This window comes from Pelodiscus sinensis, chromosome 14 (assembly GCF_052426305.1).
Source record: "Pelodiscus sinensis isolate ZL-2025 chromosome 14, ASM5242630v1, whole genome shotgun sequence".
NCBI lineage: Eukaryota > Metazoa > Chordata > Testudines > Trionychidae > Pelodiscus > Pelodiscus sinensis.
In genome coordinates, this window is record NC_143065.1 from 28,769,695 (window position 1) to 29,058,052 (window position 288,358).

Here is a 288,358-nt window from a genome sequence, read left to right on the forward strand (position 1 = left end):
AGGACCCTATGATTACGGGGAAAGATTAGAGTCATGTGACCCATTTTTCCTGCCTTTCCTCTTTTTCCTGCTCTTTTCTGTCAGGAGATGGTGACCAGGAGGCTTACCGCTATCTTAAAGAAGAAAACAAAATGGAGGACATTAAAAAAAAACATGGCACCCCTCCCACAACATCCTGGTGATCAGCAAAGCTGAGGCATTTATGGTAAATAAATATGTTGCAGGCAAAGCCACATTGTGTATTTCTGAATCAAGTGTTATTAGTCCTGTGTTGATCACTGATCACATCAGTGCTATTACTGCTTCATTGCATGAGTAGCCCAAATGGTTACATGTCAAACTTGAGCACTGCAAGGGATGTGCATGGGCACTTTGAGGATATGTGCATGTGTGTGGATGAATGTGATGCTTCAACAGGAAACAGTTTGACTGAGCATCTCTAGTGCCACCCTGTTCAATTCTGGGTTGTTTGGGGCCTGGCCTGCACTACAGAGTTATGGCAATCTAAGTTTACATATTTCAACTCAATTTTGCCTTAGTCTGCACCAAAATTTGTCACTTGTCAACATAACAGTCCTCTTACAGCACCATGATAACCCCACCTCCCCGAACTGCACAGAACCCGAGTCTACTTGTAAAAGTACACGACTGTAGACACTGAATTGCCCATGTCAGCCTTAATGGTCCTCCAGCAGCTATCCCACAATGCCGTGTCACCACAAGAGTGACCACTTCAGTCATGATTTTGAATTCCACTGCACAGGGGGCACACACAACAGAATCCTTCATGCTTTCACCCCCACACCTCTGAAGGATGTGTTAGAAATGCTTTTTCCTGGGTGTTTGCCTTGGTGAGCATCTAGCCATGCTGGCTCCATACACACAATGAGCTCTACCTAAATGTGTTTCTGCCTGAAACAGGACAGACATCCTGCTTCCCCTCAGCCTGTAGGGAGATAAGGCTGGAGAAGGCCAGCTGTAGTGCAACCAAAGGCATACAGAGAACTGTGTGGAGGTGCAGCACCTGAGGCACAAGAGAGCTGAAAATCAGCGCTGGAGGGAAGCCAGGGTCATCAGGAGGCATATCAGAAGACAAGGGAGAGTAATGAGCAATCTGGGGCCAGCTGGAATACCTGCTGCTTCACAATGAACTGCATGCCACACTTGGTGTGGACCCTACCACCCACCTGAATGCAGGGGTGCTGAGAGCCATTAAACCACACTATGAAGGCTATGTCTAATGGAAACCACTTCAATCCAGGGTAGTGTGGCAGCACCCTCGCACTCTTCGTTCCAGCTCTATGCCCGAAGGTGACCACAGACACATGGTGAGAGCTGGGTGAGAAAAACCCTCCAGTGCACAGCAAAGCGGAGGGAGAGATAAAGGGGGACACACTGTGGCAACTCTGCAGTGCTTCAGAATTCTGCCAGAATTAAGCAGTCCTGCCAGGTGAGCACAGTGGAGTCTGGGGATGAAGCCGTAGGGAGTTCCAGTAGGTGTAGAGATGCACTAGTTTTTATAAGGTGTTGACCTTTCATGTGGCCCTTTAGTTTGGAAAACAGCTGTGGCAAGACAATTAAAATGAATGCATATTTAGGTGCCACTTCAGTGACTTATACATGTTAGGAAATGAATTTAAAAGCATAGGGTAGATTAGTCTGCATTATTGCACAGTTCAGCACATATCATTGACCTGGGCCTAAGTAGTGCTAGAGGTGGTGGTCCCTTTTGGTGTGGTGTTCTAGGCTACAAGGGTTCCCAGGAGACATACCGTATTTTCCGGCGTATAAGGCTACTGGGCGTATAAGATGACCCCCTAATTTTTTAGTTAAAAGATAGGGTTTCGTCTTATACCCCAGCGCCCCTCCGCCTCCCGGCTTTGCTCCTGGTGTCCCTGGTCTGCTGGGGACCGTCTCCAGCAGACCAGGGACACCGGGAGCAAAGCCTCTGAGGACGCCCCAGCAGCCGGACAGCCCCTGGGCTGCCCCGCCGCCGGAGCCCCCCCGAGGCTTTGCAAAGCCGCAAAGCTGTATACCCGGCGTATAAGACGGCCCCCGATTTTTGGGGGATGTTTTTTAACATCAAAAGTCGTGTTATATGCCGGAAAATACGGTACTATATTTATATGAACAGGGATGTCCCTTTTGTCCCCTTGAACAATCATGATGCAACATTCATGGAGCTGTTCAGCAACCCTTTCCCAAACATTCCTAGGCATAGTGGCCTGGTTTCTGCCACACACAAAAGGAGACATTTCTATGCCATTCTCCAATGAGGGCCACTGGCATCATTACAGTAAACTCGACAAGAACATATGGGCCCTGGTAGCTTTGGCACATCTGTTAGCAACTGCCTTTTCTGGACCTTCATCATCATCAGAGAGTGATATCAGCCAAACTCATTGCAGTCTACAAAATAGTCAATGCATTTTCCCTATATACATATGCAGAGCAATCCAGCATACATCTTCCCTTGCAAGAGGTTCCCCCCATTGCTACTCCATACTCACCCTGACTTGAGCTATAGAGCAGTGCTGTAATACGCTGCTCCAAAGCTAACTTGGCACTTTGCTTTTTTTTTTTTAAACTGAGTATCTTCATGGGAAAAAATGTCAGGAACTGGTGCGATGCATTTTTCTGAGATACCTGTACATCTAATGCTGTATCTGTCTCTTTTTATCAGCATCCGCAACCAAGGCATGCTTGAAAGGTAGCCCTTCCAAACCTGCTGAAGGCGGGACCAGATCAGGCCAAGAAAGAAGCAGAACAAAGAGGAAATGTTCTCTGAGTGCATCCAGTCCTCCGCAGCAACGGAGCATGACCAAAAGGACTGGGCTGAATGCTGGTGGCCAGGAACAGACAGAGAAGATGCTGCAGGAGAGGCAAAGCAACCAGGAGGTGGCCTCTAGAAGTACATTAGGACATTATGACTTTGCTCAGACAACATACGCAAATGTCACAAAACATTACCGAACTAACACCAACCTGGTGGTTTGCTTGGCCTTGCCTCAGTGCAGGGGGCTCGCTCTGATGACTGCTCAAAAACATTTTCAGCCTTTCATGTCTATGGTTCTAGCAAAGACCCCTTCCACAGCAGCATTTTCATTCCATGGAAGATTCCATGGTCACTGCTTGCCATACTCCCAGCACAACAGGTAGCCATGTGACCTGAACCCTTACCACTGCACAGCAGAAGGAGAACAAGAATTCTTGTGGTTCCCAAAGTGTGGTATGCAACCGTCTTGCAGGTGGGCTGTAGGCTCAGGGCTTGCCTGCACCCTTCAGCAGGGAGCCTGCGCTGGCACGCCAGCCATGCACTCCTACCCCCATGAGGTTGGAGCATCAGCACCAGCTTCCTGCTGAAGGTGTGGGGGAGGGGCAAGCTTCATGGGCTGGATCTGGTTTACAGAAGAAGAAAGCAGCTTTGTGTGCTGCTGCTCCCCTTACCCTTGGCTGGGGAATGGCAGTGCAGGAAACGGCTTGCCTGGAAGCTTTCCCTACTGCTCCCATTAGCCAGAATCGCAGCAAATGGAAGCAGTGAGGGGCAGTGCCTGGGAGCAGCAGGGGGCATAGACCCAGGTAGGTGCCATCCTTATGCCCAGACCCTACCCCCTAGTCCATCACATAACCCCTTCACGTCAAGATTCTACACCCCCACCCTGCTCCTGCATCCTCCCTCCCTCACAGACCCTCCACCCCCACACTTTCCCTCTCAGCCAGATCTCTCTACCTTCTGCCCGCTCCTGCACCCTACTTCCCAGCAAGACCCCCATCCTCAGCCTGCTCCTGTATCCTACCTCCAGCTAAAAGGCATCATCATGGGTGGTTGGCTGGTGGTCCACGGAAAGGTCTGCATTGAGTGGGGTGGGCTATAAGGTTTGAGAACCACTCCTCTGCACTGAGCTATGTTAACTAAGGGATCAGCCGGCAAGCTCAGGGCACCATTTGCCACCTTGAATGATGTTTTTAAATATGGCCAATGATATTTTCTTAGGTATCTTTATTGTTTTACTTGTTTTTTATATAAATACAGATTTTTTAGCTTGTTTATTTGCCGTTCAGGTTTGTTGCTTGTTCATTTGCACACAATAACCTTTCCATTTTTTAAAGCCAGGGTATATTTATTTGTTTGCAAAGCCCCTTATACACACTTTATTGCAGTCACCAATGCTCCCTCCCATATTTAATGTTTATATACATGGTGTCATATAAGTGCTCCAAAGCATTGCACACTACTACTATGGCCAATGGTTAAAACAATTTTTTGCAATCTCTGTCAGCCAGCTTGCTTCACATTTGGCTCTACTACTTGCCCTTGTGTCTGGCTGTCTAATCTCACTAGCCCCGTCCTTTGCTTCACAACTATTACATAAAACACAACATGCAGCAGTAACGCTAGGAATGTTTATCTCACAGAGATCCAAGCTAGTCACGAGGCATGGCTGACAGTCGAATGTGCACTTGATAAACTCAAAACCTGTCATCACACATCTGCTCAGCTGGGAGTTAAATTATTCCTTGGTTGTGTTGAGGTAGTGAACATACAGGGTCATGAGCCATGGGAACAATGGGTGAGAGCAAGTGGCATTTCAGCATCACCAATGGTTATGTTAGTCTGTGAAGACAGGCCCTACATACATCTTCTAAAGGGCAGGGCTTTCCCTAAAGTTGCGACTAGTTTGCAGTTTCCCTGGCCTGGCCACATTAACATCAGTGAAGCATCCATGGTGAGCCACTAGCACTTGCATGACCATGGAAACGCACCCCTTTTGATTTACAAACTCTCTAGCGGGGCCTGGTGGTGGCAGAATAGGGCTCCGTCCCACCACAGTACAGGACCCCCCATATTGCTTCAAATCCATTTACTGTTTCCTGCACTTTGTCAAGAATCACAGTGCTGTGCAGCAGGACACACTTAATGATCCTGCACATTGGGTGACAAGAACACCCCACTGTGGATTTTCCAACTCCAAGTGTGACACTGCCCAATGGCAATCTGGAGTTGCAAGCTTCCCCAGCACAATTCCTACTTGCTTTTCCAGTATTCATGCAGCGGGTGCCCGAGGCTGATGGGAGCTCAGTGTACAGAACCAGGAATATGGTCTTTTGGATCCTAAACTTCTGCAGCTGCTGCTCTTCATCCCAATTCCACATTACAACGCTATCCTACATGCGCTCATTTTCTGGCTCACAAGTGCCTATCCACCGTGTGACTTTGCTCAGTGGATGCCTGCAGCAACTGAAGATTTGTATTCACAGTGCACATCAGCCATTCCTGCTCTTTGGGTAGTTCATCTGGGTCACCGCATCATCACGTATAGGGGTAACTGCTGACATTTCACTAGCACAGAAGACTCGTGCATCCTGTATTATCAGCCAAGGTGAGAATTGCATGGGGCAGTGTCTATATTCCTGCTGGAGACATCACGGGGCTCTAAAAGTGATGTATAGGAAGAGATTTTAAAAGAGGCATTCAGAAAAGGGAAGTTCCTGGAGGATGGGACCAGCTATGGCTGTTAGCCAGGATTGGCAGGGACGGTGTCCCTAGCCTCTGTTTGCCAGAATATGAGTTTGGGCAAGGAACAATGGATCATTTGATGATTCCCTATTCTGGTCACTCCTTCTGGGGAATTGGCATTGGCCACTGTTGGAAGACAGGACACTGGACTAGATGGTCTGACCCAGTATGGCTGTTCGGATGGTCATGAAAATTATGAGCTGGAATAAAGATGAGAAAGTGAAATTGTGGACACTGGACCAGAAAGCCCTGGGCAAATTGCTGAGAGCCCAGAAAGCACTTCAGAAGTGTCGCTGAAGGTACTGCCTTGGAGGCAGCCCAGGGCACACTGGGCTAGGTACCCACTGTGCATGGCTTCGTCTATTGACACAACCACTTGTGCTGAGGGTGTGCATAGTGATAACAGCCAAGCCTGCATGCACTTCAGTGGCCTGTAAACATCAGCGGCTATAAGCTTCCATCATTTCTGTTGGCCAAACTTTGGCATGCAGACAGAGCCAGGGTCTAGCAGGAGCGCGGCAGTGACAATGCTGTGAGCACACAAAGGTGCACCACAGAATCCGAAGCCAGGGCCCTCAGAAACTCCATGTTGTGTGGATTATGTGGCATCAAGTCTAGCATGATCTTCCTGGAGAACTATCATGCTAGAGGTTTTGGGGTGCTAGCTGTCCCATCTGAGCTGCAGTACCTTTTGAGGTGGGGGCATTCCCCTCTCATAGCTTCACCACTTGCTTTGCCTTGAGGCTTCACAGAGAGTGCTGCAGCTAAGTAACACCATGAAAATACAGGGAGCTGCAGCAGAATGCCCTTGGATACCATAGGCAGTACACACCTGTCCTGCTTGCTCTCTGCCCTTAGCATGGACATGTCTCCAGTGTTGTCTATGTCATAAAAATGAAGAGTATCAGCAGTCCCAACTATTCCGCTGGGCACAGGGCAGACATAGTGAAGAAACTAAGATGTATGAAGAACAGTGATTCAGTCCCTGGCTCTATGCACAGTTTGAAGGTTTAAGATAGATGGTTTGCTTAGATGAGCAGCAGTAGACTCGGCTCAGAATTACACTCTCATAAGGATCTCCATTTTTCCATGGATGAGTGTAGGCTTCATAAATGTGGCATATCTCTTACCTCTATCCCACTCCCTCAAGGATGTAACCCTTGATCCTTGCAGTTCAAAAGTTCACCTATGTCCACACTCACCAGCGCATCTCTCTTTCTCCTCTGGTGTGTTGGTTTGTGGTTTCCCTCTACTCAGACTCATATGGTCCGATGGGGATGTTTTTTTCCAGGCTGCAGTTTGTCCTTTTTTCCCCTTTCTCTGTATTCCAATTACGCTCGCAGCCAGCCTGCTCTTTCCAGCTCCACTTCAGATTTGGCACCCTGCCGTTCTCCATTGTATCTGGGGTTTATTTGCTTTCTTTTTCTTCTACTCCTCTCCCAGCAGAGGCTTTAATTTTTTCACTGTTATGTGCTTAGTAGCTGATTTATTTCTGGCCTCTTTGCTTTACATCATTAGACCTGCTGACATACTCTTGTACTGCCTTTTGCTTTCATCAAACACTTTCAAGCTTTTCCCTGTACAAGTACATTTCCAGCTAGTCTTTCTGGCTCTGGTTTTATTTCGGCACTCGCTCCTTCTTTCTCCACTTGCCTTCGATGACTTTGTTTTCATCTGAGCAGCCCATTAGAGGCCAATGTTCTTTTAAGCTCCAGTGTCCTTGATCCTTTTTACATTTCATTTTTTTAAAAAGACTCTTTCCAGTTTAAATGCCAGGACAGGCACCAGGAACTAAGGTTATTGGAAGTTCTCCGCTTTCAGCTGAAAGATGAGTTTGGCTTTATCAGACAAGTAGTTCAGCTGAGCTGGAACTGGAACTGGAACAGCCTTGCTTAAAAGCCAACTGCTTATTTATGCACGGACATGATGAAAAAATATTTAAATAAAAACTAACAGCTCCAGTTCTCTGGCCCAGCCATGGTGGGCTTGGCACACACCCAGGAGGAAGAGAGCAAACATAGCCTAAATAACAGCACCAGAACTTGGGGGTCATGCCCCCACTTTTTAACATGGGCACAATTGGGTGGGCAGAGAAAGTACTGACCCCCTCAAACTGCAAGGATCAGGCAAGTGCAGAGCAGTTGTGACAGGGGCTGCATTTCCTGGTAGGGGAGCTGCTCATGACACACAGCCCCTGTTGGCACTGCTCCAGGCCTGTGGAAGGTTTGCAGTTTTGGGGAGCAAGGCTTCCCTATGCTACATCCATGTTAAAAGTTGGGGGCATGACCTGCTGGCCCACTCCAGAGCTGGTGCATGCCCCAAAAAACATTCTGACACCTTTGCCTTAAGTCCACTTTGCATCTCCATTGGCTGCTATCATTCTGGGGGTATGTAGACTACACCTCTCTGCCAACAGAGCGATGTAGATTAGGCACATCGAAATTGCTAATGAAGCGGGGATTTAAATATCCCGTGCGTCATTAGCATAAAAATGGCCGTCGCTTTTTTTTCTGCACGGAGCTTTGTCGGAGAAAAGAGGCTTTTTCAAAAGATCCAAACCTCATTTCACAAGGGATAAGGGATCTTTTGAAAAAGGCTTTATTTTTCGAAAGCTCAGACTGCTGCTTTTCTCCAACAAAGCTCCGTGCTGATGAAAGCGGTGGCCATTATGCTAATCAAGCGCAGGATATTTAAATCCCTGCTTCATTAGCAGTTTCGATGTGCCTAATCTACATCTCTCTGTTGGCAGAGAGGTGCAGTCTAGAGACACCCTCTGGGACAGTTACAGTCACTTCTTTTGGCATGTGGGATTGCCTCTGGGTTGCTATGACAATGCTACCTCACCCCAGCCCTCACCTGTGCTGGCAGAACTGTCTAATAACCAGCTAACCTGGAGTTACGGTGCTGACAGGGCAATGCAAAGTGCCACTAATATCCTGGTGCACTGGGCCATGCTCATCACAATGTGCTTTTAACCAGCCCTGGGAACGTGGGCTGTTTTTCTGCAGCGTAGCAGAGCACCGATGTGCTGAGAGTTGGGCCGTGGGGTGGGGTTTTTTTTCATGCTACACAGCAGCATCCTGGTGTCCCCTTGTACCGCTTGCAGTTCATGGGTTGTAGAGGGAGTGGATTTGGCCCTCTGAGCTGCTCATTCTCAGCCAATCAGAACTTCTGACTGGGTCAACCAGCTGGCTTCATTTGTGTCCTTATCTCTGGGCTGCTGCCTAGCTCCCTCCACAGCTGCTGTCAGAGGCTCGGTTTTCTTAGCGCTTGCCGACGGAGACTGACGGGCACTGAGTCAGCAATGCGCATGTTTAATTTAAATAGCTGCTGAAGTTTTCTGTCACACTGGGATGACTGTGCCTGCTCCCGGCCCAGGTGCATAGCCCATTGATCACTGCAAGCATGCCACAGTGCAGGACTAGTCCCAGTGCTTAGCCTGGACTGACACAAAGGTCAGCAAATTACAGAGGGCTCTACGAGCCCCGCTGAGGAAGCACGGTGCTGCCCTAGGGTTGCCAGGTGTCTGGTTTTCTACTGGACAGTCCGGTTTTTGGGCCCTCTGTCCAGTAAAAAAATCCAGAAAATACCAGACATGTGCAATGTCCAGTATTTCCTGGTTTTCCAGCTGGGCGCCGGACGGAAGCCTGATGGGGGTGGGGGCAATGACTGGGAGGCAGGGCGCGATCAGCGCTGGGAGCCCTGATTGCGTGTGAGGAGGGGCAGCCTGGTCCATGCTCCTGTGCGCTGGTTAAGTGTGTGGTGGAGCCACAGTCAGACTGAGTCGCGTGGGACAGGAGTGCCCTAGGGTCTGCATAGCCTGGGTCAGTCCTGCTCCCCACCAGCTGATTCGCTCTGTGTCCCTCTGGACGGTTCCTGCTCCGGATCTTCCCCAGCTGGTCCCTCTCCCCACCCCTCCATCCCTGCTGCCAGCTCTGCATCCCGCTGGCTGGTTCCTGCTCTGGATCTTCCCCAGCCAGCCCTGCTGCACCCCCCACCAGCCCTGCTGCCGGAGGCCAGTTCTCCTCTCCTCCTGAGCTCCCCGAGCCAGCTCTGCCCCCACCGGCTGCCCCCCCCCGAAATCCTGTGGCCAGCCCCGTTCCGCCCAAACCCCCCATAACCGACCAGCCCTGCTTCCCGTCGGCACCCCCCATCTCCTCCGGCCAGCCCTGTTGCCCTTCCCCATTAACTCTGTTTCCTGGCCCTCCCCCTCCTTCCCGGCCATCACCGCTCCCCTCCCAGCTGGTCCTTCCCCCCTTCCTCCCCCTATGAATCATGTCCGGTATTTTTTTTTTAATGACTACCTAGTAACCCTAGCAGTGATCCTATCCCTGTGATTACCACAGAGATTTAAACTGAGAAGCAACTTGCCTCCCCCTCCCTGAAAACCCCCCATGGCTCCCAACACCTCCAGCCCAGATCCCATGCTTACCTGGTTCTGCAAGGCTGCTGGCACAAAATGGTCTTGGAGTCTTTTTTTTTTTCTGCTCACCAGCTTTGGTCTCTCCCCCCCCCCCCCTTTTCTTCCCCTTCAACAAAAATTGTTCTCAGTGGGTTTTTTTGGGAGGGGTGTTCGGTATTTTTGTTTCAACCATCTGGCAACTCTACCAGGGGCACTTCATCCTTGCACCTGGGTGCAGTAATCTGCACCAGCCCTGGTCCCAGGGCTGCTGCAAGACATGGGGAGCTGAGGGCACCCCACAAAAGGAGAGGGCAGTGTTGGGAGAGGCCCTGAGGCCCACGGCAAAGCAGCAGCTCTAGCTGGAAAGAAGAATAGGGCCCAGCTACCCCCTGCTTCCTGCCAGCACTGACCGTGACCCCAGCTCTCTATCTGCAGGGAACTACAAGGGGAGTAGAGCAGCCAGGGCGGAGCCTGATGGATGTACAGGGGTTCATGGGCCCTTCGCCACATTGAGCCACTGCTGCCTCCAGCTACCACCAACCGAGACAGGTGCTGCCACCGCCCAGCACAGCCTCTTCCATTCCCCTGCTTTGCAGGAGGCAAGGGCTGGATTAACTCTCCTGGCAGGCCCAGGGCTACTGGGTTTTATGGGCCCCCTTAGGCTCCAGGGTGGGGCCAAAATGGAGGGTGCAGTGTGCGGAAGGGGGCTCCCAGGGAGTGGACTTGATGCAGAGTCTGGGCAGGATGTAGGGTGCAGGAGTGGGTTGGGGGTGCAGAGTCTGGACGGGGGCAGGGGAGTAGGAACTCAATGCATAGCTACCCTTCGGTGTGAGAGGGGGAACTGGTGGTTCTTCACTGCTCTGAGCTCACAGGTGATTCCTGGCCAATGGGAGTGATGGGGGGAAAGCCTGCAGGTGAGTGTGAGGACAGAGAGCTTCCTTGTGCTCATGGTGAAATGGCTCCAGCTTTGGTGGGGTGGGGGAATAGCAGTGTGCAGGGCTGCCTTCCCCTCACCCCCCCCACTAGGCAGATCTGGCCAGGAACACAGCCCCTAAAGCCCTTTTCCTAATCCAGCCCTGCCTGCTGGCCATGGCCAGTCACCTGGCAAATGTCCTTTGCCACCCCCTCTCCCGCCCGTCTTGCTCTCTCCTTTGGCTGTCCTCTGCCCCTGGCTCTCCCGCTGCTTACCCTGCTCACCCTGGCAGGGTACTAGTTGGGGATGCCTGTGGAAAGACAGGTATGGGAGGCATTTCCCAATCCTCGTTGACCAGGTTAAACCCAGTTACTAGTATTTCCCTTTCATTCTCCAGAGTATGTCTTTGTATGGGTTGAATTTTCCTAATCTGGATTTCCCTAATCCAGCAACACCCCTGGTCCAGCATCATTGGTGTTCCAAGGGGTGTTTTGGAGCTGGGGCACTCAGGCGTGGTCTACACTAGACCAGGCAGGCCAGCTTAGGGAATGCCATCCAGTTACACAAAATGTGTAGTTGGATTCATTTTACCTTAAGCTGAGCTGTTGAATCGTCTATACCGTGGGAAGCCAGCAGAAGCACACACTCCAGTCAGCTACCCTTATGCCTCGCAGATCAAGGAGTACTGGACACCAGCGGGGGCTACCCTCAGGGTTTGATTTGGGGCCAGAGGTGTTGTCGGACCAAGGGACTGGGAGAGTAGAGACCTGGTACACTGGTGACCAACAGCAGAGCCCCCACACCGAGGGGGCTGGCAGCCAGGAGCAGAGCCCTGGCACCCAGGGGCCCAGAAGCAAAGCTCCGGTGCCAAAGTTCCCTCTACTTTTTTCCATCCATGTGCAGAATACATTTTCTTATGTGCACCACTGGTCTTATAAGACATGACCAGTAGGAACACCTGCTGCCAGCTGTGGACACACGGTTTACAGGGAATGCTGCCAGGTGCCCCTGTGGAGTGGAACCCTATTGCCTCAAGGGCCAGTAGCAGAGCCCCAGCAGGCCTGGGGAGGTGAGGAGCCAGTGTCCCAGGAATCAGCAACCAGAATTGACCTCCCTTGTTCTGGCAAATGCTCTGGTTCAAGACCAGTCAGGTGCTGAGGGTACTGGACCAAGGAGGTTTAACCTTTACTTTGGGTCACTACTTGATGAATACACAAGATTTGGCAGAACTGATCTTTTAAAAAATATATTTGTCAGCTAATTGTCTGTGTATTGGCAGGAGCAGAGGGGCTGATGGAGGGGACCAGAGCTGCAGGTGGGCTAGGATTGGAGGAGACGTAGAAGGGCAGGCACTGCAGCATGGGGGAGGATAGGAGCAGGGTGTGGGGCAGGAGCTGGGGACAGTGCACAACAAGGGTTGAGAGAAGGGCATGGGGGAAGTAACTAGGGAGGAGGAATGGGGGTGGGGGCAGAAGGCTGGAGGAGGTATGGAAGGAAGGGTGTGTAGTCACCAGACTACCTCCCCGTCAAACCCAGAATGGAACCCATTGTTCCCAAGTCTCAACACCCCTTTGTTATCCAGAAAATAGCTTAGAACCCCACTGGCAAGTTGAATGTCTCTCTCCGTCATCCATCTCTGCATACGGTATGTCTACACTGCAATGCTATTTCAGGACACCAGAGCCATCCCGAAATAGCTACCCCATGTCTTTTGAACACACCCACTATTGCGAAATATAGCAGATGTGCTATTTCAGCATCCCTGTAAATCTCGTTGCACAAGAGATAAGGGATGTCTCAAAATAGTGTGTTATTTCAAAATTTGATGCTGTGTAGACACACCACATTTCAAAATAGCCTATTTCAAAAAATAAATGAAATAAGATACGCAATTTACATATCTTATTTCAAGCTAAGGGTGCAGTGTAGACGTACCCTATCTGAGAAGTCCTCATAAAAGGAGAATAGTCCTCTTCTGCTACCCATTACTCACTTAGCTAGTGTGGCAGAGAGTTGTGCTATGGCTTTAAAAATGCCCATACCTGCTGGTGGATGATGCATGTAGCAGTCAGTATGGTTTCCCCAGATGAAAATGTTTAAGAAACTGGGAAGTGGGAATTACAATGATCAACATCAAATCTATCTGAACATGGGTTTTTCCATAGCAGAAGTCTTATGGCTTCCGTGCTGTCTTCCATCTCATCTTCAATTTGTTGAATGTGACTGATTTGGAAATGTCCTACATATCATTGATTTCAACTGGGAGGGGATGGGCTGCCAACTTCTAGAAATGTGTTCTTCGCTGTCTCACCTGAATCACTTGTGAAGGTGATACCATGTCCTTTAAAATGCGAATTGCTACCCTCACGAGACTTGGTTCAAAAATATGTGCTTGGACGTTGGAAACATTTCCTGCCACCAAAATCTCACGTTAGGAATGCTGCCTCTGAAAGGTTTTAAAGAGACAGTCTGTTTGGCTCAACCCGACAATGGAAAATGTATCAAGCTATTATAACAATTTCCCTGATTACCAGACCTTCATAGGGTGACAGGACTATTTATGAAAACAATAAAATCAGGATTTTTTGCGGCTTCATGTTCATGCTTATTTCATGAATGTCTTTACAAATTATTGTCACCAAAAGTACTCTAGGTGTTAGAGAACAGGCACACTGTCAAAGATAGGTAAACAAATACCAGTTCACTGCCATAATATACAGAGTACAAGAGACAACATCATAATTTTACATTGAATATTTATTCTGATAAACCTTTTTGTATTCCAAACTACTACATATAAATTCTGTTGGAACATTCATTCCAAAAGTTTTTGCTTACAAGAGCTTCTGTCAGCATAAACTAGACAGTCAATCCATCACCACATTCTGTGGACATAACTTTCAAGTGCAAAGCAGATTATCTGAAAAGACATATTGCCAACTTCAAGAACATCTTGAACAATGCTAAAATCCAGTAACAACTCTTCAAATCTCTGCAAAATTACTTCTCATAGTGCCTTTGTAATAAATAAATAGAAAATATATCTTTTTCATTGTGAGTTCTATAGGAAAATGTACAAAACAACTATACATCTAGTTCCGAAAAAGGACCAGCTATTTCGGCGACAGGTAAAACAAGCATTTGAACTGACGCACCCCACCCCAAAATTGCCCCAATGCTGACACCTGTAGGTAAACGTGAAAATATCTGCAACAATGAAACCTTACAGCCAGGATATTTGCAGTTTGTGAACAGACAAGTTTAAAGAATGTGCAAACTACAAGGAGTCAATTCACTACTTGTAGAGGAGTGCATGTTCAACTTCTAGAATCCACAAATATTTAAAAAATATGATACATCAGAACTATTGGGGAGATTAGGCCAAATTCTGCCTTCAGTTCCAGGCACCTAACTCCCATTGACTCCAATGGGAGCTGCTTGCATTTCAGGGGAGAATCCCTCCCATTACTCTGTGCCATGCTGTCTGCCCAATTGCAGTGATCTTATCCTAAATATTTACAGAATAAGACCCATCACCTTCCCCAAGAATAGGCCCTTGCATGACAGAACAAAATATTTAGAGAGACTTTATGTTGGATAAGATGTGATTTTACAGTAAAAACAAGCATATTTCCTAAAGCCAAGTCTTATGATTTCACCCTGAGAATTCCAAACATTTTGAAAATTAGATGCTACACTTCAGTACAAATGCAACTTGCCTTTTTGTATTAAAGTACTTGAATCCTGCTCCAAAAGTGGGTTAGATTGTACTGAGTTTATAGGTGCTTAGCTACTCTGCTAACACCTAGCTGCCTAGATCAGCAAAGAGCATCAACAGGATGGTTTTGGAGAACTAAACTAAACACAGTGGTTCTTTGATTTTGATTCCCCTCCTAAAACATTCAGAAAAAAAAATCTGGTCTTGGCCCATTCTATTATTTTTCATTCATTATAACAATGAATGCTATTACGAGCAATAGATGCAGTTGTACCTGCAGTTGTACCTACGGTCCAGCCTCAATTAAAGGGTATGCTGTGGAATACACTGAGGCTACGTCTACACTGGCAGCTTCTTGTGGAAGAACTCTTTTGTGGAAGAGTTCTTGTGCAAAAACTCTTCCACAAGAGACCATCTACACTGGCATGTGCTTTTGCGAAAGAGATGAGCTTTTGCGCAAGAACATCCATGGCAGTGTAGATGCTCTCTTGCTCAAGAAAGCTCTGATGGCTATTTTAACCATAGGGGCGTCTTGTGCAAGAAATTCATGTTGCCGGTCTACACTGGCCCCTTCTGGAAGAGCTCTTGCACAAGAGGGCTTCTTCCTGAGCGGGAGCGTCAGAGTTCTCCCACAAGAAGCCCTGATTTTATACATTAGAACGTCAGTTTACTTACTCAAGAACACGTGGCCAGTGTAGACAGGCAGCAAGTTTCTGCGCAAGAGCGGCTGCTTTTGCACAAGATCGCGCCAGTGTAGACACAGCCTGAATGCATTCAGCTAGCCAGGATTCTGAGTAATCAAAGATTGTTTCATGTAATTCCCTAGGCTTAAGGGATAGGATCCTGTTTTGCCTAACAGGGCATTTCAGATAAATGAGATTAGTACAATTGAGGTTGAACTGTAAGTGAGACTAATCTTTTAAGGAATAGTTGTGATCTGGGGACAGAAAGACCCCAAATCATCATAAGACATTGGGAGAGAAATGTGTATCGCTTGAGAGCTATGCTCTTTCACACTGCATCCAAGAGAATTGGCCCAAATGGCCTGAATAGTTAAAAGCAGATATGTCTTTGCTTGGATGAAGAATCCTACATTACTAGACCATAAAGAAGCCAGTGGAAAGGGAAATAACTCTAGATCCTTTTGTAAAAAAAAGTGTAACAGTCTTGAAATTCTTCTGCTGGAAAACAGTATATAAAAACTGTATAGAAAAAAAGCAGTTCCAGTCTCAAAACCCAGGAGGGACTGGAGAGGCACAAATCTATAGTAGAGCCTGAATGCCATTCCTGACTGACTCACACAGCAACCCAGTCTCAAAACAGTGACAGAAAGGTCCTGCGGAATTCAGCACCTGCACAGCGACAGCATGTGCAATGACCCACAGAATCATGGCTGCTTCATTCCAATTCGAAGCGGACATGCAAGACACAGAAGAAAGAGAAAAACTTGGGGGGGGGGGGGGGAACCTATTTAAAAAGAAACAAACAATGGATTTTTTTCCCCCTGGGGAATGACAGAGGGAAGGGAAACAGCTATTCTGGCATATTGACAATTTGCCTACTTAGAGATTTTTTTTTTAAGTTACCCAAATAACAGAAGCCACTTGATAAATTTGCTTGACATCTTTGGGAAACACACAGCAATGCCTAGTGTGCCCATTGGAACAGACAGTGTTTTTGTAAGGTTAAGTGTGCTGGCAAGCAGCTCTGGTTTACACTCAACTTTGCTCATCCTTTTTTAAAAAAAATTAGATCCGTATGTTTTGAAGGAAAGGGAGCAGAAAATGTGTAAGTTTACATTATCTGGGAGGAGATGTGTCTTCTGGGATCAACGTTTACTCTTTAGCCCTTCCACGTGACCTCAAAGCCCCCACCCCTTAGTGACCTGCCTTCCAGCGGAGATCTAGCTCCCTTTGGAGCTTATTAAACACACTCCCATGGCAAGAATAGACTACAAGCAAGCCAGACACAACACACTGGGCCTGATACTGTTCCCCTCGATTGCACTGGAAGTATGATGTTGAAGCCTCCCCCTTGATTAAGGATGGAGTAAGATGACTCCCCAGCATTCCCTGCCTGAAAACAAGAGACCCAAACGAGAGAGCCTCTCTGTGCCTACATGATATGCTACCACCGAGCCCCTTGGCTCTGAAGATTTATCTTTGAAGGAATGTGTGGGACAGACAGAATAAAAGTGAAGTGTCAAGTCTTCTCTACCAGTCTGTGGCAGCTTGCCCAGAGAAAACACAAGATCTGACAATACCTATTTTGAAGTATAAATACATCGGAAAATGTCAGTTGTTGGTTAAGCAAATGAGCAGAAATGGCAGGTCCCATGATGGCCATATTTGGATGTGTGTGACCCTAAAAGCACTCCAACACGAGAGAGCAAGGAGTGCCCTGGTTCCTAGCAGTGAATTTCAGCTGGCCTAACCAGCTCAGTGTGCCCCAATTTACTGTTGTTATAATCTGTATCTAAAAGGTGTAAAAGTTCATATGCAAACTGGTCACAAGTTGGTCATTAATATTATTGCTGGTGCATGGCTGCATGATGTATGAAAATATATTTCCTAAGTTCTTAAAATGTGCTCAGCAGGTACAGCATAAGTCAATCCATTCTATTGCCTTGCCTGCACGAATGTGTCTCCAGTGTAAACTGATCAAAGGGAGACAACGGGAGTACATTTACACAAAAGGTAAACAACACCATCCAACTAGCAAGTTGAGGGGATAGCCAATTATGATAGGGAGAGGAGACAGCAAAAAATGAACATGGTGTCAGCTCCTGGGTGGATACAGCAAACTGAGCCCCCGAGAGGGCTTCCTGACTTTGAAAACAAAGATAAAACTTCAAGAATATGAGCTATTTAGCATCCTTCATCTGAAGAAATGAAGCGCTTGGAGCTCTGTCTTCATTTGGGGCTAAGAACTGTGAGCTATGCTAGAAGAACAAATGTGATGAGAAATCTACTTTGAACAAGAGGCTCTAGTTTAAGTTAGGCTTTAGGCTTAGATGCATCTTTTCACTTTTGTTTGTCTGTAGTCATGTTAAAAGTTCCAATTCTGCCTACTTAGTATCACTTAAATATCACTTCTTTGTTCATAACCTTCACCTTGTTTCATTTCGCCCCATTCTCAGCGCAGCATTTCAAATTGAAGAGAAAAATCCTTAACCAAACTACCAGGCTGGCATTATGGTCTCCAAAGGAGCAGCAAACTTGATAAGGTTTGGTGACTGCTACAGGCAGAGAGGCTGAGCGCTGTGGGGGAGACTGATTTGGGTAAGCTTGGGACCAAAGAGGCTATTGTGTCACCCTGTAAAGAGTAATCAGGCAGGTGCAAGCATGGTGAGATCACTGAGTAGGCTGCTGGTGACAGGCCTCAGCCATAGCTGTATAGCACGGAAGCACCCAGGCTTACAGGGTGACCTAGCCCTTTATTGGTCTGGGTGAAGCCCAAGGCATCACAATGTGATCAATCTCTTCTATGCTCTTTCTTTCCCCTCTACATACCATTCACTGAAATGAGATAGCTCCCTGAAGATTCAACATGTGCCATGTAATCCCAGGATTCTGCACTAGTTTGACAGAATAGTGTAGAAGCTTTCAAATAAATGCTCCTTGTTTGGCCATATGCTGCAGCTTTTACCGATTTGTGCCTTCCATTCCAAATTTTCAACCAGCCTCTGAATTTGCATTCCCAGTTTTGTACGAGCAGCTGATTGTGCTCTCAAAAGCAGCAGAGAGCGGATGCAATCAGTCCCATGGGGAAATTCCAAGCCGTGCATGGCCGTTAGATTTGGCATTCAGACCTGGAGGTTCACAAGGGGTGTAGAAGGCAGAACAGAAGCAGAGGATGCACTTCCCCCAAAACACGCTTTTTGAAAACAGTCTTGCCCCAGATATTAGCTTAGAAAATAAAGATAAATCTGGTATCAGTAGGCAAATCAGTAGGGCAGGATCGAACAAGATGTGCATCACAAGGAATGCTGCTTGTCACACGTGGCCACTCTACCCACTTGCAATAAAGCTTTCTTCATGTACAGCAACAAAGAAGTACTACATCTCTGGAGAGCTGTGGAGGGTGCCTGTTGTGAGCAGAGTCAGTAGTCCTTTTCTATCAGGGCAGTGCTAACAGCAGGAAGGCCAAGCATCCTGGCCTCATAATTTCATTTTCTTCACTACGGGGATTGGCACAACTTGATAGATTTTAGCTGCATCCTCCTCGGTAATCAGTTTCACCCAGACTGGCCGAAAGCTGCCTTTGAATCCGACAAAAGCCATTTTATCTGAAAACCAACAGCAATAAATTGGTAGTCTGCAAAGGAATGAAAGCACCTTCAAAGAGTCCAAGGTCAGAAGAAACCAATGTGATTATTTAGCCTGGCTTTCTGTATAACACAGCCCATAGAAGACCCCCAAAATAAATCCTACAGCAGAAAAGCATCCCTTCTTGATTTAAAAAATGTCAGGGATGGATATTCCACTAGAATAATTGGTAAACTGTTCCAATGGCTAATCACTCATTACATTTATGCTCTATTTTCGGTTTGAATTTGTCTAGATTTAACTTCCAGCCATGGGATCATGTTATACCTTTCACTGCTAGACGAAAGAGCTTGTTATTAAATAGCTGTTGCTGTGTAGATATTTCTAGCCTGTAACTAACTCGTCCCTTAAATATCTTTGTTTTCATGACACTCAGGTCTCCCAGTGGAGGAGGGAAAGAGGGCACTTGTCCCGGGTCCTGGTGATACAAAGAGGCCTGGATCTCCCAGCAGCGACTGGTGCTCCTAGGCCTTTAAATTGCTGCCAGAGTGCCATAGGCTGTTGGCCCTGCTAATGCTATGCACACACATGCAAACTCCATGAAACTATTCTGCACTCTACCTGTGTTAAAGAGGGTTTGCTGGTTATAAAGCATTAGCAACATTTTCTGTTGTCTTTGATGTTTGTAAGGTCCTATTCTGCTGTGTGTCATGTCAACTATTATCAATGAATTAAATTAATGAATGCAGAGAAGAACAATGAATGCTGAAATGTTCAGTTTTGGATCTTTGCCAAATAAAACAGTCCAATATTTCATGTTGAAACAATTGTGTGTTTCACATAGTGTATGAAATTATGTATAATAATCTAATCTACATTTTTAAAAATTAGAATAAAAATGGGCCAAATATCACTGCAGAATTTTCCTTTGCAGAGAATTTTGAATATTTTAGTTTTCATTCCTATTTTTAATGATAGCAAATTTCGAAATCTTTCTATTCTCTGGAAAATAAAACTTCTGCCATCACGCAGCTCAACTCACGGTGACGTGTTTTAGTCAAACATGGTAAATTTGGGTCTTGATAAACAAGAACCAGGGGAGCTGACAGCCTTGCCAGACCCCTGGGCAAGGTGAGAGGGGCCCCAGAAGGGGCAGGGCCTCTGGTGGAAGAGGTTGGGGCTGAGGTAGATCACCATGTGCTCCAGGTGGCTTTGAGGCTGGGGTGGGGGGAGAGGGGGGACACTGAGGGCTGAGTGTTCTAGAGACAATTTAAAGGTTGTGGGGCTCTGGGAGCCACCGATCCCGTAGCAGGAGATGGGAGCCCCAGGCACTTTTGAATTGCCAGGCCCCGAAGCAATTGCCCTCTTTGCCCCCTTGTTGGTGGGCCTGACACAAACCTCACAATTAGGTCCAACCCAACTGGACTCTTACAATTTTGCTCCTGATTCTAAGTGCACTCTGATCTTTTTGAATGATTTTGCATGTAATAGTGCTGGCTGGAGACTTTACTTTCAGCTCTTACCTGGTTCCTTTTTTTCCCAAATAAAATACTTGCTAAAGTTACAGTAGCTTCCAATGATAAAACTCTGGGGTTGGTGTGCACCTTGAGGCAATGTAAATAGATGCAACTCCAGAGCAGATATGGACTGACAATTTCTCTATTTGGACACTGGGGCTAGGTTAGATAATTTGAATATATCACTGACCCAATGACCATCCTAAAGGAAATCTGAAGTTAGAGATGGAAAAGAGGCACTAAAACCATTCTCCATGACATGCTCTGCCTTCACGGAAACAGTGTCATTGATTTGGGGAACAGCACTGAGCAATGCTGTGACAGAATGCAGAGAAGCACTGCATTATGTTTGCTCAGGATGGAACTCGAAGCAATTCTGTGTTAATCACTGCACCACTGACACAGAATATTGTTTTAAGTAGATATGGAAGGATTGAGCACTTGAAAGCAAAGTGGGGGAAGTTTGGAGGATTAAATACTCCTTTGTTAAAATAGCTATTTAGTTGTGCTGATACTAGGCATTCTGATTTAACAATCTGGTTGTTAAGGAGACACTGGAGAATGGTCTTTAATGGGATACTTTAACTCAACGCTGTTTGGAAGGGCGCTATCTGGGTACTTCTTCCATGAAGGATACCAAAATGCACTGTCTCCTCTACAGCTGGGTGCCATATTAGCATCCAGTCAGCACCAGGATGTTGTAAGTGTGTGCCTTCTCCTTATCCCTTATTTCCCCCAATGACAGACATGACAGTGAGCCTGCGTGGCAAGAGTCCTGAGGTCTTTCCCAAACTGTCCTCAAGGAGGGAGGTCTGCATTTCTCTCATTAAACACATGAGTCTAGTTGAGATACACAGTGCCCACGCATTTGTGCAAGGTCAGTTTACCAGTAGGAGTGGGTCAATTGAAGTTTTTAAACTTGTTAGGTAAACAAATCAAAAGATTTGATTTATATTTTTAAAAATTCCTTACCTTTTAATTTAAATCCCTTCTCTACTCCGAGTTTTTCCAGCACTTTGGTCCATGGTCCTTTTGAAATGAATCTGCCTTTGGATGCCATCACCACAATAGAGCTGAAGAGCACAAAGCCAAATAAACTAATGAACAATTGTTAAGCATTTGTCACTTGTCTGATTTAAACTCTGGTGTCTGCCATCAGGCCTGCAAACTGTGTCAATGTTCTCCAATGACGAAGTCACGTATTTCCTTTTCCATATATGCAAAATCCATTAGAGAGCATATTCAATTGGCTCATTTTACACTAAGTTTCTAGAACAGTTTACATTTTGGAAATCAGCATTTCCACCACATTCCATTCAGTGCACAGAATGTGCTCTATCTGGGATGCACTAAGCAATTCTCGTTTAACTCTATGTTTACAGATTAAATCTCAAATAAATTTACCTCTCCAGAACTCTGTGCTTAGAGTCTAATATTTTTCCCTTCTTTTTGAATGCAGATTTGATGCAGAAATGCATCAGTGTCCTTATAAACAGTACATGTCTTCCAGAAGGTGCGTTGTGCTTTGCAAACTCAAACTGAAGTGCAAAGGATGTATGGTACAGGGATCAGATCACTTTACCTATCTACAGTGACCTGGGACAGAGGGGTTTTAAAATTTAGCAGCTGTTTAAGCATCACTATAATCCAAATTAGGGCAGAAGGTGAAGAAAAATCCCCTGTCAAACTGAACCTGGAAGGGCATTATGTGGACAGAACCATCTAATTTGAAATATTGGCAAATTAATGAGATTAGCAACCCTATTCTTCTACAAGGTGCCAAGACTTCTCTAGTAACTGCACCAAGACATCCTGGTGCTGTTGAAGAAAATGGGAATTTTACCATTGACTTCAAAGATGGGGCTCTGGTCCTTGAAGGCAAGTGTGTGCCTCTGCATTAAAGAAGTATTGCAAAGTGATTGATAAAATGTTTGACTAGTTTAATTTATTTTACTGTTTTACACACTCTCCATTTAAGGTGTTCCCAATGATGTCAATGGCATTTCGCTGGTAGAAAGTCTTGATGGTTTAGCCCCACTGTGTTACAGCAGAACAAATTCTCCCTATAAATAACCATCCAAGAGGGCCTTGTTTTCGAGACATTATTGTGTAGAATGCAACTGCTGTGCTGCTGAATGGACTTGCTACATCAACGTAAAAATTTTATTTACATTTATGGTAATGGAATAATGTTACAAGGAAAAAAAACCCAGGAACAGAACTGTTAATAGTCACTTGGGCCTGATTGCCACCCAAAATTTGAAAAATTCATACTCCAGAGATGTAGTCAGCTCAACATAAAAGAACCAGTATGGCAGAATTCTTCCATAAACCTAGCTACCATTTCTTAAGAGGGTGCATTAATTTCAGCAATGTAAAAACCCCTTTTATCACTGCAGAACACATTCCATAGCTGTGCACTGTTGTGTAGACAAATCATTAGTCAGTTTTCAACTTAAAATCTCATCTGTTACATTTAATATTTGCACTGGTATTAAACGAATTGGGCGTACAGCATGTAGTTATATTCTTAATCTAATATTCAATTATTTTTTCTTTCACTTTAGTAAACAAATCATTTATTTCAGCTAAGCCTTTCCTGTCATGGAGGTTTCAACAACAGCTTCTACTTGTTCCAGCTGTTTGCTTTGGGAAACTCATCAGAAAAATATGAACATCCACAAAATAGGACACTTGGCCTGCTGCCAGTTGCTAAAGTGAACTAATAGATTCCATTATTCCAAGGGAAAAAATATTACAAATGTATAGTTCAAATAGATTCATCACAACAGACACCACTTTTCTTTCCTGAATAAACAGTATGTTTAACAGCTATTGCTAAAAGGTCTGGACATAATCCCATTTCCAGAAAGCAGGCAGGCGAAAGGAGAAAAGAGCTAAGAGAACATTCCAGAAGCTCAGGAGAATAACCTGAGATTACCACCCTCCTGAAAACTACTTCCTAAATTAGGATCTGTGAGGTGCTAACTGCTTTTAACTCCCATTGATTTCCATGGAATTGAGGGCACAGCAGTTCCAAAGATCACATTTCTAGGTAGAGCCCTGCATGGATACAAAATTTTAATCTGCATCCATATCCATCATCTGCAAAAATGAGCTGTGGATATCCATACCCACATCCGTGGATGGGGATGCCCGTGATTATAAAACAGATATCCATGGATTTGCAAGGCTCTATTTATAGGTCTTGTCTACACATGCACGCGTACACACATTGTATTGCTTTAATTATACCAGTATAGCTCAAATGGTGCAAGCCCTCTATTTGGATGCAGTACAGTAATCAAAAGGTTCTTATACAGGAAAGGGAACAAGCTATTCCAGTATAAGGCACCTGTATATGAGGCCAGGTCTACACTAGAGAAGTCAGCTCAGCTTGAGGTACGTCATTCCAGTTACACAGAACACGTACCTGCAGTCATTTTACCTTAAGCTGAGCTTGGTGGCAATCCCACTGTGGGAGGCCAATGGGAGCAAACTCTTCCACTGGCTTCCTGTACTCCTGGCAAGAGCAGGAGTACTGGATATCAGCAGGGGCACTCTTTGAGTTTAAGTTAAGACTCACTAAGGGTACGTCTAGACTACATGCCTCTGTCGCCAGAGGCATGTAGATTAGGCTACCAGGCATAGGAAAATGAAGCGGCGATTTAAATAATCGCCGCTTCATTTAAATTTACGTGGCTGCCGCGCTGAGCCGACAAACAGCTGATCAGCTGTTTGTCGGCTCAGCGCGGTAGTCTGGACGCGCGGGGGTCGACATCAAAGGCATCTGTCGACCACCCAGGTATGCCTCCTGGGATGAAGTATACCTGGGTGGTCGACAAATGCCTTTGATGTCGACCCCTGCGCGTCCAGACTACCGCGCTGAGCCGACAAACAGCTGATCAGCTGTTTGTCGGCTCAGCGTGGCAGCCACGTAAATTTAAATGAAGCGGTGATTATTTAAATCGCCGCTTTATTTTCCTATGCCTGGTAGCCTAATCTACATGCCTCTGGCGACAGAGGCATGTAGTCTAGACGTACCCTAAATCTAACTCCAGAAGATTGATCACTGCAGCGGTGATCTTCTGCAGAATGAAGACATGCCCTCAACTGGTTCCATCAACTGATCTTCCTATTGGAAGAGTAGTTGCCCCAGGAACTAGTGCCCCATTATTCTGTTTCAAAACCTGGCTGCCATTTAGTACCAGTGGGAAAAAGAGGACAATTTTTACTAAGGTGCACAAGACTGGCTTGGGTCCACCCCTGATTCCACTGCAGCCATTGGGCCTGATTCTCAGTTATATGGGGGCTCTTTTAAGCCATTCTGGCAGTGTAAAGTTGTCTACGTGTAAAAAGGAATCAGACTAATTGAGTTCAGTGGAGAATAGGATAGCAAAAGAGGGCAGGCCCATTTTTTGATATATCTAGACTAGGAAAGAAAATTAACAATAATTTACATATCTGTGGTGACTATTCTACATAATGCTGCAGCAATACTTTGTCATTGAAAACATCAGGAGAACAGAAGTATCCACTTCAAAGGAACCTTGCATCATGAGAAACTTTCTGAGAGGCATTAGAACAGAGGTGGGCAATAATTTTTGACTATGGGCCACTTCAGACATTTTTGAAGGAGTGGGGCCTCAGGCAGAATGGGCGGGGCCTCAGACGGAACGGGAGGGGCCAACACACTTCTATACTTCCCCACCCACAGACCCTGATTGGACTGTGGCTGGGGGAGTATGTGAAGTCTTTGCCCCCGCTACTCCCAGAGAACTGCCAGCTGTTCTGAACAGCTGGCGGTTCCTTCTAAGTGGTCATGCCTCTGGCAGCTGGAGGAGACTTTGCCTGTGTCATGTAGCAGGACTATTCGCATTTTGTAACAGGTAACAAAGCTAAGAAAAAGGTTACTATTTCAGCACCATTCCTGCATGCTAACATTTTATTACACACTAGATTATTTACTCACTTGTTTTTGATGTTGTTGACATAACTGTCTATCTGTGTTGGAATTCCCTGGAGAATAGAGTTTTTGAAACTCATTCGGTCAACAGTTTTTCCATGCTCGCCATCAATCACAACTACTTGGATACCATCATCAGAGAGGAAATACTTCTTGCCATCAACCTGCAGAAAAGAAAAAAATCTGCTAAAAAAATCCAAGTTCATAATAAATAACTGTAAGAAGTTTCCTGGTTCTGACATGGCAGCACTGAACTGCCCTTTGCTTCAAGGGATAGGATTCCCGATCTGTTAGCTTGGATCAACTTGAATTTTTGCCTGTAATGTTGTAGTACAATTCATTTTCCTAAGAGACATAGCCCTAATGACCTAATTCCTAAAGCTTCAGGGGGTAGCCGAGTTAGTCTGTACAGGTAAATTGAAAAACAACAAATAGTATGATAGCACTTTATAGACTAACAAAACATGTAGATGGTATCATGAGCTTTTGTGGGCACAGCCCACTCCTTCAGATAACGAGTGTTGAATGTCTAGGACCAAAATAAATAGGGGAGATGGGAGGGTGGGTGGAAGAAGGGAAAATTGGGAGGGGGAGGGGACAAGAAAAAGCAGCATGTAAAAAATATATCAAGGGAAAGCCAAGTCTATAAGCACCTAAAGAAAGACATTCAGTGGTAGTTTCCTCAGTAAATTCTGGGTGAAATCTCAGACTCAAAAATATATAGGTTAAAAAAAAGAGAGTCCAACAAATGTGGCTGGGAAGGAACCACTTACCTCAATGTATGCAAAATCATCACGGAGGTGGAAATATCTGGTCCTGAAGGTTTCTACTTTCAGCTCTAGGAAATGGTCATTATTATTCTGTTCAAAAATGGAAAATGGTATTTACTGCTTTTGTACATTCCCCAAATGCAGTTTATTTTAAACCAAGAACTTCCTAGCAGTTTAATCAACAATAAAAGAGTACCTCATAAATTGACACTTGCCAAATTACATTGTTAATGAAATCTGGGCAAAATCTTAACCTCTGAGCTGATCATGTCATCACTTCAATGTTGCAAAATGGAATGTGTGTGTTGTGCAGTTTTATGTCATTAATTGAGGTGTAGTCCCCTTAGGGTATGTCTACACTACCCCGCTAGTTCGAACTAGCGGGGTAATGTATGCATACCGCACTTGCTAATGAAGCCCGGGATTTGAATTTCCCAGGCTTCATTAGCATAAGCGGGGAGCCGCCATTTTTAAATCCCCGCTGCTTCGAACCCCGTGTAGCGCGGCTACACGGGGCTCGAACTAGGTAGTTCGGACTAGGGTACCTATTCCGAACTACCGGTGAAACGAGGAGTACCGGTAGTTCGGAATAGGTACCCTAGTCCGAACTACCTAGTTCGAGCCCCGTGTAGCCGCGCTACACGGGGTTCGAAGCAGCGGGGATTTAAAAATGGCGGCTCCCCGCTTATGCTAATGAAGCCTGGGAAATTCAAATCCCGGGCTTCATTAGCAAGTGCGGTATGCATACATTACCCCGCTAGTTCGAACTAGCGGGGTAGTGTAGACATACCCCCACTAAAAGGGACTTTTTCTGGGAGGATCCTTTGTGCTGCAATCTAGCCCTAGCGACTACAATTCCCATGAGCCTGTGAGGAAAAAGGAAGAAACAGGAGATCATCCAGGCATTTGGGGGGAGAGAGAGGCTCTCCAATTTGGGAGAGAGAAGCCAGGCTGCTGTGGCGGAGCCTCTGTCCAGTCCAGGAACTGTTGTGTTGCAGCTAGAGCCTGGGACTGAGAGCCTGCGGGGCTTGGCTCTAGCAGGCTGCTTCAGGGGCTGCTGATTGTCCCTAGAGAGGAGAGTCTCTGGCTGTGCCTGTGGCTGAGAAGGACTATATAAATCTACTCACAGTTTCCTTCTGTGTGTAACTGGGCTCTTTCGGAAAGTGCTGCCTGGGGCTGACCTCAGAGATATAGACTAACTCTGCGTCCAAAGAGAGGCAGAGTGACTAGCCCAGTGAACCAGAGCTGCTGGCATTTGGTGGAGCCTGCTTCAGTGACAGAGGAATTTTGCAGCTGGCTGCTCAGCTTGGACTAACACCCACAGGACCTGCACAATGCTGTCTCCACTCCAGCTGCAGACTTTCAAGCATGGCCAAGCAAGTGTCTGGGACTCTGAATCCAGAGGAGTGCATACTCTGGGGTGGGATAAATGGTGGCAGTGCAAATGCCAGATAGATAAGTTCTTTTTATTTCTGTATACTTTGTTAATTGATTTTATTCACTTTTGATCTGTTAAACCCTGTTTCTTTAAGTTGTTAAGTAAAGGTGTGTCAATTCTAATTTAATCAATTAGATGTATATTATTTATAATTGTGGTCTTGGAGTTAGATCTAGATTATTGCTGGAATAATTTTATTCCTGGAGGCCCCAAGGCACACCATTAAGTGTGCACAGGGCGAGCCAGGTGGAGTCACTGCCATTGTATATTCTTCAGGAGCAAGAGACTACAGCAAGGGGGTGGGAAAGGAATCCCCAACTAAACAGCATCACCACTGGGGTACTCAGGATCTCCTTTTAAGTTAAAACCACCAGGCACATATGTATGTGACACCTGCTCCCGAGTAACCCAGGGAGGAAAAAGGGGGTTACAGAGGCTTTGATCCTACATGCCTGTTCCAAGCAAGAAGGGTAAGAAAGGGCCTGGCTGGGAACAGAACAGGCACCTGTCTCTTAGCAGAATTGTGGATGTGCAAATTTCTAGCCACTGCCTGAGCACGGTGAGCCTGAGTCATTTGCCTTGGGCTCTGAAACTTAGTGCCAAAAGTTTTTCTTTAGAGCCTAGATATGCTCTTAGCTATGCAATCCCCCCTTTGACATTGCATCTGCTATTAGGCAGTCCTGGCTGGCAGCCATGCAGCAGAATTCTCATCCGAGCAGGATCAAGTTCCTCTGAGCAACCTGTTGCTCTGCTCATCACTGTGTGTGCGTTGCGTTTCCGTGCACAGGATTCCACACTTGAGCATTGGGAGATGCATTTCTTACTGTGAAATGCAGTTTTCAATACCCATTGCCCCATGAGTATTGAGCACCTTGGCCTGGGAAGCAGGCCTACAGTATGGAAAAGTAACTGATAGGGATCACTTGCTGCAGCTTCAGGTGTCTTTCTTTCACGAATCTGCATTTTCTGTGTTTGTTAGTGTCTGGTTTAGGTTGCTTTATGCTTCTGGGCAATTTCAGAAAGTTATGCCTAGACAGAGTGGTTTTTAGAGCTGGTCTCCAAGGTAACATGGAATGATGCATGCTAAAGCTTATACATTTACAAGGAAACAGAACAATGGTAATAGAAATGTAATAGCAAACAAGGTACTTTACCAGTATTGCATTAGAGAGCTTCTTAGGCATTGGCACATCAACTACTGGCGTTTCCGTGTATTTTGGATAGGCCTTAGCTTCACAGTCACTGATTCCAGCATTCTTGGGGATCACAGCTTTGATCCTTATTCTCTCACAGCCTTGGACTGAGCAGAAGGCAAACTTCTCCTTCTCATTTTGGGCTTTGAATTTCAAGAACAGCAGCCTTCAGATTGGGGAAGACAATGCACAAATTATGGAGTGTTTCACACCCAAACGAATACATCTCAGTGCTTTGCGGTAACCAATGTATAATTTAACCATCCCAGTCTCATGCTAATAGAACATTTATCCCACACTGGTGTATTTATCTCTTTCTAAAGAGCCATTAATTTTACATAAATCAGTGTGGTTATATGTTTATTCAGAGGGGTAGGATGCTCTCTGAATTGGGGGCTGGAGGGACAGGAAAGAAAGCAAAAGGGAGTTACTGAGAATGGAGGCAAGGTATGTGTGTGGCGGGGGAGGGGGGAGAAATGGGCAGCCCATCCAGACTGGGAACAGACAGCCTGGTAGTTCTGACGGTCATTCCTACAGCAGTTTCTCCACGGCGGGTGCCTTCTACTCCCCTATCCCTCACCAGGTGGTTGGCACCATGTACACTATTCTCCCACATGCCCCCTGTCCAGGTACCAGTCACCCGTGCCATCCTCCACCCCACCCTGGCAGCTAGTCCACGTGCTCCTGTCCCTCTATCAGGCCAGGAGTCCCCACTGGGACTCATGGTGACTGGAAGGTGGGACCAGACTGGCTCAGGAATGTCTTCCTGCTCCTCAGTGGCCAGTCCAATCTCATGCAGTGCAGCCACTCCAGTCCCTCCTCCAGGAGATACTGTGGAGATGGAAACATAGATCCACTGCCCTCAATGTTTCCACTGAGGGAGCAGTAACTCTCTGTATTTATTATAAATAATACTTCTTTCTTTCTCTTTGGCAATCTAAAAAACAACCTCAATTGCCTATAAGAACAAGTCCCATCTTCCCTCAAAGGGGACAAGTTTGGCCTGTTCAAATTCATTGGGCAGCTCTACATCATCATGTTGATGTTCATACATAGTCAGGGTTTAAGATTCCTAGATCTAATTTTTGAAAAGAGAAGGGTTTTATGCTTGTTCCACGCAATTTCATTGCAATGAGCTGGATGTTCCTTCTGCTTTTCCTTCTGCCCTGCTGTGTATTCACTTGGCACGGACAGCCTTTAGGGGCAAGTGTCTGTGAGCACATTAATGAGTGGCAGTCACCATGAGTCAGAAGGTTATGAAAAATCAATCAGGCCTGACAGAATCTGTGTGTTGTGATCCCAGTTTACATTTGAATATTGGCCCGATCCAAAAAAAACCCACTTTCTGGTTCAGAGAGCTGTCTCGTATCTGTTGAGTTGAACAGGGGCTTTTTCCTTACCCGCTGTCCTCATCCCAATAATAGTGTCCTTTGGTAGGATATCGGTGCTCCAATTTGTCCATCTGCTGGGTCCTATAGAAGGTCCCCGTTTTGTATGTTTTCTTCAAGAGGCGATTGTGGATATCTGAGACAATGGAAAATGTTGTCCCTTTAGGATAACACAAGCCTAGCTGGATCCAGTCATTCCTAAAATAGCAAAGAGCCACATTATAACAAATAATATAGACACATGACTATGACTTTCCTGGGCATGTCATAAGCCAAGTTAAATAGTTCACTCTGAAATGGAACAATTTTTTCCTGGCTGGTCAACATAATTTAGACTGTAAAAGAACATCTATGTGCTACTTAAGCAATGTGGGCTAAACTCATCCTTCTTATAAAACCATTGGCATCTATTCACCAGAGATTAATTTGATCCAAGGCATCTAAAAAAAATATGTGTTTTTACCTTTCAGTGCCTATCCTGGGGGAACATAAGTATCATGACAAATTAAAAGATAGGGCAGTTCATAGCGGGTTCCATAAAATAATTATGTCAACCCTGAAAGAACTATCATGGATATTTCAATAATGTCATTCTTCAACAGTGTACAGTTACATTACTGGGTGGGAATCCAAGTCACCCTTATCCATACACAGAATATGTAGCTGCGTAGGGCACTCAAAAATCTGGGGCACCCCGGGCCTTCACGTACACTGACCAGCCACTTCCTGCCCCTGGTTTGGGGTTTTGCTTCCTCTTGAGAAGATCTGGAGAATTTAAAAGTGACAAAGCCTGCCAGACCTAGGAACAGAACACTGAACCTGTGAAAGAGCCATTCAAGTGGTAATCAAGCCATTTAACAGGCATTTGTCAACCCCAGTAACTGTCAGTTTCTGAATGTACTGTTAGTTGACAGGACCATCTTTTAAAATTTGTTTAAAAATTCTCTCATTATTGTGTTGCTGAAGATTTTAAAATCACATCTAACCCCCCCCCCCAAAAAAAAACCCCTTCATCCCCTCCAGCTGCCATTGGGCACCAGTTCAATAAACTGCATAGACTCTCCTAAATCCTAAAGATGGCCTTGGTTGGAATGCTACTTCCATGGGTTAAAATTTAGAGGGATCACTTACTTGTTGAAGTTGATGAGCCATATAGCTAGTTCCTCAGGTGCAGTCTTGTCCCAATGCACGGTATAACCTTTCCGCAGTGTTATAACTGGCTGATACTGCTGGTAATGAGAACTTTTGCTTAACGCTCCCTCCAGGTAGAGAGGATGGTTGTGATAGTCATTTCTGATTATTTTCAGTCTCAGGGTGGCTGACTTGTAGGCCTGGATGTATATCTAGATTAGGAAAACAGTCACGATTGGTTTAATAAAATAAATGGTTACTAACGGGCTTTAAATATATTACTCTGAAAGCACTTGCAGTACCTAAAACATTGCTAAAAAAGTCGCTGCATATAAGAGAGAACGAAGCACTGGTTCTAAGCAGTGGTACCAAGTGCTTTTGTTACAGGGAGAATAGTTTTGTGGTTAAGTCACAGGACTGGAAGTTGGAAAATCCAGATTCTGTTCTGGATTCTATAGGACACTTCCTCTGAGACTCTGGGTAAGTCACTTAACTTAGGTGTGACACATTTTCCCCCATAAAAATGAGGATAATAAAAACTTCTTTACCATAGGGTCAGTTTGTGAAACTTAATTCATTAAAGCTTTTGACATGCTTGGAGATCTTTGGATGGAAGTTGCCACAAAAGTGCCTTGTTCTTTTCATTGGTTAATATTCACGGCCTACATTTTTAAAGTGCCTTTGAAAATGTGCCATAATATTTACAGGCAAACTCACCTGTGTGTGTAAAGTCATCCAGACAGATGCATTGCCAAGTACTATAATCTAGAGTGTCCTATAAAAGTGCACATTTCTGAATTCAAGATAATTTCAAGCCTACTGTACAGGCACATTTAAAATAGTTATAAACCTATTACCTTCAATTCCTGTACTCCCCCAGAGCAATGACAGCAGTGTAAGATAAATTCTACATACCTGTGCATAGTGCCCACTGCAGATGGCACCTCTCCAATCTGGCACATCAATACAGTCTGGGTGCTTGATCAACCAGTTATCTTCTTTTATAAGGTATGAACCAGGATATTCTGACACAGAGCCATCTACATCATGAAAAACTGATGTTTTATCACCATCCATATTCAGGTCATTGAACCAGGGTCCAGGTTCTCCAAAGAACACTCGTGAGGTAATCTAAACAGAATAGTGACAGCTATTTACATACCAGAGGAGCAATTCACTGCTTAGCACTTCATGGGAAGGACAATCCTGTGGTTGTGGGAATGGCATGAATTGTCTGATTTTAACTAGAGCTGTAAAATACTTTAGAGCAAGAAGCAGCATTTGGATTTGCTGGTCACTCTAGGGGTGGGAAAACTTCCTTATACGTTAGGGCCAATGTTTTAAAAAGTGACCATTGATTTTTGGTGCCTCAGTTTGGGAGACATCTTAGATCTGGTTTTCAGAAGCTCTGAGCACATCAGCTGATGTCCAGGAAATCAGGCTCTGAGTGTCTCAGGCTAAGGGCCCCTAAAAAAAGCAGCCCACAAAATCTGTGCCCACTTTTGGCAGCTTACCACTGAAATTCTTGCTAGCTGCCATTCGCTAGAATATTTGAGTTACCCCTTCCTTGTCCACATACTGCCTGGTCAGTGCCTGAGGCTAACGCAGAGTTAGGTCATACACTGCAAAGGTCTGCTTAGTCGTAACCATTTCCTGTTGATGGTGAACGGAAGCTGGGGGCAACACAACCAGCATTCTACTCTTGTGGCCTCCATCCTGCAGTGTGGGGTTCAAGTTTTGGAGTAAGGCTGAGGGAGATTTTTTTTTAAATCTAATTTAGTTCATACATCCCTTCTTATTTGAATTTGCACTTACCCTGGAACAATCAGTGGCCTCCCTTGGGAGGCTGCTTATGTGACTTCTAACCAGGGCTGGATTAAGTCCTTTAGAGGCCCTAAGCACTGAAAAGACTATGATGCCTCCCATATGTAATTCAAAATAAAAACAATACTTTACCCTAAAATCTTTTTTGGTGCCCCTGCTTTGCTGGTGCCCTAAGCACGTGCTTAGTTTGCCTATTGGGTAATCCAGCCCTGCTTCTAACCAGTGGTTCTTATGCAAGTGAAATAAATTGAATGTCATAAACCAGCCTGATGCAACATGGCTGAGGCTGGGTCAGATTCTTCTGGGGATTTTTTTTCTTCCTACCAGACACTGGGCACAAGAATCTTTAATCAACTTTTCTCATGGATTTTTAGCAAGTGTGGTATTGAGTAAAAATGAAGCAATCAAAATCATTCCTTCAATCTACAGATGTCTGTAAATACACTTGAACGGGTTGTTAATTGGATTCAACAGCTGCCAGGTACATTCCATCAGGCAGAGGGACACTTTCAGGACCAGCAGGCATATATTTGTACAAGCAGATGCAAAAGATACCTGCCAATCTCTCACCAGGATTAGTTGTCGCTAATTGCTTGGTTTGGTTCAAAGAAGCATCCAAAAGATCACATACTTATTCAAAGCTGATAGCAACCTTTTTGGCCAAATTCTGCTCTCATTTACATCTGGGGAACTGATGTCAATGGAATTGCCAGATGTAAATAGGAACAGAATCCCCTTTGATTCTGCCCAGTGTGGTTGGATCTCTCATGGGGACGTCCATTGGTATTTCTTGCTTCTGACTGGACTGCAACTTTTATAAGGTCAGCCTATCTAAGTTGGCACTTCAACATCTTACCCCAGATGGAACCAAAGAGGCCTTATTTTCCCTCTCACCTACCTTGGTTTTACTTCAACTGTAACTATATTAAGTTCAGTAGAGTTACTACTTGCATGTGGGAGGGGAAACAGGCCTATGGTAGTGCAGAAGCTCGCAGAAATAGAAATGCTATTTATTTATATGAGAACCCAATTTGGGGGGAAACTGGCCTGCTTCTGATTTGCTCCGAGTTTGCAAGAAAGTGGGGCTTGTTTGATTTAAAAAAAAAAAAATCGAAACCAGTTTTCTTATCCCTCATTTACACTTAATTCACTAAAAACAGGGCAGTCATTGGGACTAGGATGTCAGAAGTTCTGATGTTGTTTCCACTCTCCCCCCACTGCCCATGGCCATTTCCTGCCTCACACTTTTCTCCATCCCATTCAGTTCAAAAACCAAATGACAAGGAACCCATTTTGAAAAATAACTCACAGGCACGTCTTCAAATATAATGTTGGTGACGTTGTTATTGGGGCAACTCTGCCAGGCATTGTTGAGCCGGAATGCCAGGGCACTTGTGTGACGACCATCCAATGCAGCAAACTTGCGAAACGTGCAGTTTTGGACATTGATTGGACCATCATAGAACTGAATCCCACGAATTGGAAAATTCCTAAAATATATTTGAAAAGTAGAGAGAAGGAGATCTGGTCACAATGTGTTACCGTAGACATCAGACATATAGCCACAGGCTTTTTCACATTCTGATTTCAGGGAATGCTTTGTAGCAGACATTATTTTGCATAGTCAGCAGGAGAACTCTGGGTGAGTGCTGCTTTTGTTTTTGTTTGTGCAACCCTTCAGTTCCTATGAGTTCAGTCAAGGTCTCTTTGTGTCTAAGCAGATCATCTTTGTTTGGTCTGTACTCCTAAAGGGAAGGAACATTGGATAATGCCAAGGCATTGACCTAAAAAGAAAAAATTAATGTGGCAATCACAAATATGTCTGCAGCAGCCGCAAAACCTGCAACCAATCAGATGTGCGCTCCTCACACTGAATCACTGAAGAGCTAAAATCCCAAGACAGCTTTCATAGGCGCATGGAGATAAACAACCTGGCTCCAATAAAATAATATTTGGATTTTCAAGCAGCAAAACTGTTGCACTGCCTGGGATACTGTTTTAAGTTAGTGAGCACACTCCAAAGCACCTTAACCCAGAGACTGTTTAGATCCCAGTGGAGAGGTAGAGAAGACATGTGCTTTTTTACATTTTGAGTTCACTGAATGTCATGTTTTAGCCAAGCCTGTTAAAGGGTTAAAACATGTCAATGACTGCTCATAATAAACAAAACCATAATCGTTTACTCAAAGGAGCGGTCCTTCCTCACACAAGAATTTCCCATTCAGGTAAGTGCTCCCTGCCTTTGGATGCTCTTATATACACAACTTCCTCCACTGAAGACAACGGGAGAATGTTTGTATGTAAAGGACGGAAGAACAGAGTATTATAAGAGCCTCCTTTCACTGTTGGTATAGGGCAGGGGTTGGCAATCAGCTGCCTATGGGCTCAACATTATCATGTATTAACCTGCACAGCCACAGGTATGGTTGCTTGTGGCTCCCATTGGCTGTGGATTGCCGTTCCTGGCCAATGGGAGCTGCAGAATGTGGCCCAGATTGGGACACCACTTCCTGCAGTTCCCATTGGCCAACCGCTTATTGCCCACCCCTGGTATAGAGGATTGTCCTATGGGGACTCCTTTGATAAGCAGAATTGAGGAGAGCCATGCAGAAAATACAGGATTCGATCTCTTTGTGCATCAGAGGCTTCTATAAGGGTGGTTATATTTTAAACAACAAACAACAACAAAATACCCTTGCATTTGCAAAACCAATCCAGAGCACCAAGATCATGGGTGAGGTCATCCACGACATTCACTAGCAGCTTGTAAAATGTTTAACAAGGGCATAAAGATCATGTGAACCCAGCAGCAACTCCACTTGGTCCAAAGCCCAGGCAAGGGTTCTCAGAGAATTCCTTGGTGACTGGTAGCTGATACGGGTGGAGATTGTGGCATTGCCCCATCCTTGCTGACTACATGTACAAATCTTGCCCAGTTCACAAACTCTTCCTCTGCCTTAGCTGTCCCCCAACCCAGTTCATGAAGCAGGTATTGATGCTGTCCTGGCAGCCTGCAAGCACATGCCTGCCAGCAGCAGCTGCACAATGAGGATCTTGGGAACAAGAGCCATGAAACAAAACCCTCTGTGTATAATTTCTCTAGTTTCAGTTACACCAAATAGTGCTGAAAAAATACATATGTTTAAACAAACAGGAGGGTAAAGCACAGTTCACTTGTGCTGGACAGAACTTACTGGCCTATGGGGAGAGTCCTTCCACTGTGATCCAGGCCTCCGGGACCCCAAATGTGGTTGTTCATGGTTTCTGTTCCCACGTTTTTACTTTCACCGACAAATAGGCTGTTCTTTATTTCTTGCTTTGAACCATCATCATGTGGGAAAGTACCTCCGCTAGGAGAGACAGGACTGTGCGTTAAAAAGGGCTCCTTCAGGCAAACTTTGTTTTGGAATCAGAGGACAGAGCAGGAGAATGGTAAATGGGGAAAGAATAATGCTTACCTTGCCAAGGTCAGGCCAATGCCATTGTCAGCAAACCTGCAAGGAGAAAAGAGTAGGGAGTGTTTTACAAGCCATGATACAGAGCCTTTGTGCTTCCCAATGCTAAACTGGGATATCCAAACCAGGAAGGAATTTATTATTAACAAGGAGGGTTGGGGTTAATTAACAAAATGAAGCTTCCCTATGTTAAGTGGGAGAGTGCAAGGCACTAAAAGCTTTAGCAATTTTGTTTATATTCCACTTGGTGAAGAAAAAGTTTGATATCATGACTCATATAATGTGTCTAGATCAAGTGTTAGTGTCAGTTTGATAGATTCTTAACTGGGATTATAACCTGCCATTGCAGGAGGAAGGACTTCCTTATTGGATACTGATTTGTTTCCTCCCCCTGCCCCATCTCTGTCTACCATGACTCTTTCAAAATTATTTAAGGAGGTCCTGTTTGTGTACCAAACTATTTTACACTTTTTAATAATCCTCTGCCCTACACACATTTCCCCCTTATGCACCTCTGTGCTTATTACTCATATAGCCTTGCCACACAGTAGCTCAAGAAGTGGTAGAAGTTTCTAACTTCTGTTTCATCAGTGTCAGATACCAGAAGTAAAAGCTACTGAGCTTTGGTGATATTCAAAATCCAGATTTGTACCTGAGTCTTAAATGGTTCCTATTTTTATAATGGCATTAACTGGAACGCTTATTACAAACACTCTCCAAATTTGGAGGAAAGTGAGAATCCAGATACAGAGATTCACGTTATAGTTTAATCCCCTCTTTACAATGTGCTGACAAACATCACAGTTACAACTTGGTGCTAGAATTTAAATTGCCATGCACAAGATGAAAGTCAATGTAAAGCTAGGAACAGAATAAAAACAATTTCCATAATTTGATCACTAGGTGGTAGCATATTACATGCTATCTGCTTTTCATTTATTATTTCTACAGCCTCAGGAAAGGTTTATGTACTGCATGCCACATTAGTATTTGTTTTGTTAATGTAATACAAAGATGTCACTGTAGAAAAGGAAATGAAAATTAACTCTGTGGTAATGATTATAAAAACAAACTATAGTTTGAGGGCTGTACCCGCAGAGCCAGATGCATTGAAAAGAATGTTGCCAAAAATTGATAAAATGGAGACACTCATGCAGTATTTTAAAAATTATGGTATCTCTGACTAATCCAAACAAAATGCAACTGATCTGAAAAGGCAGGAACATTAAGCATTTCTGGCTAACACAGTCCATAAGGACAGATAACATGGCGACTTGATATTATATTTCTGTTCATTCTGACCTACTTTCATTTTTGCTAATCTCTGAAGTCCCAGTGGGTGATTTTAAAAGGTTAGGACTATTCTAACGTAAGGCAGTTTTAGCAGGCAACTGGATGCCACGGCTAGGCAAACAATTGAACTAGTGTAGAGCTTTTTTTTTTTTTTTTCCCCTCAGTAATGGAGATTGCTATCAAGATACTGGATCAGGGTGGACAGTGAAGACAATCATCCAGTCCCAAGTGCAAAGAGGAACAGCACAGGAAATTGCTTTCAAGGGCATACAATGTGCTTTTCCCCGATTCCTCTCCTTCCCTCCCATAAAGCATAGTTTTGTGTCTGCTTCCTTGGTACTGTCTTATTCAGCACAATGCTGAACCACATAAAATAAGGCGGTGGAAGCTGGTTAGATTTATATGTTTTCTGTTTATTTTAATCTCTTCATTTTTTCCCTGTAGAATGGTTTATCGGAGTCAATTTTTGCTGCTGCTTTGAAAATCTGGACAAAGTCACACTTAAAAACAATTCAGCAGATTCTTTACTTCAGACAAAACAGATTTTGTAACAATGCCTGTGTTTTCTTAAAGTTTCGTATTTATTTTAATCTTGACCATGTGCAAGGTGCAAAGCGATATAAATAATATAACCACAACTACGCTTGCCAGAACCGCGAAGGGTTGAAATAAGGCAAAACTCACTGGCAGTCATCCAGCCATACGTCTCCACCCCTCAGCCAGGCCCCGTGGTCCTGGTTCTTGTACGCAATAAAGCGTTCAATTATCGCAGGTTCCCTAGGCTTCAAAGGGTCTGCGTCTTTGTGTGGACTGTATCTGAAAACACAAGAAGAGCAGAAACGGTTGTCAGTGGAAGGCAATCTACCTCAGTGATCTTCTATTGCTACAATGACTTGTTAAACATTTGGGGGCGGTGGGAGGTGGGGGGAGGATTGTTTCTGCTGCACACAGAAATTACCAGGCAAGAACTGTGGACCATAAACTCTGATAGTGACCAGTACCTACTACCAGGAATGTGCAAGAAATGCTCCAATAGTTGTGAAATAACCTGCCCCGGAAAAAAAAAAGTTTCTTCCTTTAGTTAAATGTTAGTTTATGTCCTCAAGCATGACATTGTATTCCTTTTAAAATTCTTGGGGTTATTTAAAAATCCTCCCTATTATAACTCTGCATATTCTTGTTATTCACCTAAATGTCCAGTTCTTTTCTTTTAATCCGGCTTAACACCAGTTTGTGTGGCTGTGAATTCCATGGGCTAACTGCGCATTGTACAGAAAAGCAAAGATGGCTGAAACGTGAACGCATTTTGAGGAGACTGTGAAGGTTGCTTCTTTGCTGTTCCTACCATATGTCACCTATTAGCTTGCAAGCTCTCACACATGATGAAATGACTGCCTGGTGAATCATGGAGGAAGAAGCATTTCCACAGTAGTCTGTCAGCCTGCACTTGGGTGTTAGGATCTGTTTAAGCCCTGTCAGAAAGAGGCTAGGTCAGATAACCAATATCTTTTATTGAACCAATGTCTGTGTAACTTGAAAGCTTGCCTCTCTCATCAACAGAAGTTGGTACAATAAAAGATATTACCTCACCCAATTTGTTTCTCCAGTATCTCAGGACAGACACAGCTACAACCACACTGCATGTTGGAGTGTTATTTAGGGTATGTCTACACTACCACCCTAGTTCGAACTAGGGTGGTAATGTAGGCAACCGGAGTTGCAAATGAAGCCCGGGATTTGAATTTCCTGGGCTTCATTTACATCTCGACGGGCGCCGCCATGCGGCACGGACTAGGTAGTTCGGACTAGGCTTCCTATTCCGAACTACCGTTACTCCTCGTTTCAAATAGTTAACAGATATTTAATAGCATTTTGTTTCACGAGGAGTAACGGTAGTTCAGAATAGGAAGCCTAGTCCAAACTACCTAGTCCGTGCCGCGTGTAGCCGCGTGGCACGGAGTCCGCACTAGCGGACATTTAAAAATGGCGGCGCCCGTCGAGATGTAAATGAGGCCCGGGAAATTCAAATCCCGGGCTTCATTTGCAACTCCGGTTGCCTACATTATCACCCTACTTCGAACTAGGGTGGTAGTGTAGACATACCCTTATTCCTGCTCCTCAGTGGCAACTATCCATATCATTACTAAGGGTCCTGTCAAATACAATGCCGTGTAGAAAAACCTGACAGATTAGTATCCACAGCAGTGCAGTAATGGACAGCACCGAAATTAAAATTCATGGGTCAGAAATAGCTATCAAATCATTAACAGATATTTAATAGCATTTTGTTTCACTTCATAAATCATCCCATCAACCTAAAATAAAAATAATGATCATGTGGCTCCAGCAAATGATCACCACTTTGACAGCTTCATCCTTATGAAATCACTTGGTATTCATGGTAAAAGCACGCATCCTGGTGAATTCACTAGATACTATCAAACAAATTCACTTTGGGATGAATCCGGTCTCTTTTACACCAGTGTGTATCTGGAATAACTCTTGGAAGAGGGAGTTAACATGGATGTATACTTCTCTGACTGAAAACAGAGTATGAAGTCAATGGAGTTACCTTCAACTTACAACAGTTCAACACAGCACAGAATCTGTCCCAGTAACTTTGGCTGTGGTTGTACATGGCTGCGGGGGAAGTACTAAATCCACCAATGAGATTCAAGGAGAGTGTCTCACTGAAATGGTACGGGGAGGTCACACCCTATCGGTGATTAGAAGAAAGTGAAAAAAATTCACATCTTCCTCCTTCTCAACAGAGATTCGTCCACAGGTGTCTGTTCTCATTGCAGGGTCCTGGGGGAGCATGGCTGGAGGTAGCTGGTCCATTAGGAGAAAAAACTGAAACATGAGAGTGTTTGAGTCGTTCTCTCTCTCTGACTTTGGGATCTATACTAATAATTAGATTTGACCTCTGACCAGGGGAACTGCGTGCGAGAAAACATATTCCTTATTCAATTCTTTGGCTTATGTCAACAAGCTTTCTGAACCAAATTGAGCAATGTTTCTTTGCATCCTTTGAGCTCTACAAATATAATGATCTTTTCATTTTTATTTTAAATACATTAAATGTGGGCCATTGCCCAAACACATTGGTGGAGATGGTAGGGTAGCTTCCTTCATATAATTATCATCAGTGAATTATCAGATTTGGAAGTTGATTAAAATTGAAATGAAACATGAGTTTAATTTCAACATCTTAAAGAAGTGTTATGCTTCTCCCCGAGACATCTCTTCTTTTTCCATTCCTATCTAGGAAACTCTTGCAGCATTTTTTACCTAGCAGGAAAACTGCTTAAGAATCATTTTCTTCTCATCGATTTATACAAAAAACTGCAGGACACCCCAGAGTACACATGACTTCTGCTTCATCTAAATCCAGAAGTGATCAGCAAGGGTCTGAGAACCACGTGCTGAAATCTCCAGATGGTGGGGAAGGAAAAATGCACAAGGGTCAAAAGTGGCAAAGTCAAGAAAAGTCAAGAAAAGATCTGGATACAACTCCTACTGATAACAATGCAGAGATTCCCAATGACTTCAGGGGGAGCAGAATCCAGCCATAAATGTGCATTATGCACAACTTTCCAAACCAAACCATAGAGAAAGTATTACCTCCCAGAAATCAGTGTCAGAAAAGGTCTTTTGTCCTTATCAGACGCTGGTGTAGTTTTGACTCCATTATCAATGATCATGCCAGCCTGAGGAGGAAAAGGAATTTCATTATGTATTTATACACTTGAAAATTACTCTGTTTTAAGTTTCTGGGCCAAATCCTCAGCTGGTGCAAACACCAGGGCTTTTTTGAAGTCAAAGGCATCATCCTGATTTACTCCAGCTACGAAGCTGGACTCATACATTTAAAATAACTTCTAGACCAACACCCATAAAGATGGTGCAACATTTTAAAATATTGGGAATGGGTTTCTGAGAAGGACCAGAATTTTTTGTTCAACTTGTCCTGATGATCAATTGAGCAAAATGTTCTTCAAAGTCACTAGCTTTCTCTGACTTGGGTTCCAAGTTGGGTGCCTTATGCCTTCTGCTTTTGGAGAAGTGAATCTTTAACTAATAGCATTGCTCTTCAGAAAAAAAATTGTATTTCGTTAGAATTGTTACCACTGAAGTTGATACTCAAGCAATCTGGCAGTGATAGCCTGCCCTGAAGTGCTTTTCCTGGAAGATGTGCATCTGAGAATTTTGTCATAGTATCAGCAGTGTCCTATAATGCATCATTCCAGCATGAGAAACAGGAGGACTGTCCACTATATTATCTTCTGTCTGCAGCCTCTTAAAAAGCCCTTGTGTTTTCCAGCTGTTCTGCCACAACACTAGCCAATTAAATACATGCTGCAATCTAAAGACATTAAGTAATAGATTCCAATGTACAGTCTCCCAGGGCAGTAAGTTTGGGCTGAATAAGTAAAGAGATTTAGGAAATAACTAGACTCAGCTTATATTATTTTATCCACCAGGTGCTCTTTGATCAATGGCTAACATTGGCAGCAGTGATCTATAACCAGACAAGCAGCCAAAAGATGCTGCTAGCAGCATCATTTTAGAGAACAAAAGCAGACAGATCACCTGGTGGAAACAAAATGAATGGAAGTAAGATCCTCTGATCTCCCAATGCCCACGGGAAATTTTAGCCTTTAGGCCAAGAATAGCAAATTGAATTCAGGGTAAACAAAAACTGTTGTTCTATTTATACCAGCAAACAAGCCACTTTGTTTGTAGGTACAACTGTGAAAATTAGTTTGTAATTGCTGGTAGTGAATCAGAAATCACAGGCCATATTAGCTCATAAGCTCCTGAAAGCTGAAGGAACTGAGCTCTGTTTTTAGACAAGAAGATTGTTTTCATTGCATGCAGACTCACTCGGTAGTTGGAATGTGCCCGATTGTTGTAGAATTTTCCCATTGGAATGTGCTCAGAGTAGCCCGGAGAATATTTTCCTTCGGAGGGCCCCGTAGGCACATGGTGAAAAACAAACCAAAACCCCGTTTCCTGTGAAAGGGAATACACACTGTGAGCCATCACTTGATTTTAACAGATTTACATTGGTACAGGGGCTTACCAGGAAATAGCGCAAGGTAAAAGCCACAGATTTCATGACATGGTAATGCTCTGTAACTATATGAAGAACACCCACACAAGCAGTTAGGGACAGCATTTTTTTGGGACACCTAAAGTTAGTCTCCAACATCCATCCTGAGGCAACAACACGTAACCTTGCCTGATTTTCAGATGTGCGGAACACCAACAAACCCTACTTATGTTAATGAGAGTTTTAGGTGCTTAGCACCTTTGAAAATCATGCCACTCATTTAGGTGCCCATTTAGATGATATAGGAGCCCACATTTAAGTCCTGAGATTTGGCAACTTTGGGCCAAATATTTTTTTCAAATAAAAAAAATCAAGTAGAGACAATTGAATGGAGTCAACTTTTTTGGAGAAGTAGCATCAGTATGGCTTTAAATGTCACAGGCCTAGATACCATTCATGTGCTAGTTTAGGACGGAGTCTGTCCCCGCTGTAGTCAGTAAGAGCTTTGCCATTGGCTTAATGGGAGCAGGAGGGATAGGTCTTATACAGGCTGTGCTTTGGGAATTTTGTAAAAAGTAATCCAAGTCTTCAAACCCCAACTACAGCAAGTGGCTAGAAGTGTGGAGGTGGAGGCAAGGAAGATTGTATTTGCAGCAGTAGCAGCGTTAATCTGTGGCTTTCAAAAATGCCTAAGTAGTGGAAACAGTAAACACCGGAAGTTGCAGGGCTATTGCAGTTATTCTGGATTTTCCCAAATAAGAAATCTTTGTACTCACTTCGGATCCTGCAGCTGCACAGTTTATAAGGTTGTTATGAGGATTGGCCATCCAGAAAGTGGATACAGCGCTGCAGAGGAGGGAACAAAGAATAGCATGAAAATGACACCCAAGGCACACAGGAAGGAGTTAGCTTTCCATTGCATACAGTATCAGCAGGTCAGATCACACAGCAGAAAGGCTACTGCCTAGAGTGTAGCAACTGGGGTTTCTTTCTCTTTCATCATATCACAGCTGTTACCTTCATCTACAGATGCAGAAAAATGGCCTTATCTTTAAAGACCTCAGGAATGAAATGAAGAATTTCTACTGAAACCCTAAGGCTAGTATCAAGCTGTTATATCAATTATATTTTATGATAAGGTAAACGTGTCATTACACAAGTTACAGACAAGAAAAGCCCTACAACAGTGCTCCAGGTTCGCTGGAGATTGGTTTACCCATGGCTCTGAGAACGTGTTTCTGTGGGCTTGTTACAGAAATCCCCTTACATCTGCTCTTTCCATATGCTACTGTGTTTCACAAAACATATTCATTACCACCCCCCACTGGATTCTCAGTCCCCGAATATTCCCTGTAAGCCGAGCACCTCGGCAGCCACCCAGAAAAGATTCAAATGCTGCCCAGCTGATTAGCGGAGCACTCACAGCTGGTAGTATGCATTTCTACTGTGGTGCACATCTGCACATGCCTTAGTGCACATAACACAATTTATTCTGCACACTCATGGAAAAAATTAGAAGGAAACATTGGTCCACGGCCAGATTCTCATATGTCTTTAGACTTAACACTCTCAACTGAAATCAATAGGACTAGTCACAGATTAAGGTACTAGGCAACATGGCAAAGATGGGCAGAATCTCGCCCTAAATTACTTTAAAAGTTCAATCCAAAGCTAAAAAGAAAGAAAGCCTTCTGACGTCACAAAGCCTAATATTTCTAGGAGTCACTCAGCTGGCAGCTAGAGGGGGTGTGTGCTTAGAGTTGGTTTCAAATAGAAACAGGCTTTAAGAACTTTCATGCACTGACTTATACAGCAATCTGTAGTAGGGATTCTATGCCTATGCAAGCTTTGATCTGCCATTGCCACGTTCCAGAGTCTTGATGAACTATATTAAACATAACTCTCTGATCTGAATTTACTCCCTGCGGAGTATATGCCAAATGAATGTGAAATATGACTTTTTGGGCCACTCATCCTCACATTGAGTAGTACCCATCCTCCACAAGGAATTCTCTTCTAATCAGCGGGACCAGTTGCAGACATGAATATGAATAAAGGTGGCAGAGTCTCCCATTCACAATTAATTGAATTTTATACCCACATGATAGTGGTGTAAATGAGACCTTAGGCAATGCAGAGTCAGGGCCATTTGTCTGCACTTTGAAAGGGATTCATGCACAGCATCCACCATAACAAGCATTTTAGTTGACCTTACACTAAAAATACTAAGCAAAATCATACCCTGCATGTGTAAATGTATAAATAGAACAGAAGCATCCTCTAGAGACAGCCACCTTATCGTTTTGAGCATATGACCCATATTCCTGAAAGAAAATGCTTAATTATATTTACCCAGTCCTGTGTTTTATGGATGAGAGTGTCAAATCCTACATGAAGGAGGAGGGGAAAAAAAAAAAAAAAAAAAAAGAATGCCTACTTACTTGCAATCCTGCCTGGGTTTGGGGATATACCCTGGGTAGGCCCCTTCTGTAATCAGCTTGCACATTTTGCTGTCTCGGTCAGATGGAAGGAGAGTGCTAGGCTTAACAAGCAGTCCAAGGCAGTGATCAAACGTGTTGCGTTCTTCTGGCCCATCCTCAGTAAAGAAGCAGTGTCCCAGGGCGTTGTAGCCGACAACATCCTTGACCTGCATGTACAAAGACGGAACTGCATTCAGATTTAGTTTCCTAGACACTTTAATGAGTAAAATAATAGTAATAGCGTTGTTATTATCTCTGAGTCAGAGACCAGGGCTCTAGTGTATTAGGAGCAGTACAAACACATTGAACAAAAAGACTTGTCCCTATGAGTTTACACGCGAAGCGACAGTTTAAGCTTTTAGATTCATTTCGAAGTTGCCATTTATTATCAAGTGCTAATTACATTCTGATGTAGTCTACATGCCAAGGAGGGGATAATATTACAGCGAAAGGCCAACATTTTGAGAAGATGAAGAGGCATCAGCTGCTTAAGCCACATCTGGGCTCATTCATCTTTGTGTGCAGTTACACAAATAGCTAAATGGACTAAAATGTATCTCCTGAAGTGAAAACAAATATTTTTGCAGGCTATTAGAGATGCTGCTAGTTGTTTACTGGACAGTCGATGTTGTTTAAGGTCTGACGTGACCCTTTATCCGACCGATGGCGAAAGCTTTACTTGAAATTGAAACAAACCAGCTGGTGTTAGTCACTGTAGCTCCACTGAAACCCCTGCAGTTCACATATAGTTCACACTGCAGCCCTCTCATAGAGCTATGCTGACTTACCCCAGTTGAAGATCTGAGGTAAAATTCTTAGAAGCAACTAAATGACTTATAAGGCTTGGTCTACACTTAATAGTTTAGAGCACAGCCACAGCAACACTAAGCTGGAAGTGTGGCCATGGCATGGACTCAGAGGGTATGTCTACACTACCCTTCTAGTTCGAACTAGGAGGGTAATGTAGGCATACCGCACTTGCAAATGAAGCCCGGGATTTGAATTTCCCGGGCTTCATTTGCATAAGTGGGGAGCTGCCATTTTTAAAACCCCGCTGGTTCGAACCCTGTGCAGCGCAGCTACACGGGGCTCGAACTAGGTAGTTCGGACTAGGCTTCCTATTCCGAACTACCGGTACACCGCGCTGCACGGGGTTCGAACCAGCGGGGTTTTAAAAATGGCGGCTCCCCGCTTATGCAAATGAAGCCCGGGAAATTCAAATCCCGGGCTTCATTTGCAAGTGCGGTATGCCTACATTACCCTGCTAGTTCGAACTAGTGGGGTAGTGTAGACATACCCAGAGAGAGCTTTCCCAGTGCTCTATATAAACCACCTCTATAAGGGGAGTAGCTAACAGTGCTGAGAGTGTGGCTCCCAGCGCTTGTTGTCTGCTTCACACCAGTGCTATAACTTGCTGTGCTGAGGGGGAAGGTGTTTTCACACCCAAGCCAGAAAGTTACCTCGCTGTAAAGTGCCAGTGCAGACTTGACCTCAGGAGCCTAAAACTGGGGCTGGGAGGAAAACAACATTTCCGTTACATAGAAGAAGTTGAGGTTTCAGAAACGCTTTTTTGTTCTGATGTGGAACAAACTTGAGACCTTTCAAATTCTTTGTGAAAAGTGGGAGAGAGCCAGAGATCTCCAGCACCGGCAACAGCCAGATGATTTAGACCACTCACTTGGGATGTGAGAGGCCCAAGTCAAATCACCCATCTCTCTGGCCCAGAAAATACTCTTTGTCTAGACAAAGTGGAACAGTTCAAACACGACACACTGACATGAACTCTGGAGAGTGGACTGAGAGACCCAAGCTCAAGGTTTCTGCTCTGCTAAATTCAGAGCAGATACTAGAACCTGGGTTTCTTACATACCAGGGAAGTACCCTAACCCTTGGGCTACTGGCTACCATGGGGTTGTGCCATCTCTAGCCAGATATTCCACCCTAGAGGAGAGAAACTTTCCTGATGCGATTCATGTGGAAACCAAGCCACTTCCGCTGAACTGGTTCAGAGTTGACAAAACAGCTTTTACAATAGAAAGAAGTTTTGCTGACACCTTTACAACCAATTCTACCAAAGACTCATTTTCAAACTCTAGTTGGCAATCTAAGTTCCACTGACTTTAAAGGAGACTTGGGTTCCTAAATGCCTGTGTCACTTTTTAAATTGCCTACATCCATTTTCAAAGTGTTCCCTGATTTTTATCTAAGGTCCAAACAAGGGGAACCAATTTTCAGGACTGAACTTGAAATGGTTACATATATACTCTTGTAAGACAGAATACTTTGCCAGCCAGATCTATTACATGATACCATCTGCAAACACATGTATTATGCATTGCCCATGGTCCAGTATAAATAGTGAAGCTTCTGAACACAAATCATCACAGTAAATTAAAGAGTGTTAAAATGACATGCAGTGCAATGCATTCCATTAAATTGCTTCTCTGAAATTTGCTGCTAACTCTCTGATTTAATTAGATAGCCATGCAAGTCTACCACCACCAGGATTTCAGTATAAAATGAGTGTGCACCATTCCTTCTGGAACCCATGACATCTGACAGCCATACACTTAGAAGCACCTATTAGATACTAGAACATTTTAGGGAAATGAACCATCTTGAAGAAGAGCATCATCAGTAAGGCCTTTAATCACAGAGATTAAGCTGACCTGCAACTGATCAGCTGTGTATATCTATTATTTTTCCTGAGCACATGGGAGATATTTTAAAGATACATATATGGTGTTTCTGAAGCGTTTAGCTGCTGAAAGCTGACAAGTGACTTTTCAGACAATTCCTCAGCTACCTGCTACACCAATTCATCATGCTAGTGAACAATAGCACTAAATCTGTATTGCTGGAATACATCAGGACTGAAAAGCAAAAAACTGACATATTACTTAGAACATGGCTAGGGAACAAGAGATGCCTGAATAGGTTCAGTACCATTGCAGAGGTAAATATCTGCCAGTATTCTGAGAAGGAAGCCAATATATTGGGATAGGTTGGAATGCTACGCTGAATCATCTCCTTTGACAAGACACTCTAATGCAGGATTGGAGCTCTGGGGCCAGATCCTCTGCTGGTGTAAGTCAGAATAGCTCCACTGAAATCAAAGTAGCTCCACCGATTTACACCAGTTGATTTACTCAATTGATTATTTTTCCTATTTCTGGCCTGTGGTATGACTCAGTTCCACATTTGTCCGTTTCCTGTGTGTTTCACTTTCAGATTCTTGTGCACTTGCACAGTGCTGAAGAGTGGGAGCACTGCTGGACAAGGTTTATTTGTTTTAAAAAAAAATCCTCTCTCCCAATGGATTTTTTTTTTTTTTTTTTTTTACATTTCACAAAAACATTTCAGGAAGTCCCTGTGCTTATTTTAACTAATTTATGGCTAGATTTGGGAGTGCCCTTTTAAAAAAAGCAATTGCTACGTAGCGCAGTTGGATTACCGAGAGCAGATACCAGTATAGCAGTTAGAGAACATTGCTTCTAATCCACACCCACATAGCTCTCCCTTGAGTGCTGCTAGACAGCTTATCAGCCTTCATTTAATGCCCACCCCTGATAAGAGCTTCCATTTCAGCGCACACTCTATGGGTTAGTTCAGTGGGGCTGGCCAGGGTGTAAGTAGCAGCAGAAGTCGTTCAATAAGGTTTGATGGAATAACCGAGGGAAAGCTGGCCAGTGTATTGATGCACTCATGGACATTTTAAAATATGTATTTATGGCAACAAGGCCATTATGACCAGTCTAGTTTTAGAAGGACCGTCCACACCCTTCCTGTGAATATGTGCTTGTGGGCAAATGTAAAACATGTCTGGCTTGACCCAGCCACAGCCATTCATGTATTGTCCAGAGACCAGCTTTCACTATTGGTGTGTAAATCCGCAGGAACGAAGAATCCGCCATCAGGAGCAAACCGTGACATTTAATTATTTTTTATTTGTAATATTTTACAGCGTTGACACTTCTATGCCGGCTGCCAAGGGTACTAAAAGCAAAGTAATTTGTGACACTAGCAACAGGAGAGCCCAGAGGGGAGTCTGCATGAGAATCTCCAACCTGCTTTAACAATGACTTAACTGTTACAAAATACCCAAGTGCCTCCTCCCTCATTCACCAAAACATTAAGCAAGCCTTTAACTATAAGCCTGTGAGCGGTCCCATTGAAATCAATGGAAATACTAGAAGTCCGTGGGACGAAAAGATAAGCATCTGATCAAGCACTTTGCTGGTTCAAGGCCTAATATTCCAGCAAACTTTTTGTGTGCGCATCTACTAAGAGGCTAGTTCACGCAAAAATCACCAAGGAAACTGGTCTCATGGCAGTGTTGAATCTATCTGCTCTCAGAGGCATTGAATGATATGCAAGGCATAGGCAGCACAGTTTCCTGATTTTCCTTGCTATAAGTTAGCAAACTTAAATACATGGTGCCTAAATACTACATGGAGGAGCACTTTTGAAGTGCATGTCAACTGTACTTTCCTCATTGGAGATTTGACTGTTTTTGTGACGTCACATAGTATCTCAAGGTGAAAAGGAAACTAGATTTCATAGCAGCAGAGCAGCATTGTGGGATCAGCGGAAGCTTTGAGGAGGAATTGTTCAGGGTATGTGTCCAATTATAAGGTAATTAGATTGAATGCTTTTTAAACTGAAATGAACTAAACCTGTGTAGTTTATCAAACTTTTAGAAATCCTCTTTTGTGATGCAATGGGACAAACGGCTAGACTGAACAGCAAGGAATGTATCTCGCCGGGCATTGAATTTTCAAACAGAGGACAACAAATGTGCCACTACAATCAAATGTGTAAAACCATTTGTGGGTGACAATGAGAGAAGATTAGTAAATTATACATTTTTAAAAGTAAATCTAACATTACATTTTTAGAGGTGTTTTTTAAAAGTTGCATTTCTCTTTTATGGAGATTTCTTTCAAATAATTTACCATGGAACAAACTTCAAGGTCCCTCAAGGAATCACTGTTGTTGAGTAACACCAGAATTAAGCAGTTTTCTTCAATCACATCAGACTGCATTTCATCACTGATGTCTTGGCTTGAAAAGCCTGAGAACAGGGATCCTTGCAGTATTTCCTAGTCACAATGACATGGTTTTCACTTGGAAAAGGCACAAGGGACTGAAAAATTTCCAAATACCCTGTATAAATCCACCCAGCTGACTCGTGAAATGCCACGCTCTGGGTATTTGGTTTGGCAGTAAGAGCAAGCATCAATCAATAGAGACACAGTTTAAAATTAGAACCAGAGCTGAGGTTTTAGTCAGTCCTCTGCTAATCAACAGCTGTGTAACTGCCACATAGCTTGAGGATGTGTTTATGACGCCATTATTAGGAACCTTCTCATTACTTGACAAACAGAGCCCTGGAAATTCTCTTCTACCAGGATGTGTGTTAGTTACATTCTTAGCTACCCTGAGCTGCTAGATGACTAGGGAAGAGTATAAATTATTGCTTAAGCATGCAGGGGTGTAATCAGGAAGGCCAAGGTACAATTCAAATTGCATCTAGCAAGGTATGTGAAGGGTAACAAGAAAGGTTTCTACAGGCATGTTAGCAACAAGAGGGTGGGACCCTTACTGGATGAGGGAGAAACTTAAACAAATAGTCTAGCAGCACCTTAAAGACTAACAAAATATACGGATGGTATCATGAGTTTTCATGGGCACAACCCACTTCTTCAGATGAATGGAGTTAATAAAGGTCCAGCTCTGGTAACCTAGTGATAGATGATATGGAAAAAGCTGAAGTACTCAATGCTTTTTTTGCCTCTGTCTTCACAGGAAAAGTCAACTCACAGACTATTGCAGTAGGTAACACAATATGTGAAGGAGGTGAGCAAGCGTTGGTGGAGAAAGAACAGGTTAAGAACTATTTAGAAAAGTTGGATATATGCAAATCCATGGGTCTGGATTTAATGCATCCGAGGATACTGAGGGAGTTGGCAAATGTCTTTGCAGAGTCTTTGGCAATTATCTTTAAAAACTCGTGGAGATCAGGAGAGGTCCCAGATGATTGGAAAAAGGCAAATGTAGTGCCCATCTTTAAAAAAGGGAAGAAGGACAATCCAGGGAACTACATATCGGTCAGCCTTACCTCAGACCTTGGAAAAATCATGGAGGGGATCCTCAAAGAATCCATTTTGAAGCACTTGGAAGAGGGGAAGTGATCAGGAATAGTCAACATGGACTTATCAAGGGCAAGTCATGCCTGACCAGCCTGATTACCTTATGAGGAGGTAACTGGCTCTGGACACGGGGAAGTCAGTGGATGTGATATACCTTGACTTCAGCAACACTTTTGATAAAGTCGCCTACAAAATTCTTGCCAGCCAATTAAGGAAGTATGGATTTAATACATGCACTGTAAGGTGGCTGGAAAGCTGGCTAGATGGTCAGATTCAGTGAGTAGCGATCAACAGCTCAATATCTCATTGGCAGTTGGTTCAAGCAGAGTACCCCAAGGATCGGTTCTAGTGCCAGTTTTGTTCAACATCTTTATTAATGACCTGGATGAGGGGATGGATTGCACCCTCAACAAGTTTGCAGATGACACTAAGCTAGGGGGACAGATAGATACATTGTAGGGTAGGGATAGGGTCCAGAGCAACCTAGACAAATTAGAGGATTGGGCCAAAAGAAATCTGATGAGGTTCAACAAGGAGAAGTGCAGAGTCCTGCACTTGGGACAAAAGAATCCCACGTACTGTTACAAGCTGAGAAACTTGTAGCAGGTGAGCAGAAAAGGACCTGGGAAGTACAGTGGATGAGAAGCTGGATATGAGTCAGTGTGCTCGTATAGCCAAGAAGGCTAATGGTATATTAGGGTGCATTAGGAGGAGCATTTCCAGCAGATCTAGAGAAGTGATTATTCCCCTTTATTTGGCATTGGTGTGGCCACATCTGGAGTATTGAGTCCAGTTCTGGGCCCCCCATTACAGAAAGGATGTGGATGCATTGGAAATGGTCCAGCAGAGGGCAACTAAAATGATGTGGGGGCTGAAGCACATGAACTACAAGGAGAGTCTGAGGGTATGTCTACACTACAGCGCTAATTCGAACTAACGGATCCAGACTAAAAAACTAGTTCGAATTAGCGTTTTGCTAATTCGAACTAGCATGTCCACATTAAGTGGACCCTGAACCGGGCTTAAGGATGGCCGGAAGCAGTGCCGGCAGGGCAGCAGATGAGGACTTAGACCGTGGAGCTGCTGCCTCAGGCTAGCCGAGGGCTAAGCTTAAAGGGACCCGACCCCCACCCCGGACAGACAGTTCTCAGGGGTGCCCCGCTTGCAAAGCAGTCCTGGCTTGGAGTGCCCTGAGTGCCCACACTGGGCACATCACAGCACTCGGCCATCAGACCGGCTGCACTTGCCGCAGGCTGCCATCTGGGGAGAGGGGACAATTGGGGGGCTGCAGGAGAGCTTCCACCCCCAGAAGCCCGCAGAGCCAGCCCAGTCCTCCCCATCAGGGGCTGGTACCCCATTCCTCCCTCACCTCCTTCCACTTACCCTTCCTGATGTACAAAATAAAGAAAACGTGTGGTCAAAAATAGAATCTCTCTTTATTGAACAAAACTTGGGGAGACTTGGAAAAGGAGGTGGGAGAGGGGAAGAGAGAGGCTGGGAGAGGGGAGGGCAACTAAAATGATCAGAGGTTTGGAAGAGGTCCCATATGAAGAGAGGCTAAAGAGACTGGGACTTTTCAGTTTAGAAAAGAGGAGACTGAGGGGGGATAGGATAGAGGTCTATAAAAGCATGAGTGGGGTGGAGAGGGTGCATCAAGAAAAGTTCTTCATTAGTTCCCATAATAGAAGGACTAGAGGACACCAAAGGAAAGGAATGGGTAGCAGGCTTCAAACTAGTAACAGAAAGTTGTTCTTCACAAAGCAAAGAGTCAACCTGTGGAACTCCTTGCTGCAGGAGGCTGTGAAGGCTAGAACTAGAACAGAGTTTAAAGAGAAGTGAGATAAAGTCATGGAGGTTGGGTCCATGGAGTGGTATTAGCCAGGGGGTAGGAGTGGTGTCCCTGCCCAAAGTTTGTGGAAGGCTGGAGAGGGATGGCACAAGACAAATGGCTTGGTCACTGTCTTCAGTCCATCCCCTCTAGGGTCCCTAGGGTTGGCCGCTGTCGGCAGACAGGCTACTGGGCTAGATGGACCTTTGGTCTGACCCAGTATGGCCATTGTAAGCTCAGGGCTCAGGGTCGGGGGTCTCAGTGGACCACCTTGATTTTCATGCACACCTGCTCCTGGGTGGCCAGGCTGGCAGCTCTCCTGCCCTAGACGGCCACTTTCCTGTGCCTAGTGCGGAGGTCATGGACGAGGTCCACGATGTCCGCACTAGCCTGGTCCCGGGAAGAGGCGGAGGGCTGGGGGGCATTGGGTGGCTGGCTCGAGCTGTGCCAGGTGCAGGGTCTGCTAGCTGGGTGCTGGCAGGCTTGCACCTGGCACGGGCACCGTAGCCAGCCCGTGCCCCTTTAAGGGGTCTGGGGCCGGGAGGGGGGCAATAGAGTTTCCCTGGTGTTGGCCAGAGTGGCCACCAGGGAAAGCTGGGGAGGGCTAGCCTCCCACTAGTTCAAATTAAGGGGCTACACACCCCTTAATTTGAACTAGTAAGTTCAAACTAGGCTTAGTCCTCGTACAATGAGGTTTACCAAGTTCAAACTAAGTGCTCCACTAGTTCGAATTTAGTTCCAACTAGAGGAGCGCTAGTGTAGCGCCTATCAAAGTTAATTCGAACTAACGTCTGTTAGTTCGAATTAACTTTGTAGTGTAGACATACCCTGAGGGATTTGGGCCTATTTAGTCTGCAGAAGAGAAGAGCAAGACGGGGATTTGATAGCAGCCTTCAACTTCCTGAAGGGAGGTTCCAGAGGGGATGGAGAGAGGCTGTTCTCAGTGATGACAGATGGCAGAATAATGAGCAATGGTCTCAAGTTACAGTGGGGGAGGTCTAGGCTGGATATTAGGAAAAACTATTTCACTAGGTGGGTGGTGAAGCACTGGGATGGGTTACCTAGGGAGATGGTGGAATCTCCATCCCTAGAGATTTTTAAATCTTGGCTTGACCAAACCCTGGTTGGGATGATTTAGTTGGGGTTGGTGCTGCTTCAGATAGGGAGCTGGACTCAATGACCTCCTGTGGTCTCTTCCAGTCTTTAGATTCTATGATATTGGAAAGGAATTCTATCCCTCTGGATCCCCAATAAAGTTTAGATAAGATAAAGCAGAACAGATTTTTCAGAAACCAAGTCTACAGTCGATTTTAGGATCCTGTTGAACATAAAATAGTTCAATAATAAGTTAATGCAGGTGTGTTTTTGAAATACCAGTGATATATTTGGAGAATTCCTAGCGCTCCATCATTTTACAGAGCCAGTGGTATGGCATTTTGGTGGTCTCATGTTAAAACACTCATCTGTTATGCACAGGGTTGAGATTTTGGTTGGTTAAAACTTGTTAAAAACACAGTCGTATATTGGCTCAGATTCTTTTTTTATTTTTTCCTGTGGTGCCAACACAGGAAAAATGTGGAATTCCTGATGGCCTAACAGGCATGTTGAGGCCACTGTTTTGGATTGATGCTTGGGAAATGTTGAGACATCAGTCCTAACAGCTGGCACGTGCTTTTATAAGGTCTGCTTTCAAAAATACATTTCAGAACCTTTTCTGAATGTTGGTCACAGTTTCTCTCTCACACATTCACAAAATGAACATATAGGGCGGTTGGTTATAAGGGGTTTCTGTGCTAACATCCAAATAGTGCTTTTTGGCCCCTGCCTAGGGAGCCACAAGCAGTTGGATGAAGTGAACATGGGGTCTTAGTTCTAATTTCTACCATGAGCAGCTTTCACAATATTAAGTAAAGTTAAAGTTGATGAACACACTAAAGGAAAGTGACATCAACAAACTGCTCTGATTTGAGAAGGCACTAGGAGGTGCTCCATGACAAACCCATCAGAGCTAGCGTAACAGTGACACAGAACACATGAATTTGCTGATCAAAGCCTTTTTGGATTATACTCAGCACCAGTCCACATGCTGTTCATGCCACAGGCAAGCAGCACGGATGGGTCTTATGAAAATGAGGCAACGTTTTCCATTGTGTTCTTTACTGTGAAGTAGAATGAATCTCCCAAGGTTCAGGGAGTTTGCTTCTGTTGTGATGGTCATCACAAGTGTTCTCCTGTGCTATAAAACTTACCTGTTAAAGAAATGCAGCTATAAGAAACCTACAGGATTACCTTATTGTTCTGACAAACAGCTCTGTTCAATCCTGGGTCTCTGACTGTGTATGTTGTGAATGGGAATTTCAAACAAACCCTTATTAGCAAATGAAAGTGACCTTAGACCTGATGACCACCTTCTTTAAACAGTAAACTATTTGTTTATAGCTAGATTCAACAATGCATTGTAGATGAGACTGCCTGTAGGAGTCTCTGAATACAATGGTGTTTGAAAGCCTTATCAGCTCTGCGTTGCATATACAATTTAGCCCCTGGATTTACATTCTTATGTTGGATTCATGTTTTAGACACATGCTGAAATATATTTATATTAAATAATCACTCAATAAATCCAGGGCAAAAGAGCATTGGGTCTAATTCTACAATTCCATAAGTAATGAGACTTATTTCAGCGATTTGCATATCCTTTTCATGACATTAGGGAAAGAAATTGGGCTGGTATCAAATATGACATGTTGATCAGGCAAGCAGCCATCAAATTGCTGTTTCTTACCAGCAAGCCATTGGTGCCGTGGACTGTGACACAGCGTGAGAAGGTGTGGTGAATCGCGACATCCTTCACATAGGTCAGAGGGTGGTAGCCTCCCTTCTCATCCACATCGCCTGCCAAGTGGAAGTGAATTGGATAATGTCCCATTGTCTGTTGGCCCATATGTTTCAATTCGAACCCTTCAATATGTGCAGCTTTAAAACCAAGACCAATCTGCAGAACAATAAAACACTAGTCAAGTGTCAGTAAGAACATCTGGCTGCTTGTTTCATAGTCACTATTGCATGAGGGATTGGTGTAGCGGTGTTTGTCCCAGGATACTAGAAAGACAAGGTGGATGAGGTAATATCATTTATTCATTGGATCAACTTGCGTTAGTGAGAGAAACAAGCTTTCGAGCTTACACAGACTTTTTCTTCAAAAGCTGTGTAAGCACGAAAACTTGTCCTTCTCCCAACAGAAGTTAGTCCAATAAAATATACTTCCTCAAACACTACCCCCTACTTGTCTCTGTTTCATATTAGTTAGGCAGAGCAAGTCTCTGACTATGACAGTTGATAGAAGGGGTAGAGTTTAGAGTCATAAGAACCCGTTGCACAATGGTGTCACGTAGTTTGCAAACTCAGGCAAAACTGATTGCCTTTAATGCTTTTCATAAAGCAGCCGTGTTAGATTTATACCCTAGGGGAGATGGGCTTGAACTGAAACCCCAGAACTGAGTACCCCCAAACTCTAGGGAAGTTGGAATTAGGATCCAAACTTTGTAAGCAGTGAGCTCTGAGCCCCCACCAATCTGGCAAGGTAATGCTTGAAGAATCTATTCTAGGAATGTCTTGTTTACTTTGTAGGCCTCCTTCCCTCACAGGATGGTCCCTGCCATGTGGCAGCTCCCTTACTAGTTGCATGTTGTTTGGGTCTGCGTAGAAGAGGAGTATGAGTAAAAGATTTATACTATACCTTGATGTGTCCCCCAAAAGTGTCAAAATCGAAGAAGGTGCATAAACTGTTGCTATATTCATAACATTGCCTCTCCACCTCTCCCATCACCACTATATTTCGGCTTAGAAGCCCTACTTCTGCTCTCATGTCCACTCCGTCAATCACTTCTCCTATATGAAGGTATGTTGCTCTCCCTAAAGGAACAAAGTTCATTTTTATGTTTATTCTGTAAACACCACATATACCAGCTGACACTCATGACCAGCTGGGATTGGGGAAGTAATGAATTAAGCATGTGAATCCACAAAAATTGTTGACAGGCATGCCAAAGCTGGAGAAGCCCAGAGCCCAAGAGTCACAAGGTCTGATGGAGACAGCCTCTACAGAAGGGCTGTGTCTAGACTGGCAAGTTTTTCCACAAAATCATCTGATTTTACGGAAAAACTTGCCAGCTGTCTACACTGGCCATTTGAATTTCCGGAAAAGCACTGACGATCTCATGTAAGATCATCAGTGATTTTCCGGAAAAACTATGCTGCTCCCGTTTGGGCAAAAGTCTTTTTCCAAAAGACTTTTGCCCAAAAGGGCCAGTGTAGACAGCATAGTAGTGTTTTCCACAAAAAAGCCCTGATCGTGAAAATGGTGATCGGGGTTTTTTTGCGGAAAACCGCGTCTAGATTGGCCACGGACGCTTTTCCGCAAAAAGTGCTTTTGCGGAAAAGCATCCTGCCAATCTAGATGTGCTTTTCCGAAAATGCTTTTAACGGAAAACTTTTCCGTTAAAAGCATTTTCGGAAATTCATGCCAGTCTAGACGTATCCAAGATGTAGGATTTGTGGGGTATGCTTGGGTCACTTGGTTAGGCCCTAAAGTAACTATTGCTGTTAACCATGTCCCAGTTTTGCCACCGTGAAGAGAGACCATGCAGTAACCTAAAAGCATTTTTACACTTAGAAAAATGTTTAGCTACAAGTTTAAAAAGTTTAGCTGCAAGAAAAACTGAACACTGGAAATTCTCCCACGCTCTCAGCCCAGAATTATTTTTCATGGTGTATCTATAGTTGTAGGACACTGGAAAAAGACTTTTTATGGCATGGCTCATGGACCACTGCTGGCCAAATCCCCCCCAAAACCAGCAGCTGTTTCGCTACTGCTTTGATCACGAGCAGGATTGGGCCACTCTGCAGAAATCCTGAATAAACCACAGCTCATGACCATCCCTGCTGATAATCCAGTCAACTGGCTGGAAGAACTCACGTGGTTTTCATACCACTTGACAAATGTAAATGCTAATCCCCCAGCACCTCCCTCAACCCACATGCAATGTGTCATCCTGCACCGGCTCAGTTTGAACTAGCGGGGAGCTCTGCATATAGAAGTGTGCAGTGGTCTCCCCTGCCAAGACATGCTGCAGATGGCTATCTTGAGAGTTCAAGGAAAGAGGGGACTTTGCATGGGCTGGCCAGAAGGGGTGAATTCCAGCCAGTGTGAACAACTAGAAAGCAAAATAATCTCAGTACTGTAATTGCATTAAAACCTGTGCACGATGAACTCCTTCCTGGCTCAGCTCTCTTGCAGAAGAAGCAGCAGGAAAGACTTATTTGACTGACTACATTCCATATTATTCCAGTAAAAATAGGTAATAAACTCTCTAAGTAAACACTGTGCTGTAAAGAATGTTACCCTGGCATGTATTTCATTTCAGCAGAGACATACACAGCAGTAATTAGAAACAAATGGCAGGCTTGCTGCTGAGAGATCTTGGAGAGGCGCATTCTGTTTGAGCAGAACCGTGATGTAGGAAAGAGGGGTTTTAAAAACCTTGAAATGTCCTCTTTTTAAATGAAACAGGATGTTCTCACTCCATAATAAAGATACATAGACACCAGCTTGATTCTGTTTACCCTCCTTTGGCCTTCCAGTGAAAGGTAATATGCCTTAGGAGGATAGGGCCTTATGCTGGGATCTGGAACAGCTATAGTCTTTTCTGGCTTTAACACTGCCTGGCACTGGCTAAGTTACTCCCTTTGCTCTCTCTGCCTCAGTTTGCCCATCAGTGAAGCCCTTTGACAACCTTGGATGAAAAGTGCTAATCTAATGAACAGAAGTGTTACGATGCCAGACACAGGTCCAGCTTGCCTGTTATCAGAAGGAGGGCATCTTCTACCCACCGTATCTAGTAACTCTAGTCATCTTCTGGTGGAGAATGAGTTCGAGTACATACCATGCAAAGGTAAAGGGAAGTGTAGACTGACACGAAGAGGAACCAATTGTTTGATGGGATGTTAGTCATGAAAAAAAGGAACCATTTTCCCTCTCCAGCTGTTACCCCTGGCTCCACCTCTTGAAATCTGCACCATAATTGTATGCCAACATGTGGGAGAGAATAACCCATTTGTAGTACAGGCAGTCCCCGGGTTACGTACAAGATAGGGACTGTAGGTTTGTTCTTAAGTTGAATTTGTATGTAAGTCGGAACTGGCGTCCAGATTCAGCCGCTGCTGAAACTGACCAGCGGCTGACTACAGGAAGCCCGAGGCAGAGTTGCTCTGCCCCCAGCTTCCTGTAATCAGCTGAGGATCAGTTTCAACAGCGGCTAAATCTGGACGCCTGGAACAGAGCAGCCCGTGTCTCCCTGGTCTGCTGGGGGTGGGGGGTACAGCTAGTGCGCCTCCCCCCCCCCAGCAGACCAGGCTTTTCTCGCTGACAACGCCTGGGGTAGAGCAGCTGGGGCGCTGCCGGGTTGGTCCCGCAGCGCCGCTCCTCGGCGCTACTGGACCAACCCGGCAGCACCCCAGCAGCTCTACCCCAGGTGTCCCCAAGTCAGCCGCTGCTGAAACTGATCAGTGGCTGATTCCAGGAAGCCCAGGGCAGAGCAACTCTGCCTCGGGCTTCCTGTAGTCAGCCACAGGTCAGTTTCAGCAGCGGCTGACTTGGGGACGCCTGGGGCAGAGCAGCTGCGGTGCTGCCGGGTTGGTCCAGTAGTGCCGAGGAGCGGCGCTGCGGGACCAACCCGGCAGCGCCCCAGCTGCTCTATCCCAGGCGTCGTCAGCGAGAAAAGCCTGGTCTGCTGGGGGGGGGGGGGGGGGAAGAGAGGTGCACTAGCTGCACCCCCCACCCCCAGCAGAGCAGGGAGACGTGGGTGGCGGGACCGCCGAGACGCGCCCCGGTCCAGCCCGCATCCTCGGCGGCTTTGTTCCGCGTCTCCCTAGTCTGCTGGGGAGCAAAGCCGCGGAGGACGCCGGCAGTGGGACAGCCGCGGCATGTCTGGGCTGTCCCGCTGCCCGCGTGTTTGCTCCGTGTCTCCCTGGTCTACTGGGGGGGGCTCCTCCCAGAAGACCAGGGAGACGGGAGCAAAGCCTCAGAGGACGCCGGCAGTGGGACAGCCGCGGCGCGTCTGGGCTGTCCCGCTGCCCACGTACTCTGTGGCTTTGCTCCGCGTCTCCCTGGTCTGCTGCCCCCCCCCCCTCCAGCAGACCAGGGAGATGTGGAGTAGCTTTTCTCGCCCTGGAGGACGCGGGCGGCGGGACCGCGGCGCATCTGGGCGACCCACCGCTCGCGTCCTCTGGGGCGAGAAAAGCCCCGTTCGTAACTGCGGATCCGACATAAGTTGGATCCGCGTAACTCGGGGACTGCCTGTACTCCTTTGAGTCCACTGGAAGGGTTGCTAGAGAACACAATAAGATAATTCCCCTACCCATGTGATGAACACACTGTTTCTATAGTGTTCACAGACTATGCAATTCAGAAGGAATGGGGCTCCAGCGTCAGTTCTCTTGTGTCGCTGCACGATGTGTGTCACAAAGCCCCTGGGTGAGTGTTTTTGCATGTGATCAGTCAGGGGCCTGCAAGACTGCTCAGCTGTAACAGACCCGCCGTAACTGAAAAGCAGAATTATTGCTCTTGTTTGTACATGTCAATCAATGCTCAGAGTGGTCACGGTCTCATAACAAGGACGCTATATGGCAGATAGATGAGACACTGCAAGCCACAGGAGCACCAAATACTATGGTTGTTTTCAGTTGGCTCCTATCATTGGCATCACCCCTACTTACTGAAACAACAAAGGGAAGCTCAGATACTCATAAGAACATCTGATTTTCAACAGCCGCCCTTGGATTTGTAGTAGTGCAGTGAAAACAGGCAGCTTTGTTATTTAAGAGCGTTCAGCTCCAGCACAATAACTCTCATGACCGCATGTATTTAATATAATGGAATACCAGCACAGACATGCAAAAAGTGTAAGCATGGACAAGAATGCTAAATATTCACTAACCAGCTACTAAATATAACTTGGTTGGGTGTATGCTTTTGCTCACTTGGCTTGACTTGAGATAAGAAAGTTGCCTTGCTTCTTTTTAAAATGTAAAAGCGTATTTCATAATAACAGCAGCCAGAACGTCAAACTCCCCTTTAACAATATGGGGCCATACTGTAGAAAGTTGAGCTTCAGGGGGTAGCCGAGTTAGTCTGCACACGATAAACTTTAACAACAAATGGTCCGGTAGCACTTTATAGACTAACAAAACATGTAGATGGTATTATGAGCTTTCGTGGGCACAGCCCACTTCTTCAGATGACCAGAGTGTTGAGTTTAGGATGTGCAGACCCAAAATAAATAGGGGAGAAAGAAGAGGGGGTAAGGAAAAAAAAAGGAAGGGGTGGGAAACAAGGAGCAGAGGGTATGAAAATATCAAAGGGAAAAACAAGTCAGCAGAACTGGTAATTTATAAGCACCTAAAGATTGGAGAGTTAAAAGAAGCAGATAAGGATCATAGGATAGCAATTAGATAGGAAGGATACTAGAAAGGTGGGCATGCTTCAGCGGAGAGAGACTAATGCTCTGAAGTTCCATGTGGACGACAAAGCCAAGCATCTCCCAATAGCAGAGCATGTGGGCTTTACTGCTGGTTCCCATTAAACACTTGGCACATTCAAGCAGCTCATGGGGCACATTCAGAGACAGATGTGAGAGAAATCTGCTTGAGAGTTCACAAGGAGACGAGAACGTCTCAGTCTGTCGCGCCGTAAATTGAGTTTGAAATTCAGTCATTCAGCCAGCCTGCTGAGAGCTGCTAGCTGGAGGTAGGCAAATTGCGGACACATTACATTTGTGACACCCGCTGTAGAAAAGCCCAGGGTGAGTGGCATGCAAACCACTGCCACAGTGGTTTGATAAGCAGCAAGAGGCCATGGCTGCTTTGACTATTGGAGCACAGACTTTATAAACAGAGCTAGTTTTGTGAGGGGCCAAAAATTAGCAAAGCCAGATGCAAAGCAATTTACACTCCGTTTTCATGGGTTCCATATTGCTGGCCTCATTCCCAGAGGACTGTCACATGTCAGCCAGATGGCTGCCACCAACAGCGGTCTGCAACTGAGCCATATTATTTTCATGTCCAGAGCGATGCAATAGGCCAGTGTGACAGAATAAAACTTACTTGATTTATCATGTGCCATCCTGCTAGAGAATCAAACTAACAAAATAGAAATATAGACAGAAACAAATCACTTGAGTCTGTCTGGCTATCTAACTGAGGCCCTGGTTTGGCAGAGCAGCTGCTTAAGTCCATCCCTACTCAGCAAGGCAATTAATCACACACTCAGAGTTCAGTATATGCTTAATTTCCATTAGAATCGATAGGATTTAAGCATGTACTTAAGAGGTAAGCATGGGTTTTGGTGAACAGGCCTGTCTTGCTGAATCAGAGCCAGACAGAAGCCAAAATGCAGCTGCAAATCGGAAGCACACTAAATTCTATGGAGGATCATATTAAAAGCTTCTTATCACACTGTAATCCTCACACTTTTATTCTAGGTTCTAATCAAAACCAGAAGGAACGTGTGGATCATTTTTTTGAAAGGGTATTTAGGCACCAGTGGGATTTTTCAAAAGCACCTATTCACCTAACTCCCAGTGGACTCTTTAGGGGCCTAGATATTATTGACAATCCGGCCCTAAGTGCCTAAGCCATTTTTGCAAATAGGATTTTTGGCTCCTAACTCACATAGGTGCTTTTGAAAATTGTACTCTTACTCTGATAGGAACACTGCAGCGTCAGACAGTGTAATTTGTTTTTTCTGTTGGTTGTCTCTCCATCAGTTGCTCTATCTAACATGTATACTTCACTGTTGTACGTTTCCATTTTTGTCTGTTTAAATTAACCAATATTCAAATTAAATTTATTTTCATGTGTTTCTTTTTTAATCCACACACCCACACAAAAAAAACCTCCCTGCTTTTCAGGTTTAAAAAAAAAAAACCCATCATCATCATGATGGAATATTTAGATTCTTTTTTCCAGCATGCAAGCAAAGCATGTACAACCACAGTGTTAACTACAGTATGTTCTATCTAAGGTAGTGAAAGCATTTCTCCCAGACATTTTATTCTTAAGGATGCTGCTGTCTCTCTCTTTCCAACAAATGATTTCCAGGATTTTTTAGGTTTAATCTTGCTCATACATTGGGCCTGATCCATAGCCACCTTGAAGTGAATGGAACAGTTGCCATTGATTTCAAAGGGCTTTGGCTCAGTCTTTCTGCAGTTCTTTTGCTGCGTCTTTTATATTATAGCTACACTACGGGCAAGAGGTGTGGTTTCCAGCTCATGCTGACCTTCTCGTTAGCACTCCTTGAGTTAGAGTGCTAACAACAGTAACATAGCTGTGGTCGCTTAAGTAGCAGGGAGCAGTGGCACATGTTAGCCCAAGGTCACTTCACAAATTTTTGAAGTGGCCCTGGGTGACCTTGGAAGGGGCGGGGCCTTGGGTGGAAGAGGTGAGACCAGGACACTTCTGTGCTTCCCCACCCACAGACCCTGAATGGCCTGGGAGTGGGGGAAAAGCGCAAAATCTTCACCTCACCACCTAGAGAAAACCATCAGGTGTTCTGAACAGCTGGCAGTTCCCGCTAGGCACTGTGCACCCCTGGCGGCAGGAGGAGACTTTGCATGTGAAGTCTTTGTCCCCCACTCTGCAGGGGTTGTGGAGCGCCTAGAGGGAACTGCCAGCTGTAAATCAGCTGGTGGCTCCCTCTAGGAGCTGTGCACCCCTGGCAGGGGGAGGAGCCTTCATGTGCTCCCCCGTCCCCAGGTCTTGATTGGCCTGGGGGCGGGGATTGGCAGGGCAGCTGCAGGCCGGATCAGCCTGCTTGGCAGGCCACATCCGGCCATTGCTGGCTCTGTTGCTCATCCCTGTGTTAGCTACTCCATTACACACCTGCGGATTCAGGCAGAATTGTACTCAGGGCAGCTAGCCTGTGCCTCTGCTTGCCCTGCCATGGCTGCACTACTCTTTTGAGCATGCTAACTGAATAAGAGCCATTGTGAGCCTATGTGCTTGAGCTGAGAACCACACCCCTCGCTCCAGCGATAGACACAGCCATAAAGGCTGCATGCAGTCCTGCCTCTCTGATTGACATTAGCTTCATAGTGCTTACTTGTGTAACACTTTTTCCTGCAAGTCCTCTCCCCAGAGACTCCTCACTGCTCTGCACCACACTGACAGGGTTTCCCATCTTTACTCTGGCTGCAGCTGGCCAGAGGAGAATTCTCTTGAACCACACACACCCAGAAGGCAGCTACTTCATTAGTTTTACGAGAGAGCCTGACAAATTTATGAGTGGTATTGCATGATGGTGTTGCCTATGCTGGGAAAGGACAAGGCTCTGCAGCCCTGTGGGTCCCTTCCAGTTCCTGTCTTACATTTCTGAATTCTCATGCTTTTGGGTCTCAGCTGTTCACCTGTAGGGGTCAGAAAGGGGTTCCTCTGCCCTGCCACCAATGTGTTCTGTTTGTTTGGTTTTTTTAAATCTCCTTTCTCTGAAGCATTAGAGTTGACCACAGCAGGTGCTGGGACGTCATTCAGGATTTTCCCCACTACTCAGATTAGCAAGGATCTTGTGATTTTTCACATCTGCTGCAGTGTGCATAGGTGTTGACAGCCCCCGCAAGGGCAAGGGGGGGGGAGGGAAGGCAGGCTCAGCTCTGTGATATTAGAAGGGGTGGAGCCTAGGGTACAAGGGGCAGGGCCATGTCACCTGGCGCACACCACACCCCCAGCCATCTGCCCCCTCCTCCCCCGCTCTTAGAGCCATGCACAGCCTGATGCTCCAGCACAGATTTAAAGGATCTGGAGCGCCAACTGCTGCAGCTGGTTTAGTACCAGTGATCGCAGCTGAGAGCCCCAGTCCCCTTTGAATCGCTGGACCCCGGGCCAGTTGCCCTCTCTGCCTCCCTCCCCACTCCAGGATTATCTAGGCCTCCAGCACGGATACATCTCAGAGCCTTCTATTCTCTGCTTGTGGCACACAATTTAATCTCCTGAGGGTTGTAATAAATTGTATTAATATCAACTGTTAAGTGTGTGGGTGCTTGTCTTATTGCCTTACAATTGTTCTTTAGTGCTTTCTGCTTTGCTAACAACAGGGTAGTTCTTCCTATAATAAATATTAGGGTTTTTCCTGTACTTGCGTATAAACCAATAGGCCCCCTCTTGAGAGCATCCTGTTTTTTTTCCTAATTCCCCTTGATATGTGCACCTGGTCTAGGTAGTCCAATGTGGCTGACAGAGCTTTGGTTGAGAAATATTAAGAATTTCTCCCTTTTCTCCATTTCTAAAAATCAAATGAGTTCTCGCCCTTTTTTGCAATGCGAGGTTCATTTATTTATTCAGGGTGTTTTCTTTACACATGCTGCCAGACAATGGCCAGAGCTAGAGGAAGAAGCATTTGAAAGATGGCCAGAAAGCCTTGTGTGTGAGGTTTCCCAAATGGCCTTAAGCAACTCGGTGCCAGAAATCCCTCAAGAAACATGGTCTCCTGAGGTTTCCAAGCTAAACGCAGCGCACCTGGAAAAGGTATGGAGAGTTTAAATCAGCACCCAAACTTTTGGATGAATATAAAGCCTGAACACTGGGGACCTGACTCTCCATTGCCCTACAGCTTCTGCAGTCTTTTAAAGGGCACAGCTAGTACAAAGTGATTCAAAAAAGAACAAGAGCATTTTAAACACTTTGCCCTGGTGTAAATATCTGCAATGTAGAATCCAGCTTAATAGCTTTTGAGGAGATGAAGGCATCTGGCATCTTTTAAAAGACAAGAGATCAAGAATTGTCCTTCTAGCTTAGTGTAGAAAAAAATCAATATGCCAACTCTTGTAGAGGAGCAAGAATGGAGAAAGTGTCCCTATATCTGTTCTAATTCTAAAGCTCTACTTCCATATTTTAGCATTACCAGATAGTAAACTCAGTAGCACTCCACAATTATTCAATCTTGCCAGCCCTATCAGTTGAATTCCAGATGTGAATGTGTTATGCAGTTACAATCACAGATAATCACAGACTTACTAATGAGTGGGATAATTTGAGTAATTAGGTCAACCTCAGATAGGGTTTTTTGCTTTTGTTTTAAATCATGCTTTATCAGGTACAGTATATACACAAAAGGTTGTTTCACCATGTATATTCCTACCCATGGTGAAACTTTTCAACATGGTTAGTAACTTCATACACCGCCACAAAGATACAGATAAGACTGATTTCCCAGAGGGACCCACAAGAAATCCTTCATCCTTCACCCTATCCTGTTCTACTGTAATAACACAACCCTTCCTTCCTTCTCCTCTGACTTGCACTGTGTTCCCCAGCTTTGCAAAGCCCACTGATAAAACATCAAACAGTTTTAATATCACAGGAAAATAAACTAGACATAAAAGTGACAAGTGAAGACAGTTAAACAAAGGGGAGGGGAGGAGAAGCTCAATTTAAATAAATGCCAATTTTACTGGAACAGGTGACCTCTACGAGTTTGAGCCTCATGGAAGTAACAAATCTGAAAACAGTACAACTCAGCTGAGTAAACATTTGATGCCTGCTTTAGATATTTGGTTTTAGCCATTTGGGTTGGCATGTTCAAAGGACTATAAGAGAGTTAGGCACCAAACCCTACTGAAGTCCAATGGGAGTTGGCTCTTTTAAAAATCCCACCTGGAGTGCTCTAATCATTTTTTTAACTGTTGCTTAAGCTACATCTAGTCAGAAAAGCAAGTATGATTTCTCAGCAGAAGTGTCAAATATAAATAGTATATGAGCTGGCTAACTACAGGCTGAACTTCTCTAGTCCAGCACTCTTTGATCCAGCTACATCCATGGTCCAGCATGATTTTAGTTAGCTGGATGTGCACTTATCACGCATGTAGCAAGTTTCCCACAGACCCATAAAGTTTGTTTACAGCTCCTAGTCTTGGCTCTCAGTGTTCTATGCTGTTATTTAGCTCTAATTTACCTCTAAAAAGTCCAGTAACCAGTGCAAGTGTTGGTAAGGCTGCTAGACAATATTGACCTCCCATGGTTTGGCAAATTCCCTGATTTGGCACTGGTCAGGTCCCAAGGGTGCCAGACTAGAGAGGTTCACCCTGTAGTTTAACTTATTTGACAACATACCCAAAGTGGTATCTGTAAAAATATTAAAATATTAATTATAATCAATGTTCTAAACTTTTGTACTACCAAGCTGGTGTTCCATAAAAATCCTTACATCCTGAGGATATTTGCCATATTGTTAAATGGATACTTGAGTAGTTTAGTTCTGATGGTTATGTTTGGTTCTTTCCTTCCTAACTAACCAATCTGGTTCAAGGGAACAAAATCTAATGATGAGGAGAACTATTTGTAGAATTTGTTTGTTATGTCCAATGAGCAGATACCAAGCTCCTAACTCAAACAGTGTTTACATCTTTCTAAAACAAGATCTTTCACTGGAATGGAGAAGGAAAACTGAGGAGAATGAAGTAGACTGTGGAAGACAGGAAAAAATATGGTCTCTTCTGCACACAACTCGATGCTCAAACTGGCATGTTATATGAATGATAGAATGGGACTGTTCACCTGCAGCATCAGGCCCATGGCTTGCTAAGTCATTTTAATTGCAGTCACAGAGAAGAATGGAATGAGATCTCAAGGCTGAAATCCCAACTTGATTATGTACAGGACACTCCATTGACTTACTGAGGCATTTATCTCTCCATCCGCATGAGAAGACTTTAATCTCTCTCATTATCCCCTTCAACTAGGCTGAACTGTGTCAGTCATGCAGGATTCTTCCATTTTATTTTTAGTGTTTAAGATTTTGCTACAAGAAAGTTGGATGCAGTTACTATGGGGTCAAATTGTGTCCTGACTTATATAAACCAGTGCAATCCCATTGACGTCAATGGAGTTGCAGGGATGTAAGTCAGGGCAGACTTTGGCCTCAGTGTGTGTCATCTGTGGTAATAAAAGGGATGTCCAAATTCTCCTAAAAACTAATTGGAAACATAGAGCACAAATACTTTAACAAGTATTTCCACTTAGATCTCTCTACTTGAAGTCAATGGTTTCTTCCCCCTCCCCCCATCTGTACACTTCCCTTAATATTAAACTCAATGGAAACTGTTGTACAAAATTAATATAAATAATTTTAAAAATAGAGATCTGGTAAGATACAAATAGAGTTTTAGAAATGTATTAATTTGTGGCCTTCATTTGTATTGACTATTTTCCAAAATTGTTCTCACAATGTACTTTGCATCATTAGCAATTGATGCTGTTTTTCCAATAGCTCAAGTGTTTCACGAGAATAATATTCAGTTTGTAGGCGCATTCTCTGGGAGAGTGCTTGTCATCTTAAGTCATAAGACTATGATGCTTTCAAAGTCAGAATAATATTTTTTTTGGCTTAACCAGTATTCCTCTTTTTGCTGGTTGAACAATGAATGACTAAAGTCCTTCCAAAAAGCCAGTGCTGGAGGAAACCACTTGTATCCTTCAGAAAGAGCTGCATCAGAGATAATAGTGCATGAAGTAGTTAATATCACAGAGCTGTGTAAACTGTCTGGCACACGGATTGTTTTAAGGGGTAGGTTCTCTCACAATGAATGTATTGTAAACGTATGTTACAAATCTCTCCTCAAATTAATATGACTCACCATCATCATCTCTCACTTAAACATTGGCAGTTGTTGGCAATGTAATGTGTCTGAATTAAACCCATGCAAATATCACCATAAGCCTCAGCTATGATACATCTTTTACTTTTTACTTCAATTTTTGTTGTTGTACTGGAAAGTCTTCCATCCATTGACACAAAGGTTAACTGATGCAATGTTTCTCCACACAACACATCAGTGTGCCAAAAGGGAAAGAACTTCACAGACTTGAAGGAAGTCTGAAAAGCCATTTCTTGTGCTTTGGAAAAAATCTCTCTCCACCATCTTTGCCTCTCTGCTGAAATTGACAATAAGGAGCCACTTTGTGGTGGCTGTATTTTTTTTTCTTTTTTGAACTAGACTGAGAACATGGAGATGATGAGAGAAGAATTAGAGAGCAATTATTTTTCACCACCTATAGCCTGTGCAGGTTTAAGCTAATCCCCCAGAAGAGAGGAAAAAACCAAATAAAACCCCCAAACCACAATTTTGGGGTCAATATTACTGTACCCACGTTCCCATTTCCTCAGTCTCAGATCAATTCACTCAGCATTCTACAGCAACTCTGGTTTACACAAGCACTGTGTCGACTCTGGTTTACTCGAGCACTGAGATTATAGGGCTGTTCATGTGACTTTAGAGACACATAGTTAACACATCTCCACTGTGTGATGTGGTGTAAATAGATACTAAAAACAGATGGTAGGTTCACTAACAGAATAGTGTTTTTATAAAATGTGATACTGTGTTTCTACCTAAATAGATTAGCATGGCATAAAAAAACCACTCTGCGATAATGTAGAGCCCTAAAAATTTCTCATGACCTGCTCCTCTTCCTCCTCTCCTTTTGGAAAGAAAGGACTTCATTGTATGCTGTACAGAGATGATCCTGTTCTAGAGCATGTACATCCTTTAAACCCTGTAAGCTTAGGCCCACCCTGCAAAGGTTTTGGGAGACAAGATCAAGAGTGGGATGCTGAGGATGAAAAATGGAAAGCCCACAGATAAACCAGAAGACACTATCATCACTTACAGATGTTAGGTGAATTTCAAATAGCAAACAGTATGGGTTTTCACAATAATACAAGTCAACTGAAGGCCAAGCTCTCATTCACATCTATGCAGCTGCTTGGGTATGAAGGAAACAAGAATGTGCCCATGGTTACATGCAAATAACAAAATTAATTCCTCACCTGATACTTTGACCTCGTTAGGCCTACAGGCTCTGCAGGGCAAGACTTGAAATTCTTCTGCCTGATACATGGAATAATCCGTACTGGCAACAACTAGTTTATCTCCAGCCTTCCATGATTGTGCATTATCTGCCAGCCTTAGGATTGTGCTGTTCACATTGGTATCAATGGTTACTGTAAGCTTTGGTCTCACTAGAAAGCAAAAATGAGGATGACAGAGAGTTCAGCTCACCGAACCTTAAGCTGTCAGCTAACTTTCCTGGGCATTTTTGACACCAACAATAGTTAAGCAGTTTACTGATCCTACACAAACAACACAACTCTCCCAAATATTTTCTTGGTTAAATTTGGTTTGTGAAAGCATAAACGAATAAACAAAGGCCCATTTATTAATTACTGGCAAATACATTTTCCATGAACCATTTTACTAAATTTAAATGTAGCCGTTAGTGACTCAACCCACCACACCCACTTAACTCCAGCCCTTGTGGTTGTTCTGCAGTTATTTACAGTAGCAATAAACCTCCCAGAAGTGGTCTTTAACATAATGATTGTTTTTTTTCCATCAAAGATAACTGCCTTCCCTCTTTATCTCCCTACTAAATGATCTTAAAAAAAATCACGTGTAATGACCGGTATAAGGGCAGATATTGCTTACATGAAAAATTGCAAAAGAAATAATTACTTTGAAAAGCATGTTGCTTCCCAACTTAATTAGCAAGAAATGCAGTCTCCTCACTTGAAGGAGTGATCCTGCCCCATCTTGAAACTACATTGGACCAAAGTCAGTTGTACAGTAAGTAGAGGTTACTCTCATTGACCTCAGTAGGTGGTGTTCCGTCAGGTACAGTTTGGCTCATCCTATTTCGCTGTGGCTAAGTTCACAGAAGGGAACTCAGGGACTCCAACATCAGAAGAAAGCAAAGAATACAACATCAAAGGATTTCCCCAATGCATTATTGTGTTTGGTGTTGAATTTCTGCTCTCTCTAAAATAGCCAACTCAGAAGGAGGAAAATTCAAAATGGGATTTCTGCTCTGAATGACATGGCATCTGGGCTTTAAAAAGTGAGTCACATACCGGGTTTTCCACACAGGAACCGCACTCGGTAATTTTGGCAGCCTTCGTCTGTCTGATTCGGACCATGGCACAGAAACCTGTAATCGTGGCCGTTTTTGTAGAAAACCTCAGTTGTTAAATTGGCTCCAGAAAGTGTAACTGCCTAGGATGAGAATAGAAAGGCACATGGGTTGGTCATGAAACATGAACGCATTCACCTCTCACTTGCTCTCTACATAGAAAGAGGTTTCTCACCTTAGCATTTAGTTGGTGCACAATGATCACATAACAGAAACAGGATGAATGATCATAGGTCAAATCCAGTTATATATTCTAGTTGGTACATGCACCATAACTTTTTATATGCAGACCACTTGGACTTATTTTTAGATGAATTGTGTCACTCCCACATCTATATTAGGACTCTGTTGGTTGGTTTTTTTTTAACAGTATTCTGAGCTTTGCTACCATTGCCCTGTTTTCCTACTTGACTTTAGATCTTTGCAAGTCTGAGATCAGATTAGAGGGCTAAATAAACTCATGGCTTTCAAGCATTTTAACTTCTCATTTCATTACCTGGGACCAAATGGTGTCTGATCCTCACAGGAGAAAGAGGTGGGAATCCTCCCTCTTTAGAAAGACCAGGGATAACTGCGATCTCTATATTCAGAAAGCATTCGGAACGCTCCCCATTCACCATGAGGTCACAGATTGCCCCAAAGAGGGCAAGAAGAGGTCTCTGCTTTCCCACATACAATCCAGCCTGTGGAGCTGGCTGGAAATGCTGGGAGAGGATCAGGTTACACCATCTGAGGTATGATTCAATACATAGAGTATGCATTCCTCTTGGGGCAGTGCAGTCCATATTATCCCCCCTAAGAGTAGGGCTTCAATACCACAGCCCAGACCTCAGTTTGCAACCCTTTTTGCTACTGCATAAAAGTGCTATATTGGATAGGTCCAGCCAAATAACCTTCACTGAAAAAAGGCACTAGGATCAGACATGAGTCACCATCTAAATTAGGAGTCCGATCCCGCAATTCCTACTGCAATCATCCTCCATCATAGATAGGCACTGCCATCTATGGGACTATTTCTAAAGAAATGGCCTCAAATTTTGTGCTCTACTTTGTGTCTTCCTTAGCATCATTGGGACAGGTTAATTATGATCATCCAATATTCTCAGCTGGTCAATGGATTACATTGATTTACGTCAGCTGAGGATTTAGAAGCTCATGATTTATAACTTTTCAGGAAAAGAAAAATATTGTGTTTCTTGTTTTGATACATATTAACAAAAGCCGCTATTTGTTAAATTAGTATCTGGCCTAGAGGCTCATGTTCTGAGCTGAAATCCCTCTTCCAACACATGAACAAAGGCTGAAATGCATCTGGAGTCAGTTTTACCATAGCCCTGGCAAGTACTTGTGGAACAGATTTTCTCCCCTTGTTGTTCACTATGAGATTAAATTGAAGAGTCAGTTCTGGAAGCCCTTACTCATACAAAGTAGCCCTTATTGCGTGAGTAATCCAATTCAATTCAACACAACTATTCTTGTGAGCACAGGCTCTTCAGGTGAACTTGCTGAATCAGTTCCTGCATGTCTTAATGCTCAAGCCAGTCCTGTATAAACCCAACTGTACCAATCATTTTATTGACTTTTGTTTAAGTGGCACTTGAGTGGCATCATTTTATCAACTGGACTTTGCAGTAGGAATTTGCCAATAAAAACAATTTTTCCGTCACACGACATCAAGTCGCTTTTGCAATTGGCGATTCCCTTCAACATGTGCATTCCAGGATTTAGTTACATGGGTAGCACTGTATGGAAAACTTTTTTCTGCAAAAGAAAAAGCTTTAAAAATGATATTCCCAAAGACGTTCCCCCATAACCTAATGTAACCTGCAGTTTTAATATAAGGTCACATTCTGTGCTTATTTTTTCCAATAGTTTACATTCTAAGGCCATTTTAGACCCTTAAAAACATTTCCATGCTTTGCTTATCCTCTTTATCTTCCTGTAGGAAACCACATATTTTTTAGCAGCATCTAGACTGTTCACAGCCCCATCTATAGCACTCCAGATTCCAAAAGTGAGAATTTGAAGAAAAGGGTCCAGTTCTACAACCCTTCCTCACACCAGTAGTCCTATTGACTGACCTGGGACTGGTTGTGTGAATAAGGGTTGCAGTATCAGACTCAAACAGAGGAATCGTTTGTTGTACATGCCTTCCATTAATGTTAAAAATTTGCCAGCATTGTGGCCAATCTACATAGAAGAGCATCAAGGCAGCTGACACCTGCAGAAATCAAATGCATTCACATTCTGACACTGTCACCAAGAAGGTCTGAGGTCTACTAGAACCTCCTTGACTTTGATGCTGCAGTTGGTTGTTTACAATTGCACATCAGGCAAGTTAATCCATAGGGGAAATGGGGAGTTTGTCCTACCTGGATATCAATGGGGTGATTACAGATTTTGCTTGGATTTGCCGCCCTTAGATCAGAAAGTTTCTCTGTGTCTTTGGATCTTGTCTTTTGGGGCTTCTCAAACCACTCTGTCCACTTTACATCTGGAGACAAGCACACACAGGAAAGGTCACTTTATAGAAAGCCAAGCTTAATGCAGCAAAACGGCACTTTGCAGAATTTAGTTTCCAATATTATTAACAAGTTTCTTCAATAACTGCCTAGTTCCTGGCTCTCATTGACAGTCTGGCCACTGCTTTACCATGCTATGAACTGTAGCAAGGCAAGGGAGCATGAAGTGAACAACAGCTACATGGTTTGAGTATGTAGCATGAGCATTTCTATCAGCTGTGGAACTCAAATTTTGCCCTCCTCTCTTTTGCCTTTTGTTTCTATTCAAGTCAGAGTGCAATCAGTTGTTGTTCGTAGACTGAAGACGCCAATCTGAGAAGTGGTGACCACATAACCATAAGAAATAATGAGGCGTGTATTGGTTTGATCTTAACAGATAAACTTTCATATTCAATGCAAAAAAAGACAAAGGATTCAAATTATACAGTGAGTCTTGCAGAAGCTGGAAACAAAGATTCTGCTTGTGTTCTTGTTTGGGTTAAAGGCAACCTTTGTCAGATATCGGACCCTCTGTTTCTAAATAGAGGAAAAGCAATTGATGTAGTAAATAGCACTGTATTGGCTTAGCTACTCTGGTAGGTGGCAAACCGATGTCTCACCTTGAACCCACTCACTGGTTGAAGACACATTAAAATGCTCTCCATTTTCAGCCTGGAATAGTTTGAATACTTTGGCCACAGCTGATCCTTTGTGTCCTGTAAAACAATGATTAACAATTCCATGGTTTGCAAATGATAGAAGATAAGAATGTATAGGCAATGTAGCAAGCCTGTGTTTGTCTCTCTTGGAAGACTAGAGCAGATTCAATAATTGCCTGCAAAGTTTCCAGCAGAAGAGTTCCTGCTCTTGAAATAATTTTTTCAGACCCTTTCCTTCTCCTCAGACTTTGTGTTTGCAGAGGAATTCTCAAAAAATAAAAATAAAAAGGTGAATTTGTTTATTTGGTATCTTTTATTTGCTGCATTACATTGTGACAAAAAAGTCACTATCTTCATTTAGAAAATACTTTGGTATTCCGCAACAAATAACCTTAACATTAATAGACTGCAGGGTTTTGAGTAGGATGGTATAATATCACGCCTTAGATTTACATTCCTTGTTAACAGAGATAGTTCCACTGGTTTATGCCAAAAAGGTAGATATATAATCTGGCTTCAGTGGAGATATACTGTTTTATATTAGCTGAGAATCTGGTTTTCTATTTCTGTGTATGAGTAGCTTGTGTCAAATCCCATAAACTGGATGACAATTTGGGGATAACGTAAGGAGATAAGACACTTCTCTAACTCCGGTTCACAACTTCAGTGTAGTATAGCGTCAGACAGTACAAATGCCATGAAACAAATTCACCCATTGCATAATTCCACTGGCTTCCATGGAATTATACCAGGGAGGAACTTTCCCAGGCATTTTCAAGCAAGCATTTGCTAGTGCATTACCTGGATAGTCAATGTGGTCTTCAACAGAAGAGGAAGGGTTTCCTTTTACTGTAATAAAACTCCAGGGATGCCTGAGAAATCAAGATGAGAAATTATCATATTATTTTATGTTACTTGCATACGTCATTTGTTTTCTCCTCCCTGGTGCACCATCTTCAAAACGGACAGATTTGTGTGACACTGCATTTTATTCTACACTGACAATCTTAACACTTTATATTTCTTTGCTAAATATGCCACAAGAGAAATGAGGTTCAAAGCCAAATCCCGTCTCGATGTAATTAACCATAGGGCTATATAAATGTAACAGGTGGACTTCACTTTTAACTGAATATCTAAAGAGGTTTTTGTGTGATGGCAACACAGGAGACTGGTAATGCTTTTGAGAGACTGCAGTGGTTTTATAAAATATGTTTTTCCCCAAAAGAATTTCAAAATATCCCAATTTGGTTAAGCAAATTGAATTTGTGCTGAATTTTGTAGGTCAGGAGCCATGGAAATTTGTAATAAACTCTGTTTTATTGATTTTCTGGTAAAAGCTGCTAGAAAAGGTGCAGAGACACGTATAAGAAAATATTTTTTTCCACTTCAAACTCTAATCAGGAGTGGAGATTTATGAGCCATGAGCACTGATTCCACTCTGGCCCAGATCAGTAACAAGTGAAGCTTGTTATTCTAATGGTCAGAAGTGGCCTCGGTTCAGTATCTAGACTAGGGGTGTGAAGAGTAAACGGTTAACCATTAACCTTCATGGTTACATGCAGGTTCCTCCTCCCTGGTGCTGCTGCCTCTGTATCAGCTCCTCCACCCCCGCATGTGAACATGTAACTGTTGAAGTTTTCAGCAGTTACACGTTCATCTAAACAAACATATTTTAACATCCCTAATCTAGACAATTATCAGCAATTCTAGAAATACTGGATAGGTTTGGGGAACACAAACTAAATTGTCCCCTCAGCTTTGAAGATGGAGCCTTTTGAAAAGAACACTAATGAGAGCTGCTACACGTGATTTACTGTTGTGTGTCTACACTAGCTTCAGCCAAGCACATTGTTAATTAGTAATGTGCATCACAACTGAACGGCTGCATCTAGACTGGCAAGTTTTTCCACAAAAGCAGCCGCTTTTGCGCAAAAACTTGCCAGCTGTCTACACTGGCCGCTTGATTTTGCGCAAAAGCACTGACGTTCTACCGTTTGAAATCAGTGCTTCTTGTGCAATTGCTTTCATGTTCCCATTCAGGCAAAAGCCATTTTCTGGAAATGTTTTTGTGCAAGAGGGCCAGTGCAGACAGCTAAAAACTGTTTTGCGCAAAAAAGCCCCGATGGCGAAAATGGCGATCGGGGCTTTCTTGCGTAAAACCGCGTCTAGATTGTCACGGACGCTTTTCCACAAAAAGCGCTTTTGCGGAAAAGCGTCCGTGCCAATCTAGACGCTCTTTTCCGCAAATGCTTTTAATGGAAAAACTTTTCCGTTAAAAGCATTTGCAGAAAATCATGCCAGTCTAGACGTAGCCAACAAATGCACCATGGAACATCCACCTTAGCAGAGAGGAGTCCAAACATTTAGCCTAGATTTAGCAAATAAAAACCCTAATAGTGAAAGCATCTGTCTGTTGGCAAAGCTTCCACTGATTTCAGTAAAATTGGGGACTTAATGCTGCTAGGAGTCCAAACCAGTGCTTTAAAATCTGCCCTCGGATTTCTGTGGAAAATTCATATGGACGCTAAGAGACAACTGTCAAAACACACTGTGCATCTCAGGTTTATTATGGCTTGACCCTGTTCCCATTGAAGTAAATAGCTAAATTCCCCCTCAACTTCAGTTAGAGCAGACTCTGTCAGCAGGGTCCAACCCAAATCTATGGTGAGTATGGGGACGGCATGTAGACCCTATTAATCTAAATGGCTTCTCAAAAATCAAGGCAGCTCCAGCAGCTCATCAGTGGCCTGACCACAGGACAGACCCAGGGGAAGCTGCAAAGCTGCCAACACAACTGCCTGAGGCGTCTGCCAGGGAGCCAGATGCTCCTGCTAGAAAACTTTCCTGCATGCTGAGTGCCAAAGGCATTGGAAGGCTGTGATCTCCAGCCAACGAGAAAGGGAGGGGTGGGAATGGTGGAAGAAATGACATTTTATCACTCAGCAGGCAGGACAGCCTCCTCCTCTAATCCCGACCCTCCCCCGCTTTTTGTTAACAAATATCAAAACAAATGACAAACACATGATTAAAAAATAAACAAGGCCACGAGCATTCAAAATACACTGCAGGACAGTTCAGTTTGTTCTTAAACTAATATTTGCGCCTCCCAGGATTTGATTTCCCTTAGTTAGCTGATGGCTTAACAGCATGTTTAAGCCAGTTCATCTTAATGCACATGGCCACATGTCAAATGTCCTGATGGTGTGAAATGTGAGGACTGAATTCCGCTCTCCTGTACACCAGTATGGACCCACAGTAGACCCCCAGAGGCCAGTGTGAGGCTCTGATTAGAACGGTCAGCAGCAAGCACTGAAAGACTGCCTTGATTTATGTATGAAAATAAAGCTCATTATTTAAAGGACACCTTCGTTTCTCAATGAGACAAGGAAGGGGAAGCTCTTCTGTTCATTTTGGATTCAGACAATGGGAAGACATTGTGAACCAGATGCTCAGTTGGCGTAAATCATCATTCCTTTGACTTTAATGAAGCAATGGCGATTTATGGCAGTTCAGGACCTGGTGTAGTGTGACAGAAGTGCAGACAGATGGTTTCTATCTGTCTATCAATCTCCCGGCGTAGCCAGCACTACCAGAAAATTACCCAGGCAGTCACGAGTAACCCGACTCATTGGGCACTTTCAGAAACGTGAGACAAATATATCTTACCCCAAGACTACTAGTTGGGATTGTACCAGTTATTGTCTCAGCAGCATTCGCAATCCATCCTCAGCAAGGGACATGGGGCAGTGCAGATCTGGCAGATGGGTGTTTGATTTAGTACGGTCAGCCAGCCATCTAGCTAACAGATGTTTCAGGGCGACCAGAGAGACAGAGCAGACAATCCACTCTCCATTGTCTGGTTTCTCCTCTACAGCATCATTTAGAGGGTGGATATATAATCTAGCAAATTGTCCAGAGTAATTTTTACAAAACTACAGTATTTTATCCTGTTCAGAAACAGCAGGGACTTTTTACCTTTGACAGGCTCTTACTTTAGCCAATCTAAAAATGTGCTTAAGTGTACAGTGCACTGACAAGCACTAACTCTACTACAGAGTAAAAACCTAAAGAGGCAGCATGGCATTCATGCCTCCTTGTAGGATTGCCTGTTGATGTACAGTATCAAAGCCCAGGTCCAAAAACGACAAAAATATCAATATCCAGTCCCTTTCCCTCCAATATAATTATCTTTGTTATTGTCTGATTCTGGTACAAATATCTCTTTGCAATTGAGTTTCTGCTCAGAGTAGAGATGGATCCAAGCTACAGAATAAGAACCAAATGAGGCTGTTTCAGTTCAAGCTTTGGGTTCATCCTGGTGAAGGGAAAGGAGTCAATTGTGCTTTGGGGGCTGGTTCTGGACACAGGCATCCCCACGTTTCAGGGTGTTTGTGGGGAATGAGTTATTTGTGGACCAAACTTTACAAGTCTCAACTGAGTCAAAACTCAGAACACTGATCTCATGGGATTTTTTCCTGAGGAAGGATGCCAAGCTTTGATAGTTGATTACTAGGCACTGGAGCATTGTGGAACTGAGAATTTTTGCTAGTTTGTTATCCTGATCTATTTTTAAAATAACATTTTCAGATGTGCCCCAGTAAATTAGGTGTCTAACTCCCATTAAAAGGATAAGGTGTCTAAAAAGGTAGACAGATGCCTACTGGGTTTTTTAAAAAAATACACTACACATCTGTCTACATCTTTAGACACCTAATACTTGCATAAATCTGGCCCAAAATGACACAGGAGCTCATGACTAACTAAAGTCATTAGGACTTATGGGTAACATTTTTTAAAAAGTGGGGGGTGTATCTAACTAGCACACAGGGAAGCAAGTATTTTTGCAAACCTGTATTTTACATAGTGGTATCCCTTAAAGGATCAACATTTGCCATCAATTACCACATCATAGAATCCAAGATGCCTGTGTTATTTCCTATCAATAGGAAGAGGTGTGTTACTCTCCGACCCCAGGTTTTTGTATTTGCTGAAAATTCTATATATAATGGAGCTGGCGGGGAGGAGGAATTGTGGCCCAAAAACCTGAGTGGTCCTGTTCTAAATCAGTAAGTGAGTGATCCAGAGCAGCATTCCAGCTCTGCGGTCACCACACCACTGAAACTGGTGTTCCTTTATACAGAGGGAGCTGAGACCAGGCCAAATTCCAGTGAGTGGCATTTGCAGGCAGGTGGCCAGGGTCATAATGCCATTGAAATTTGGCTCGGCCATCCCTCCATCCAGATGGCAGGGCAGACATGCCAGATGATGTTGCGACTTTGTGCATCTGGGGAGTCTGTTCCTGAGTGGCAGAATGCAAGGGAGCCTGCTGAGCTCTAGACTCCTGGCAACACTGCGTCATGCACTGTGTAGGTAAGAGACTCCCCAGCCAAGGGAAATCCAGGATCCCTGGGAATGGAAGGAGGTGATGAGTGGGCACTAGAATGAGTTCCAGACTGGGGTGTGAAGGTCAAGGGAGAAAGCAGAAGTCTCCCCCTCATCCAAGAAATATCAGAGTTGGCCCCACTGACTTCTAAATTATATGAAAATGCTGCAGTAGCTCAGCTAGGCAGTGTGGCGAGTGTTAGCTTTTTTATGGCAACCACTAGTTCATGGCAGAGCTGAGTCATAACACTGTAAGTCAGATCCTCTAAACATTTCCGTTATAATTACAATTAAATGCGAAAAGTGTCAGGAGCAGTTTCCTTTCACGAGTATGAAAAAACCCTCCCCCCTCTGCTGAACTGGAAAAAAAGAAATAGGATTTTCAAAATCTTTGTCTGTCTCAAAACTAGAACTGCAGAAATGGAATTCTGACAAGTCATTGAGCCATCAAATGGGCTCTGAGAGGAAAATTTTCAAAGATTGTGGTGGGGTTTTTGTGTAGTGAGTGTTTTTTCCTATATTTGAAGGACAAGTTATTTTATTAGGAATTCTCTGTATTGCATCTCTTGGATGTTACAGGGAATTTGTACTAACAATTAAATTTCCTTATAGACCACTCTGAATATGTAGACCAGCTGCAGATGCCTAATTGCGAGGATGCATGTGCCAAAGATGGGCCTTTGGCTCAGTTTCTGAAGGATTTTTTAAAATGGTCCACAACTCCTTCAGAGTTTACATAGACTATGACTACTGGGTAATAAATACTTTTTTTGCAAAGCAAGGTGATAAACTAAGACTCGAACTAGGCAAACAGCACATATGCTCTAAAAAAGTGTTTGCGCCAACATACACTATACATCAGCCAAAGGCGTTTTACAGTTCACAGGGTAAAAATATGCATACTGAATTATGGGATCTGTGCAACACACACACACACACACACACACACACACACACACACGATTAGTTAAATAATATCTTTCTAGAATATCTATGTATTTAACCAGAGCTAGATGGCTGCTACACAAGCCTTAAAGTTTGTTTACCAAAGAGAATTATTACACACACACACACACACACACACACACACACACACAGTACACTGGGTATATTTACATGTGCACTTCAAATCTCTAGGGTCTGGCATCAAAACAAACAGGAATAGTATGTGGGGTTATCATGGAAAAATGCATCCCTTTTAATGTCAATCATGCATTATTTCTCAATCTCTTAATAAAAATGCCCAATATAGACACTGAATGCATCAAACTATTTAATTCATTGCTAAAAAGTTTGCATGGAGAAAAGGAAAACTTTTTTGAGTTAAAGAACATTGTGCCTTTGAAAGAGAGAGAGTGGAAATTATCCGGGTAGATGAAAAGCATAAGAAGGGCTCTGTGCTGGCAGAATTGGCAGGATAGGCACATACCTAAATCCAAGATGAAGGAAATGCTTGCTGCCCAGTTTGGTCATTGCTTTCCTGGCTGAGTCATCCAAGTTCCTAGACCCTTCATCATTCACTGCCACTGACAGGATCATGCCATTGTCAATCTCTCTCAAATACTGGACCAGACGGGCACTCTCCCCTTTCAGTTTGTAGGTATCGAACCTAAAAGTAATGAAAAGCAGCATTTATATCAGGGAGCATCACACCTTCTGTACGTTTCCTCTAGATTAAAAACAGGTATTATATAGAGATCTACAGATTTATATGGCTACAAATACCATTATATGTCATCCCGTGTAAACTGCTAATTGTCTTAATTAGTAGTAACATTTTCTTCAAGAAGGGGCATAAGTTTGAGTGAAGTCAATACAGGTTGTGCCTCCAACAACTGGCACTCTCTGGACTGGAAACATTCATGGTCCATCAGGACCATGGATGCTCCTGGACCAGAGAGCCCAGGAGCCTAATGGCAGGAGGGCCGGCCAAGGCTGGGGTAGCACCAGCTAGGGGCCAGAGCCAGAGCCTGTGGAAGTGCAGAGCTGTGGCTGGAGCCCTGCAGCAGTCCCTAGCAGCCTGTGGCAACAGAGCCCGGGCCTGAGCTAGAGCCCATGGCTGAAGCCAGAGCCTGTGGCAGCTGGGCATGGAGTCCAGCTGGCCTAGCAGTAAGAGGGGCCGGAGACAGGGTGCCAGCTCAGACGGTGGCACTGGTCCAGTAGAGGACTTGGGGACCAGTGGCAGGGGACTTCCCCGATCCAACAAATTCTCTTGTTTGGGACCGGTCAGGTCCCAAGGGTGCCAGACCAGGGAGGTCCAACCTGCACACAGAAAAATGCATGGGTGTGAAACTACACTGCTGCTACAGTCGGAACTGAGCCAGAAGCTCCATACCTCCTTGGAAGTCAATGAGATGTTTGCCCGAGGCAGCTCTGCAGTGCCTGGTTAGGTTGCTGGTTTGCTTAGATGTTAAGCTTGCTGGGGCCAGATCCATGTTTCTGTTCTGTCTTTCAGAGCTCCCAGCACAAGTGTGTTGGGCCACAACTACCACAAATAATTTTGTATGTAATAAATCTACTGCTTGCTAATGACTCATCAGAAAGGGAGCTTCTGGGTAAACTGCTCCAAGAAACCTAAAGACTCTGTGATATGTCCCTCTTTGAACCACAATAAGGACCTAATCCTTCAGCGTGCAGAGTGCCATCTACTCTTGCTGACTTTGCAGGGAGTTGAAGACGTGTCATTTTGCAGGATTGGGCCCTACATAGGCTTATGGAGACTACTGAATTGCAAAGAGCTATAACGAGACATACAATGAGACCAACAGAAATCTGTTACTGGAAATTCCCATTGATCTGACGGGGATGCTGGGCTCTAAGGTAATACCAACGGCTTCCAGAGTGCGATGGCTCTAAACCGACTCACCGATCTGAATGGATGACTGCCCCTGTCTTTGGATCGATAACATGGACAATGACACCGCGATGCCCCCAGCTCCTTTCAAAGTAGTAGCCGCCTTCTTCCATGCCACCAGGGTGGAGAGTCTTGTTGAGAAAAGTCCAGGACAACTTTTTCTCACCATGGATCTCAAGGGTTCCACCTTCACCGACCCCAATATATTTTTGCCCAAAGTAAGCGTCTGGCTGGACACCATCATCTGCTCTGTAGGGTTTTTTTTTTTTAAAAAAGCACACATTTATGAATGACTGAGAATATTTTACTATTCAGCCAACAAGCCTAATACCAAAGCCCAACAGGAGAGGAAGCAACATGGTTTAGAAAGTATTTCTTTCAAGAGACCCCAAGGAATACAAAATCTGGGACAGTATCAAAAATAGTCTTTGTTTGAAATAACACTAACAACAGGGGTCAGAGACAATTTAGGACACAGAAAATGCAGCTGGTTCATTAATCACTAGTTTGTTGTTTTTTTAGATTACTATTGACATTCCACTTTAGAATACTTTGGAGTCTTGATGCACAAAAGTTGTACAGGTAGTAAAGCAACACACCTAGTATGGACACAGTTTTATTGGCGAAATGGGCTAACACAAGGATAGCTTTTACCATGTAGGAAAGGGAATAGGTTATGCTGGTATACTTGCATCTATGCTCCTGGCTGTAACTGTATAAAAATAACCACATCTCTAGCTGAAGTAAGGAATGATATCAGTTCCATCTCGGTGTGTGAACCAAGATGAGTGAACACAAAGTTGAAATATTACAGCACATTGCCTAAAAAAAAAGTCTAATGCTTTGCCTGAGTTACCTCACACAGAAAAGGAAAAATTTAGGCATGAGAATTTTCAGACCATGGTAGCTGTATGAAAATAATGGAAATGTGGAGGTGTTTTTCTTGTGACTTTAAAAATATCTGAAAGAATGGAGAGGCTATAAAATTCCTTAAGCAAGATAGCTAATGAGAACAATTAGTAATGAGACATCACACATTTTTCTGATGTGTCCAACCGGTCTTGGACTCACATCCCAGAGTTTCTTCCCTTCTCCCCCCCCCAAGTTAAATTAGCCCAATTGGCCAAGTAGCCTCCCATAGAGTATGGTTTATATTTAACATCAGTGAAACCTTAATTTATGATGATTTTTTGTATCTCTGTAGAGAAAGAGAATGTGCAATATAGAGATATAGTGCTGAGTTAGGGGATTCATGCGATTTAGATACATACCGTCCATATAAGATGATAGTCACATTACTTTGATATGGACACAGCTCACTGCCAATATGTAACTCTCCTCCATTTTCAATCAATATATGTCGAGTTCGCAAAATGATAGGCTGTGTTTTGTCTTTAATTACCAGTTTTCCTAAGGAAAAATAATGGTATGAAGTTTTAAAACACAGTAAGTCATCAGACCTAGTGCTGCTATTGTGCAGACAGACAGGTCAGCCTTCCCAATTACATCAGAGATACATGCCAAACATATTCCCCAAAACAGCTTTAGCTCCAGATCCTAAAGTGCTTATTTGCCTGTGTGGAAAAACAATCTCAGACTGAAGTCAGTGGAGTTTTGCACGGAGAAGGAAGGAAACCAAGACTGCACAAGCACTTCGGAGTTAAGACTGAATAAAAGCTACTAATACTAGCAGTCTTCTGCAACAAAACACGATACTGTCCTTCCAGGCAAAGTGTGGACACACATCTGCCTTGTTCTGAGCCCCGAAGAATAGTGTTGCTTCATTGGGACATTACAGAGAATTACTAGGACCGGGTTTACAAAGGACATTGTAGGACTAGAACTACTAAGCAAGTTGACGCACATTTGCAAGCTCTCCCGAAAGGACAACAAACAAGTCACTCTTAGTGCCCAGAGGTGATATCATCCCTACCACCACCCACCCTGGTACCAAAACTGGAGCTAGCATTATCCAATATTTGCTCTAACAGGGAGCACCCCCAGCAAGCTGTCCCTGTGCCTTCTGTGCTGCTCTAAGTAGATCTAATGGAGAGTCCTTGTTCCCGCTTGGCTCACAGGCTGGCAGCAGGATTTACCTCCGTCTGTGATGAGGATCGAGTGGACAGTTGCAGAGGAAGAGAGAAGCAGCTTCCTGCCTTTGCCAATTTCAATATGTTGATCTTCATCATGCCCAGCGTTCCAGGGTGCCAGCTCAGGATCCTGATCTGGACAGAGTGGAGCTGCTTCTGTTGATAGAGACGAAGGGAAGATGACAAATGATCCCTGCTTCACTCAAGAAAGTGTCACATCTATGCCTCGATAATGCATTCAAAGAGGATGCCTTATCCATGAAATGCAGAGATGCCCCATCTTGACTGGGCTATGTACGAGTCACAATAAAAAGAAAGTGAACTATTACTTCGGGAACACGCTCTGCTGGACTCAAGCAGCACAAACAGTTCTATTACCCTGCACAGCAGAATGTCACTGATCCCACTGCTCCTGGACAGCGGTAGAAAAAAAGGGGAGTGTTTTGCCCTTAATGCTACAGCTCTGCCTATCAATGTCCAGCTAGAATATATGTAGCACTTTAAAGACTAACAAGATGGTTTAATAGGTGATGAGAAAGTGGGTCTGGCCCACGAAAGCTCATTACCTATTAAACCATCTTGTTAGTCTTTAAAGTGCTACATAGTTTTTCCTTTTGTTTTAGCAAGATCAGACTAACACAGCTACCTCTCTACTACTATCCAGCTAGAATGTAGGCAGCCTGTCACTGGCTGCACATAAATGTCTGCTCTCAGGAGCAAATGAAAAGGGAGAAAAGAAGACCCAACCTGAACCATCACCTAATACATTAGCTAATGCTAAACAATATCTGTGTGGTTTGGTAAACTAAAGAGGGCAGGAGGGAGGTGGAGGGGAACGTACATTTCTGCAACTTTGCCCTTCAGCTAGGATGGGAAGCATGAGTGGTTTAAATACCATCACATGATGGTTTTCAGGGAGTTTCCAGCCTGACCAAAGCCAGGAAGAGCTAGGAATCTCACGAGAGGAATAAAAGATGGAAAGACACAAAGTCAAAGAAAATAAGGATTCTCCCTCTTGAGGTTTGCACATCACTCGTCTCCACATACCTATTTGCTTTCTGATCACAAGGACAGGTTTGTCTCATTTATGCTCCTACATCAAATCCAAGGGCATCTCATGTTACAAGTATTAAAGCAGGGACATTTTAAATCTTACCCAACATATTAGCAACATGTCTACTATAGTTCAACAAGATGTGTGTGTATTTCATGAGAGTTAAAAATTTCCTAACAGAAGAAGATTGTTCAAACTCCCATGGACCTCAATAAACCCTCTCGTATCAATGGGAGTTGCAGGGTCTCACCAGCTCTTTGAACTTTGTCCTGTGTGATTCCCATGTTCTTTCCCTCTTAAAATAAATGCAGCAAAGTTGAGGTACTAGATCAATCTGCAAGATCACTCCATATCTAGGACAATGGATATGGGGTGAAATCCTGGCTCCACTGAAGACAATGGTAAATCTCAGTGGGGTCAGGGACTTCTCACAAGACATCTAGACCAATGAGGAGGCCTTTGTTTTTGTAATGGACATAAATACATTCCCACTGAGGGGCCAGGCAGTCAATGTGGATCAGTTTTAAGACTCGATCACTATCAAGTGTTCCAGTGCTGATGCTCAGGAAATACTGTGATGATTAAAGAGCCAATATTTTGTATTCTTTTGCCATTGGAGAAGCAGAAGGACAACTGGAATTCTGTAACATCCTGAACAAAATCTGTCCATCTGCATTCAGTTTCCTGACACATTCCAAATCAACTCCACCTCTTAAGAAAACAATAGAATTAGATCAGCCACTGGTTTGGTGTCTCTTAAGGACACCCTTTATTGAGATGCCAAAGTACCAGTTATCCAGGGTAGCAAGAAACATTTCATGTGTGCAACATGTGTCCTGGCTCTCCATGCGTTCCCATAAAAATGCAGGGATCAAGTCAAAGAATGCCAATCATCTGTGGAGCAGGGACTCATGCACTGACAAATATCCTGGGCTCAAACCAGATATGTGCACCAGTTTGAAAACAGGAGTAATTCCACTGGTGTCAATGGTATTTCTCCTGAGTAGCGCTGGAGAAGAAAAGATCAGAATCAGGCTTCTGATTTGTACTGGAAGACTCCTAGAATCAATTAGAGTAGCCTGAAAAAAAGATACATAACATAACTCAGGCAGTAGATGAAACTTGCACTAGAAGCAGATGCCTGAGGGGAAAAAAACCACTAATTTGAATAGACAACAGTTGAAAGATGTTCAAGGGTTCTATCAGGGACAAGGATAATTGAAACTGTGCTCAAATCAAGACTACAAATCAATCACAGACATGAATGGACAGCTAAGTCAAATTTAGCGGTATAATTTTCCAAACAGGCTAAGTTGGATGGGTAAAAGCCAGCTCGTTATTATTTGTTTGTTTAGCATGGATGTTTTTCCAGTGGTCAAGAAAAGACAACCTCAGCACTGAGAAACTGATAGTCTACGACAGTCTACGACAGGCAAAGAAGGAATCAGAGGTTAAGGGAGGGGGTTTATTCTTATGATTTGAATTCAAATTAGCAAAAGCCAGGACCATTCAGAGTTTAAGTCCCAAGCTCCATCCTTAACCCATTCACATGAGGAGCCGTGTGGAAACTACAGTCCAATCGGAGTCTGTTCTCCAGGAATATATCCATTCCCAGCCACAGGACTGAAACATCAGGCCCTAGCAGGGTTAACTGGCTCTCTAATGACCATTTACTTCATCACAGGTGAAATTTCAGTCTTATCTATGAATCCCCTTGTGTTTTTACACTAAGATGTCAGCTCCACTTCAGGGCACTCTACAGGGAATCATCTCCATTTCCTTTCCTGTCTAAAATTCCCTAATGTTGTTGCTTTAGAGGTTACATTGGGTGAGTAGGTGTTTAAAAAACAACAACACAGAAATCAGGCACCCTTAGAATACAAAGCAAACCACTGGGAGGAGAGCTGTAGCATGGAGAGACCGAACATAATGCATAAAATGCTTTTATGAGCATCACCTATAGAGGGACAAAGGAAGCATTTCGAGATAGGATGGGCTTTTTGCTCTCCCAAGAATTTCAGATATTCTATCCATGAAGGCAGAGTGAGGAAAATGCAATAAAATGCCCAGAATGCACCTCTCAGAACAGCTCTTGGGCTACTTTATAAACTTGACTTTTTCACATTCTAATAATGTTTACTAAGGAGCTGAAAAAATTATTTGGTTTCCTCCTTTGTGCCTTTAATGAAGCTGTGCTAAACTAGGGAGGCTGGAGGGATTGGGGGAATTAATCCTGTAGCATGTTTTCCCCATATTGCTCTTGCTAGAAACTTCAGGCAGACACAGGATTAAGGGCTAAAAAAACACCTGACCTACAGCTGCACTTTCCTGTTACAAATACTGTGGTCACAAACCCCTTCTCCCCTTGTGTTGGCTGAAACTTACCTGCACATACAGAAGAGATTACCAATAGAAGTGAAACAAAATGCATGACCGGATCCATTCTGGGGTGTGAGATTGCTTTCAGTATTCTTAGTTCTGTAGAGACCTGTAACAAAGAACACCAAGGCAGGAATTAGATCTTTGTCAACTCAAGCATGTTTTAAGCAAAAATTACACAGGACATGGAGAATTACATCCAGGCCTTTGCTTTTCACTCTTCTTGACTTGTTAGAGAAGGACAGAAAAACAGGCCCTTTCTCCCTCTCCAACACACCCCTTTGTTAGGTTTAAAATTAAACCACTCGGATATTCAAACACGTACACAGAAGTAAATCAAAACATGTCACAGGAAATGTCTTAGGAGTGCAGTATAAACACATATGGTAGTAGTACTATGGACGACTGCATAGTCACATAGGGCGTGGGGGGAGCCTAACCCCCAAACCACAATGAAAATAACAGTTAGGATCCAGTTTTCAGAGTGGCCTCAACGTGAGACATATAAGCTGTATGCCTGTATTCTGGACATACAACTTTTGGCAAACATGTTCTGTGCATCCCAAAAATTCTGACCTATGCTCAGTTGCAGTTTTGAAGCTGCACCTTCTGGACTTTGGGATGCACAGTAACTCAGCCTCTCCAAACTGCAATTCTGGGAGCAAGCCTGAAGGCTGCTGGTAGAAATTTCCCCCCTGAAGAGCTAGTGTCAGTGTCATGAAATTTAGATTTGGAGTGGGCTGGAGCACTATCTGGAAGTAATCTCAGTGAGTTCAGGCTGACTGTAAATGTAGCCCATGCGTTAAAGAACCTGATTATGGAACTGTGTCTCATGCTGGTGGGAGTTCATTGACATGAATAGTCTCATGGAGGCCAAGGGTTATACACTTCTGTGCAGAGTACTGATGTAAATGTTCATTCTTATGTATCTGTAAGGCATTGTTTAAAATGCATATTTTTCATCCAGTATAGTCCTTGGAGCATTACATTTCCTTATGCAAAATTCTGTAGTGAGGGACTTTTAAAGAAACTTGTTTATAACCCATAGGAGTCAGCATATGATGAGACAGATTGTTCATTTGTCTGTTATATCCATGGGATTCTTCTGTATGTGAGCTAACATCAGTTGGGCTCCTCTTCAACTCTTTCAAAGTTGCAGATAATTGTGGAGCTTCTTGAGGGCAATTTCTTCAAACACAACATTTGGTTGCAAATAAAACCATTAGGTTCTTTTCCAGTTTAAATTAACCTTCCTATGTAGACACAAGGTACCTGATCATATTGCAAAGTAATGGCATGTCAAGTGTTTATTTACAAAAATCCTGTTGGTTTGAAATTATTCAAGTAAAAGCAATACAAGAAAACTCAGGTAAGAAATTAGAGCTCCCCAAAGAAAACTTCAGTTATTTTACTTCTCCCTCTTGTAATTTAAAAATTCCAAGATTTAGTCTGGAGTACATTCTACAGCTGAAGTAAATACAGAGCGTGTCCATGCAAATGGTACAATTTTAATTACAAATACTCACCCAAAACTTATTGCAATGGAATTTGGTGCATTGTATTAAGAGTAGCATTACACCCACATTTATCAAGAAACATCACAATTACACTAAGTTTGCTTGTACTGGTGTAGGTTACAGTTGCTGGTCACATGGCTCATAGCCACCAAGGGACAGTAACAATGGGTTTCTGTAGTGTAGTGGTTATCATGTTTGTCTAACATGCAAAAGGTCTCCTGTTTGAAACCAGGCAGAAACATATTACAGACTACATGCCAGGTGACACTTCATGCTAAAAAAGGATGTTGTAAGATAGTAGAGAAAAAGCATTACACACAATAGTGCTGGTCTGAATTTTGTCATCAAGACCTCCCCTCCTCAACAAAAAAATGCCATTTTCATCAAAATGCTTTGAAAAGCCATGCCAACTTTAACAATTAAAAAAATGATGAAAATAAGCATTTCAATAATGTTGAAACATCCTATTTGGTCACTTTTCAAGATCAAACACTGATTTTCATTTCAAAATGACTTTTCCAAATGAAATAGTGTTTTTCTATAAAAACACTTTTTAAAAAGTTTTTAAAAAAATTGAAATTAAGTGTTTGTTTTATCAAAACAAAAGTTCAGAGTGTCAAAAAAAACCCAGCCCAGAATTTAATTTTTCCTTGATATTAATATAAAACCCCACTCCATTTTTGGAAGAGGTGAAATTTTAAAATAATTGCATTTGCTGGAAAATGGGAAATCTCATTCCTGCCAAGCTCTACTTAGTACTGGCTTAATTACTAAAGGATGTACATTGTCAGTGAGTAGAAACTCAGTAGGATTGTGGTTAGAACTAAGCAGCATGTGCCTGACCATTTAAAAGCGTCAACATTTTTATAAGCCATGGATGTTATAGTAACTATTACTGAAGTACAACTACCACCATTGAAAAGTCAACATTTGCCCACACTTATTACACAATCTGATCTGAAATGTGGTAGTAATTTATTTTAAGTATAAACACAAACTATGCTGCTGCAATACCACAACGTAGCAGTACACATAAAAGAGGTTTTCTAATGATGACAAAGGCACATCAACTCTGCCTAAAGGCAACTGAAGTTTGGTCTTTCATTTATAAACACATTGGCTAGATACACAAGGGATGAATTTCACAGTGACCGTGTGCATTCTCGCGCTCATTATTGGTTAGTAAAGAAATTCCTTTGCCAGAGTGTAGAGTCCTTGGTCACTTCCTGTAGCCATTGCTTCCTTTGGCAACAGCTGCTAGGTATTATTGCCAGCCAGTGCCACATGGCTTAGGTCACACCATGCTGTGCAAGCTTTAGGACAAAGAATAAAACAACATTTAATATTTAAAAACTATGGGGAGTCTTGTGGCACCTTAAGCACTAATAAATTTATGTGGGTATCAGCTTTTGTGGGCTGGAGACAATGTGATGTGCAGCCCAGAAAAGCTTATGCTCAAATAAATGCATTAGTCTTTAAGGTGCCGTGGGACTCCTCATTGTTTTCATTGAAACAGACTAACCCAGCTACCCCTTCTGAAAATTAACATTTAGATATTTTGGAAGATGCCACGTGTGTTGGGCCCAAATAATTTCTGCAGCATCTAAATAGTGATGGTGAAATCAAGTCCTGTCCTATTCCATGGCCAAATGGACAGGGACTCAGTTCAGTTCTCAGTTTTCACTTTGTAAAAATCACTATCATTGTTAGCATGAACTGGCATCCTCGTTGGATGTGTTCAGAGAGGCCAAGGAGAATGAGCTTAGCTCCCATTACGAACAGTGCCTCTCCTGGGTCAGTTCTGAATTCTATTGACAGAGCAATGGGGGGAAAACACTGTTACTGTTTTCGGGCTAAGTAGAAGATCTCCGGTTTCATGGGGCTCAGCTAAAAATACTTTCCCCAAGCACTAGAGTCAAACTGTGAAAAATAAATTTAAGACAGGGAAAAATGGCTCTTTCCATTCATGCCTTCTGTGAGGGTTACAGAATAGTGCCTTCTGCAAATCGGTTGTTTTTGTTAGCTTAGAGCCTAGAGCCATGTGGGGATAAAGCAATCAAGCTACATCTTACTTGAACAGACTCCATAGTATTAAGCTCAACTGTGATGTAATCATTTCTGTTAACAAATGGCCTTATATGTTCAAATGCTCTGAAAGTGTAAGGGCCCTGCAAGAATCCTTCTAAGTAAAATCTTGAATGTTTTTCAAATTGCATTTGCAAATTCTCCATTGGGTGAGAACAGCTTTTTCATTTAGCCATTAAAAGCTGCCTGGCAATTGTGTGAGTGGGATTCATATCCCTAAGTCTGGCAAGACACCCTCTTTGGAAGGATCCAACAGCTGGGAATCATTTCAAAGACTGAATATTAGCAGACAATGCTAAAAGTAGATACAGGAAGCCATTAGTCAGAGCTTAGACGGCTGCTACTGCAGGTGTCAATAGTCATAATGCACTAGAAAGCATTAAAGGACCCTGTAAAAAGGAGCCCTGATCTATCTAGTTCCTCATAGTTTTTATGCTGAAGCTGACAGAGAACAGATGGTGCTGGGGAGCGGGGAGGGGGAGAACATAAACATATATTTCAAGCGGTCTTTAAATGTAAGAAAATTTCATAATGAAATCATAAAGGTGGGCTCCTTAAAGTTCCTCAGCGGGGTGAAGGGAGGGGTAGGAGATTACTTCTCTCACCTACCTTGGTACATCTCATGGTTGTCAAGCAAATTACCTTGTCTGGCAGCAAAGAACATTGCAAGCCATTCATGTTACACAAGTCTTTAGTGCTATTAACTGGGTTACAATGTAGTCAGTTGAAAGAGAAGCCTGTAATCTCCACACTTACTGAAAAAATGGGCAGAAATGGCAAGCATTTAAACAAAGAGGGCTCCCTTCTCTCTCCTTTCATAGCACAGGAGATAAAACACTGGATTAAGACTGAAGAGATTGGGGTTGAATTCCTGATTTAATAACAGATTTCCTACATGACCCAGGCAAGTCACTTAGTCTCCCTGTGCCTCGGTTCCCCTCTGGAAAATGGGGATAACACCACTTCCATTCCTCACAGTACTTATGAATTACTGATTAAGAGGTTGTCAGATACTATTACTAGTGCTGAAGCCATGGAAGTACCAAGATAGGTATATAGTTATATACTAGCCTAGGCATTATGGCCAAGATTTCCTGAAAAGATTCATGATTATGGGTACCTCAGACTCTGGGAGCCAATAAAATACAGCTTGAAGGGGACTGATCTTTAGAATGTGCATCCTCAGCACGCTCTGAAAATTTAGCTGCTTTAGGGTCTCTCAAGTTAGGCATCCAAAAATGGCTAAGGACATCTGAAGTTATTAGCCACTTATGAAAATTCTGGCCTATGGGCCCAAGCCTTCTCACACTAAGGCTATGTCTAGACTACACGGTTTTGTTGTAAAAACAGCCATTTTTCCGACAAAACTTGAGTTACGTCCACTCTGAAAGTTCATTCTTTCAACAATAAATTGAAAAAACAGAGTTTTTTGAACAATTGGTAATCCTCATTCTACAAGGAAGAAGCCTTTTTGCGTAAGAGCTCTTTTGGAAAAAGGCATGTGTGGACAGGCAAGAGGGAGTTTTTTCGGAAGAAGAGGGAAGAGGAAATAGCACAGGTGCCCTGGTGGCCATTCTGTTCATAGCAATCACAGCTTACATGCGCGATGGCATCCAGGCAGTCTGGACACTCTTTTGCAAAAGCAGATTGCTTTTTCGATGTGCTTTTGCAGTGTGGACACTCTCTTGCGCAAGAAAATTTTTTGGAAGATCTCTTCCAAAAAAAGCTTGCACAAGAAGCCTGTAATCTAGACATAGCCTAAGTGAAGGAAAAACTTTTATAAACTAGAATGGAAAATGTACATGGGAGAGTCTATAGCTCCTTCCAGTTACTAATTTGCTTAGCTACTTCAGAACCTCTCTGTAAGATCAGCAGTCCAGGGTGCAGATCTGCACACAACAGCACACATACACTAGCAAGAGATAAAAGAGATTTAAAGACTGAACATTTGGGGTCTCTTAAATTGCAGAGCTTGCTGGTATCAGAAAGACACCACCATCAGATTGTATGTCCCACTGCATACTGTGCTTGGTGAAATCTCAAGCTTTCGCTATATTTAGGAAAGATTAGTCTAAGCCCATATTTAGATTTCAGTGGTTTGCCAGATCAAAAGTGCATGGGAAGCTTCCTTGTTCATATGCAAAGCTCTCTGCACTGAAACAGATTTTTGAGAAAGGAATGGGAGGCTTAATCAGCTGTCATTTTACTGCCATCACGCTTGTGATAACAGTTCACTGTCCCTGTCAGAATATTGCTCTGTAACAGGTCATTTCACATCTTAACTCAAACTAGGAAAACTGACTTGCAACTACACTTGGCTTTCTTCACCTTGGATGTTTCCACCTCTTTTTCACGCTGACATTCCTGAGCTAGGGTAAACCATCACACCCCAGGCAGCAAACACATTTCTGCAGTTGTTTAAAAGCCTTTATCTACCCTTTCCAGCATGCAAACAAATATCCAGGGATTTCCAATTCAAATGCTCACACAATCTTAACCTCGGTGACACAAATGCATCATTGTTAAATTTTAACTGGTACTGTACATGAGTGATGGTTTTTGCCACCTGCACATTAGCCAGATTTTTGTGGTGAGGTCAGGGAGAAGGGAACCAAAGACAGACAATGATCTGGAAGAAGAATATTTGAATCAATCATTCTTTATTTAAAGCAAAATGCAGGACAATGTAGCACTTTAAAGACTAACAAGATGGTTTATTAGATGATGAGCTTTCGTGGGCCAGACCCACTTCCTCAGATCAAATACATTGTCCTGCATTTTGCTTCAGCTACCCCAGACTAACACGGCTACATTTCTATCACTATTCTTTATTTAAGTTATCTTAATACTTGAGCCAGATACAGAACCTGAGCTCTCTCTGAACCTGGAATCCCTACCAGTTTACCTAATATTTTCCCCTCCTGGGAAGGGAATTTAGTTCAGTTCCTCCTTATGTAATACCTACTATAACTTCTTTTGTTCTTATTCCTCCACGCAGATCCTGTGAGATGCTGAGTGCTTTTATTTCTGAACAATTTTTGTGGAAGTTAAAGGAATTCGGCACCTCATAGAATCAAACCTGCAGACTGCTAAAATTTTGTTTTGAGTAGCATTTTTCAAAACACTTAGGTCATTTAGAAGCCCCACTTTCAAAAGTGATCTAGGCATCTCAAAGTCAACGAGACTTGGTGATTTTGAAAATTTGACCCTTTGTCAGTAAAGGAGAAGGAAAGCCTTTGTTTTACGCAGGAAGATGGCCAGTTGACTAGAAATTGGTGGCATAACGCAATGCGCATATTGATTGCAGTGGGAGGTCCAGGCACTTGCACATTTGCTAAGACACAGCCCAGCACTTCTTGCAAATGCAGTTAAAGTTCCCTGGACAAATGGGGCCACATTTCAACGCAGCCTAAGCCAGACTTCACATTTGCACCAGCACACTCATGGATGCACCTTATAGTGCATGTGGCAGTGAAATTTAGAAACAACTTTTGAAACATTTATCTTTAGTATCCTGAACGTCCAGGTAGAAATAGTGTTCTTTGATGGATGTTCATAGCTTTGGAGGCTCTTTACACGAACGAGAAGGAAAATGTTTCCAAAGCCCAACAGGATAATAGTAGCCCATCCTAAACCTCTCACACATCAGTACCCATGGTTCTGCATTGGGATGCTAATATTTTTCTTTCTGCTTTTGTGGCACTTTACTCTGCATCAGACTCTCCACAGCTCCTTGCCCATTTCCCTGGACACTTTCACCCAAAATTCAACCAAGTTGCAAGGTATTTTTCAGAAGGTTGGGTACATGCCTCTCCTTTCTCCAACTTCTTCTTCACCGGTTGTTAGGGTTTAGGACTCTGTGTTGTACTACTGGGATTCAGGAAATGGACAAGTCAGGCATGATCAAATACATCCTCCCCAAGATAATAAAGAGCACACCATTATTGATTTGTTCCTACATTGAGGCTCACAGCCAAAGAGCTCTTGCTCTTAAGGCATCAGAAGACATAATTAGTTACAGAATTCAAAAGGACATAATAGCGCTGCTTGGATTCAGTCCCCATCCTACCTAGGTTTTTATTAGAGACATAGACGGTTAACCAGTAACCGATGTGGGGTGGAGCAGCTGTCCACCTGCCACAGGCAGAGGGCCCACCATGGACAGGGGTTGCCGGCATCTGCAGCAGCCTCGGTCTCCGGGGAGCCCAGCCTGCCACAGACAGGGGCTTCTCTTGCAGAGACTGGGAGGTGGCAGAGCCAGCCCCAGCCCGGGGCTGGCAGCAGGAGCCCTATGGGCTGGGGGCTGCTCCAGCCAGGCTGGAGTGGTCCCCTGCCTGGATCCCCACTTAATCAGCTAAATGTTAGGTCAACCTAACGTTTAACCAGTTAACTATTAACTGGGATTTTACATCCCATTTTTATATACAATTCATCACCTCACAGAGCTCTATGCTACTTCCTTTTTCTCCAGTAGCCCACAGAGTTCCTCACATCACTTTGGATCATGGAGATCTTCCTCACTCTGGCTAATGACCCAGAAGAAAAAGCTCTTACCCACTGCTTTGCCAATGAATCCACATTCCACTCCTCCCAGGTAGTTTCTCTGACCACCTTCTACTTCATAAACTCAAGGGATCAAGTCTTTATGAGTGCTTAGAATCACATCAGCTTTGTAGCACAATATGTTGGTCCCACCTCAGTGGCATGGATGTTACTGAACAGTACACAAACCATTCAGAGAGCAAGAATCTATCCAACAAAACACTAGACTCAACACGTTAAAACCTCTTTTGTTGTTCCAGCTGTGAAGTTTTCAAAGAAGAAAACAGGTATTAACAATGCAGCCCCCTCATCTTCCTGGGTAAAATAACTTGTGAATATGTATCAAATCCCACAGAGAAACAAAGCAGTAGTGTAAAATATAGGTCTACCCAGTGAAATAGGGCTCAGCTTTAATATGCAAGACCCCTATTACTTAAGACATAAATTGAGGAAATAGTGGAGTTAATTCTACAGAAGGATTGGTATAAAGTTACCAATTTATCCTAGATAAATTCTAGAAGGCCATCTATTGAAATGGTTAAATACATACTTGATACATTCTAGACATGTTTACAGACATTACATTCATATACATTTATACATATAGTATAAATGAAGTCAACATCTGAGCATTAACATTTCTGATAGGACAGATTCCATTTGAGTCAGAATTTCACTCACCTCATTCAGTCTCAATCAAGAGAGTTGCCAAAGCAAGATGAAGTCATGATGCCCACCTAAAGGAAGAGTTTTGAAGGTCCCTGGCATGGCCTTTCATTCTGAATCATCTTCCCTTAGGCTATGGCTACACTCTAGCCTTCTTCCACAAAAGCTTATGTAAATGAAGAGCGGAGTGGAATATCACCACGCTTCATTTGCATAATTAACTAGCAGCCGCTTTTGTGCAAGAGGCTTTTGCGCAAAAATGAGCTGTGTAGATGGCTCCTTTTTGCGCAAAAATCCCCTCTTGCACAAGAGCTGTTCTTCCTGAAAACATGAGAAGCGCAAGAGCCGTTCTCTCTCATGTTTTCAGGAAGAACAGCTCTTGCACAAGAGGGGGTTTTTGCGCAAAAAGGAGCCGTCTACACAGCTCCTTTTTGCGCAAAAGCCTCCTGCACAAAAGCAGCTGCTCATTAATTATGCAAATGAAGTGCGGCAATATTCCACTCCATGCTTCATTTGCATAAGCTTTTGCGGAAGAAGGCTACAGTGTCGACGAAACTCATTTTGTAATTTGGCGCGGTCTACATATTACTGGGACATTGGAATAAGCCGCCCGTTATTTCAATATTTATTTTGAAATAATGGGCTGCTTTAGTAGATGCGAAATAGCTATTTCGGGATACTTTTGGTATCCCAAAATAGCTCTGCAGCATAGATGTGCCCTTTCATTCAGTCTGACCCCTTCATAGAAGCTGAAATTGTCAGTGCTACCCAGCATCTAGATAGACAAATAACTGTTTCAATGGGTCTTAGAAACATGCTACAGAATTGCTAGAGTCTTACTATCCAACCGATGCCATCATCTGTACCAACAGGATAGGAACTCATATTCCACAATGGAGAGAATATAAATCAGGCCAACAACCTACACTTTAACAGTGTCACTAATAAGATGACAGCACTGTTTGCAGTATTCACTGACAAATGTCTGCAGATATAGCAAGTTCCATTTCTCCGCGGAATTAGGAAAGCTCTTGCCACTTTTCAATTCAGTGCACTCATTCTACTCCACAAATGTTAGCAAAATATAGATCAAGCGCTTCATATCACTGAACCACATCATATGCATTTTTAAAAAAATCATGTCAAGTGCATCTTCGCATCTCTAGAAAAATCCCTAAATTGTATCCATCAATGCAGTGATTCTGCTGCATGCATCTGCGAGGCATTTAAGTTCTTATTATAGTGTTTAGGTGACTGGACATCAGTTTCTCTTCTCACAATGAGCAAATGAGGTGAGCTGAGGATCACACAATCTAAGTCACAATAAGAACATATTACAGTTTCACCTGAAATTTTATATTTTCTTTTATATATAGCTTTCCTTGGAATTTAGTGTTGGTGAAAGGTACTGGATTGGTACTGTTGATGAAAGGCACAGGAGATTGACACTCACCTTCTAGCCAAAGGACCCATACAGCAAAGATAACAGCTTCCCCATCACCGACCTGCCAGTGATCTGGAACTCGAGCAATCTTCAAGATGAGAAGATATTCTGGATGATGGCACATTCCATTAATTCTTGGCCTCATCCAAAACTACTAACAAAGTTGTAAATTAGAGCTAATAGTGTTGCTGATTGTTCTATGAACTACTGCCTCCTAGGAAATGCACTGAGGAATGAGTCATCATATAAACAAGGGGAAATGCTTTTTTATTTTTTAGGTTGCAAATGTTATCAAAATAGTCCACTAGCACTTAGGTCTCTCTGGTATGTAGACATAGGAAATATACACATTACAGTTTACAACTGTAAGGGTGAGTCTACACAGCAAAGTTATTTCGGAATAATGACTGTTATTCCGAAATAACTATGCCAGCATCTACACAGCAATTCGGTTATTTCAAAATAAATTGATGGCTTATTCTGACTTCTGTAAACCTCAGTCTATGAAAATAATGCCTATTCTGAAATAGCCATTTCAAAATAAGGCACGTGTAGTCGCTCCACTTCTGCTATTTTGAAATAGCCCCTTAGCAGGGCCATTCAGTTATTCCTCTTGGGGCTCTAAATTGAGATAGCACATCTACATTAGGGAAGCCTAATGCGGACTAATTTTGAGGCTTCTCTGCAGTGTAGACATGCTATTTCGAAATAACTATTCTGGAATAGCTAATTCCGAAATAACTGGGCAGTGTAGATGTAGCCTAAGAGCCCTCGTACAGCTTTTGACATCCAACACAGTGTAACATTGCAGATAAGTCCATTCCCTCAACCTCTCAGTAACAGGAACATAATTATGTCATTTCTTCTCACTGCATTTTTACTCTAGCCTCCTGGGCCCACTGAAGTGAATGGGAATTTTGCCATTGACTTAAATGGGAGCAGTATTTTTTTACCAAATATCCTTTCCTTGTTGCTTCCACAAACCTGTTATTCATTCAGGCCCATCAGTGCCTGCACTTAGAAAGTGCCCTCTACTAACAAATGTCTAATACCCTGAAGGATTTTGGAAAACATCATCAGTAGCCGCCAATCAAATCAAAATACATTTCACATTCTAATCAGATTAGAGTTTTCAGAAAAACAGCCATTTTTTTCCAAAAAAAACTCTGCAGTGTAGACATACCCACATTGTGCTACCAATGATAATGATTAAGAAGAAGTAATTTTGAAACTGCAGGTGCAGCAATCCAGAATTTTAACAAACCAGTTACGTTCATACTGCAATTGGGTACTTTAAAAAAAAAAATTCGAAAGAACAGAGGGGTTTTTCTAACATTGGTAAACCTCTTTCTGTGAGGACGTAGCCTTTCTACGAGCTCTTTCGGAAAAAAGGCGTGTGTGGATGAGGAAGAGGGAGTTCTTTCAAAAGAAGAAGAAAGATGAAAAAGCACGGGTGCCTTGATGGCCATCCTGTCTATAGTAATCGCAGCTTAAATGTGAGATAGCATCCATTCAGTGTGGATGCTATCTTTCGAAAAAGCAGATTACTTTTTTGATGCGCTTTTGCAGTGTGGATGCTCTCTTTTGGAAGAAGTTTTTTCGGAAGATCTCTTCTGGAAAAGCTTCTTCTGAAAGAAGCCTGCAGTCTAGACATAGGCTGTGAATCAAAATTTCAGTGCAGCCACAACAGGAAAAGTTCTCCTAAATTGGCAGAGTCACCAGTTGCTCCTAACTTTCCATTCAATGCTTTTGCTATGTCTTACTTGCTGCAAGAAGCAGCAATTTAAAAGAAAAAAACACAAAGGAAGAGCCTATACATGCCAGCAGTGGCCCAGATTCTCTGCTTTACTCAATCGAATTGCTATTGACTTCAGCAGGAGAAAAGTCCATGTGAGTACCCTTCTGAGGAAAGTAAGATTTGGCCTTGCCATACCAGGGCAACTTATCTCAATTCATATATTTGGGAGTCTTTAATTGACTTTTCATCTCAGCAGAGTAGATATGATTTCACCAATCATTAGGTACAGATAGGAACAGTTGCACAGCACAGCAGTTGTATATAATAAGCCCGATGAGAAAGAAAATAATCTTGTAATATCGTAAGCTTATCCATTGGAGCATGTAGATTTTATTACCTTCAGGTCATCTAAGGAGCTGTGGCTTGAAAGCAGACCTAGATTTGTAGGGAAGTCCTTGGATTCCTGAGTGCAAATGAAAGGCAAAATGAAGGAGAGGGAATCCCTACTGCTGATGGAATTCGCGTTCCTCCATGGATACTTTAAACTTTTCTTTGCCAAATTTCATTCTTGGTTTCTGATGAGCAACTTGTCACCTTTGGAATGCACCAGATTGTACCAAATGGCAGGTATGTTCTGGTTTCCTCAGGGGAAAGTAGCCTTTAGAGCCTTTAACCATCTCCCAACTCTGCCAAAACCACTGCATCTGCACACTGCTCGCAAAACAAAGCTTTACCCAACACTTCATAAGATCATGAGCTATTTATTAGTTGTAAAAAACGTACAAGTGAAAAAAGCAATCAGCCATAAAACGCCACCAGCCAAAGTTACCCTGTGACTTGTAGGGTCTGCTTGACTGATGTTAAGCCAACAACAATGTAGCAAGATTCAACTGTGTGATTTCCTCAGCCTCTCTGGAGTTGTTTTGTAAGTGGTTCAGATAAAGAAAGAATCCTAAAACTCTGCTGCGTTAGCTGAACATTTGTATTCTCTCAGCATCAAGGGAACATAATGCTGTAGAAAAGCAGCTCTCTGATTAGCAGCTTGGTTAAGGATTTTAATCCAAGAGGGTCTGGTCTGTCCTTTATATCCAAGCATAGCAAAACTCCCTGAAAAGGAGAGAGAGAGAGAAAGAGAAAGAGTGACCATCTGCATCACTGGAAGAAGAGAATAACCATTTATTGTCATGACAAACTTAGTGCACAGACCAAGGAAACATTTTAGCCATCCTTTTGCTTCTACTACTGTAACAATGTTTTATAAAACATAAAGGAAGCAGGAGAGATAAGTCATACAGAAGCACTAATCTGATTGCACTGTCTTCAGGCATTTCAACTAACTGTGATAGAAGCTCCCATCCCAGTTTTAAGTTAGTGAGACTATTGTTCTGTTGTCTGTTTTTTAAATGCTGTTATTTTTTCATATCTGATGGGATGAAAGTGGTTGGGTAATGTTGAATCTTTTTCTTATTAGATTAGATTAGTCTTCTCAGATATGCTTAAACAGTTGCTCCCCTTGTTGACTGCACACAGTCACATGTCCCCTTTGGTTTTAGATAAGAATGGCCAAATGAGGTCAGACCAAAGGTCCATCTAGCCCAGTATTCTGTCTGCTGACAGTGGCCAGTGCCAGATGCCCCAGAAGAAGTGAACAGAAGAGGTAACCAAGTGATCCATCCCCTATCTCCCCCATCCCAGCCTCTGGCAGAGGCAAGGGACACCATTCTTACCCATCCAGGCTAATAAGTATTGATGGACCTATCCTCCATGAATGTATCTAGTTCTTTTTGAACCCTGTTAAAATCCTGGTCTTCACAACATCCTCTGGCAAGGAGTTCCAGACATTGACTGTGCACTGCATGAAGAAATGCTTCCTTTTGTTTTAAACCTGCTAACTATGAGTTTCATTCGGTGACCCCTAGTTCTTATGTTATGGGAACAAGTAAATAACTTTTACTTAGTCACTTTCTCAAACCTGTTTTAATAACAACATAACATATTTATATTGTATCTTCATTTGCAAATGATCCCAAGGCTATTTGCAAACTGTGGGAATCAATCCTACTCATGCCACAGAACTATTACATGTAAACATTTTTCATGTAAGAATTGCAGTCCCAGGCAACAAGGTCCCAATTATGTCCCCGGTGAAGTGAATGGCAGTTTTGATAGTGGCTTCGATATCAAACCACGTACCTTTACTGTAGTTTAGAGGATATGTTTCAACCCTCATTACCATATAACCACTTCTAGAGCGGACTGTGGCAGGCAGCTATTTTAACAGTGCAGACAATGGTACAGTGTCAGAGTTGTGGAGTTAAGTACTGAATACAACCAAAGCAGAGAATTTTAATACAATTACTCTGATTCACATTTGTTATGGACATCTTTGGTTTCTTATTTCATCCAAAAAACACAAACAGCAGCACAGTGTCCCCTAGCATCATGCTGAAGCATTAGTTCATTACTGACTCAAAGAAAAATGCTACCTACCAAACTACCAGCCTCTTTTGCTCCCGGCAGCAACACAGATTTTCACTAAGCGGGGGATTTTGTGTGAGGTATTTTCCACACCACCAGAGTGGTGATACAAAGAGACACAGTGGAGTTATACATGTAAACTACTCCGAATAGAGCTGATCAGGAAGTGTTTTTAGGTCTCAATTTAAAAAAAATATATTGTCAATTTTCTTCAAAATGTTCTGTGTTTTCATCAAAAGCCTGAAAACATTTTGGGTTTTCTGCCAGAGTGAGATTTTTAGTGTTTCAGTGGCATATAGAAGAGAAAATTATTGTGTGCTGACTGAAAAAAACCCAGCAGCTCAGTAACTAAAATGGCAAACTTGCCCTTCTTATTCTGAAGTGTATATGCTCCACGCATGTTAAGAATCATAGGAGTTAACACAACCACTTAAACTAGGAATCACAGTAAGTTTAATTTTTTTCTGGATAAGTTATTTCACTGCTGTAAACAGATGCCAAAAAAAAAAAGTGTTGGAGAAAATACTGCCAACTCCACTTCTGACCTCTATTTAACAGTATCAAACTAAATCACAGATGGCTGGCTGGCTGAATTTCTTATCAACTAAAGGAATTACTCCACAAAAGTAGTAGATGACCAATCTCCTATTTTCCAGTAGGATTACTGTATGGAAATACAGCAGAGAAAGTACACTACGCATATGGCTGCTGTACTCACACTAAACCTTTGATAAGAGTTTCTGCTAAAATTGACAAGAGACAGAGAATTCAAGATTAAGTCTTTTGGTTTGGGCACTATAGTATAATCGAGTATCCCTGATATTCTTGGAGCTATGCGGTTCCATAACACAATGGTGACAGGTACTTGATTTCATATTCTGTCTTTGGGTGCATGCAACTCCCTTTGAAGGGGAATTCTGTGGACTTGTGAGGCTAATTTTGGTCTGGAGGATGGAAACGCAGACCTAAATCTGGATGCCTCTTCATCTGATTCTTCTGCTCTGAGTGAGGTCAATGGGAGTTTTATCTTTGACTGCAGCAGCAGCAGGATCAGGTGCTAGCTCGCTTTAAGAATGCCCAATTTTGCTATGTTTTTTCAGTCTGGAGAGAGTGTGGGAGTTTTGCCTGCTTAGTGGTGTTAAGATTGGGCCACAGTTTTGTATCACTACTCCCCAGGCTTTCCTTTTTGTTCCTTTACAAATACCTTTATTGATTTTTAAAACAAGAATATGAAACTCTAGATAGGCCTAATTAAAAGTGCATCAATGGGCAGAAATCCATAGACTGTAGTGGGCTTTTGATGAGGCCCCATGAGGGCAAACTCTGGGAAAGCAACCACAAGGCACTTCTCCTTCATTGCAAAACATAGTAAATCCACTGACTGCAAACTGAAGCGTCAATGAGGGTGGCATAGGTACCCCAGCCAAGACCAGGCTAGAACTCTCTATTAGCAAATGACGGACAAACATCTAGTTCAGACTGCAGTCTAGGTCATCCAAAATTATTTCAAGTTTTTTTGGTCTGGAAATTAAGCTGGGAAACAACTTTTACGATCTGGGTTTCTTCATCTCCCAGATAGGGTGTGAGGACAGTGAGAAAAGCCTTTCTTATGGGAAATGTCTGCTTCTAAACTCAGGAAGCTCAGGGGTGGAAGAAAACAATAAAAAGAACAGTCTGGTTTCAGTTTTGAGGGAAAAGGCTCAGCTTTTTATTTTCATTTGAACAGAAGGGACACTTCATTAGAGCTTAGTTGATCCCTGTAAAATTTCTTGCTGCTGCAAATGATCTTGCAGGAAATCAAGGGTCATCCAAAACAGGGTGATTTTTCCAACAGGATCTAAATTTTGCTCTCCTCTGAATTTCATTTCAGGGTGAATTTTTTCAGTAAACTAACTTCATGGATAGTTTTTCCTACTGAAAACATTTGAATTTTAAAATTGGAGATTAGCTTCTGTTCAGAAACAGGCTTGTTTCCATTTGAGAAATGTGGGATGGGGTATTTAGTGAAAAGTTCACAGAATGTTACTTTATATTGGTTCAGTTTTAGATTTCTAACAAAGGGTAAAATTCCTCACATTTCTGCTTATCTGCTAAATTAGAGCTTTTCCACAATCTTCCCCAAATCATATTGGTATATATTATGGCATAATATACATTTACGAACTTAGAAGATGGCATTTGCACATTTTTGCTACACAAATGCATCTTCAGTTTTAGTCAAAGATGACATGGCATGAAGTAATTCACATAAATGTAGTCACCTTTTTTGTGGAAGACAATAGGCTTTGCAGAACCTAACCTTGTAAAAACAGCCATTTCAGAGCTTCCCATAATTTCTGAACCATCTTTAGAGCACACAAGAACAACTGATCTGAAAAGAAGAACAATTATTACAGCACAGCAGCTACAAGCTATTCTTGCTAAGTTCCTGTTGAACCTTTATGTCCCAATTCAGGAAAGCACTTAAGCATAAGCACATGCTTAACTAGTAAGTGTAAGTTGCAATAATTTCAATCACACAAAGAATGCTTAAAGTTAAGCATGTGCTTCAATGCTTTCCTAAATCAAAACTTTACCTCATCGATGTTACCTTTATTTCTCTCTGAACCCAGACAAAGCAAAAATGATAGAAATAGTTTATCCTATATACGGTGTTAATATTTACGCCCAAGAAAAATTCACTTGAAATAAAATATAGCCCCAAATTCACATTCAAACCATCTGGATCTGATTTTCAATCAAGGCTGAGGCTGGCGTCTAACCTCACACATGCAACTTTGAACCCACAATTCATTGCACCCTCAGTGAATTATAGGCACAGTTGGTAGCAGTCAGATGAGCTGTTTGTGTCTGTGAATATGAGCGGAGACCATGTCTGTGGGCACATGGGAGTAGATTATTTCATATGTTCACACATACATATGATAGTGTGACCAACCTTCACAAGCCAGGGAGTGGCTAATGTGGCTAACTGGGCCAATTAACCTGATTGCACCTGGAGGAGGAGCCAGAGAGCAGGGATTAATTAGGTGAGGCTCAGTTGATGAGGCTCAGTTGATGGGAAGAGGAGAGCCTGTATAAAGCCTACCAACTAAGTGCCACAGTCTGTGGGTGCTCCCTGGGAGAAAGGAAATGTGAGGCTGGCAAACCCAGAAAGGCAGGAGAATCAGAAGAGGCTTGGGAAGAGACAGTAAAGTCCAGGAGGGACCTGGCTGCTGAGGAGAGGGTCTGAGTTAGAACTGGGAGTTCTACCCCTGAGGGTGATTCAGGGTTCTCTCATCAGCCACTAGGCAAGAGGCTCAGACCAAACAATGGGGAATGGACTGCCTGGGGCAGTTTGGATTGGAAGATGTTGATATCCCAGGTGGGGAGAACCATAGTGACCTAGCCAGAGAGCCAGGTCTAGAAGAGGGAACTGGAGCAAGGGGGGCTGAAGGGGGAGAGAGAGAGAGAGAGAGAATGACAGCTGGAGAGAACTTTGGAGGAGGGTACCTGGACAGAGCTAGTCCCCAGAGAGACCAGGTGGTGGCATCCCCTGTAATGAGCAGCCCTGGTGACAAGACACATGGGAGAGCTCAGCAGTGATTGTATCCATGCTCAAGAATTGCTCAGAAATGCCTTGGAGTGCAAGTCTGTTTTCTGGTTATTTGACCTGCTTTTACCAGCAGCCAAGAATTTTTCTATAAATCTCCGCTGTTCCATGTTTATGCGGTGACACAAAACCACAAGGAATGTGGAACAGACACAAACAGAGATGAACCAGCTCATTGCTGGAGCACATCTAAGGTAACAGAACCGTCAGGCTGGGCAGGTTTACTGGCTTGCCCAAAAAGTCCTGCAGGAGAGTCTGGCACACCTCTGATTTTTCTCCATCTTCCCCCCCCTCCTCCCCCCCCCCCGCCACATCCCCCAAAAAGCAAACAACCAGCAAGAACAAGCTCACTCACTCTCTTCAGCAATGGAAAAAAAATGAATCATCCTCTGCCAGGAAACGGCTGCCGCTTCAGCTGGATACCAGGGTAAGTTAATAGAACTACAAATGTCATTGCAAAAGCCCTTATCTAACGCCAGGTGGAGAATAAACTTAACTTAAATGGAAGTGCCAGTCTTGCCAATTTTCCAGAAAACTTGACTGTCTGCAGTCTGTGTAATCCTCGGAGAGAAGCATACTTTTTAAATTTTCTGGAGAAAAATTTGATTCTGTAAAAGACTCAATCTTTCAGATTTCACCAGGCACCAAATCAGTTGCAAAAAAGTAGGTCATTTTCCAGTCTATCACCCACATGTTGCTACACGAACTTAAGCTTTCAACAGCTTGCTTACCTCTCTTCTATAGATGTTTGAATATAATCGGTTATTGCACTGCCAGCATTTACAGCACTAACTGTGTCAAAGTGCTGACTACTCACAACTGCTCCTGAACACGCATCTAGCACCAGGAAGAATATTCCACGGCTATTGAACAGGAAAACTTCATCATTTATCTGCAACCAAAGTACATCTTAGAATTAGCTGATGCAATCTGTGGACAAACAAGTGCAGAGTTTAAAGCTGAACCATGTCCTTTGTGAGAATGGAATTATAGACAGGTGAGACCATCAAGCCTTTATAGGCTATAACTTAGTATTAAGTCAATAATAATAGTTTTACTTCTAAGTCTGGTGAGATCCATGCTATATAAAAATAGAGAAAGTCAGTATCTGAGCCTCAAATAACTTAGTTTCTAAAGTTGAACAACGGAGTTGTGAAGCAAGACGCCAGTGTCATGTTTCCAGCCTACTCTTAATCAGCCTTTGTTTACACAGGAGTATTTAAGGTCAGTAGATGTCTGGGTACCTGGCTTTTGAGTAAACTGGTTTTAAAAATGGTTTTCCCTGGAAAATTTCCATATTTTTCAGAGGGTATTTGATTACTAACAAATTTTGGTCAAAACTGGAAATGTTTTGATTGGAAGTACTTCATGGGAATTGTAGTTAAGGTACCTCATGCTCCCATTCTCAACAGAAATTTAGAATTATGACTACTCAATCATGCCATGATGTGGAAGCTCAGGTAGTTCTCTGTCAGGGAGCCATGTCACTGTGGGTATGGCTAAGATTTTTGTCATGGGTATTTTTAGTCAGGGACAGGCTGCAGGCAAGAAAGGGAGAGGTCTCAGGTGATCTGTGACTCACTTAAAAGAAACACCTTAGAGAGCAGGAAGAGAGGACAAACAGAATCCTTCTAGGCCTTGTAGCTGCTCCAGCCCCTGAGTGCCCCACCCCTAGCTGCTGTGCTGGTGACTCTGGGGCTGGTTGCTGGTGTGCTGTACCACTGCCTGCTGCTCTAACAGCCCCAGGTCTGACACCTGCCCCAGAAGTAGTTTTGGAAAGTTAGAGAATCAGCAACAAAGATGTAGCTTTAGCTATGGGTGACCTTATGTACTAATACCTTATGGAGTGAGATAGCGAGGCATACTGATGAAATGGAAGCAGCACAAAGTCTGCTAGGGCTCCTTTCTCCTGTATCAGGATGTTCAAAGTTAAGAGCACAGGAAGACTTCTTCCTCCTAACAATCCCAGAGTTGCAACAGAGAAGAGTTGGGAAGAGGCCATGGTAGAGTCAAGGAGAATAAAAGGAATAGCAAGGAGAACACAGGGTCAAGGACAGGGATTATTGGTGGGTCAGAGTGGTAGGGAGAAGCTGTTTGGGAGGCGAATATGGATGGACACAAATCACAGTTGAATGTGTTGCTTACTTAGGCCTGGAGAGAACATTTTGCTAAACTTAACACTTATTTGGAAACAGCAGGTTGTCAATTAAGAACCCTGTTTGAGGCGTGAGTTTCATTTGGTAAATAGAGTTCTGGATGGCGGCATGACTTCTTTTGGTGTTGCCACGCTTCTCCCCCAATTCTCTAGGTCTTTCAGAGAAGGCAAGAATTCCCTTTCAGATAGGAATCCTTATTATTTGCACAGCACTGCTTTCCATATATTGTCTCTATAATATGACATACAATCGTTTGAATCAGAGCTTTGGAAACCTTTAAAGTTTTATGAAATACCATTGGCGCGCGCGTGTGTGTGTGTGTGTGTAAACTGCCTTGACCACTTTATACATATATGCATTGTACAATTTAATGCTCAGAGAAACCATTAAATCCCAGCTACTCTGAATCCATAAAATCTACCACACTAGCCTGAGCAGGAATTCTTTAGCAACAACATCTCAAATGCAAAGGTACACTCTAGACAGTATGCTTGCATATGTACTGTCAATGAGGGAACCTTAAAAGAAGTGCACATATGACCCACAGCTGTCAATCCTCAACTGACTGGAGCTGGGCATAACAGTTTCAGAATAATAGTCTGGGGTCATAATGAGAAACTTCTAGTGAAAAGTGAATTTAGTTTGGGGTTGTTTTATTTTGTTTCAATAATTTTAAAATGCTTGAGTTGATATTTAAAATTAAAATTACATTAAAGCTAAATCCAGGTTTTTCAGAAAATGTCTAATTTCAATTTCTTAATTAAGTGAAACAAAAAACCATAAATTTGTGAAGATAATCCATTTTTTCCCCTACAAGTTGAATCTCCCAGGTCTAGCACCCAGGGGAACCGACCGGTGCTGAACCAGGAAATTTGCTGAACCAGGAGAAGTCAATGCTGCCCCATTGCTCCCCAACCCAGTAGTCCAGTAGCTCCCGGACAGAGCCTACCACTTTGTCCCTGTGTGTGCTCCCACAGGGTTGCTGATGATGCCAGATCAAGGACATTGCTAGACTAGGGAAATCTGGATTACAAAGGTTCAACCTTTACTGAACATCGTGTGAAATTTTGACCAACTCTAAATGATGATCTGGTTTATATTAGCTACAAAAGAGTGACCTGGGTTTCTGTTTATACTTCCTTGAAATCAAACTGGTAGATATTAATCCAATCTATTGCTTTCATGGTCTTCAAGATTTTTGCAGCAACTTTTACAGGAAAGGAGTTCTTCTGTTTAATCACTATTTCAAGTCTAGTATAAAGCATACCTTAATGAAAGCGGTCTTCACATAATTCCCTGTGTCAGCTCTACTGACAGACTGGATCTGGATTCTTATATATTTGACTGAGGGTTTACTAGTGATAGCAACCTGTAATTATATGAAAGGAAGAAGTTTGAACAAAGATGGCTCACAAAATATTTTTCACTACCAAAAAATGGTATTAACTGTTGATGTGCTATGCCTCCCTGCCAGCACACCTGGTTTGCCCTCCCCTCCTCCTCCCCACCAGCACACCTGGAATGCCATCCTGCAAATATTCCAAGGAGCATGTCTTTACAGGTTATGAATCTTATTCACAAACATGTGAAAAGCTCATTATTAAACACTTAGTTTGATAGGAAGAGATTATGATCCGCTTGGAGCGCCCCTGAATTAACTGAGGGAAGTCCTACGTACTCTGTTGTTCAGATGAGACTAGATTGTCTCAATGGGCCCTCCTGCTTTATAATCAATTAACTGAGCCACTCCTTGGCTCATTCTGAAGTTGCCTGAGATCACACACTTTTCTTGGGCAATAGAGAGGTGGTTTAAAAGAATGTCATCACATTAGCTTATAACGGACAGACTTACTCTGCTTAAGTGTTAAGGATGCACATGCCTTGGTTGTGCATTATAGACTAGATTCTTTCCTCAGTTACACTGGCGTAAATCTGGGGATGACTTCACAGGATTTACAATGGTGTAAAAACAAAGCTAATGAGATCAGAATCTGCATTGATAGACCATGATCATGACCTGGCATGAAGCACAGCAAACATATATATTATACTTGGGATTCAAAAGTAAATTCATTTCAGCCATCCCAGTGGCCATTTTAATGGGTACAAATATACTTTATTTGCTGACCATTAACTGACCTCAAAGAAGTTGTCTGTTTCTGCAGCAGACTATGTAGAAAACTGGATCCTCCCACTACACTATCCTACCTTCTGGTCATATTCAGCAGCAGAGGGAATTGACTAAGAACCTCCCTCTTACACCATGAAAACTGCCTTCTTAGAAAGATGGTGACATAGTACCAAGGAAGTTCCAATGGACTCTGCAAAGAAGTATTCATCTCTGTACCTGAGGGGCACCGCACTGGCTGCAAGGCACAGTCAGTCGCTGAGACATCAAGCGCAGTGAAGCTTGTCTCCGGTTATTCTCCACGAAAGGGTTAAGGGCACAGCTCCAGGAATCCTTTGAGGACATGTGTGCCATGATTTTAATGCGTTCGCAGCCTTGCTGAGAGCAATAGCTGTGCCCTTTTCGATCTTCATGAGCTTGGAGGATGACAAAGAGGTACCTAACAAATGAGACCATTGCAGAACAAATGAAAGGAGCCAAGCCACCCTGGGTGCCGAAAGAAGAATATCTGGCATGAGACAGGAACTTTACTACATGAAACCCTCCTTGTAATGTTTTCCTAAGTAAAGCTACTTCATCAATACTTACACACTATTTAATAACCCACAATACAGCACCCTATGGACAAGTCAGCAAGTCAGGTTTTGACTGATCCCAATGGTGCTAGAACAATTTGTATAGTGGGGGTGAGCCACTGAACCAAACCATAAACCCTGCATATAAATGGACATCACCTATGTCTGGTGCAGCACGAGGATACAGAGAGCTCCTCATCATTGCACCAGGAACAGACGCACAACTGCTATCCTTGCACTCAGACTGCAAATTCTACATTAGTCTATTATCACTAGACTATCTAGAGAGCAGGTCACCTCCTCACCGCCTTCCAAAGGGCATCCCTAGCTGAGCTGCTTCCTGCCAGAGGACGGAGTAGCAGCTATGCTCCCCCTTTAGTCTGGAGGTATCATGCTTGTCAGAGGACTCCAGCAGCTTCAACTAGGGCTCTCAGCCTTTGCGTTGCCTCATCCCAGATGCTGCCTTCCAGGCAAAATTCATCTCAGTGTGCATGAAGTACACTTCAAGCAGCCACCGTACCAATTCTGGCTCTTCGAACAGTCAGAAAAATGAGCCTAGGGGTGTTTATCTAATTTGTAGTTTAAACTGGATTATACACAAACAACTCCGCTACAGTATCAAGAAAATAGCTGCTCTTTACTCAAAAGCGGCTATTTTAATCCTCTTCTTCTAGGCAAGTGGAAGCAAATAAGTACACTTGGTTCATCTCCAGAGATGTAACACATGTGGCTGAAAAGAAGGGGGAGTATTCCACTGATTATGAAATAAGAACTAATAAAACCTCCCAAAACCCCTCTCCTCTTCTGGGTCAGGCTAAAAAAAGCAAAGCTTAGCTAAATAAAAAACAAACAGCCCTGTAGTTCAGGTCAGGCTCATCAATCTGCATGTTCAAAGTCCAAAAGAACAGCAGGCAGCTCACTGCTCTGTCCCCTGCATACCCTCATGAGTAACTACTTTTGCATGCACTTCCCTGGTTATTAATCTGTTTACCCCATTTGGGTAACATTTTGTACAGCTTGACAGGGGACAAATGAGCCCAATTATTTCACAATTCCTATCATGAGAGAACACATATCATAGTATTATTGAGTCCCACATGGCATGACATACATTCCAAGATTTCATTGGTTGCATACATTGTCTGAACGAATGACTATTTTCCATTTTATTTTAATAATCTGACATTTATGGTCTGATTTCAGTGCTAGTTTCATTGGTAGGTTAGGCACAATGGGTGAGACACACAGCATGGGAATTTTTTTTTTTTTGCAAATATTTTAATAGGACACTAAGCTGTGTTTCTCAATATTATTTCTCTTTAACAGAAGATATTTGGGTCTTATTACTACTATTCATGAGTTGTATGTACCCACAGGTCTCTATTAAAATCACAAGCCCATTATGCTGATCACTAAACATATGCATAATAAGAGTTCTTTCACTAGTGAGGTTACCATCTAAATAGACAATACAGACAAAGGATTATTGTCCCCATTTTATAGTGGCAACTTAGAGAGGAAACGTGACTTGTCCAAAGTCACACAAGAAGTCTGTGGGACAGCTGGGCCTGGATCACCTGAGTCCCCCATCATGGTCTTAAACACAAGACATTTAAAACCCCAAGGATAGTCATTTATGGGCTGGGAGGAGTTTCAAAGTGGAGAATGGTAAGGGGTCATAACATTTGGACTTTCAGAGATCCCGCATTTCCGCAGAGTTCTTAATGCCATGTCTGTCCATTGTTTTTCATTCCCTTTTTAATTTGGTTTCCCACAAGCACTGCTCTGCAAAATTCAAGGCTGGGGGCCTAGTTCTGCTCTCACACATCTGTGAAACCTTTCACATACTAGTGAAACCTCACAGCTATAACAGAGGGGAGGATTTGGGCTCAGGAGCCTATTTTGTCTGCACCTAGAATGGCTTTTGAAAGGTACCTGAGGAGCAACTGTGCCTCTTCTTTAAGGCTTGTCTCATGCTGTCAAAATGTAAGACAGTCAGGACTTCCCCTTTTTAAACAAGCTCTGTAAAAGATGGTTGCAAGCTTCTCAGACACCTTTCACACTGGAATCACCACCCTGCAGTCCTGCTGACTTGGGGTGAGGGCAAGTGGGGCAGCTGCTCCAGTACTTGGCAATTTTAAAGGGCCTAGGGCTCTTGTCCACTACCACCACCACCGCAGCAGCAGCAGGTGTAATGTCTCATTCAGAGAGTCATACCCTATTAGTGTGTGCGGCATGTATCTAAAACCACCAGAATAACAGTATTTATGTTCAGCTATCACTCGACTGTCAGTTCCAGCTAAAGGCTAAACATGTATTCCTTCCATAGAGAGCACCACAATAAATACAACTTGCAGGCCTGGCTATTCAGGGTCAGATAAACCAAGAGAACCACAACCTGACACTTTGCCCAAAAATCTAATCAAGACTAATTAGTTCAGAAGTTTGCAGATTCTTGGTTACCATCCCTCATTAAATTATGTTTTCTGTGCCTAGAATTCCCATTTCCAGCTGAAGTGGAAGTGCCAAAATAGCACAAAAAAGACTGTGCTGGCAGGATTTAGGAATGTAGATAAGATTGTAAAACTTCTGGTTTTGGATGTAGTTCTTATTGGAACCTACTCCAAACTCTGAGTCTACTCAGGATCAAACAGCACTAGCTCCGTGTTGCCAAGTTCCCCCCAGAAGTGCAAGGCAGTTTTTTGGAGGATGATGGATGGATTGCAGACTGAAAAACTGATGCCATGTTTTCCTTCGCCCCCTCCGCCCCCCCCCCCCATTTTGGTTTCCTCCTTTGCTACCCCGTTTGCCTCTTCTGCTCTTTTCCCTAGAATGTACAGCTGCACATCATCAATACGTTCATTACTGTGAGAAACATTCACTGTCTCCACCACATCGGAAAGACAAAGCGAGGAGCCAAGCACTGAAAATGGAGGGAACAGGCTACAATGGGAGATAAGGGAAGGCAGACGAGAGAGAAAGGTCCCTACTGTGGGAAGCCTTTTCCATAAAATGGCTGTCTGGGCAAGTCTTGAGGCCTGTGGTTAGGAGTCCGTTGTGTAATTTCACTCACCCCAATGTGTTGTTGAAGTAGAAAAGCCGCTCGCCTGTCCTGTTGAGCACGCTGGTCCAGGCAGGGGCTGCTAGATAGTGTTTTACACTGTGCACTCTCCCCGTCTGTCGCTGATAGATGTCTGCCACAATGGTGAAAACTGCCTCCTTGGGATAACATAATGCAATGTGCAGCCAGTCTCCTCTGTGGGCAAAATGGTGTGGGGAAAGAAATAGAATACATGCTCAGAAGTGGGTGAGGACTTGTAACAAATGAGAAAACTATGGTATTCAAGGGGGGAGGGGAAGAGTACCTTTTATCAACACTCCCCCCCATTTGAAAAAGCTGAACCAAACTAACGTGGTGATTCACTTGGAAGCAACTGCTTCTTTTCACTATGGGCCCAATCCAAAGATCACTCTCCACAGGAAAGACTCCCTGTGACTTCACTGGGCTTTGAATTGGGCTCCAGAACTTCTTAAAAAAAAAGAGTCAGAATTGCTCTCATCATCCAATGTGATCTGGAGACAGCAATTCTCCAGGCTTTGTGGGAAGGCAGAATTACTGTGTGTCCATGGTCTTCTCCTGAGGGCTATTCGGCTTGGTTTTGTTCATCTAACAGGAGGTTTCAAACAGACATTTCAACAGGGGCACTGATATGGGAATTCTAAAAGATCCAGGAGCTGAACCAGACGCTATAATTTTAAAGAGACCTGCTTCTTTCACTTTGTAAATTTTAGGGATTCAAGAGCAGGATTTTAATGGAAACCACAATAATAAACGTTGCTATAATCAAATATTCTCTACCTCTATTTAACTCCGGTCTTCCAGAATTTCAGCAATGTGCTAACAACTGCCAACTGAGGAGAAGAATGCAGTTGACCTTACACCCTGCTTCTACCTCTGCCACAGTTGTTAAGAAGAAAACTAGTTCAAGCCTGTAAACTTATGATAAAAGTAGCAGGGTAAAGCATGGTGCTACAGTACAGTTCAGAAACTTATGGAGGATAATTTTCCAGAAAAGTATAACATATCTTGGTTTCCAGATGCTCTTAGCCTACAGATTTTTTTTTAATTATTATTATTTTGGTAGAATAAGAGAAGCTGAAAATCATAGAAAGGGTACAGTTACATAAGAGGGGAAAAAAGCCAAAGGGGGAAAAAATGTAGTTTTTATTTCTCATTTTCCTGTTCAGTGACTCAGTGGGCCACAAATAGGCACCTAAGCTATTGCTGTGGTTGATTTTACCCATTATCCCAAAGAACAGATGGGATTCTGAGATCTCTGTCCATTGATATTTGCAAGAATAGCTGGATTCACAGGTGACTTGTGGTAGCACTTGGTAGGTGCACTACCCCTTATACCCCTACCGTATTTTAATTACTAAATGGGATGCCCCCACATGCACCCTGTCCCTCTGTGTGGCCCTCCCTGCAACCTCTCTTCAGGCACCAGTCGCCCCGGCTGGATTCCGGTTTACGAGGTGGGCTGTGGTTCAGAGACAGAACACCCTGCACATTTCCAGTGTCTTTGAGTCCCTACTGCTTTGGAACAGAAACAAACTTATTCCACTCAGCTACTTTTTGAGGGCCCTATGGCTTATACAGTGAACTCTCCAGAGGTGAGATCACTTTATGTTTAAAAGCAAACACCACATTACAAGGTGGAATAAAGGACAAGCTGTTCTAGAACAATAAACCAAATTCCTATACACAGGCTCTATCAATCGGAGCCAAATACTGCCCTCTAAATTTTAAGCAACCCCAGCTGTGTCACAACTCAGCATAATTGAAAACCAGAGATATTTTCAGACATATTGGCCTCCATCTGAAGGAAATACACTAGAGCCATGTTCATGGAATATTTTTAGGATAGTGTCCCAAGACACACAGCTGTTTCATAAGGGTGATTTTTTCCCCCATTTTTCACATTGTTTTAGCACATTTGGTTCCCTGGAGAGAATGGCACCGAAATATCCCAACACCTCCTTGAAAGGCTGGGAACTGACTCTTGTGCAGTGTTACAACATTCCGTGTGTCACCGTCCCATGGGGAAGAAAAGCACTAAATACAAAAAAGAAAGGGGAAAGAAGCAACAGCAGAGATGATCAGTTTTTCCAGAGTACATTGGAATACCACATGGAGGGGGCTGACTGGATTTGGGAAGGGGGGGGGGGGAAATCACATCAATAAGTTATCTTCATGTGCCTTTATTTGGGAAAGTTTTCAGAGGCATACATAAGCCTTAAGGCTATTACTACAATGAAGGGTTGGGGCAGGGAAGGGAGAGGGGCTGAGGCAACAGATTCATTGCATTTCATTTAAATGGCCTCTTATTTAACCCTACTTTTATTTGTTTTAAAGTTTCACATTAGCTACTTTAGCTGTTTGGCAAAGGGGAAGAAGTGGTTGTTCAGCATGAGTCATTGAGAACCATCATCCATACCTTTTGCTTTGCTTGTCTGGGACACCCAGGACAAGCACAGCAGTGATAACAAGGGTATCAGAACATGAAATGTAAGACCCTACATTGCATTTGGTGAGCAGAAAATTACAGAGTCAGAGGCCCCCCTGTAACTATTGCCAAGACTGCAAAAGAAATGTAGTCTCCGGATGCAGAGCTGTGAACCAGGAACGGGGAACCTCAGGCCCGGGGACCAGATACAGTCCCCAGCTTGCCTGGATCCAGCCCCTGAGGCTCAGGGCTTCCCCCCAGCATTGGGGAGCCTGCACTGGCACTCCAGCCCCTCCCCCCACTCAACCACAGGTCCGGAGAGCACAACATTTACTAGTCTGGGCCCCCCTAGGCTCTGGCGTGTAAGAAGAATGTGGGGAGTGTCTTTCTGCTTCTCAGTCAGTCAGGTTTTTTCCTCCTCCTCGCTTCCTTTTCCCTGATTGATTTCTCTTTGAGTCAGTGGCCCGCCCCCCCAGTCCAAAAAAGGGTTCACCAACCCTGCTGTAAATCATCAGTCAACCCAGCTTTGGGTCAGCAGAACATTAAGATAGGAGCTATTTCTGCTCTCTATGTGGTGCTGGATGCAGGAGAGCTTGTGGCTGGACCATTCAGCTGCAGGAAGCCTTATTCCCAGTTAAACCTCTGTTTGGATTCTTATTTTCATCTAGCGAAGTAACAGCTAGAACTCTCACAGGTGGATCAAGCTAAATTTGGACTGGCGTGCATCTGAGCCTAGGTCCATGTTTCACCTTTCCTAACAAGCAAGCAATATCAGATGGGATTTTCCACTAAGTGACTGCTAAAAGCCAGTAGGCATTCTGTTTCTAGACCACTTTTCTGATCTCCTATTATCACAGAAACAAACATTTCAAATATTTTTATAACTGTAAAAATCTATGCCATTGACTTAGAATCTAGTCAGTTCCAAAAGATGAACTGAGTTGTTTCAGAACTTCACCTGCTGAGTCCCCTAGGAGAATATGCCATTTTATATTTCTTCACTTTGAATGAAAGATCAAAATAGAGCCCTTCAAATCCATGAATATCCACTTTCATGGTGGGTATCCATATCACAGTTCATTTTTGTAGATGCAGAGGACGATGAGGATACAAATTTTATAATCTAGAACCCTGCAAATGTGCAGATATCTGCTTTATATCCACAACTCTGGATATGAACACAGATATTCGTGGCTCATTTTTGTGGGTACAGATGCGGATAAAAATTTTGTATCCGTGCAGGGCTCTAAAAACAAAGAGATGGTGATTAACAGATTTTACAAAAGGAAATAGTGAAACTGACTGTACATAAAATGCTGTCACATGTAGAAAGTGAACAACGATGAGGATTTACACGTAACAAGGGGTTAACAATTTTCAAGCAGAAAGTCTGATTTTTGAGGTTTTCCCTTTAAAATGAAAATAAAGTCAAGTTTGGATGTTTTAGAAATTTTAAATAAAAAGAGAAAATATCAGTGTTTACAACCTTTAAAAGTGACATAATTCAGTTAATTCTAGTAGTAGGGTTTTTTTAGGTCAGTTTCCTCTCTGGTTTTTTCTCAGACTATTGGCACATGTAAAAGCAAAGCTAAACAACAACTGGTACAAAGTCAAGGTTTGCCTACCAGATATTAAATTGAATATTTAAAATGTCTACTGGCAAAGACATGTATCAACACAGCAGTTTTGGCTCCTGCATTCGTGTCTTTCAACAATCCACACAGTGTTTCGTGTATTTTTAGGAGCTTGTTTAGCACTGTTTATTTTCTCTTGGAAATGGCTGGGCAAAATAGACCAAATGGTTGTCTTGTGGCTTTTTAATTGACTTTTGCCATTCTGGCAAAAAGTTCCCTTGACTGCTGCCAGCCTCTGAAGTTCTTGAGCAAATTTAAAGGAAGCAACAAGGGGAAAATGGAAGAAGCAGTTCAGCAATTTCCTGTTATTGGACATATTAGATCTATGGCTTACTACTGTTGAGTCCCGTAATTCCAACGAAAACCGAAACACCCTCTATAGTTCAGACCAAAGCACAGCTCCAAAGAGACCCAGAGAAGTGTCTAAAACCCAAAATGAAATACACAGAGGGAAAAGGTTTGACATACCTTATGGTGTACTAAGGTAGTATCTTCTATTCAGTGTTTCAGATTTTGCATTTCTGATGCCAATAGCTTCCAGGAATAAACAAGGAAATATTGTAATGCCTGTATTTTGTGGCATGGAGATAAATTTGAACCTGAAGTAGTAGGTTTAACCTGAGTGGTACAGACAAGGAGTTTGGCTAAAGTAAGTTTAACGGGAGTGTACATCTGTTTGCTGCCCTCCTCTACAAGCAGAAGGTAAACGAAGCTCTTGCACCATATAGATTTTAGGTGGAGCATTGCAGGGGTGGGGAACCTAAGGCCCGGGGGTTGGATATGGCCCCTGGCTTGCCTAGATACAACCCCCCAACGCTTGGGTTCCTCCCCAGCATTGGGGAGCCCACACTGGTGCTCCATCCCTCCCACCATCCCACTGTGGGTGCTGGAGAACACAAAATCCACTAGCCGGGGCTCGCCTAGGCTCTGGTGTGCGAAGGGTACGTTGGGAGTGTCTTTCTCCTTCTCATTTGGGAGTATGGCAGTGAGGGTTTCGCTTTTCTTTTTTCCTTCTCACTTGTGTGCAGCCTCCCACCTGATTTTCTGTGGATCAGCATTGGGGGCCTGATTTTCTGTGGCCCCTGATCCAAAAAAGGTTCCCCTCTCCTGCTCTAGAGAATAAAATATCAGACTTGAACAAAAATGTGCATAACCATAAAGAAGTCTAATAACTGTTCTAGATACTGGACATTCTAGAAGGGCCAAGTTTTGTCCCTGAAAACACCCATGAACATTTTGTTGGTATGACTCATTTTATGGTTGACAAGCATGAAATCGATAAGCCAAATTCTGATCTGATTGATGAAAATCTCAGGTAACCCCACAACAGCGCAGAACAGAATGTGGCTAGAAAATTAAGCTGTGTCTACACTAGTACTTTTAATCAGTAAAACTTTTGTTGGTCAGGGCTGTAGAAAAAACCCTCAAACCACCACACACCCGACAAATTTCACAGACAAAAAACACCCGGGTTGACAGCGCTATGTTGGCAGGAGATGCTCTCCTGCTGATATAGCTACCACGGCTCATTAGGGGTGGTTTAATTATGCTGATTGGAGAGCTCTCCCTGCATCAGCACACAGTAGCTATACAAGAGACCTTACAGTGACACCGCTGCAGTGGTACTACTATAAGATCTGTGGCATAGACATATATCAGTAAAAAAAATATCCCAATGGTTATAACTGCCGGCAGCACATGCTGGAAACTAATAAAGATGAATTCTTTTCAAATACAGAATACACATACTTAGAAGAATGACTTAGTGAGCAAAAATCTCCCTGTTTTTCCCCAAACGATTACTAGTCTGATATAAAAAATAGGCCATCTGACCCCCCCACCATCTATATAAGCACAATAAAAATGTATTCTCAAAGCATGTGGAAGGGATTAGTAATTGGATTCCTATTCACATCAATAGGAGAGTTTCAAATGTAAATCCTCACGCACTGCTCTGAAAGGTAATATCCCAAATGGGTAATACCAATCACAGATAGAATTCTGAACCAAAGGGGGAGGGGGGGAAAAATCACACTCCTAGCTTTCACTCCATCTTAGCCGCAAATTTCAAGAGGTGCTTAGCATCTGCAATTGCCATTGACCTCCGTGAGAAGGCCGTTTGAAGACTCAGAGGAGAAGTGAACGGATCACTCAGACAGTGAACTGTCTGGTCGCAGGCTCCTCATCTGCCTACCAAAAGTGCAGTCAGCCACCTTCACAATGCAGCAGACCTCTCCTGAACGCTAACTCCACTCCAGTGCTTGACTGGGGGAGCGGAGTGTGATATACTCCCCCCACTCTCATGAATCATAATTAAGAAACAAAATGGGGCTGAGAACAAACTGGAGAGTATCTTCACTGCCCTCCTCTACCTCCAATTCAAACATCTTTCATTTCAGCAGACTGGCTCAGAGGCCATTTTTCTTGCTGGCTCACTAGAGCTGTCCATCATGCTCTGTCTATATATTTCTTTAAGGCTTTTCCTTCAGCTCCAGTCCATTAAGCACGGTCAAGTCCTCACAGGGATGAGACAGCTACCAGGCAAACAGCCAACAATTTTCTTTTTCAAGGCTTTGTTAAGGCCAGCCACTTCTGAAAAAACAACTCACTACAGTTCTAGTGACAAAATAAGATGCAGGTCTCCATTGATTCATGGCCTTTCTGGAGGCTCACAGAGTCTAAATCTGCCATAGAGAATTGACAGAGGCAGTTCATATTCACACCAAAGTTCACAGTTTTGTTTTCACACTTATGCCACTTTTAAGCAAAGGGCAAATATTTTTGAGGACCAAATTATTGGCCAAATTCTGCCCTGAGCACCAACCTTACCATTGGTAGTAAGGCTGTATGGGAAGTAGTCAGCACAGTATTTGACTCACAGAACTTACATTCAGACTCCAAAACCTTTCTGTACTGAAATATTAGGAAAAAATGATTTTGACAGTCACACAATTTTTTTTAAATTTCTCTTCTCCACTGGATTATCCAGTACTGTATTACTGAATATGGCACATACCTACATGGTGAGAACTGAAATTCACAGACACAGGACTCACTGGTTTGGAAGGGAGGGGAGGAGAAAGAATAAAGAAAAAAAATCTCAGCTTTCACTGGGTGAGAAAAGAACAAGTAACATGTCTAGCCCCTTCTCTCCTGCAGACAGCCTTGAAAATGAAAACCAAAATAAACCCAAGTAATTCACTTGCTAGGGCAGAAGAGAACAAGCAGCTGGGTTCTACATCTGCAGTGAAAGGTTGGGTGTGGGGATGGATCTCAATGTATATAATAAACACATGGGAAGAATGTGAGAGTCAGGCAGTCAAGAGTCACCTCAGTAGCCTTCTGGCTAGCCCTGTGCCTAGAAGTAAACTGGAGGAGAGGTTTGTGGACACCAATAGTAACAAAAGTGGTTTCACAGACTTAAAATGTTAGTGCCAGTTCCACATTACGCTGCTACAGTAATAATATGCAACACCTATGCAACTCACATGCCAACATTTCAGTAAACATTTCAGCGCTTTTCTTAATGGTAAAATACCTCACTACAACTCCACATTTGATTAATTTAATGGATCAAAGATCAGTAAGAAAAATTATTTCTGAGGCAGCATATTTAGGGCCAAATTATGATACCCTAATTCACGTCTATTAACACTTTATTTAGATCATAGTTGTACCTACAAGCCCCAACTAGCAGTTACAGTTCATACATAAAACAAAAACATGGTCACAGCCCTAAAGCTGCCAGTAGCAATGTGATTTGCAGCAAAAGTTTAATCTGTGAGTGTATGCATCACTCTAGGGAATAATGACAGAAGCAAAGGATTGCTCATACGCTAATTTATAAAAAACAAAAACAAATTTTAAAAGCTTCATCTGCCAGGCACGTTTGCAACAGGATCCTTCTAGCCTGGTCTCATTTTCTTTGTTTTCCTCCAGATTGCATCACTGGTAAAAAATTTAATCATACCTAAGATAAGTAGCTAAAAGCATGAATCACTCTAAACAAGTAGCTGTAAACAACAATCCTCTGAAAGCTGAAACCAGCTCAGTCAAAGCCAAGAATTATTAGTGCCTTGGAGTTTCATTTGGGGAGCTAGAGAACATAGATGATTTGCTTATGCTGAAGGGTATGTTATGATAATTTAGATCATTTAGATTTAAAAAAACCCACGCACTTTGCTAAACATGGAAATGGTGTTAACATGTTTTTTGATCTAGATGTAATTTATGGGCCCAAACTATAACCTTAAGGTTGGGATGGGGAAAAGCAGGAGCTTGGTGTAGAGATCTCAACCTACCCCTGTGCTCTGAGTTCTGAGTCAGATTCAAAATAAGTGTCCTTCTCAATCCTGCCCAAATGTGGTAGAAATCCCATAACATTTCAACACTATTGAATGAGTTCATAAACCCTAGCTGTGCTACAGCCTCCATCCAGACTCTGAGACCTCAGCTTAATACAAATAAGAATTCTAACACTGCCTCCTGTGCCCATGTCTATAGAAATGTAAATACCCTGGCTTTTGGAAGTACTCAATAGGAGTCCAAAGAAAACACACAATTTCATTCATTTCCAATCAGAATAGTACAAAAGCAAACTCCCCAGGCCTTCCCTACCACTAAAATTTTTTCAGAGGTACAACAAAGTGCTGAGCACAAATTATCAAGTGTTGCGTACATCATCAACTTCTATTAAGTTGGGGCACTTAACAGCAGGCCATAAGACAGAACCAATGGATAAAGCATTATGAAGACAGACATGAGCGTTTCCACAGTCTGTGGCAACAAGGCAGGTCAGAGTACATGTGATAGGGTTGCCAGGTGTCCGGTTTTCGCCTGGACTGTCCATTATTTGGGTCCCTCATCCGGTTTAAAAAAAAAGCCCCAGGAAATACCGGACATTTCATATGTCCGGTATTTTCTGTTTCCCTCGGACGGAAGCCCAGTGGGGACAATTTTCCCCTGCAGTGTCTGGCAGGGGAATGAGTAACTCAGGACCATTTAAAGGGCCTTAACAACTTTGGTCTCCCGCCTCCCCCCCCAACAGAATTTTTCCGGGTGTTTTTATTTGGGGGGGGAAGGAGGTTGATCGGTATTTTTTGTTAAACCATCTGGCAACCCTATATTCAGAAAGTTTTTGTGGGAAGATTGTGAGGATTTGACTCTAAGGATACATCTTCAGAGCAGGGCTAAAGTCAAATTAAACTATACACCTTCAGCTATGTCAATTGCGTAGCTTAAGTCGAAATAGCTTATTTCGGCTTTTGGCACCGTCTATACAGCCGGAAGTCAACAGAAGTACACTCTTCCTTCAACTTCCGTTACTCATAAAATGAGGGTTACCATGAGTTGGAGTAAAACGCCCTCCAGCTCAACATTATTTCAGAATAAAGGCTTGTAGAACAGACCCACATTGTGTTATTTTGAAACAACATCAGTTATTCTGAAATAACGCTGCTGTGTAGAGGAACCCTAAGAGTGTGTCTACACAGCAAAGTTATTTCAGAATAATGGCCGTTATTCCAAAATAACTCTGAGTGTCTACACAGCAATTCCATTATTTTGAAATAATTTTGAAATAACGGATGACACATTCTGAAATCTGTAAGTCTCATTCCATGAGGAATCATGCCTATTCTGAAATAGCTATTTTGAAATAAGGTGTGTGTAGACACTCCACTTCTGCTATTTCAGCCCACAACAGGGCCATTCTAAGTTATTCCTCCTGGAGCTCTAAATCAAGACAGCACATCTACATTAGGGTTGCCTGCTTTGTACTAATTTTGAGGCTTCCCTGCAGTGTAGACGTGCTACTTTGAAATAAGCTATTTAGGAATAACTATTGCAGAATAGTTTATTCCAAAATAACTGTGCAGTTAAGAGACCTCAATTTATTATTCAGATACACTCTGGTATTCATCTCAGGTCAGCTAATTCAGTAGAGCCCTGCACAGATACAAAATGTGTATCCACATCTGCCAAAATGAGCCACAGATATCCACATACACATCCACAGATGAAGATACCCATGGATATAAAGCGGATATCTGTGGATTTGCTGAGCTCTATAAATCAGAGCAGATGATGGAAAGTGTCTGTTAATGCTTACCGAGAGACCAAGTACAGAAGTATTAGCTGGTGCTCATTAGTAACACTGAACGTACAGTCTAATTGCCCTTGCTTTTCAGGCTTTTTCCATAGTACAGTCTACCACATGATGCTCAGACATTTACTTTGAAGTGATTTGAGCCCTCTTTAGATTTTCTGGTAATGCAAATAAGCCTCACTGATTTACTGAACTGCACAAGGTATTTGATAATAGTCTTTGCTTTAGCCTCTTCCAAGATTAGAGACTCTGCACACAAACAAAGACTAGGTCATTAAATTGAAGGACTTAGTTTCTGCTTTGCCTACTGTATGACGTGCTAATCTTTGGACCATTTCTCCGCAGTCTGAGAGGAGACACTTACCACAGACAAACAATGTTCCCTATAGTCTCCGCCTCGCTTTCCAAATCCTTCTCCCCCCCCCCCCCATCCTTTGCCCTCATATAACAAGCTCCTCTGAGGTTCTTTGTGCTTCATAAATGGATGTTAGTGCTGAGCAGAGCCCTTAACCTAGTTTTTACAGATAATTTCCATCCCTCAATGAAGATTTTTTTTTTAAAAAAAGGGGGAACAGTGGCCAACAGACTGATAAGACACTGTGGATAGGTCTTAGGTCTCTGTTCATGAAACTTTCACACACAATTTATGCTTGACAAAACAGACTTCAGAATATTTTGATAAGTTCTACAGGACTTTATTCCTTATCATTAAAATTCCAATTGGTATTCTCTTTCGGTCAGTTGCCAAACTGTTTGCAAGTTACCAGATCCTATGTTAACAGACCTCAATAGCATGCCTTCATCTTATCTTTATAATAAAATACTCACATCCATCTAACTACCCTGTGCATAATTTTTTTTGGGGGGTGAGGGGGAAAGGGAAGGGAAAGGGAGGGAAAAGTGTCCCTTTCTGAGCCAACCTGGACATGCCAAAAACACTAACAAAGATCAATTTGCAGACTTTAAAATGGACTTGGGTTTTCTATATGAAAATTGGTGACCCTACTACCATGCCCAATAAGTCACATGGATCTATTTCTGGAAGGGAAATTGGTTTTCCTCATGCAACTTGCACCACATCAGAGTTTCCACAGCAGAGCCATAAGTGGCAGCAAGCACTGGTTCAGGAGGTCATGTTTTTCTTTGATTTTCTTAACCCATTTATATCTTTTAGCAGAAACTTAAGGAATTTTGAGGGACTGCAATTACTGCATTCCTCACCTAAACATCAAATTCCACATGGAGGAGGTACATCCATGACAGCATGCCCTCAGCTCATCAGAAATAAAATTGAGGGCTCCTCTTGAGTGCCTGGACTCCAAATGTCATGCTCCAAGACATGCTTGTGTAGTGCTGCCTGACACTAGTGATGTCTATCAGGGATGGTCTAGACAGTATTTGGTCCTGCCATGAGGGCAGGGGACTGGACTCAATGACCTCTTGATGTCCCTTCCAGTCCTAGTATTCTATGATTCTATGACACACTAGGTTAGAGTCTCACCTGGAGTAAATCTGCATTGCTTCTTTGACTTTAACTGAGGCATATTGATTTACCCCTCTGACCACCTTTCAAATTCCAGGGCTTCAATTTTGTAAACAAGTGACTCTCAGACTGAGGCTCAGGAATTGCAAGTGGCTCTTTACCATCTCATGAGGGGAATCTTTGCGGCACATGATATTAAAACTGTGATTTAATTAACCACCAATCAGGATGCTTTTACTATGTTACTGTGAAATACCTGGTCAGTCATTTTCCTTTGAGTACACAGAAAAAGAGAGTGAGTGAAAATGATTTCACATTACTCTGGTTTTTAGGTAACACTGATCATTTGTTTGGCTCCTGAACCACTGCGGTCTGAATATCACTGCTTTAAACAGATGTGAATTCAATGTAAATCACCACTGTTGGGATTTATGGAATTTTTGGAGGCAACGAAGGAGTTAACCAGACAAGTATTCAGCATGAGTATTATGTCTGACTGTTGGAGCAGTCCAAATCCTGGTATGCATCCCACTGTCAAATTCTTTATTTCCCCTCTGACCTTCTTCTAGCCAACTCAAAATACTTATTCCAGAAACAGCCGTGCTGCCTAGCTAAAACATCAATATTCCTGATAGAGCTAACCACTGCTCTACCAATGCCAGGTAGAAACAGTTTAATGATTTAATAAAATTATTACTCCCAAGACACTGCTCTTGAGCTTATCAATCATTCTTCTTGGTTTTGCTAACCGTGCAGTTTTTACACTCTCCTCTGTCCAGACCACGTTCATTTTCTGCTTGATTATTCACAGTGCTATGTGTTTAAAAGTCAGGAAGACCTGTTAAGGCAGGTACTATCTTCCCAGGTAATATCTTCCCAAGAGGTTTAACTTGATCTCAGTCTTGGTAATTTGTTATTTCTTCCATTCCAAAAACAGAAAAAGCTGTGCTGAAGTAAAGGTCACTTTGGAAATGCTTAAGAGACAGTGTTTTTTAATCAAAATCCTGTTTTCACCTCAGCTACTTTGCCCTTCCTCCAGAACCTCTTTTCTCTCAGTGCTTCTTCCGTGCAGCCTAAACTCTTCATCATTCTGAATACATCCAGAGGTAATGGTACTGAGTACCAGTAAGAAAGTGGCTGCTGGTACACAGCTGATGTTAAAGCACTGCTTCAGCAGTGCTTTAAGGACTGTACTGGCAAGACCAACAATGTGGGGCCCAGTGATTTAAAAGGGCCCAGAGGTTCCAGCCCCTGCCACCATTGTGGCAGCCCTTTAAATTGGATAGGGGTACAGAGCTGAAGGGCTGGTGGGTGTGTGACGATGGCTTCTAGCCCAACCCCTTCTGCCTCAGGCACTGCTCCTTCCAGGGCCCGAGAACAAGTCCCCCTGCCCCACCAATTGCCCCTGTTTGCTGGTAAGTCATTTTATCCCTGGCTGCACTGGTTACAGTGTCTAGTTTACTCAGAACAGGGATTTCCTACACTTGTTTCACTCTAGACTCTTGCTAGTAAGAAGCTTTATTGAGATGAAGCAAAATTGTGGATTCTCAGTATAGTGCATTTCTTCAAATGCCTGACAATGGTTTCCTGATCAACTTTTCCCCAGTCAAAATTATCTTACTGTGGTTCTCTTTTGTGAAACTAACCACACTGTGGTTTTTGAATACATTATGTGTTTATGTTGCTGCCTGACTAAAGGACCAGATCTCTGGCTGGGTTTTTTGTCAGAGACCCGGGGGCTGCTTATAAATTTGAATCTGTTTTGATGTTGGGGGCCAGAGCCTCGCCTAGAGTAAAAACTGGCATGGCTCCCCTGGAGACACCAGTGATACCCGCTGAAGATTTAGCTGTATAATTTCTTTGTAAAATTGCAAAGAAAATTACTTTTAAAATAGGGAAAGTGACCAAACTAGGTCTTGTCCTCAGATGACAAATGGACTTTTCTTCTCTGCAAAAGCACAAGGTTTTGAAAACTCTTAGACACGTTAATCGCTCCCTATCGCACGAGTGTGCAAGCCGTCACACACACAGGACCCACATTTTATCTACATCTTTAAATCACAGACGTCTGCAGTTTGCATCTCAGCATGGGCACTTGAGAAGGCTTCTGGAATTACGATGGAGGGGCTCATAATGGGATATATGGAGTCTGTGAACAACATCTCTGCATAGAGATTGGGAAGGTCTTAGCACCATAAAAAATTAGGATTGGAAGAGAACTCAGGAAGGCTATTTAGTTCATCCGCCTGTTCACAGCAGGACCAACACAGACTAAGCCATTCCAGTCAGGCTGGACCTTAAAAACCTTTAAGGATGGAGACTCCGCCACCTCCCTACGCAACCCATTGCAGTGCTTCCCCACCTTTCTGTGAAACAGTTTTTTCCTTATATCTAATCTAGACCTCACCCACTGCAACTGGCCACATTCATCTGATGAAGTGTTTTTTACCCAGGGCTGGATTAAGACCTTTAGAGGCCCTAAGCACTGAAAAGATGATGGTACCCTCCCATATGCAATTCAAAATAAAAACAATACTATACCCTAAAATCTCATTTTTTGGGGTGCCCCTGCTTTGCTGGTGCCCTAAGCATGTGCTTAGTCTGCCTATTGGGTAATCCAGCCCTGTTTTTAATCCATGAAATCTTACACCCTAATAAATCTGTTAGTCTTTAAGTTACCACAGGACTCCTTGTAGTTTTTACAGACACAGTCTAACCCTCACACTTATTTTGACAATGTAAATAATGAATGCGCTTCACATATTATGATACTTTCTCTCCTCTCATTACTCCTTGTGCTGTCATCTGCCACCATGAAGAACAGGCCAGCTCCATCCTCTGTGGAATTCCTCTCCCCTTTCAGGTAGTTGAAGACTGCTATCAAACTCACTCCTCACTCTCCTCTTCTGCAGACTAAATAAGCCCAGTTCCCTTATCCTCTCCACATAAGTCATGTGCCGGAGCCCTCTAATCATTTTCATTGCCTTCCACTGAATTCTTTCCAATTTGCCCATATCCTTTCCTAATTCAGCCCAATATGCCATTAGCCTTCTTAGCTACAAGGGCATACTGAATCATATCCAGCTTCTTATCCACTGTAATCCCCAGGTCCTTTTTTGCTGAACTGCTGCTTAGCCAGTTGGTCCCTAGCCTGCAGCAGTACATGGAGTTCTTCTGTCCTAAGTGCATACACTTGTCCTTGTTGAATGCCATCAGACTTTTGGCCCAATCCTCCAATTTGTCTAGATCACCTTGGATCCTGTCCCTACCCTCCAGCACTGTTCCCCCTATTTTTTTTCCATCCATGTGCACAGAGGCATGTGCAGATGCATACTGCCAGTAGAAACACATGCTGCCAGCTGTGAGCATTCTGCTAATCAGCTGGGTGGCATTTGTATCTCTCCAGGGCAACCACCGAGCACTCAACTTAGAGGGAACACTGCCTTTCAGCATATGTACCGTTCCCCCTCTCCTGTCAGTATCATTGACAAACTTGTCCTTCTCAGGCAGTAGCAGTGAGCCATTTGGACAATGATGGGGCTGTTTAGATACCAGCACATTGTCAAAATGGATTTTGCTTGGGCAAAGCTTAAGCACCTCTGCTCTATGAGCAGTCCCCCCCCCCCCCCAACCCCTGCAAAGAAGAGAAAAACAAAACAAAAAGCACAACAAAAGCACAATCCTCTCACCCATACCCAGAGCTCCAAGGGACAATAGCAGAGACAAAGAGGTTAACAGATCTGTTTCAGAACATCTGTCTGGTGGATAAAACCAAGGTATAATCCTCCTTCCCCAATCACACTCGTGATTCCATGGACATCAGTGGGGCATTTCACGTGTGTAACTCAGGGCAGAATTTGATCCCAAAAATTTTCAGCACAGAAATGAGAGGGAACCAGATATTCAAAATAGAGCCCAAATGCTGCCTTTTGCTAAAACCTGCACAAATTAACTATCCTGCAGAAACTGAACTAAATGTTCTCTATGGGTTAGACTTACAAAGCTATTTAGGCATCCAAAGATGTAAAGAGATTCCTAACCTGCTTATGCATTTTTGAAAATCCCATTCCATTCCTGCCTTCAGCTTCAACATGAGTACTTTTTATGAATCTGTCCCTATGAGTTTAAGCAATTTGTAATGCATGAGACTAACAGATTTACTTAAGGTGCCACAGGACTCCTCATTGTTTTCATAGTTACAGACTAACACAGCTACCCCTCTGAAACTTATTTTGACAATGTAAATAATAGATGCACTTCACATATTGTGATGCTGTCTCTCCTCTCAGTTAAACCAATGCAAATCAGGTACAACTGCACTGAAGTGGACAGAAGCAAGTCACTATAAAACCCATGTACATGTCATAGCAAATCAGTCCCTTTACCATTCGTTAAAAAACAGTAGAGCTCAATGGGGCTGTGGAGGATGTGGGGGGAGAAAATGGAACAACCTGCAGGGGAAAAGTCAGTTTAAAGTGTGTATGACCTAATGTTATACTGAGAAGGTACAAGGAAACATGGAAACAGAATAGAGTTTTAAAATCAGTTTTGAAATATTTCAGCAGACACTTCGGTATTTTTAAACTTTATAAAAGTGTCATAGTTTAGGCCAGAGAAGATGTGATTCTCCAGACACATTTAAGTAAATTTTTGCACTTTATGTACATGTGTGGAAAATAAAGCATGTGTCCTGCAGCTAGTGTAAACAAATGAAAGAGAGCATGCGAGGACTCTTTTGGATCTGGGACAGCATGCCCGTGGTAAACTGGATTTCATTGCAAAACTTACTGGAAGGAGAAAAGTCTCTGCACTTTAGAAAGGCTGCAGTAAAGTGAACACAGAGGCACTTGTTGATGACTGATACAATTATAAACAACTTACTGCAGTTCTCAGAAGTTGCTGTTATTGTGCCAAAAGACTTGGAAAAGCATCATAGCTATCTATACTCCTGTCAGAGCTGGACCATACAAAAAAACATGGGTAGTACCTGTTGAAGTTGATTGGGTACAGAATGACATCCTCAGGTGCTCTCCCATCCCACTGAACAGTATAGGCCTCTTCGAGCATCACCACAGGTTGGTACTGTTGGTATGCTACTCCTCTATTCACTCCCTGCAGCCTCAGGGGATGAGAAGGGTATGTCGCTCTGGCAATTGACAAAGTCAGATTCTGAGGCCGTCTGGCCTGAATATAAAGCTGAGGGTGAAAGAAAACAGACAGTCTCTGAACCATCACTGTTTCACCTTTCCATGTGTGTTTGATCATCATTTCCTTTAAATGGCTTTGCCAATGAAGAGTTCAGAACTTTCTGAAAGACACTGAAGCATTTCCAACTTAAATAATGCAGTACATCAAAACCAGATTTTTCTAGCTATCTACATGTACACCATTAAGTGACAAAAGGACTAGTGCACCAAATGTTTACAGCTCAAAGGGAAATTGGGCATTCAGGAAATGTTACTAGGTGCTTTTCTTTATAAATGCCAACAATTACATTTTTAAGTACAGGGTTACAGGCATGATTCAAAGCCCTCTGTGGATTTTGGCTTAGTCCCATAATCTGTTGTGGAAGCCACATGTCTATTCTCCGGTAAGGGACTAAGATGAAGTATTTGGGGACTAGAAAATATAACTAGGGTTCTAGTAGACTTCCCCACATTCCAAATAGTGTGTTACACATGATCCGTTCTTCTGCACTATGCTTAACAGATGCATTTTCCCCTCCTTCTCACCGGTCATTTCTCCTCACCCTGGGATCAGGATATGGATTAGCTTACATGAACTTTTACAGTTTTACTTAACTTTTACAACTTAGGACACATACAATCTTGCCTCACTCTCTTTAACACCATTCAAAGGGGGGAGCCCACCCATCTTCAGCAGACTAGCATAAGAGCATGCATGAAACAGCTTATTTCTACAAGACAGTTAATTTATTTCTACCTTTTAAAAAGCAATTTCACATCTTGAAGACAAAAATGGAGGCAGCTTTATGGCCTCTGGGGCAGACAGAGCACTGGGCTGGAAGTCAGGAGTCTGGGATTCTAAATGAAGCTCTGTCATTAACCACCTGTGAGACCCTAGGCTCTTCCCTCCTTTCCCCCTCTGATCTGAGGTCTTCTTTCTCTATTTAGACTATAAGCTCTTCAAGGAAGGCGCCAATGGGGGAGCGGGGAAAGCAAAGGGGGCAACTACCCTGGGGCCTGGTGATACAAAAGGCAGTGCACCGGGCCCTTTAAAATTCACTGCCAGAGCATTGCAAGGCATATTCCAAGAAGCACTGAGAGCTTAAAGGGAGGCACAGTGTTCTCTGGGTGGTGCTCAAGGCTGCCTTGCCCCAGCCGTGCCCCTTCTGAATGAGCAGCCCATCCCCCCCTTCCCCACGAACCCAGCAAGGCTGTCAGTCCTGCTAGTCTCTTACTATGACTATATACACAATATCAAGCATGTTAAGGCCCTTCTCTTTACACCATAATGTCATCAGACTCCAGGAGAAAAGAGAGTGTGTATTTAAAAGGCGTTGCTCCATAGGCATGACAGAGGACGTGCCTGCCTCTCCCTTTTCTGTCAGGCATAGCATCCATCTCAGAATATTGCAGCCAGTTGCTGCTTCCTTCTTGGTGACAACAAAACTGATCTGACCAGAGAAAGTGGTGGGGTGCTCAGCACAGTGGTTCTGTAACCTCTGGTCTGCTTTGTGGCATGAGTTTATGGAAGTGTTTAGGCTTGTGGTTTCATGCCTGGAGGTCTAAAAGCAGATCCTGAGCTCCACAACAAGAGCGGCCTGACTTTCAGAGGTGCTGAACATGTATAGGTACGAAGGACTCTAGTGAAGCTGAGGCTACTCAGTACCCCTGAAAAAGAGAGGCTCCGTTTGGTTGCGTGCATAATTATGGAGTTAGCAGCCTCATTGTAGGCATCCACATACCACTGGGGCCAAACACCTTTCAGGATCAGACCAAGTGTTGGAATTAACTTGTTTTGCTTCCCTCCGCCCCATGGTTGAAACTAGCTGGGCTGACAGCCACCATGGAAGGTCTCAGGGGGGTGGCTTCACGCCCAGAAGGGCAGAGCTCAGGTAGAAGGAGCAGGGTCAAGAGCAGGTCAGCCCTTAGTGTTGCTCAGACTGTAACACACTTCCCTCTCCCTGAGTCCTTGGAGCCACACTGAGCTGCACTCTGGTGGCAATTCAAAGGGGCTCAGGGCTCCAGCTGCCTCTGCAGTAACAGCAGCTGGGAGCTCTGGGCCCCCTTGAATCTCTGGGCCCTGGGGCAATTGCTCTTTTGCCACCTCCAGTAGCAGGCCTGGTTGAAACCATAAATCACATTATTTTAATAAACTATTTCCCCGGTGAAGCATATTTGCTCACTCTTCAATGTCTCAAGGGAACACCCCCCCCCCCCCCGAATATCTCGAATAACTTTTAAATTCAGAAGAAACACATTTTAAAAGAATTAGGATACTAAAGAAAACCTGTTTGCCCTTTACATACAAGCCCCAGATCAGGAGGTCAAAACCATGCAATGCCGTCAAAAAGCATATTAAACAGAGTCACTCACTGCCATCACATTGAAATTCTGTGGCATGTTGTACAGGAGGTCAGATTAGAGGAGAATAATGGGCCCTTCTAGTCTTAAAAAGTCTGTGAATTTGTATATTATTCTTGATCTGAATAGTGTTTTTCTGACTATGGAATGTTGGAATCACGTCTGACACTGCAAAAGAATACTGTAGGCCTCTTTCCACATGAAAGTAGCATTCATCAGGTCACTCACCTTTGAATTCTGTGTTCTCCTCCTCCCCCCTCCCCCCAAAATACATTTCTCAGGTAATCAGATAATATTTAGGTAGTAACTGAAATGCACCCATCAGAAAAAAAAGTAAAAAATTAAGGTAAAACAAGTCCTCCAAACAGTGAAATACATTCAAAGATAGGCAGAAAGTCCTTACATTCCAGGATGGAAAAGAAAACCATCCTAAAGACAAACTGCCAAAAAGATGTGATCAGGCATTGTGAACTAAGCTGTCCACTGCATCTACTGTTAATAGGTTCAATAAAGGATGGAAGAGTTTACAATATGCTTCCCAAATAAGATGGTAAAGAACATGTGTCATTTAACTTAACTGGCAGTAATATTTTCTTAAATGTCTTGGGACAAAGTTACAGGCTTAACTAAAAGTCTAGTAGTTACAGTTGTTTTATAAACACTGTATCATTGTCAATTAATAAAATGCAAGCTTTGTGGTTAGCTACAAATATTTGTAAACTTACTTCATATCCCTTTACAGCCATCACAGGTCAGATTTCCAGAATTGTAATCACGTATCTTTTTACCTACATGATACAAGTTTACATATTCTGGATACTTTGAAACTTGCACATCCATTTTATTATTAAAATAGCAAACGCTGGAAGTCCCTGAACAATGCAGACAGACGCTTGCAATCCTGTGCAGACCCACTGAAGCCAATAGGGTTCAACATGGGGATACGGGACAACCCATAAAAGAGTTTACTGCAGCTAATATATAGAACTAACAGTCAAGCGCTCTTATCTACAGAAGAGAATAGGAAGACTCTCTGCAAGTTTACCCACTAGGGATGTGAATGGTTAACTGGTTAGCCTCACCCTTAACAGGTGAGGCCTACTGGTTCTGGTTAACCGGTAGGATCTGGAGCAGCTCCTGGCCCTCTGTGGGAAGGGGCTGCTCCAGGCCCATGAGGCCCAGTGCAGGCAGGGGCTGTTCCATCCACCTGGAGCAGGCCCCTGTCCATAAGGTGGGACCCACTCCAGCCCACCTGCCCTCCTTTAATTGGTTAACCAGTTAATTAAATGGTATTTTACATCCCTATTCCTTGTGCTGCTACCCTGTCTGCAGACTTCATCCCTCCAGATCAGAAATAGATCACACCTACATGTCTACACTAGTGCATTTGTCAGTAAAAAATATTTTTGTTGATCCGGAGTGGGGGGGGGGGGGGGGGGAAGAAGAGAAATCCTATGGTGACAGACCCAAGTTTTGCCAATGCAAGTGCTGGTGTGGACAGTGCTTTGTCTGGTGAGACACAGTCTCCTACCAAACACAGTCTCCCACAGTGCAGGTGATATTAATGAACAAATGAGTGAGATGAGTGAGTGGTTAGATAGAAGCCCTTATAGAGGCACACCTGTTCCACTGTAGGGTCACATCTACATTACAGACCTAAGTCTCTGCCTATTCAGTCCCTGACTTTGCTGAGTCTGCCATCCAGGGTGACAGCACCAGTTCCAGTGGTAGTTTCATGATTTGGAGTCCTGTTTTCTGTGCAGTGAGCTGAGTCCATTTTAAATAACCCCAGAATAACTACCAACAACTTTTGGTTACTACAGGTTGGACCTTGCTGATCCAGCACCTTTGGAACCTGACTGGTCCCAAATAAGGGGATTTGCCAGACTGGGGAAGTCCCTCTCCTCCTGGCCCATGCTACCACTGGGTTAGGACGCCAGCCTACCCCCATCCTGTGAGGTTTTAATCCTCCTAAAAATCTCCCTGAGTCTATCAAGCCCTAATGGATTCCACAGTCTTTTCTATCTTCTAAAAAGTAACCTCTCGTAGCATGGTTTACAAAATGTCTGAGAGCAGCTACCTGAAATATTTCTTGGCTGCTTTATAGTGTATGCATTCAGGAAAGATGGAAAATAAAGTCACAACTGGCTAACAAGGCTTTGAATAAGTCAGCAGATGCCAGTGGAAATATGTACAACTAATCAGAGAGACAGGATGCAAGAGCAAATATCCACTCAAGAAGTGCGATTGACAAAATAAAATAATTAAGAGAGATGGAACAGCTGCCTGCCTCTATTAAAACACCTCAATAGAATGAAGAGAAATGGATCATGTGGGGTGAACTGGATAAAAATAAATAATTGCTCATTTTTAAAAGTTAGCAGGGCATCTATTATAATGTAACCTATAAATTATACTGCTTCATCTCCACTGCATTGCCCAAACTTGAATGTCTGACAACCCCTTTTAGTGCTTACATTAGACAACAACATGTTCTGCCATCAGTTCTGTTTATTTTAAACAGCTACAAAGGTGTTTCCAAGCTCCTTCTGAGAACTCCTCTGGCACTGCTTCGAAGGCAGGTGAGAAGAGAATAAAAACGTAAACTGCTCAGCCGAAGTCAATGTGGCAGTGGGCAGGCACAAAGTATAAAGTGCTCAAGTGACTCATGGACCAACAGAGTTTCAGTCTCTCCTAAAGACTCTGAAGAATTCTCAGAGTTGAGACTCAGAGTTGCCAAAACTCATGATTTAATTGAGAGTCTCACTGTGTTTGATATTTTTCTTAAAGCTCCAGGTCATGGAATCATATTATTATAGGAGATGCTCAGTTTTGATTAAAAATAAAGGACGTTTCCAGCAGAGTAAAGCATGAAAATATTGACTCCTAAAAGGCTCAAAACTCGGAAAGTAAATAAGAGATTCCTAGAATTTATTCATTTAAAAAAATCTGATGCGATTTAAATTAGATTTATGATTTCTAAGAATGAGAAGTTGGCAATATTGAAGATTAAAGTCCTGGTGGTCCTCAACAATCACTTCCGGCAGCCACCAATTGGAGGCCATGTCTTCACTAAATGGAAGATTGAGGCAGCTGTGATCAATCTCCGAGTTCAATTTAGTGAGTCTAGTGAAGAGTCACTAAATCAAACTCAGATGGTGCCCCCGTTGGTGTCTGGTACTCCTGCTTCTGGGAGGAGTAAGGGAAGCTGACAAGAGCATTTGCTCCTGTCTGCCTCCCGCTGTGGGGACGGCAGGGAAACTCAAAGAAAGATACGTTGACTCCAGCCAAATATTTAACGTAGCTGGAGTGGTATCTTTATTTGGCATTCTCTTTTAGTGTAGGCCTGGCATGAAACTGGGAGAGGGTAAGGGGTTGCGATGCTGGCTGCTTACAAATGGGAGTAAGGGCATCTAGGAACAAAGACAGCTCTGAGAATTCATGCAATAATGCCACAGTTAGGGTAGATAAAACATGAGAATGAGAGAAATCAAACCCCAGAACACTCAAGAACAAACAACTTAAATTGCCCTCAAAATTGGCTGGATTAGAAATACTGCAAGAGAAATGGACTTTTCTATGTTTTTTTCCACTGTGGGTGCCCTTCAAAATCAAAGGGGGAAAAGCTAACCCAAAAAAAAGCAGTGGACTGAACTATCAAACTCTCTCAAAACTATTTGGCTTAATCTCTGAATGAAGGGTTTGGTTCATATTTTATATAATCCAGTTTTCCCATCCCTAATCTAAATACTTTTGTTTCAGTTCAGCAGTGTAAAGAGCAACAACTCCCATTTAATTCAATGGCACTTTCACCTGCTTATGCCATAGATTAATATGATGTCTTGTCTTTTAGAGCTATATGGGAGGGGAAAGAAAAGCACATTTTGTAATGGAGTTTCTAAAATTAAAGCAAACCAAAGGCTTCCTCATCTTTCTCCATGATTGGGTTCATTCTTTTATGCTTTTGACTGAAATATGTACTGCCAGAGTTAGCACACACACAAATCATCAGATCCAGCAACTCTGTTGTTGCAAGGAAGTATTCAAATAACTATTCTGTAAATTAAAATCAGCTCTGTTAGGTAGAACCAATGATCTTCTTGGCTGTCATTTTGAATCTATATCAATTTGTCCACCTAAAAAGCTCAAAGTAAAGTTTTTAGAATTAATTTTATTCACCCAGTTGGATGCTGATTGGGCAAAAGGAACTGGTAAGGGACACAGATCCCAGGGAGCCAAATGTTTATTCTTGTCTGAACTCAGCTACGGAAAGTTTCTATGGTGGAAAAAAATGCCTCACTCTGTAGAGTGCCATAATAGGAAGAGTATAAATAGAAATAAAAATATAGATCCCTGCTTGTTTATAATTCTGAATTTTACCCTGGAGTTACCAGAGATGGAGGATGCCACACTCAAACACTCTCTCACAATACACCCTACCGTAAATCTGATCTATGTGGCTGCCACATACAAGTCCAATTCTATTCCTATTTCAGTCAGCAACAAAAATCCTCATTGACTTCAATAGGGCAAGATCAGGCCTTGTACTTTGAAATACCTACCTGAGTTCGCCACTGACAAAACAAACCTGATTACTCAGTGCTGTATGTGCGCGCCTCTAATACTGCATAGTCTTGAAGATTCTAGGCAGGATTTTGTTCTGAGCTTACTATGGCTGTCAGAGATGACTAATGAATGCACGATGAGACATGCTTATGCAGTACACTTGATCAGACATACAAGAACCTTCTTAAATAAACATGTGCCCTCACTGTGCTTATTGTGAGATTTCAGACCATATTCCCACCTTTCCACTCCCCAAATATACCTGTCCTTTTATAGCCCGGGCAAGATTTTCAACTAACTGGAACTTTAAAGCAGGTTTTATTCTTTGCTTTGCAGTATGGCTGTAAAAACATTCTTGGGGGGATAGGGAGAAAGAAGGATAGAGGGTCTTCTGCTTCCTTTATTCCCCCCCCCCCCCCAGATATTGAACAGGGGCCTGGCTTATTTGTGGGGGACGGGGAATATTGGGGGGAACCCATGTTGATCATATTTTTGACAATGAAAAATGAAGATACTCTGTCTGGAGAACAGGTCACTTCGATTAATTTTACATGTGCATGGCACATTTCTTTTGCATTGTGCCGCTGCAGAAATGCAGGACCCATCTCCCCAGAAGTGAAAAGGGAATAACAAAGATCAGAGAGGAGACTATTACTGCTCCTTTTGAGACAGACATCTCATTTGATGGGCTCAGATACCAGCTTTATAAACACAACCCAGATGAATTCTTGCCATGTTCATCTGCTGCCGTTCATCTTAAAATTTCTCATTTGACTGCAGAGCATCTAGTAGTTGCCCTGCACATAACAATTATGACAAAACTTAGGGTGGCTAATGTGTTTTAGTCAAAAGGGCCCCAAGAATAGAAAGAGCTAGTGAATTCCTCTCATAACCCATACAGTTGTATTCTTTGAAATGGCAATATAAAGCAAATTGTATTCTCTTAAGATCAAATGTTTATTACTACTATGCAGCACAAAGAAAGGCCTTGTTAGTATTTGTAAAGAGCTCTGACATACTAACTGAGCCTCCTGATGCTCCTTTAGTTAAGTTACTAAATAAGCATTACTACACCTCGGTTTATACATCGGTAAAGTGATTAAGTTAAGGCTAATCAGCTAGTAACCAGCCTGGTTTCCAGTCCAAACCTAACTAGTTTGTTACATTGTTAACTCCATACTTGTCCTTAGTACTGTAGCTGAATGTCATAGGACATCAGGAGGCAACAGGAGGCAAAGACGGCAGTTGTCACAGGGCCTAGTTGCCCCAGACCCCTGCAATTTCAGCTGGAGCCCTGGGCCCTTTCAAATTGCTACCATAGCCCCCAACAGCGCGTGCCCTACAGCTCTGGTGGCACGAGGGAAGACTAGCCCACAGCCCAACCCCTTGTGCCTGAGGCTCTGTCACTTCCAGAGGGCCCAGAGCCCAGCAAAGTCTCTTCTCAGCCATACCACTCTGTGTATATGCAGCATGAGGGCCCGGGCAAGATTTTCAACTAACTGGAACTTTATTCTTTGATTTGCAGTATGGCTGTAAAAATATTCTTGCGGGGAGGGGAAAAGGGAGGGAGAAAGGATAGAGGGTCTTCTGCTTCCCTTATCCCCCCAGATATTAAACAGAGGCCTAGTCTACAGAATTACTACAGCATAATAATCATTCAGATGTGATTCCCCTTTAAATCTCTTAGGATCAGGAGGGTCGCACTGAAAGGACAGATCCAATTGGTTATTCAGTTCTGTGGTCTTATCCTAGACCAGTGTCTGCAGGCCTTCCACCTCAGCTGGATCCACAGTACCAATGCTTGCAACAAGACAGATTTTAAATGCTGTACTGGTAAAACGCTTCCTTGCTAGTAGTGCCCTGATTCAGCCCATTCATAAAAAAAAAAAAAAAAAAAAAAAATCCTCTCCCAACATCTCCAGATGTATTAGCATCTCCCTGTATTACCTGCGCATATTTCCCAGTACAGATCATTCCATTCCATCGTGGGACCGTAAGACAACCTGGATGGCGAAGCAGGTAGTTGTCTGCTCTGCCGACGAAGGTGTCTGGATATCCTGTCACTGAACCATCCAGATCATGGAAAACGGAAACTTTGTCACCATCATTATCATTGTCTCCAAACCACTGGCCTGATCTGCCAAAAAACACCTTGAGTCCAACCTATAAGAGAGAAAGCCAGAAAATAAGATACTGGTGAAGCCATAACTGGTTACTAGGGATAGATGTGACGTATGTTAATATAGCTCAGTCAGGAACACTTCTGAACTAGAGAGTCCTCTTGGTTCAAAGCAACACACCAAGATTTAAGCTACTGATGCAGCCTGAATTTAGACACAATTTTGACTGTATACAAGTTTATTTACTGAGATTTTTGCTTTAATGCTGAGGGATGTTTTCATGAAACCAGGATCTTTGATTAGCAGAAGTTCATCTGCTCCTGTTGCTTACTTCTTAAAGTAATAAACAGAAGAATGTAACTTGAAGGGATTAAGCAGCATTGGAAGCATATGAAACGATTAAGGAATAAACTCATTTCAGGGAAATGTCAGAAGAAGAGTAAATTTTTAAAACTCCTGTGTGAAATGGCAACCCTTTTTAGGATTTCCTTGATCAAATATTCCAAAGCATTATTTGAACATGGGGGGAGGCAGGCATAACAGAAGCTAAAACCCGAATTGCTCTTCCTATGCATAATCCCCGTTTTTTAAATAGCTGAACAGCAAAGGGAAAGCATAAGGCCAGTTATAAAGATACAGAGAAGTAGGGAACATGCAGATGTTACACAAAAGGTGTTGAGTATTCTGGTGTCTGTAGAGAAAGAAATTAATAGGTCATTAGGTGATGGAGAAGGTACCTTTGGCTGAACCTCTGAGTAATAATGTGTGCTAGACAAGACAATAGCGCCTTGATCATGCAGTCCCAAGTTCCTTCTTGATCATGCAGTAAGAAGGAAATAATCTTACTTCCATTAGTCCTGTTGAGTTTAATGGGACTACTCACGTGAGTAAGAAAGAATTACTCATGTGAACAAGTGTTTGCTGGTAAATAATAAGTCTACTAAGGTCTTAAGCTCAGTCTTGTAATGTTCATTGAGTAAGAATTTTCCAGTATCCTTAAGCACATAAGAAGTGCTATTGTTTAAATGGGAATACTCTCAAGGGGTAACTACTATTTGCATGTGTAGAGGTTGCAGAACTTGGTCCTTAAATTAGGTTTTATTTAGCCTAATTTCTTTTTACTTTAAAATCAAATCAGATCCTATTACCACGTTTCTCTCCTTCTCCCAGTGTAACTTCTAGCCTTTTAGGGTATGTCTACACTTGCAGCCTATTTCGAAATAGGGCTGCAAATGTAGGCATTCGGAATTGCAAATCAAGCCCGGGATTTAAATATCCTGCGCTTGATTTGCATCTTCCCGGCCGGGCGCCATTTTTTGAAGTTTACAAGCCCAGAATAACTGCCCACGTCTATATGCGGCAGTGAAACGGGCGTTTGAAATAAAGCCCTATTTTGAACTACCTGTTATTCTTCCTGCTGCAAGTGTAGACATACCCTTATTGATTCGGTCATTTAGACAGCCCTCCTTTGTACACACACACACACACACACACACACACACACACACACACACACACACACACCAATCAAAAAAACCCAAACCACGACATTGAATTTCCATGTATGTTTTTGAGCAATGTCCACTTTTCTTATTTCCCTGCTGCAAACTCTGCCAAAGGAACTATTTGGCAAAGAAGGAGGACCCCATGGGCATTTCTTTTTGTAATATCTAAAAAGAGGAAATATTAGTAAAATGTAAACATTATCCTGTAGTTCAAAGCTCCACTATAAATACCCTGCATCAAACACATTTCTGGATTTGAACAGGAACACTCCAATGATCAGAGATCAGAAACCTCAAAACAAAGTCAAACACAGTGTGTACAGCTTCCATTTAAACACTTAGTGTCGTAAGTGTTTCCAGCCATAATACAGAAGGATTTATTGTTTAACAACTTATCTTTCGTCTACATTCTACTCTAAACTTTGAAATAAAAATGGCTAGGCTAAAATTTCAAGTTAAAGGTTACTCTAAAGTTTACAAAAGAATCACCGCTAAACTTGTAAGCTGGGAAATGGTATGTATTAATTTATGATCTGACACTGGGAAATTCAATATAAAAGATTGTAAGTAAGTGTAGGTACAGCGGCTACATCTACACTAAGAGTTTTCTTGGCAAAAAATATGCTAATGAGGGACTCATTTGCATGAGTCATGATCTCATTTGCATATTTTCTGCCGATCCATTTTTGCGCAAAAAACAAGCAGTGTGAACGTTTTCTTTTTGCACAAACCCCCCTTTTTCTGCAAGGTCCTTATGCCCCAAAAAAGGAGGTTTACCAACCTTGCGGGAAAAGAGGTTTTTTGCACAAAAAGAAAATGACCACACTGCTTGTTTTTGTGCAAAAACCCAGCACAAAAATGGATCGGCAGAAAATACGTAAATGAGATTGTGACTCATGCAAATGAGTCCCTCAATAGCATAGTTTTTGCTGAGAAAACTTGTAGTGTAGACGTAGCCAGAAAGAAATCAGCTTCCACATAAAAAGTTTTGGAAACAAAGTTAAAGACCACATATTTAGCAGTCATGACTGTCACTGACTTCAGTGGGAACTCTAGGTGAAGACCACAAAAGTCGAGCACTATTTTGAAGATATCCACATACACATTTACTCTTTAGAATGATGAATTATACGGAATACATGGTAGATGACTGGCATACATAGAGCATTGTGAAGGTTTTGGAGCACAACAATAGCAATGTATATAGAGAGATGGATTAGTAGGCTGAAGGTGCAGTCACAGATGTGACAAAAATGTAATAATCAAATGCCTCTCCAATTTATTGCATGGATCTCACCACCACGTATAGTGTGTGTGTGGACAGACACACACTCTTACAGAAAAGCTCTAGACACTCCTATAAAGTTTCAATTTAAATAATGTCACTAAAAAATTGTAAGTGGAATAGAATAAGAAATTGTATCTTTTCAAATGTGTTTGATCAGCTGTTGCAAAAAACACATTAGAAAGAATATCGCGGTCTCACTATTATCATATGTAATAATAATTAATATATTTACAGAAATGGGTTGACAGAGTCCTAGGAAAATTTGTCAACCAGTGTGGATCTACTCCTGTTTTACAGTCACAACTTCAAAAGGAAAAGTAATAGAAAGGTAGCAATGTTAGTCTGATCTTGGTAAAACAAAAGGGAAAAAATTATGTAGCACTTTAAATACTAACAAGATAGTTTATTAGGTGATGAGCTTTTGTGGGGCAGACCCACTCCTTCAGGTCTGCCCCACGAAAGCTCATCACCTACCTTGTTAGTCTTTAAAGTGCTACATAATTTTTTTCCTTTCAACTTCAAAATGAGTGAGGCACAACAATTTGGAAGCAGAGATTAAAGGTACTGATCAGTACGGGCAGATCCTGATAACCACACAGAGTCCCACTGAGTTTACTGTCCTTTTCAGCAGCTTGAAAGATTGGGACCCAAATCAGGTAAGGAGAACCACTCACTCTCATATTATAGAAAAATGAGGCCTACAATAAAAGACATCTGTTTCTATAGGCTCTGACCCAAATGGGTTCTCACCCATTGAACTGGGGGAATCAAGGGAGCAGTTCTACTTCCTTTGAAGTCAACACAATGATGTCTTTTTACTTCAGTGAGAATAAGACTGGCCCTTAAGCTCACTTTCCTTTTCCCATACTATCCCTCCTCCCCCACCTTCAGGGCAGAAGTGGTTTGTGATAAAACATTGCACAATTCTCTGTTTATCCTCCTCCCCATATGGGTCTGTTTTGATCCACCCCATCATAATTGCCATTTTTAAGCTGCATGAAAACTTCCGTTCTGCCTGGCACTCAGAACACCAGGCTGCGATGATGCAGTCTAAATACAAGGCCAATTGCTTATATTGCAAAGTGCTCGCCTCCTATCCACAGGGCTAGGTGAGTTTTGCCAGCATAACCTATGTTTTTCAGCAAGTGTGCAAGATAATGCAGGATCATTAGGCTGGAGACAAATCCCTCCTCCCCATAGAGCTCTTCTGTGCACTTCCAGCAATGCCAAGGATCATAAGACCCAGCTCTCTCTTCAGAGGAGGACTCCCCTGGCATAGGGAAATCTATACATGGCAAAGAGCTGGCCCAGCCTCCTATAAATGGGCACCGCTCCATCTCCTCCGGGTAGCTGGAAAACCACCACAGGAGCCAACAACAGTCAAAATTAGCACACTCTGGGGGAACTGAGCCAGTCCTGCCTGGTGATCATTTGAGCTCAAATAGGGACCACCTCTCCCCACCCCTGGCTCAGGAGTTTGCATAGCCTGCCATAAAAGGGGCACAGCGCAGAGCCTGAGCTGAGCACAGTGCAAAAAAAAAAAAAACCAAACAAGTGGGAGCTGCCTTATATATATAAAAATTATGAATAGTGCAATGTAATATTGCCTTAGAAGCTAGGCACAAACTCCATGTATGACCTAAATATATATATTTATATATTGCTTCCGACTTGTGGGACATGAAGGGCATGTCTACATTGCAGCTAGCCAGAAATCTCCCAGCTCAGGCAGACACTCGCAATAGTGGGACTCAAGCTAATATGCTTATGGCATGGATGCTCCTACTTGGGCTAGTGCTCAGCTTCTCAAGCTGAGGGTATCAGGTGGGCTTGAGAGCCCACCTTGAAACATCATAGAATCATAGAACTGGAAGAGACCTCAGAAGGTCATCAAGTCCAGCCCCCTGCTCTAGGCAGGTCCAATTCCAACTAAATCAACCCAGCCAGGGCTTTGTCAAACCAAGACTTAAACACCTCTAGGGATGGAGACTCCACTACTTCCCCAGGCAACCCATTCCAGTGCTTCACCACCCTCCTAGTGAAATAGTTTTTCCTAATATCCAACCTGGAACTCTCCCACCACAATTTGAGACCATTGCTCCTTGTTCTGCCAGCTGTCACTTCTGAGAACAGCCTCTCTCCATCCTCTTTGGAACCTCCCTTCAGGAAGTTGAAGGCTGCTATCAAATCCCCCCTCACTCTTCGCTTCTGCAGACTAAACAGACCCAAGTCCCTCAGCCTCTCCTCATAAGTCATATGCTCCAGCCCCCTAATCATTTTGGTTGCCCTCCGCTGGACCCTCTCCAATGCGTCCACATCCTTTTTGTAGTGGGGGGCCCAGAACTGGACACAATACTCCAGATGTAGCCTCACCAAAGCCGACTAAAGGGGAATAATGACATCTCTGGATCTGCTGGCAATGCTCCTCTTAATGCACCCTAATATGCCCATTAGCCTTCTTGGCTACAAGGACACACTGTTGACTCATATCCAGCTTCTCATCCACTGTAACCCCCAGGTCCTTCCACACCAATGTTTTTAGTGCATCAGTTCAAGCCGCACTAGCTCAAGTGCATCTACTTGGGCGGAGAGGCTTCGTCCCAGCTGCAATATAGATGTGCCCACACAGACCGATGGCACTACACGACCATCTGAAGGCAGAGCACCAAGAACTATTTTGAAGAGAGCCTTTTAATAGCATTCTAAGGCATTATGATTAGTTGTTATCTACAAATGCACACATTTTCCTTCCCTTCTAGGCAAGCTTTGCGTTTGTCAACAGAAACGTAAATGAAACACTTTAATAGAGTGGAATGTTTAGCTCTTCTCTTTCACCTAATAATTTGTTTTTATATCACAATTAAGCAAGACCTGACTTTTTATTATTTAGTCATCTAATCAATGAGCTGATTATGCATGACAAACAGCTTTAGTATCACTATGCAACTTGTAATAACATTTCATGTCTTCTCAAGTGACAGTAAACATAAGCCATCCTTTAGGGAATTTAGTGTCCCTTTCAAAATAAAACAAAAACTATAGATGGAAGTGAATATAACAATTTAAGGGCTCTATGTTAATTATATGTTATCCAATAAAGCAATTTGCCATGGAGAAATATGCAACAGATGTTTTTACAGTTTTATTTCAGGATCAGCAGGGCTGGATTCAATCTGGATAAAGCATAATCAAAGTGAAAAGTGTTTGCATTATTAACTGCTGGGGCAGATCAGGATGGAGAGAAGCATAATTATTAATTGCTTTAAAAAAAGGAGCTGGCAACATAATAGTAAAGAGACATTTGTTGGAAATTGACTCAGGAATTATTTGGATAACATAATTAATGTTTTATAATGAACTCTGTGTGATATTTTAGCATGTTTGTCTTCACTTAAGATTGCAGCAGCATTTAATAAGTCCTCTGAAAGGCTCTGCCTGGCAGACCTCAGATCTTAAAAGGTGTTGCTGTAATAAACTGGTCACCCAGACCTGAAGAGGTACAGTGACACTGAACAGGTTCAGAGACCTCAAAAGGTGCTACAACTTGACACATCTGTATTTTTAAATGTTTCCACAGGTAATGATCCACTACCGTGCCTGCAAACATCTACATTCAGAGTTAAAAACCACATCTGGCAGCCCTTTCTCAGGTTAGACACTCCACTCTCTTCAGATCCACTGCAAGACCAGACCTGTGCATTTTACATTTTCCTCTAAGCAAACTCCTCTTTCCATGCTAAATGTTGCATCCTCATTGTAGCCAGTTCCCCTAAGGGTTACAAAGAATGTACAACTACATTATCCCTTACCCTTGCTCTGACTTTAAGTGTGATATACACTGGTGATACATACACAGTTCTGATTTATTTATATGCACAAGAATGAAGTGCACTATGTTCATAACAGTACCACAGGAGTGACTATGATAACACAACCTTTATATAAAATATGATCCAGTTGCATGGATAAGTGTGATGGAGAAGAGGCAGGAAAGCAGACTGCTAAGCCAAAGAAAAATGAGGTCGGTCAATATTAAGCCTCTGAAATTTCCTTGCAAAACAAACCCATACCCTGAGTTAAGGTTATAGAGGTTCATGAACTACACAGCAGGCCTGGGCCTTGTTTTGGGCAAGTTACAATCCCTGGAAGGAAGGCACCTAGAAGTCAGTAATTTTTCACAATTTCAGCCCAACACAGGCACCCTGTAGTGATTTTTGGGTGAGAATTTTGTTTTGAGTTTTATGGCTCAAATAAACCAAAACCGCAAAAGTCAAACTCAAAGAGATGTGAGTACCACATTAATTCAAGAGAAAGGCTAAGACAGCTGACGTATTTTATAATTCCTATCAACACACAAATATAGAACTGGATTCAGCAGTCCTTAATCTTGCTCAATCCCCATTGAGATCCATAAAGCTTTTGAGTGAAGGTCCTGGGATCAGGCCCAAAGTTGTCTCTGTATCTAAAAATTGTACTGAAACATTCTGACACTCATGCTTGTTGAAGTTTGATTTGCATCTCTGTTCACCTACAAGAAAGAGGTGTCTTCAATAACTCTCTCAGTACTCAAGGATTTTTGCAAGTCAGACAAGCTCCACCAACACCTGCGTGCCTCTTTTTCTCACTTACACTTCTCTCCATCCTGATCTGCGACACATTGTTCTGCGGGCTCATCTGCCAGGAATTCTTCATAAAAAAACCAATGGCACTTGAGAATCGGTCTGCAGTGGGGGTAAACTTTCTGAAAGTGCATTTCATCAGCCTCACAGGCCCATCATAGATCTGGAATCCACGGATTGGGAACGTCCTATGGAAGTTTCAAAATGAACAGAATTCAATTTCAGCCATATGGGGCAGGATCAGAACTTTCTTCCATATGCAGCTTTGCCAGGGAAAAGGGGCATAGCTAGGGGATTGTCTAGGGGTTAATTGCATGCAAGACATACAAAGTACCCAGCAAATGTATGGTCTATTGTTACTTTTCTAAATCATTCCTTAATAGAGATTTGTCATGAATTATAACAATTGTTTTGAAATTTCTATTTGCTCAAGGCATGGGGAATTGTAGGAATAAGGGGAGTATGCATTGACTGTTAAAGAGGAGGTTGTAGTCCTATAAAAAGGACCTAACATACAACCTGAGAAAGAGCAATGAGATCCTGAGGGACTTGTCTTTTGCTTTTTTTGTCAAACCGGGTCATATGTTGGTCAATCAGGAAGGAAGTAAATGTACACCCACTAGAAGATATTATATCATATGCATAAAACTCAAAAGAAAAATAGCACCCAGCCCTTCTTTTGGGGACTTCAGTGGGGGCATGTCTATACAGCAGAGCTAAACTCGAAATAAGATATGCAACTTGAGCTATGCTAATTGTGTAGCTTAAGTTGAAATAGCTTATTTGGACTTTGGGCATGTCTACACAGCACTTATTTCAAAACAGAGATCTCTTCCCTCGACTTCCCTCTCTCCTCATACAATGAGGTTTACATAAGTCAGAGTAAGAAGCCCATTATTTCAAAATAATGGGCTTGCTGTGTAGACGTGCATTATGTTATTTTGAAATAACTAATGTTAATCCGAAATAACGCTGCTGTGTAGACATGCCCCCTGCCTGCAGCAGGAATGCAGAAGCAGGTGCTAAGTCATTAAGGGTATGTCTATACTTCAAGTAAGTGCCTGTGTCTGGCCCAGGTCATCTGACTCTGGCTAGGGTTGCAGGGCTATAAAATTGCACTACAGAAACCTGAGCTTGGACTGGAGCTGTAGGACTCTTTCCTCTCCTCATGGGAGCCCATAGCTCAGGCTTCATCAGGAGCCTGGACAGCTACACCATGCTTTTACAGCCCCATAGCCCAAGCTGATGCAGGCCAGCTACAGGTGTTTCATTACAATGTAGACATGCTCAAAGGAGATCCAATATGCACCCCCAAGGTGAACAGGCAGCCTTGCCTCCCCGCCTCTTCATTTGAAATGGAAAAGTGATCTAGCTTTCCTACTGATGCCACACTGGCAAGTCTGGGCCCAGAACAACATTTACAGTTAGGTTATAATGTGACAAGAGAGCCAGTCAGCCCTGATATTGGCTGCAATTGTAGCCCTAAAGAAAAGTTCTTGGTTTCTTTCAAACTTTCACTCTCCATTGAATAGATTGAGCAGAAAATTACATCAAAGACATCCAGTTGTCAAAGCTCTCAACGCATTTGTCTGGAGAATGGGTTTTATTTGGATATTCATTGGTTATGGGCTGTATAATTTAAACATCCATTTACATTGCCCTTTAGTAGCCACATTCATTCCAAAGGCTTTTATTCTATCACATTTTTCTTATGCTAATATCAAGGGTAAATGCTAGATAAATAACCTACTTGTTTCTGGGTAGTGTTCTATATTCTCCATTTGCCCCTCTTCCCCAGTAGCTGTTTTGTCCTCCCTGGGAGCCAATGTTGTTGCTTTCTCCAATAAAGATGGAATGTGTAACTTCCATGCTAGAACCCTCATCTGTTGGGAAAGTTCCATCACTAGATTTAAACAAAGAAAAATGGAAGGTGGCTGTGTAGTACAGTTCAGAATGAATCAATAATTCTACAGAGCTTTTTAATTGCACTTCTGAAACGGTCATTTTTATTCTAAACAGATGCATCTGCAGGAATTAAAAAATAATCTTTGGAACTCAAATTAGTAGTAAGCACTAATTCAGTGTTTCAGGTAATTACAATTAGGTCTGGGTTTTTTTGTTTTTTAAACTCTAGCATCCTCCATTCTAAGAATTTTACTAAGCAGGAGCAAACTCTAGTTCAGTATTAGGAAGTTACAAATCCTTTGGGGAAAAAAAAAGCCACACAGCTAAGGTCTGATCCATAGCTCATTGAAGTCAATGGAAAGATTCCCATTGTCTGCAGTGGGCTTTGGATCAGGCTCTTGCTTAATTTGTGAGAGGTTTCTGGTTTACAGCAGAACAAACCTTTCCATTACCCATAGATGGTAGGAATGTAGTCAAAAGAAACACTTTAAAACCACATAGAGTGCTTTTTCCTGCCACTTTTGAATGGAAATATACCGACTGCATGGACATTTTTGGTCTTGCTGTGACCAGAACGAATACAAAATCTCTGGTGCATGTAACAAAATATTTATTTCCTTTTAGGTTATAGTTTCTAATCAGACATTAACATATATTCTCCAGACACGACAAAGCAAAGAAGTTGAAATGCCATATTATCTTTCACCTTCCATTCTTTAGTGTTATAAATTGCACAGAGAACCCTGAAAACACAGTCTATTGACAGAAATTGAAATTACCTGGCTAAAGTGAGTCCAATTCCATTGTCTGAAAACCTAAAAAGAAAAGAAAACCCACAAATGTGTAAATCAACAGGAATATCTGATGTTAATTTGTGCTACAGACCCTCTTATGGTCAGTAATGCATAGAAGGATATAAACTGTAATTACCATAACTTACCCACAGTTGCGGAAAATAATGTCACCACCTCTGGCCCAGGCTCCATGGTCATTATTTTTAAAAGCGATGAGGCCATCAATTAAGGCAGGAACTCGTGGTTTTACAGGGTCAGCATCCTGATGTGGGCGGAACCTGAAGCAACCAATTTAGTTATTAAACCAGGGCAATGGGAAATAACCTTAAACACAAAAGGTCATGGTCAGTCACAGCTCTCTGGTTCCAAACACTGAACTGATGCATTCAGAAAAAGTAATTTTATTGCTATGTTCAGCTGAAAATATGTATTTTCAATCACATTCAAAACATTAGCTTCATTTCAGTACTGGGTTTCATTTTTTATATATATAAAAAAGCCAACAGTAAGAGTGGTCTGGACCCAATGAAGTCTATAGAAAAAGCACCTCTTGATTTCAGTAGAGCCAGGATTTCTCACAATGTATTTTTCAAAAGGATCTCAGTGACTTAGGAGCACAAGGTAACTTTTCAAAGGCACTGTTGCTCAGCTGCTTTTAGAAGGCCATGGGCGCCTCTTGTCAGTAGCCCTGGAAATGAGCTTGTTAGCCTGAAGGATGTCTCCCTCTGGGTGGTGCCTTTCTGTGTCCTCATTCCATGCTCTCTATTCCAGACCTGTCACTCCTGGACCACAGTGTCCCCTTCAGGATGCTGCCCTCCAGCACTACCTGCTTCAGTGTCTCTTGGCCCCCTTCCAGGGGAAAAGGGAGTGTTTATCAATCTCTGCACTCTGCGGCTATGTCTAAACTACAAAGATTTTTCAAAAGAGGCGATGCAAATTCTGTGGGAATTTGCGTATCTTCTTCCGATCGCATTTTCGAAAGAAGATCTTTCGAAAATGAAAGTAGACTGGACACAGGGTCTTTTTTTTTTGAAAAAAAAAAGCTATTCCTTAAAAAAAAAAAAAAAAAAAAAAAAGGAGGTTTATGCAGTTTTTCAAAAAAGGAGGTTTTTTCCTGGAAAAAAAAAATGCGTCCAGATTACTTTCAATTTCGAAAGATCCTCTTTCCCACGGAATTTGCATATCCTCTTTCAAAAAAATATTTGTAGTTCAAATGTAGTGTGGGGGTCCTTTCCCGTCCCTCCTCCCCACCCCCCATTCCCCTATACCTGTCTTGCCTCAGTGACCCACTGCCAGTCTTCATCTAACTCCTTACTTCAGGGGCAAACTACAGTCTGAAATGGCAAGGGGGAGGACCTGCTGCTTTTTCCCCCTCCTGGCTGTCCCCCTGCAGCCCTAGCACTCTCAGGCCTTGCTTCAGGGCCCTGCAGCCTGCGAGTGAGGCCAGGCCAGAGCTCCCCAGCCCTGCCTGCCTTTCCCCAGCACTGCTCTTTCCCAGGAAACCCCCAGATTTCCTGGCAGCCAGGCCCCTGCTGCTCTCCAGCTAGAACAAGTCTGTCCCCCTTTGCCATCCATAACAAGGTCCAGTAATCTGCCGAGTACCCTACAGGTACCTGAAGACATCAGAAGCAATAAATGAACCCAAATATTATTATCCATACAGGATTGACTCACCTGGCATTATCTACTGTAAGGTACTCTCGAGGATTTTCAGCACTGGCTTTTGTTGTCTTTACTCCTTTTCCAATAAACAAACCAGCCTGAAAAATTCATACGAGTTCAATTATTTTAACAAGATGACCACACAGCACAAGATAAAGAAGATCAAAGACCTTATACATAAAACACGAACATGGTGGTTCCCCATGTTTAAGACACTGTAAGCCCTCTGCATGCCTGTGTTTTCCACCCTCAAGTATCGGCTTAAGTGCCATTTGGATGTCATCACATTGTGGCATTGGTGTAATACGTCAAAGTCAGGGCAGACTGCTACAGCTCTATGCCCTTTACACAGTCATTCAAGTTGGCTTCTGAGCCAGAGCAAAGAATTTAAACCCCCTCCACGCCAGGAAATAAAGCATTCCTGCTAGCCCCAGGAGTCTATTTGAAAGAATAATGTTGCAGAGAGGGAACAGTGCTCCTGTCAATTCCTTAAATTAAAAGCCTTAATTCCTCTTTGATTGTAAAGAAATTGCAAGTCTAAGTAGAATGTGATCCAGTGAAGCAAAGTTAAAGATTGCAATATAGTAGTATTGCAGCAATAATCCTGCACATACAACTCTACCTTGCTCCATCTATGAAGTTTTCTTTATCTACTAAAGGATAGTCGAATAAAACAAGAACATCCCCAGTTTGATACAGTAATAATATTTGTCTCTTCATCTGGAATCCCGAGCAATAATGGGAAAAGTGATTCTCATTTGTTGGTTCCGTCTTTATGCATTTGGGGCAAATATTTTAATGGAATTACCTGCCAGGGAAGATTAAATTTACTACAATTATTTTGGAAAAAATTGTGGACCAGGATTTGGCCCTAGTCCAGCTATTTGGCAGGGGTCTGGCTAGGACCCTGCACACCTACCACTGCAGTAGACAGTAGCATACAACCTTCTTCCCTTTACACTACAGTATACCCTGTGTCTACATTACATTTACTGCTGCATGCAGACCTCTGTGTGGCCCAGAGCAGCATACAGCCCACAGTCTTCCTCCTCCCTGCCCCCCCTCCCCATCTGTGCAATAGGAATAATATCATCCTCCTACATTGCTTGTTCAGGGTTAGGACAGCTTTATGAAAGTGTTTCTAGCCTATGCGATCCAACAGCTACCTATAGTAAGTGCTAAATCTTCTTATTACAATTATGTCAAAGTACAAAAATCTTCTACGTGCCTTGAAATTAGAATGAACTCTGTTGTTGTAAAATATCCCCAATGGAGTGAACTCCGCCTGTCCCTCTGGGTATTGTCCCTCAGACTGTCCAGTTGGAACCCGGTGAAAGATATACCATATCCCAACATCCTAAAACATAATAAAAAGGTTGAGAATATGGTACAGTACAATAAATTCTCAGCATTTAGCTTTGCTAGCAGCACTAAGTAAATATAAATACCTAGGATTAAGTTTTCAAAGAAACTTACTACTCTGAGCCTGCAAAATGAGTGTGCACCACTTTGTGCATACAAAGCCAAACATTTGTCTACAAAAGCCTACTCCACTTACACACTCACCTCAGGCACATACCTGTGGTTTTTCTGTGCACATACATTGGGGAAGTGGTGGTGGTGAATGGTCAAAAATTTGGATTCTAGAACAGTGTTTCTAAAAGTGTTCAGCGGGAACACTTAGAGAAATACTTTAACTGGCCGTCCCGGTATGTTTACTAACCAGTGCCGAGGCCACGGAGCCTCACAGCTCCCATTGGATCCATTTCATCCTTTGCAGCCAAGGGGAGCAGCGAGAAACAGCATGGGCTGAGCCACTGCTTCCCGCTGCTCTGCTTGGCTGTAAAGAGTGAAACGGAGTCAATGGGAGCCGCGAAACTCTGTGGCTGTGGTGCCGGTAAGTAAACATACGGCGGCCAGTTAAAGTATTTCTCTAAGTGTTCCCGCTGAACACTTTTAGAAACACTGTTCTAGAACATGCCATTAATCATACAGCTATTTGGGGTGTACAGTTGAGCTCCAGCTTTATATTTAATTTTTTTTTAATTAAACAGTGGTCACCATTAAAGAGTCAACATTTGCCAACAGAAGAAAAAGCCACACAGCTGTTTCTGCTTTACGTAAGAGGAAACTTTGATATCACATGTGAGTTCTGTGTATATGGGTGATGTCTGGACACAAATAGAACTTTCCAGTTTACTAGCAGTGACGTTGTGGCAGGTCAGACAAATATCCCAATTGTCTTATGCAGCAATAGGCATCCAGATACTACAATTATACACTAAAAATATAATGCTTTTCACACCAATGATATCAGTAAGTAGTATGTGCATATGGACTGAAGGTGATATATGTCCCTTGCTGTTTAATGATATTACCTGAGCACCAGCTGCTGCATTCTCTATCATATTGTTGTTTGGGTTAGCAATCCAGAATGTGCTGACAGCCCTGAAAATTTAAAAAAGAAACACCAACCAAAATGATCCTAGGGAGTAACATAGGAAGGGCTAAGCCTTTATAGCATTCATTGGATTTTAGCACAAACACTCCCATTGATTTTAAAACTCCATATAGCCTTTAAATAATACCCTTTGTGGAAGATAAAAACCATCAATGATGTCAGAGATGCTCATACATGAAGCTCTATAATGAAAATGTTAAGTTATATATGAGATTATTCACACAAAATCTGTGCTCGATTAAAAGTAAATTTAAGGAAATTTGAGGTCATTTTTTTCAAGAATTTGCTAGGGACATAATTAAAAAAAAATATGGAAAATGCCTAAAGAAATTGAACTTCTGTTCTTCTTGAGAGCTTGGCGTGAGGGAGAAAAGTCTAAACTCCCTACAACTTTATCATCCATTCAGAAGGATACCAGAAGAAGCATCCTGTGCAAGGTGAAGATAGATTATTAATGGGATAAGAGAGATATTAGTTACTTTTGTTCAAATTAAGGACTCTATCAAGCAAGATTTATGGTGGCACAGTCAAAAGCTAATTAAATTTTCATACATATAATAGTTTACAAAGACAGACTTCCCTTTTTGAGAAAAATAACTTTGATGAACAATATACACCACAAGAGTCATGTTAATTTTTCCTATTTACTCATAGCAGCTACATTGATAATTTTTAAATCAGAAAATTCTAACAAATTTCTTGGGCAGCACATTTGCAGGGTATCCATGTTCATGGGAACTGTTCAAAAAAGGAGAGAGTTTCCTATTGGATCTGATGGTTTGCAGGAATTGCCTAACTACTTGCTATATACCTGTGCTAGCCAAAAAAGCAGCCTTAGCATATTTATATAGAGTAATCCCAATGAAGTCAATGGGATTACTTGAGAGGAAAAATTTAGCAGGACGTGGCCTTTAAATTCTATCCTAGAAGATACTGGGTTATCCTCTCATAAGCAAGTTCAGTTGAGTCAATAGGATCTCAACAGTACCCATATTACAATGGACCATTTTTTCAGTTTGGATGTGTATGCCACTCACCAATAATGAGATTTTTCCCCTCTCTGGGAAACATGCAATAAGTACATGGCTTATTATAATTTATGCTAATCTTTTTATTTGATCCCCTAATGTATTCGTGTACTAATGACCAATTTACTCAGGACCAAGTGATTCTCAATCAGCACACACATGCAATTCATGTGATGTAATCATAGAAGTAGTATTGTGGGTCACCTGTGTGGCCCACAATCGTAAATAGGTAGAGAACCACTGCTCTAGATACTAAGGTCCAAATTCGTCAGTGATGGCCAAGGGAAAGCACAAAACTCCCTTTGAAGTGAATGGGATTTATGTTTGTTAAATGGGGCTCATTTCAGCCCTGGTATAATCAGACAGATTTCATGGAGCCTTTATTATTCCAATTAAAGGGCTTCAGAGACTAGCAAAATATTATAGCGGGTGTTTGTCACTAGAATCAGTGACAGGAATGGAATTTAATATGTACTGACTGACAGATTCAAGCATCTATTAGCAGAGATCTCCATGAGCCTCTATGCTCCTGACACTTTGCCTAGTAGCTATTATTTAATTAAAAAAAAAAATAGAAAATTACAGTAGATGCTAAAATTGGTCCTCTGACCCCCATAGTAGCATGTTGCAAACGTCAAAGGGAAAAAAAACCCACAGCCTCTCAACACCTTAGTTTCACCTCAGTATTATAATTCAGTACTGTCAAGGCCAGATGCAAAGCGCTGTATAAATGTGAAAAGGCTTGAAGACTTACATGCAGTCAGTGCTTGGTATGGGTACATAATTCCCATAGACATTGCTACGCATTGCGAGGCACATGGCTTCATTGCGATCAGAAGGCAAGATTGTTCCAGGCTTGGTAAGGAGACCCAAATTGTGATAAAACGTATTGCGTTGCTCCAGCCCATCTTCTAGAAAAAAACAGTGTCCCAAAGTATCATAGCCAATAGTATCTTTCACCTGAACCAAATATACAAAACAAGAGTTACACGTTAACAGCTACAAACAAATGTTTTGCATGTTGATAAACTTCAAATCCCTTTAGGCCCAATTTTGCCACCTTCACACACACTGAATAGTGCTTGCATCATTAAGTAATCCTAGAACTAAATCCACAGACAGGTATACTAAGAAGGATGAACTAATCTAGCCCTTTGTAAAGTCAGGGCTTGATCTTCCTCACACTGCAGTCAACAGCAAAGCTCCCATTAACAGATCTGAAATGGTTCTGGATTCTATTTGATATACTCATGTTGATACAATACTGTATTTATTGTGCGTTATTCATAGATACTGAATCTCTCAACTTGGGAATGTCTCTAAGATATCTAGAGTAAGTGTTTTATGCAGAATAATTTGAACTATTAAATTTAATAAGCTGTTTTGCCAACATTTTCTGATTATTAGTTCTCTTAATGATCTGCCATGGTTACAGTCCATTCTCCCAGCAGTCTGAAGATTAACTGGACATGTGCACAAAAATATTTCATTAAAACATGCTTTGACCATGGACTTAACGTAAGCCTGCTTTGATGCAAGGCTTTCAGGGAGGATTTCTAAAATTTGTCTTCCTGACTGAAAATATATATATTTTTTAAAAGGACCAGTTAAATTACTGAGGGTTTTTTGCCATATCTAATTTGATAGGTTTCAGTAAAAAGATTAAAACTGCCTCTCTACTTTAAATGATGTGTCAGCACATTTACTCACCACTTATACAAGCGGTCTTCGCTAGAAGTCCAAGATAAGTCCAAGTTTTTTGGAACGTATATCTTGGACTTATTGCAAAACAACTTGAAGTGGGAAAAAGTTGTCCCCACAGCTAACTTCCATTTGCACAGTTTTTGGGGCAGGGGAGGCACACAACTTGGACTTATATCACATCAGTTCCTACAAGTGTCATTGACTCTAGTGCAGAACGGATGTATACCAGGGTGACTTCTAGCAGGGACACCCAATATATGCAAAATTCCCACTGACATCAATGAGTAATGGCTATGTAGATTAAATAAGAAGCTACTTGATTTCATCTATCTTCAGAGGGCTAGTTAAACCAGATATAGTGATAACATACTTCTTTTCAGATTCATATACTGTAAGGATACTTGTCTGACTCTGGAAAGGAGCATGAGAATTGTATGTTGTTAGATACTTTGTATGGCCAATTACCACTGGAATTAATTCCACTCGCTCTCCTCTAATAACCAAACACTCCAATTTGGAATCAACAGCTCTAATTTGGAATGAACAGCTTTTGTGTATTTGTGTACACACACACACACACACACACACACACACACACACACACACACACACACACCCTCAAGAACATTTAACATACAAGCAAAACACATACACCGCACATAGCCCAACCTACTGAGAGCAGGTTTTGGAATCCTACTGAAAATATTCCCACTAAGAATTCAGAAACACATGCTCAGACTGTGGATCAGCTGCAACAAGCCTGACAAATCTATCAGCAGTGGCACAGAGGAGTGTGCTAGTCAGTTCACCCTTGCTGACAGAGATAGCTAAGCCCATTTCTGAGCTAACAGGGCCGCATGTCTTTGCCAGCCTCCTAAGAATGGTAATGCTTTATCTAGATACGTAATTTAATGTTATAGGCAGGAACAGTGCTGAGAATGTTTTTAGTCGGCAGTGGGCTAAAAAATAAATACAAAGACCAAATACTCTTCTTTGAAAGAAAGTCATCTTTAACAGTAAATCTCTCATGGTAGAGACAAAATTTCAGTTACATGCTTTGATTTTTATGGGTCTAGTGGAGGGTTGCAAACCTGGACTTTAAATACATGGAAAATGAGGAGCCAAAAGCTGGCCCTGTGTCTGAAGCAACATTTTACTTTTAATCTAGGTGATTGTTCTGGCTTCAAAAACAAAAGAGCCAACACACACAAGCTTCCTAATAAACTTTCATAATTGAGGCCAGGTCTATACTAGACCTAGAAAGTCAGCTTAAGGTATGCAATTCCAGTTATGTAAATAACTTAGCTAGAGTCGGTGTATCTTAAGCTGAGCCTTGTGCCGTCTTCACAGAGGAGGTCAACAGAAGCATTGCTCTTATCAGATTCCCTTACTTCTGATAAATTGAGGAGTACCAGCATTCACCAGGGGCACCCTCACAATTTGATTTAGTGGGTCCTTACTAGACCCTCTAAATTGAATGCCAGAAGATCAATCTCTGGCACGGTAAGTATAGAATATGGCCTGAAAGTATACTGACCACCCCCTAAATGGGAACAGCAAAAAACATTTGTACTGAAAAAAAAAAATTAGGGTCCAAATAAATAGGCCAAATTTATGATGGCAGGACTGATTATCTTGGCATGGATTACAGATATAAGACAGAGTTTGGAAAAGAAGTATTCCCTATCACACAGAGATATCAGTGCTAGCACACTTTTGTATGCTTAGGGATGAAAACAGTCCACTCAGCAATCTTGTGCTCCAATAGTGTTTCTAACATCAGATAATTAGGATGCTTCTAAACAGTGAATTATATATAGCTCAGCAATACAATATAAGTGACCTTCATGCACTGCAACTTTATACAGTAATGATTACAGTGTTCAGTGGCATGGGTTGCAGCCTTCTTCACTGATATGCACGTGTCATATCACAGCTGCAAAGCAGGCTAAGTCACCAAAACTGTGCAGAGGCTGCTGACTTGTGACATGGAGCAGTCATGGCACATGCAATGAGGGGATATCTGAAGCATCTGTCATCTTGTTCACACACACACACACAAAGCGGTACTGCATCCCATCTTGTACTTTGCTAAATGATCCAGTTAGTTCATTCATGGCAGCATAAAACTGGGGAAGAAATCCTGCATCAAAGTTTTTTGGTCACAATGTAACACCCAATTAACATGCATAAGTATTACTCAATTGCTCACGCACTGAGATGTATGTTCCCTTCTGAAATCGCAGACTGATCTAAGAGGAATAGCTACAGATTTATTTTAATTATTAAACTAGAACAAAATTATTTCTTTCAGATTCAGCTATTATATTTATCTGCTCATTGATTTGTGGCCTCAAAGCCTTTGCAAGGCCATATGCTATCCCCTGCAGTGCCTGATTTTGCATTTGGGTTTCTAATTTAGTTGACACGTGAAACCTCATAGTCAGACAGCTCCCTACTAACTACACTTTTGATTCAAGAGCACAAGTTTTTCCATTTAGGTCAACTTTCATTTATTCTCTAATTTTTCACCAGATTCAAAAGGCTGAATATAGATTGATTATTCTGTGGGGAAGAAAAGGGAAGACACGACTTATTACATCATCTTTTTGAAGATCTGCCAACACAAAACACAAAGATAGGAGAACTAACAATCAACCCTTTTTTGGAGGCAATCTAGACAACGCAGTCATCTTCAGAAGGGGCTTATGAGCACAGCACCAGATTCTGGCTTTTTTTCCCCCCATGAAGCCCCCCCCCCTTTCCTTGGGCATATACTGAAAAAGCACTACCATTAATATATACCTATGTACCAGCTGGCAGCAGCTTTATGTACCGGGGCAAGAATAAATATTTCATAAAGAGTGCACAAGAGTCATGGATAAATCAGGGTGGGAGAGGATTATGACTAAACATAGGTAACATGCCCCACAAGTACTTCCCTGCCAGTGAGGCCACACTTCAGCACACCATGCCATTTTATATAGGGGTAAAGAGAATATGGAGATGCTGTAGAGAAGTTTCCTGAACAAATCTTGGCACTTTCCTTGTCAGTCACCGGTTTTCCAATGCACCTCTTTCCACAACGACCTGTGCCAGAGTTTCACCCAAAGCCAAATTCTCATGTTCTCTTGGCTTTGTGATGGGCGTTTAGGCCCTTCTTGCTCTCATGTCTTTCCCTTGATTTTACTAGTCTACCATTGCTCCACGCTTCAACTATATCTTAGTATCTCTCTTGCAAACACCAATGTCAGTAACTTCAACATGTTCTTGAAGAAGATGACAGTTAATTAAGTGAAAGTTCCACATTATCACAGATTGTTCTGAGCAATCACGACAAAGTTTTCCACCAGCTCATCGTACATAATTATAGAATGTACAGAATTTGAAAATTTCCTCAACAAATAGAACATAAGAATAGCCAGACTGGGTCAGACTTAAGGTCCATCTAGCCCAGTAGCCTGTCTTCCCAACAGTGGCCAATGCCAGATGCCCCAGAGGGAGTGAACAGAACAAGTAATCAGCACATGATCCTTCTCCTGTCATCCATTTCCAGCTTCTGACAAACAGAGGTTAGGGACACCATTCCTACACATTCTGGCTAATAGCCACTGATGGACCTAACCTCAATGAATGTATCTAGTTCTTTTTTTAAAACCATAAGTCCTGGTCTTCCCAACATCCTCTGGCAAGGTGTTCCACAGGTTGATTGTGCACTGCTTGAAGAAAAGTTTGCTTTTCTTTGTTTTAAACCTGCTAATAGGACCACTAATGTAAATTTTAAGTTTAACTACTTAAAGTTATCAGGCCAATAGATTCACTAGAAAAAAGTAATTCTTTAAAATACTTAATTGTATTATGTTAAAGCATGACAGGACATATTATAAGATATTTATCATTCAGCAAAATAAAGGAAGTAGTCCGAGGTCAGTAAAATATCTCTTACCAGAAGGCCATGTGTGCCATGTATAGCGATACACCTAGAGAAACAGTGGTGTATGGCCAGATTATCAAGGTAAGTAGGGGATTCGTATCCTCCTTTCTCATCCACATCTCCAGCCAAGTGGAAGTGAACTGGATAGCTGCCCAATATTTGCTGCCCCATGTTTTTTAATTCCACTCCTGACATGTGAACGGAGGTAAAATCCTTTTGGATCTATTGAGACAAATATAGACCTAAGGAAAGAATTTGCAGTACAAGAGTGTGACAGCAAAAAACAAACAAACAATTTTCAAACAAGCATTAAGTAATAATGTGCTTGATTTTGCAAAGTGTTAATCTTCTCCCATTAACTTCAGCATTGGATTGGGCCCAAAAGGTTGCATCTTTGTACACAGCTCAACTTCTCAAATACCTTATGGGTAGTGGTGTCCAAAATGAACAGTAATGAACCATTTATAGCATTTATTCCTGGCAATATGCACACTTGTGTAACAGCCGTAGGAAAGGGGGGGGGAAGTCTATTGGCAGCTAGCAACAAGTCATATTTAAAACATCTTTATGGTGCCACCAAAAGTCTATATTTCCTGGTAGCTACATCGTAAACAAAATGCTATTAGGCTAGAACCTCTAAATAGCTCCATTAGATTTTACCACCTGACCTCACTGAAACTATACTGATTTATATAATCTGAGTGAGGATCCAACCAGTTTATTTTTAAGGTGGAGAAGAGCTAAAAACCTTTCCAAAAACAAAAACAAAAAGTGGCTCAAGATATGAATGGGACCTGCCTCGCTGCACAGACATGAAGATCTAGTGTGATCCTTGTTCCTTTGAGCAGCTTGCCCAAGGGGAACACTTGCATTAGCAGACCTTGTGCTCTGGGAAACCCAGGGAATGCTTGTGCCTACTATCCTACAAAAGGAGTAGTACACTGAAAATTAAGAGGGTTGTGAAGGTGATGGGGTCAAGTCGGAAGCAGGGCCGATGCACTTGGGGAAGCCCTTCTCCAACCTAATGGATAACACAGTGCCTCTAAAGGAAGTAAAGTCTCCTCCTTGGGCAATGTAATTTCACAATGCCCCCTACTCAGGGCTATGGCTTACAAAAAACAAACTAACCCAGGGGAGGATAGAAGTGTATATTAGACCTTTATATCAGAAGCAAGCAAGACTGTGTAATTTCATTGCAGATCAAGTTTTGCAAATAGGTCAATAAATTTTGTAATACAGGCAGTCCCCGGGTTACGTACAAGATAGGGACTGTAGGTTTGTTCTTAAGTTGAATCTGTATGTAAGTCGGAACTGGCGTCCAGATTCAGACACTGCTGAAACTGACCGCCAGTTCTGACTTACATACAGAATCAACTTAAGAACCCCAGGCGTCCCCAAGTCAGCTGCTGCTGAAACTGATCAGCAGCTGATTCCAGGAAGCCCGGGGCAGAGCAACTCTGCCTGGGGCTTCCTGTAGTCAGCGCTGGTCAGTTTCAGCAGAAGCTGACTTGGGGACGCCTGGGGCAGAGCATCTGGGGTGCTACTGGACCAACCCAGCAGCACCCCATCTGCTCTGCCCCAGGCGTCCTGATTCAGCCGCTGCTGAAATTGACCAGCAGCGGCTGAATCAGGACCTGGGGCAGAGCAGCTGGGGTGCTGCCGGGTTGGTCCAGTAGTGCCCACGGGCGCTGCAGGACCAATCGGCAGCGCCCCAGCTGCTCTGCCCCAGAGTCCAAAACAAAAGCCTGGTCTGCTGGGGGGGGGGGGGGAGCACACTAGCTGCGCCCCCCCCCCCCCCGCAGCAGACCAGGGACACGGGGAGCGCAGCGGCAGCGGGGTGCCGCGCCTCTGAGGCTTTGCTCTGGCAAAGCCTCAGAGGCGAGGGACCCCGCCGCGGCTGCGGCTTCAGTCTGGGTGCCTGTGGTCTGCTGGGGACGGTCCCCAGCAGACCACAGGCACCCGGACTGAAGCCGCAGCCGCGGGGGGTCCCGCGCCTCTGAGGCTTTGCCAGAGCAAAGCCTCAGAGACGCCCGGACTGAAGCCGCAGCCGCGGGGGGGTCCCGCGCCTCTGAGGCTTTGCCAGAGCAAAGCCTCAGAGGCGGGGGGGCCCGCCGCTGCTGCCGCTTCAGTCAAGAAGCGGCAGCAGCGGCGGTTCCCAGCGCCTCTGAGGCTTTGCTCAGGCAAAGCCTCAGAGGCGCGGGACCCGCCGCGCGGCTGCGGCTTCAGTCCGGGCGCCTCTGAGGCTTTGCTCTGGCAAAGCCTCAGAGGCGCGGGACCCCCCGCGGCTGCGGCTTCAGTCCCGGCGCCTGCGGTCTGCTGGGGACCGTCCCCAGCAGACCACAGGCACCGGGTCTCAAGGGGCAGCAGCAGCGGTTCCCGCGCTTCTGAGGCTTTGCTCTGGCAAAGCCTCAGAAGCGCGGGAACCCGCCCAGTGCCCCTGGTCTGCTGGAGACGGTCTCCAGCAGACCAGGGGCACCGGAGCAGCTTACGAACGGGGCTTTCTCACCCCGACTTCCGGGGCGAGAAAGCTCTGTTCGTAAGTGCGGATCCGACGTAAGTCGGATCCGCGTAAGTCGGGGACTGCCTGTATTCTGTTTCATACACACAAATACATACTTTCTGTACCTGGGAAAATATGTAACAGTAATTGTACATTATTCATGTCTAAAGTTGGATAGTAAATAGATATCTGGAGTTGAAATACACACATGCACATGATCATTCAAAAAAAAAAAGTCACTTACTTTAATCTGTCCTCCAAATGTGTCATAGGAGAAAAAGTGGCATTGATTTTGTCCATAACAAGAGTCCTCCATCTCTCCTTGAATAAGTATATTTCTAGTCAGGAGACCAACTTCTGCCCTCATGTCTATGCCATCTATTACTTCCCCAATATGAAGATAAAGTGGGCTGCCTGTGGAAAAATACTTTCAATTGAAGTACCTTTACTATCTTCATTCATCAGACAGTTCTTAATACATACACAATCCTCCAACAAGATTCAATTACAGTAGTAGTTTTACTTATGATGAATTTCTGTGTGTTTGACCATTATGAAGGGTCTGAACCCACATGTGCTGCTCATGTACTTCAACAGAAGCACTCAATCAGCCACTCTCAGAGCCAGCCCCTGATCCAGCAACCACATGAGTAGTCTCATTGCCTTCAATGAGCAACACTCTTCTGTGTAAGCTTGCATGCTTAAGTGTTTACAGGACTAGGCAGTTTTGCAAAATTTAGCTAAAGAGGAGTTTTAAAAAGGGACACATATGTTTTGCACAGAAATAGCTTAAGAACATGTCATACCATCAATCTTCACTTGGTTACTTTTACATTCAGGACAAGGAAGGAGATTAAATTCTTCAGCTTGATGCATGGAATAGTCAGTGCTGGCAATGACTATCCTATTGCCAGGTAACCAACTTGTAACCTCATCCACTAAATTCAGAATTATGCCTTTGGAAACTTCCACTTTAAATCCATTATGAGGTGTTCCTGGGGGGGGGGGGGGAAGGGGGAAAGAGGGGGAAACAAAAACCAATCCATTGTTCTTTTCTGTTATGTACCAGTGCATTTTGGAAAACTGCACAGAGTGTCTACTCAATTTTAGATGAAATAATTCAAGGTCTCAAATGCTTTATGGGGCACAGTGACTATCCCCAATTGTTATTTCATGACAGTACTTGTTTTTTTTATGATCCTCCAATGAATATGGCCAAGTTCTATAATACAGATCTAAAATAGTTCAGATTTTAATAGCAGAAAAAAAGAAGAGCACACCACACCTTTTATCCATCCACTGAAAGCAGTAACTCTAAAAGTGATTCCTTCATAGGTCTGAAAATCTCTTCTGGCTATTGCTAGCCCAGTTGTTCCGTTCACTTGATACTGCTTTCTATCTTCTGTGGTTGAAAACTGACCACCACCAAGTATCCCAACCAGAGCCCAGGGCTGCCTGAGTAAGATCAAGAAGAGTCTGGTCATATTGACAGAAGTGCATTCTTGTACCCTACACTTTTTATATAGCATCCCTGTTACAAGAATGATTCTTAAAAATCAAGCAAGCCTGAATTATATAGTAGTCTCCTTTACAGCTCCCTTAATAACGGTTTTTGTTAACATTTTAAACTGGAGTGGCTTGGGGGGAAAAAAAGGTTTTTTTCCTGTTTACAGAAGTTGACTTTCTTTGATCTTATTCGTGTGCTATGCTGGAGGGTATGAGTTTATATATAGTTTGGCGATCATGCTTACTAAAAAGCATTGTTGAATACAAGAACTCTGCGATGCTATGGAGTTACTATTACAGTCTGGAGCTGACAGCTGACAGCTGTTAGGAAAGACGCCCGGGAGCTGTCCATGGTGGCGCTACAGCTTTCCACCAAGTCATTTCGGATGCCTTCCTGCCACATGTCCAATGATAAAAGCCCAGCCTTGGAACACACACACACTCTAGTGCTGACAGCCACGTGGCTCGTGTCCCTATGGAAGAGCCTGCTCCGGGCACCGCAGAAGTGAGTTCTAGCCCGGGGTTCCCTCATGGGCTGTCACGCACAAGTTTGGCCCACATGCTGCAAGCTCCGTGCTGGGCATGTGCTACTCCCCGGACTAGGCTCCCGCAGATTAAACGCTGGCCAGAGAGCGAGCACTGGAGGCTTTTAGCCGCGCATATTTTCTGCTGGCCTCACCGACCCGGAAGCAACCCCCTCTACCCCCGCACGAACAGCCCCGCCGGTCTCACCTGTAGCCCAGATGCAGGATGTACCTGCTCCGTAGAAGCTCCTTGAGGAGAAGTCGGGTCTCCAGAGTCAAACTCTTCGCTGCTGAGTCTCCTACTGCGGCTGCCACCACCCTGCCCGGGGCTTGCGCAGCCAGAAACGCCCGCAGCCTCCTGCTCTCCTCGGCCAGCAGGTGCGTGTCAAAGCGAGCGGCGGCCACCACCTGGGCTGTGTCTGCATCAATGATGCGCAGGTTGAGGCCTCGGCTGCTCCAACGCTTCTCGGAGCGGTAGGGACCGTAGGGAAGCCCGCCCGGGTGCAAGGTGGCGTCCAGCAGAGTCCAGGAGCGAGGCTTCCGGCCGTGTAACTCCAGGGTCCCCCCTCGGCCCACCCCGAGGAATTTCTTCCCGTAGCTCTCCACCTCCGGCCCCTCAGTGGCCTGGCCGAACAGCGAGATGGTGGCCCGGGAGCTGTAGGGGCACCGCGGGGAGCCAATGTGCAGCGCCCCGCCATTCTGAATGAGGATGTAGCGGGCCCTTAAGGCGATGGGCGGCCCCTGATCTGCGAATACCAGCGCCCCTGCAAGGGAAGGGGGGAGACTCATGCGCCCGCTCTGCTGCTAAGTCCCGCCGGCTACTCTTGATGCTCGGGCACATGGCAGCCCTGCAAACCCCCTTTGGCCACCGGCCGGGCCAGCGAGGCACGCAGGGCTCCAGGCGGACAGGGAAGATCGCAAAGCCACGCCAGGACTTCGCTTCCTCTCCCCCCCCTTCCCCCCGGCTCCTATCCAGACTGCGGGAGAGCTCCGAGCCGGAGGATCCCCGGTGTCATGTCCGGTGTTCCCCCTCCCTTGGGAGCGTCAAGCCCCTGCGATGCCCCAGGCGCGAGGTGTCTGGTCTGGCCTCTGGCCATGCCCGGCTCCGGTTCTCCCCCCAGCCAGCGGGCGCTCCTTACCTCCGTCCTGAATGCGCAGCGCATGGAAAGTAGCAGAGCTCTCCAGCCGCAGGGCTGCCCCGCTGCCGATGAGCACCGTGCGGCTGCTGTCGTGCCCGGGACGCCAGGGAGTCAGATGCGGGGCGGGCTCGGGACACAGACCTGCAACACACCCGCCGAGTCAGTGCCGCCCGCCGCGCTGCAGCCCGGCCCCAGCTGGCAGAGCCCGGGGGATACCCACCTGTTGCGCCGGAGCTCGCCGCGCCGCCGCTCTCGCAGGAGCCCTGGGTCGCCGGGAGGGCAGGCCCGGGAGAGGAAGCAGCCCGGGAGCCAAGCGCTGCCGGAGGAGGATGCCGCGCGCAGCACTGGCTAGACGCGCTAAGGGCTCCTCGGGAGCGGGCGGACTCGTGCGCCCCCGAGGAGCTGCTGTTCCGTGCGCCCCCGCTCGGCTCTGCCTGCCTGAGCCCGGAGCAGCAGCAGGCACCTGCTGTCCTGGACGGAGGCGAAGATGCAGGAGGCTGGGGCAGCCCCGCACGAGGCGATGGTGGAAGCCGCCCGGCCGGAGAAAGACACACGGAGACGTTTCAGTCAAAGCGCTTTATTCCCATCGGCCCCCCAGGCAGGACGGGCGCCGCTCCCGCCACCTGTAGCGCAAAGCAGCGCTCGGCAAACGCTCCGCGCCCTGCAGGTACGTGGGCTCCGGCGTCTGCAGGGGGGCAAAGCCCCTCTCCTCCTGGCGCAGCCACATCCCCAGCCAAGCCCGGTCCCGCACTGACCCGCTCTGCCGCGGGGCAGGGCCGCCGGAGGAACAACGTGCTCCAAGCCTCTTACCTATCCCCGGTGCAACTAAGCCACAGCGACGAGGCAGCCTCTCGCGGCTCCCTTGGCTGCTTTAAGGAGCGGCCAGTCCCCCCCTCGGAGGCGCGGGGCTCTGCACGAGGCGGAACAGGGAGAGCCCACGGGCGGTAAGTTGGAGGCTGCCTGCTACCGAGCGCCAAGCCACTGCTCCACTCCTGGCGGGCTCCCCCCAGCCTGCCTATTTATAGCCCATCTGCCGGCCTCTGGCGCTGCCCGCGCTGTTTACAGCGGCTCAGCCGCTGGCTCCGCCTTCGCCCGTGACGACACCGCCTCCTGGAGGCTGGCGCCCAGATGTAAGGAGCCGCGCCGAGCTCCCCCGGGCTTTGCATCCCGGCCTGGGCCGGGGGGCGCGCACGTGGCCGGACCTGTCAGGTGGCTGGAAGGGAATCCCTTAAACAGCGAAGGGGGAGAGCTGCAAGTCCCCCGCTACCCTCAGCCTGTCACCCTCGCTAGCCTTACAGGTTGCAGCGGCAGCTTCTGCTGCTCCCTTTCAGACAGGCCTGAGATGAACAGGGAGAATAGGCAGCTTGGCTGTCGCTTGCACAGTCTCCACCTTCACCTTAAGGGGGTATTACTGTGCCCCCCCCCATCGTCACTGGCAGGGTACTACTCTTTCCTGCAGGGACGCTTCTAGAGGAGGCGAACTGTGAATAGAAAACTATTGCCAGGCACGCAGGCTGGGAAGCCCCAGTGCCCTGGGCTGCATGCATAAGGAGTGAGGTGGTGTGTTCTCCAAGCTACCCTAAACAAAGATTGTAGGCAAAGTAGGTGGAAATAGACCCCTGCCTAGGACGAAATTTAATGGTCTAAGTCGGATTTAGAGACAAGGTGAGGTGATATGTTTTATTGGACCAATTTCTGACTGTGTGAGAGAGAAACCTTGAAGTTTAGAGAGCCCTCTTCATTTGTCAGTTAATCTTGAATAATCAGTCTAATTAAATCAACTGTATCCTGTTCTCTGGGATGTGTGCCCCTCCCACAGCTGGGAACCACTGTTTGTTTAAAGAATGCTGATGGGGAGGACTGAGAACAAGAATGCATGAAAATTGCAGGAGGTAGGTTACCACTGCTCTGAGCCTGAGACACCCACGGAGAGTTCATCTGTCCCACAGCAGTCACTATAATGCCTTAGAAAGCACCTGCAGGGGGTATTCCAGCAAATCTTGAGCCTGATCCAGTAGGCTTTGGATCAGGTTCCTTGCTCTTAAATAGCTTGCTCCCATTGATTGCAGTTGTCTTTTGATGGAGGTAGAAAGGCTATTTCAGATTCCAGATGTATTCTGAATTAAAGTTATCTGTATTTCTTATGCTATTAAATGCATCATAAAAGACCAGATATTCTGGGAGGCAACACGTAAATATATTAAAGCACAGATCTGTGGCCACTGAGAAGATTCAATCCCATATCAGATCCAACACTAGTCCTTTAGAAAACTTCAATCCAGAGAGGGACAGCTGAGCTAGGAAGCAAATTTATCAGCCACAGGTACTATACAGGGCTCCCACTGTAAAGCCATAAGTGCTGATTATCACAAACAGCAAGGGAAGGAAGAGACATTCATGTGCCATCATCAGGTCACACTGTTTCAATCTGTTGCCCCAGAATAAAATTCTTCTGAGGGAGAAATCAGGGGCTACTAAAATTATTCAGGGACAAGATTTCTTCTGAGGGAGGGGTCAGAGCCAATTAAATTGTTTGTAGATACAGAGTTCGAAATTCATCTGCTATAAATGTACAGGATGTCAAGTACAAGAGAACTAAAACTTATTTTTCATAGGCATTTACCCAAAAGTTCATTGTATCCCTTATCTTACCTTCAACTAAAATGTTCATGGGGGAGATGATTAATCTCCAAAATAACAGGTTGAGAAATTATGTTTAAGCTGTATTACACTAATACATCAGTACTGGAAGTAAATACATTAAAGGTCTGGGTTATCACTAAATGAGGCCCCTGGTATACACTTTCTTATTCCTATGCAACAATCATTACTTAGGCAAAATTCCCATTAATTTTAGTGGGACTTTTGCTAGATGAAGAACTGCAAGCTCAGCCATTAAATCTTTATCTGTATGCCGGGAGAGGTCACCAGATTCTTACATTATTTAAATAATTACCCAAAGCTCTGTCTCTCTCTCTGAGATGTTAGCAGCAGCACAACTACTATGATGGTTTGATTGTTTTCCTGAGGAAAAAGCTGCCATGAGGTGAGAAATTTGGAGATAATTTTCTCCCAGCATTGAAAAGTTCCTACCTGGCATGTGAGTAAAATTGTGGCATAAATTAGACTAGAACTATCTCTATGCTTTTTCGATAATTCATTTCTGGAATAATAAGGAAAATGAGCTGAGCCCTATTACTGTCTGAGAGTTGCCACTGAAGAGGTGAAATGGTGCTAATTTCACCCTTGAAAAACCTTATTGTTCCAAGATTATTGTTTTCCAAATAAACTCCAGATTGAAGTTTACACAATACTCGTCAACTACAAGATGCTTTCTCAACAAAAGAACATTTCCAAGACCCTCACAACATCCTCACACTTTCACACAGGAAGACAGAACATCCTGTCTCATCAGCCTTTCCTAGCAAAAGGACCTAATATTGTTACTCATTTTTGTAGGCTAATCAATAGTAATCCATTCTGGTACAAACAAAATGGGTCATGCCACTCTTTCCTAATGGATCACCTGATATAAAGAAACGTTTAGTATTTCAAACCCCAACATGTTGCAATAAATGTAATATTTTGAATGACAAATTTTAATTGAATTATCTGGGATTTAGTAAAGTCTCATTTAAAGGGAATGAAAAAACAGCTGATTCATGACAGAAATGTTGACTAATAGTTTGTTCCTATTATGCCCGTGACTGATAATAGACACAAAATTCACACAGGAATGAAGGGATGGTTCTTCCTGTGTAAGCACTTTCCTCTCGGGTATACTCCCTCAGTGAATGATATCCTGTTTCCTTACTACTGCTCAGAAGGTGGAAGGAAAAGCAGGGTCAGTTTTCACTAAGTAGTTCCCATGGAATAGTTTGAATAAAAGTACTCTATTCTAAGGCAGTCCATGTTTCTACAAACACAACCCAGTCCATCAACTTAAAATAAAAGCTGGATGCTCAGGACAGCTTTCAAATGCACACACTATATATGCATATTAACATAAATTAAATAAAAGGCTTGGGAATTATGAGTGTATGTATCTGTGCACACACATTACATATATACAGAGAGAGAGAGAGAGAGAGAGAAAGTGTTTTGATCACTGTTGTTTTGAGATTCTCTTTTAATTACACAGATATAAAATCAGAAGCTACAGAAAAGCCGATAGACTGGTTTACCAAATATGGATGGTAATTGAGATTGGTCCATATCTGGTTTTAAATTCTACCAACAGGGGTCACCCTTGCACATGAATAGCATACTCTGTTCCTAATACTTTACAGCTGATCGCTCAAGAGCCCTTCTCATGAACAATACTGAGTAAGTCTGGTTCCAGGATTTGCACTGAATTAACTACATGCCAGGATCACTTAAACCCATATACTTGCTATAACTGTTGGTATAGGCTGGAATTGGTTAAAGCAAGAATCCTTTTCATACGAATTGATGAATAACATGACAATTTATCATGAAAATGGATAGCAAGAGACTCCAACTTTTATACACCACCATTAAAATACAACATATTTTCAATAACTAAATATAAAACTTGCCTCTTTCAATCTACAAAAGCTGCTGAGTATTCTGTGCTGATTTTTTTCCAAAAAAAAGTTAAATTATTTGCATCTCTCTTCAGCAAGCATGCTCAGTTCAATCTTGAGAAAATCAGAATATACTGAAATACAAGTTGAACCTCTCTAGTCTGACACCCTGACTGGTGCCAAACCAGATAATTTGCCAGACTATGGGAGCTCAATATTGTCTAGCAGCCTTACCAACACTTTCATTGCTTACTGAGCTCTTAGAAGACATTTTGGGGTAAATTCGGGTATGTCTACACTACCCTCCTAGTTTGAACTAGGAGGGTAATGTAGGCATACCGCACTTGCAAATGAAGCCCGGGATTTGAATTTCCCGGGCTTCTTTTGCATAAGCGGGGAGCCGCCATTTTTAAAACCCCGCTGGTTCGAACCCCGTGCAGCGCGGCTACATGGGGCACGAACTAGGTAGTTCGAACTAGGCTTCGAACTAGGCTCATTTCACGAGGAGTAACGGTAGTTGGAACTAGGAAGCCTAGTTCGAACTACCTAGTTTGTGCCCCGTGTAGCTGCGCTGCACGGGGTTCAAACCAGCGCGGTTTTAAAAATGGCGGCTCCCCGCTTATGCAAATGAAACCCGGGAAATTCAAATCCCGGGCTTCATTTGCAAGTGCGGTATGCCTACATTACCCCGCTAGTTCGAAATAGCAGGGTAGTGTAGACATACCCTTCGAGCTAAATAACAGCACAGTACATTGAGAGCCAGGACTGGTAGTGATAAGCAAATTTTATAGGACTGCAGGAAACTTGGCCACACCCATGATAAGTGGACAGCCAGCTAACTAAAATCGTGGACTATGAATGTTGCTGAACCAGAGGGTGCCGGACTACAGAGGTTCAACTTGTATTTCATAGAATCATAGAACACTAGTACTGGAAAGCACCTTGAATGGTCATCTAGTCCAGTCTCCTACCCACAGCAGGACCCAGTACTGTCTACACCATCCCAGATAGATGTGTATTGAACCTGCTTTTAAATAGCTCCAGAGATGGAGATTCCACAGCCTCCCTAGGCAATTTATTCCAGTGTTTAACCACCTTGACAGTTACGAAGTTTTTCCTAATGTCCAGCCTAAACCTCCTTTGCTGCAGTTTAAGCCCATTGCTTCTTGTCCTATCCTTAGATGCCAAGGAGAACAATTTTTCTCCCTCCTCCTTGCAACACCCTTTTGGATACTTGAAGACCGCTATCATGTCCCCTCTCAGTCTTCTCTTTTCCAAACTAAACAAACCCAGTTCTTTCAGTCTTCCTTCACAGGTCATATTATCTAGACCTTTAATCATTCTTGTTGCTCTTCTCTGGACCTTCTCTAATTTCTCCAACTTTTTTGAAATGTGGTGCCCAGAACTGGACACAATACTCCAATTGAGGCTTGATCAGCACAGAGTAGAGCGGAAGAATGACTTCTCGTGTCTTGCTCATGACACTCCTGTTAATGCATCCCAAAATCATGTTTGCTTTTTTTGCAACAGCATTGCACTTTTGACTTATGTTCGTCTTTTGGTCCACTATGACCTCTAGATCCCTTTCTGCAGTACTCCTTCCTAGACAGTTGCTTTCAATTGTACTAAAGTTTTTAAGCCATTAGAACAAATCACCTTGGCCAGAAACACTTTGTATAATATATAATCCATTATTATTCATTATTTGTATTAAAGTGGCACTCTCAGGCCCCATCAGAATTGGCAAATTGCATCTCTTTTTTTCAATTTACTTTCAAAAGAGGCTCTTTTGAAATTTGGTGCATCTGCATGGCCATTCCTTACTTCTCATAGAACAAGGTTTACATGGATGGTGAAAGAGCGCATCCGTTCTTTCCAATTTTTTTTCTGAAAAAGCAGATGTGTTGCTATAGGCTGGAGTTTGTTAAAGCAAGAATCCTTTTCATATGAACTGATGAATAACGTGACAATTTATCATGAAAATGGATAGCAAGAGACTCCAACTTTTATACACCACCATTAAAATACAACATATTTTCAATAACTAAATATAAAACTTGCCTCTTTCAATCTACAAAAGATGCTGAGTATTCTGTGCTGATATTTTCTAGAATCTTTCTAGCATCTCTTACCCTACAGCCAGCAACCTCCCCTTTCTTCTCCCACTAAAATTAATGTGGCAATTCACATACTCAGCATTTTGCAGGAGATGCTTTGCAATGCACTTAGCAGGTTCAGGTGTTTATGATGAACACTGGGTTGAGGCTAGTGATGTAAAATCCTGGTTAAATGTTACATTTAACTGATTTACTGGGATCTCGTGGGCAGGGGCCACTCCAGTCCCTGCCCGCAGTGTGGTGTGGCAGGCCCGGCCAGTCTGAAGCAGCCACCCCACTTGCAGCGTGGCGGGTCGAACTGGGCTGGGCCTGATGCACTATGGGTGGAGGGCTGCTCGGTCTGGACCCTCTGTGCCATGGTATGAAGGTGCTCCAGCCCAGCTGAGCTGCAGTGTCCCCTGCCCGCATTGCCACAGGCCCGACCGGGCTGCAACACTCCCAGCCCACGGTACATTGGGCTGGTCTGGGCTGCGAGTTAACCAGTAAAGGTGATACTTACCCATTAACTGGTTAAATCCCTAGTTCAGGCTTTGCAGGGCCCCAATGGGACACCTATAACCCTCTTCTAGTAAATCCTGTTTGCTTGCAGCAAAATATCAGTACAGCAGGTCAGGTTTCAGGAGCCTGGTTTAAAGCAGCCCATGGGTGATAGATCATAAAAAGGAATGAGAAGCAGGCAGCAGTGCTAGAAGAGAGACACAGCCTTTCATTAAGGGACTGATCTTAGAACCCATCCCACTGAAACCAATCGATGAGTCTTGCAGGCCTGAGCCTTTATGGGAAGGGAGGGAATGGGAAAAGCTGGAGGTGCTGATGCTTAGATGCCACCATTCTAAAATGCATCCTTATATAGGTGAAACAATTAAACATCATTTGTCATAGGAGGCTAGTAAACGTAGATGCAAGCAGAAAATGTTAAAAACACAAAAAACGTGCATTCCCCTTATATACCTACCGCTTTGTTTCACTTCAGACTTAAACAACATTCTCCTTGTTTTAAGCATTTGCTTCTTTAGCAGTGAGAAGGCCTTGGATTGCTGGGCTTCAGCCAATACTCCCATGTCCCTAAGGAGCTTTAGCACCCGGTATAACACCAGTGGCTTCAGTTTGGATTGCAGCAGCTTGAGAGGGTTGATCTGAATTTTGGGTGGGCTGACTTCCTTATCACAGTTATGAAATCGAAATATACTCCAAGCAAGTTTAGGTCCAAAGGTATCCATAAAAACATATCTGTAAAGCTTAAGGAGCAAGTCACATGATAACTGCCCTTCTTTTGATTTCTGGGTCAGGTTCTGATTTGTTACCATCATTCTTCTTTCCTCATGACTTACAAAAACATTACTTCTAAAAAGGCTGGACATCTTATATGAACCAGGAGCCTCTAGAAGAATTTTCTTATTGTGAAATGGTCCTTCATGATCCATATTCCACAAAGAATTGTTGGGATTCAGGCTATTTTCTGAAACAATCATAAATATAAATCATAAATATAGTAAAACCTATTAACATATTTCCTCCTAGCAGATTTATATAAGCATGCATTTAAGAATGTTTCACTATATTACAGAATATATTTTGGCTTACTGTACCAAAAATGTATTTTGGAATGCTTATTATATGTTTTAATAGGCCAAATTAATAGTATGCAATGACGACGCATGCATTTAAGTTGTTGGTGCTTTATTCTGTCTGGTCAACTATTGTAATCTAAGAACCCATTCTGTGTACTTTTTGGTCTAAACTAGCACCTTACTGGACTGTTGTTATAATCTATACAAGTGTTATTGCATGTACATTACTGAACAAGAAGTAGTGACCATGACAATGCATTCTGTTTTGCATAGTATCTGCAAGCAAATACTATGGGATCTACTACAGACTCATTACTGGACCACATGCATCAAGTGGCTTTGTGGTAGACTACCCACCCTCCTCCCCATCTGCTTTTTTTTTGTTTTAAAGTTGCCTGAGCTGGGGAGAAGGTACCTTTCACTCTTCTTCCTTAGCCTATTTGGCTCTTGGGCCCAGATCTGGGGCATGATTCAACTCTCAATCAAGTAAGTAGGAATCTTTACACCAGTGGTGGGCAACCTACACTAATGAGTGGGACATGTTAGTGGCCCTCCATCTCAATGGGCCGCAAGAATGTTGCGACCAGATAGTGTTGCCAGGTGTCCGGTTTGAACCGGACAGTCCAGTATTTGAGCTTTCTGTTCGGGAAACAAATTGAGAAAGTATAAATGAGAAAATAGAAACGTCCGGTATTTTCTAAATAAGATGCAATGTAGATAGTGATGTAATGTCAAGTGTGTCTGGTATTTTTGTTGAAACCATCTGGCAACCCTAGACTAAGATGGTCTCCTGGGAGAGAGAAGTTTTGCTAACAGTGCTTGTGTACCTAGATTTTTTGGGCGTGCTCATTGAACCATAGCAGCGTTTTGAAAGGATGCAGAGGGAACGTGCGGCTCTTACAGTTAAAGCTGTGTGCAATGAGCACACACGTCACTCCACGTGCCCTTGCTTAATGTGCATGTTGCTTAAGTAATACTGATAGAAAAAAACCCTACATGGATGGAAATGAGCGGAATCTGGTAACCCTACACATGGGTTATGGTACACAAAATATGTCTCACTAGCCACGGTAGTTGAGTAAGTACTGCAGGTTGCCCACCACTGCTTTACACAGACTTGAACAGAAGTTGGATAGGGCCCTTCTGTAAAGTTCACCCTGGGGTGCTTTCTAGAATGTTCTCCCAGTGTGTAAGTGCATTTTGGCTTCCCCCCATTATCCTGCATTTGCCAGGCAGTTGCAAGGAGCCAGCTGTACCTTTTGTAGGGCTGCAATAACTGAAGCCCAGATCCTCAAAGTTAGTTAGGCACCCAACTCCCATTGAAATCGGTGGGAGTTGGGCACCTAAATTAAGGGTGCGAATGTGTAACCAGTGAGACTTGCTGGTTAAGGTTAACCAGTGGAGGCTGGAGTAGCTTCCCACCTGCTATGTGTAGGGGGCTGCTCCAACCCTGCAGAGGGCCTGCCACAAACAGGGACATAAGAACATAAGAATGGCCGTACTGGGTCAAACCAAAGGTCCATCTAGCCCAAAAGCCTGTCTGCCGACAGTGGCCAACACCAGGTGCCCCAGAGGGAGAGGATCAAAGACAATGATCAAGTGATTTGTCTCGTGCCATCCATCTCCAGCTTCTGACAAACAGAGGCCAGGGACACCAATTCTATCCCCTGGCTTATAGCCTTTTATGGACCTAACCTCCATGAAACTATCTAGCTTCTCTTTAAACTCTGTTATAGTCCTAGTCTTCACAGTGAGGTGAGCAGGGAGCCTGCCAAGGGCTTCCCTGCTGCACCCATGGGACAGATCTGGTGGCTTAGGGGGTTGGATTCCGCCCGCAGGCTGTACTTTACCCAGGCCTGCATTAGGCTCAGCCTCGAATACAGACTGGTGTGTAACTTGTTCTGCCTCAGTAGCAAAGCTTCAGGGAGTCACAGTTACTCCCATGTCCTAGTGCTCCAAGGAGAACATAGCACACAGATCCTAAGTGGTATTCAGATTAGGAATGTAAAATCCCATTTAAATGGTTAACTGGTTAAACATATTGGTTAACCAATTATAGGCAGAGGGTGGCTAGAGTGCCTCCCCTGCCGCTGACCTGGAGTTGACCACTGTGAAAGACTTCTCTGGTCATCCAGAGCAGGCCCAGGTGACCAGCAGGCAGGAGCTGCTCTGGCATCAGAAGCAGCCTTTGTCCTCGTCTGGAGCCCTGGAACAGCCTCTGTCTATGGCAGGCCCGGGTGCCCCACAGGCAGAGGCTGGCCCACTCCAGCTCAGTGGCGGGGGAAGCACTCCAGCCACTCTCCGCCTATAATTGGTTAATCCCAGGCAGCTCTGCCCCGGGCTTCCTGGAGTCAGATGCTGATCAATTTCAGCAGCGGCTGAATTGGGACGCCTGGGGCAGAGCAGCTGGGGTGCTGCCGGGTTGGTCCCGTAGCGCTGCCCCTCGACACTGCGGGACCAACCCAGCAGCACTCCAGCTGCTCTGCCCCAGGCATCCCCAAGAGCAGCTGGGGTGCTGCTGGGTTGGTCCAGCAGCCCCGAGGGGCAGTGCTATGGGATCAACCTGGGAGCCCCCCAGCTGCTCTGCCCCCCGATTCAGCAGCGGCTGAATCGGGGAAGCCGGGCGCAGAGCAGCTCCAATTGTCCAGCTGCCCGGAGCACTTCCGGCTTCCCGATGGTGCCGGACCATCAGGAGTGCCGGAGCATTGGATGCCGGACCAATGGAGTTTTACTGTAATTGTGAACAGCCCATTGATGAATGGATGGTGGCAATATTAAATATAACTCAGCTGTTCATAACTTAGAGAATAGTTATTAACGGCTCACAATCATTCTGGAGGGCATAACAAGTGGGGTTCTGCACGGGTTTGTTTTGGGACCAGTTCTGTTCAATATCTTCATCAATTATTTAGATGACAGCATAGAGAGTACACTTATTAAGTTTGCAGATGATACGAAGGGGAGGGGTTGCAAGTACTTTGGAGGATAGGGTCAAAATTCAAAATGATCTTGACAAACTAGAAGAATGGTCTGAAGTAAACAGGATGAAGTTTAATAAGGACAAATGCAAAGTACTCCACTAAGGAAGGAATAATCAGTTTCACACATACAGAAAGGGAAGTGACTGTCTAGGAAAGAGTACTGTAGAAAGGGATCTAGGGGTCATAGCAAACCACAAGTGAAATATGAGTCAGCAATGTGACACTATTACAAAAAAAGCAAAGATGATTGTGGGATGCATTAACAGGAGTGTTGTGAGCAAGACACGAGCAGTCATTCTTTTGCTCTACTGTGTGCTGATTAGGCCTCAATTGGAGTATTGTGTCCAGTTCTGGGCACCACATTTCAAAAAAGTTGGAGAAATTGGAGAAGTCCAGAGAAGAGCAACAATAATTATTACAGTTCTAGAAAACAGGACTTATAAGGGAAGATTGAAAGAACTGGGCTTGTTTAGTTTAGAAAAGAGAAGATTGAGGGGGGACATGATGGCAGTTTTCAAATATCTAAAAGGATGTTACAAGGAGGAGGGAGAAAAATTGTTCTCCTTGGTCTCTGATGATAGGACAAGAAGCAATGGACTTAAATTGAAGTAAGAGAGGTTTAAGTAGGACATCAGGAAAAACTTCCTAACTCTTAGGGTGGTTAAACACTGGAATAAATTGCCTAGGGAGGTTGTGGAATCTCCATCACTGTAGATATTTAAGAGCAGGTTGGATAGACATCTATCACGAATGATCTAGACAGGGCTTGGTCCTGTCGTAAGGGAAGGGGACTGGATTCGATGACTTCTCAAGGTCCCTTCCTGTTCTAGGATTCTATGATTCAGCCAATTGTCAGAAGGTTGACTTGTATCATAGTAGTTAAAATTCTATACAATTCTTGCATACAATTTGATACAATTGTTGCTATGAGGGCATGGAATTGGACTTCATGACCTCTCCAAATCCCTTCCAGTTTTAATATTTTATGACTAGATGGTGGTGGGAATGTATAACTATCTAAGAATTATGTCATAATAGTAAATAACAATACTTTTACCATTCCTATAACATCTTTCATTAGCATTTTGTTGTGCTTCATTTGCATAATCTATTCAAGCGGTTTTTGCGCAAAAACAAGCAGTGTGGACATTTCCTTTTTGCGCAAAACCAGCTCGAATAGATTATGCAAATGAAGCGCAACAAAATGCTCATCTGCGCTTCATTTGCATACTCTCTGCTAGCAAATGCCGGCAGTGTAGACATAGCCTCAGAGCCCTTAAAAACTTTGTTAAATTAACGTTCACTATACCCCAATGACAGAGATAACTAATATGCCCATTTTACAGATGGGCAAATTGAAGCACAGGGAAGTTTGCCAAAGAATACATAATAAAGTCAGTCACAGAGCCAGGAATATAATTTCATTGGGGCTAATCATCTTATTAACTGTGTGCACAGTTTCCCCTGATATCTAACAGCTGGACAGTTAGTCTCCAGGAATCCTGAATCCCAGCTCCCTGTTCTGACAAGTACAGCCTTCATCTGAAACTCACAGAAGTAAATGGAAAGCCTGTTAATTTCAATGTACTGTGGATTAAAGCCTATGGGATGCTAGCTAAACAGGATGCATTTCATAGCCATTATATCACACTTTGTAAATTTAAAATGTTCCTGATTTGGAATTTTACAGTGAAAACCCAAAAAATGTTGGTGGAAAATCTTGGTAATTTTTTTACTATGGAAAAACTCAGAACATTTCCTAGCTATATGTACTAATAATAAACAATATTTTGTTTTAAACAGTGCGGATTGATATATCTGGTAACCTTTTCCGATGAACCTAACAATTATGTCATGTGTTCTAATCATTTGAGTTAAAATAAAACAGTGATTTTATCTTTATATTATAATTATTGCTGGCAATAATCTGAAAGATAAACTAAAGATCTTATCAGGAGCCTGCTTGTAAAAAAACAGGGGGCACCAACAGAGTTTGCTTTCTCCACACAATAGTGATTCAGGACAGGAAGTGAAGGCAGGGATTTCCCTACACTCCCCCTATGGACGAGTATACCCCCCCTGAATTTTCCCAACCCTCTCCCCAGTTTGTGAACTATGGTGCCATACAGCCCACCTTCACCCTCACGATGTCACCCTTCATCGGACCTGACATCCCCCCTTGTAAATTCGAACCCCCACCCCAATTTCAATTCCTGGGGAGGCTACTGACTGGAGGAGTAGAGAAGCATTAAGGGGCAGAGCTGTATAATGGAAACAACTTGCATATGGCCTATGTGTAGGTGCTTGAACTCAGCTAATGCTTACATTTGGGCAGGGGAGGGGGAGAAATACAACTCAGACTCTGGAGAGAATAAAGGAGATAGATGTAAGTAAATATTCAGCAAGAGAAACATCAACTAATGGCACTACATGTATGGGTCCTTCTCCTGGGAGCTAAAGTAGTATGTGTTAAGAAGGTGGCATGGGATCAAACCACAACATTCTGATCTTAACGCTAGTGGCTCTGAACTTAGGAAAAATGTGGTTCTGGAGGAGTCCAGAATTTCATGTAATCTACATGCTGTGGCAAAATGGACAGAGCTTTGGCTTCCACGGTTTCAAACGCCCCTGCACCGCTGAGTCAGCACTCTTGCAGGCCTTTTCTCGCTGCTTGAAAGCCAGCTAAAGAAAGCAGCTTTGCAATTAGCACTGCCTGTTGGAAAGCTCTACCCTGACCACTGCACTGGTAATCTGAGCTATAAACGACTGGTCCTTGTGTCGCTCTAACCAACCATCCCTTTAACGGCTCCATTAACCATCCCACTGAGGCGTGCTTGAGGGGAGACACAAGCAACGTTTTACTAACGGTTGAAACTGGTCGCTTGCGAGCCTGGCCAGCGGGACAGGAGCAGCAGCAGCAGCAACAGGTTGGCAAGCACCAGGGCGCGGGGGCTGGGTGCAGAGAGACGCGCGCCGCTGGCTGGCTTCGGGCGACGCTGGGTCTGCGGCAGCCGCTCTGACCTGCTCTCTGGCTGCAGGAAAGGTGACCTTGAAGCCATAGCGGCAAGAGCAGGCGAGCGGTCGGTCCTGCTCATGGGAGGCGCTGCTGCATTGAAGGGACGTGGAGGCGGGCAGCAGCCAGGCCGCGGCACGGGACTTTAAACCTGCAATGAAGACAGACGGGTCTCCGGCCTCACGCGGCTTGCGCCTCCCTCGGCAGGGGCTCGGCGCGGCACAAGCCCGGGCTGCATTTGCGAGCGCTCCCCGAGGGGGGGAACCCGAGAGCCCCGACCAGCGCCACCCCGCCCCGCCGGCTCCAGACACCCGCCTGCCGGGAATCCCCGCGCTCGGGCTGAATGAGCCTGGCTCGCCCCTGCGCGGCTCCTCTCTGGGAGCTGGGCTGCAGAGCAAGGCCCTGGCGCTGAGCCCCCTGGCGGGAGAGGCTGGCTGAGCGGGGGCCCTGCAGCCCCTCTCCGCGGGGCAGGGCGCCTGGCTGGGGAGCGCACGGTGCCTCCTGCCGCCTGGTTTGCACCTTCTGGCCGCGTCTCAGCCCAGTGGCTCCAGCTGCGCTCAGCTCCCCTTCCCGGCGGCTGGGCTGGGAGCGCCTAGGAGGACGGGACTCCAGGGGGCAGCAGCTGCGCCTTGGCCCGGGGGAGAGCTGGGAGCGCACGGAGCCGGGGCTAGCTCGGTGCCTGCCAGCTTCTACCGGCCGCTTGCGGCGTGGCCGCCTCTTACCTGGGTCCTCGCAGCCCGTCTCCCAGGGGCTCCCTTCCACCCCCAGCCGCCTTCCCTGAGACTGCCTCCAGAGCCCAGAGGGCTCGGCAGCCAATGCAAATCACCCGCACCCGTCGGCGCCCCACGCCTGCTCCAGGAACCGGGCCTAATGCAACATGTCGCGGAGGGAGGATGCACCACCAGGCACTTCAAGCCGGTCCTGTTCCCAGCCCCCAAAAAGTCTTCAGGAGCAACACGTTGCCCAGCAGCAGCATGGGACCGCCCCTTGCCGCGGGGGTATGCAGATCAGGTGGCTCCAGCTGTTTTCAAAGCTGTGACTTAGGAAGAGGCAAAGGAAGCAGGGAAGGTGCTCCTACGTCTGCCAGTTGCGGAATCCAAAATGAAAGAGTAAGGTTTTCGGTAAGACTGGCTGCTCTGTTACCCTACCCTTGGCTAATAAAGAAACATCTGCCCCTACAGTCTAAGTAGAAAGTGGGTTGATAACTGTTTTCCAAAAATTTTTCCCCATTGAGTTGTATGAAGGCGGATTATTTTATTCTAGAAAACATTCTAAAGGAACTTTGTGCCTGTTATTCTCCCCCCTCCCCACACTGAAAACAGAGCTCAGGGTTTATTTGGAGGGTTAAATGAGTCGGTACATTGTGTAGGACTGCCCCCAGGTTAGGGGAAAGGCCTGGGAAAATTCCAGTATAAAGTAACAATGATTACTTATCTTCTACTCTTAGGAAGATCCTTTATCAGGCTGTATCTCTACACAATAGATATTTAAGCAGTGGAGGGAGCATGATATAGGGACGTGGCAGATAGAGTACGAACATAAGAACCAAAATGAATATTAGAAATTTAAACAATGTGTATCAGCTTTCCAAATGCTACTATGCCAGCTGTAACAGAAAAAAATATTTACATGTACAAAAAAATGCTCCATGCCATCTTTATCCCCAAATTCAACTGCCTAATCAAAGATAGCACAGCTGTCTCACATGAAACAAACAGAAGCTGCATCCACACTTAATGTTTCTAACAATTTTTTTCTTATGTCCAAAAAAGCCAACTAAGTACTCCAACATGGTTTACAAAACAGTATATATCAGCTATTAATTTTCAGAGATGTCTTAATAGCTCAAATATTCTTTACACTATGATAAAGGGATATCTACATTTTTGAACAAAATATTACAAATTTGATTGAGATAGTAGGGGGATGGGATTGTTACTTTTTTTTTTGTCAGCCAGAGTTTAACAAAAGTCACACTAATATTTTTTGAAAATCCAGAGTGTTTTAAACTGTTCAAAGCCCTTTCTTCGTCTGCCCCCACTATCATTCCATTACTTTTCCTGAGCCAAAAGGTCCTCAGCTGAGGCTACTCTTTCAGTAAAGGGTGTCCTCCATTTGCTCTAGTATAAGCTATTTCATGAATCAGACATGGATTTTTAAAATAAAATTTAGTTGACATCCCATAAATCAATTTTTAAACAGGTAAGATTTTTAAAATGTCAATTTGAAATAATCAAATGCCCAAAGTCAGGGAATAATCATTACAAAACTATTGCAATGAGAGTTTAGAGTTTGATGGCATTATTCAACTCAGAGAATTTATTCAAGTATGCTCTGGTAGGAGCGGTGTTGAATGCACTGAAAATCCTTTTATGGGATCTAAACAGTAATGGTAACTCTATTGAACTAAGGAGAGAAGGAAGCAAGGATTGTTATTTCATGTTTTCATTGATGACAGGGAGAATTTAACACATGTTAATGACATCCAGATTATACGGAATTGGACAGCATTACTAACATTGACCAGAACAGAGAAATATCAAGGGATCTATAAATTTTAAAAATTGGCAGAAAGTTTGGATAACTGGAAAAAAATCTGAATGAAGTTTACAGTGTTAGAGAAATATCTGGAAAGCAATAATGCTGAAAGAAATCCAGTGGTGAGGGTAGCCAGGATGTGTTTGCAATGCAATAAGCAAATATCAGAAAAATCTTACTGCAAAATTGGGCTGAATAGGTAGACATTTCAAGGAGCAGCAAAAAGATGGTAATTCCAACCCTATGAGAGGCTGATGTGACCACATCTGGAGAACTGTATTCCCCTATGGGCACTTCATTACTAGGATATTGACAAAATTTAGCAAATTTAAAGCATATCAAGTGATGGAGGAAGGGATTTATAAAGGAAACATTAAAAGACCCAAATGCAACATGTCTAAGCAATATTAAAAAGTGACTGCATTATGCAGGAGAGGGGAAGAGACATTCTGGACTAAATTTTCAGGCATGACACCATGGTAAGCACATCCAGATTAAAAAAAAAAAAAAAAAAATCAGGCCTCTGTATTGTCTCAAGTTGAACACCAGAACTGGAGAAACCTTTCCTAGTCACTTCTGAAAGCACATAACTACAAATAGACAGAATATGCACAGCGGGGGTTTCATCCTTTCACCACAGGGTCTAAACTCCTTCCAGGATGTTGTTAATGGGAATTACTGTCCCTAGAGATGAAAAGGAATTCTTAGGGGTTGTATAAAAGGGGTAAGATGTAAAGATGGCATGAACACATCATATAGTTACAAAACTCAGTCATTTGAAACAAAGGGTAATTTAAGATGAAGATTAAGCAAAAACTCATTTGACACTCACCAAGGAAACTGTTGGAAGCCTTATTGCTTAGAGACCATTTAAAATCTGACTGGACAAGATCTATTGCAAAGAATGAGCCTACACTGATAAGGAGAGAGGCTGGATGATCCCAACCTTTTTCTATCTTTAATTTTGAGGATTCAGGAATTGAAATTAAAATTTCAATTTAATTTTAGTTACTGAGGCTCTACAGCTTTAAATCAAATCACAAAGACAGCATATTCACATGCTGTGCTCACATTAGTTAATTGCATTCTTGTCACAAGATCTAACAATGACCCATATTGAAACACTGTTCCCAGCCATGATTTTCAAATTTAAACAGTAAGTCAAGAATCTTTACTCAAAATAACCAATTTACATTCCATATGCATAAAAATGTAAGTGGGATGGCAAGTTTGCTCTCTAGGATTATTTTGCACCTTTTTGTAAATATTTAACATTAAAATGCAAGGTTAGGTTGTCAGATTATTTGTTATTTTCTTCCCCCTTCCAGAATATAGTTTTTTCCATATCTCATGTTTGCTCTTTTTGTATGAAAACAGTAATACAAATGAGTTTCACAATTCAGTATGCTCTAATCCATGCATCCTTTATTCCATTACAACCACTGTGTTGCATTTTAGCAACAGTACACAAACTGCAATCAATCGCAATCAATTTTTACAACAATCTGAGGCTTACAGTACATTTAAGGCCTTTAAATTTGGAAAAAATTAGACCTATAGTAGTAGTGTAACAATTGTAAGTGTCTTGCATTTCTGATGCATATTTCTGTGCGATTCCAGTGTCAAAGAATCAAATTACTTCTAAACTAAAAAGATTAGCTCAATGAAAATTTAGTTACATAAATTCATCAAAACATAAAATGTTAATTTTTTGTCCTGGAAACCTTATAAAATTTTAATAGCAAAATAATATAGGGATAAAAACATATTTTAACAAAATGTATTCAATCATATACAAACCAGAATTTTGAAGTTTATTGTAATTAGATTTAAATTAAAGCTACCAATCAAGAATCTATGCACAATGTAAATTCAAATATGTACAGTACTTTTAAAAAGTCTACAGGAATGCTTTACAGAAGGAAATGTTATGGCTCTTATTCAGACCATCTGAATATTAAAAGGAGTTTTCTATTAATGAATTTACATTTTCATTAAACAAAAACAAGTTAGTCAATTTTTCGTTAAGAATATTCCAGTTATATTTATACAGAAAATGGCTGAGAGAATTTAGCCCCTTGTAGTAAGGTGGCTTTTTGTTTGTTTGTTTTTCCAGGAAAGAGTAGGACATCTTAAATAATTTACTTGGGAAGATCAGTTAGTTAACAAAAGATCACTAAGAGGAAAAACCTCATCACAATAACTTGCCAGTTACAATACCACAGCTAGAAATTTACAAAGAAAGTACTCCCTTAGATTGAACCCATGAATCGATTATTAAGAACAAGCTGTAATTCATAACAGTTGTGTTCCAAATACTGAGATCATTGAAAAAAGTCTCCTAGGCCAGTATTATAAATGATCAGAAGATAGAGAAAAACTGACTTTAGAATATTTAATACAGTAATAGGTAAAAAGGATCCCCATATTCATATCCCAATGTCCGCCAAGGTAATGAAACTAAAATCATTGGAGTTACAGTAGTTGACCATATTGTGTGCATTAGTAGAATAATTTCCAGATATAAAAGACAAGTTTCATCAGATGTTTGATTAGAACACCCTAAAGACAGGTATTTCTTCATAGTGTAAAGCTATTACAGCTATCCAGTTAAAGCATGTGCAAAAACAGGTCATTTCTTCCATTCACAGTAACTGAGGTAAAATCAAGTAGGCTTCTTCAGGAGTTGGGGAGTTCATGAGATATGAACTGTTTTAGTCTTTCTAGATACTGTGCATAAAGCTCTATGTCATTATGCCCAGCCCCTTCCACCCAGAGGGGCTCCACTGCTCGTGGACATCGCTCATACATTGCCAGGCCATGGGAGAAATCTATTACCTCATCTTCGGTACCGTGAATTACCAACACAGGAGAGGTTACTTTAGATATCTTGTCAATGCTGGGGGGGATGAAAAAGAGAGAGAGGTTATTTGGGGTTTTAATTTTTACATTGATAACAAGAAAGTTTAATTAATTTCTAAACTCAATTAAGGAATAGTGTATTTTTTAAACAGATGTCCTATTGACTTACCCACAAAACAGGTGAAGCACAGATACCTGCCAGTGCAAGCTATCCTTTTATCACCATCATGCTACAAACTCTTAACAGTAAGACCACCATCCACTCTTCTGCATAGTCAAATCTTCGTCTTCTTAGTGCATATCATAATAGCTAGAATGTGGACAGTTGTCTAACTCAGAACAACCTGAGCCCACCAATGCAGTCCCACAGAGACTAGGGGTGAAACCAATCACCATGTCTGAGTTTGAAATAGTGACCAATGTAGCCGACAACTAAACTAGAGACATTTGGATCCCTAATCCCTTATAGCCCTTGAGAATAGGGTTATGCTACAAATTATACTACATTTTTAATTATTTTCACTTCCAGATTCTCATTGCTGTATTGTGCTAGAGTACATACTAGGACTGAACACACAAAAGGGAAATATTTAACTGCAAACCAACACTAATTAAAAAAAAACTGGCCCAGGATTTGTTTCATGGAAACATTTATGTGCATCTTGGGTTTTGAATAAGCTTATTTTTCACAACCTACATTTGGGGAAATGTTGACAAAGTAAACATTTAACTTAGACACAAGCTTTTTTTAAAAAAAGTTTGGTAGTATTTCTGTTGGATTTTTTTATTTTGGGGAGAGAAGGGTGGGAGGAAAGGAAAATAATTAAACCACTACAGTAGCTATAGTTGATTGCAGTGAACAATCATGAACTGATAGAAACAACTTTTTACCCACCTCTAATTTCTATGATTTGTTACAGTTGAACAGTAATTAAAGGGAGTCAGAATTTTGCTACTCCTAGAGAAAGTGAAGGGAGTTAAACATCTAAATCAGAAAGTGACTGTACAAAAATGAAGCTTTATCTATCTAGTTGCTCAAAATGAGCAAAACCCAAAAATACAATGTGACAATTTACAAACAAACATAACATTTTGAAAATACAGATAATTCAATTCAAACAATTAAATATGAACTGCAACAGAGAACGTCACAGAGCTATTGCTAAACAAACATTCTGGTCTCACTTTACATCCCAGTATCTCTTCAAAACAGACTATACAAGCTTAAACGTTAAAAAATACAGTCTTTTGATTTTGAAATTACAGGCAGTACCTGTACAAGATAGGGACTGTAGGTTTGTTCTTAAGTTGAATCTGTATGTAAGTCGGAACTGGCATCCAGATTCAGCCGCTGCTGAAACTGACCTGCGGCTGACTACAGGAAGCCCGAGGCAGAGTTGCTCTGCTCCGGGCTTCCTGGAATCAGCCGCTGATCAGTTTCAACAGGCTGAATCTGGACGCCAGTTCTTACATACAGATTCAACTTAAGAACCCCAGGCGTCCCCAAGTCAGCTGCTGCTGAAACTGATCAGTGGCTGATTCCAGGAAGCCCAGGGCAGAGCAACTCTGCCTCGGGCTTCCTGTAGTCAGCGCTGGTCAGTTTCAGCAGCGGCTGACTTGGGGACACCTGGGGCAGAGCAGCTTGGGTGCTGCTGGGTTGCTCCAGTAGCGCCGCTCCTCGGTGCTACTGGACCAACCCAGCAGCACCCAAGCTGCTCTGCCCCAGGCGTCCTGATTCAGCGGCTGCTGAAACTGACCAGCAGTGGCTGAATCAGGACGCCTGGGGCAGAGCAGCTGGGGTGCTGCCGGGTTGGTCCCATAGCGCCCAGAGCGGCGCTATGGGACCAACCGGCAGCGCCCCAGCTGCTGTACCACAGGCGTCCGGAGCAAAGCCGGGGAGCACGGGGGTAGCGGGACAGCCCAGACGTGCCGCGGCTTTCCTGCTGCCCGCATGCTCCGCGGCTCTGCTCCCCGTCTCCCTGCTCTGTTGGTCTCCAGCAGACCAGGGAGACAGGGAGCAAAGCCGTGGAACACTCCGGCAGCGGGACAGCCGCGGCGCGTCTGGGCTGTCCGCTGCCCGCGTGCTCCCCGTCTCCCTGGTCTGGAGAGACGTGAAGCAAAGCCACGGAGCATGCGGGCAGCGGACAGCTGCTGTCCCGCTGCCGGCGTCCTCAGAGGCTTTGCTTCCCGTCTCCCTGGTCTGCTGGTAGACCAGGGAGACGGGCAGCAAACCCTGTTCGTAACTGCGGATCTGACATAAGTCGGATCCGACATAAGTCGGATCCGCATAACTCGGGGACTGCCTGTAGATTCCAGGAAGGGAAACATTAAATATGGACTAGTCAGGTTTAACTTTTTCCATATGGAATACAGATAAGGACTTCAAGAACATTAGAACTGTTAATATAAGAGAGGTACAATTCAGCTACATTTATACTGGCACGTTCTCACGCAAAAACCCTCTTGCGGAAGAGTTCTTCGCAAAAACTCTTCCAGAAGAGAGCGTCTACAGTGGCATGTGCTTTTGTGCAAGAGATGTGCTTTTGTGCAAGAGCATCCATGCCAGTGTAGATGCTCTCTTGCACAAGAAATCTCTCATGGCCATTTTAACCATAGGGCTTTCTTGCGCAAGAAATTCATGTTGCCTGTCTACACTGGCCTCTTCTGGAAGAGCTCTTGCACAAGAGGGCTTATTCCTGAGTGGGAGCATCAGAGTTCTGGCGCAAGAAGCCCTGATTTCATACATTAGAACATCAGTTTACTTGCGCAAGAACACGCGGCCAGTGTAGACGGGCAGCAAGTTTTTGCGCAAGAGCGGCCGCGTTTGTGCGAGATCGCGCCAGTGTAGACACAGCCTTCTGGTTTTTATTTGCAACCCCAAGTGAAGAATGCCATAATGAAATGGCAAAGAGAAATAGGCCAAATATTGAATAATTTAGTTTAAAGTTTTAGAAGTCAATGGACTGTCTGCCACTGAGTAAAGATTTCATAATAGGCATGTCAGCTATGTGCAGTTATATACACAAAAGGCTTTTTATAGATCACTCTTATTAGTTAGCTACTTTAAGAAAGAAAGCTGGATAACCCCCATCACTGCAGCATTCAGGTAACTAATTTAATAGTTTGAATACAGATGATGAACTGTTAAAGAAAAAATATTTGTGTTTTACAAAAAAAATTGGAAAGCATCCCATTGCCAACTCAGCTACTTGTAAAGCAGTATTTAAACTGCACATTAGCCTACTTTGTATTCTCAGCCACACCTCTCGGCAGCTAGGAAATCTACAGAAACTATGTTCACATGGGGTCCCAATATAAAACACTTACAACAGTGATTTTCCAAAGGTGTATATAAACATTGTTTCCTGCAGTGAAGGCAGAGAGTTGAGCTTTACACATTAATGAAAATAAACATTTGTGTATTTCCCTTGTTTCGAGGTATACGTGAAGTCAGTCAGAGCAGTGTACAGATCAGTAGAAGGTTAATAAATACTGTACAACATCTCTGCTGTTAAGCTTTAAACATCCCTCCCCACACGCACTTATTTATGTTTTATACTATTTGAACTGACTTGTTTAATCAGTTACCCACTCTTGCGATAAAAGCAATTTAAAACCTTAGGTTTTCTCCTGTAGACATTAATTTTATATCAAATGTTAGATATTTAAAAACTAAGAGAAGAACATTGCACGAGTTTGAGAGCAAAATCTTTCAAACTCCTAATATACCTTCAGTGAATTCACATTTTAAAACTTGCTGAAAAGCATACTAAAACTATGACTTCACAAAGACAGGTATCATTCTCTAAGTTTGAAGGTCATATCTTTTAAGAAGGAGTTGTTTCACTAGTTACAGTCAGTCTTCCTAAAACTCTCTTTAAATATCAGCTGTTATGATCAAGTTAAAATAAAACATAAGAGAATGAATTCCACTGCTCTATCCTGGCTACAAAGGGTCCACCTACATGGTGAATACCCTTCCCCGCAACCCGTGCTGTGAGTCTCAGAACCCAGACAGTGCTACAGGGCTAAAAATAGCAATGCAGACAGTCTTGCTAGGGCTGGAGCCTAGACTGAGACCCACACCGAAGCCTGAGTGAGAGCTCATACACTGCTAATTTTAGCTCCATAGTGTGAGCTCCATGAGCTCAAGTTAGTTGACTTGGGCTCTAAGATACATTGTCCAATGTTTCTGCAGTCAGATATAACCAAATACTGTATTAGTTCACAGACCTAAACTCTGCAATAAATGTCATGGAGTCTGATGATACAGGCAGTCCCCGGGTTACGTACAAGATAGGGACTGTAGGTTTGTTCTTAAGTTGAATTTGTATGTAAGTCGGAACTAGTACATATTTTTTGGGGGACGGGGAGCTGGAGTTAGGTGGAAAAGACTCTGATTCTCATACAACTTCCTTATTCTAAGAAAAACACATACTGTTTTGATATGAAGGTTTTTTTGGTTGATATTTTAATTAAAAATTGATAATAAGTTTCAGTGTTTCATGCTATATCCAAATCTTCCTTTTGGGGTACCTGAAAGATCCCAGTTATTCATTTAATAGTCAGAATCTTTGTTTTTTATAACTAAAAAAAGTTTATTCAATGCATATTACTGTTCCAAATAGAATTTGCTACAGATGGTTCAGTGAAATGGGTATTAAGTGTAATAAATAGTCATTGGAGAGCACAGTGAAATATTGATACAATCAAAGCTGCTGTTGTATTCTGCTGAGCAGAAAATGGAAATCCCTTCCTGTGAAGTGTGTGTGTGAATTTATCCACAGGATTAATTTTAAAGAAAAATTCTGTGTTGGGAACAGGAGTTTAGCCACAGGTGGGTCCTCATCACCCACTTTGCAACCAGACCCATCCCCTTGGGGCTTACCCTGCTCTGCTCCAGCCAGGGTGTGGGGTTGGGGCTTATCCCCTCTTCCCTTCTGTCCTGCTCCTCCCCATTCTTGCCCACCCATACCACTGGGTAATTTTTCAGCTTTACCTCTGCCAGGCTGGAAGGGACTTGTTAATTTCACGTGACACTAACAAGATACTTGCAGCTCTAGTGCTGAAGAGAGAAAGAGCTGTTGCTCCCAACGTGGGGACTGTAACACAATGGGTCTCAATGCCTGCTGCTCCTGCTGTTCCATAGGAAATTAATTTTTCCGTTCTGGAGTGCCCCCTTTTGGCTGGTGTCTTGTTCCCCCCAGCAGACCCGCATCCTCCTCAGCGAGAAAAGCCACTCCGCATCTCCCTGGTCTGCTGGGAGGGGGAGGGGGGGCGCTAGCTCCGCATCTCCCTGGTCTGCTGGGGGGAAGCACCCCCCGCGCCGCCGGAGGCGGCGACGACAGTGGGGGAGGCACCCCGCACTAGCTGCGCCTCCCCCCCCCCCCCCCCCGCCATTTGTAACTAGGGATCCGATGTAAGTTGGATTGATGTAACCCGGGGACTGCCTGTATTCTTCCATTCCTGGCTACAGGAAACTACTTGGAGGCAGGGGTACTTCTTCCTCTCAGTCTTCTGCATTTACCATTGTCAGAAGATCAGCATCATTACCATTGAGAATGTAATCCAGAAGACAATGCTATGCTCAAATCAGGAACCGCTCTCGGGAGAAAGTGGAATACCTAATACAGGTTGGACCTCCGTGGTCCGGCACCCTGGGGACCTGACCAATTCCAAACGAGGGAATTTGCCGGATCAGGGGAGGTCCCCTGCTATCAGCCTCCCAGGATACTGCTGGCTGGCTCCGCTCTACCCCCAATGCCACTGTGCTCCAGGCCGGCTGCTACAGGACTTGGGCTTGGCACACTGCTGCCAGGTGGCTCAGGTTCTCCAGGGGAAGAGCTCCCCAGCCACCACAGCCCCACTTCTGCCCCACCCAGCTGAGGCTTCTTGGGGACAGTACTCCACGGCTACCCTGCTTCTGTCCCACGCAGGGTTTCCCAGGGACTAGGCTCTCTGGCTGCCCTGCTGGTGGCCTTGCTGCTGCCACACCCTGCCAGGGCTCCCCTGGGACGGGGCTTTGCGGCTGCCCCACTGCTGAGGTGCCAAGATAGGGCTCCGCAGGGACAGAGCTTGCAGTCCTGCTGCTGCCCTGCGTGGCCATCGCTCTCTGGGGATGGGGCTCACCTGTCTGATGGTGGGGCTCCCCTCTGCTGGACTCCCTGACTGGCTCTCATTCCCGGGCGCTGGAGTTCTCTGGTCCAACAACATCTGTGATCCTGCCAGACCGCAGATGTTGACAGACCAGAGTCTCCCGGATTTAAGAGGTTCAACCTGCAGCAGACATTCAAGCGGTAGAGAATCAGGGGTGGTTTCTATAGCTGCCAAATATACTGAAGAATAGTGTGGTATCTCTTCCTGTAGTAAAATGTTAATACTGTTTCTACCAAATGTACAAGAATTAGAACTATTTGCACTTAAAGGTGCCTCCCAGAGAAGGGAAACAAAAAGCAAGTTATGATTACTCAAAGCAAATTTGACTATTCAGTTAACAGTCACAGCAATAAGCAGCAGGTGGTTTAAGACAGTAGTAAGCATACTTCTGGGGTTATCCGCAGGTCTTCCATGGGATACATCCACATATCTAAGTAGTTGTATCATTTTATAACAGGCTACATAAAAAGCACTAGTAAAGTCTGTACAAACTAAAATTTTGTAAGACTATTTCTTCTGCTCTATATATTATATAGTGAAATGTAAGAATAATATTTATATTCCACTTGATCCATTTTATTATTATATGGTAAAAATGAAAAAGTAAACAATTTTTCAATGCTAGTGTGCTGTGATTTTTGTATTTTTATGACTGATTTTGTAAGCAAGTAGTTTAAGTGAGGTAGAACTTGGAGTACGCAAGATAAATCTATCTCCTAAAGGGGTACGGTAGTCTGGAAAGCTTGAGAGCCACCGATTTAAGATATTTTCTTACACTTAAAGCAGTTTTAAGATTCAAATTGATAAAGTGTGTTCATTAATATGAAGTTTTAATTATTAAAGAAATAGTTAAAATAAATTACATCTGGCTTCTTTGTCACAGAAGTCCCACATAATAGAGTCTTTGAGCTTCTACTGTCAGAAAGTTGGGCTTCCACCTTTCTCCATCAAAAGAACGAGACTGTGCTCTGGAAGATGCAGTTTTTGCTTTGAACACTGATTCCTTGTGAATAAGTTGTGCAAAACCAACTTCAACAATGAAGGGTGCTCTCCAGTCCACTGATTTTCACTCTTTGGATGTAAATTTCACATATTTTTAGGAATACCCGTGGGCATCCAAATGTTTTGGTCTCTCTTTATATCTAAGCACCTCATTAAATCAGAGAAACTGTCTCTGCTGTTCAGGCTTTTACATTCTATTAGTTATCCTGAAACTAATCAGGTTTAACTTTCAGTGTGGAATTTTAAAGATTATAAGTTCATTTTAAGACAACTGAAATGCTGCCATATATCTTAACTGATCCTAGATGCTGTGCACCTCCTCCCCCATTATGGTGGTATCTAAGCACTTCAATCTTTAATGTCTTTATCCTCACAATGCCTTTAGAGACAAGGAAGTATTTTACAGATGAGAATCTGAGGCAAGGAGACTCACACAAAGCCTGTGTCAGAGCAGGTCACAGAATCCTAGGCTAGCATCCTAGCCACTGCACTATCCTTCCTTTCTTCCTTTATGCAGCAACAAACGTTATCCAGAACTTTAGTCTATTATTTTTGTAAAGAAGGATAAGCAGTTAACAAGAAGTCTAAAATTCCTTCCACATATATTTGTTGACACTACATCCCTTTTTAATCTGAGTTGGTTGAACAATGTAAAGGGGGCGTTACTAATTAGCAAAAAGCATTGCCAGCACAACCACAGCTAACAGTTACTGGTCTAATTTAGCATAGAATGGTTTGGTAGACTGGGTATGAGCATTAAACATCACAATAATAAATAACTGTGAAGTTTTGTAGGGGTTTTCTTCATTTGTGGTTTTATCAAACTAGCATGCCAGTTTGAGAATACAAGCTACTTAGTGACAAGTGAATATATTTATTATCTGCTTAGATTTATAGTATGTGCCTGTGCAAGATGCATGTCACAATACAAATAAAAGTAAATACTATAGAAAAGTTTGCAGTGACCATAGAACAATCTCTCCAGCAATATTTCCACATACCTTGGGAAAGCATCAAAGCAATATGTTTTCCTGGTGTCAGGAAAAGCTACCCGTAATCCAGACATCAAAGGAGAATGAAGGATTACAGCTGCACACTCGTACCGAGATGCCAAGTCCACTGTCGGGACAGTTCCAATACTCTGACCATAGAGAATTATGTTCTCAGGACTCACACCATATCTGCAAAATTAGAAAATAGATCTCTTTAAAAAACAACCAACCTATGACAAATGAACAGTGACAGATACAAAACACACATTCTACCACTGCAGCTCTCCCTCCAAAATCCAGTCCCACCCAGTATGTAGGAAAGTATCAAGTCTGTATATAAAAGCAGACTAAATCATTATGTAGTAATTAGAACATTTTGGCTATGTCTACACTCGCGGCTTCTTGTGCGAGTAATATGCAAATGAGGCTAAGCGTGGAATATCTCTGAGCATCATTTGCATACCTAATGAGCCACCATTTTTTTCAGAAGAGGCTCTTGCACAAGAAGGAGCGTCTACACTGCCCCTTCTTGCGCAAGAAAAACCCTCTTGCGCAATGCTGTTCTTCATCTCAAGTAATAGGTGTAATGGCATTGCGCAAGAGGGTTTTTCTTGTGCAAGAAGGGGCAGTGTAGACGCTCCTTCTTGCACAAGAGCCTCTTCTGAAAAAAATGGTGGCTCATTAGGTATGCAAATGAGGCTCAGTGATATTCCACGCTTAGCCTCATTTGCATATTACTCGCGCAAGAAGCCACGAGTGTAGACATAGTCTTTCAGAATTATCTGTTTGCCGGTTACTCGTGTAAACCATATTTGTGAATGTTCAGGAATCTAAGTTATCTTCCACAACACAGTGCACTAACATGTGTTTGACATTGAAAAAAACCCAGTCTTACAGGAATTTCTATCCTAACGCTGACACACAGTCTCTTGTTTTAAAAAAAAGGGATCTTTGTTTTATAAAAACAGTTGACTCAACCCCAAAAGATATAATCAAGATCAAATTAACTGGAAATTAAATACATTTATATATTTAATGTAAGATGGATGGCTCTTGATTATTCCCCTCCATTCTAGTAGCATCCTAGTCTGTGTGCTGTATAGTTTTCAGGCCTACTTATAGCTCAAGTTACAGACTGGTGTATAGTAATCTGCTGCTACAAAACATCACTAATATCACAATCTTAGATATTCAGAAATATCAAAAAGTTGGTTTAAAATATTAAATTATTTTCAGGATACTTGGTCACCACCATATTTAACACACACATTATAACTGCTATTCTGAGAGTCACAAGATAGTACTCACAGATCCTCAACATCCAGCTTAGCTTACTACAAACAGCACAAAAATAATTCACAGTAGAGAACTGCACATTTCTGGTTGTCTTAATCTGTTAGTAGAAGTGCATTTTTTCAATTTAGATTGGCACTAATACTTCCACTTCTATGACACTGGAAATCAGAACCTACATCTGGGATTCTACCAGGCTGTACAGGTTTTCAGCCCATTTGCTGAAATGGTTATCAGCCTGATGCGCAAGACTAAACTGCTTTACCTCACAAACACAAACACAATGGCCAACATTCAGCTGCTCGTAGGACAGCAACAAAAGGGATAGGGAAGTAAAGTTATGAGAAGAGGGGACACGATACTAATCATCCTAAAACAGGTTACAGTCTGGTACATTTACGTTTATAATGAAGTAAGATTTATCTGAATTGTAGCATCGCTGGAACAGGGACTACATCTTCCCAGATGTTTGCACAATGCTTAACACAGTGTAACATTATAACTGTAATACCAATTATAAAAACAATTTGTCCCCAGAGTAAACTCTCTCTCTTATTGTTCTGTCAAAGCCAGACTGTCATCTTTCAAGATGTAAAGCTTAGGGCAAATTTGCCTCGCTGGCAGAGTGGGCGCAGGATATAGTGAAATCCCGTATAGCTTGGCTGCACAGGAAAAGAATTCAAGGAGTGAAATTCTGGCCCTACTGACTTCAGTGAAGGCAGGATTTCTCTCAAGAAGTCATTTGAAAAGAATCTGCATTCACTTAATCACGCCTCGTGACAGAGTTTTGGGAGAAGTGCACTCAACTATGCTGATTCACCAGCCATTGCACCCTGCTACTCAGAGATCATCACAACCTAAAAATGGTACAGCAACAGCCACTATGTGATCTGGGTAAGGACAAAGGTGTATTTGGAGTATTTCAGATTATTAATACTGTAGTAGCATATAAAGGCACCAGTCTGGATCCACTGTGCTAGACAAAGTACAAACATACAGTGAAGAGATGTCCCTCTTCCAAAAAGTTTACAATCTAAGTATAGGTGAAAACAATAGCAGATATATAAAGGGGAAGCATAATGCAACAGTCATCAGCTCCCTAGAGTGTGAACTCTATAACCGTGTCTTTGCCTAGAAGATAGGATTTTTCCCCGTTCATTCACTTTCACTACTTTTGTTTTTCTTTTGTTTCTATAAATGGCTTGTGTAATCTGCATTGGCCATAAAGCACCTAGCTATCATAGCGATAGGCTTCTAGAAACAAAACTTAAGGCACAATCTGCATTTCACAGGAAGCAAATCAGTTAAAGTAGGATGCTGTTTGAAGTGCTATAAACATAGGAGATTTCTACACTGCAAGGTCCTGTTTGACTAGGTATCAGATCCATTAACTGGTCAGTTCTGATTATATCACAGCAATGGAGTGGCATTTTTGCTACATTTGTCTTAAGAGAATTAAGGCATTAATAGTGTCTTTTAAAGTACGCAGTACAAAATACTGAAACATGCTGAGCCAAATGTCAAAGGTGAAACTGATACCAGAATTAACAGTGACAAAGCAGGAAGGGCAATTAAAGAGCATTTTAGTTATGTATTTGTCATTCCTACATCACTTCTTGCTAATCAGCACAAAGCAATTAGATAATTTAAACTAGTTATAGAAACTTCTACTATCTTTCCATACCCTTTGCCCTTCCTCCTTTTGATCAGAAGAGTGCCACATCTCTCAGACAAATTCACCTTGAAACATCTGAACAAAACGCTCGTCTTCATGTTTTATATATTCACTGTGGAGCAGGGGGGAGAGGACATTTGATGATTCAAAGCCAAGGTCCATGAATAGGTGAAGCAAAATCTAAACACATGTAGTTTTAAGTTTTGGTTTGGAGGTCTAAGTTCCTTAAAATATTTTTAAAAAATTATAAGAGAGCAGTCAGATGGAAAGTGAAACACAAGAGAGAGGACATGTATGGATGGAAAGAGAGCAGAGGGAGCAGAATCTGAAGGCAAGAAGAGAAGAAATGAAGAGTGAGGAAAACAACCAGACAATAAGGGGAGGAGGGAGAGCTTAAAAAAAAAAATCACATTTTGAAAAGACCAATTATTTTCCTCAGGATTCTGTCACCACTCATTTTCCATCCGCAAGACCTAGCATGTTTCTGCAAGAGGAAAAAGACCCTTTTTTTCCTGTTGATCCCACTCAGAGGTGGAGAGAAAGGTTCAAGTATCTGCAATCATAATACACCACTACAATCATAATACACCCACTACAACAGTGGGTCTCAGTCTGCGGGCCAGGACCCAAAACTGGGTCACCAGAATGTTTCAAAGGGTCACATGGTGGCTCCTATCCTACAGGGCTGGCTGGGCTCCCCTGACTCTGCTCCAGGCACTGCAATTCTGGGGTTCCAGCATTACTCAGGCATGATCCTGTCACCAACCATGATGACAAGAGTCTGGGTAAGCCAAGATTGAATGAGAGGCACTGCAGCCCCAAGAGCCAGGTCATAATGTCCAGTTAGGGAAGGGGGAAACCCCAAGTGGCACTGCAATCCTCTAGGTTGCAATGCCTAGAGCAGAGGGCCTAAGCTAGCTACCCGTCACAGCACTGCAGCTACCAATGTGTGTGAGGGAGGGAGGTGTCCTGCACAGCATTCACAAGCATTCCCCAGGGAGCAAGGCCTCCCTGAAATCACCTCATGGCCTGCACCCCCAAATGATTTACTGGGTCAGGACAGGCCATAAACATTTACAGATGGGTCCTTCCTGAGCCCCAAAAACACTGAGAGCCCCACTGCACTAGAGGACACAGTTGCTGGCTACAAGCAGATAACTGGTGATTACTCTGCTTGTTGCCAGACATACATCAATTGGTTAAACTTTGAAACAACAGATCCAGGCTCTCTCAGCATGTCTACATTTGGGTGGGGTCAGACTCGGACAAAAAAAAACAAACAAACTCAATTTTGATTCATCCACTCCCCGCCATTCTCACACTGAACATACAGCTTTCATATTTACTACATCTAGGGGCAGTTAGAAATGAAAGTGCTTGAATCAAAGACATTTTTCCAAGTTCTCAGAAGTAAAGGATAGTAAGCCAGTTTGTCCCTTTGAAAAGAAAGGATTTGGAATTTCATGGCATTGTTTGTCCATCTTACTGGAAGCTCTAATAAATCATTTATAAGTAATACTAAATTCACCTTGAAAATGTGTAAAATAAATCCAGCACATTTCTGCTAAATGGACAAACCTACAATATTTACAGGTGATTACAGATTTCTAGAACTCTTGTTTTAGACCACATCTCACCTATGAAAAATCTCATAACCTTCTTCCTTTTTTAAAGTTATTTGCAGTGTTAGTTCCAGGAGGAGCCTGGGGATTAGGGAGGAGCATCCGGCCAGGCAGCACTTACCCCAGGTGGCTCCCAGGTAGTGGTGCAGCGAGACGAAGGACAGCTCCCTGCCCACCCCAGGCCCATTCTGCTTCTGGAAGGAGTAGGGTTGCCAGGTGTCCAGTACTGACCCAGACAGCCCAGTATTTTCACCTCCTGTCCAGTAAAAAAAATCAGAAAATACCGTACACCTAAAATGTTCAATATTTTCTGATTTTTTCCCCCTGCCAGGAGGCGAAAATACTGAACACCTGGCAACCCTACAACACACTCAACAACCCGGCCCAGTCCTCCCCTCCTCCCCCGCTTACCTGGTTCCGCAGGGAAGTTGTCTTCTGGCTCGATCAGAAAAACAAGATGGCCACTGGCAAAAAGCTTCAAAGGCTTTTCTTAAAGAGGCCATGCTGTTTTATTTTTTTGATTAACTCTCGGAGTCCTTTTTTTGGGGGGGCTCAATAACTTTGGTCTCCCCCCCCCCTTTTTTCCTCAACAGAATTTTTTCCCTGGTGTTTTTTTTTGGGGGGGGAGGGGGAAGTGTCTTCAGTATTTCTTGTTAAACCACCTGGCAACCCTAGGAAGGAACCATCGTACCCCTGTGGCTCCTGTGGGTGGGAGAGACACGGTTCATCTCTGACAGGACCACCCCCTTAGCTTCTAATGGACACAATTCTCCATTCTCAGCGAATGGGAGCTGCAAAGAAAGTGCTTGCAGGCAGGACTGCATGCTGAAACCTCAGCCCTTCCCCCCTCTCATACACAAACAGGCCCATAGGGTTGCATTGGCCTCTTCTAGGAGGGGGCCAGCAGTGTGAGGCCAGGGCAGGCAGGGAGCCTAAGTGACAGCCCTGCTCCAAAGATCATGATTAAGTGGGGGGACCCCTCAGGATTGACCAGTTGGTGACCACTGGACTAAATGATCATGACGGTCACTGGAATTTGCAGGTTGTGGGGACTGAACCATAGCAACACTTTGGATGCAGATGGAACTCTTACAGTCAATGCTGTGTACAAACAGCATATACCTTACATCACATGCCCTTGCTTTTCTAGTGTAGCTATGGTTCAATCCCCACACGGCGCAAATTCTAAGTATGCAAGTCCAGTTAGAAAAAACGTCACTAATCCGGGACTCTGTCTTGGTTATGGCAATCTTGTGAGCCACTTAGATGAAGGAGGGCCACTCACGCAGCCCACCCACTAGCCTAGGTTGCCCACTGCTGTCCAATCACAAGAGGGCCATGATAATGAATTGATAAAGCCATTCATACACTAAGTCAAAGTCATTCATACACTAACTTACAGGAGAAAGACATTTCAACACTAGTACAGTTAAGATATATGAATAAGGAAAGAAAAACACCCCCACTGAATATACAAATATAGTGACTTCAGTATATCATATTACAAAAGTTGCATCCTAGCCTAAGGGCAATACAAGAAGGAAACCTTTGGGAGGTGCCACAGTGATGGCCACTGGTGATGAGAACAAAGGTGATGAGAAAGACAACAGCTAATATTTCAGGTTGTTCTATAAGAGATGGTGAGAGTATGTGGATGCGCATCTACACTACAAGCCTTTATTTCAAAATTATGTTGGGATGGAGGACTTCTTACTCTGACTCATTGTAACCCTCATTTTACAAGGAGTAAGGAAAGTCAAAGGAAGAGTAGTTTTCCTTCAACTTCCTGCCGTGTAGACAGCACTAAGAGCTGCATTAAGCTATTTTGATTTCAGTTACACAACTTTAATTTGATTTTAACCCTGCTGTGTAGACGTACCCTGAGAGATTAGCTAGTATCTATAGGATCATGAGCATTTAGGTGTAAATTAGAGCTAAATAACAGCACAGAACACAGAGAATCAGGATTGGTGGCTGTAAACAAACTTTATGGGATCACTGGAAACTTGGCCACACCCATGGTAAGTGGACATCTGGCTAACTAAAATCAGGCCCGACCACAGATGTTGCTAGACTAAAGAGGTTTAACTTAGGGATGTAATAGTGTAGTAAATTAACTTGATTAACCAATAAGCAAAAGCTTATAAGCTAATGCTACAGACTATACGCATTTCCCCCATCCTCTTGCCAGTACATTTTTTTTGCAGGCTGACCAGTAGCCTGACTCAGTCCTGGCTCATACCAGGTCTGGGACCTATCCCTGCTGTGGCTCTGCATTTCAAGTGTATTAGGAGTCAGGCAAGCAGGCAGCCCAGCTCAGTTCCAGCTTGCTTGGGTTCTGGGAGCTCAGCCCCACCCTCTCTTCCCCTCGGACTGGTGCTTCTGCAGTGCGGGGTGACAGGCAGCCAATCCATGAGGGGAGCTGGTTTTTAAATTTGCTCGTCTTGTGGACCAGCTCCCCCCGCCTGGCACCACATGCTGCTGCCTCTGGTACAGAGGCAGCAGCATGGAGTGGCAGGGGGCTACTCGGGAGTGGGGTTGATCAAAATAGTCAACTAATCGATAAAAATTCATGAGGTTAATTGACTATTCAATTAACTGATATTTAACATCCCTAGTTTAACCTGTACTTACTCTTCAATCAAGAATGAAAAACTTCAGGTATCTATGGAGTGCTGAGTAACACAGCAAGCAGTACAGAGCTCACCCTAAACAGCCAGTTTTTTTGTGAAATCTTGCAATAAAGTACATTAGAAATAGAAAAATCCAGCCATTTTAAGGAAGAAATTAAGTACTCTGAATTTTTAAATTTGGCAGGGAAAGGTCTTCCAAATTTTAACGGTGCTCTCACCTCAGTCAAAGGTTATTTTAAAACACTCGCTTAAAAAAAATGTTGAAGCAACTTTCACAAGATCCAATGAAAAAAACTCCATATTTACAGCAGAATTTATGGCAAAATGTACTGCAAATGTACCATAGAAAAGTATCTAGACAACATTATTCATCTCTTCTGACACTTCCTAAACAGCTATAAGGCTAGTCTCCACTAGAAGTGCTACACTGGCACAGCCCCATCGATGCAACTACACTACTGTGGCATGTCTGGTGAAAATGCTCTACGCTGATGGGAAAGCGATTTCTCATCAGCATAATTCATCCGCCTCTACAAAAAGTAGTAGCTATGTAGGTGGGATAAGTTCTTCTGCCAACATAGCACTGTTCATACTGGCACTTAGGTCAGTGTAATTTACTGAGGGGACAGGGGGTTGGAACACCCCTGAGCAGCGTAAATTATAAATTGTAAGTGGTATTATAGATTTGGCCTTTAACTCAATCCAATGTCTAGTTGTTCCATTCCAGAAAAGAGAGCAATGCAAATGCAAGGGCACTGGAGCAATTAACAATATAAATGTTAATTGTCTAAGTCACCAAGATTGATATTTATTGTCTATGCACGTTTGGTTCACACTATTTGTTTTATTTAGATACAATTGGATGGGGAAGATGAAAATACCGACACAATAAACCAGAATCTTAATTTTTAAAAAAATGGAAAAAGCCAGGCAAATCTGAAAGAAGACTGTGACTTAAGCATTAATATTTAGCATTTTGTTGACAAGTCATATTAAAGGTGTGAAGACATGTGAATTCTCAACTTAATTCACCCTGCAGTGATTTCCTAATGCAGATTACATGGAATGATTTACAAGATTCAAGTACCCATGTATAATGGGGAGACAGATTGAGTTTAGCATACCCTAGCTTTGGTCTGTTTAAAACCAGAACTTTAGAGTTACTTACATGCAAAAGTAACTTCAAAATTAAGTAAGATACTTTGAAGTGCACGAACATGTGTGACAGAAATATTAAGTTTTATTTATCATAGACAGGAAACCTTTATTGGCTGCTAAGAATTATCTTCACTGACCACAGTATTAACTCACAAAACCCCAGCCAGCTACATTCCATTATATACTCTTTATTATAACCATTGTACAAAACCCTGTCTCTGGAGTACTTTTAAATAACCTGAGGCATCAGAGGAGATTATGTTACTTTCCTAAAAGTACTCTCGGCTGTATTCCCTGTGAATGAGGAATTCATTAGCTCCATTCCCAGTAACACACTGACCTTTACACGTATTTCTATTCCAGCTGCACACACTGCATTGAATGTTGTATAATGTTAACACAGTTACATAATATTCTGGTACGCTGCTCTTAAGGTATATGATTACACTGCCAGACAATTAGAATTTTGACAACACCTTTGTTGTTGTAGTACTCTGAATCCTAAACTCAACAGCAGGAACCAAGAGGAAATGAGGTGAACTACTGTATCCAAAAAACAGGCTCTTATAAAAATTTTGTTAGGCTATTAAGGAAAACAAATGGAGTCTTATGTGTTTCAGTGATCTTCTAATGCTAGCATATAAAATGCTGGCAAACAGATTTTAGATTATGTCAAAACATGTCTATGCATCCTAGAACACTTATAGGAAAAGCATCCCTCCAACCTCATTAGAAGGTAATCAGAACAAACTTAATATAAGGCTTTACACTGCATATGCAATCTCAGCAGATATAGACTTTCTTAGCTATTTCTAAACTTTCAGTCACTTCCAAGTGAGAGAACTCTGCCCCACTTTAGAGGCTGGAAGTCTTTATGCTGAGCAAGGGCACTTACAACATTACCTCTCAGCTTTTCAGAATTGGGTACCCCTTTCCTACCATTCTCAGCTCAGCAATGGGGAATGCAGGAAATAAAGTCCCCAACTTTCCCTGAAATCACCATATACCTCCGTACCTTTGCAGTGGAGCACTACCTTATTCTATACAATAATCATATTCCACTCTCAATATCTGGGCGCTTTAGGGAATTAAAACTGAACAAAAGGATTAACATCTGTCAAATGGGGTTTCCCTCTTCACTGTTCTGCTAGGCAGGGGTGGCCAGACCCATTTTGGGCAAAGAGCCAAGATATCAGTGGATCCAGCAGAAAGAGCAGGGGCAAAGTTAACAAACAAACCAACCAACCAAACCAAACAAAAAGGACTGCCCCTTTGCCCCTTTGAAAGGAGCCCCTGGTCACATTTGGTTGAGAAAAAATAAAAAAGCTCTGCCCCTTTAAGAAAACACATTTAGAGGTTTTTTTGGCCACATCAGGCTCCTGTGGGCTGACACCATCTTTAATTCTCCTTCTTTAATGGCTGCACCGGACAGCTCCCCTGCCGAGATCAGCACAGGGAGCCGGGGAGGAGAGGGCCATTTTTGGAGGCGTGGGGGAGGCTTCACAAGCCACAGGGGGGGCTTCACAAGCCGCAGGTTGGCCATGGCTGTGCTAGGGTAAAACAATGTGCTTTCCTTCTAAAAAAATACAGACACACTACATGTTTTAAGAGAAAGGTAGAAGCACATTTTGAATTTATATTGGAAGCCTTAAAAATAAAGTCCAAAGCTAAGTCTGACAGCAACACTCAATAGGGAGCCAGCAGAGCACGCAGAATCCTGAGCTGCTGAGGAGGTAAGCTGCATCATTTTGTACCAGCTGTAATTTTTTCCTCCACGGTTGGTTTCAAAGCACAAGTAAATTGCATTACATTAATCCAGTTTGGAGTTGACAATAATGTGCATGATTAAAGGTAGAGAGGTGAACGACTACTCAACTATCTGATAAGCAAATGCTTATTGGATAGTCAGCACACTAGTTGACTAGTTGCTTCCCACCCCCTTGCTGCCTCTATCAAAAAGGTGTGTGTGGGGGGGAGAGAAGAGGTGGTGCTTCAAAGTGGCAGCGCCAAATGAGCCCAGGGCCAGACCCAGGGCTCCATGCAATGCTGCTGCTTTGAAAAGCTGCATGAAGTCAGGGGACAGCTGTTTCAAAGCAGCAGTTCCACATGGAGCCCAGTCCCCAGCTGATCACGGTCTTCATGTAGCACTGCCGCTTTGAAACACCGCGGGAGCAAAGAATCAGCAGGGGACTGCTTGAGTCCCCCGCTGGTCCCGTGCTCCCTGCAGTGCTTTCGCCTTTGAAGTGTAGCAACAGCCCTAGGGCCATTGCTACACTTCAAAGGCAGAAGCACCCTTATCAACTAATCGAATAGTCAATACAAATTACATCAGGAATCCTGATCACTTTTTGTGGCTATACTTCTGTTACTGGTGGCAAACCCAGAGACAGGAAACTGTGCCACAGAACAGAGACCCTCCCAGAGAAAGAAAACCTTGGGAAAGTCTTGGTCCCACCGACATCCAACTGCTGCAGCCCTCTCCCCAGTGAGGAGCGTGGAAACCTGAGACAAGGATAGAATGCATGGGGGAGGGAGGGGCAAATGACAGGAGAGGATAACATTTCGAAAGGCTCTTGTTGAAAGTTATAGCAGTTCTAAGTTTTTTTTTCAGTTCATTCCCCACCTGCAAGACTGAGTGGAGGAAAGAAGTGCTCCCTATTTCAAGAAGGGAAATTAAAGACCTTCAAGATATGTGATACTGTGAAACAACTAATGAGACAATAATCAAGGACAGCAGTCTTTTCATGTGCTAGTCAATTTCATAAGTGCATTTTTATTTGGTGATCACAAAAAGATTAACAGCTCTGGAGACTAATCTGAAGTTCTGTCTACAAAACAGGCACTGAAAGTTTTAATTACTTGGTTCAGTGTACTTCAAACTCTGACCTGAGCTTGAGTGGCAGCTCGGTCTCATTGCTCTTTTTAATTCTTAATTTCTGTTGAAAGTTTTCATTGTATGTTAGCTGTGGAAGTGTTTTTTGAATTGTGTGTATCTACCCACTGAGATCAGAATTTCATCACCAAATCTATTGCCTACAGAGCAACAGAAGTTTTGGTCAAAACTATCTGATTATACCCCTACTCTTAGGTAAGATATTACATCATCTTTATGTGTATGAAAGATGGACAGGATTGTGAATGAATCAAGTTTTCACCTGAAAGGTCACACATTAAACTGCACTTAATGCCATTTAAATTGCTTGAGAAGAACACAGGTTTAAGTAAATTTGGCTGCAATTTGAACCTATGGCCCCAGGGTATTTCAAAATGGCTGCTTAAATTAAATTATCCAATTTGTCAAAATGCTGGACTTTAAGAAGCTTTTATTTAGGCTGCCTTAAAGCCTGCCTTGATGCACATAAAGAGTATGTTTTTCAACTGCATTAGCTCAACTGAGTTAGCATAGCACAATGGAAATACCCTGCCAAGGTACAGGCTTAGGCTATATCTACCCCACAGATGTCGTAGCAGCACAGCTACAGAAAGAGAAGAGGTATTCCCATTGTTGCATTCAATCTACCCTTCTGAGAGGTGGTTAGGTCAACAAACGTCTTGTAAGCCCTGCTACAGAGTCCACTGGTTCAGGTCAACTTAGATGTATCTCAATGTTGTGAATTTCTCACACCATCGAGAAATATAGCTAGACACTCAAGTTTTAGGTGAGACTAGGCCTAAGGGCTTCTCTTCGTTGCAAAGTTAACGTGAGTGTTAACTCTAACTTAACTCCTTTAACAAAAACACTGTTGTGCTCAAGGTTGATCAGGAAGTACAAGCTAGCACTCAAGTGAGTACCACTTTGCAGTGTGGATACAGAGTAATGCCACTCAAGTGCAGTTAGTTCTCCAAGGCCACAATTGCCCAGGAACAACAGACAAGTTCTCCCAAAATACACTGCAAAATAATTTAGTGCACAACTCATACTACTGCAGTGCCAAGAATCATGGGTTAAGGCTCCTGACAGCACCAGTAGGGACATAGCAGCTCCAGTGTTATATCACAGTCTTGCCAAGAAAGGCTAGCTCAAGAGGTGTAACTGGAGTTAGATCTGAGTAAACACATACCCTAACAGAACTTTCAACATGTCAGCCTGCACTGGACAGAGCTTTACATATTGATGTTATGCTGATTCCATTAAAAAATAACTAAAACAAACATTTTAGCCCAAGGCAAGGTATAAGTGATACAGTCATGAAGTTAGCTAGCCAAAGCACACTGGTCAGCTACTTCTTATGAACTGTAATGCTGGGACTTCAGTGTTAATGCACATGGAGTTAAACAGTGAAATTCAACCACCACAGTGGACTGTAGGTTTGTGCAGCTAGTGTGCATGTGTTAAATTTCAATAAGCTAAAAATGTATGAGCATGCCAGGAAGCAAGAGACAGAAGCAAAAATAAACGTAAAATCCTTCCTCGGATCACTGACTATCATCTGCCAAGTAAAAACTGTAAATGAAGGAGGGGAAATGTTAAACTGAGGACCATCAGAAGCACAACTCAGAAGCAGAGAGCTGTTCCACTTGCCAGACAAAGGAAGTTAAATGGTTTGCCCAACTGGAACTAAGCCTTTGGGAGCATTACAAAGTTATGTTTATGTCCCATCTCCATCTACTGTAGGAGGATTATAAAGCCCACAATCTGGAATGCATCATTCCACAGGACACAGAAGATACCGAGTGAAATCTGTGAAATGAGTCTGTGTACTTCTGGTACATCATTCTCCAGTTTTATTTGAATTCTCCAAAAACATTTACCAATCAAATTGAGTCCATTACTTTCTGATCCTGCACAGACTTATGCATGTGCTTAACTTTTATGCAGATGAGCAGTCCCCACTGAATTCAAAAGCAACTACAGTCTTCATACAACTCTTTCCTTCCTTTTACCCTTCACTTCTTTTCTTCCTGTTTGTTATGTCAGGTCTTCATTTCAGTTGTAAAGTCTTAAAGAAAGGGATGTTTCTTCTAACTTCTGTAAATCACCTAAAGGCATTTTTCGATGTGATGAAGGAAAGAATGATAAATAATGTTGATTATTTTAGGTGGAGAAGGCGGCTCTGTGGGAGCCTGCTTCCAGTGCATACCATATCGGCTCCCAGCTGCCTCTCCCCCCCCATGGGGAAGAGAAACTGTATATAACCATGAGGGTTACCAATGAGCCCAGGCTCATTGGTTAACCTCCCCCAGACAGCAAAAGCAGCTAGTATGAGGATCACTGACTGGGAGAGGTTTTTTGCACTGATCACAGTTTTTAAATCTTGGGGAGCAGCACAAGCCTTTCCCAAGAAGTCTCTTTTTGGGGATAATGCACTTGAAAACAATATACCCCGGGAAGGAAACCTACTAAGCCATATAAAAAAATAGCATGTATGAACAGGACAAGGCAAAAACTTTGCCATAGCAAAAGAACGTTTCATATAGGGTTGTAACAGAGTAGTTAACGCTATCAGCTAACCACATTTAAATGCAGAGTCGCACTACCCCTGCTGCAGCTCTGCAGTATAAATGTATTAGGAGCCAGGCTGCCTGCCCGCCCAGCTCTTACGACATTTAAGCTGCAGAGCTGCAGCAGGGGTAGTGCTGAGACCCGGCACGAGCTGGGACTTTAACTTCCCTTGACTAATCATGTAGTCGATAAAAATTCTATTGACTAGACTATTAGCCAATTACTCCCTTCTTAACATCCCTAGTTCCATGCACTGTCACTAGTGGTAAAAATAGATATGAGGGCAAGGGAAGCCGGCAGCAGCCCCTATACTAAGCCATACAGGTGCCACTCCTGGAGGTGCCAGAGTCGGTCACCTACAATACCACTGAGGAAAAAAACTTCTGGCATTCCCAGAAGCACACCCCCTTAAAATGGGATGGATATGAGCAAATACTTGAAGACAACCTTGTAATACTTAGCACTCATGCAGCACGGTAAGTCACAGTCCTTTATAAACATTAATAAACTAATCTTGAAAACACATGTGAAGTAGGTCTTTATGCACTAATAAAATAATAAATAGTATCTCCATCATGCAGCTGAAGAAACTGAGGGTGTGTCTAGACTACCTAGTTTTGTCGACAAAAGTGGACTTTTGTCGACAAAACTATACCAGCGTCTACACTACTGCTGAGTTCTGTCGACATAACGTCGACAGAACTCAGCAGTTTTGTCGACTCTGGTATACCTCATTTTACGAGGCATAACACCTTCTGTCGACAAAACTCTGTCGACAGAAGGTGTTATTGCCTGTAACGTTGCGTTCAGACTACGGAGTTCTGTCGACAAAGCAGCTTGCTTTGTCGACAGAACTCAATGTGTCTGGACGCTCTTTGTCGACGGAAGTTTTGTCGACAGTATCTGTCGACAAAACTTCCGTCGACAAAACGCGGTAGTCTAGACGTACCCTGAGTAAGATGGATTTATGTCACAGCCAGAATCAGAGAGATATCAACAAATAGGCTACATAGCCTCCTTCTATCCAAAAGTGTCAATGGAACTTTCTTAGCTTTCTAATTTCTGGCATACTAACAATTAAGATCAGAGGCAGCAAGGTGGGCAAGAAGCAGGAGCTGGTGCTGGGGGATGGAGGCTGGCTTAAAAGCAGTCAGCTCCTTACCAACCCAGGAGGCTTGAGGAGAGTGCTGGGTTTCTGTTTCTCTCTCTCTCTCTCTCTGCTTATGAAGACAGGACTCTCCAAACTCCCCTCCTCTGTGACTCTCCCCCACAGTCAATTACTCTTTCCCTCCTCCTCCTCCCCCCAGCCACTTATTCCCTCCTTATCTCTCCTCCTTATCTGCTCTGGGAGCTCCTCAATTTCAAGCATACAGCTCTGTTTGAAGCTGCTGTTCAGCAAGATGCTCCTCCCTCTGCTGGTCAGATGAGCTCCTTGCCTGCCTGGGAGCTCTGAGCCTCTGCATAGAGCTCATTAAATGGCTGTATGGCCACATAGCTGTGCAGTTTACAGGGAACTTACCATGCAACTCTCATCCCAAGAATTGAAGTGGAAAGGTATTGTCTTGTGATTAAAGCAAAGAACCAAATCTGGACTTGCCCCAGTGCTGGCCTGTCATATAAATCATGGGCAAATCGCTTAACCTGCCTCAGCCTCCAGTTCCCCATCTGTAAAATAACGTTTCACCACACCCAAAGGTTGAGGCATAATACCCTGCATCCAAAGTGCTTTGGAATCACCGAATGAAAGGCACTCTATAAGCTACTCATAGTAAGTTGGGCTTTTCTCTAGGTACATTACTGCTCACAAGTGGTTTAAAAATTAAATGGAACAAACTTCAATACATACTGCAACACAATGAACTTGTTCCAGTGAGAAGCTATTTACACAAGTGTTTGCTTTGGAAAAGGTGGAAAATATTCAGAGCTTAACAGGGAAACACAGCCACTCTCCTGCCTTTTCTTGGCTATCCTTTCCCAGCTTGCTCCTTTTAGGGCACTGATTAATTTTCAAAACAGAACACGTAAATGTTACTACCAAAGGAAGAAGATAACCAGATGAATTCATAACTCTAGAAAAACAAGCTTTAGGACTGTACAGAACTAGAAAGGATTTTCCTATACCTTTACTGTAGCAAGGGCATCTCCTAAGGCTGTGGCTTCTCTGCTTCTGTCTCTCTCCTTTCCTCCCTCCCCTCATTTGTATGTTGACTTTTAAGCCAAAGTTATTTCAAATGGACAAATAAGCATTCATCTTATTTTGATGCAAAACCTACCACGGCCTACTCTTAATCATCGTATGTGAAGTCAGCTGCAGAAGGTCCTTTGTATTAACTGTAGGGGAGGTATTTATCTACAACTGAAGCACAAAGCAGGTAACAAGTATAGCTACAGCAAAAATCAGGACATGAAGGCCTTCTGTTCCAACACTTTTATTATAATGTAAATTATTATTAAAATGTAAAATATTTCATCCTGAAACATTCTAAAATTCTTAATATTCTCTCTACATACATTGAAGGCAGCAATCAACTGACTATATGCTACGTATCACAAGGGGGAGGGGAAATACTGGGAAAGGACACCGGTGTTCTGGACTTATGAAAAGGACAGTCGGAGTTTTAAAGCCTATAGAAAACAGAGAGATCTTTGGGTTTTAAGCTCTTAACTGATAGAATGTAAACTGGATAGCACATAACACTTGATTTCACCACTGGCTGGATTGACAAGGCAGTGATTGATCCAGTGGGTATCAGTTTATTGAGTCTAGTGTATACACAATACATCGACCACCAATTGCTCTTTCACTGACTCTGGTACTCTACCTCAATGAGAATCGTAAAGGGAATCGATACACCACAGAAGACACACCGTGGTAAATAGATGTAAGTATGCTGACTTGAGCTATGATATTCACATATCTGAAACTGAGTAACTTAGATTGATTCTCCCTCCTCCCCTGCCTCCATAATGTAAACCTGCCTCAGTTTATCAAAGTATTGGAGTCAGAATTCCTGGGTATAAAGAGCAGCTATAGCATTTTCTAACCAACGTCTGCAACATTTTTTATGAGATACATAAATGCAGATTTTCTAATAGACTGTTAGAAACAGGAGTGATATATATTGTTATTTTCCCCAGAGGACTGGGGGCAGTATGGGCTTAAATTACAGCAAGGGAATTTAGGTTAGACGTTAAAAAAAAAAAAAAAAAAAAAAAAAATCTAATTGTAAGGGTAGTTAAGCACTGAAACAAGTTACCTATGAAGGTTGTGGAATTGCCATCACTAGGGGGAGGTTAAGATCACATAAGACAGGGTTCTATGTGTGGCCCATAAGACATTTTGTTTACTGCTGCCCACATGCAAGGTTGCCAGATTCCACTGGTTTCTGTTCATGGAGGGTTTTTTTCCAAACTGATATTGAAGTGACATACATGTATAGCAAGGCTAAGTGAAATGAGGTGCATGCTGATTGCACACAATACAGACTATGAGAGTCATGCACTCTCAATGCAGCCAATCAAAGTGTTGCTATGGTTCCACTGGAACACCCTACAAATTCTAGGTACACAGCGCAGTTAGCAAAACTACCCTATCCTGGGAGACTGTCTTGCAACCCACTGATATAAAGGAGGGCCACTCATGCAGCCCTCCCACTATCCTAGGCTGCCAATCTTAGCATTAGAAGCACTGCACACACCTCTGCCACTTGAGCTAATGGAGTAATTTGCAGTAGGTTGTCATCCTCTACATGGATGGGCAAAGGGGGGAGAAATGGGATACTCTGCCAGTAAATTTTACAGATATTTGCTAGCATCAGAGTCATGGTGAGATTAAGGAATCTTGGTATTTAATTCCAGGATCTGAATAGAAGCATGGTCTAGTGAGCACAAACTAACCATTTCCCTACAAGTCTGACCCCTTTCTCTCTCATTCCCTGCAACTTGCCTCTCTCACAGCCCTCTATTCTCCATCCCTGGCTTCTCATACCAGTACCACTTTCTTTGTCCAACAAGTCCTGGTATCCCCTCTACAAACTCCTCTTTCTACTTCCAGACCTGTTTCCTTGACCAGCTAGTTCCAGTTTTCCCCCATCTTAAGTCCCTATCCCCTTCCCCAGCTTCTAGTCCCGGCCTACTTCACCCCTCTTTCCAGTCCAGCTCTTGACTTCTGATTCAAGTTTAGAGGGAACTTTATTCTCCATGCTTCCTGGGCCCAAAGGAAATAACAGGACAGAAAAGACAGGTTCCTTGCTCCAAACTGCAACTGTAGGGAATGTCCTGCTCAGCCCCAGTCCGGACTGCACAGAACCACCGGGGAATTTTGAAGCTCTAGCAAATTTATGAGCAGATGTAATCTGTATTTTTTCAAAGGCTTATTCTTTGGCCCAGTACAGCAAAAGGCACATCCTTGACACAAAGGCTCCCTCTTCGCCTCTGCAAAATAGCAAGGCACTGCTTCAAAGCACAGTGGTGCCTGAGCTTCTAAAACAAAAAAAACCCCACGTGAGCAATATAAAATTTCCCAGGCATCATTCTCAGAAATGGGAGAATCGTTCTGAAGAAATGATTCCAAGAAATTCAGCTTCAGGCAGACAATTAGAATGGGAAATTTCAGCCTAAAACAGTTAAAGTTTGGCAAAATTATAAGCAACTGAAAACAGGGGAAACAGATGGGAAATATTGGGTAACCTTAATTATAGTCCATCTATAATAGACAGTCACACTAACAACCTATATGAGTTTCCTGCCAGCAGGAAATTAGGCATCTTTGATGCTTGTATTTACTTATGGGAGACACACAACTACTATAGTGATGGGAACCAACATAAAAATCTGCATAGACGGAATTGCAAAGGATTCCATTCCTACCATCTTGGACGAATGATGTGTTGACTTGCCGGTGCCAGAAGCTGAACCCATGGCCTCAGGAAGCCTAAGTATACAAAGCCAATGCTTAGACCACAAAGCTGATCCAAGCAGCATTCTTTCCTACACTGGTTCTTTTATTGGCCTCCTGGAACTTTAAGTGTTTACACCCACATACAAAATGGAGAGAGATTAAAAATTAGATTCAGAATCAGCAGCACCAGATGTTCCAGCAAGAAACAGCAGGCTTTAGACAACTGGTTCAGAGCTTAAATCGAGTTTTCCAGCCAAAACGTTTATCTTCACAAGCCCAGGGGGCCGATCTGTTTCTTTCAGTTACTATTTGGAATTGTGAATATTAGGAAGTTAGCATCAAATGAAAGTGTTGCTGAAAACTCCTTTGTGCTCTCCAGGCCGATGACAGCTTAACATTAGACAGAAAAATCAGTTACTAAGAAGTCAACAGGATTAGGGATATTAAATTGCGTTTAATCAGCTATTCGAATAGTTGATGGAATTTCTATCAACTACTCGACTGGGGGGAAACTGCAGAGCCACAGTGGGGTTAGCGTCCAGCCCTGGGAGCTAACCCCACTGTGGCTCTGCCTTTTTTTTTTTTTTTTTTTTTTTAAGCAGAGGCTCAGTGCCCAGTCCTCTGCTAGCTCTGCCTCCCCTGTGCCCCGTGGAGACAGTGCTGGGGGGAACCAGCTTTTAAACTGACTCCCCCCCAGCACCAGCTCCTGCTTCCATCCCACCTCCGCTGCCTCTTTCCGATACAGGCAGCAAGGGTGGGGGAAGCGACTACCCGAGTCACTACTTGACTATCCAATAAGCATATACTTATTAGGTAGTCGACTAGTCGCTTATATCCCTACACAGGATTTGCATTTGGTCACTATACAAATGAGTTTTATATCACTAAGTTTAATATAATTACAATACAGTATCAAATACTAAACTAAGAAATACAAGTTTAATTAAGAAAAGAAGAGCTCAACAGAGCATTTCTACTTGGCATGGAACAGGGGGTCTGGTAGAAGAGAATGGCCTATACATTTAGAAACCTACTACAGTAAACTTCCGATAATCCGGCCCCTTTAGGACCCAGGGGGTGCCGGATTATCAAATATGCCGGACTATCAGAAGGGGGGGGTCTATGAGGGGTCTGGGGTGGGGTGGGAGGATGCTACCCCAGACCCCCTCATAGCCCTCCCTTCTGATAGTCCAGCTCTGCCCCAGGAGTCCCCGATCAGCCGCTGCTGGTCAGTTTCAGCAGTGGCTGAATTGGGGACACCTGCAGCCGAGCAGCTGGGGTGCTGCTGGGTTGGTCCGGTAGCGCCGACCCTTGGCGCCGCGAGACCAACCCGTCAGCACCCCAGCTGCTCTTGGGGACGCCTGGGGCAGAGCAGCTGTGGTGCTGATGGGTTGGTCCCGCAGCGCCGCTCCTCGGCGCTACTGGACCAACCCAGCAGCACCCCAGCTGCTCTGCCCCAAGTGTCCCCAAGTCAGCCGCTGCTGATACTGATCAGCGGCTGACTCCAGAAAGCCAGAGGCAGAGCTGCTCTGCCCCGGGCTTTCTGGAGTCAGCCCTGGTCAGTTTCAGCAGCAGCTGAATCAGGAGGCCTGGGGCAGAGCAGCTGGAAGGCTGCTGGGTTGGTCCCACAGCACCGAGGAGCAGCGCTACTGGACCAATCCAGCAGCACCCCAGCTGCTCTGTCCCAGGTGTACCCAAGTCAGCTGCTGCTGAAACTGACCAGGGCTGACTCCAGGAAACCCAGGGCAGAGCAGCTCTGTCTCGGGCTTCCTGGAGTCAGCCGCTGGTCAATTTCAGCAGTGGCTGAATCCAGGACAGCTGGGGTGCTGCTGGGTTGGTCCCGCAGCCCCAAGGGGCAGCGCTACTGCACCTACCCGGCAGCACTCCAACTGTTCTGCCCCCTGCTTCCCAGATTCAGCGCTGGTCAGTTTTAGCAGTGGCTGAATCGGGGAAGCTGGGGGCAGAGCAGCTCCAATGGTCCGGCTGCCCGGAGCACTTCTGGGTTCCTGATGGTGCCGGACCATCAGGAGTGCTGGACCGTCAGATGCCGGACCATTGGAGTTTTACTGTATATGAAAATTCAGTCCTAAAACAAAATCATGTATATATATTCACCTTCCCCAACTACAAATGTTTGGCAGTATTTGAGTTACTATTGAGTAAAAGGCATTTTAACAGTATAGCTTTTTAAAAAAAGAGGTTTGAATTGTCAAATAGCTATGCTGCATACATGTATTCCTCTTGCAGCTAGGTAACAGGACTGCCTTTAGTTCTGAAAGCAACTGGTGATTGGTTACACTGGTCAAATTTCTTTTCTCTGATAACAGCATGTCTACCAATTATGTCGCTAGTCCAGTTGTATCAGCAGCACCTGGCTCTAGTTCACGGATTATTAATATAGTTGCTTAAGTGGTGCACTCCAACAGATGCTAGTCAAGTGTTTGAAAGCATAACATCAAAGGCTGTCCATTTACAGATATACTAGCATGGACCAGAGGGAATGGCAACAGCTTTCTGCAGCTTCAAGTTGTTTGGTGTTCCCTCTAGCCCTATACGCCTGCCCTGTGCTGTGATTCTGACAAGTGAAACAGGCCTAGTACATGGGTGGGCATCTCTGTGTGACAATGGGGTGTTTCAAGAAGCTAGCAGTAGCAATTCTATTGTACCACTCTCATTTGAGTTAATAATGAACCAATGCACAAGCATGGCATTAAGTCCAGTTACGAGTTATCATCTCTTAGATAAGAATTAAAACTGAAATCTTGATCACTTTTTTAAAAAGTCAAATATACCATGTCGCTTTTTGAAAGAGTAGATACACTAATGTTTACCATACAGCCAAATTCCAGCTCAGCTTACTACACTTTACAGTTGTAGAAGTAAATAGGATTAATGAAATTCAATATGCACAAATGAAAAGTACTCCATATAAGGAGGAACAATCAGTTGCACACATACAACATGGGAAATGACTGCCTATGAATGAGTACTGCAGAAATAGATCAAGGAGAGGGAGTCAGTCTACTGCAAGGTAAATAAGAGTCAGTGTAACACTGTTGCAAAAAAAGCAAAAATAATTCTGGGCTGTATTAGAAGATGTGTTGTAAGTAAAAGACATAATTCTTCAGCTCTACTCCATGCTCATTAGGCCTCAACTGGAGTCGTGTGTCCAAGTTAAGGTGTCACATTTCAAGAAAGATGTGGACAAATTGGAAAAAGTCCAGAGAAGAGCAACAAAAATTATTTAAAAGGTAAAAAACCAAAAAGACCCATGACCTATGAGGGAAGATTGGAAAAAAGGGGTTTGTTTAGTCTGGAGAAGAGAAGGTACATGATAACAATTTTCAAGTGCATAAAAAGGTAGCTACAAGGAGGAGCAAGAAAAACTGTTTCTCTAACCTCTGAGGATAGGACAAGAAGCAAAAGGCTTTAATTGGAGCCAGGCAGGTTTAGATTGGATATTAGGAAAACTTGCTGTCAGGATGGTTAATCACTAAAGTAAATTACTCATAGAGGTTGTGCAATCTCCATCATTAGAGCAGGTTAAACAAAGAGCAGGTTAAACAAATACCTGTCAGGGAAGGTCTAGTCCTTAGTCCTGCCATGAGTGCAAAGGGCTGGACTAGATGACCTCATGAGGTTCCTTCCAGACAGACCTAGATTCTAACATTCTATGATGTATATTTTCTCTGTGGTTTCAATTTGATAATGAGCTTACTTCTAGCACTAAGCTGTTGCTATGCACATGTATCCATCACATTTAACCCCAGATATTGTACTTAAAGAATTATACGGGATCTTTTTCAGGGGGACAAAGCAAAACACTACAGTTATTGGTAATACATATATCAATATTGTATTGGGCTTGGCTCCTATTCTTCCCCTTTTCAATGGTTGCAACTGTTGATCTCAGAGATGCTTGCCTTCCACGCCTCATTTATTCATCAAGAACAGAACAACTTTCAAGTCAAAGGGGTAACATCTATTCTACATCTAGTACAAAATCATTTTCTTTACCTTGATTATTCCCCTAAGGACTATAACATTACACAAAAATATATAAAGTTCTATATTATGAAAAGACTTAACACAAAGATTTATCTACACAGATATGGTTGAATTTCAATGGTGGATGAAGTATTGTTTCTCCTTCCTTCCTCAGCACAATGGGAGCCTTCAGGGTGAAAGGCACAACACAAACCAGTGTCTCCTTATACAGAATCCACAAGTGGCAGAGATGTATACAGTGTTCCTATACTGTGTCACAACATAACTGAGAAAGAAGGGGGGAGGATAACTGAATAATTCCACTTGGGAAAGGAAAAAAGCTAAATTTAACACCAATTCCTTTCTCTGAATTAGCACTAATTTTGGAATGGAAGTCATTAGTGAGAAGTACTGTGTCTGTCCCAACAGAGAGACAGAACATCCTAAGTCCCTGCTGCTGCTAACCCAAGACTGATTCAGAATTGGATACAGAGGAAAAACATCTCAGAAGTCATACCCAAATGTCCTCCACGTATTGCAAAAGTCATTAGATTGAAGAGTATTTAAGAGTTTCCTGGGAGGATAGGAAAGTGGACAGAGAGATTGACAATTCTAGTCTAGGTCGGTAAGGTGTGTTCAGTGGCCTATGTGAAATGGATTAGGTCTCAGGTCAGCTCTGGTAGAAATGTGCCCAGACAAATTTGTATTTGGCACTATGCTATTGTCCTTGTTTGCATTTTACACACAGAAATAAAGGACCACAGAGATTGAAAAAACCCCTCAGCCCCATCGGTGGTCTCACCTTTATCATTTTCATAAGTGTTCAGTGGTGACCTCTCTCTGTTCTCTCTCAGTCAATGGTAAAATTCCCATCTCTTTCAAGGAGACCAAGAGCTAGGCCAAGACTGAGGGCTTGTGAAAATCCTACCATTGACCACAAAACTTCATATACAATTCACATTCCAAAAAAAGCCACATTTTTCTTGTAAGCCATCTCTAATTTGGCTTACAAGTCCAGAAACAATTCTGACTGAATTTTAGTTAAGAGAATGCAATAATATTTGATTCTGTATTCCCTCCAAGTTAAAATCCTTTGTGTCTGTAGTACCTTTTAGTACAGGGCTTAAGCAGAGGCTATAGAACTATGTTATTGGTTTTGCAAGTCAGAGGCTTTTCAGGTGAACATTTCTCAAATAACTGTCCAGAGGGAGCTTAGGAGAGGGGTCCGAGGGTTATTGTATTGAAATTGTAAGAAATTGCTAGAAGTTTAAATTTAACTTTACTGTATACTGGCCAGATTAGCCAGAAATGTACTGGCTTCTCAAAGGGTGATTCTAGCGGCTGAAGTTTCCTGCAACCTATGCAGAGTCAGAGTGTTAATTATTAATCTGTCCGAGGGAAAGGTTATATGTACGTAACCACTTTACATAAAAATAGCAAAACAGGTGTTGAAACAAAGGGCCTTTTTCATGTAACCACGCAGAGAGCTAATTATGAAGTTAAACTTGATTCATACCTAGATTGCTACAACAGCAGAGTTCTACTACAAGTTTAGCAACATTAAAAGCTCTTAGTTCACTACAAAAATAGGTGTGTTTTTACATCAAGACAGCTAAATTGTTGTAAAATCATTGTTCAGATAAAGAATAGGAAGATTTTACCGTGAGGGATTTAGTTGTGTTCAACCAATCTCCCTATCCACCAGAGGTTCACCCCATTAGCTGTCTGGAGCTAAAAGCTACTTCTAATCTTTACATTAAGTTAGCAATCTCAATGTACAGCAAAAGTCATAATGAAGGAAGAGTATGCCAAAGCAGAATTTCCAAAAAACAAGAAGAATTTAGAAAGCAGCCCTTCACCTCAAGCTTTTTGCCCTTCATATGACATTATCCTATCTGCAATTGATTGCACAACCTAACACTCAAAGAGGGAAAGTTTTATTTCCTCTGAAACTTTTGTACCAATTCTTTCTACAAGTAACTCCTAAGATTACTGTAACTCACTAGTTAAAGAACTTTAGAAGTGTCTATTTCCAGGCTGTACACAGGGACAGGGTTTTATATATAGTCAGTTTCACTGTTTGTTGCTGGTGGACTCCATCCTCCAGCCTCTGAAAGAAGGTTGGTTTACCACCAACAGCTAAACCAGAATCTGAGCCTACAGCAGGCAGCTGCCTGCAGACAGAAAGGGAGAGAGAAGGAAAGTCCTATGATGTGAACAAAAACTATCCAATCAATCCTATTTAAAATTAAAACAGAATTTTTAAAAACCTCAGAACATACCATTTAATTTGAAGTTAGTTTCGAAAGATTCAAGTTGAGTGCTCCATTACAGAGAAATCCAAATTATTTGTTAATTTGTTTCAAATACTGTACAAATAAAATTATTTGACCATGTAACACTGAATTTGATTTAGTGGTCATAACACATTAATATCTTAAATATCTGTTAAAAAATTAATCCCTTGAGAGCTCCTAGGTGACACTGCATGCCTGAAACAGATGCAAGCAGCATGTCACAGCACATAGTCAATAAATGAACCTCAATTTAGCATATATTTCATACAAAGGGGTCAAAGTTTCCAATGTAGAATTTCAACAATTAAGACTCAAACATTCTGCTGCCAAATAATTCAAATCTTCCTGGAAACTGAAGCCTCCTCACAAATAAACCATGGTATCTTAAGAAAATCCACCAATGGATTTCGCATAGAAGAAAATGAAAAACAAGTTTATAACAAACTTAATAGTAAAAATTTACCAAAGAAAAACAATGGTCCTGTAGCACCTTAGCGACAAACCAAAAAATATATAGAGATAGTCTAAGGTGCAACAGGACCATTTTTTGTTTGGTTGGTTTTTTTAGTTACAGACTAATACTGCTACCCCTCAGACTTTTAAACATTCAAGAGCTCATCTTAGTTAACTGCCATGCACAGGCAGAAAGAAAGTTATTGGGCTAGAGTCTGCCATTTAGTCAAACTGCTTTCTGCCTTTGTATCATCTGGTCTTAAAGCCCACATATCCGGCCTTTGGGAGGCTCATTCCTTGTGCTCCGCCTTGACACCATATACTACTGCCTACTTGGCCAAGGCTTGGCTCGGCAGTTCAGAGTCCTGGCACCTCTGTGATTGCCATGTCAATTATGTAAGGAAAAAATTGCTTGAGTCCCAGTACTTCTCATCACAAATGCAGCAGCACTAGTTGGCAAAAAAGGACACCACTACATTACACAAATTCTAATCTGTACACAGCAGGTCCAAGGGTAGCACAAGCTTTATGCTCCTTCCCAGTGCCAATAACTTGCACTGTGTTCTGCTCATTCCACTGGGCAATTCTATACTGAAAAACAGATTTCTTGTCCCTTAGACTACATTTGGAAACATAGCAAACTTCATATAATTCTCCACTAACTGCCAGCCCTGCATGCAAACAACTTGGAAGCTGAGAATCAAACTGGGTTCTTTGTATACAAGAACACAAACCCAGCGTGTCTACCAGATGCCAGTTTGGAAGGGAAAGACTGGCAGTTAGGGGAAACATTTCTCTTGCTAACTGAACAAATCTGATAAGGCTGTAATTGAGCTAAGGCCATACAGACTCTGCCCCAGACTTGCCTTTTTTTTTTTCCAGGCAATTTTCAAAAGAGAAACGTACTCCAAGAAAACTGATGCCACATTGTATCACAATTGTTAACCTACCTCATCCAAGTCTCCAGTCATTCCTCCAAAAAGGTACAAGCAACAGTCAATGCCAAGGAAAGAACCACCATCTGTTCCTTGAAAACTGCTTCCTCACAAATGACTAATCACAACTGGCATGCTCAACTTGTTACTCTCCCCTCACTTCTCACATCAAGTGCTTATCCTCACTTGCAGGCCATGCACTTGTCCACCTGGCTGCCATCTCCGCCCTTATTTCCATTGATTCCTTCCTCCCTCTGACTGACCTGCTCCCAAATTCTTCTTGTTTTTTCTACCACTCCCTTCTTATTCCTTCAACCATTCTCTTCACTCAAATCCCCCCTTTTAATTCATGAGTAAACTCCACAATTCTAGCACTGATGATTTTCAGAGGCTGGACCTGATCCCCTTGTGCAACATGCTAGTGCTCTAACATGTATGTGCTCAAGCTCCATAGGCAAAAGACTGAACATTGACAGCATCCAACTAATGACTATTTTGCAATAGTCCCTCATCATTTTGCATTATACAGCCAGAAGCTTAAGTTTCCATGATGTGGAGGGGACCTTGTTAAATCTTACTTTTTACTGTCTTAAGTACAATCCCTCATGTAATTCCCAAAGAAGAGCTTTTGCTCAGCTATGTATCAGATCTGCATTAGATACTGGTAAGCTGCTTCGGGGATTCAGCACTTTGATTTTAACTGATCTACAGATTAAGGTTTTTGAAGGGAATTTTTTTCCTTACATCATCTCTTTCAGCCCTATGATTCTATGATCTCTGGACTCAATGACAGTTAAAGGTAGTGTACTCAAGAGTTATGCAGCATCTAGAAAAAAACACAAAGCAATTTTTTTGTGTTTGAGAGGCCAAACAATGTTAAATATGGACATTGGTATGTTAATTTAAACATGAATCACTTTGTTCACAGTCTATCAATCTCCCTTCTATTGTCGATTCACCTTTACCTCTGGAGGAAGTGCTAGTTACTCATTAAATGCATCACTGACTCGAGAAAAACAGTGTTCTTCAGCCACACATTTATTAGTGTTTGCACATTTCAGAGATAGGGATAATCTTTGCCCTGTGTAACTCAAGACTTTGCAGACTACTTTTCTGCCGATCTTCTTAAAAACAAAATTTTATGAAAGGGTTTAAGGTGAAAGTTACTGTAACCTAACGTGGCAATCTAAAACAGAATTCTAAACCAAAGAAATCAAAGCAAGGTAAACTCCACAAAACAGATGTCATCAATATCTCATTTAAACTATTAAACAAGGAACAAGGAACAAGGAACAAGGAACGGTCGTGTGGCACCTTAGATTTTAACAAATGTATTAGGTCATGAGCTTTCGTGAGTAAAACCTACTTCACCAGATGAGCTGGAGTGGAAATTCCAGAATCCAGGGTGTATATATAATAGCAAAGGGCATTATCTGTCAATTGTATGACCCGTGTTAATTAAGCTAATTAAGTCAGACTGGCTATGTCTGATTCATCTTGTAGCAGTTGGAAGTCATTATAAAAATCTTAGAATTGAAATGGACTTAGCTAGAAAGAAAAAATAACCTATTTCCTTTAGTCTACTCAGTCTTTTAAAGTCCGTTTACTCAAATGGTGTCAAAGTTTGCCCACAAAGTCTACTGATAGTTGACCCATATTTTTGTTGCACTTGTAATATTCCCTCCCATATAATTTATTCATGACCTGTATATCCTTAGTTCTCTGAAGTCCCAGATAACATTACTAATTGTATTTTACTTGAGCGCACAAGTAATGAACTACTGTAAACTTAGCCTAGTGTTGGTGTGCAGTTAACATGAAGTGCTGAGAGGTGCACTTTTATATTTAAAAGAAAAACAATGATACCCATATTGTGCCTACTCTACTGATCTAAATGTTTCCTGTAGTATGCACATATGAGAATTTGCAAGTCAAACTCTTTAGGTAGTGGGCAGTTAGAAAAGTATACAGAGAGATCATGTACCATTCTCTGGTAAGAAGAGAGAACAGCATTAGCCTTTCCCTCCCTCAACCTTAAGGCAGAAGAATAACCTGAGTTGCTAAACATGGATGTGGGCACATTTCACCATATTCCCTCCACTTTTTCCCCCATGCACATGAAGAATGACTTTTGTTATGAGCACTAATAAGTATCACCTCCATATTGGTGCACATTAAATTAATGTTGCAGGGGTGGGGCCAAGAGGTTCAAGGGTGCAAGAGAGGGCTCAGGACTGAGGCAGTGGATTGAACTACCAGGCATACCAGGATGCATCTCTGGGATGAGTGCTTTGGATGCAGGCTGCCCCGGGGCTGCAGCAGGGAGAGCAAAATCTCCCCACTAGGGATGTTAAATTTGGATTAATTAACTATTTAACGTCACAGACAGAACTCAGCGGCAGCGTAGACACAGGTATAGTTTTGTCGACAAAAGTCCACTTTTGTCAACAAAACCCTGTAGTCTAAACACATTCGTATTGAAAGCGCTAGAACCATTAGACAAAAAATGGATGTGTGCTGACAAACTATAGCAATTAGTAGGATATACCCGGAATATACGGTTTAAGCATGTGTGCATCCAGACATGAATTATTCCAAAGAGATACATTTGAGAGGAGGTTTGAGGAGTTTCAAGAATCTTATTTTCCCTCAACCAAATGAGCATAATATAAATTGCTCAACTAGGTCCCGAAAAAGATTGAAGCATAACACTAATTCTCTGAAAGAAAGGACTTCAAGGGACTATGCTGATCAAACAAGTCCCAAGTCAGTTATTTAAATATTCAACTCAGCTGAATGAGTTAATCTAAATTCTTTCAAACAAGATTTTACACTAGAGGGCTGTTGAAGCAAGATTGTGTCGAAGAAAATTAAAAGTGGCAGTTGAAGGATGTTAATAAAAATACTAACAGCTATTTTGGTCTCTGAAAAAAAATATACTAACTAACATGGGCTATACTATTTGACTCAGACAGTCTCACCTCTGATATAGAAAAGCACTAGAACCTCCTAAGGTGACTAGTTACACTTCCTGCAAGAATTCAGGCAGTTATGCATTCTGACTAATGAAAACAAATTGTAAATTTTTGTTGCCAGGTTTTGCAAAGAAAATTGCATGAGGTAGGAATGGAAAGAGAACACCAACAAAATAGATCTCTCTACCCCCCGCCCTATCCCTCTTTAATATAGCTTGCATAGTGACAATTCAGAATAGAAAATATCAAAAATCTTTGAAATTCCCATGGTTTGGGGGGGAAAAGTTCCTGATTTATCATGAATCTTAAATAAATTCCTACTAGGAATGCTTGACTTCTATTGTGTAATATTGAAGTCTGATCCCTCTATTGATTCATCATCCCTGAAAGAAAACTAGAAAGTCTCTGCTGATTATGAAGTATTAAAAAAAAGAAAAGTTGAACTGTTCTGATTCTCTGTTATGGGTGAGAGGACATAGCTAACTAAATTAGTCCATAGATCTTTTGATATTGTCTTCCAAGGATTCAGACACAGCCCACTACAATCTCCTCATCCATTTCACAACATTCAGATAATAATCTGATGCGTTTCACTTTAATATTATACTTCAGAGTCAAAGAGTTAGGAAAGTGATACTTTGTTTAATTCATGTGCAATTTTTAAAATCACTTCACAAATTTTTCCAGAAGAGTTTTGGGAATGCACACATTGATTTTATTACACCTACATGACTGAAGCACAAGAGCACACCAGCGTAAGCTAAAAAATATGACAGGGATGGAGGAGCTGTGATTTATTCATCACTCACTCTCATCAACAATCAATCAATAACTGCTCACAGCCCAGAAGATCAGTTTACTATTTTATCTAATTTATTTTCTATTGAGTGAAACTAGATGTAGAATTTAATTCAGAGACATTTAATTAAATATCATGATGTCAGTAAGAGAGAATACACTATGCCATTACCAGAGTCTTCCAAGCATTGTACAATCTGCAACTGATTAATGTATGGGCAACATAGAAGTAGTGATATCAAAAAATAATGTTTAGAAAAATGTTTGTGGTCATACTCAAGAGTTTAAACATAATACCCAAACAAGATGATTGAAAACATGTATCCTACTCATAAGGCTAACAGAACTTACCTTAATATAGGATTCTTGAAATGTTTTTAATCTTTCACAAGTAGTTTGGGGGAGGGAGGGAATCAAGCTATATATGGGAGTAGTTCGTATCAGCCACCATCTCAGTTAAATATTAGAGTATAAGTTAATTATATCATCACAAACAGCAAAGACCATTAAACATATTTACATCTGCATAGAAGACACAAGATCTGAAACGCTTTCTATTCTATCCAGTTCTATTTGTTAATCGAATAAAAGCAAGATAGTCAACGCAAACTGAAACAAAGATACTAACTCACAGAAAGTCACCTACCCGTAGAAATCCAAGAAATTACTATAAGAAAAATGTTTAGCTGCTTAATGCATGTGTCTTAATTAACTGGAAGCAGATTTATCTCAGCTTGAACTCCTCAGTTTATAAGGACACAATAATTATAAGGGCTATAGCAACCAAAGTTTGTTAAAGTGCTGGACCAGCTTTTGACAAAAGTAGTCTTTTCTGCAGATACTGAGAGAATATTTTCTTCATTTCAATGTATTAGTTTAGCTCAATTCAACAACCGGTTTATTCAAAGTTAACAAACCAGTTGGGAATAGAAAAAGCAGGAAGACTTATTTTTCTTCTCCAATTTATAAATAAAAAGTAGATATGAGAGGATGAGATGTTAATTTAAAATGCAAACTATGTTTTTATGTAATTTGAGAAACTTTTTTTTGTATCCAGCACATACGAAGTAGTTTTATTCAATAAAAAATGTAAATGCCACCTCTCTGGACTATTTAGAATTCTCAGGTTTTTTGAGAGATGACAGGTTTTTGTTCCAAGATCATGCACAATATTATTCAAATTGCTGTATAGTTGGGAACCTGAATGTGCAGTCACAATACTCACTATAGGAACTCTTGTATATTTACAAATGCCAGCTAGTGAACACAAAAATAATTTATATTATTTATTTTCCATTGATTGCCTATATTAAAAATATTAAAATACAATTTGTTAATATAAATTCATTGTACACAGATTCAACAGCTCGATGAGCATGCTACAAATACATGGAGTAAAGAGAACCCTTTCCCCATACTCTAATTAAGAAATAATACCAGTCTTGCTCGACTATTGTTGGTAATATTACATTTAAATTAATAAAATCCCTGTTAACTTTACTAAAATTAGTAATATTTTACAGGGGAACTGTAAAACTAAGAGGAGTGAAATTTAGAAATGTGTTTAACGTTACCGTCTTATAGCCAGGAAAGACTCTAGTTTATCAAGCAAAAGTGTTTATTATCAAAGCCATCTTTGTGTTCCATGCCTATTCTTTCAGGTTAGTCAGAAAGAAGGAGTCCTGTGGCACCTCAGAGGCTAATAAATTTATTAGGGCATAAGCTTTGGTTGGTAAAATCCACTTCATCATCATAAAGCTTGTGTGCTAATAAATCTGTTAAGTCTGTAAGGCTACGTCTATACAGCGGAGCTATTTTGGGATACCTCTGGTATCCCAAAAATAGCTATTCTGCATCTTAAGAGCAAGTTGGTTATATCAAAATATAACGGGCTTGCTTTTCCAACGTCCCTGTAAACCTCATCAAATGAGGGATAAGGACGTTTTGGAATAGCACCTTATTTCAAAATAAGATTGAAATAAGCTACACAATTTGTGTAGCGCAAATTGCATAACTTATTTTGGGTAAGGGTGCTGTGTAGACGCACCCTGAGGAGCCACAGGATTCATTGTTGTTTTTGCAAATACAGATTAACACAGCTACCAACCCTGAGACTTTTCAAGCAGCAGTGCTGCATGCAGCCTAGGATCAGCAAGGGAGTCCCCAGCTCACCCTGGGCTCCATGTAGCACTGCCACTTTGAAATGCTACATGCAGCCTGCAGACACCCCAGCTAGCCCCAGACTGCACACAGCATTTCAAAGTGGCAGCACCACATGGAGCCACTTTGAAGTACTCCTTCCTGCCCCACCTGCCGCCTCTTTCTGATAAAGGCAGCAAGGGGGCGGGAGGGAGAGAAGCGACTAGATGATTAGCATGTCAACTATCTGATAAGTATTTGCTTATGGGATAGTCAACTAGTCCTTCATATCTCTACCTTGAACACTATATATTACAGTGAGATTTAAGAATAAAACATATTGTAACATATTGCGTGCGGGTCAGGTTTGCATTTTTATAAGGAAAGTACTTACAGATATGGATCTCAGTTCTAATGCTGCATGAAATTAGGATTAGTGACTGTAAAACTAACCCTGATTCTTGTTAATTTTGATATGCTACTTAGAAAGTGTATGAAGAAACGTCTGCCGGCTCAGGAAAACAATTTTGTGCTGGTTCATATTTAAAAAGATTTTCTTTACAAGTTAGAAGCCAAAGATAAAAAGCTTACATTCTGTAGCAACTGATCCCTTAACTGGCATCCATCCATACATGTTCTAAGGAGAACTTCCTCCTCACCAACACAGAGGCATATATATACAAGTACACACAGTTAAACATGCATCTCTGTCACTATCATGCAAATCTCCACGGCCAGAATCAAAATGTGTCAAAAAGACACCAACTCATATGATTATAACATTTCTTCAGACTCCTAAAACCAGTGCCCATAATAAAGTCTGAATCTGTTAATGTACCATTAAGAATTGGAATATACAAATGCAAAACAAAGTACATCTTCCTTCACTGAACAGATATCACTTTGTCTGCCTTAGAAAATACAGAAAATAGCACTTTTGCCTGAGTTGGAGTATACGAACAAATCCACAACACAGGTTTAAATCAGTCTTGTTAATTCTATTCACTTGAAATAAAAAAATTAAGTGGCAAGTAAAATGTTTAATCTTACAATCTAGAAAAATGGACAAAGACTGTATCCCTAGACAAGTAGGTTCTTATGTCAATTTTTCATGTCTGATTTAGACAATATTAAAGTTGGGGCTAGAGAGGAGGAAACAAATCACAGAAACTTTGAGTGAAGCATCTCAGGTGATCCTTAACACCTGGCTCTTAAATAGTGCTTCTCTTCCTCTTAGATCTTATCTACCATGTTGATTCTTTCATTACTCTGGGTAAAATCACATGGCATATGTAGTTCTTTACAAATTAACGTGTGACTTTTCAAACAGCTTTAGTATTTTCAAGAGTTGCTGGAGAGCCTTACAAACTGCACAGTTAACTCACCAAACAGGTACAGTACATACAACAAAAGAATATGCTTTTCTACATGTACTTAAGCACTTAAGATAGGTGCAGAAAGTAAGGGTGTGGAGGGTGCTACAGCAGTCCCCCAGACTGCGCCACATGCCTGGGCCCCAAACACCAATCAGTGCCTGGGTCCGGGCCACCAGTTCCAGGGGGCCCCAGCTACCAGCCCCACTGCCTCTTGGGGTCCTGACTGCCAGCCCTGTGGGCTCTGCTGTTAGCTTGGGAGTCCCAGCTGCTATGGGCTCCACTGCTGGGGGTCTGCTGCTGCCTGGGATCCCAGTGGCTCCGCTGCAGGTACTGGGTCCCTGATCATTAGCTTCATGCCCAGGGCTCCACGGCTGCCCCTAGCTGTGGCACCAGCTCGAAGCAGTGACAGGCATGAACAGAGTAAGGCAAGGGGGAAGGGGAGCTCAGCTCCCCCATCCTAAAAATTGTTCCAATACCATTGCCACACAACAGCATGCTTCAAACTTGACCCAGATAGGTCACTGCCAAAGGCAAGAGGATAGTTTGGGCTCCATGCTTATTTAATCGTTGGATGCTCCCACTGCAAACAGGGAGATCCAATTAGTAGCAATTCTGGTGATAATTCATGAGACAGACACATGCTCCCAGGAAACAGGTTGAAATCACCTACTCATTTCACACTGGCCAGGTTTCTTTGACAGGCTGCAAGACCTAAAGCTGCCCGGCACGGAATTCAGCCATGAGTAGTCCTCTTCTCCTGCCCTACCACTAAAGAAGGTGGCCTACGTTATAGTGTTTGCATGGAACATGGAGGTTCCCCCCAAAAGAAATTTCTATCAGATGGTTACTGATTTTTGGTCAGTAACCTAATCTACATTCAAACTTATTACTCAAGCTTTGTCAGTTTGTATATACATAGGATTTGCCCCAATTCAGCCATTGCTGGCCAACAAATGTTGTAATTGCACCAGTACAAAGACCAAGCATAGACAAAGAAATTCATAATTTGCAGCCATTGAGCTCAACCTAGTGTCAAACTGGGATATACTCAATCAGTGCACATCCCAGCTTCCTTTATCAATGAAGGTAGGCAGTGATGTGGTACATCAATTGTTAGCTACTAATGACTGAATCCCCACATAAATAGAAGACCCAATAAGCAAAATCTTATAACTAATCCAAGGCATGCAGTTCCTCATGTTGTGACTGCTGCTAATCCTCTGAAGAAGCCGTCAAAAAAACCAGACTCCTCTTAGCAGGTGTATTCAGATGCTGAATAAAGAAATGCATATATAGACTTCTTCCTCCCACCCCTTAGCAGATTAAGTACACAAATGTTGAGTTTAACAGGGTGAGAACCATATGCAAAAATACCCATATTCCTTACCAAGCCAAGAGCCATGCTTTGATGCCTTGTCCCCAACATCAATTTACCTTGTCCTGAGGGCTTGCCAGGCTGCATCTATGTCTGCATACAGGTTTTTCTCAGAGGGTTTGCCTGAGCTCACCCCATAGCCAGAGTAGTCGTAGGAGAAGACGTTGCAGTTGATGCGAGAGCCAAGGCCAATGTAGAAGCTGCACATCTGACCGAGATCCACAGCATTGCCATGCGAGAAGAGCAGCGTATACCGGCTGGCAGGGGCACAGCGCACAAACATGCACCCCAACCTGTTATCCCGAGATGTGCGAGAGAAGAAAACCTCCACGGCATCCAACTCCCGCTGTGAATACTGCCAGTCCGCCCGCTCACTCAAGTGCAGACTGCAGCTGCCTGTTCCTGTTGGGGTCCCTGACCCTGCTGCCGCCGCCCCAGCCTCTTGCTGCTGGTCAGGCTGCAGCACTGTATATGTAGGCTCCGGGGGCAAGAAAGCCAACTTAGCAGCAATGCGGCTAGGGCAAGGTGGGCAGCAGAACAGCCAGCACAGCTCGCCCAGAGAGAAACCGTTCATTCTGGGGCCTTGTTCTGGCATCAGAGACGCTGGAGAAAAATTTCCTCACACTGGAAAAAAAAAATTCAGAGGCCACCCACGACAACCCACTGTCGGCCTTGCAAGAACTACACCCCCAAATGCAAACTGTCCCCCTAAACCTGTAAGCTACCAAAACGAATCCAGCTCTCCAAATCTAGTAAACCCATCTAGTGTGGGGGGGGGGGGAGAGGAAATGCAAAACATAAATCAAGTGCCACCGTCCTTCCAAAATCTATTACTAATCCTACGATCAATCCAACTCCCCCAAGAGGCTGAAATCACCTCCTCATTTCCCACAGCCCAAGTTGCTCTGGCTACCTGGAGCACCTAAAAAATAATAATCAGCCTCCCCCCCCCCAATCTACATTTGACTCAGTGCAGAGCCCCTCCCCCCCACAGAAATTAAAAGCAAATTCCCCCTCAAGTAAGACGGGGGCCCCAGTGCAACCCCCAGAAACCACGAAATGCCAAAGCCTCCCCTCCCCCCAATTAGCATACGGCCCCCACGCGCCACCCCGACAACAGCCCCCGTGCCCCTCCCCGGCTCTGCGCCCAGGGACCGGCCCAAGCCTGCAGCCCTGCCGTGGCGCCCCGCCCCACACAGCCCCGCTAGGCGGCGGCTCCCTCAGCCCCGGCTCCCCCCGGGCAGGGCCATGCCGGCTGCGGCGCGCAGACAGGAGCAGGCAGCGGCCATGTCCCGGCTCCCCTCACCGCTTCCGGGTTAGGCAGGGGCCGCCCGGTACCTGCGGAGCGGGGCACGGCTCCCGGCCCGGCCGCGCGGCTCGCTGCTGCCCCCTAGCCCCGCGCCGGCAAGCAGAGGAGGCGGGGAAGGGGAGCCGGCGCGCGAGAGTCAACCCTCAGGCCCCCGCGTAGGGAGCGTCCGACCCGCCTTCTGGCCCTTTAAGAGAACCCCCGCCCCTCGCATGCCTCTGTCACGTGCGAGCTCCCTCCCCCCGCGCCCGCGGCCCATCTCTTGTGCGCCTGCGCTATAAGGCTCCTGGGCTCCCTGGAGAAGGGGTGCGTGGGGCAGCTCTGCTGGGATCTTCCACCACGTGACTGTGAGATGGCGAGGGGCTGACTGGCGTCCCCCAGTGCCCAGCCTGTTGCACATAGTCTCCAGCTTGTACAGTTTGCTCCTATCCCCCTAAATGAAGTTGCATCCTCTGGCCTCTCATCAGGGCCCCTAAGCCCAGTAGTGAATGCAGGCATAGGTGTGGGAACTAGGAGATCTGGGGGTGCTGCTGAAGTGGTTTCCATTATATACAAGTTTTATAGCAATGGAAGGCATCCAGGTTCTCGGTATGGCCCATGAGCCATTTGTTTACTGTTGCCCCCGGTCAGAGTTGCTACATTCCACTGGTTTTCATCTGCATCATTTTTTCTTAACAGCATGACATGAAAAGCAAGGCACAGGATGTGAGGTGTATGCTGATTGTACACACCATTAACTGAGAGCCACGTGCTCCCTCTGCAGCACTTCTATGGTTCAATAGACCCACCCTTTACATTCTAGTACCAAAGCACAGTTAGCAAAACTACTCTAACCCAGGAGACCATCTTGGTTACAACCATCTTGGGGCCCAGTGAACTGAAGGAGGGCTGCTTGTGCAACCCATACACTACCTTAGGTTGCCCATCACTGGTTTATAGTTTGGATCAACGTTACAAATTATTCCAGTTCACCCCTCCCCTCCAAATACATGCAATGAATGGGGAGACACTAGGACACAAGCCCTTAAAGCATCCCTAAAAACTCCCCACAAACATTAAAATATGCCATGTGTTCAACTTTTAAGTGAGTGAGTCATCTGGCCGAAGTCAATGGCATAGACCTCCCAACCCTGCAGTGGCTAACTGGGGTGCCAACACCAATCTATGATGAGGTGGGTGGGCCAAACCTCTAGGCCACCTTGCATAACAGAAATATTTAGTTCCAACCTGAATGGGGGTGCCTGGGTCAAAGCAGGACAATCTTGCAAAATCTGGGAGGTGGGGAAGTTTTCAGTGGTGTTTTTTATTTTGCTTCCATTCAGAAATAATAAAATGTGTACAAAGGTGTCAGTGACACATGGTATTCTCTGGCTTTTAGAATTAAAAAGCCGCCAAACAAAAGAATTACCAAATCAAATATCAATCTTTAATCTAACTTTGCAAACAAGAAGAGAATCAGAATGACTTATTTCAAGCAGTCTATGAGTCAGGCTCCAGGTGAAGGACATACTAAATGACAGTACTGGTTGGACCTCCCTGGTCCAGCACCCTCGGGATCTGACGAGTCCCAAGAGAGGGAGTTTGCCGGAGCATGGGAGGTTGACCCCTCTGCTGATGGACTCCAGGCTCTTTCAGGGACTGTCAGCAGATTGCCAGGCTCCCCTACCCCCGGGCCACCACGCTCCAGCTTTCAGCTAGCTGCTCCCTCATGTGGGTGGTCCAAGGCTCTCTGGTCCAGCAATATGTGTTGTTGTGTCAGATCATGGATGCTGCCAGGCCAGAGAGTCTCAATCACTGCAAAGCCCTAAAGAAAGCCACTGCAAATATTCCCATGCAAGGATGGCATGGTGAGTTCATCATATGCTGATAAGTAACCGGTCTGCTGAGTTCTGAATAAGGTGAAATCTGTCAAGCAGAGCCTTTTTGTATCACACCCACAGTGATATCAAAACTGAGATAGTTGGAAGTTTGGCTTCCTATTTGGCTCTAGGTAGGCTGCATGGGATAAGGGTAAAATTTCTTGGACCATATCTTATCACTAAAACATCTGAAAAGGTATGGCACGCAAGGAATCAAGCAGCAAAGGTGAAGCACTTACATCATAAATAGCTTACTACTGCAAACAGAACAAAATTAGAGAGACAACATTTCCCAGATATACAGTGTTTTTGCAGCTGTGTTGATTCCAGGATATTAGCAAGCAAAGGTGAATGAAGTAATGTCTTTTATAAGATTCACCAACAGAATTCAGGGAGACAAGATTGCAAGCTTACTGGAGCTTACCTCACTCACCTTCTCTAACATTCCTCATAGTCCACCCTGAAGTCATATTTATAAGAGAAAGTCAAGTATCCTCTTCTAAATGGGAAATATCATGTAATTTGCTCCTTCATTCAACTTGTCTGTATAAAGATAAGTAGATCTTCATTGTCGTTCTAAATGCTCTACCGTTCAGGTTAATCCAAGTCTGTCTCTTGTACAAAAACGTAGCTCCTACATTAGCGGGGTGGTCTCCTAGAGAATGTCAACAATTGCATAGGGCTGAGAACGCATAAAGCTTAAAAAGGAAATCGACTTGAAAAGGGAAGAGTAGAGATTAAGGAACAGAAAGTAGCTCTGAGGGCAAACAGTAATACCGTACTGCTGATATCACATCAAGCTGTGTGCACAGAATAAAGTTAATATAATACTCCGTGAAATAAAATTATTAGGACTTAACCTGACCTCTCACTAGGCAAATATCCAATGTTCCTGAGTTTCTAAAAGACATGTAGCCTCTCTTGCATGTGTGTACAATGGTGGTATGAAGAATACACACGGACACAAACACAGACCCTATGGCGTTGTTTGGCCTACAACACAGATAAGGGTATGTCTACACTAACAAGGCTGTTATTTCGAAATAATAATTCCTGCTTGTGAAGAGGAATACGTTTATTTCAAAATAGTTATTTTGGGAGTTATTATTTCAAAGTAACCTAGTAGTGTAGACATACAACTTAGAGCAGCTTTGACAGGCTGTAAGGCTGTCAGGCAGAAACATCCCACAAAGGGCCAGTCTTTAACGGCCTAGGATTGCGAGAGTACAGTGATGCTGTGGCGTGGCCATCCTCCCTCACCCCAAGCTATGCCTATCATACACCTTCTGTTAAGAGCCAACAGGAAGAGCTACACAGAAAAAATAATTTGCAGTGCCCAAGTAAAATGTTGTATTGGTCTTACAAAATCCAGAAATTATATTCATGAACTATTTCCAGATAGCTACAGAGGGGTAGCCAAGTTAGTCTGTAACAGGAAAAACTTTAAAAGCAATAAATAGACTAGTAGCACCTTAAAGACTAACAAAACATGTAGATGGTATCCTGAGCTTTCGTGGGCACAACCCACTTCTTCAGATGATAGGATAGCATAAGAATTAAACTTGTAAATGAAGTTAAGTTCCAATCCTTCTCTGTGTATTTGACTTGTGGAATTGGCCTGAAACAAAAGCCAAATACACAGAGAAGGTTTGGAATTTAACTTCATTTACAAGTTTAATTCTTATGCTAATCAACCTCAGCTTGGATCAGTCCACACGAGAGATCCACTTCCTTGATGCTACAGTACAATTAAATGATGGACACATTTCTACCACCCTATACTGGAAATATACCGGCCACTACACTTATCTTCATGCCTTTAGCTTCTATCCCAGACACATTTCTCAATCTATTGTATACAGCCAAGCCCTAAAATACAACCAGATTTGCTCCAATCCCACAAATAGAGACAAACACCTACAGGATCTACATAGAGCATTCATAAAACCGAAATACCCATCCGGAGAAGTGAAAAAACAGATCAATAGAGCCAAAAAAGTACCCAGACATGAACTACTCCAAGGCAGGCCAAAAAGAGAAAACAAGAGAATTCCACTTGTCATCACCTATCGTCCACAACTTAAATCCCTTCAATGCATTATCAACAATTTACAACCTATCCTGGAAAATGACCCCTCACTCTCAGAGGCCTTGGAGGAAGGCCAATCCTCACTTACAGACAACCCCCTAATCTCAAAAAAATTCTTTCCAATAACCACACAACACACCTCTATCATAATCTTCCTGGAACCCATCTCTGCAATCAGCCCTGGTACCAAATCTGCCCACACATATACACAAGCGATTTCATCACTGGACCCAACCACATCAGCCACCAAATCAGAGGCTCATTTAACTGCACATCCACTAATGTGATCTATGCCATCAAATGCCAACAATGCCCCTCTGCCATGTGTATTGGCCAAACCGGACAGTCTTTATGGGAAAGAATTAATGGACACAAATCAGATATCTGAAAAGGCAACACACAGAAACCTGTTGCAGAACACTTTAATCCACCTGGACACTCATTAATGGATTTCCAAGTCACCGTTTTGTTCCAGGCTAATTCCACAACCCAGATACACAGAGAAGGATTGGAACTTAACTTCATTTACAAGTTTAATTCTTATGCAAATGGTATGAAAAAGGACATTGGCTGGCTCGCACACTACCTTCCACATCCTATGACTTAACCTACCAACCAAACAGATGCTAATTGTTCTTATCAGCTTGTTGTAACTATTTGAACCATCTACTCGCTCTCTCTCTTTTTGTTTTTTTCTCCTTCCCCCCCCCTTTTTCCCCCCTCTTTTTTTTCTCTCCCTCTCCCCTTCTCCCTTTCCCTTATTTATTCTTGGATCTGGACTTCTAATACTCCTGTCATCTGAAGAAGTGGGTTACGCCCACAAAAGCTCATGATACCATCTACATGTTTTGTTAGTCCTTAAGATGCTACTAGTCTACTTGTTGTTTTTTTAAGTTTTTCCTGTTCCCAGATGCACAATTATGGATAATTCTTGTAGAAACCCCTACACTGACTCTGCACTACCTGGGGATCTTAAAAGCCGCTGCATGATACCAGAGTTCAAGCAATGCAAAGGGAGCAGTAACTATTTGCCTCTCCCATGCTGGAGATGCCCTTATGCAAGGGAGTCTCCAGAAATCACAGAGCGGGCCAGCTACACCTGTTCCTGCACTTCCACCGGGGCATCAGGGGAAGAAGGGCAATGGGTATAGTGTGCCTTGCTAATATTTGCAATTCTCAAAAGCTGAAATTATTTGAAGAGCTGCTTTACTAGGTCTTTGATCCGTTTATTCCCATTAGTACTATTAGCTCAGCTGTTTGCCTCTTGTGCTCCCCCCTGCCCAGCATTTCCTTTGCCCTCTTTTGTTTCTTCTCTCTCATTTTCCAGCCAGCAGGCATCTGCATAGATTTTACTTAAATGTTTTCACAGTATTTGGTCAAGAAAAACAAATATTTCTGCTTGTTACTGCGGAGCTTGTCTCTGTAATGATCTGTAAATAAAGATGTTCCCACTGCTGTGCATTGTAACTACAATACACTAGAGTCACTGAACACAGCACAGCTTTGGTGCTATGCTTTAATAGATGACCCACAGCAGTGCTATGTGCTGGAGTTTATTAACAAGATAGCTATTTAAATGCCCTAGAGATGGGATGAAATCCACTGGAAAATTTGTGTCTGTGGGACTTTTAATGTTAGATTTGATTTACTGGGGAAGGTGACAGTAATTGGCTGGAGGAGACATGGAGGAGAGCTCCCACCAACTGCTATCAACAGGACAGTTGTGTTACTTCCCTGAGTAAGGAATAGAGCGTATTCTTATCTAGATAGTCATTATTTATTTTGTATTCCTCTGGTCTTTCCTGACAGTTACAAAGGCAGAATACTTGCCATTCCTTTTCCTCTTTCTCTGAGCATCAGCTATAAGAAAGACCAGGCAAAAAAACAATGAACATGTGGTCAGAGAAGAGATTTCATAGCAGTAACCTCTAGAATATGTATCATGCACAATAATCACACTTGATTTGTCCCAGCAAAAGAATATGCTTGTTAGAGCTGGGCAAATGGTTAACATCAAACACCCATTACTATGTGACATTCATAACAGTCAGACTAGGTTAGATCAGGAGGCTAACACCCTGTCTTCCGAAAGGGGGCAAGGCTTGGTATTTTAAAGGGAATGAACATAACAGGGCAATCACTGAGTAATCCATCCTCTGTTATCCACTCCCAGCTTCTGGGATACCCAGAGTGTGGGATTGCACCCTGATCATTGATGGATATTACTGTATATTATTATACTCTATGGCTGTGTCTACACTGGCGTGATCTTGTGCACAAGCGGCCACTCTTGTGCAAAAACTTGCTGGCTGTCTACACCGGCCGCATGTAATTGTGCAAGTAAACTGACGTTCTAATGTATGAAATCAGGGCTTCTTGTGCCAGAACTCTGACGTTCCCGCTCAGGAATAAGCCTTTTTGTGCAACTGTTCTTGCGCAAGAGGCCAGTGTAGACAGGCATCATGAATTTCTTGCACAAGAAAGCCCTATGGTTAAAATGGCCATCAGAGCTTTCTTGCGCAAGGGAGCATCTACACTGGCATGGATGCTCTTGCGCAAAAGCACATCTCTTGCAGAAAAGCACATGCCAGTGTAGACGCTCTCTTCTGGAAGAGTTTTTGCAGAAGAACTCTTCCGCAAAAGAGTTTTTGCGTAAGAACGTGGCAGTGTAGACGTAGCCTAACAATTTCTCTCTCTTTTGTTTGAACCCTTTGACAGCATTCATAGGGCTAGTCTTTGGCATATTTATAGGGATAGTCTTTGGCGTATTCTGAGAGCAGATGGAATACCACAGCAAGTAGTACAACTCATTAAGAGCTTTTATAACGTTTTCACATGCAGCGTGGGAGACAATGATCTATGCTTCAAAGTTAAGACTGGAGTAAGGCAGGGATGCATCATGTCTCCCATGCTCTTTAACTTAGTCATAGACTGGGTTATGTGGCATACAACAGATGATGAGCCAAGAGGAATCAGATGGACTGTCTTCTCCACATTAAAGGACCTTGATTTTGCTGATGACCTTGTACTGCTCTCCCATATGCATTGTCATATGCAAGAGAAGACAAATCGACTCTGTACTTTTGGAAAACAGGTCAGACTAAGAGTTAGCCAGAAGACGACAGAAGTCATGACCCTAAATATTGAGGCACCAGTGTCAGTTAAGATCGATGGCCATGACCTACCTATCACAGAGAGCTTTACATACTTGGGTAGTATTATCAGACAAAACGGAGGCATCAGAAGTAATATCCAGAGCAGACTCAGTAAAGCCAGAAATGTCTTCATGTGTCAGAAAGTCATCACAGTACAGCATCCATACCAAACTGAAGTTTTAACAGAGCCGTGTTTTATCAACACTATTATATGGATCAGAATGCTGGCGGATGACAGAGTACGACCTTGATAAATTGTCAACTTTTTACATCAGAAGTCTTCAGAGGATCCTCCATATTTTTTGGCCAAGAATAATTTCAAATCAGGACCTGCTTGCGCAATGTAAACAAGATGACATGGCTACCATCATTATGAAAAGACACTAGAGATGGATTAGGCATGTGCTCAGGAAAGATGGAAGCTCCATCACAAAGATTGCTGTGCAATGGACCCCTGAAGAAAAGTGGAAATGAGGACGACCCAAGACAACATGGCACTGGACCACTGAAGAAGAAATTAAGAGCATGAATTACACATGGGCCACTATTTAGAGGCTGGCCAGAGACAGACAGATGTGGAGGACCTTTGTTGCTGCCCTATATGCCAGTGGGTGTGAAGGACGATGACGATGATGATTTTTGAACCTAGTTATAATTTTGACCTTCACAACATGCCTGACAACAAGTTCTACAGATCAATTATATGTTGTATGAAGAAGTACTTACCTTTTGTTTGTTTTAAGCTTCTTGCCTATTAAGTTCATTGAGTGACCCCTGGTTCTTGTGTTATTTGAAGGAATAACAGTTCCTTATTCATTTTCTCCATACCATTCATAATTTTAATAGACCTCTATTATATTCGCCCTTACTTATCTCTTTTCTATGCTAAGAAGTCCCAGTGTTGTTACTCTCCCCTTATATGGAAGCGGTTCTATAATCATTTCAGGTGCCTTTCTTTGTACCTTTTCCAATTCTAATATGTCTCTTTTGAGACGGGGAAACCAAAACTATGCATTATTCAAGATGTGGGTTTACTATGGATTTAGTATCTTATTGTTTTTATAGTGCGTAATAGCTACCTAACATTATTAGCTCTTTTGATAACTGCTGTGCAGTGAGGGGATGTTTTCAGAGAACTATCCACAATTATTCCAAGCTCTCTTTCTTGAGTGGTAACAGCTGATTTCAGCTGTTATGAACCTGAAATGCAGATTAGGTGCTTTCTGAGATTTGAGAATTATATGAGTAAATTTTGGCCAATTTATGATAAAAAAAATATAACTGTATTACACAAATGGGAAGCACTGGGATCCAATGAGCTTCTTTTTAAGAGTTAAGCATTCAAATAATCCCCAAAACAAAATTCAACCTGCATGAACCCATCCAAACTGAAATGAAAGAAAACATTTTTCTAACCCAAACTAACTGAAACCAAACTGTATAACAGATTCCATGATGATGGATAAAACTAAAATGAAGACAAAACTAAAATGTGTTAACCATTCAAAAGGTCTGAATTTTCAAGCATGAGTGCTCTGGAGTTTTTGGAAATCCATTTCCTTTAACTTGTATCAAAATGGATATCCAAAACTGAGGTACCTGAAATCAGTAGGCATCTCTGGAAATGGGCCACATAGACCAGATCTGAATGAAATGTAGGAAGTCAATATTTTCCCAGAAGAAGGAAAGTTAAATACATGAATTGGATAGTTTTAAAATTTTTGCTATAAAACTGGTTCCATATACCAGCCAGAATGCTGGATGCGAACCCCTAAAATCCATAAAAATCTCAATATGGATCAGAATTTTATGGGAAGAGGTTATCTTGAAGGGTCTGAGCTATAATCCCAAATCTGGACCTTCATGAGCATGGTGACAGTTCAGAACTGGACACAAACTTCATGGTTCAAGCCCATTCAATTAAGTAAGAGATGTAAATTAGATGAGGCAGAAATGCACTGTTCTGCAAGAATCCTGAAAAGAGAGAAAGATATCATGGAGTTTGGCCTTTGTGCATTATTCACTTTGTTGAGTCTGCTGATTTATTATGAAAAAGTGCTATGAAAGAAAAAAAACATATTAAAATAAACAGTATGGACAGGAGTTGTACACAGAACCCCTTCTGTACAATTTCCACTGCCTTCCAAGAATGAGTTAAGTAATCTGTAGATGTGTCTGTCTTAGGGTCTTATAATGTATCCCATCACCATAATGTCTGGGCTCCTGGCTCAGACTTACAAGCAATTTTGTAACACTAATGAATCAATTGCCTGCAAGTGCCAATATTCACACTGTGTATTTGTCATAGCAAAAACCTACAGCCAGAGTGCAATGTAGTGATAAGAAAACACAGGAACAGCACTATGTTAATGCTCTGAGTGAGTGGGAGTAGATTGCAGCCATGTAATTTAAATGGGCATGAAGAGGAAATATCATCCCGTAACATGAAGAAAATATTGCTGAGCAAACACTAGAAAGAAATGCTGAGTCAGTTTGGTGGATGCTACCATTTCTCTGAGTCAAATTCACCCATGATGAAATACCAGATGAGTTTCAATGCAGTCACTCTAGGGATGAGCTTGACTTTATGTTGGTTAAAATATAGCCATGCTTTAGAAATTTTAGTGGTTGTCTTTAGAGTATATCCCAACAGTGGCAATAATTTTTTATAAGGGGCAATTTCAAGAATTTGGTAAGTGGTCAAGGGCTGCATTTTTCCATGACATTAATGGAGGTCTGGGATGGAGGTTGGGTGCAGAAGGGAGCTCAGGGTAGGGGTCTGGAGTGCAGGATGGGGTGTGAGGTCTGGGAGAGAGTTTGGGTGAAAGAGCAGGTTGTGACTTGGGACAGAGGATTGGGGTGCAGAGTCTGGGAGGGAATATGGGGTCAGAATAATCTCCTGCACTAAAGGAGAGTTGCAGGAAGGGGTGCAGAGTCTCAGAGGAGGTTGTGACCTGATGCAGAGGTTTGGATTGTGACCTGGGAGAGGGATCGAGGGAAAACATAAGGTTTGAGGGAGGGAGGGGCTGATGCAGGCTTTGGCCTGGAGATGCTTATCTTAGGCCAGGGGTTATCAAACTCTGCATTGTGGCTTGTAAAGGCAAGTTGCTAGCTGGCCAGAGATGCTTTGTTTACCTGTGCCTCTGCAGGTACAGGGGATTGTAACTCCTGGCTAATGGGGGCTGCAGGAAGTGGTGTCGTGGTCCACGCCACTTCCTGCAGCTCCCAGTGGCCTGCAAAGGTGATCTGCAGCCAATGGGAGCTGTGATTACTTGTGCCTCCACAGGCACAGGCAAAAAAAGCAGCTCACAACCTGATAGGGGCTTGCCTTTACAAGCCACAACATAGAGTTTGAAAACCCCTGCCTTAGGCAGCTCCTGGCCAGCAGCCCAGCAGGACCCTCAGGCAGAATTCTTTCCTTCTGTGCCCCACACACCACACAAAGCATCCAGCTGTGGGGGCTGTGCACCACTAGCCCTGGGGTGGGGAGAGGGATACTTTGTGTGCTGTCTGTTCCACAAGCAGGGCCCAGGCAGCTCTCATTGGCCAGCCAATGGGAGCTGTGAAATGGGGCTGGGGCAAGGGCAGTGCACAAAGCCACGCTCCCCAGCATGTGGTGCTCCGAGAGCACTTAGCCCCCAAAGCCAGCTGCTTTGAGTGGTGTGTGGGGGTGTGGAAGGCAGAGATCCTGCCTGAGGCTTCTACTGGGCTGCAGGATGGTGGTGAACTTTTTCTAGCACTTTGGCAGGCCAGATCCAGCCCATGGGCCATATTTTGTATGTCCATGGTGTATATGTTGATTATGACAGAAGAGGGCATCTCAACTTTTGCTTCTCCTTCATGGACTCTTGCAAAATCTGTTTCTCTTTAGATGCTATGTAAATACATGCAACATTAAGGGCAAGCATCTACTTCGAAAAAAGTGCATAGCACACTTCCTCTGAACAAATTAAAATAGGAAAATATACCAGAAAAGCTATTTAGAAACATTGTATAATTGTTTTCACCCAAGGGTGGAAGTCCAAGATAAAGTACACCATTCAGAATTTTAAAGAGTTTTCTGAGGTCTGCAGGAACTTAATCAAAACTCAGCTATCCTCAGACTTGCTGTGAATATGGTATGAGAAGAATGTCAAAGGGAAAACAAAGATGTGCAAACATTAGAATTTGCTCTGGTGGGTGGGAGAAGGGAGAAGACCTGCTGTGCGATATACAATAAGGTTTATAATCTTGATTTGCAGTAACTGCATTTCATGCTTGTCACAAACAAACTGGCATTTTCAAGGCATGCTTTTGGTTGCTTTTACATGTCAATATCTTTGTCCAGGTTATCTGGATTGATGACAGGAATTTCAATTAAAGCAAAATCCTCTCCTTATTGCACAGGGTGAGATGGAGCAGGACTAGCAGAGTTCTTAAGGCATCTTGCTGACACATGACAAGATAGCTTTGGAAGGCCTGGGGCAATGCACTTTGCCTGCAGTATAGCTTATTGCTCCTTTAAAAAGGGGCAGCATTAGTATAGTATGTCCGGTCTACAGCCACATACCACAACAGGCAGGGGAGCTAAGAGTTTAATAAACTCCAGTCTATCAAAGCAGTTGCTCCTTCAGCCTGGTGCTCAAAAGAACAGCGGTCTGGAGTCAGACCCTGGCTCTATAACACAGTTGTGATTCAGGGGTGGTGAGAGAGGAAGGCTATGCAAGTTAGCAACAAAGGACAGATCCAAGAATGTAAGCAATGCTGTTGGAAATGAAAGGGACTAGATATCTATGAGGGTAAGTTCAGAAGAATTGGGATGAAGTGTTTGTGAAAATCTCAAGAACAGGAGAAGTGAGAAATAAAAACATCTGAACGTAGATTCAGGAGTGAGAGAACACACAGCCTAAAGCCAACTCTACACTGACACTTTACAGAGCTGTACCTTTCTGGCTTAGAGGTGTGAAAAAACACCCTCTCCACCCCCAAGTGCAGCAAGTTACAGCGCTGTTACGTGCCAGTGGGAACCAGGCTACCGCCCTGGGAGCCTTGCTGAGGTGGTTTACATAGAGCACTGGGAGAGCGTTCTGCCAGTGCTCACGCCGTGGCCACACTTTGCACTTTAAACTGTTAAGCATAGATCAAGCCTAAGTCTTCACTCCATGTTAAGCATGGGGTAAGCAACCACAGGTTATGCTATGGTAGCCTAACCTGCAATAACAAAGCCACAGTAATGTGCTATCTTGCCCTTTATCCTCACTGATGCTATATCAGGCCAGGCCAAGAAATGCAGCTACCTGGGCACATATCCCAAGATTCATGGCAGCACTACACCTGTTTCAATCTCAAGGTGTAATAGGACAATCTGTCTGTCCACTCTAGAGATTCATAAATATTAACATCCTGATATAAGGCTTGTCCGGGGGAATTGTTCTGCTGTATCGAATACTGAGGACATGTGAAACAAGAAACATTTCAAGCAGGGAGAGGAAGAAGCAACTAAATGGAGGCAGATTGATAGTCCATATCTAGGGCCCTACCAAATTTCTGGTCCATTTTGGTCAATATCACAGTCAAAGGATTTTAAAAAAAAAATCATAAATGCCATGATTTCAGCTACTGAAATCTGAAATGTCACAGTGTTGCCACTGTAGGGGGTCTTGACCCCAAAAGCAATCACAGAAGGGGTCACAAACTTATTGTAGGGGAGAGTGTGCCGCGGCATTGCTACCCTTACTGCTGTGCTGCCACTGGTGGCTGTGCCACCTTCAGAGCTGGACAGTGGCTTCTACTGGCTGGGAGCCCACCTCTGAAGGCAAATCTGCTGCCGGCAGCAGCACAGAAGGATGGCATGGTATTGCCACCTTACTTCTGCACTGCTGCCTGTGGAGCTGGACCATCAGTCAGCAGCTGTCCCTCCCCAGCTGCTCTTCTCTGAAGGCCAGTGGTGATTCCTAGAGAGTGACACAAGTGGAGGTGCCTGTCACATGACCGTCCTACTCACTTGATTCCTTATTGCACCATTTCTAGCCTGGGGAAGTCTTCACTGAGCTGCACTGGCTCACCATTTGTTTTGCTATAGAAGTTTGAATTTCCAGCTATAATCTCTGTGTTTGTGCACTCTGCAGGGCAAATCCTGCAGTCCTCCTTACTTAGTCCTAGGAGATTTGCCTGCCTGAGTAAGAGCCTCCAGCTATGGTCCTCAATGTCTAGAGAAGCAACACAATGTAGTCTACACATGCAGCGTTAGTTGCAAACAAATATAGCATTGATTGCAGGGGCTTTGCTCAGGTTAGCGCTGTTCTTTTATCAAGCAAATAACACACTCATTGTTCTCACACACACCCTACACACAGGGAACTGGTGCCTGTGAGGGGAAGAGATGCCAGGAGGGCCACCCAGAGAGATAGGAAGGGACATGAAAGGGCACTCCATTTATCAATTACAATTTTGGCAAGGACATGGGGGGGGGGAGCAGTGCACCACCCAAGTGCTACCACAACTCACCGATGCTCCGCCCACCCAACACACACACCTTGCAGACAACTCACATCACCAAGGCTGTCTACCACCCAGAAGAGCTGAATTGTTTTCCGAGACCTTCATTAAGATGATCTGAGGAAGTCAGCAGGTGTCACTGTTGATCAGTAAAATGTAAACCCTCCTGAACCCCCAGTTTCTGGGAGCCAATTGATTACAGAATGAATGGCAAAAGTTGATTCTGACTCTCCTATTGGGATGAAAGATTTCTCTTCTTTCTGACTCATCTCAGCACAGAAGAAAAATTAAAATAAACAAGTACAGTAATTCCTCATTTAACACTATAGAAGTGTTTCAGAAAATGATCGTGTTAAGTGAAAACGTGCAATGTGGGGTCAATGTTCCATTGAAAATAATGGAAAAGGTGGGGGTTGCGTTTCAAGTGATGGTGTCTGTTGGGACAGGGACATAAGGTCGGGAAAGAAAGGGGACTGGGTTACAGCAGGGAGGGGAGGTGTTTGGCTCTGGGGAAGGGAAGGAAAGGAGAGGGGTGGGGGATTGGATTGGGAGTATGCCCCTGTGGCGTGTCTGCTGGGACCCGCACTGCATCCAGCGAGGGAAGGGGTGGCCGGGGAACAGCGCAGCGAGCAGCGAACCCTCCACCGCTTTGCAGGGAAGTGGGGGAAGCCTTGTGCAACCGCCGGCAATGGGATGGCTGGGGAAATCGTGTTATTCTGGGGACAGTTGTGTAACTCAAAAAACGTTCCCTAAAAAATTGTGCTATCGCGAAAACGTGTTAAGCGGGCACGTGTTAAATGAGGAATTACTGTATTACCATTGGATGGGAAAGAAGTAGAAAAATTACTTTTTTCCTTTCTCTCCAGAACATGCAGTGAAACATCCACTATTGCGTGTGAGGTAATTTAGGGGAAATGGGCTTACTTGCAAGAACTGGCTTTTGAAGAGCACAAAAAATTACACAGAATTGCCCTAGACCTTGCAAAGCCTGGATTCCTTCCTAAGCATTCTGCAAACAATTATCTAACGCCTCAGCAGGTCTGTGAACCCTAACAGATTACGGAATTTTTTGACGGGAAGTGACTTAAGAGTTTGTCAAACTTTTTAAATGACACAGATATTTAAAGGGGTTTGCTCAAATGATAGTGCCAGCTTTATTTTCTATTTTTTATGGGGAAACCACAACTGAACACATGCTATGGTGAAAATCTTTACTCGGATCAGCACTGTGCATCTTGGATACTGTTCTGTGCTACATGGGAATACTGAATTAAAGAATTGTTGTTTGCCATCTACAATTATATGGATTTTAGCCCATTTGCAGATAAGCCAACAGTGGTTTCACAGAAACTTGAATCATCTGACATTCTATTCCGTAGTAAGTGGTGTTTTGAAAACTATTACAATTACAGGCTGTCACTTTACATTTCTCGGATTTTCCCTGGCCTTGCCTGCAGGTTAGGATCTGAGCCTAACAGTCAGTCTGAAGATACCTTAGAGTAAGGTCGGGTGAATTGTGCCTCTCATTTAGGGAACAGCCTTTGTCTCAATCTTGTGTGTTACTCTTCTGAATTCTAAGAAAGAAAGCAGTATTACATTGCAGCCTTCCAGGGCAGGTACTTTATGTTTTTATCTAACTTCTCTGAGGGTGCGTCTACATAGCAGGGTTTAACTCAAAATCAGCTATGCAAGTTGAGCTATGTCAATTGCGTAGCGTATTTCTAAATAGCTTATTTAGAAATTGGGAGCATCTACTCAGCATTTATTTCAAAATAGAGCACTCTTCCTCTGACTTCCCTTACTCCTCATACAATAACATTAGTTATTTCTAAATAATTTAGCTGTGTTAGACGCACTCTAAGTATATACCATAAACATAACAGAAGACAATAGTGACAAATACACGTTGCTAGTGCAAGACCATGCAATTTAAATTAGGGGCAGCATCACACCTGGAACAGGGGAACCCACATTACAGTTTCTCTGCAGAATCCTTACAAGTCCAGTGCCTGGCTAGCTCACTGAGTGGGATGTGGGAGGAGAAAAATGGAAACTGTTGTGTAATGCTTCCAAGCAGCTCTGTTTATGCCCTAGTTAAACTTCCATTGAGTGGATGGAATTTCACCCTTTGGAAGGGTTACACTGTGCTCAGGGCAATTAGGAGATCAATTACCAGTGGGATCTAAGTCCCAGTCAGTAGGTAGCAGAAGACCAGATCCAATAAGCTCCATGGCAAAGAGGGTGTCTCAGCAGCCAACATAATAGAGACATTCTGGTCCCAATTCTTTTGGTCAGGTTAACAAGAGGAGTTTCCTTCTCCTCACAGGTAATCTCACTGATCTGATTCAAGTCAGGCATTCTGTGTTTTAATTAATTGTCAAAAATGAATTCTGGTCTACTGACAATATTGTCATAAGGGTGATGTAAGTTTGGTAGTGAAGTACTACTGGAAAAGGACTGGAGGATACTAAAATGATACATCCCTTTGAGAACCCAATGCTTGGTCAATTCAAGCAACATTATTAATGGTAGACTTGGCTCCACTTACTGTACATTCCACCAATGTTCCTTCTAATTTTTTCCATTCAAGTGTGGAATAAATTTTGTTATGTGCACTAAGGTATGTGCAGATATGCACAATCAGTAGAAACATGCTGCTGGCTGTGGGTGCTCAACTGAGCGGCATTTGAATCTCTCTTGGATGGCCACCCGGGGGCTCAGCTGGGCAGCATTTAAATCTCTCCTGGATGAACACCCAAGTACACAGCTTATGGGGAACACAGCATTCCACCTTTCCAGCTAGAAGGAAAAGTACCACAACAGTGTGCCTCAGAGAAGAGTTTGGACAAAATATGTGGGACTTGGTGAGAGAGGCAGGATTTTACTCATGGAATAGTGAAGATAAATATAAATGTTGCACAGCTCTTGAACTTTAGTGCACTGGGGCTCAGACCCTACAAACACTTACTTACATGAGGCATGAGTCACCTGACAAAGTCACTCTGATTACTTAAATAAAATAGGATCAGTCACAAGAATACTTCTTTTTTTTTAAAAAGTAAGCTTTGTATGCTCCTTTGAGTTACAATATGGCATAACTTTTGGGAAAGAATGGTGAAAAAAATGTTAATTCCACTAAGATTTCCTAAAATTGCACTAAATGATGATTCAATTAAGTCAGTTCATGGAACGTACTTTGATATATCACCCTGGATCATTCTCTTTTCATTATTCTAAAATGACCTAGTTTCAGTACAAACTATGAGGAACCCAGTAGCATTTTAAAGACTAGCAGATTTGCTTGAGCACAAGCTTTCATGGGTAAAAAACACTTAATCAGATGCCACATCTGATGAGCTAGGGTTTCACCCATTGAAGTTTCTCTCTCTCTAGCTCTCTCTCCCTGTCTCTCTGTCTGTGAGTCTGTTTGTTCAAGAACTCTTCCTAAATGGTAAGAGCTAAGGCCACCGAATTTGGTATGTAGCTTCCTCTTCTCCTAACTTAAAGCAAGGTCAGGGTTTGGATGTGCCAGGACAACTGGAAGCCCTGGGAAAGGGATGGTTTCCCAGAACATGCAAAGGGAGGGGCTACTATTCCAAGAGACACAGTACTGAGTGTGGCCACTTGGGGCAGCGATCTTGCAGTATAGTTCTCCCCTACAGAATGTCCACTGGGGGGAAGCCATACTACTGCTGCTTACCGGTATGTTGGCAAGCAAGATGGCAGAGCCTCAGTCCTGCTAGCCACTACTTTGGTGGTATGGCTGCCCCCTAGTGGACATTCTGAAGGGGAGAACTATACTGCAGGCTTGCTGCCCCAAGTGGCCACTCTCAGTACTGTGTCCCTTGGAATAGAAGCCCCTCCTCACCTCCCAACCCTCACTCTTGCCCACCCATGCCTGCCTCCTGCACTGCTCATCCCATATCTTGAAGGCCCTGCCCTCTGCGCGCGCGCGCGCGCACACACACACACACACACACACACACACACACACACACACACACACACCACCACTCACCCCCTGCCCTGAAGGACCTAGGTAATGCCAAGTAAGTCTGCTAGTACCCAAATAAATCTACACTTAAGGTGAAGGTTGAATCAAGATACACAACTCTGGCTATGTTAATTATGTAGCTGGTGTCAACATACCTTGTTTCGAGTCTCCCCACTGTCCCCACAGCAGGAGGCCAATGGGAGCACAGGAGGAAGAGTAATGGCCACCAACCAGGGCTCCTTTGCGTTTGATTTAGTGAGTCTTAACTTAACCTGCTAAATCGAACTCCAGAATATCAATCACAGCAGCGTCGATCTTCCACTTAGTGAAGACATGGCCTAAGATGCCACAGGACTCCTTGTTGTTTTTGCCAATATAGACTAACACAACTTCCTCTCTGAGACTAGTTTCAATATTCATTTGCACAATGCACTGGACTGTTATCGAACTCCCTCCCTCAAAACAGTTCAGCATATTAGTACAAACGTTCAAGCAAAATAACGGTGAAATCTAATCGTGCACATAACTAATTCTAAATTACAAATTATAAGACCTATCATGCAATTCCTTGTTCATGCAAAAAGGCCTACTGAAATCACAGTAAAGGCCTGCAGGATTAAGGTCAAATTTCCTTCCTTGAATTCTAATAATCACTATCTTCCCGATGTGGGAACAAAACTCCCTTGTGTTCCCAGTGTTTTCAGGGCTGCGTCTTCCTGTGTGGTTGAACACACCCCTGTGTACAATGTCAATACACTGTTTCCCCCCTGTTGGATGTGGGTTATTCCTCAAAGGGAAATGGAGAGAGATCACTGGCTTGAGTTATTTACACTGGACGGAACAAAGCTCTTGGGAGTATACTGTAGAGCAGGGATCTCAAACTCCCAGCCTGGCAGTAATCCCTAGCTGAAGCAGTTACGCAATCCACATTGGGAGTTCTGGAGAGCCAGGGGGAGGGGAAATGTCCATTAGCATTCCCCAAACCCTGCCTTTTCCTCATTACTGCCCTGCCCTCTGCCCCCATAACACCCCATTCCCCCAAGGACACAGCCTAAGTGATTACCGGGGAGCAGAGCCTGGTGCCACACAGCAGCAGGGCTGTCCCCGCCCCACTCTCCATGGCAGCAGGAGCTGTGGGTAAGCAAAGCGCACTTGGCGGGTGTACTTGCTCTCCTTTGCCACGGCTCCTGCCACTGTGGGAATGCAAGGAGCATGATCACTTCTGCCTCCCTGCACCAGGTCCTCCGAAAATCCCCAAAGCTGCATCCTCAGAGGATGGGGCGCCATGAGGGGAGAGGGTGGAGTGATGATGGGAAGGGGTAGAGTTTGGGGGAAGAAAATGGACAACCCCTTTCCCAGCCTGCTAGGACTCCTAGGCCAGATTGTACAGCTGCTCTGGCTGGGGATAGCCTGGCAGCCAGGAGTTTGAGACCCCTGCTGTAGAGATTAATCCTGCTCGGCAAAGGGAAGGGACTAAATCATGTGTTTATGGTGTTCAATTTTTGTGACTGACTGTTGTCATTCAAGTCCCTTATGTCCCTTCCACTGAGTGATCTTTCTTCACAAATCGCTATTCCCAGACTTCAAAGGAGGAAACTGCTTACAATTTATACGCACATTTACGTTCCATTACGAAGTTGAAATTGGGGATATTGGGCCATTTTGCTTGCATCAAATTGGCCAGATTTTGACTATGAGCCAGCTCCGTTCTTAAGCATGTGCTTAACTGTAAACATGTAAGAAGTTCCGTTGAAGTCATGAGGACTGTTTACACAGTTAAAGTTGCGCAAGTACTTTCCTGGCTCACCACCTCTGAGAGCTAATCACGTGACAACAATCACCACTCTGAGCAAAACGTTAGCCATTCTGAAGGCAAAGTGGCTTCTGACTGGAAAAGTTTCCAGAATGCAAACTTGGTTAGGATGCACCACAAGCAAACAAACAAAGCAACAGAATAAATAGAATGTGGCAGGAAGGCCAATTTTATGGGATGGGAATTCCACGATTTCACACAGTTCAAATTTCGATTGCTTTGGCATAATTTGCAGCTGTTTTGTTCTTAATTTTAAAGGACTATTTTTTGCATCTTGGTTGCATTGGTCTATCATAGGACTGTGAGGCAGTCATCACATGACCATTTTTAGGGAACACTATTTTGCACTATTCCAAATGCTTTTCCAACAAGAAACCCATAATCCTGAATCAAAGTGGCATGGGGCAAATTCACAGGCCTGACCCTATTTCATTTATACTACGTTGCATGGATGCGATTCCATTGAGTCATAGGGAAGGGTAGGAGAGATGTCCTGGAGGCCAAATTTAGGCTGCTAGGAAAGAGACTGAAATCCAGGACCTCTATGGTGTCGTTTTCGGAAATTCTTCCAGTTGCACGCGCAGGGCCAGGTAGGCAGGCAGAGCTTCAGAGTCTCAATGCATGGATGAGACGATGGTGTAGGGAAGAGGGGTTTAGATTTATTAGGAACTGGGGACACTTTTGGGAGAGGGGGAGCCTATACAGGAAGGATGGGCTCCACCTAAACCAGGGTGGAACCAGACTGCTGGCACTAAACATTAAAAAGACCGTAGAGCAGTATTTAAACTAAGAGATGGGGGAAAGCCGATTGGTGCGGAGATGCACGTAAATCGGAGGGAGACTTCTCTTAGAGGAGAATCTAGGCTGTAGTCAGAAAAAGAGGAGGGGAGAGGGCAAACCATGGGCCAGAGCAGACAAACAACCGCATACAAAGGAATCCAATGCATCAGGGAAGGGCAGACAAATAAGCAGTGGCAAATTTTTAAAGTGCTTGTACACAAATGCTAGGAGTCTGACTAATAAGATGGGTGAACTAGAGTACCTCGTATTAAATGAGGACATTGACATAATAGGCATCACCGAAACCTGGTGGAATGAGGAAAATCTGTGGGACACAATCATACCGGGATATAAAATATATAGAAAGGATAGAGCAGGCCGGGTGGGGTGGCGGAGTGGCACTGTGTGTGAAAGATAGCGTAGAATCAAATGAAATAAAAATATTAAGTGAATCAACATGTTCCATAGAATCGCTATGGATAGTAATTCCATGCTCCAATAATAAGAAATTAGCAGTAGGGATATATTACCGACCACCTGACCAGGACAGTGATACTGACATTGAAATGCTGAGGGAGATTAGAGAGGCTACCAAAATAGAGAACTCTATAATAATGGGGGATTTTAATTACCCCCATATTGACTGGATACATGTCACCTCAGGAAGAGAACCGGAGATAAAATTTCTCAATGTCTTAAATGACTGCTTCTTGGAGCAGCTGGTGCAGGAACCCACAAGGGGACAGGCAATTCTCGACTTAGTCCCGAGTGGAGTGCAGGATCAGGTCCAGGAACTAACCGTTACAGGACCGCTTGGGAATAGTGACCATAATATAATAACATTCAACATTCCTGTGGTGGGAAGAAAACCTCAGCAGTCCAGCACCCTGGCATTTAATTTCAAAAAGGGGAATTACACAAAAATGAGGAGGTTAGTTAAACAGAAATTAAAAGGCAAAGTGACTAGAGCCAAATCCCTGAAAGCTGCATGGAAACTTTTCAAAGACACCATAATTGAGGCCCAACTTAAATGTATACCCCAAATTAAAAAACATAGCAAGAGACCTAAAAAAGTGTCACCGTGGCTTAACCACCATGTAAAAGAAGCAGTGAGGGACAAAAAGGTATCTTTTAAGAAGTGGAAGTCCAATCCTAGTGAGATAAATCGAAAGGAACATAAACACTGTCAAATCAAATGTAAAAATGTAATAAGAAAAGCAAAAAAATATTTTGAGGAACAGCTAGCCAAAAACTCAAAAAGAAATAACAAAATGTTTTTTAAGTACATTAGAAGCAGGAAGCCTGCTAAAAAACCTGTGGGTCCCCTAGATGATCGAGCTATAAAAGGAGCAATCAAGGACAATAAAGCCATTGCGGAGAAACTAAATGATTTCCTTGCTTCAGTCTTCACAACTGAGGATGTTGGGGAGATTCCCGAATCTGCACCGTCCTTTGTGGGTGATGAATCTGAGGAACTGTCCCGGATTGAAGTGTCAGAGGAGGTTTTGGAACAAATAGAAAAACTTAATGTTAACAAATCTCCAGGACCGGATGGCATTCATCCAAGGGTTCTAAAAGAACTCAAATGGGAAATTGCTGAGCTATTATCTGTGGTTTGTAACCTATCCTTTAAATCGGCTTCCATACCTAATGACTGGAAGGTAGCCAACGTGACACCAATATTTAAAAAGGGCTCTAGAGGCGATCCTGGCAATTACAGACCGGTAAGTCTAACTTTAGTACCGGGCAAATTAGTTGAAACAATAGTAAAGAATAAAATTGTGAAGCATGTAGAAGAACATAATTTGTTGGACAAAAGTCAACATGGTTTCTGTAAAGGGAAATCCTGTCTTACTAATCTATTAGAGTTCTTTGAAGGGGTTAACAAACATGCAGATAAGGGGGATCCAGTAGATATAGTATACTTAGATTTTCAGAAAGCCTTTGACAAGGTCCCTCACCAAAGGCTCTTGTGTAAATTACATGGCCATGGGATAAGAGGGAAGGTCCTTTCTTGGACTGAGAACTGGTTAAAAGACAGGAAACAAAGGGTAGGAATAAATGGTAAATTTTCAGATTGGAGAGGGGTAACTAGTGGTGTCCCCCAAAGGCCTGTCCTGGGACCAATCCTTTTCAACTTATTCATAAATGATCTGGAGAAAGGGGTAAACAGTGAGGTGGTAAAGTTTGCAGATGATACCAAACTGTTTAGGATAGTCAAGATAGAAGCAGATTTTGAGGGACTCCAAGAAGATCTCACCAAACTGAGTGATTGGGCAACAAAATGGCAAATGAAATTTAATGTGGATAAGTGTAAAGTAACGCACATAGGGAAAAATAACCCCAACTATACGTACAGTATGATGGGGGCAAATTTGGCTACGACAAATCAGGAAAGAGATCTTGGAGTTATCGTGGACAGTTCTCTGAAAACTTCCACGCAGTGTGCAGCGGTGGTCAAAAAAGCAAATAGGATGCTAGGAATTATTAGGAAAGGGATAGAAAATATGACCCAGAATATCTTACTGCCCCTGTATAAAACTATGGTACACCTACATCTTGAATACTGTGTACAGATGTGGTCTCCTCACCTCAAAAAAGATATTTTGGCCTTAGAAAGGGTTCAGAAAAGGGCAACTAAAATGATTGGGGGTTTGGAACGGGTCCCATATGAGGAGAGGTTAAAACGACTGGGACTTTTCAGTTTAGAGAAGAGGAGACTGAGGGGGGATATGATAGAGGTCTATAAAATCATGAGTGGTGTGGAGAGGGCAGATAAAGAAAAGTTATTTATTAGTTCTCTAAATAGAAGAACTAGAGGACACCAAATGAAATTAATGTGTAGCAGGTTTAAAACTAATAAAAGAAAGTTCTTCACACAGCATGTAGTCAACCTGTGGAACTCCTTGCCAGAGGAGGCTGTGAAGGCTAGGACTATAATAGACTTTAAAGAGAAGCTAGATAATTTCATGGAGGTTAGGTCCATAAAAGGCTATTAACCAGGGGATAAAATGGTGTCCTTGGTGTCCTTCTGTCTGTCAGAGGCTGGAGAGAGATGGCAAAAGACAATTTGCTTGATCGTGTCTTCAGTCCACCCTCTCTGGGGCACCTGGTGCTGGCCACTGTCGGCAGACAGGATACTGGGCTAGAAGGACCTTTGGTCTGACCCAGTACGGCCGTTCTTATGTTCTTATGAGTCTTCCCCTTCTTTCCAGCAAGTAATTCTCATTTAAGGCAACTACCATGAGGGGTGTCAGATTCAGACCTTTCAGATTCAGTGGAATTGCTCCCGAGTTACTCCAGTGTAAGAACATCAAGCCCATCAGTGATTTAAATCGTGGATAAATTACACATAGACCAGAATTTCAACCTGCATTGCAGTCAGTGAAACTTTGCTGATTTACACCTGCTAAGGATCAGGTCAAGGGTATAAACAAGGAGGAGAATGGAAGTAAGTGGTAAAGAAATGAACTGTTCACCAATCTGATATGCAATGGGTATTCAAAATGAATGTGATTTACATACAGCGCTGGAAGGTATACTGTATCAGGGAAAACAACAGTAGCATGTAAATGAATGGGAGGGGGGTTACCTTATTATACATACAACTACCTCATCTGTTTTTTCCCCCTGCAAGAGCACTGAATGCAACATTGGTAAGAGATTAGCTGCTTTCTAGGGGCTGATATAAGGCAGGGCGAGCGTTGCAGCCATCCCGGGCCCTGCACTTTAAGAAGCCCCGCGCATGCACCGTGGCACCACTGTGTATGTGCCGTAGCAAAGGGGGGCCCCACGGAATTGTGCTGACCTGGACCCCGCAAAATGGTCATCTGCCCCTGCTGCTTTCCCAACCCTTGCATGTGTACTTTACAGAACTAGTTGTATCACCTTTGAATTTGACCCAAAGTCTTTAAATGAGAGTTATAGCTGCTTCCACCAAAAATATTTTTGGCCCATTCTGATCTCTGCTTTACCACTAACTTTATTTGATGGAAGTGGAGATATTTTGGATTTATACTAGTGTAAATTAGATCAGAATTTGATCCCCGGTTTCTGCTGTTGGGTGTCGCTCAAGAAAGTCTAAAATAAGCCTTATAGCTCAGCTTTTGGAGTATGATAATATTACAGGATGTGACTATCAGTGTGTTATTGAAGCTTCCTTTAGTGGCGGAATGAAACAGAAATGAAGCCGAAGATCCATAAACACTGTTTTCAACTAGAAACCTTTGATGTCATACAAAAATATATTTGGGCCATATCAAGTCCTTAGTCCAGGTGTACACTTCCCAACAACATCACTAACAATCTTGGATGCTCTCACCCCCTGCCAGTGACTTATTAACAGGACGGTGTTGATATAATGCCATTCTTAGGTCAGGAGAGAAGTTATCAGTTTCTCCTGAGAGCCTCACAAAGTCCTGAGGCATGAGATGATCTCAACACTGGACCCCACCAGTCATATCTTACATTGTAAACAATATTACAGGAAACTAATTCTTGAAATACAAGGGTGATTGAGATGCTAATTGCTTCTAGGAGGATGTCTGCACAGACAGCTCATCAGTTACCTGACTTTGGGGGAGGGAGCCTAAAACTAGTTATAGTCTGAGCCCTGTTACTTTAGATATATACTAGTGTAACTCCACTGACTTCAGAGAGCTAGTTTGCATTGACTCTGGTGCAAGCCCAGAATCTGTTCCACATTCCTTAGTACAGGCTTTGAAGAAGTGAAATGTAGAAATTAATTTAAGTAGGGAGGCAGTCACGCCCATCCACATTAATGCTGCTTTATTTATATTTTGGAGAATGGCAGAATTCCAGCAGATCATTAACAGGGGACATAGTTTCCCCTCAGTCCACATGCAGAACCTCATGAGCTAAATCTTACTGTTACTCCATATTGACTACCTTTTGTATAACTGGGAATTTATAAGCAAAAGAACTGCAGAATCAGTGCCAACAGTTCATGTCATCAACACCACCAGGGGCATGCTGTGATCCTAAATAGACACTGCTTCACTAACAATAATAGAAAAATACATCTTTTATATTATAATTTGCTTTTCCCTAATTTCACCCTAGTGCTTGTACCCAATAAAATTACATATCATGCTATTTTATTGCAGAGATTTTTCTTTTACACTGAAGTTATCAGGAACCCTGCACATGAAATCTGTTAATAAACAATAAACTAGTTATATGGGCAATACTTAACAGAAAGGACAACATATGCAGTGACTGAGAAACAATGATTACGTGCATAAATAGATGCTTACATCCTGTTGTTATGAAAAATAAGCTTGCAGTGGAAGAGATTCTCATTACAGCCTCGTACCATTCACACGATTTTTAAAAAAAGGATAATTTATAAATTTCTACAACAAACTGTCAGCACATTTCTTTACGGAAGGCACTGTTGTCTCCAGCTATTACTCAACCCCTAGCATTAGGGAAATTAAAGGTGCAGGAAATGCAGTAGATCTTTTGCGTAGTTTGGAAGGAGTTGGTTTCCCGATTACCCCTGGAAACTGGATTTACTGCTAGGCAGAAAAACCACAATTCACAAAGGAAGAGAATAGCTGATCCATGAATACCCATCTAACATCTATTCATCAAAACAATGTGTTAGGAAAAACAGCTACTTGATGTCATAGCTTGAGGAAATTACTCACCAGTGTACTGTACTTTAAAAAAAGTAACATGCAACATATTAGAACTTTGCTGATATTGGGTTCTTATGTTCTGATATTAAGTCACTTTATAGTAAGATAGACTGCAGGGTCCAAATGTCTGATAATGACTGATGAAATGTCTGCTGAATTTTCAAGATTAAAATCAAACAATATTCTGAAATGTTAACTAGCAGGATGATACTTTGTTTCCAGATGTTACCATACTTTGCACAAGACTATATGTCAAAGCGCATGTAATTAGTACAATCTGATATAAAAGGAAGGAAGGAAGGGGATAAAGACAGAAAACTGGGGCATGGGCAGAGCACACATACCTCATGCATGGAACAGCATATCATTTAAAAGTCTCCTGGGGCAGTGGCTTCCTTTTGTTGTTCATCAGGCCATTTATTACAACACAGTGAGACCTTAATTTGCTCCATGGGTGAAAAAGAAAGGGTCATTATTGCTGTGTGGCATGAATGAATACTTGGGAAGATTATGGAACCAAATATTGTTGTGCAATAAACCCATATAAATCCAGAGTAACTCCATTTGCTCTGTTGGAATTAAGCTAATGTACACTGTTGTACTCAAGCAAAATTTGGCACTATCCATACGCTATGGGCTACAAATATCAGACCACACAGTGTACAAACTCCTTCTGAAGACACATTTGTGAATTAGAGAATAGTATGTATAATGATCCGGGATGTTCATTTGGATGAAATGCTAGCCCCATTGAAGTGAATGGAAATTTTGTCACTGGAGGAGGAGTACATGCAATGATTTTGAGTAATGGAATGGGGATTTTCAAAGATTGTAGTTTTTCCACTAATTTGGTTGATTTTTGCATACTTCTATAACATCAGAGTGTACTTACCATGTTGCAAATTTTTGTTGCACTGCACATTTCTTGGCCCTGTTTCTGACATGGCTCCTTGTTTCTTTTCTTTCTTTTAATTATACAGTGACATCTAATAAATTGGCATCCTTGCAGACTTCTAATTTTAGAGCCAAAGATCATGGCTCATGTTTTATTCTCAGCTTTGTATCTGTAGCCCAAAGATACTTTCTATTTACTAGACCCCTTCCCAAGATCAATGACATATAGTCACGGAAGCAGATAGCCAGTATTGCTCGCAGCACACCACACTGGAACTGCATGCAGCTTAATAAATTGGCAATTGCTGCCAAACAGTCAGTTTCATTGTGTAAACCAGGCAAAAGGTCAGTGCATTGGCAAGCCCACAGGCTTGTCTCATGGATACAAATGCCATGCAGGAGCTGGAAAATGAATCAGTCTCTCTGTGTAACTACAGTGGAAATGCAATCCATTTAATGCTTTGGCAAGTATTATGACTGTCTCTGTAAGTTTGCATAGGCCTTCCAATATGAGCAGCTGATTATATGATCAGAGAAGGAATCCAAAGGAAATTTGCGTTTGCAAATCTCTTGATTAAAAAGCAACATTTTTAAAATGTGGATTTTTTTTATTAAAAAAAATGAAAAAAGACCCCTATTTTTCTTCCCCCAGAGAAATGACTCAGTACAGCAGAGTCGTATTTGTAACATAAATAGATGACGCTAATTGTTTGTGATGAGTAAAATAAGTGTAACTTGTTCTCAGATTGACAGCTGATTTGGCAGGCTCTCCCAACACTGGATCTTCTTTGTCTTATGTTTCTCTTTTGTCTAAGCCTCATCCTCTCCTCTGAGCTTCCTTTTTCACTCAGACTACTGCATTTTTTAAATGTTGCATAATTCAGGAAAACAAATCAATTGGTATAAAAAATTCTGAAAGGGCTGTCTAGAATTTTACCAGTTTCAACCCATGTCAAAATACAACTCCCCTTGAGTTTGGTTCTTCTCAAGGGAGGATAGGGCTCCGGGGCTTATATGTCCTGATAAACATGAATAATTCCATCAACGTGTACTACCCTTGTGAATGTTGGCAGCTGCTTTATAATTTCCTTTAGGGGAAAACCCCTACAAAATGTACTGAGTATTGTCTTTTTGTCAGCTAGCCTGCAAATTCGTTCCTAACCAATGAAGGGAAATTCCACCAGCCATACTCAAGTGAGTACTGGATTAACGGGGCCAAGCCATCAGGTCCCTCTGTAATTTATACTATTCACAACATCAGTATGTGATGACTTTTGTAACTATTGTTACCGACAGTCACTCACTCACGAGTGAGAAAGGGCAGGAGATCCAAAGGAAGAACCCACACTTTCTGGAACTTACTCACTCTTTGCAAAGCTAAACAGCTTTAGGGTGACCGTAGCTTAACATATCCGAGCATGATCCTGTCAGGTGGCAATGAGGCCTTAGCACAGTCCTAATGTGCATCTGCTCATGGAATTTATTTCATTTCCTTCATGAAGTACTCACTGTCCCTCCTGGGAAGGCCATTTTATCACTGTTTTGCCTTTCTTATGTACTCAACACTTAACGTTCTGAGGCTGAGAGTGCAAATAGTAACAATTTCAAAGGGGGGAATTATTTTCTCTTGGGAGTCAGCAATTTTTGTTCACTGTATCTAGACTTCAATAAATAATGGGAGATTTTTTACTGTACACGTGGCTTATATGCCCACCTGAGTTACATGATACTGGCTATATATACTCAATAAAATAAACACACCACCTACTCTTTAGAGAGATAAAGCAAAACAAGATTTGATTTAGGTGAGAGATGGCCACAATCAAAATCCCAGAGCAAAGTAAGCCTGAACTTCAGGGATGTCCAGCTCTGAAGCCAAATGTTGCAGCTGTCACTTGCTTCCATAAAGGGATGAACTGAAAACCTGTCTCTGAATGCCCTTGGAATTTTGGAGATGTAAAGCCAGACTCAGATCCAGATGTAATCATGGTGGCATAAGACCAGAGCCATCCCAGGGATGGCAGGGGCACAGGACACAGGGCAATCTCCCCCCAGTGCCCCAGGCACAAGGCCCAGAGCAACTTCCTTGCTCTGCCCCCACTCAAACCTTTCCACCAAGCTCTGCCCCCACTCTGCTCCACTCCTATCCCATCTGTTCCTGCCCCTACTCCCATTGCACCCATTCTCTGAAGCTCCCTCCCCACGTGACAAAAACTGGGGGGATTATTCAGGGGGCCTGGCACAGCAGAAGCATAGTTCAGACCCACTGCACTCACCATGGTGGCAGGAGCCGGAGAGATGCAGCAGCCTGCTCCGCTCTGCCCATCTCCCAGCCCACTACGTTCTGCTTCACTATGGTGGTGGGAAGCAGAGCACCCTGGCCCCAGCTTGCTTCCGTGATCCATGCATTGCTCAGGGGAGCAGAGTGGGCTGTGGTGAAGTGTAGCGCAGGGGGCTGGGAGATAGGTGGCAGAGTGGAGCAGGCTGCTGAGTGACTCTGTCTGCCACAGTCATAGGGTTGCCAGGAGTCTGGTATTCACCCGGACAGTCTGGTATTTTTGCCTCCTGTCTGGTAAAAAAAATTCAAAGTCTACTGGACAACTGAGATGTCCAGTATTTTCTGAAATTTTCCCCGGCCAGGAGACGAAAATGCTGGGCACCTGGCAACCATACAAACACTCAGCGCCCGGTCTCTCCCCCACCCCCGCCCGACCCCCAACATCCCCAGCCCCCGACCCCAGCCCCCATGCTTACATGGTTCCCCAAGGCTGCTGGCACAAAATGTCTGCTGGCCAAAAGACCTAGGGGAAGCAATGCTGGGTCTTAGTGCTCAACCATCCTGTTCCTATCCCTGCACTCATGGCACTCACTCTTAAAGGGGACATGCTGTTTATTTAAATTTTTTTTTTGTCTTAATAAGCCTTGGAGTCCTTTTTTTCTTTTCTTTTTGCTCAACAACTTTGGTCTCCCCCCTCCCTTCCTGGTGTTTTTTTGGGGGGGTGGGGTGGAGGGTGTTCGGTATTTTTGTTTCAACCATCTGGCAACCCCACAGTCATGGTGAGTACAGGAGGCTGACCTCTGTTGCTGGCTCATACCAGGCCCTGCAGGCCATCCTGGGCCCCATGGGTCTTGTCCATAGGATGGCTGTGGTGGCCACCTCAAACTGCTTTATGGACAGGACAGCTCTGCGTAGCACCATTTCTACCTCATCTGGGTTAAAACATTCACATTTCCCAAAGGCAAATCCATTTTCAAATAATCCCGAGGCATTTGCTTTGTCACCAACTTTTGTTTTAGCGACGCTCTCAATATACATTGGCTGATGTATGTGACTAGCTGACAGATTTCTTCCCCAAATAATTACTGAGTCAACAAGAGGTGATGCCATTTTAGATTTGGTACTGTTAGTAGCGAGGACCTCCAAGAAGAACTGGCTATAGAAGGCAACTTTGGTTTGAATGATCATGAGCTAATTCAATTTAAACTAAGTGGACAGAGGAACCCTAGCTGCAGACTTAATTTTTTTTTAAGTTAACAGTTTTGAATTTTGAAACAAAAATGAGGGAATTAGTTAGGGAAGTGGACTGGGCTGAAGAACTCAAAGATCTGAATGTTGAGGAAGCTTGGAATTACTTTGGCAAAGTTGCAGAAACTATCTGAAGCCTGTATCCCAAGCAAGGGGGGAAATTGTAGGAAAGGACTGCAGACCAAATTGGATGAGCAAGCATCTCAGACAAGTGATTAAGAGAAAGCAGAAAGCCTACAAGGAATGGAAGATGGGAGGGATAAGCAAGGCAAGGTACTTGTTGGAGGTCAGAAAGTGTAGGGATAAAAGTGAAAAATGCAAAAAGCCAAGCAGAATTAGACTTTGCAAAGGGAATTAAAACCAATAGTAAAAGGTTCTACAGACATATAAATAAAAAAATAAGAAAAAAAGAGTGGGGATTGCTAAACACTGAGCATTGAGTAGAGATTAAAGATAACATAGGTATGGCCTAGCATCCAAACAAATACTTTGCCTCAGTTTTTAATAAGGCTAACAAAGCAGTTAGAGATATATTGACAGGATCATTAATGGGACCAATAATATGGAGGAGGAAATTACCACATCTGAGTGGAAGTTACAGTCAAACACCTTAATGCAGTGGTCTCCAACCCTTTTAACCACAAGATCACTTTTTCAAAATAAGTGCAATGTAAGATCCACCTCAGACCCAAATATTATTGCCTCGCTTCCTCCCCACCCCTGCTTCACCCCTTCTCTGAGGCCTCTCCCTGCTCACTCCATCCCCCTTCCTCCCCGAACCTCATTCACTTTCACCAGGCTGAGGTACGGGGTTGGGGTGCAGGCTCTGGTATTGGGCCAAGGGGTTTGGAGTGTGGGAGGGGCTTGGGACTTAGCTGAGGGTGGAGGATTGGGGTCCAGGAGGAGTTTCAGGGTACAAGCTCTGGGAAGGAGTTTGCATGCAGGGGGACTCACATTTGGGGCAGGAGTTTCAAGGTTGGGACAGAGATTGAGGAAACAGGCTCTGGCTGGGAACCATTTAACTGAGGTGGCTTCTGGGTGGGGGAGCAGTGGGGTTAAAGCAGGCTTGCTCATGCCGTGGCCCTGCACCACTCCTAAAAGCTTCTGGTATGTATAGCAATGGCTCCATGGCGCCATGTGCTGCCACTGAGCCCACAGCTTCTACTGGTCAGTACTGATCAATGGGAGCTGCAGGAGTGGTGTCTGCAGGCAAGGAGAGCATATGGCAACCCCCGGCTCTGCCTTTCTCAGGGGCTGCAGGGACATGCCAGCCACTTCCAAGAGAAACAATTACAATGGGGACAACTACTCCAGCTATAGTAATAGAGATGTAGCCATGTTAAATTTGACACTTTACGAATGGGCCTTAACAGAGATGCTAATCACCTTACCCTTACAAAGATAGCTTCCCCAATTATCACCCCTAATATCATTATCTCATAGACACTTACCTCCCTCCCCACCCCCACTCCTTTTGTTCTAAAATCTGATCTGTCAATTTTATGTGTGTCCACTTTTTTTGATTGTATCCCTTTGGTATATAAGGTCATGCCAATTTTCTTCCACAATTTGATCTGAGGAAGTGGGTCTGGCCCATGAAAGCTCATCACCTAATAAACCATCTTGTTAGTCTTTAAAGTGCTGCATAGTCCTGTCTTTTACTCCAGCTATGACAGGTTAGGCATTTCACAATTCACTACTCAAAGAATTAAATTTAAGCGTAAGAGAGAAATGAAAGTTATGAAATGCACAGACCAGTCAAAAACCAAAAATAACCCACTTTGCAAGCACTAAAAGAAGTCACAACAACCCTCCCCCCAGTATGTGTTGGGTCGGGAGATCAGAGTGAAGCTCAGTGCGTGTTTGTGAGAATGACAGAGACACACACAGTGTGTGAGAGTGGCAGAGATTTGCATTGCCAATCTCCCTCCATCCCCTTCTCTCTGTGTGGAGACAGGGTACAGGAGAGAGGGCAGGAGGGACACCCTGACATCAGCACTCTGCCGCTTCTCCCTCCCACACCCTGCACAGCAAACAGGAGGCTCCCAGCGGGGCAGCTCCCAGGCAGAGGGCAGGAGCAGCATGACAGTGGGTGGAGGAGCAAATGAAGTGCCAGCGCTTGATATCTTCCTGGCCAAACCAGTTAGAATCACCTGTGAGAGGCTCCAAGATCTACTGGTAGATCCTGATCGACTGGTTGGTGACCACTGCCTTAATGGGATTAAATTGAGGCCCCTGGATAATCTCCAACCAAGAATGTTAAAGGAAATGGCACATGAAGTTGCAAGCCCACTAGCAAGGATTTTTGAATGAATGTGTAAACTCTGGAGTTACACCTATGACTGAAGAATTGCTAACATAGAACCTATTTTTATGAAAGGGGACAAAAAACTTTGATTTGGGAAACTACAGGCCTTGTTAGTTTGACCTCAATTGTATGCAAGGTCTTGGGGGGAAAGTTTTTGAAAGAGAAAGAAGATAAGGACATATGGGTGAATGGTAATTTGGATACCATACAATATGGTTTTACAAAAGGAAGATGATGCCAGACCAACCTAACCTCCTTCCCTGAGAAAATAATTGTTTGTTTGTTTTTTAAGACCAAGGAAATGCAGTAGATCTACTTTACCTGGACTTCAGTAAGGCATTTGGTACAGTTCCACATGGGAAATTATAAATTAAATTGCAGAATATAGGGGTTAATATGATAATTGAAAGACGGGCAAGAAACTGGTTAAAAGGGAGGCTACAATGGGTCATACAGAATGCCAGGCTTGAAAGCCGCGGAGGGGCTCCGGCGGGGGAGCAGCCCAGGCGCGCCTGGGATGCCCCCCCGCCGGCTTCCCCCGAGGCTTTGAAAGCCGCGGAGGGGCTCCGGCGGGGGAGCAGCCCAGGCGCGCCTGGGATGCCCCCCCGCCAGCTTCCCCCGAGGCTTTGAAAGCCGCGGAGGGGCTCCGGCGGGGGAGCAGCCCAGGCGCGCCTGGGATGCCCCCCCGCCGGCTTCCCCCGAGGCTTTGAAAGCCGCGGAGGGGCTCCGGCGTGGGAGCAGCCCAGGCGCGCCTGGGATGCCCCCCCGCCGGCTTCCCCCGAGGCTTTGAGGATCCTACTTCGCGGATTTTCAGCTATCGCGGTCGGGTTTGGAACCTATCTACCGCGATAAACGAGGGTTCACTGTACTAGTGAAGTTCCTCAGGAATTGGTCTTTTATTTCACATTTTTAATTCTGACTTTGGCACAAAAAGTGGGTGTACGCTAATCACATTTGTGGATGACACAAACTTGGGAGTTATTGCAAATATGGAGGAGCACTAGCATATTACACAAGATGAGCTGGATGATCGTGTAACCTGTTCTAATAGAAATGGGATGAAATTGAATAGGGCAAAGTACAAGATCCTGCCTTTAGGGATTAATAATAAGAGTTTTTTGGAATACATTGGAAATGTATCAATTGGAAGTTATAGTGAAGGAGAAAGACCTGGGTGTATTGGTTGATTACGGGATTACCATGAGCTGCCAATGTGATATGGCTCTGTGAAACATGATGCAACCTAGCACTGCATTAGCCTTAGGTATTTCCAGCAGAGAGAGGGAAGTATCAGTACCATAGTATCAGGCACTGATGAGACCTCATTTGGAATTCTTTGTGCCATTTTGGTCTGCTAAGATTCAGAGAGATGAATTCAAACTGGAGTAGGTGCAGAGAAGGGCTAGTAATTTGACCTCAGGAATAGAAAACCGACCTTATGAGAGCAGACTCAAAGAGCAAGGCTTGTTTCATTTAACTTAAAGGAAGCTGAGCGGAGTTATGATTGATGTATTTATAGAGAGCAAAGAGGTAAATACCAGGAAGGCAGAGGAGTTATTTACATTAAGCACCAATGTGAACCCCAGAACAAATGGATATCAACTGGCCATCAACAAGTATAGGCTTGAAATTAGACAAAGGTTTCTAACGGTCAGAGGAGTGAAGTTCTAGAATAGCCTTCCGGGGGTGGGAGGTAGGAAGCAACTACTGGCTTCATGACTGAGCTTGGTAAGTTTATGAGGGAATGTAAGTTTATGAGGGAATGGTATGATGAGACTGCTTACAATGTCGTGTCGCTGACCTGCGGCTGCTAGCAGCAAACCTCGCAATGGCTGATGATGAGTCATTAGATGGGGAGCGTTCTGAGCTACTACAGAGGTCTGTACTCCACTCCACTATTTTCACCCACACGCTCCCCTTCCCATGGCTTAAGCTGCAAGACCCCCTCCTCCCTCAGCCAGGCCCACAAGCCTCCACTGTTTGGAGAAGCCCCTAGAGCCCCTCTCCATGGCCACAGTAGTCCTGGCTGATCTCAGTCTTGCCTCTCTTCCCTTCCCCAGACTCAACCTGCTTTGGGGAAAAGCATCTCTCCAGAGATGCTTTTGATACACCCTATGCAGGTTCTGGAACTGCTGAGTAGTTGGGGTTTGGTCTGGGGAAGGAAGGAGAAGTACATGTGCAGCTGGTCCAGGACTTCTCTGAATGGCAGGAGGAGGGGCTTCTCTGGGCAAGTGGGAAACGGGATTGCAGAAGGCACGGGGCTTCTCTGGGCAGAGTAGGGGGAGGGGTGTGATTGACCAAACAGTCCTCTGGTTGAGGGGTGGGGGGGGTTTCTCAAGGAGAGGGCTTGTGGCTTCATCTGACGGAGAGGAACAGTAAGGGGGGGATTAGTTTTGCTGTCCTGGAGCCCAGAATTGCAGTCAGCAGGTCAGCCTAAGGAGTTTTTTTCCTGTCTGTGCAGCATGGGTCACTTGCAGGGTTAAGCTAGTTTAAATTGCTGATTTTCTGGAATTCAAAATATTTAAATCATGATTTGAGGATGTCAGTAGCTCATCCAGAGGTTAAGGGGGGTCTGTCACAGGAGAAGGTGGGTGAGATTCTAGGGCCTGCAATGTGCAGATGGTCTATGACTAATTATCCTGAGGTCTCCCAAAACTTTTGGCCTGCTACAGGGGTTTTGGTTACTGACTGGGAAGGGTGTGAACTACACCACTCTCGGAGCATTCTCTGATAAATAAGGCAGTCTCTGGGGGCATCGCACCTCTCCACATGGGACTACTGTGCTGTATTTCACCCTGTTGATAATCATTGCAAGGTGAAGAGCTAGAAGTACCAGAGGTAAAATGTAGTCCTAGGATGACAAGCTCAGCTGAATCCTATATTCAGGTGAATAACAGGTGATAATATGATCTGAACCACCTTATTATCAGAAAACTAGTCATAAAAGTGTTCCCCCTCCAGCTTCCTGGTATTAGAGGGTCAAAATTCTACAAGTGTAGCCTCTCGGAGTGTAGTATCCTGTTCCAATATAGGTTGTAGGTTATTGATAATGCGATGGAGGGGTTTAAGTTGAGAGCTATAGGTGATGACAAGTGGTGTTCTATTGTTGGTTTTCTTGGGCCTATCTTGAAGTAGATGGTTTCTGGGTATTCGTCTGGCTCTTTCAATTTGTTTTTTTATTTTATTTTTATTGATTGATCGATTGATCAATCTCAGCCTGGACCATTCAACACGAGAGATCCATTTCCTGGACACCACAGTACAAATCACTAATGGAAAATTAAATACCACTCTCTACAGAAAACCCACTGACTGCTACACTTACCTACATGCCTCCAGCTTCCATCCAGGACACACCATACAATCCATCATCTATAGCCAAGCCCTTAGGTACAACCGCATCTGTTTTAATCCCACTGACAGAGACCAGAAACTCCAAGATCTCTACCAAGCATTTGTAAATCTCAATTACCCACCGGGGGAAATAAAAAAACAAATTGAAAGAGCCAGACACTCCGAGAGGCTCTGGAGGACAGACCCATAGTCTCCTATAGACACCTAAGCTCAGGAGGATTCTTACCAACAACCACAGGACATACCACACAAATACCAACCCTGGAACTTTCCCTTGCAACAAACCCCCTTGCCAACTTTGTCCACATATTTACTCTGGTGACACCGTCACTGGACATAATCATGTCAGTCATATGATCAAGAACACATATTCCTGTTCATTCAGAAATATAATTTATGCCAACAGTGACCTTCTGCTATGTATATTGGACAGACTTCTCAGACACTTTGCCAAAGAATTAATGCCCACAAATCAGACATCACATATCTTCACAAGGAAAAACCAGTTGCTTTTCATTTCAACCTACCTGGACATAATCTTAACGACCTTACTACACGCATCTTACTTCAAAGAGACTTTAACAGCAGATTACAGAGGGAAACTTCAGAACTTTCTTTCATGCTTAAATTTGACACTTTACGAATGGGCTTTAACAAAGATGCTAATTACCTTAACCATTGCAAAGATAGCTTCCCCACTTATCACCCCTGGTTAGCCATTCATTGACTCATAAATAGCTATTCCCCCCCTCCCTTTCCCTCACCCCACCTTCTGTACTAAATCTGATTTGTCAGTTTAATGTGTTCACTTTTTTCATTGTATTCCTTTGGTATATATGGTCATGCCAATTCTCTTCTAGAATATGATCTGAGGAAGTGGGTCTGGCCCACGAAAGCTCACCACCTATTAAACCATCTTGTTAGTCTTTAAAGTGCTACATAGTTTTTCCTTTTGTTTTTGCAAGATCAGACTAACACGGCTACTTCTCGATATCTAATAAAGGCAGCTTAAATCTAGTAGCTATCTGGAGTCTAATCACGTGATTGTTCCAGCCATATCACAGATAACAGGGATTGTATCATCTGTGTTATACAAAAACACTCTTTCCAAAGTGGAAAGAAGCTAATGTACATAGGCAGCATTCCAGCTGGAGAAAACATTCACACAGTTGTTGCTGGCTTGAGTGTGCAGGCTTTTGCTGAGGTCACTTTGAGTGGGTCTGGTTGGAAACTGTGCTGTGGTTCAAGAAATACAACCATAGAATGGAGAATGCCACTAACTCATTTAATACGCTCATTGTAAATTGCCACTGATCTATTAAATTAATGAGAGGCAGGGATAGAGGATGATTTAGAGCCATTCAGTTTGTTTTTAATTAAGTCAAATGAGTCTTTAACATCACATCAGGGACTTTGTATTTGTTCACTTGTCTCTAGAAATTGCACCAGCCCACAAGCTGTGGTACCACATGAGGGAAACAGATGGCGAAACGCTTCCCACTTGGAATTCCATTGACTTAGCTCATAGTATTCTCTTAAATGCAGTAGAAAGACATTATTCCCTGTAACAACTGATTATTATTTGTAATACAGAAGTGCCTCAAGGCTGCTCTAGCTTGTACTTATTAGAGTCATTCCATTGGCCCAAGATTATTAGAACACACACAGAACCCAGTAATCACTTCCTGGCTCCTTTCACCCTTAGAAAGGCCTATATGCTTGGGGTCCAGAAGAGGGTGGCCTGGAGTATTTTCAGGGGAATATCAAGCTGGCTGTTTAAGCCAGCCTTTCATTGCCTTTCTACCACCAGATCTGGGCCGTGGATCAGGCCCTCAGTAACATTTGTTGCTGTGCTACAGGAGCCACATTTTAGTGGGGGGATTTTTTTGCTTTGAAGAAAACACTGTGGCTACGTCTATACAAGAGTTCTTGTGCAAAAGGACTTGTACAAGAGTGCATCCACTCTGCCATGTGCTTTTGCACAAGAGCGTCCATGGCAGTGTGGATGCTCTCTTGCATAAGGAAACTCTGATGGCCATTTTAGCCATAGGGGTTTCTTGTGCAAGAAATCCCTGTTACCCATCCACACTGCTTTCTTGCGCAAGAGCTCTTGTGCAAGAGGGCTTATTCCTTGTGGTGAGAGGAATAACTCTGGCGCAAGAAGCCCTCTCTTCTGATGCTTTACTGTACATTTACTTGCCCAAGAACACGCGTGCAGTGTAGACGCTCTGCAAGTTTTTGTGCAAGAACAGCCATGTTTTCCCATCCCATGTAGTTCTTCAGGAAGTCACATTAAAAAAAACCAAACGAACAAATACTGAAGGCATTGGGCCAAAGCTCAATACCTCAACTTCACTGGGACTTTAGCATTTGCTTGAAGTTAAATACACCGCAAGTTCTTTGTGAAAATATGGCCTGTCACAGGGTCCACTCACCTTCTTGTGGCCAGGTCTCGATTTTATCTTCTCTAATATCATCAGTTGTTTCCTCTCTCTCTGATTCAGGGTGCTCCCTCTTGGTGACTCAGCCCTCCAACCACATCACTATGTTGTCCACCTGCTCTTGGGGTGGGACAACAAAGTCCCAGAAGACAATCTGTCCAAATTCTGCTGCTGCAGACAGTCTTCTGTTCTATGTTTCCAGGTCTCAGGCCACTTTTCCAATGGTTAGTAGGAGATCCCAGACCCTTCCTCTACACTGAAGGATCCAAGGATTTTATAACCAGCAACTAAGGTCTGCACAATTTCACTCCTTGCTGCTGTTTCCCTGGGTTTCTTCTTAACCAGCCTTCTCAGGCTTTCTCCCCATAACTTTTCAGAGTTGACTCTTTTATAGGGCTAGGATCCCCAGGCTTAGCTTCCCCTACACTGAATGCCTTTGTTACCACCATTCTACTCCCAGAGCATAGCCGACTACCTCTCTGTAGCTTCCTCCTGCTCTCAGCTTCCTGACTCGTTATCCTAGCCTCACACCTCCCCCAGGAGATTCTGGCTCCCCACCAGGTGCACAGAGAAGATGAATTGACCTCTTCAGGTCCACATGGACCTGCTCATAGCTTGTGTGGTGTGGACACCCCCTCCCAGAGCTTCACAAAGTCACCCGGCTAACAGCAGAGGCTCAGATCCTTGGCCAGCATGTATCAGCTTAGTTCTAGATGAGGATCCTGCCCAATGCACTTCCTCTGGATTTATACCAGGAAAATGAAGAGCAGAATATATCCCCTTATTTTATGATTCAGATGTTACAGTAAATGAAGAAAAAGTCCATACTCTATGGCTAGGGTAGTTATACACATGAGTGCCATTGAACAGCTGAAGCCATCAATAAATATCCATTTGTTAAGGAGACATTTTGGGAATCAAACCCTTTGCAATTGCCTGAGCCCCCACCTGTGACTTCTGCCTACTTCCCTCTACACTTGCGCAGTGCACCTTTCCCGTATCTACACCAGTGCTCCGGAAGCTGCACTGGCTTCTGGTATGTTTCTGGGTACAATTCAAGGTCCTGGTCATGCCTTTAAAGCCCTAAATGGTTTGGAACCAGGGTATTTGAAGGGCTCTCTCATCCCCTATGAACCTGCCTGGAGATTAAGGTCAACTGGGGAGGATTTGCTTGGTGTTCTGCCATTTATGGAGATAAGGCTGCCATCTATGCAGAGCAGGATCTGCTCAGCTTTTGCTCCCAGGCTATGGAATTCCCTCTCCCCCAGGACACTTGCCTGCCATCAATGCCCCCCAGGACACTTGCCTGGCATCAATTGGTGCCAGGCTAAAGCCACCCTTTTTAGCCATGCTTTTATTGGTGCTTGAGTTTGTGTGTGTCCCTCCTCTCAAGGTATCTTAGCAGGTTTTATGCTTATGCTTTTGCATTTTACATATCTAGATATGTGTGTAATGTTTTAAAATGTTGTAAGCCACCTCACATATTTTAGAGAGGCAAGGTAAAAATATTGTTAAATTATTTTAAAAATATATATGTACACCCTAGCGGACCTCTGGTATTTACCTTACTCAGCTGAACAAATCTGCTTCTATCCACAGGGCTGCTCAGCTGGGTGAGAGGAGCAATGAGTTTGTTCGGTCTCACTGGTAACCACCATTTGGCATTGTAGTTCCACTTCTCCTTTCAACTCCCTGTAGGCTGAGATTATTAACTGATTAACCCTCCCAACATTCCCATGAGGTGTATTCTAGATCCATTGTGTTTATAGATTTGTAAGACAACAGACCATTGTCAGCATCTATGCCAGGGCTGGGCAAAAGGCTATCAGCGATCTGGCCTGCCTAGCACTTTGATCTGGCCCACTAATGAGCCCTTTTGATTTCTGCTATTTAAAGGGCTTGTGCCTTCCAGAGCAGTAATTGAAAGGGCTTCTGGCCCACGGCTGCCCTGCCGCGGCGCTCCCCCTACTGCACCCCCCTCCTCACCCAATCGAGACCTGGGAATGGGGGAGCATGTGAAGTCTCCTCCCCCGCCAGAGGTATGTGGCACCAAAAGGAACCACTACCTGTTCAAAACAGCTGGCGGTTCGCTCTAGGCACCGTGTACCCCTGGCAAGGTAGGGGTGGGGACTAAAAAGTCAGTGCTCCCCCATTCCCAGGCCAATCAGGGGCTGTGAGTGGTGAAGTCTCCTAGCCCTGGCCCTTCCAAGGTGGCCTGCAACCACTTCAGAAATTCGCAAAGTGGCTCCCCTTCAAAAATTATTGCCCACCCCTAATCTAGGCTGACCTTCTGTATAACACACACCGTAAAACTTCCCTGAATTGAGTAACAGTTGGTAAGGGTTACTGTCAGAAAAAGGGACATGAGGGAGGTAAACGATGAGTAAGCGATGGGATGGCTCAAACAGGAAATTCAGATACAAAGTAATTAGCTACACCATTTCCTTATTTCTCACAAACAAGGCACACTTTGCTCTCAAGTCCGGCACTTTTGATTCTTACTTCACTATCTTATTTCATGTGTTTCCCTTGAGTAATCAGGTATTGCTGCTTCATTTACACACCAATCATTTTGGACACCATTTATTTTAATTATGAGTCAGCATTGTTTGGACTCCTGTGTTGCTTGGATGTGTTTCCTTTGTCATCTTGTTCTTTCTCTCTCTCTGACGGCAGACTGAAAAAAAATTGCCAATGAGCCCTGGAAATCCCATGTGGACAAATACCAATCTGTTGTAAATGGGGGGAGATTGTTACTTATAGCATAGAAATTGAATACACATGGAAACCAATGGTACCTCAACATCATATTTTGATGAACTGTGGTACACTGATAAACAACATAAAAATTACATGACTGCTAGAAAAATCCAAAAGATGAAATGTGCTGTGTCAATCTGTTCCCATGGACAACGGACTCACCTGTCTTAGAAGAGCCAGAATACACATAGCATGATCACTGAAACTCAGTTATTTGTTAACTGCATTAGTATATATCCTGAATCCCATAGGTGTAGCAATTATAAATTCTACTTAGTTGCAAGGCAATAATGCCTAATAGTTGGAGCAAAATATGGCAACTTTGGTTCTAATTTGCAGTAGCACCAAGGGTAATTCATTTAAAGATGAACTAAGAACATAAAAACAGACACGTGTCAAACCAATGGTCCAACTAGTCCAGCATCCTGTTTCTGCAGTGGCTAGTGCCAGGTGCTTCAGAGGGAATGAACAAGGCAATTTTCAGTGGTAACCCTGTTGTCCAATCTAAGCTTCTAGGGCTTTGTCTACACTACAATGATCTATCAGAAAAAGGTTAACAAATGGCACGCCACAATTTGTGTACCTTTTTCTGATAGTTTTTTCGGAAGAGGCTTTTCTGAAATTTGGCACATCTGCACTGGGCCAAATTTCAGAAAAGTCGCCTCTTTCGGAAGAGCCCTTCTTCCTCATGGGAGTAGGAAGACAGGGCTTCTGAAAGTGTGTGTCTGCTCTTCTGCAAAAAAACCCAAACCAGAAGAGCAGACGCATTCCCTGGATGTGGCAGAGTTTGTCCGGGATACCTCTGGTATCCCAGAAAAAACCCATAATGCGACATAACCTGGACAGCAGAGGTTTATGGATACCTGGAGCATGCAGTTGCAATCCTGACTAACTTGGCTAATAGTCATTAATAAACGTATCCTCCATGAATTTAGCTAAATCTTTATTGAACCCAGCTATACTTTTGGCTTTCATAATATTCTCTGGCAATAAGTTCCACAGGGTTACCGTGTTGTGTGAAAGAGCACTTCTGTTTGTTTATTTTAAAGCTGCTGTCGAATCATTTCATCAGCCGATTCTTACTGCTAGTGTTACGTGAAGGACTAAACAACACTTCCTATTCACTTTCTCTATGCCATTTATGATTTTATAGACCCTGATCATATCCCCCCATTAGTTGTCTCTTTTCTAAACTTATGTCCCTGTCTTTTTAATCGCTACTTGTATAGAAGCTGTCCCACACTCAGGCTACATCTACACTGTCTGTTTTTTGCGGAAGAGGAAATGCAAATGAAGCGCTCATTTGCAAATCTTGCACTCTCATTTGCATATTCCTTCCAATCCTTTTTGCGGAAAAAGTTTTGGCGAAAAAAATACAGTGTAGACGGGGCCATTTTTTTGGGAAAAAACCCTTTTGTGCAAGATTCTGTAAACCTCATTTTTTGAGGAATAAAGGATCTTGTGCAAAAGGGTTTTTTTCTGAAAAATGGCCCCGTCTGCACTGCTGTTTTTTTCCTGCAAAGGAGGATCGGAAGAGAATATGCAAATGAGAACGTAAGATTTGCAAATGAGCGCTTCATTTGCATTTCCTCTTCTGCAAAAACCAGAGAGTGTAGACGTAGCCTCAGTCATTTTCATTGCCCTTCCTTGTGCATTTCCCAGTTGCAATAAACCTTTACTGAGCGCAAGCAACCAGAACTGCAAGCAGTATTCATGGTGTGAGCATACCATGAATTTAGAGAGGGGAATGATATTTTCTGTTTATTATGTTTACTTTTCCTAACGGTTCCTAGTATGGTTAGTTATTTTGACTGCCACTGCATACTGATGAGATGTTTTCAGGGAACTATCCGTGATGACTCCAAGATACCTTTCCCGAGTGGTAATTCTGTACCTCTTTTAGGAGGCTGATTTCTCTTACATAACCCAAAGTTTCACACCTCACTTAAACTACTTGCTTACAAAATTAGACATAAAAATACAAAGGTGTCACACTGCACTAGTACTGGAAAAAATGCGTATGTTCTCATTTTTACCATACAATTATAAAATAAATCAACTGGAATTTAAATACTGTACTTACATTTCACAGGATAGCATACAAAACTGCATAAACAAATCATTGCCCATATGAAATTTTAATTTGCACTGGCTTCACTATGTATCTTGTAGTAAAACCAAGCAAATATCTAGATAAGCTCATGTACCCTCTGGAAGAGTGCTGAGCAGACCCAGGGTACACATCTCCCCGGTTGTATGTACAGTAGGGATTATTTTTTCAATATACACTATTTTGCACTTATCTACAGTGAATTTCATCTGCCCCTTTGATGTCCAGACACCCAGTTTTGTGAGACCCCTTTATAAATCTTTGCAGTGAGCACTGGGCTTACCTATTGTGAGTAATTTGTGTTATCTGCAAATTTTGCTACCTCATAATTCAACCCTTGTTGCAGCTCATTTGTAAGATACTAGAAGATCTACCTGTTGCTGCTCAAATCTGTAACTCAGTTAATTTTTATTTTTTGGAGTATAAAATGAAATGTACATACTTAATTTAAATCATTGCTGGGCCTGGGGATGAGGGGTTCAGTATGCAGGCTGCCCCGGGGAGAGAGGACAACCCTAGCCCTCTGTCACCACAGCAGTTTGGGGGCAGGTGTGAAGTGCCTGTCCATGGCTGCTGCAGCTTCAGCGGGCACAGCTGGGGCAAGGGTGCATGTCCCCTCCAGCTCATCTACCTCCTATGCCCCCCATCAGAGTGAGGAATACAGCAAACTGTGCACTTTCGCCTTGCTCCCTGATGAAGGGGAACAGCCAGCAATGTTCCTATATGAACTGGGTTCATCCACACTCTCCTTAAAGGGCACCTGGGGGGTGGGAGCAATCGTGGATGAGGGAGGAGAATACCCCCTGCCAGCACCTTTATCCTGCTTGGTGATGGTCTCTTTTCTGTATGGTTTTTTGAGAAGCAATTCCATTCCAGGCACATCCCATTTTCCTGGCACAACCTTACTTTAAATTAAGATAAGAAGAAGCTGTACACTGAATTTGGTGATCCTCGCACTTACCATTTAGGAGGAGTTCTTGAACAGTCAGGCAGACAGATGGCTCTCAAATATACAGTAGATGGAATAGCACAGGTCTCTCTTTTTATGTCTCTCCAGTGCAAAAATGGAACATTTTTTCCTACCTTTTGTTTCCTACCCTTTAACCAGAGACTGAGCCATGAGAAGACTTACCTCATGGCTGTATACTTTGTTTAAGAAAGCAGAAGTCTTTTGAAAATCTACGATGCATACGTGATCTTCCAGAAAACACCATCCTAGCCACCATGGATGTAGAGGCTCTCTACACAAACATCCCACATGCAGATGGAGTACAAGCTGTCAGGAACAGTATTCCTGATGATGCCACAGCACAACTGGTGGCTGAACTCTGTGAATTTATCCTCACACACAACTATTTCAGATTTGGTGACAACATATACCTCCAGACCAGTGGCACTGCTATGGGCACCCGCATGGCCCCACAATATGCCAACATTTTTATGGCTGACCTGGAACAACGCTTCCTCAGCTCTCGTCCACTTACACCCCTTCTCTACCCACGCTACATCGATGACATCTTCATCATCTGGACCCATGGGAAGGAGACTCTGGAAGAATTTCACCATGATTTCAACAGCTTCCTCCCCACCATCAACCTAAGCATGGACCAATCTACACGGGAGGTCCATTTCCTGGACACCACGATACAAATAAGTGACAGTCATATCAATACCACCCTATACCGAAAACCTACCGACCGCTATACTTACCTGCATGCCTCCAGTTTCCATCCCGGACACACCACACGATCCATTGTTTACAGCCAAGCACTGAGGTACAATCGCATATGCTCCAACCCCTCAGACAGAGACCTACACCTACAAGATCTTCAACAAGCATTCTGTAAACTGCGATACCCACACGAGGAAGTGAGGAGACAGATTGACAGAGCCAGACGTGTACCCAGAAGCCTCCTGCTACGGGACAAGCCCAAGAAAGAAACCAAGGGTGTGTCTAGACTACATGCCTCCTTCGACGGAGGCATGTAGATTAGCCAGATCGGAAGAGGGAAATGAAGCCGCGATTAAAATAATCGCGGCTTCATTTCAATTTAAATGGCTGCCCCGATCTGCCGATCAGCTGTTTGTCGGCAGATCAGGGGAGTCTGGACGCGATGCCCCGACAAAGAAGCCTTTCTTCATCGACACAGGTAAGCCTCGTGAAACCAGGCTTACCTGTGTCGATGAAGAAAGGCTTCTTTGTCGGGGCATCGCGTCCAGACTCCCCCGATCTGCCGACAAACAGCTGATCGGCAGATCGGGGCAGCCATTTAAATTTAAATGAAGCCGCGATTATTTTAATCGCGGCTTCATTTCCCTCTTCCGATCTGGCTAATCTACATGCCTCCGTCGAAGGAGGCATGTAGTCTAGACACACCCCAACAGAACACCACTGGCCATCACCTACAGTCCCCAGCTAAAACCTCTCCAACACATCATTAGTGATCTACAACCCATCCTGGACAATGATCCCTCGCTTTCACAGGCCTTGGGAGGTAGGCCGGTCCTTGCCCACAGACAACCCGCCAACCTGAAGCATATTCTCACCAGCAACTACACACCGCACCATAATAACTCGAACTCAGGAACCAAACCTTGCAACAAACCTCGGTGCCAACTCTGCCCACATATATACACCAGCAACACCATCACAGGACCTAACCAGATCAGCCATACTGTCACTGGTACGTTCTCCTGCACATCTACCAACATAATATATGCCATCATGTGCCAACAATGCCCCACTGCTATATACATCAGCCAAACTGGACAGTCCCTACGTAAAAGAATCTATGGACACAAATCTGATATTAGGAATGGCAACATACAAAAACCTGTAGGGGAACACTTCAATCTTCCTGGACACACAATTGCAGATCTAAAAGTAGCCATCCTGCAGCAAAAAAACTTCAGGACCAGACTTCAAAGAGAAACTGCTGAGCTATAGTTCATCTTTAAGTTTGACACAATCAACTCTGGATTAAACAAAGACTGTGAATGGCTCGCTAACTACAAAAGCAGCTTCTGCTCTCTTGGAATTCACACCTCCAGATCAGCTGCTAGAAGTGGGCCTCATCCTCCTTGATTGGATCCACCTCGTCATCTCCAGCCTGATCCTGGCCTGCATATTTATACCTGCCTCTGGATATTTCCACTACATGCATCTGACGAAGTGGGTCTTTGCCCACGAAAGCTTATGCTCCTACACTTCAGTTAGTCTATAAGGTGCCACAGGACTCCTCATCACTTTTGAAAATCTAAGTACAGTAAAACTCCATTGGTCCGGCATCCAATGCTCCAGCACTCCTGATGGTCTGGCACCATCGGGAACCCGGAAGTGCTCTGGGCAGCCAGACAATTGGAGCTGCTCTGAGCCCCCAGCTTCCCCGATTCAGCTGCTGCTAAAACTGACCAGCAGCTGAATCGGAGAAGCTAGGGGCAGAGCAGCTGGGGTGCTGCCAGGTTGGTCCCATAGCGCCGCACCTCAAGATACATGTCTCCCCTATTAAATTATAATATGTAATGTGTGCACAGTATAGCACGATACTGACAGCACCGGCTGTACTTTCTCTCATTTTTACTATTTACACTTGAACCTCTAATAATCTGGCAACGCTGGAAAACAGGGGATGCCTGATTAAAGAATTTTCTGGGCCAGGGAGAGCACTGTGGGGTCTGGGCCCGAAGAGGGTGCGGGTGGGGCACTTACCTGGTACCCCACACTCAGGAACACATGTGGCTCTGGAACCCCTGCTACTCCTGGGCACTGCCTCCTGCCACTGTGGGAGCAGCAGGGCAAGTCTCAGGAGCAGGGTGTCACTGCACTGCTATTCCCCCAGCTGGGAGGAGAGGGAACGGCACCGCACAGACGCACCTCTCCCCCCGCCCTGGGCTGAGTTCTGTACCATAAGTGTTCCTGGATTAGGGATAGCCAGAGTATGGAGGTTCATCTGTACTAGAAAATAGCAACAATTCATAATTAAAACCACATTGCAATAGCATTAGGGTCTGATTTAAATCAAGAATAGGAATGCAATTCAAAACTCAAACTCTGTCCTGAGTTTACCTCCCTGTCCATATGGATTGAATTATATGCTGTTACTGTACATAGAGAGCAGATCACATAGGAGCCACATACTAGGAATAAAGTGACATGCTGTTTACACTGCAGAGGCAGAACAGGGTGACGTGGGATATATCTACACTATAAACAAAACAAAATCAACACCACTGCTCAAAACGTGCAGCAGCAAGTCTTAGAGCCAGGGTCATCTGACTCCGTCTTGCACTACAAATAGCAAAGTAGATCTTCCTTTTTGGGCTGAAGCCCTGGCTGCAAGACCCCTTCCCTCACCCTGGGTCTCAGAACACAACCTTTCCCTTTTTTTTTTTTTTGAGGATTTTCCAGATGGTGGATGTTCCAGAGTTTTGTATTTCTATAGTGTAAGCAAAGCACAGAAATAGGATATCCAGGTAGCTCAAATCTGACCATTATGTCACAAAAAAACACAAAAAACCCCCTAATTAGTGGTCCTGTAACACCTTACAGATAACTATATATATATATATATATATATATATATATATAGTTAGTTAATTAGTTAGTTAGTTAGTTAGTTAGTTAGTTAGTTAGTTATATATGAGAGAGAGAGAGAGAGAGAATCATAGAACCACAGAGCTGGAAGAGACCTCAGAAGGTCATCAAGTCCAGCCCCCTGCTCTAGGCAGGACCAATCCCAACTAAATCAACCCAGCCAGGGTTCTGTCAAGCCGAGACTTAAACACCGCTAGGGATGGAGACTCCACTACTTCCCTAGGGAACCCATTCCAGTGCTTCACCACTCTCCTAGTGAAATAGTTTTTCCTAATATCCAACCTGGACCTCTCCCACCACAACTTGAGACCATTGCTCCTTGTACTGAGAACAGCCTTTCTCCATCTTCTTTGGAACCTCCCTTCAGGAAATTGAAGGCTGCTATCAAATCCCCCCTCTCTCTCCGCTTTTGCAGACTAAACAGACCTAACTCCCTCAGCCTTTCTTCATAGGTCATGTGCTCCAGCCCCCTAATCATTTTGGTTGCCCTCTGCTGGACCCTCTCCAATGCGTCCACATCCTTTTTGTAGTGCGGGGCCCAGAACTGGACACAATACTCAAGTTGTGGCCTCACCAGAGCCAAATAAAGGGGAATAATCACTTCTCTGGATCTGCTGGCAATGCTCCTCCTAATGCACCCTAATATGCCATTAGCCTTCTTGGCTACAAAGGCACAGTGTTGACTCATATCCAGCTTCTCATCCACTGCAACCCCCAGGTCCTTTTCTGCAGAACTACTACTTAGCTGGTTGGTCCCCAGGCTGTAACAATGCTTGGGATTCTTCCATCCCAAGTGCAAGACTCTGCACTTGTCCTTGTTGAACCTAATCAGATTTCTTGTGGCCCAATCCTCCAATTCGTCTAAGTCACTCTGGACCCTATCCCTGCCCTCAAGTGTATCTACCTCTCCCCGTAGCTTAGTGTCATCTGCAAACTTGTTGAGGGTGCAGTCCATCCCCTCATCCAGGTCATTAATAAAGATAGTGAACAAAACCGGTTCTAGAACCGAACCTTGGGGCACTCTGCTAGAAACCAATCGCCATCCTGACATCGAGCCATTGATCACTACCCGCTGGGCCCAATCTTTTAGCCAGCTTTCTATCCATCTTATTGTCCATTTATCCAATCCACATTCCCTGAACTTGCTGGCAAGAATATCGTGGGAGACCATATCAAAAGCCTTGCTAAAGTCAAGGTATATCACATCCACTGACTTTCCCATGTCCACAGAGCCAGTTACCTCATCATAGAAGCTAATCAGATTGGTCAGGCACGACTTGCCCTTTTTGAATCCATGTTAACTATTCCTGATCACTTTCCTCTCTTCCAAGTGCCTCAGAATGGATTCCTTAAGGATCCCTTCCATGATTTTTTCAGGAACCAAAATAAGAATGACCAGCCTATAGTTTCCTAGATCGTCCTTCTTCCCTTTTTTGAAGATGGGCACTACATTTGCCTTCTTCCAATCATCCAGGATCTCTCTCGATCTCCATGACTTTTCAAATATAATGGCCAAAGGCTCCACAATGACATTTTCCAACTCCCTCAGTACCCTTGGATGCATTAAGTCCGGACAGATGGATTTGTGTACGTTTAGCTTTTCTAAATAGTTCCTAACCTGTTCTTTACCCACCAAGGGCTGTCCATCTTCATCCCATCTTGCGTCACTTAGCGCATTTGTCTGGGAGAGAGAGAGAGAATCATGAGCTTTCATGGGCACATCCCACTTCTTCAAATGAGTGGTACAAGAGGCATAGAGAGGCAGCCCAGAAATCCCAAAATTTAAGGCAGAAAAAGGGGGGGGGAGAAAAAACCTTATGCAAATTATGTCTGTGCTAAATGAGGCTAAAAGAGTGGGCTGTAAGTGTCTGATACTTAGCTTTTGATGTCATTTGGGTGTTGAAGATAATGGCCCATCCAGTTAATGTCTTTGTTCAGTCTCTGGGTGAAGATGTCAAATTTGCATATGAAGGCCAGTTTTACAGTCTCTCTCCTGTCGATTTCTGAAATTACTTTGCAAAAGAATGGCTACTTTTAAATCTACTATGTTGCCATTTAAAAAGGTTCATTAAAATGGACTGCTTTAATTTTCATGGCAAGCCATTTTCAATAAATGGCATTTCTTCATTTGATCACATCTGAACACCTAGGGAGAGCGGAAACAGAGGGCTCGTAGACACTATAAAATGGAAAGGAGAAAATGGATTAGCTTTGGATTTTTAACCTTGAAATGGAACAATGATCACGGCTAAGTGAGTCAGTGAGCACAACTTCATTGAAGTCAGCTGAGTTGTTTTTTTCTCAACACCAAAAGTGAATATGTCATGAAGCTTTGAGAGGATGGAAACTGTTTGTTTTTTTTAAAGGCACTGATTTCCTGTATATGTGACGCCAGCAGCTGCCTTCCTAACATCAGTTCATCTATCACTGGCTATAATCCATGAACATAACAGCAGCCCAGAAAATTCAGTCTCATATGACAGATGTGGATCATTGATGAAGGAAAATTAACCTGGGCAGGTCACTTTGCTCCAAATGCCCAAAAGGTCTTGAATTTTTTGTTTCTCCTTTTTTTATTTCTGGATTTACATTTTTTTTTGCCTGTATTTGCAAAATTATCATTTTGGGAGAGGAAGAAGGGATTTTTGGCTAAAAATAAAACAGGCTGTGACTAATGTGAAGCAACATTCACAGTGTTAGCAGTTTGATATTCTAGTTTTTCTCTCAACATGTTTACACAGCTGGTTAGTGCCTGCTAAAACAGTTTCTCATGAGGCAGTTGGTCTAGTGGAATGACTGAGTCAGGAACTCCCAAGTTGTAATTCCAGGTCAGCCACTGATTTGCTTTGTAGCCTTGCCTAACTTACTTATCCTTGTACATGTCAATTTCCCAAGCAGTAAAATGGGGTTAATGATACTTACCAGCTTAGCTCACAGGAGTGTTGTGAAGAGTAATGGATTAATGTCTGAAATGTTCTTTGAAAATGCAAAGTGCCATGTAAATAGGAAACTTTCTGGAGTGGGTTTATTTAGTGGGCCCTTATTTGTGATCGAGGGTAAGAATTACACTCCTAAATCTGTACAGTGAAGGACAGCAGTGACTCCATTTCATGTTTTTCCACACCCACCTCTTCTAGGCTAGACTCAGCTGAACAAAGACTCAGAAATAGTGTATGTATGACCAATCTCTGACAACCTACCCAGCTCCTAATGTAAATAATTTGGACATTTGCCACAATATGCTCACGTTCCTCTTCATAGCAAAAGATGATAAAAATCTCTCCAGTTTTGCAAAGTTCTTGTGAACTGAAAAGACAGCCCATTTCAGTGACAAAGCTAAGCTGAGAAATGTACATGATACAAAAAAAAAAAAAAAAAAAAAAAAAGGAAAAAAAGCATCAATACACACTAAGGCTGTGTCTAGACTGAAGGGTTTTTTCGAAAAAACTTCACCTGCGTCTAGACTACAGCTGTGTTCTTTCGAAATTAAATCGAAAGAACGCAGCTTTTCTTTCGACGGCGGTACTCCTCATTTCACGAGGAAGAACGCCTTTTTTCAAAAGTGCTCTTTCAAAAAAAGGCGTTCTTGAATGCAAACAGGGCTTTTTTGAAAGAGAGCATCCAGACTGCCTGGGTGCTCTCTTTCGAAAAAGCGTCTCACTTTTTCGAAAGAAGAGGTTGCAGTCTAGATGCTCTCTTTCAAAAGAGGCTTTTTCGAAAGATTCTTTCGAAAAAGCCTCTTTCGAAAGAGGCTTGTAGTATAGATGTACCCTAAGGTGCCAGACATTTTAATTCTCAAGCTAGTCAACTCAATGAGATTGCAGAAGCCACAGACAGTGACAACAGAGGTCTGCCCCGGACTGTTATAACTCTGACTTTTACCAAGTGTGATTTTCTTTACTTATTCCAGTGGGTATGTCAGATGCCCAATGCATTGCTTGCTCAGTGATCCTGAATAGTCTCATAACTTTGAATCAGATATTTCATTCCGCATACCACAGCATGGGAACTATTTGGTAGGTTTAATTTCTGAGCCAGAAAGACAATATTATATAATGGAGTGGCAGCCAATCCACATAACTTCTGGGTACTGCTGATCAAACTAATCCAACGGGAGGAGACACTTGCTGGCAGCTAAATTATTCTCTAATCACCTTCACTGGCTGCTGCTTCTCCCAATCTTGTTAGGGCTGGTAACTGCTATACCTGTGTTTTACTGTACCAGGAAAATGGTTTTATTTGATGGAATATTGGACAATACCCAGGAAAAATACTTTGATTCAAGCTACAACTGGTTTGTTTGTTTCGTCTGCATATGTATTGTCTTCTCTAGGAAGGTAATAAGAAAGCATAGCCACTCACACAGACTGCAGTGGATTGGCCTTGCCTGTTAGTACAGATCTGGATTACACCCCTCTTTACAACTCCAGGAGCTTTTGTTTGGAGTCATTTTAAAGATTTGGGGCCTGATCCTTTGCCACCTGTAAGGGCACCTTGCTTCAGAGGATCACCCTGGTGTAAAGGAGCCCGTGGATGATATAAAGCCAGCATTGCCAGTCCAATGCCACTCAGGGCCCAACTTCAGACTACCAGGAGAGTCGGGCACCTGGGCATGGGAAAGGGACCTGACAGGAACTAGAGTGGGCAGAACTGGAATGCACTGTGCTCAGTTCTTCACTGCCCAGCAGAACAGTCCCTTGAGCTCCGTTCTAGTCAGTGCAGGTTAAAATAGCCCTGTGGCTAATCTCACTTGCTCCTGGAGGTGGCTCAGCCTCCTTGCATGACTCAGGATCCAAGAGAGGGCATAGTATTGTAAACCTAGGTCTATGGGTCGTAGGTTTGTGAACTAAGCATTTCCAAGCCTAAGCTTGAACCACCACACTGCATGGTAAACTAGGGCTTGGAATTGCTGGATCTGGGTCTCGCGGCCATGTGAACGCACCCATACCGCACTGTGCAGATCTCTGGACTTGCCTCTATAGCATGAGTGGTCCAAAATGCAAAACAACGGCTTGGACCTGAGTCACAGCAATTCTTTGGCTCTGACCCACTCCCTTAGCAGGTCCTGTGACCAGGACCTAAGTGCTTGCTAATCCAAGTCAGACTGATATGTGTGTGGAGAGAAGGATTTATTTCGCCTCCACCACCCCTCAGCTTATGCTGATCAACAGCTCAATACACTTAGAGCTAAGACCACAGGCCAGCTGTGAAATTAATATCTGGATTTCAAATCCTCTTTCTACACTCCTACCCCAAGGGTATAAGTATTGTGGAGTTTTAATTCAGCCCCATCACTGCCTGTGTGCAAGCAGAAACGAGCTAATATTTTTAGCTCTGAACAAAGATTTTCTGAAGCTTTGGGTTTATCTCTACTTGTTTATAAACTCTAAAACACATTGTTCTTAGACTCATAGAATACTAGAACTGGAAGGGACCTTGAAAGATCAAGTCCAATCCCCTGCCCTCATGGTAGGACGCAGCACCGTCTAGATTGGGGTGGCCAACTTATTCTGGGCAAAGACCCAAGATAGCAGTGGATCCAGTGCGAAGAGCCAGGGCAAAGTTGTCGAGGAAAAAAAAAAAAGACTGCCCCTTTTGCCCCTTTAAAAGGAGCCCCTGGTCACGTTTGGTTGAGGGAAAAAAAAAAGCTCTTCCCCTTTAAGAAAATGCATTTAAATGCGTTTTGAGGCTTTTTGGGCTACAGCAGGCTCCCGCCATGCAACCGGACAGTTCCCCTGCCCAGGTCAGCACAGGGACCCAGGAGGAGAGGGCCATTTTGGGGGGCGCGGGGACAGCTGATGAGCCACTGGGGCAGGGGAGCTTTGTGAGCAGGAGGGGTTTACTGTGAATGGCTCCCAGTCAGCAGTGCAGTGGGGGTACTAAGGCAGCTTCCTGCTTTTCCTGGCACGGCAGACCATGCTGCCCCCAGAAGCAGCCAGCAGCAGGTTCCCAGCCAATGGGAGGGCAAAACTAGTGCTAGGGGTAGGGGCAGTGCAAGGAGCCCATTGCACTCCCCCCCCCCCCCCCCCCAACCTAGAAGCTGGGCCTGCTGCTGGCTGCTTTTAGGGCACAGCCCAGTCTGTGGTGCTGGGACAGGTAGGCAGCCTGCCTTAGCACCCCCACTGGTCACCTGATCCTCCTGCAGCAATGAGACTCGGTGCCTGACATTCTATGACCCATTACTGGGTTGCGACCTGTAGTTTGAAACCCCCTGCTTTAAAGCAGCCTTGCAAAATTGCCATGACCATTTACCAGCACAGACAGAGTCTGCTCAGCTGCCCTTTACCATCACACTGATAAAGACAACTGAATAACATTTTACATGCCTATCAGAAAAAAATCCTTGCCCAAGCTTAGTGGGCATGCAGAATGTTGCATGTCTGCTCTAAAGTGTCATGCCTATAGATACAGGCAAGGTGGGCATGATGTCTTTTATTAGACTAACTACTATTGGTAAGAGACCTTGTTCTTGAGCTTACACTGAGCTCTTCTGCACAGCCATGGTACTCTGTACCTAATAGCATCTCCTCTACACTGAATATGAAATAAACCTAGAAGGAAAACGGATACATTATACATGCTTCTGTGGGTCGGCTACCGTATTTCATTAGTCAGAAGAGGTATCCAGGTCAGATTTGGTAGGTCAGCACAGAACCCCACGCCTTCAGCAGGATCTGAAAATTTAGGTCAACTGACATAATTTGATGGATATTTAGAACAAAAATAATTTGAAGAGACAATATCTACTAATTCCCCAATGAGGTCACTGACCTTAGACTATGAAAAAAATGTTAAGAAGCCGAACAAATTCCATCTCTGTACTGATTTAAGCACCTTCATGTAATCAATAGTAACAATTTAATGGCATTGCACCAACTTTGTTTTTTTTTTTCAAGATTCTCAATAAAGAGTTTTACAGGAGTTTCATCATTTCAAATATGCCCTTGGGGCCATTTTTTTTAGAGGATGAAAAATGTAATAAACTAAAGTTAAACAAAATAAATCCCTTGAGAAACTTTCTTTGCAGGCCCTTAATCCTCTAGTTTTAGGGCTGTCTGGAGTAAGAGTCAGCCATGTTTCACTTGAAAATTTGGGCCTGACATCTTTCAGCAACAGGGGAAATTTTTTTCTTTTTCAGGGTAGGTGTGAATCTTTAGGGGCTGAGTTTCATGATCAAGTTCTGTTTGTTAGAGGAAGCCACCTGGGATAAGTCCCCGATGACCTGAAAGACCAACCACTATGGAACCTGTGCTTGGGCATTAGAGGGAAAGGCTGTCATTAGCAGGGCCGTGTAAAGCAAAAGTCCATAAACATTTTTTGTTAAATAAGGGCCAGGTTGTGTCTTCCAGGCCCCTGCATCACAGGAAGTGCAGAGCCACACTGCCACTGGAGAGTTTAGGGACAGGGTGTATCTGACTTGCTTTGCAAGATCGTTCAGGAGGCCTCTTCTTTTATCCACCCCCATTGCAGCAATGTGTGTTCCATGGCACATATAAGGAGAGTCAGGTTCTTGTGCCCATAAGTACAGGGGATGCAATCGTGACTGGCTCTGGATGTGCAAAGGTGGGAAGCTCCTTATTATCCTGCTCATATAGCAATGGCCATCCACAAAATGGTCTAAAAGTTTCCACATCTTCACTCACAATGCCTTTCTACATAGCTCGGGAGGAAGACAGGCAGCAGAGGGACAGAGTGACTTATCACTAAAGTGTTCCTCATTTCAAGGAACATCACTTAATTTAGTCCACAAGTTCCACACAAACTTGGTTTGCCCTTGTTTCTATGGTTTGAAAATTGTTTAAAATAGAAATAAAGAACCAGGACACTTGTCTATACTGCTGGCTGGATCAATGGGCAGCAATCGATCCAGCAGGGGTTGCTTTATCATGTCTAGTATAGACATGATAAATCAACAGCTGATTGCTCTCAGCATTGACTCTGGTACTCCACCTCAATGAGAAGCACAAGCAGGGGTTGATGGAAGAGTGTCTCCTGTTAACATACCGTGGTGAAAACACTGTGGTAGGTACATAGACTTCAGTTGCATTATTCAGCTGAAGTTGTGTAATGTAGACCAGCCCTTCAAGCTACGGTATCACTCCCTTAAGCTTGAAGGGTAGATGTAGTTTGAAACGAAAATGAGCAAGCAACTATTTGACACTAAGGAAGGAATCCCACAACAGTACGTTGCCCTTATAAATATTCTGTATCCCTCAATTGGGTCTTTGCCATATACCATTGCACATTTAGGCCTGGGCAAGTTGAAAGGTATATGGAGTGAGATAGTTTTGAAGAAGAGGAGGTCTGACTTTGGCATAAATTCCAATAATTTCTTCCCTAAGTATATGGAAAGTATTACACACCAATTTCTGCTTCAGATATGTGCACTGAAAGCACTGCAGGTTGTGCCTATGTAGGTGGGGGATTTTGTCTTGTATTTGTATTTTGCAACCCAGTGATTCCAATCATTTGCTTGGCTACCCCAATGCAGCAGCAGCAGGTCTCAGAAGCATGTGTTCCTTAGAGACAATGCATCTATCTAGCCAGCAATTCCAGGTTTATGTGGCATATACAATATTTATTTTGAAGACCAAAAGTTGCCTGCTTGTTAGGCTGCCCACAGAACTACTTGTTTTGGACTGTGAGCAAGAAGAGGGGCAGTAATAGTAGTAGTAGCAGCATCAGCAAGCAGGGATGGGCAACCGTCATGGAGTTAAGAGTTTTATGTACCACTCACAATTTGGGGGGTGGAGGTGGGGAGCGGAAGGGTGCACAAAACTAATTAAACTTCTCTAAACTTTTCTCCATCTGGCTTCTGAAGGTGCTACAATAATTTAAGAGCAACATTCTCAGCTGAAAATGGGAATCAGTATTAAGCACTATGGACAGAAGCACCTGCCAGACCAAAAGCTAACTTGGTACAAGACGGTCTCCTACAGATGATAAGTATGCTGGGACATAGTTCTAAACAGTAACTTTTTTTTATTTGCACATGCTGTAATGCGTGCACACTTAGTGAGACATTGCATCCCATTTTTTTGTGGAAATATGCATAAAAATATGACATCACTTGACATTTTGCCACAGCAGTAATGGTTATTGCATTCCTGTACTTTTGCATGTGCAGTTTTGTGTGGGAGCTCTTTAGCAGCAATTTAAAAAAAATTGGCACATTTTGTATATTACCAGTGTTTAATGTCAGTCCATAATTGGTAATTTTCCCACAGAGTTAATGAAAGGATGCCCTATCAGCCTCCGGGTTTGATCCCAAATCCATTAATACAGATCAAATACTTCAATTTTATTTTACATAGGATAGAGTACAAGGTTTGTAGAAAAATGCTGCCATGGAATTCGTACCAAGAAAGTTGCTCAGACTATTGCTGCATACAGGATGGAGGAACTCTCCCTTCATTTGTCCCAGTTACACCCAGTTGGGAGAAGACCATGAGGAACCCAACTAACAGTTCCTGAAATATGAATGTATATGGATAGAACTCTGAAAATCAAGCCACTTGAATTTAGGTGCCTAAATGAGTGTTCGGAGGTCAGGTTTGGAAGTTTGGCAGTTTTCTAACCATTTCATCTGACTAAACCAACTAGAGGGTGGGTGACACTACTCCTTCAAATAAATATCATTTGAAAAGAAATCAGTGCTCAGGCAGTACCACTGGGAGGTTGAAACAGACCAGGC

General features: G+C 43.2%; 3 protein-coding genes across 5 annotated transcripts; all 3 read right to left on the reverse strand.

Annotated features, from left to right (window-relative positions):
- Positions 1–14,291: 14,291 nt before the first annotated feature.
- On the reverse strand, positions 14,292–167,772 carry CEMIP (cell migration inducing hyaluronidase 1). 2 transcript variants are annotated; one of them, XM_014581656.4, is made up of 29 exons: positions 167,514–167,772; positions 88,257–88,359; positions 84,824–84,973; positions 83,999–84,137; positions 82,740–82,976; positions 81,303–81,482; positions 75,290–75,360; positions 74,450–74,545; positions 73,701–73,822; positions 71,270–71,411; positions 70,190–70,381; positions 57,050–57,225; positions 56,096–56,305; positions 45,292–45,497; positions 43,627–43,696; positions 42,682–42,810; positions 41,419–41,504; positions 38,479–38,610; positions 36,505–36,540; positions 36,241–36,396; positions 34,356–34,536; positions 32,138–32,353; positions 31,223–31,434; positions 30,104–30,289; positions 28,665–28,869; positions 26,076–26,162; positions 25,309–25,466; positions 21,309–21,409; positions 14,292–18,839 (listed from the first exon to the last, which is right to left on the reverse strand). In XM_014581656.4, exons 2-29 carry the CDS (start codon positions 88,312–88,314, stop codon positions 18,712–18,714), a joined length of 4,062 nt encoding a protein of 1,353 aa, XP_014437142.3. In that variant the 5' UTR covers positions 88,315–88,359; positions 167,514–167,772; the 3' UTR covers positions 14,292–18,711. The 2 variants fall into 2 exon arrangements, with proteins under 2 accessions (XP_014437142.3, XP_089638186.1); XM_089782060.1 differs by lacking the exon at positions 167,514–167,772 and adding an exon at positions 101,072–101,187.
- LOC102463456 (cell surface hyaluronidase CEMIP2-like) lies at positions 101,195–182,780 on the reverse strand. The gene is made up of 24 exons (XM_089782061.1): positions 180,786–182,780; positions 174,323–174,826; positions 166,704–166,844; positions 165,773–166,328; positions 164,820–164,989; positions 164,341–164,529; positions 163,779–163,948; positions 161,047–161,256; positions 156,151–156,356; positions 154,286–154,355; positions 153,136–153,264; positions 151,920–152,005; positions 150,392–150,523; positions 150,231–150,266; positions 149,297–149,449; positions 147,557–147,734; positions 139,962–140,177; positions 130,889–131,097; positions 114,245–114,427; positions 110,816–111,035; positions 109,736–109,837; positions 107,044–107,204; positions 104,982–105,091; positions 101,195–101,349 (listed from the first exon to the last, which is right to left on the reverse strand). Exons 1-24 carry the CDS (start codon positions 181,012–181,014, stop codon positions 101,195–101,197), a joined length of 4,515 nt encoding a protein of 1,504 aa, XP_089638187.1. The 5' UTR covers positions 181,015–182,780.
- Positions 182,781–184,873: 2,093 nt separating this feature from the next.
- ABHD17C (abhydrolase domain containing 17C, depalmitoylase) lies at positions 184,874–231,045 on the reverse strand. 2 transcript variants are annotated; one of them, XM_075897113.2, is made up of 4 exons: positions 229,601–231,045; positions 194,492–194,671; positions 187,228–187,290; positions 186,233–186,369 (listed from the first exon to the last, which is right to left on the reverse strand). In XM_075897113.2, exons 1-3 carry the CDS (start codon positions 230,134–230,136, stop codon positions 187,230–187,232), a joined length of 777 nt encoding a protein of 258 aa, XP_075753228.1. In that variant the 5' UTR covers positions 230,137–231,045; the 3' UTR covers positions 186,233–186,369; positions 187,228–187,229. The 2 variants fall into 2 exon arrangements, with proteins under 2 accessions (XP_006139331.1, XP_075753228.1); XM_006139269.3 differs by lacking the exon at positions 187,228–187,290 and having other exon boundaries at positions 184,874–186,369; positions 229,601–231,043.
- Positions 231,046–288,358: the final 57,313 nt, after the last annotated feature.

Excerpts from the sequence above, each read along its gene's own strand:
- ABHD17C (XM_006139269.3), bottom strand. The coding sequence starts at position 230,136 with ATGCCAGAACAAGGCCCCAGAATGAACGGTTTCTCTCTGGGCGAGCTG. Across the intron at positions 194,672-229,600 it reads TGGCAAGCCCTCAGGACAAG|ATATGGTGTGAGTCCTGAGA; the intron begins GTAAATTGATGT and ends CTAATTTTGCAG. Across the intron at positions 186,370-194,491 it reads TGCTTTGATGCTTTCCCAAG|CATTGACAAGATATCTAAAG; the intron begins GTATGTGGAAAT and ends CATCCCCCCCAG.
- LOC102463456 (XM_089782061.1), bottom strand. The coding sequence starts at position 181,014 with ATGAGCAGGACCGACCGCTCGCCTGCTCTTGCCGCTATGGCTTCAAGG. Across the intron at positions 164,530-164,819 it reads TTTCAGTGGATGGATAAAAG|GAACACCTCATAATGGATTT; the intron begins GTGTGGTGTGCT and ends CCCCCCCCCCAG. Across the intron at positions 101,350-104,981 it reads TATTGTCTTCCACAAAAAAG|GGAGTTTTGCTATGCTTGGA; the intron begins GTGACTACATTT and ends TCTCCTTTTCAG.
- CEMIP (XM_014581656.4), bottom strand. The coding sequence starts at position 88,314 with ATGGATCCGGTCATGCATTTTGTTTCACTTCTATTGGTAATCTCTTCT. Across the intron at positions 31,435-32,137 it reads GCAGTGGGCACTATGCACAG|ATATACATCCAGGCCTACAA; the intron begins GTATGTAGAATT and ends TTCCTAATCTAG. Across the intron at positions 30,290-31,222 it reads TGGCTCATCAACTTCAACAA|GAATGACTGGATCCAGCTAG; the intron begins GTAAGTGATCCC and ends TTGCTATTTTAG.